The sequence below is a fragment of the Cupressus sempervirens genome, chromosome 3, assembly GCF_028749045.1.
Source record: "Cupressus sempervirens isolate cs-2001-9-10 chromosome 3, ASM2874904v1, whole genome shotgun sequence".
Classification (NCBI taxonomy): Eukaryota; Viridiplantae; Streptophyta; class Pinopsida; order Cupressales; family Cupressaceae; genus Cupressus; species Cupressus sempervirens.
In genome coordinates this window covers 372,065,629-372,353,986 of record NC_143120.1, presented here as the reverse complement: position 1 = coordinate 372,353,986, position 288,358 = coordinate 372,065,629, and the positions used below count along the sequence as shown (strand labels likewise).

The following is a 288,358-nucleotide window of genomic DNA, read 5'->3' as shown; positions in this document are numbered from 1 at the left end:
ATTAAGACCAACAAAAGTTATTTAATGCACTAATGTGTTTCAAAAGTTAGGTACATTAGAAAAGTTGATTATGTGTGTTGGCATCAGTAGGTGGACCATTTTGAATGTAGTGGAAAATAAATTGATGTTAATTTTATGTTTCCTCTACTTCTAACTAATATATTCGGTACCTTTTTTAAACAGATTAACAGCAAGATTACACTATAGGTTAACCTATTTTTCCTTCTCCATCCTTTTTAAATAAATGATTAATTATATGCTAATTATATTCAAATGAAATATGGCTATTAAAAGTGAATCTTATAATATTGGGTGATTAATAATTTATCATTCAATTAAGCATTTTTTATGTACTAAGAAAATACGAGAAATGTTTAAATTGAGTGTGTAAGAAATTTACAGCCATTTCACAAATGAAAGGAATGTAGAGAAGAATGACATGGATTTCACTTGGCCATCTTACCTAACCTGGTCCTTGTATTTTTGTTAGTAATCTTATGACTATTATGGGTATATTTTTTTGATTTTTTAGCCCATCCTACTTAGTGTTGATATAGGACATCTAATGTTGAAAGTGAAACTGGTGCAATATTGTTTATTTACATCAACATTATAACACTTAACTTTTATTTTCAGATGCTTTTAGCTAGTATCCCATTTGATCTTTATCCATTGCAAATGTCTTTGCTAACAATATTGTATTCTTTATCTCATGATGAAGTGTGGATGCCTCCTTCAATCGTCACTCTAATATTGCTAAGTGCATTGTCGGCAATAAGAGCATACAAACATCCTTGACTATGCCAAGTACAACTGGTAAAACCATATTTATCTATATTTTGTAATGCGCTAATCATGCATTTTTTTTATTGGTTGGATTTTATACTCATGTACCTATTTTTTGAACTAATAGATAGACCTTTAGTTAATAGAGAAATAGAAACTAGTACTACTAAAGCTGATCCATTTCCTAGAGCATCCCATGTGACTAGTACTAGTTCATTTGTGGGGACATTGTTGCTCAAAAAGAAAAATATATTTTTGTTAAAATCACAAAAGGTTCCAAGTGCTTTAAAATTGTTATTTTATACAATTTAATTGTAGTTTACTTATACATAACTTATTTTGGACTAATAATCCCATGTTTTTTTTGTAGGAAATTATGTTTACTTTGATCATCTTTTTTATATGACATTGAGGCTATTTGGACCCACCATACATAAAAGGTACATAGTTTCATATCATTGCTACAATATTATTATTTTCTTCCATTTATTGTACTATATTAAAGTTATTGATTTAATAATTTTTTATTTTTTCTAAAGGTGGAATGACCAAGGTCCTGAATTAAAAAATTAGCTTGGAAAAATTATTTTTTGACACTGCCTACTTCTCAAAAGAGCATCAAAATATATAAAGACTGTGAGGGGCCAATATAGAAGGGGTCTAAAGGAGAACCCAAAGTAAAATCATTCTCCTATGATTCCACTGATGGAGTGGAATGAAATAATAGAAGATGCAAAACAGAAAAGGCTACGTGATAAAGGAAATGAACCAGAAGAGGGAAAAAGAAGGTATGTCATGATATTATTAAGTAGAATGTAATCATGCTCTAATTAGTGATCTTTGTAAATATATAATCTAACATGTTTTAAACTATTCATAGACCACAAAACACATTAGTGGCTACAAAAGAAAGAGTAGAAAAGGTTCTCCAACACAAACTTGGCTCTGGTGGCTATATGATTCTTTAATCTTGACTTGTAAGTAGCAGCAATGGAATTTCATATTTTAAAAAATTTATATAATGTTACAAAAAAAAAATTTTAATCAAATCATACATGCAAAACTAATGATATTAAGAAAAAATATAGGGCACAGAATTCAATGTAGAGCTCACAAATGAAGATAAAAAAATTGTCATGAAGGAAGGCTATAAAGTCGTGGCCACATGCCTACACAAAGAACCTGAAAGAAATACCCAAGAATATGGTGCACTTATTATTTTTGTGCTAGTATCGAACATAAATTTACTACATAACAATGTGCATAACATTTCACTACAGTGTTCATATCATATCATAGAACCTCTACATGATGAAGGCCATGATGTACATCATAGTGGTGGAGTTATTAATTTGCTATTGGAAATTAGTTACGCAATTATGAATACAATTTAACATCTTCAATTGCAATTTGACGTGTAACCTTTTTTTGAATATTTTAGAGCATGTTGAACAACATGGTGAAGTAGTGGAGCATGTTCCAAGTGTTCAATATGTTGATGTGACAGCGGATCAAGATGTTAATGTATATGATGTGGCATTTTCAAGTAAGAAAAATGCATGTTATTTTGTATTGGTTAATTAAATACTTCTAACAATTTAAAAAAGAAAAGGAGTATACCAATTTAACCCATTTACTTGTTCTTGCAATAGAGCCCCCTTTAGTGCAATAGCCTCCTACTCCTCAAAACAGGAGGAGGCATCATAATTTGACATTACATGTGCCAAAAATGGAGGAGAATGAGGAAGATATTGATGCTCCTATCAGCCTATTTCTTAACAGAGCTAAACAAACAAAAAGAAGAAATGTTTTTTTTTTTAAATGTTCTTTGATAAACCTTGTTTGATAAACTTTGTTGGATAATGAAAGAACATTGTTTTAAGTAATTATCTATGAATGTTGAATATTAATATTAATTTTTATTCCATGTTAATGAATATTGTTATGTGTTAATGAAGTCTTTATTTGTAAATTATATATTAATTAATTTTATATCATATTAGTGAATATTATGTGATTGTATTGATTGAATGTTATAGTTCATAAATGGATGAATGAATGAATAAACTATGTAATTAGATGATAATGAGGAATTTTTATTGATGTTAGGGGGAGGGGGTGAGGAGAGATGAGCTTCCACCTTTACATGGTTGGCCTTGTTAAGTAGAAAATATTAAAGTATTCTCGAAACCAAGTGAAGCTCAAACTAACATACTAAGTATATCTTCTTGACCAACTAATAGTTTCTTTTCTTTGAGATAGAGTTGTTAGAAATGCTTTAGAATAATTGAGAGGGGGGGTGAATCAGCTTTCAAGGTCCAAATGTCCTATTCAAACTTTTCATCAAGTAAAGTGAGCCCATCAAACTTATTCATTTATCCAAGCTTTAACTTTCCTATTTAGCAAGTTACTGTAAATCAACATGAAAGCATAACACATAAAAAGATCAACACATAAAATAGTGATTTATGTCGAAATCCAATTTGGGAAAAACTACTAGTAACATGCTACTCAATTTTCACTCTTCTAAAGTGATGCCCTGTGAAAGGCTTGCCCTGTTAAAGGCTACAACACACTGTTAAATGTGACTTGGTTAAAGGATTTAACCACCTTGTTAGAAGTGGGCCTAGTTAGAGGACTTTAAAACATTCACTTGGAATGCCACCTTGTTAAAGGATTTACAAATGGTTATTAAACCAACCTAAGTCCATAGGATTTTCCTTTACCCTAACTAATACAATTTCTAGAGAGTAACAATAAGGGGCTTTGACCTTATTATAGCATACAACTCAACTTGCAGATTTTAGATCACTTCTCAACTCATATCATTGCCTGAATTTTAGTCTTTGCAGCTCTAGATAGCTTGCCCTCCTTTCAAACTTAGTCTCCTTGAGTCTCCATGCTCATTGTACTAGTGCAATCCTCTCTTTCTGACCACTTATCAAAATAGAGTCTCTGTACTTTGTTCTTCCTTCTCCTAGATGTCTTCTTCTTGACACCCTTCTATCACTTCACAATTTTGGCACACCAACAATTCTTGCTTCTTAGTCTGCAACTCCTTAAATAGAAATCTAGAACTTCCTTTCCTACTTGATGCTTCCCTCCTTTAATTTCAATTCATTTGGATTAGGTAGGATTCATTGAATCTAACCCATATTATGTTCCTTCTAGAAACATCATGAAGAATCCTCTTGAATTCACTCAAAAATAGTTTACATAGAATTCTATGTAACCAGCTCATCATCCTTAGCCTTCAACTGGTTCACAAAATTCAAGGTAACAACTTTATTGACTTAGATTCAATGAATCTTTTTCATTTCCAATAATGCAGCATCTCAGCACTATTGAAATTTTGGTGCTCAGCACATACTGTGTTACTCGGCATCAACTGTGTTTTACTAATACTCGGCACCTGAAGTTCACTCAGCATCTACTAAGATTTTTTGTATACGCATCTCCTTCTATATCAATTGGCACTTGAACTTCACTCGACACTTGAACTCCACTCGGCACATGCTAGATTTTGCATTTGCTTAGCTTCAACTAAAAACTTTCTTGGCTTAAACTAGCTTGCTCAACACCCACTAATGAACTTAGTTTAAGCTTTGCAGTCAACCTTATTAAAATGTATTCCTCCAATGTTTCTAAGTGTGGCTAGCCTCTATATCTTCAAGTATGTTATCAATACATCATTTAATGTCTTAACTTATTCTTGCACTTCATTTCAAAACCATAACTCAACCTTTCCCTTAGGTACTCTTGTTACATCTTGTTGATTAAATCCTCTTCATCAATCAACTAAGTGACAGTACTTGAATCTTGTAAAGAAATTACCATTCCTACAAATAGCAAGCTTGACATCAATGAAAAAACAATGATTGGGGTATGTGCAGGATCATGGTGTACCAAACTATGACCTTAAGTGGTAGTGAAAAACTAGCAAATCAGGGTTATGTCAACTTGACACATAATTTTAAAGTCGTTATGGACTTTATATCAAAAATTTGTAAGAAAATAATCTTTAGAAAATTGAATCTAGTTTCTAAACTAAAAGGCCTTATCTAGAGAAAAAATTATTTGATTGGTCAAAAGTTTGAATTTTAATGCGATTCTACAAAAATTTTAGGGCAAAAATAAAAAGTAGGTGTATGTCTGACCACCTTAATCATAAGCAAATGATAATATTTTTAAATATAATTTTAGATATAAAAAGTAGACTCATGCCTAGATGTGACACATTTTTTGGGAATTTTTATTCCAAATAAATAATTAAATATGAATTTTCTACTTAATTATTTTTAGAATTAAAAAACTCCCGTGTTTGACCACCTTAACTAGTTCAAAAAAATCAAAATTAAGTTTTTTTTTTTTTTTTTCTTATACTAGTTGAAGCATAGAATGTGACACATCTTTTGGATTTCACAAATCTTATATGGTTCTAAAGTTATAGCTATTTTTCAACCAGTATGTCAATCAGCACTTTGTAGCTAACTCCATTAGAAAATAAGTAATAATTACTTACTCAACTTGTAATTTGACAAACCTTACATTTATGAAAAGCTAAGAACATTCTTAAGAAACCCTTTTCATTACATCAAATTTTGGTTTAAAAAAAGTCGTCAGCTACATGCTTGAATTAAAAAACACATAAAAACATGCCAAAAAGACATTTTTGAGATGTTTTAAAGATGACCATATAAGGTTGGTATCGAAAGATATAGTAGGAATTATAAAGGTATTAATTGTTTTCATTTAGTATCAGGATGGGTGGGAAAAAAGTTGGAATAGATTTTGAAATTCTTTGAGACATTTCAGAACTACATTTTTTCAAATCGCCACTTTTTGGCACACCATGATCCTGCACATACCCATTGAATACATTATTTTAACAACAATCTCCCTCTTTCAATCAATCTTCTTCTCACAATGATCTTTTCAATAAAATTTCCAACAAGAGTTCAGTGTTTATTCATTTATCTATCACTAACCCTTTATGCTCCTCAATTTCCTCCTCTATGCTTTCTTTTGCTTCAAAACTATTACCAAAGTAGCAATTTATTCCTTAACATCCTTAGCTTAGTTACCAAGTAGCATAATTTTGATCATGATACCTTTGCTTCCTTCAACTACTATTCTATTGTATTCATTAGGTTTTCATCCCTCACCCACATTTTTTCAAACTTGAAAGGATATTTTTTTGGGAGTGAATCCTCAATGATATTTAGCTGAACTACAAACTAGTTTGAACTAGAATGAGGGAGCATATGGGTCGAGATAGTATATTGAAATAAATTGTTATTGAGATTCTTTGGTGATTCTCCCCTATTTTTCTCTAGGATTCATTATAGCATTGAATTCACCAGCTATAATACAAATCTGAATTTATTATAATATTGAATTCATTACAAAAAATTTAAAACTCGTAATATTTTTATTTAAAAATAAAATCATGTCCAACACATGTTTACACCAGCCTTCCTGCAAGGAATTGGGTGAGCATTTTCTGTTGGTGGATTGAGGTTTTCTATACAATGTATTGGCTTCTAGACCAGCTTCATACATACAAGAAAGCTCTGGTATGATTTTTATTTCTATTGAGAAATCCCTCCTTTTCCAAGCACAAAATTTTAATATTATGATGCTTGTGAGAGCTAGGGAACTAACTAATAAGCACTACAAATACAATTATTTGTTTCAATCAATTGTATTAAGGAACTTAGTGATAATTTATTCTATTAAACTCTTTGAGATGGAAACCCCAAAAATTTGTAGACTCCAGACTTTGAAAGTAAAGTTACAATCTCTTAAAGAGACATATTTTTCTGATAAAAGAAATATATTTTTTTGGTAACCACTTTTCAACCTGCCTTGACATTTGATGTAAGGAGGAGGTGTTAATACATTCTTATTATACCAAACTCTATAACAAGGCTACTTTCAAGCCTACAAAACATATTACCAAAATGTTGGTAAATAGATTGTTCTTTCTTTAATAGCTCTCAAAATGCCCAAATTTTTGAAGAACAAGTGAACACAACATTTGGGAAAATGTTACTTGATAGCTAATTTCCCTCTAAATTATAGGTACATCTCCCTTGTAGGTGATTTTCAAAGAATTTATTTGTTTCTAATCCTACTATGGTGTGTTCTTGACTAGAGAACAAAAGAGGTAAACCAAGTTAGACCTAGGTAGGAGAATAACTCAAGTAATGGGTTGGTCTTGAAATGAGATCAACTCCAAAAAATTATACATCTTATGAATCAATTTAATTGATTATGCAATGAAAACTTGTAGTATGAATAAAATGTAGGATGAAATGATATGAAATCACGATAGAAATATTCCTTCTAACTTTAGTAATTCTCTAATTGCTTTGTCAATTCATTAAATTGAAAAGAGAAACAAAGCTTTGTTTATCTTTAGATTTCTAATATAACCCATAAGAAATAAATTGACTAACATATGCATGGAATAGTAAATAAATAGTATCAAATACTTCTATTCTTGTGTTTGCAACAAAAGAGCATTTCACACCAAAATTTGTCAACCCCTCTATTATCAAAAGAAATTAAATTTATAGTTTTCTATCATCTCTCAATTCTGGCAGAGATTGATTAATAGCAGGTTATCATTGAGTCCTTGGGACAAGTAAATCAATTGAGATGCATAACACTAAGCAAGATGGTTGAGATGGGTTTCACTGCCAACATGTTGGTCAATTTGACTAAGTAAGAGTTAGATGATGTTTTTAGGATCATGGTTGAAATATACAACCTTGATCTTCTTGTTGGAGAGAAATGTGGCATCAAATCTACAATTAGGCTAAAAAGGAGAAGGCTTGATGAAGTAGAGAGGACGAAGCATATGGAAATCTTTGTTGTCATGGATGGAAAGTAATACAAGAGTGGTGAGAATGCCTTAGACACACTATCTCAAGAAGGTAATTTATGCCTATCCATTGCTACATATATTTGAATGGAAGAGTTGTCATTATAGTTGGTTTTTGTGTGCACATATAGATGCTTTCTTACTCTATTTTGTGCTTGTTTTCCTTTGGGGGACATATATGTTATTGAGAAATTAATCAATTATATAGTTGCACATGATAGTTGTAGTTTGTTCTTTTGAGAAGATTATTTCATACTCCAATGTCCACATTTTCCTCATGTTTACCTCTAGATATTCTCCTCACAAAGTCACATAATTTAGATTAGTAGGTAGCCTCTAAAGCTATAAAACTAGTAAATACTTGTAGCTTTGTATATACCTTTTTGTAGAAACAATTTCTTGTAATCAGTCTTCCATTAAAATAAGAATTGAGAACTATTTCATTATTCATATTATTTTGAGTACCATTGTTGCATCATTTTTACAGATGTGATTCTTTTTATGCTTCATCTCTTTAATGGGTTTTAAAACTTGTCTTCTTTGATAGTTTCAAATATGGTAATTTTCTCTTCTGGGATCAATTTTGTGATAGTTTTTAGCATGGACATTTTGGATCGTACTTCAAGATGTATTATACACCATGAGAAAAGAAATTTTGATTATGAATCATATACTATGATTAGCATTGATAGTAAAAACTATCTCATAGACTATTCAAGAAAAGAATAATTATCTAGTATAGATTGTGAAAATCTAATATGCTTTTAGTAATTAAATCGGATACATATGTGACATGAACAATGATTAGTATTAAAGGGGGTGAGATTCAATAGCTTCTAAGATTAATTGTTTCTATATGAAATTTATTCTTTGATTTATTGTTTCATTCTAATATTTGGTCAAGAGAAGGACTATATATAGATTATAAGGGTCTATTAGATCATATGATGATAACTTAGTTGGGTTGTTGATATAGGTCTATCAATGGAAGAACCTAATGGAGATAACATTATGATTCTTTTACAGAATAACTATCTATTGAACTTGAATATGAAATTATCATGTGTTGTTGCTACAAAATAACAGTCATTTGTGTGCTACATTGAGTGGAGTAATGACACTACCTAATAATAACAACTATTGCAGTGATTAGTAGCTCAAAGCTTGCAAAAAGAAGAGGAGAAGGTGCTCAAAAGAGTCTAGAGAAGATGGTGAAGATAGGAAAAGAGAACACTCTTTTATTATAACTAAACTAGGAGAACTTGTAAGAGGAAAAAAGAATAGGCTTGACTATTTGTTTGATCTCTACGAGTAGTGTGGCAAGTTTCTGCTAGATGTTCAACACATTGCTAAGAGGGGGGAAATGTCCTACAAAGGTATTTGTTTATAATACTCTACAATCACCTCAAAAAGATAGTGCATAGAATTTAAAACCAAATCTTTGTTCTTTTATTCAAATAAGATTAGATAACTTATCACTTGAGATAGTGATATTGTTTGTGACACAAGTCAAAGTGTATTTACTTGGTTGAAATAGTGTTTCAATCAATAGTTTAGTAACTCTTCTTACATGTTCAGCCAAATGTTTGAAAGTGTGTTGGAATGGATGGTTGACCTTGTTTAGCATGCTTTGCTTTCCTATATAATGCTCATATTCATATTTAATGTGATTGTGTTGGCATCCATGTTATCTATGACTTGATAATACTCTATTATATTGACATTGATGTCTACAATATTGAATAGTTTTTTAGATCTTCAAAAACCACAAGTGGAACTTGATGGAAAACCATGTGTTTTTGTTGGGAAAAATGGTCTCATGGCTCTATGTGATAGTCTATTTAGTCAGGTTTACAATAGCCTTAATCTTATTTATGATTTCCATATTTCTAATGCTCAATATACTTTCTTAGGAGATAAATAGGAAAGAGAATTTATTTCAATTCATTAAACAAATTAAACTATGTATTGCTATCATGCAGTTGGATGTTGCATCATTTGACCTTCTTGTAACTGATAATGAATTCAAGGATTCAGGGTTTAGAAAATAATTGTGTGAAATTGTAGGTTCATTGCTAGAGTTGCGCCTAGTTCCAATTTTTAATGAAAATGATGTAATGAGCACAAGAAAGGCACTATACAAGGTATTTATTCCTATAATGAATTTAAATCACATGATTTTTTTATTTAAGTATGCCAAATTTTTAATTTGTGATTTATTTTGGCTAATTATTTGTCACAGTTTGTTTGAAAACTAACTTACTTCTATACACTTACCATTCCAAATGGTACATGGACCTATTTTGGACAACATTTAAACATGATAGTAAAATCTTGTTAGATATGTCATGAGAAATCAAAATATTGTCTACCAATACATGCATATATCCAAGAGTTGAGAGACCTTCTCAAGTATTAGATGGAATACTTATTATAATTTTCTTGCAAAACCTAAGAATTAAGCTCACTTACCTTAAAACTGCAAAGGGAAATTCTTAAACTCTTCTTAGCATATCATGAACTTCAAACAATGCTAAAGGAAAGCTATTACTGAAATGATTACCTCTGGGTCATTACAATATGTCCTCACAAATTACTTAACATGAACAACTACATCAATGTAGCTCATATGTAGATGTTAAAAAAGATGGTTGTCACAATAAATGAATCAAACACAATAGAATTCATCAGAGAAGATGACTTTTCATAGAGGTCATTTAACTATTTGTGCTCTTACTCTCAAATAGTTCTTTTGTTTTAGGTAGATGCTTAAATTTTGTTAGACTTGACTAGTGTTTGATAGTCTTCTTGTTCATTGGATTGAATTCTTCTTTTTGAAGCTACCCTTAAACTAATTTCATATCATCATACCTTTTTGATCTTCTACCACTATTGTTATCCATCACTTGAAAAAGTTGTCAACATCCATAGCACTGTCACTTTACTCTTTACTTATTCACTATGATTCAATAATGTTTGTAGTAGTTGCATAAGATTTAGTAGGTTATTACATTCTGAATGGATTAAGAAGCAAATGGTCATGGTATTAAATGTTTCAAGTTAAAGGTCATTTACTAATTATTCTCTTAATATATCTGTAGTGGTACTTTTTTTATAGGGAGGTGCATAAATTATGAGTTTGACTATCTTCTGGCATTCTTCTTCTACATTGGATTGAACTCTTCTTTTTCAAGATGACCTGCCTTTTGATCTTTTACTACCATTGTTATGCATAACTTAAAAAAGTTATTGACAGTCATGGGACTATCTCTTTATTTGTGACTTTTATAGCACACACATAAAAATTAATTATGTCATGCTTAATGATTGGTCTTGCTGACATGATCTAATTTCTTTAAGACTTTTTTAGATCCAATCATCAAAGTCTGAATAGATTAAGAAGCAAATGGTCATAGTATTTAATATTTCCTGCAAAATACCATTCACTAACTATGCTATTAATGTGTCATCTATAACAAGTCTTTCATTTAGGTAGATGTGTAAACTATCATAGAAAATTAAGTCTATCATGCTTAATGTCATTGTGATCTTAATATATCTATAACAGTGCTTTCATTTTAGTTAGATTCTTAAACTATTAGGCCTTGAATAGCTTTTGACATTGTTTTCTTGTTCATTGGACTAAGTTCTTCCCTTTGAAGTTGCCCTTAGACTAATTTCATATAACCATATCCTTTTGATCTTCTACTACTATTGTTATGCATCACCTCAAAATTTGTTAACAACCATAGGATTATCTCTTTATTCTTCACTTATCCACTATGATAGTTGCACACATAGATACTAATTAATTTTGTCATGCTTTATGAATTTTGTTATCGGTACACTTTAGGTGCTTTATGGATTCTTTTGATTAGGTTTAGTAGTAATAGATTAAGATGCAAATGCTCATGATATTAAGTTTTTTAGTCAATAGGTCATTTGACTATTTGTGCTCTTAGTCTCAAACGGTTCTTTTGTTTTAGGTAGATGCCTAAATTTTATTAGACTTAACTAGCTTTTGACAGTGTTCTTATTCATTGGATTGATTTCTTCTTTTTGAAGCTTCCCTTAAACCAATTTCATATCACCATACCTTGATCTTCTCTCTATCACACCCTCACATTGATGTAATGCAGTTGTGAACTCCTCCGTGTCTTTTCATTGATCCTCTTATATGAGTCCATATTCTCCAATGTCATAAGTTTAATAGCTTGCTACACCTTTTCTCTTGATTACAAACAAATACCAAAGGGCTGCAACACACATTTCATTGAATTTTTTGGGGTACTCTTTCAAAAGAATACTTTTCTTCTCTAATCTCTATACTTCATGAGAGTGATTCACTTCTTCACACTAATTCCAATCCTCATTCCCTTCCTTGGCATAGCACTTTATTCTTTCCATGTCAAACTAAGATTCACACTCACCATCTAATGTCCAATTTCCTATGGTTTCTCAGAGTTATCATCTAAGCATTGGTTGTGAACATGAGCTTGCATGGATTTTTTTAAAGCCACGGGTCTGAAGTTTTCATGTTGTGAGAATAATGGAGACAAGGTGATCGGTATTCCATAGATGTTGGGAGTTTGACTTGTTGATTGAGAGAATCCTTACACTTTTATTGTTTTACTACTCAAATGCTTCACTTCTCACCCCCTCCAACCTCTATGTTTCCTAATCTTTCTTAACTAAGACTTGCAAAAATATTGGTAAGCCAAGACCTACCTGGGCAAACCACAAAACTACAAAGCAAAAAGGTTTCCCATGGTTGTCCATCTACAATAAGGCAACAGAGCAAAAATATCACATGTACTTTGACTTTGTGCAACTATTTACATATTTACCCTAGAAAAAGATTGTTTAGGTCTTTATGTTTTGCATGTTCAACCGTAGAGGGTGATAAATCTTTACATTTATGGCAAAAAACTAACAGAGGTGAAGATAACTGTTGAGATAATGGGTGTTACACACATTGCATAATATTGTTATTTTATTATTTTATTTTTATTATGTAATGTTGTTCCTAGATGGACGTGCAACATGTAAAGATTCCCATGAAATATTCTTGATGAGTTGTATTGTAACATTGTAAAAATATTTTATGTAATTATTTAATATCGGGGAAAAAAGAATTAAATGCCCAATATTAAATGTGGGGTCAGTGGGTTAGGTAGCACATGGTTTTAGCACATGGTTTATGTAATACCACTTGGTGGTTTTGTGGGACTTGCTACTATATAAGCAGCCACAAGGGTAGTTGTTGTAGAGAGAAAAAGAGTGACAAGAAGAAGACAAAAGGCAAGAGTCAAGTGGGACAAGGCTTGACAGGTTAGCCAAGGGAGCATTTGTGAAGGTTGAAAGCATGGCATGGGATGTGTGGATTCATGCTTGTTCACATAGTTTGCTCGGTTGTGGCTATGGCCATGAAGGCTTCCATGGTTGTATGGCAATGGTTATTTTGCTGAATAATACATGGTGATGGATGCTTTTGGAGGCTGGGTTTTTCCCTCAATGAGGGTTTCCCAGGGTATATCTTGTGTCACATTTTATGGGTATGTTGTCTATTCTCTTGCATGTGGATTTTAATTCCGTATTTATTTCAGATGTATTATGGGTTATGTGAAAATGGTTATATTATTTATTGCCAAGTTTCCTTACAAGTGGTATCAGAGCCTGGTTTTGGCTTGGTCATGGGTTCAAATCTCCCCGGTGCCTTCCCGACTCGCATAAGCACCTAGTATGCGCATCGAGGGGGAGATTGTTGGGTGATGCGACGCGCTCCCCTACCCACAGGTGGTTAATTATGTGGTGTTCCATGTTCACTAACAGTCATGGCTTTTGGTGCAACGGCAAATGGGCCCTACAATTGGTATCAGAGCTATGGTTTTATTATTGTAGCCCTAGATTGAATCCATGAGAATGCATGAGAGGATAAAAGAAAGGGCAAGATATATGAATAATTATTGCAGATCTGAGAGTTTTTGTGTTTTTTGTTATGATGGGATGGTAAAATATTTGGGCATGTGAAATTGTTGGACAAAAAGATTTTTTCGGATGTTTCATTTTAAATGAGGGTTTTGGGGGCTAGCTTGCAAAAAAGACCTCCTGGGTAAAAATAGACCTCACCATTGGATCCGGGTTGACATTTTCACAAATTTTGATATATAATATGCCCTAGTTTGGCCATGTTCAAAGGAAATGAAAGAGTTTTTTAGTTTCAGCCCATGATGGCCGTCAAATTTAATCCCGTCGGAATTTTCGTCACTGAAAAAATAAAAAATGAAAAATCGTACTGAAAATGGTAAAAAGACTGTCTTAGTAAAACGGCCATAACTTTCTCTCAGAATATTGTATTTCAGAGTTCTTATAGGCGTTGGAAAGCTAATTCAGAGCACTACAAGATAGTGTAGGTTTGGTTCTCTGATTTTGAAATTTTGTCAGGTTTTGAGAGCCCTAAAGTCAGATGTTATTTATTTTGAGCACGGATTAGGGCATAACTTGGGCATACGGAGTCAGATTTTGGACTTCGAGTAGTCAACGGAAAGCTCTTGGAGAGCTCTACACATTGGTTCAGATTTGGTGCAGGTTTGGCATGATTTATTTGTTGATATATTGATCTAAATAGTTTATAGGTATATTTTGACTATGGTAACATTGTGAGTTTATGGCATTGGAGATTTAAGTTTTGATGTCATTGTATACTCAGTTCATATTCAGATTGGTCTCATGATGATATGGTTATCAGTGTTTGTTTTGGATATGCATGATGACTTGTTGGGTCTACAAGTTGTGCAGTGTTGTAAGCGGTCTATACTTACAGGTTGCATTTATAGCTTGGTTATGGGTTGTCTTTGCTCATTGATCTTTCATTATTGATGCATATTTAGATTGGTGGCTTAGATTTGGGTTGTCTATTCTCTAAGTCACATGATTTGCTGATTTTATCTTCATGGAGAAGGGATGAGATGTTGTTACCAGGGACAGTCATGGCAAAAGATTGTGGTTGACTATTTTATGCTGACAAGTTGGACATATTGAGAGCCAGATGCTCGGTTCATGGATGTAATCATGGTGCCATAGATTTTGGCATGAAATGATTAGATATACAGGTACATCCTTGATGTTCATTAGCTTGGATTTCTGATATAGTTATGGTGGTATATCTTCTTGGTTGAGGATCATGGTTATTTGGTTTTCTTTTGAGGAGATCATAATGTGCATTTTGAGTTCTTTGATAGTTTGATGCCTTGGTTGATTCTCATGGTTAGAGGATGGTTTTTCATCATGATGTCATGGATAGCTTGGATACACGGTTTAGTGGGAGCTTGTGATAGTGATGGGGTGACAGTGCAGGATTAGTTCCTGGTTTGGTTTATATCTTCTTGGTTTGGAGAGGATGGATTTTATGATGCCATAGGTGACTTGGTACTACGGTTGAGTGGGAGTTTTTGGCATTGATATATTTATTGAGTGTTTGCAGATGTTGGAGGTTTGTCTTAGATCCTGTTGCTGCAAAAGTGTCTTTGACATTTGCATGGTGTTTGAAGATGGTTAGATCTTGAGGACTCATGGAGTTCTTGGTTATCTTCATGGTATGTGGAGATGGTTCTTCCTGGTATGTGGAGATGGTTTTCTTCATGGTGTGTGAAGATGGTTGCATCTTGAGGACTCACAAGGTTCTTGGCAAAGGTGTGGTTTATACTTTTATTTGGCATGTTATCTTTGGTGTAAGGATGGTTTCATTATTATGTCATGGTATACTCTTGATACGCGTTTAGAGTTGTGACATGTTATAGTATGTTCGTGTGGAGCATGTTATCTCTTTGGTTGAGATGGTAAGATCATGTTGTCATGTTTATGTTCCTTAGGCCATGGTTGGAACTTTGACATTGATCTTGGTTTAGTTTCTTGGTATTGAGTACACTAATCATAAGCTGGATACTTCATGTTATTGCTATGTTGCATTTGGAGTTGGCATCGATTGATTGGTTACAGGTGCTCATGGATACTTAGAGACAGTGGTGACACTGATTTCTCTTGGATTAGAGAAGTATTTGTTGGGACAGTTGATGGTTTCAATAGGAAGTCCGAGGGGCAGTCACCTGATATGAACTTGAGAGGAGATTGTTCTTAGATGAGTCTTGGTTGGATACTTGGGTATCTTGATGAACATTCTCATTCCCCACTCTTGGTCTACTCGGCAGTTTGCTACTTGAGAGGTATAGCCCATTGTTTCTCTCAGTTGCATTATATTTATGCTTGTCTTTCATGGATATGGATCTTGAGCTATGGTACATGAGTTAGTTCTAGAGGGTTCATTTGAGAGATGGTTTAGCATTGGTTATCTCCATGTGCATATGTTGTTATGCTGGTTGAATTTGGGAGATGGTTTTATATTGGGCATATTCCTTGGATTAGGAATGTTTATTCCTTGGTTTAGGAATGGTTTTATTAGGTTTGATCTTCTTGTGAGAGGCTTACATCCATGATTAGTTATATGGTATGGTTTGGGTGTTGTTGAGGCTTCTTGTTGGGGTTTTATGGAGGAGATCATACTTGCACAGTTTACATCTAGAGGTGTGTGTAGAAGGACATGATACAAGTTATAATTTGCATGGTTTCTCCGATCTTGGTTATCTTCTTGGATGTTCAATTTTGCCTACATTGGATTTGAGATTGGTTAGAGATTGTGATCACTGGTTTGTGCTCATGTATGTCATGTGAGAGATGACATGGTTATTTCTTTCTCTTTCCTCTGTTGGTTGTGGAGAATTTGAGAGACTATTAGAGACTTGTTATGAGAGTTGTTCTTGCAGGATATCAGTTTATGTATTGTGGATGTCCTTGATACTACATGGATTCACTTCTTTGAGATGTTGTGAGTGGATTGGTTATAGATTTGACATTATCTTTTGTAGTGGGAGCTTCTTGGTATATATGTGGCAGGTATTGCTTTTGAGGCTTGTGATTGCAGGTTACAGATTGGATATGTCAGTGATATGAGATTCACTTGTTATACCTTTGAGGTATGGATAGTTGGATGGGTTTGGCACTTGCTGTGGGTGCTATTTCAGCTATGGATATTTTGACAACTACGGATACATGTGATTACCTTTGGATCAAGTTTTTGTGCTTGGAATTTCAGTTGGTACAGGATTTTATGATCTTCTAATGCGACAAGTTGGGTGGTTTTCTCTTTGGATGGCTTCTATGTATGTCCAGCGGGAGTGGCATAATAGGAGGTGAGATCATTCATGTTTGAGATGTTGGATACTTTGATTTTGTTGCGGGTACTAGGATGGAGCACTTGGTGTATTTTGATCCATGATGGTGGATGTGCTAGGAGGGATTGTTCCCTTGTTCATTTATGTGGCTACGGATTGACCCTATGCAATGTATACAACAAGTGGGAGATTGTTGAGATAATGGGTGTTGCACACATTGCATAATATTGTTATTTTATTATTTTATTTTTATTATGTAATGTTGTGCCTAGATGGACGTGCAACATGTAAAGATTCCCATGAAATATTCTTGATGAGTTGTATTGTAACATTGTAAAAATATTTTATGTAATTTTTTAATATTGGGGAAAAAAGAATTAAATGCCCAATATTAAATGTGGGGTCAGTGGGTTAGGTAGCACATGGTTTTAGCACATGGTTTATGTAATACCACTTGGTGGTTTTGTGGGACTTGCTACTATATAAGCAGCCACAAGGGTAGTTGTTGTAGAGAGAAAAAGAGTGACAAGAAGAAGACAAAAGGCAAGAGTCAAGCGGGACAAGGCTTGACAGGTTAGCCAAGGGAGCATTTGTGAAGGTTGAAAGCATGGCATGGGATGTGTGGATTCATGCTTGTTCACATAGTTTGCTCAGTTGTGGCTATAGCCATGAAGGCTTCCATGGTTGTATGGAAATGGTTATTTTGCGGAATAATACATGGTGATGGATGCTTTTGGAGGCTGGGTTTTTCCCTCAATGAGGGTTTCCCAGGGTATATCTTGTGTCACATTTTATGGGTATGTTGTCTATTCTCTTGCATGTGGATTTTAATTCCGTATTTATTTCAGATGTATTATGGGTTATGTGGAAACAGTTATATTATTTATTGCCAAGTTTCCTTACAATAACCTATTTTGAAAATCTAAGAATCGAGTTTGAAAAATCTAATTTGGGAATCTGACTTTGATATGATTAAATTTGAGGAAGATTACACTTTTACTTTTAAATTTAATGGTGCCAAAATTTTACACTGGTCATTGGTAAACTTCGCTCGAGGTTTCCCTGCTAGAGAAATTAGAGAAATTTGTCAAAAAATACCTGACCTATTTAAACATTACTATAAATGATGGATCTTATCAATCATTGTATAGAGATCAGGTACAGTGGCATTATACCAACTTTGAATATTAAGAATATAATTATAAACCATTTTAAAGAAGGAAGAGTTTGAGAGCAAGTAGATTCCATTAAATTAAAGCTAAAATTAGATTACAATTAACATACATGGAGAGAAGGCCCTACACGTAAACAATGTAAAATGAAAAGTGTTACAAAAGTTATTATCTAATTTGAGATATTAGTTTTTTATTTTTAAGTTTAGAATATGGGTGTGATTAGTTGATTGATTGGTAGTTACTAAGTCTTTGTAATTAGAAGTTAATATTTATATTGTAATGATATGTTTTAAGGGTTCATTGAATTTTATTACCAATGGGAGGAACCAATTTAGGGGAAAAGTCATAAAGAGAGAGCTCCTAAGAAACTGCTCTAGAGATTCCTTTATAAAAGAGTCCTTGTCAATACAAACATCTTGTAGACACTTCGATGAAACTAGAACATTAATTGACAAAAACCACAAATCTTATCATAAAAGACTAAAATGTCATGCTTCATGAAACAAGGAAATGATTAAATAAAATTTTCATATGTCATGTCTCATGAAAGTAGGAAATTATTTAATGGAATTTGCATTAAACATGTGTGGATGTTAAAAAGACTTCATAGATACAAAGCCAGTAGTCCCATGGTGGTTAGCTTTTTCTATATTTAATTTAATATTGACTTCTTTAATTATTATCATCTAAATTGATGAAAATGTCTCTATCTATATGAATATGAGAATAGTAGTAGTACTAGGAGCTTAGTAGAAGGACTAGTAGAAGTTATAGAGCCTTAGGCCATGAGTACGAGAATGTGTTGGTGTGGTAAAGCTAGTAGTTATATCATTTATAGAGCACATTTAGTTTCTTCATTATGTCTTAAATGATACTAACTAAGCTTATGAGTACAATCATTATGATTGAGACTCTCTATCTCAAATTAATCAACCTTTTGTTTAGATCCATATAAAATTTTACTTCCTATTTTACATACCAGTTTTGTGCACTTAACTAGCTAGTAGTATCCTAATAGAGATCTTATGATGTTTTTGTTGACTTAATATTTACATATAGTCAACAATATACGTATGATTTGTGACCAAGTTTTTTTATCTTCAAAGACTCATGAAAATTTTCATCTAGAAGGAATTTGTAAATTAAATATCTCAAGTGGGTGTATTTACCACTACTTAAATCAGCATTTCACCACTTTCTTCTATAATGGGCAGCCTAGAAATGCCCAAGAATTGAACCAACTACTAATAAAGATTTTAATGTTTTTTGCATAGATTTTGAAACCACATAACATGAACAAGAAGGAATTTATGCAAACTAAAGATTGAACTACTACTGAAATAATATTAATTTCCAAACTAATAAAATTAAATACATAGAAAACTCACTAATTACTCCAGCATCATAAAATCAAATACAAACTACCCAATCTGCCTGTAGTTGGAAATGCGCCCAAGTTGCCTATTAATAAAGGTGATAGAAATAAATTCCAAAGGCCAAACCCCAAGGGAATGACTATTGAGAATGTCACAAGAGAGGATAGATGCCCTCTAATACCAAGAATAGATCTATAACTCACACATCTATGTACTTCTCATATTCCATCATGCCTAACAATAGCTACAAGCTCTCCTTTTATTCCTACTTCATAGGGTCAACCACTTTACACAAGCAATGTGGGTTAAATAAAATAAAATAAAAGGCTAATGGTCATGCAATTGAACAACTACTATATTGGGGACATTACAGTCTGTTCCCCTTGAAATTGCTTGTCCTCAAGCAATCTCAATCATGTTTGTTGAAACACCTACTCACTCTTCCAAGTAGCATCTTCCTCTTGCAGGTCTCTCCATCTGACTAAATATTCTTAAATCACCTTGTTATGTAGAGTCCTTTCCCTAGTATCTAGAATAGCCTTAGGAAATAATACGAGCTTCCCCTCCTCATCTAATGGTGGTAAATCTATAGAAGGTAGAACTTTGTGACCAATGGCTTTCTTGAGCCTTGACACATGAAACACATTGTGCACTTAACTACCCTCAGGAAGCTCAATCTCATAGGAAACCTCGCCCACCCTATGAATCACTCTATAGAGGCTATAAAACCAAGGCTTCAACTTCTCTGCTCCACTCTTCTTGAGTGATGATTTTCTGTACATGGTTGTAACCTCAAGTAAACCATATCCCCAACCTCAAAGTTGTGCTCTGTCTGGTGCTAGTTAGCATACAATTTCTACTAATTTTGGGCTTGCTGTATAATCTCCTTGAGCACCCTCAAAATATCCTAACTATCCTACAAGAAATTTTTGGCTCTAGGCACTCTGATATCCCTTGAAACCAAATCCATGAAGCTAGGTGCTTCATAATCATACAGTGTCATGAATGGAGTCATCTTGATGGACATAATATAAGTTGTGTTATAATAGCACTCTCCCATATGTAGCCATTTTACCCAAGCTCTATGTTGTGCAATCACATAGTTCCTCAAATATCCTTCCATCCATTTATTCACAATCCCTATTTGCTAATCTGTTTATAGATGATAACTAGTTCTAGATGTAAGATCTGTGCCATACAACCCAAACAATTCCTACCAAAAAACACTCATAAATTTACTAGCTTGATCACTAACAATGAAACTAGGTAGCCCATGTAACCTAAATATCTCTCTAAAGAAAAGATCAGCCACCTTTGCTACTATGTAGGCGGATGGAATTGTAAAGAAGTGAGAAAACTTCATCAGCTGATCAACTACCACATGGATGCAATCTCTCCCTTATACTCATAGTAACCTAGTGATGAAGTCCATAGAAAGACTTTCTCATTTCCTATCTAGAATGGGTAAATGCTATAACAACCTTGTAGGATATGTGTGCTCTCCCTTATGTTGTTGAAAAGCTACACACTCCTTGACATGTTTCTAAACATCATCCTTGAGCCCTTTTCAGGTGAACCACTCATAGATCTTCCTATAGGTCTTAAAGTCCCCTAGATGTCCAACTATAGGTGCATCATGAAATGCCTTTAGTATTACCACCCTAAACTATGATGAAGGAATCAAATATATCCAACCCTAGAACTTGATCAATTCATCCATCACCACATAATGATCATCCTTTATGGTGCCTACAATCATTCTAGAAGCCCAAGTGTCCCTCACATACTCTGTCATAATCTTATTTCTCCAATCTCCTATAATCTTAGCTAGAGCACAAATATGAGGTCTCCTAGATAATGCATCTGCCATCACATTCTTCTTACCTTTGACAAACTCAATGTCAAATTCATAAGCCTGCAACTTTGCAATCCACTTCTATTGTCTATTATTCAAATCACACTAACTCATGAAGTATTTGATGCTTTTATGATTAGTCTTGATATCAAACTTCCCCCCAACTATGTAGGATTGAAACTTGGCCAATGCATGCATAATAACCAACATCTCCTAATCATAGGTGGAATAGCTCCTCACCACTATACAGAGGTTCCTACTCTCAAAAGCAATGGGATGCTTCTCCTACATCAAGACTACTCCAATCCCATCACCTAATGCATCACAATGAAGCTCAAATGGCTTTGTGAAGTCTGGTAGAGCTAATACTAGACATGATGACATTAATTTCTTGAAATGATTGAAGCATCTTTGAGCTTCCCTTATCCATACAAAGACTCCTTTCTTGGTAAGGTCTATCAAGGGTGCAGCAGTCTATGAAAATCCCTTACCAAATCTCCTATAAAACCCATAGAGACTAAAGAACTCCTTAAGTTGTGTGAGGTTCATAGGAGTAGGCAAATCAACAATAGCTCTAACCTTTTCGAAATCTACCTGAACTCCATCTATGTTGATGATATGCCCAAGGTACAGTAGATCAATAAACCCAAACTCACACTTACATTCCTTTGCATATAGTGACTCTTTCTCCAAAATGGACAACCCCATCTGAAGATGTTGTAAATGATCCTCCCCAGTCTTACTGAAGACTAAAATGTCACTAAAGAAAATCAAGACAAATCTCCTAAGTTGCCCCCTGAATATCTAATTCATGCAACTCTGGAATGTAGTAGGGTCATTGGTTAGCCCAAATGGCATAACCAAAAAATCAAAGTGGCCATAGTGACACTGAAAAGCTATCTTCTCGATGTCCTCCTCCGTCATCCTTATCTGATGATACCCTGACTATAAATCAATCTTTGTAAAAAAGCATGCACCATGCAATTCATCAATCACCTCATATATCTTTGGGATGGGATATATGTTCTTAATGGTCTTCTTATTTAATGCCCTAAAATCAGTGCAAATACGCATCATCTCATCCTTCTTCTTTACTAACACTATTGCTAAAGAAAAGGGGCTCTTACCAGGCCTCATATGCCCCATCTCCAAAAAATTCTTAAGCATCTTCTCTATCTCATCCTTGTGTTTCTTAGGATGATGATAGGGAATAATCATAACTAGTTTGGATCCCTCCTTGAGCTCAATAACATGCTCTATCCCTCTATCAGGAGGAACCCCATGTGGAATCTCACCAAAAAAATTTGCATGGCTATCGAGTATCTCCTAGGTACCTAGTGTATGACTCTTCATTTGTGGCTCCTATGAGGTTGGCATAGTGAAACATTCTGTCACCCACTCTACATCATTATGTCAAAATAATCTTTGCATTCTCCTCAAGGAAATTACTTTGCAGCTCCCATCTAAAATTTCTCTAAGTATAATAGTTATGCCCCCATGTGAGAACCTCATCTCCAATTTTGCTAGGTTGAGTGTAAACTCGAATAGTGAGGCCAGCCATGTCATGTCAATGATGACATCATAGTCTCCCATGTCTACTACATAGAACTCATCCTCCAACTCATAGCCATCTCCAAACCTGATGTGAAGCTTAGATATCTTCTAAGTGCATAATAATTTGTCACCATTAGTTGCCATGACTCTAAACCTAGTGTGCTCCTCAATATGTAAACCTCTCTTGGTTACTAATTGTGCATCTATGAAATTATGTGTAGTCCTAGTGTCAATGAGTGAGATCACTTTCTACCCATGGATAGTACCCCTAACCTTAAATGTGATTTCTTTCTGAGCCCCCATTAATCATGCCATTGACTTCTCATCCTCAAGAATGTTGCTCTCCTTTGTAGTGCTATCCTCATCTGAATTAGAGTGTTGATCCTCCCTCTTTGATTGTGGCTCCTCTATTGAGAAATACTCCATTTGATTTGCATTAGCCTTGAGAGGACACTTATGAGATAAATCCCAAGGCTCTTTGCAAGGAAAACATAGCTTTTTATTCCTCAACTCATTCAGGGTGTCATTATCCAACTTATTATCCCTTTTTGGTTGAGCATCCTTGTGAAAAGATTTTTTCTCCTTCTCCTTGTCCTTTTTCATATATGAATACTTATGCTGAAATTTGCTCCTAAAAGAAGGTGGTGCTAAGTCACAAGCCTTCTTAGTAGGCTCCTAAAATGTAGTTGGGTCATGCCCGTTGACCCAATCTCGCAAGGGATTTGAGAGTCAATCCATAAATAACACTACTAACCTCCTCTCTGATATATCTATGACCAACATAGCTAACCTCTAAAATTCACCGATATACATCTCAACTGATCCCCAATGCTTGAGTTGTGCCAACTCCTTAAATTGTAACTCAAGATCCTTGGTATCAAATCTCTCTATGAGCTTCTCAGTGAACTCTTCATAAGATTTGATTTGGTTATGCCCCAAGGTTACCATGCCATGGTGCCACCACTTATACACTAATCCATCCAAGTGAATAGCCACATACTCTATATCCTCCTCCTCAAGAATAGGATTGAGTTGCAAGTATGTATCTACCTTCTGCACCCAAGCTTGTGTGGTCATCTTCCCTAAAGCATCATAATAAGGTAAAGAAAGTTTCCCAACTTTCTTTCTTAGCTCAAATTTTTCATTTCTCCCTCCTGATCTAGGCATGTGTCTCATCTTCAAGTCCATATAATCTCTGAGGGAAATATCTACCTGAAAATCTGGTCCACTAGCCTCCCAGTCCCTCCTAAACTGATCCTGTAACTCAATAATTTGTGGTTCATTAACTGGTTGAACTAGATCTCTGGGTGGAAAGGTGGGTAGAAGAGTTCTCGAGCTCACTATTCAAGCTAGGTGTGCAACACGTCTAAAGTTATCAGCCTCATTCCCATTGTTTCTATGTCCATTATTACCATTAATGTTATTCTCAAGACTATTGTTGTCATCTCAGTCACTCATACTACTATCTTATTCAAAGAATATCTCCTCTATGTCTATATGACTAGATTGTATGTCCCTCTACATGGATGAACTAGCATGTTCACTCTGCAAGTCTAAACTCCTACTTTGTCTTCCTCTAGTATTGTGGAAATTATAAATCCCCTATTGCATGCTCAAACATAAATGCTTGGTCCTTTTAATTTCTAATTTTAGTACTTTGACATTTTTTCAAACACTTTTCCCTCTATGTAGTTGTCTCAAATTCCCTGTAATACCTCCACATGATGGTAGGACTTATAGCTCTGATACCACTATAATGGGCACCCTAGAAATGCACAAGAACTAAACCAGCTGTTGATAAAGATTTTAATATTTTTTGCATAGATTTTGAAACCACATAACATGAACAATAAGGAATTTATGAAAACTAAAGATTGAACTACTGTTGAAGTAATATTAGTTTTCAAACTAATAAAATTAAATACATAGCAAACTCACTAATTACTCTAGCATCATAAAATCAAATACATAATAAACTCTTCAACTCACTAATTACACCCAATTTTCTTGTAGCTAGAAATGCTCCTAAGTTGCTTGTTAATGAAGTTGATAGCAATGAATTCCAAAGGCCAAACCCTAATGGAATAACATCTAAAATGTCACAAGAGAGGATAGATGTCCTTTAATGCCAAGAATAGATCTACAACTCACACATCCATGTTCTACTCATATTCCACCATGCCTAACAATAGCTAAAAGCTCTCCTTTTATTCCTACTTCATAGGGTTGACCACTTTACACAAGCTCTGTGGGATAAATAAAATAAAATAAAATAAAATAAAAGGCTAACAGTCATGCAACTGGACAACTACTATAGTGGGGGCATTACATCTTCATAATATTGTGTCACATCTAGGGAATCATTTGGTATAGCTCTATCTCTAACAAATGGGCTAGCTTGAAATTTCACCCTATAGTCTATATTGAAATGGATTTAACCCAACTGCTTCTTGACTCCATCAAGATTTTAAACCCTAGTTTTGGGTTCATTCAACGAATAATATATGTCAACAATTCTAATGCTTGTTTATATTTTTGGAAGGAAGGTTATCTTATTAGAGTATTCCCTCATTGCAAACTCCTAACCTCACACATCTTTGATTAAGAACTCCACCCCCAACTCCATATGTAGAAGATGATCAAGCTACAATCAGATTTAGACTTGTAAATGCAAATAATATTGAAACCTCATCCATCTGTAGCCACTTGTACTTCCATCAATATAATTCTATAAAATCTCATCTCAAGGTGGTGGTAGACCCACCAAAGAACTAAAGATAAATATCCAAACTAATCAATGACCAGGCTAGTAATTACTTTGGACATTTATCTCACACTAATTTTTTTTAATTAGATTTTGACCAATCTTGGTCGACATTTCTACCAAATATTGGTCAAAATTTTGACCAATGCTTTAAGTCATGAGCATGCAATGGTGGTTGATCAAAGACCATAATTGGTCATGGGTTTGGTAACCTAGTCATTGATAGACCAGAATTGGTCAAACTTTTGACCACACTTTGGTGATCATTTTCACTAATATTGGTTAAAATTTCAACCAATAGTGTACCATTGTTTAGTGACCATTTTGACTAAGATTGGTAAAAAATTAAACCAATAGTTTGACCATTGTTTGGTGGAAATTTTGATGAAGATTGGTCAAAATTTTGACCATAGCCACCAATAATGCTCACACCAAATGTAGATTATTTTGACCAAATACTTGGTCAAAATTCTAAACAATTAGACGGTTCGTCAAAATTTTGGCAACAAAAATAGTGACACACAACTTGGTCATAAATTTGACCAACATGGGTCAAAATTTTGACCAATTTTCATCGAAAAATGGGTAAAATTTTACTAGTGACTGGTGGTTTTTCCCAAATTAGGTTTCAATGTTAAATCCTAATGTCAAACTTGTGTGGATGGTATTTGTGATGATTTACTATTAATTTTTTACATTCTTCAATTTTGATATAATTAGAATAGTGGACTACTAGTTGATGTTATTAATAATCTTCAATAGAGGCTGAGCTAATGGATCTTCAAATTTAAAGTAGTTTGCATGTGTTTTTTTTTAAATTGGTAAATCTGGATCTTGGATAACTAATTCAACCCCCCCCCCCCCCCCCTCCCTCAATAAACATTCTAACATGGATATGATGTGTAGTCCCAAATCCACTACTCTCTTAGTTAGAAGATATCATGATGCTTGAATTATAGTGGAATTCACTACCTAATAATGTTTTGGATAACTTGATCATCTTCCTTCTTTGAGAATGTCTAGATTTTACTTACATGAGCTTATTTTATCTTCTAGAAAGTTTATTCTTTTGAGTCAAAATTTTCCTTCTTTTGATTTTGATCTACATTTTTTAATTCTAGAAAATTTCCCTCAGATTTCTAACGATTTTTATGATTAGGGCACAAACAACACTTGTTGATAAAGGTCTTCTCACAATTGCTCAGAATTTTTTCTTAATTTTTTATTAAAATTATTCCACATTTTCTTTTGAGATGATGGAAACATGAAGAAAGATTATAAAACATGTACAAAAATCATGTGAACCATAGAAAGCTAGGGCACCAAATATCTTACATTAAATCACTTAGATAGGTGAACGTGTTGGTGGTTGTCTCACTCTAAGACTCTTTTGAAAGGTTTTTAATGTAATTATGGTGTGTGTACTATTGTTAGAAATGTTTTAGAATAACTGAGAGGGGGAGGGTGAATCAGTTATTCAAGGTCCAAATGTCCTATTCAAAATTTTCACTAATTATAATGAGCTCATTTAACCATTCATTCATCCAAGTTTTAACTTTTCTAATCAACAAGTTACAGTAAATCAACATGCAAGCATAACACATAAGAAATCAACACATAACATAGTGATTTATGTGGAAACCCAATTTGGGAAAACCAGCAGTAACATGCTACTCAATTCTCACTCTTCTGAAGTGATGCCATGTGAAAGGCCTACCCTGTTAAAGGTTTACAACACACTATCAAATGTGACCTTGTTAGAGGATTTAACCACCCTATTAGAAGTGGGCCTAGTTAAAGGACTTCAGAACATTCACCGAGAATGCCACCCTATTAAAGGATTTACAAATGGCTATTAAACCAACCTAAGTCCATAGGATTTTTCAGATCTAACACAATTGCTAGAGAGTATTAGAATAATCTTTGACTTGACTACAACATACAACTTATCTTGTAGATCTCGGATCACTTCTCAACTCATACCCTCGCCTAGCCTTCAATCTTTGCAATTTGACAGCTTGCCCTCCTTTCAAGCTTAGTCTCCTTGAGTCTCCATACTCAATGTACTAGTGCAATCATCTCTTCATGACCACTCATAGAAGCAAAGCCTCTGTGCTCTTCCTTCTCCTAGATGTCTCCTCCTTGAAACCCTTCTATCCACTTCACAGAATTTGGATCTTCAACAAAAATAGTATTAGCAACTCTTTGCTTCTTGGTCTATGACTCCTTAAATAGAAGTCTTGGAGTTCCTTTTCCCACTGGATTCTTCCATTCTTTAATTTCAATTCACATGGATTAGGTAGGATTCGTTGCATCTAACTCATATTTTGTTTCCTCTAGAAACTTCTTGAATAATCCTCTTGAATTCGCTCAAAAATGGTTTACATAGGATTCTGTGCCACTAGCTCATCATCCTTATCTTCCAACTTATTCACAAAATTCAATGTAACCATATGTTAGCTCATATTTGGTGAATCTTCATCATTTGAAATAATGCAGTAGCTCAGCACTATTGAAATAGTAGTGCTCGAAAAATACTATATTTTTCTTGATGCTCAGCACCAACTAAGATTTTTTTGATGCTCAACACCTGACGTTCACTCGGCACCTGAAGATCACTTGGCATACACTAGAATTTCCTGTTACTCAGCTTGGCTTCAACCAACTTGCTCAGTACCCACTAATGATCTTAGTTTAAGCTTTGTAGTCAACCTTGTTACAACTTCTTCCTCCAATGTTTCTAAGTGCGACCAACCTTTGTATCTTTGAGTATGTTACCAAAACATCATTTAACCTTTTTTTTAATGGATCCTTGCACTTCATTATAACATCATAACTCAACCTTTCCTTTAGGTACTCTTGTTACATCTTGTTGATCAAATTCTCTTCATCAATCAACTAAGTGATAGTAATTGGATCTTATAAGAAAATATCATCCCTACAAATAGTAGGTTTGACATCAATGACAAAAAAATGATTGAAAACATTATTTTATCAAAAATCTTCCTTCCTTCCAACAATCTCCCTCTTTTATCTTCAACAATGAGCTTTTCAATCAAATTTTTAGCAATCTCCCTCTTTGGCATTGATGGCAAACCAAAGTGATCAACCATCAGAGTAAACTTATTCAACCAAATGCTAGCTAGGTTAGAACAGTAAGTCAAATGCCAAAAAGTAAATTGTAACTTCACATCTCCTTCTACTATTTTGATTCCTTCATTTCTACTTCTCCCTCTTTGTTGTTGCCTCCTTGTTCTTTGTCTTTCTCCTTCTATATTGCTCATCTTCTGTTGTTCTGATCAACCTCTCCCTCTATCTTGATTCTTCATCTTCAATAGTTGTTGATTATTTTTTTGGCTACTTCTCCCTCTTTGATAACAATGCTAAAGACATATTAGCATCTTAATATGCAAGTGTAGCTTTTGCAGGTTCATTTAATGTCTCCCTCTATCATCTTGTTTGTGATTGATTTAGAACTTCAGCACTTCTTTAGGCATAAATCCTAAAGTAAACATCCTTTGGATCAATGTGTAAAATCTTCAACATTCAGCTTATTTGATGTAGGTCAGTCTTGGTTTTGCTTCAAGTAGCCTAGGCTAGGGGTATCACCCCTAACTTACCTCTAAGATACTCAAAAGCATCTTTAGGTAGAGCTTTTGTGAAGATATCAACAATCTGTTCCTTTGAGCTAACATATTCCATCTTCACTTGTTTTTCTTCCACCAACTCTCTTACAGAGTGATACTTGATTGCAATATGCTTGGTTTTAGCATGCATTATTCGATTCTTTGATATATTGATGGCACTTTTATTATCACAATAGAGTATCATAGGCTCAATTACTTCTTCCTTCATACCTTGTAGCAAATGTTTGATGCATACAATATTGGTGCAGTTTATAGAAGCTACCAAATATTTAGCTTCAGCAATGGACTGTGAGGTGTAGCTTTTCTTTTTGCTATTCCATGTAATCAACCTTCTTCCCAAGAAAAGTGCTCCTCCACAGGTGCTTTTTCTATCATCAATGTTACCTCCCTAATCTGCATTAGTGCAGGCTCTCAGTTCAAACTTTTCACTCCTCTTGTAGTACAAACCAAAGTCATTAGTTCCTCTTAGGTATCTCAGTATTCTCTTTACTACCATTAAGTGATTTTCTCTTGGATTTACAAAAAATATTTCCACTAGTCCAATAGCTAATGCAATGTCTGGTCTACTATGTACAACATATTGCAGCTTTCCAATCATTGACCTATACAATGTCTAATTTACTTTAGTAGACTCATCATTCTTGGATAGCTTATGTCCAATTGCCATTGGTGTGCTAACTGATTTTGAGTCTTCTAATCCAAATGTTTTGAGTATCTCCTTGATGTATTTGGATTAGGTGACAAATATGTCATGCTTCAATTAATGTACTTGTAATCCAACAAAAAATTTGATTTCTCCAAACATTGACATCTCAAATTCATGCTTCATTTGATTAGTAAAGTCTTTGCAAAGAAAATCTTTACCTCCAAATATTATATCATCAACAAAGATTTCTAATATCAAAATGTCTTTATGTTTTTTAACTTTGATGTACAAGTTGTTGTTGTCATTTGTTCTCTCAAATCCTATCTTTACAAGATATTTGTGTAGCCTCTCATACCATGCTCTAGGTGCTTGCTTCAATCCATAAAGTGCTTTGTGTAGTTTGTAGACCATGTCCTTATTCTTCTCATCTACAAATCCCTCTAGTTGTTCTATGTAGACTTCCTCTTCCAGTATACCATTCAGAAAAGTAGACTTCACATCCATTTGGTACACTTTAAAACCTTTGTATGCAGCATATGCAAGCAATGTTCTTACTCCTTCCATTCTTGCAACAATGGAAAATGTCTCTCCATAATCCAATCTTTCTTCTTGTGCATAACCTTTGCTAACTATTCTAGCTTTGTTTCTTGTTATCTCACCTTTCTCATCAAGTTTGTTTCTAAACACCCATTTGGTACCAATCACATTCTTATCAACTAGTCTAGGAACTAGAGACCATGTTTTGTTCTTCTCAATCTGATCTATCTCTTCTTCCATGGCTTTATACTAGTCATCATCTTGTAGTGCATCTTTCACTGTTTTAGGTTCAACCTTGCTTAGTAGACATGATTCATTCCTAGGTCTATTCCTTGTCATTAGTCTAGCATCCTTGTCACCAATGATTTGATCTGCAGGGTGATGTCTTCTCACATAGCTGGCTAAGCTTTCTTTTGTCCTTCTTTCCATGCTTGATCCTTCGGTATCAAAGTCATTTTTCTCTCCTTCATCTAACACTTCATCATTCATTTCATATATACTATTTTCAAAATTAGAATGTACATTTTTTACATTCTACAACTCGGTTTCTAAACGCAGCTCAGCATTCACAGACTGAGACTCGATAGATACTGAAGTTTGTTGTTGATTCCCATCTTGATTTATAGTATTGTCTTCATCAGTCATTCCTTCATAAAAGTGCACAAAGGATCTATAATCCTCTATTTTCTTAAACTCATTAACTTGGATTTCTGCATGCTCATCAAAATTTACATCTGCACTCTCCACAATCTTGTTAGTGTTAGTATTCAAACACTTATATGCCTTACTTCTAGTGGAGTATCTAAGGAATATTCCTTCATCACTTTTTGCATCAAACTTTCCATTTCTAGTATCTTTGAGAATATAGCATTTACAACCAAATACTTTGACATGTTTAACATTAGGTGAATGACCATACCACAACTCAAAAGATGTTGCATTTGTACCTTTCTTGACTTTAACTCTATTTAGTGTGTAGATTGCAATACTTATAGCTTCTCTCCAGTACTTTAGTGCAACATTTTTCTCCATCATCAACTTTCTAGCATAGTCAATCACTAACGTATTCATCCTTTCAGCAATACCATTCTATGGTGGAGTTCTTGGTGCTGATGTTTATCTTTTGATGCCTTTACCATTGCAAAATATTTCAAACTCTTTTGATGTGAACTCACCTCCTTTGTCTGATCTTAGACATTTCAGGTTCTTTCTTATTTCCTTCTCAACTCTAGCCAAATACCACTTAAAATTTTGAAATGCATTAGATTTTAGCTTTAAAAACATAGCAGTCATCATCTTGGAATAATCATCCACAAATAACATTATGTATTTGTCTCCTAGGTAGCTTTGCACTTCTATTAGACCACATAAGTCTATATGGACCAACTCTAGTACTTCTTTGGAAGTGTATGTTTTTCTTTCAAAACTAGACTTAGTCATCTTCCCTAGTTGAAACTATTTGCACATTGTGTTTTCAAGTTTCTTCAACTTGGGCAACCCCCTGACCTTCTTCTTTTTGCTGATGCTAATTAGATTATCAAAGTTGACATGACACAACCTTTTTATGCCACAACCATACATCATCAAGTCTAACAAAAAGACATGTTGCATCTTCCATATCTAGGTAAGATAGATTACTTCTAGTTTGTTCACTTTTTCCTATCAAATTTTCATCAATGTCATAGATTGTGGTAGTTTTGTTTCCAAATTCAACTTTGCAACCTACATTGCCTAACTGTGATAAACTCAACAAGTTGTAGTTCAATCCTTCAACATAGTATGCATTATCACATGAAATTTTCTCTGTGAGCTTAATAGAACCTTTTCCTTTGATTTGATATGGAGCATCATTACCAAATCTAACACTATTTCCATCATATTGAGTAAAGGTATTGAACTTACTTTTATCTCCTGTCATGTGATGTGAGCATCCACTGTCTATGATCCACTTTTCATTGTTGTTCACATAGGTAACCAATGTTGTTGCATCATCTTCATCTAATTCATCCTTCATGGCTACATAGACTACTTCATCATCATTCTCATTAGAATCTTCTTCAACAATGTAACAACTTTTTTCTTTCTCCTTGTAGTCTTTGTTATCCTCTTGTTCCTATACTTGTTTCCTTTTTTGTAGCTCTTCTTCTATGTACACCTTGCAGCAATATGACCTACTTCATTGCAATTGAAACATATGATAGGGAGCTTACCTTTGAATTTACCTTTGCCTCTATGGAATCTCCTAGCTAGTAGTGCTTCTAACAGTTCCATATCTTCCTCATCTTCATTGTTATCATTGGATGCATATTTTCCTTTTCTTCTCTTTTTGTTTGATATCTCCTCCTCAGTGTCTTTTATTGTCAGCTTGGCCTTCAAAAAGGTTCTTAGGTCTGTAGTTGTCAAAATTGGATAGCTCAAATGCAGTAAGTCTTCCCACTATTCCGTCAAAGGTTAGTGTGTTTCCTTATACACACCTTAGCTCTTGGATGGCTGAAACTCTAATAGCATAGATAGGAAGCAGAGTTCTTAAGTATTTTTTGATGATTGTTTCTTCTTCCAATTGACCATCTAGACTTCTTATTGCACTTACCACTTCTTTCATTCTTACAACATACTGAGCAACATTTTCACCTTCCTCCATTTTCATGTTATCAAATTTTCCTCTTAGACTTTCTCTCTTTGCTCTCTGGACATTTTGATCTCCTCCATAGATATCTAATAAGTGTTTCCACATCGTGAATGTAGTGTCATAATTTTTTATGTCATCATATTCTGCATAATTAAGTGCAGAGGAAATCTCCAACATTGCTTGATTGTGCTCCTTTTTATTCAAATCATTTTCAATAAGAGGTCATATTGGATTTATATGTTCTGTTCCAATTGAGATTTGTGCATAGTCACCTATTGATCCAAGTGCAATTTCATCAGACTCTGCCATGCAAAAAAGTTGTCTTTTAGTGAGCTCATTTAACCATTCATTCATCCAAGCTTTAATTTTTCTAATCAGCAAGTTACTGTAAATCATCATGCAAGCATAGCACATAAGAAATCAACACATAACACAATGATTTATGTGGAAACCCAATTTGGGAAAAACCACCAGTAACAATCTACTCAATTCTCACTCTTTTGAAATGATGCCCTGTGAAAGGCCTGCCCTGTTAAAGGATTACAACACACAGTCAAATGTGACCTTGTTAGAGGATTTAACCACTCTATTAGAAGTGGGCCTGGTTAAAGGACCTCAGAACATTCACTGGGAATGCCACCCTGTTAAAGGATTTACAAATGGCTATTAAACCAACCTAAGTCCATAGGATTTTTTAGATCTAACACAATTGCTAGTCAGTATTAGAAAAATCTTTGAGCTGACTACAATATACAACTTATCTTGCAGATCTCATATCACTTCTGAGCTCATACCCTTGCCTGGCCTTCAATCTCTACAATTTTGATAGCTTTCCCTCCTTTAACGCTTAGTCTCCTTAAGTATCCATACTCAATGTACCAGTGCAATCATCTATTCATGACCACTTGTAGAAGTAAAGCCTCCATGCTCTTCCTTCTCCTAGATGTCTCCTCCTTGACACCCTTTTATCCACTTCGCAGATTTGGCTCTTCAGCAACAACAGTATCAGCAACTCTTTACTTCTTGGTCTATGACTCCTTAAATAAAAGTCTTGGATTTCCTTTTCCCACTTTATTCTTCCATTCTTTAATTTTAATTCGCATGGATTAGGTAGGATTCGTTGCATCTAACTCAGATTTTGTTTCCTCTATAAAATTCTTGAATAATCCTCTTGAATTCACTCAAAATTGGTTTACATAGGATTTTGTGCCACCAGCTCATCATCCTTATCTTCCAACTCATTCACAAAATTCAAAGTAATGACTATGTCCACTCAAATTTGGTGAATCTCCATCATTTGAAATAATGCAATAGCTTAGCACTATTGAAATACCGGTGCTCAGCACATACTATGTTTTTCCTAATGCTCGGCACCTGAAGATCACTCGACACCAATTAAGATTCTTTTGATGCTCAGCACCTGATCTTCACTTGACACCTGAAGATCACTCGGTACATACTAGAATTTCCTATTACTCAAATCCAATTGAGAATTTTCTCAGGTTCAACTAACTTTCTTGGCACCCACTAATGATCTTAGTTTAAGCTTTATAGTCAACCTTGTTACAACTTCTTCCTCCAATGTTTCTAAGTGTGACCAACCTTTGTATCTTTGAGTATGTTATCAATACATCATTTAACCATTGTCTTAACTAATCCTTGCACTTCATTACAACATCATGACTCAACCTTTTCTTTAGGTACTCTTGTTACATCTTGTTGATCAAATCTTCTTCATCAATCAACTAAGTGATAGTAATTGGATCTTATAAGAAAATATCATCCCTAAAAATAGCAGTTTTGACATCAATGATAAAACAATGATTGAAAATATTCTTTTATCAACAATCTTCCTTCTTTCGAACAATCTCCCTCTTTGATCTTCAACAATGAGCTTTTCAATCAAATTTCCAACAACTATAAGATGAAATGTGAAGCACTTGGAATAAGCCTCAACTACTTCACACTTCAAGGGTGGTTGATTAACCTTGTACCTAAAAGGGTAGTTAAGGAGATTGATCCTTTCAATGCCAACTCTAAGGTAGCTAGATCTAAGGAGATTAGTACCAATCAATAAATAAAGGATCACTAATGTAAACAAAGATCTAATAGTTATAGGGTTCAAGAAAGAAAGAAAAATTCCTTAAAACTGTAACGCAGCAAGAGCTATGAAGAGTAATTAAGTGGATGTGTAATATAAGAGTTAAAGGTAAGGAATTGTAAATGTGTATTAAAATAGAGAGGGAAAGGAAACTCACCTATTGAAATAAAAACCTAAAAATGGGCTATAAAATGATCCTTGAAAGGGTTAATATTGAAGTTGGAACCAAAAACAATGACAATGAAAAAACCCTAAAATTGTTCGACAATCGAATGAGGTCAACATCCTTAAACAGGGTCAACTTTCTCCTAAATAGGGGTCACTCCCATCGATGGGGGTGACTTCTATCCCTAGTGGTGACTTTCTTTGATAGGGGTGACCAATGTTGACATTGAATTCAATGGTAACCAAAGTTAAAACTGAATGTAGGGCGAACAAAAGTTGACACTGTAAAATTAAGTGTAATATTGATTCTCATTTTGTAGTTCTGAAGAAATCCAAAAAGGATATCCAAGTATGTAACATGTTTGCAAATCTAACATCCACAACCTACAATAAATAAATAAAAGATTTTTTGTTGTTAATGGGCGGTTTTCCTTGGAAAAATCTCAATTTAGAAGTTAACCTTGAATTGAAATAATTGAATTGTAGAAATGTAAAGTAAATGTATGAATAGTAGGATCTCTTGAATCACATTTAGTGTTCTTACTTCACAAATTTATTTGGATCAAGAAGATGAAGATGAGTGTATGTAGATGATGCAACATAGGATCTTGAATGGAGATATTTCTTGATAAATTCTTTTAATTGATTGAGGTTTCAATCCTTGATCCTCAATGGAGGAATTTCTTAAAGTCTTGAATGCTTGAAAACCTGAATGCTCGAGTGCTAGTGTGAGTGGATGCAAGAATTGTGTCTTATGAAAATCAAATAAGAAGGCTCCCTTTTATAGATACCTAAAATGGGTCAATGCATCAAACATTAAAATGAGGTGAGACCCATCTTCAAGTGGTATAATTAAATTATTGGTCATCATAAGATTTATTGAGGGAATAAATAAAGGATTATTAATTTGAATTAATAAAGGTCTGGCCCAATTTAAAAAATAAGAGAAGACACATAATATTAATTCATAGGGGAGATAAAACATTATCTAAGATAGGACCAAATTTTAATTATAATTGAGCACACAATATCTAAAAGAAATAAAGGTCTAACCCATTTATGTTAATTTTAAATTAATAAAAGGTTCAATAATAAATTATTTAAATGGAGGAGAAAAGAAGATAATTGCAAATAAATGATGGGATTACAGTAAATAGGCACAAAACCATCAAAAAAATGAGGTGCTTCCAATTTAAGATGGTACATTTATCCCACACTTTAGCAAGAGTGTGTACTCAATCCAAACTCTTGGTAAAGTAGAGCACATGACATAAGATAATCTTATTAGAATCAAGGAGACAAATAATAAATCAAGCCCCCAAGGGATTGAGCCTTTGCTAACCCCAAGATCATAACAAGATAGAAATTATTGACTAAAAGAAGAAGAGAGAGAGGGGGTGTGATTAATTCTCCAATGAGAAATGTACATCTCATGTGAATCATAGAAGAACAAATATAAAAATGTGTTACTATTGTTAGAGAAAAAGGTCAATTTAATTTCATTAATTAAATTACCTTTTCTCCCTTCTTAAGATTTTTCTTTATGCACTTTTGCATTCTCTATTTAATAATTAATTAGTAATTATTAAATAGCTTTTACCTTTTAGGTTACCCTTTCAGATTTTGATCTCTTTTTATAAGAACTGATCTTTTGTAATAATCAACATATTTTCTTTATCTAAGAATATAATTTGAATATTTTCAGAGAAAATCCTTGCCTCATCTTTTTTTTTTCCTTCTCCATGACAAGTTTTCTACATGCACATATTCAAGGGCTTCATGGATTTTTTTTTCATATTTTCTCAAATCCTTCATGGTATCAAAGCATACAGACATCTTTTTTCAATCCAAAAGAAGTGTTAGAAAGTTGGTTCCAAGATGAAGACAATGGCACATGATTTATTGGGTTTTGATGCAATTGGTTTCCTATTTGAGTAGTCAAATCTAGGTGTTCTATTTTTCACTTCAGAGGGCATATCTTGAGCATCCCAGCTCCATTTTTCAAAAACATTATATTTTTGGAAAGGTAGTTCAATTCTCTTTCCAAAAATGCTAGTTTGTCTTCTAGATTCTACTCCAAGCTCTTTGTATCATGTTTTTGCTTTATTGCACTATGGTGAATATCTTTGGTGTTTCAGGTTTGGAGATCATTTTTGTGGCATGGGATTTCTTATTTTGGGATGTACTATTTTTTGTAACAGCTCTTTTCCCTTTCTAATCTTTGTTGATCTCATTAATAATCATGTTTATGAAAATGCACTAAGATAAAGTGCCACTCCTTGCATTTTCGAGATCTTTTTCTTCATTGTGACTTGTTGTACTCACACTACATTATAAAGTGTCATGGGGGATAGTTGTTTTCCTTTTAGTGCCCTCTTCCTTTTTCAAGTGAGTGTCCTTTACATGATGTTTTGATGACACGTGCCTTTCTAAGTGTTCCTAATTCTTCCTCGCTCTTAATGTTTTTGGTTCTTTATATTTTGCAGGAGTTATTGGCCCACTTTCCTAGTTGTCTGTCACATCACACTTGTCTGCATTGGGGGGGTTCTTCTGTTGTTTCTCATGCTTCCTTGGTTTGATGGAGTGAGCTATGTATTCAATTTTTATTCCTACGTACTAGGTGGATGAAATGGCTAGGTACCTATGCATTTCGGTGAGATGGATCATTTACCATATAGACACTCTTCTTTTCATTCCTACTTTGGTTATAGCCTTCCATGTTTGATTGGTCAACTCTTTAGGCTTTGGTGTTTCATGCCATCTATATCTTTGATTTTAGTTGTTTGCCTTTTTGTGCCTCTTGATTCGATGCAAATTACAGTCTTCTCTACCTTGTCAGGTTCTATTTCAATGGAGGTTCTTCATATCAAGAGTTACTTTTGATAGAGCTTTGCAACTTCTACATGCTTCAGTGATTTTTTTCATGTTTGCTCTTTTTTTCCTATTTTCTAGAACAATCTTCTAGTTGGAGGCTTTTGCATTCCTTCACTAGGTTTTCAGCTATCTCTTTTTGGAGTAGAGTTTTCTCCACTAGGTTTTCTCTATTTCATAGAGATTTGGTTATGGTTGGGTACCTCATCAAGCCTTGTTATCGAGACCCAAGTTTACTTTCAGCATTGCATTATGGGTAAGTGCACCAAGTTGTGGTGCCAAAAAGATGACACCATTTTTTTTCTTTCTAGTTTTAAATAGCGCACACACACTATAGTGTGTACGCACCATAGCGCGTGCACATTTTTTGAAAAAAAAAAAATTTACAAAGAACGTACGCACTATTTGAAAGTAAATTTAACAACCTTTAAATAGCGCGAGCGCGTTATAGCGCGCACGCACTATATCGTGCATGCGCTATTTAAAGATTTAAATTCTACCAAGCCTTACTTTTGGTTTTGCCTTGGGGATCCAAACCAAAGCTTTGGAGTCCATAAAATGGTCTGAGACGTGTTTTGCTGCAAACATACAAAAAATGATTGATTTTTCTTGTGTCCTCTCCTTCTAGTTTCTTCATGGTTGAGCATCAATAAAATCAGGTTACATGACATTGTAGGTCTCTTTGTTAGCTACACAACCATATAATTTATTTTTAATTTGAACTATTTTAAGCCTTTCATCAATAATTTCTTTTGAATGTATGTCCATTTTTTGTCAAAAACCAACATGTACTAATTGGGTTGTAGATTTTAGCTCGTTCATCGAATTTTGAAACAACTTAGTTTTTTAGAAACTAGACTCCATTCTACACACTTTGAAATAAAGAAGTTTTGATTTTAGATTAGTTTTCAATCATTTCTAGGGGAAGCACACAGATATTTCACATTTTTTGAATGTGTCTAATTAAAAAATTCATTAAAAAAAAATACACATTATAAAATTACCTGAAAAATCTGGGATAAACTAGATAGTGTTAGGTAACTTTTGACCAGAGCAATTAAAGAATTTCAAAAAAAAAGTTAAAATTGTAGGGGGGCCACACTTTGTACTATGTTATGTTTTTCTGGAATAAACAACACCACTTTTTATGGCCCCCTTTTTTGAGGATCTAAAACTAAACCATTTTGAAAAAAAATTAGTAGTTTAGAAACTAGGTTCAGAGGACTATGACTTTTGTTTTTGTCATATCTTAAAATTTTGAGCGTAACTATCTTCAAATTCTTGTTGAAGTCCAGAAATTGCTGATTTCAAGAAAAAGGTGTCCACTTATACCCCCCTTTTGGCACCACAACTTGGTGCACTTACTTTTATAGTTTCCTTGCTCTTTATGCATTGTTGTAACTACATTGTTTCTCATCTTAAGGGGGCAAGGGGGGGGGGGAGGGTGGGGTGTGGGGTGTGGGGTAAGAGAAAAAGGTTTATTTTATTTTATTAATTAAATTACATTTTCTCCCTTCTTAAGATTTCTCTTTATGCACTTTTGCATTCTTTATTTAATAATTAATTAGTAATTATTAAACAACTTTTATCTTTTAGGTTACCCTTTGTAACTTTTTAGGTTACCCTTTCGGGTTTCAATCTCCTTTTATAAGAATTGATTTTTTGTAATAATCAACATCTTTTCTTTATCTGAGAATACAATTTGCATATTTTTAGAGCAAACCCTTGCCTCTTCTTTTCTTTTTCTTCTCTATGACAGGTTTTCTACACGTAGGTATTTAAGGGCTTCATGGATTTGTTTTCCATATTTTCTTAAATCCTTCAACTATTGTATGGGACTTAGCATGTTGTACTTGAATGTGTTACTTATATATGATATTTAGCAATCTTGTATTCATTAACCATATATAACATTTAGCATATATATTTTTGAAATGCATTACTCATATATGGGACTTGGAGATGTTGTATGTATTACCAACATATGATTTAGAAAATGTGTGTGCAAAGGAAAGAGAGACCCAATGCCTAGGATTCTCACTTCCTAAGTTGAAGGTGCGCGTAATCCAATCTTTAGGATTATGTCTAATCCACAAAAGGACTCACGAGATGTGTGCAAAGAAGGGATGAAGTAGTAATTTATAGTTTTGAGGCTAATCTAAGAAGCATACCAAAAATCTAGGGATAAAGTACTATAAGCCATACTCAAAATCCATATTTACTATCCCATGAGAGTGATTTTAGAATGTGAAAGGATAGGTCAAATGGTCTAGCAAGTGTGTGTATCATGCTAGTAAACCAAATCTAAGACATACAAAAAATAAGGGGATCATGTCTGCCATTCATTTAAGATAAGAAAATATTTTTTTTTATTTTAACATTTTAAGAAAGTGATGAAGAAGGATAAAGTGATTTTAGAATCAAGATAGTATCTACAAGAAATACCCAGTCCAAACCAAAGAGGTCACAACTCCTATGAGATCATGGAAGGGTAGAGTGAAATGAGATAGCATGCAAGAAATGGAAAAGTAAATCCTTGAAAAGGATAACATATTATTATGAGTCTCTGAGGTAAGTGGTATATCTACCATGAAAACCCACTTCCTAATAATATAAGACTGAATGTGACATGATAAATAAATAACAATCAACAAAAGGAAATAGTAGATCCTTGAAAGAATGAGAAATATGGATAAAGTTCCCTTTCCCCCAAGTGTATGAAAGAGGAGAAAAGAGGACTTATTATGCCACTCACAAAGAAGACCATGTAGGACAATGAACCACCATTAGAAACATAAACAATGATACATGGCATGCAATAACATGATAGGGACCTAGATGTTATTTTAAAAAATGAGACTTAACATAGATCTTATTATAAAAAGATATATTAATAACCTTATTATCAATAAGTTGATGAATCTTGTAATGTAAAGTTTGACTTCTTCAGCATATATGCTCTCCAATTTTCCAATATATTTAGATGTACTTTCCTCTCCATTCTCTCTTAGTGTTATAACTAGTGCAACATGGGATTTAAATGGTGCAAGGGTACCTAGGTGGGCTCATGAATACATAGGGCTCCTATGTTTGTTTTGGATTTTAGTGGTGTTGGCCACAACACTAGGATAATAATGAGAATAACCTAGTCCTAAGGTGAAGTAGGTTAAGTGTGAGAAGCCTTTTTAGCCCTTAGTTGCTCCTAGTTCCATGTTAGGTCAAATAGGGCATCTTTATGTTTTGGAGGATAGAATGGATGAAAAAGTGATATAAGGTCCATTTTACATGTTTTAATTCCATTTAGGGATTTTTGTGAAGTTTTATAGCCTTTGGAACAAGTTTGAGGGTCAAACTCAAAAAGATGTAAAAGTTGCTCAAAAATTGCCAATGTTGTCATTGACAACTTTTTGTTGCATTCAAGCAACTTTGTAGATGGGGCCTTATAACTATCTAAAATAGTTAGAAGCGACCATGGGATAACTATATAAGACCATCCCCAAACTATTCAAATATGTTGGAGGATGTTTTTTATTGTGTGTATAGACTGTGCAACACTAATATAGTCATAGTTTTTTATTTTTCAAGTTTTGTGAGTTTTATTGGATTGAAAGAAGTGTGGTAACCATTAGAGGTATTAGTTTAATTAATTTCTAAATTATGTATAGTGCTGGATTGAAATTTTGTGGCTTGGTAGATATTTAGTTAAATTAGTTTGGTTTTTTCCAATCTATTATACTAAACCAAGCAGTTGGCCAAGATGGAGCCATATAGCCTCTTCCCACCATAGGATCTATATGGGATTTTGGGATTAGCACAATGACTCCATGTACATATTTTATAGTGAAGGAGGGAACCTATAATCATGGATGGGTATTTTAAGGTGATTCCCTAAGCGAGCCTTAGTTGCATGGCTAGGGATCATAGTGGATTGTAGAGGTGTTAGGAGGGATTGAATACTTGGATTGCTTCAATCAAAGCTTGGAGTGTGATAGAGAAATTTGTGTTGAAGCCCCAACTTCAATTGGAGGAAATGTTGAAGGTCCAATGGAGAGTAAAATGTTTTGTGATAGACAAGTTCAATACCTTGTAAAACTTGAGTTTTAGGCACATTTCTAGGTCGTACTATATGAATTGATTAAAAACCCAAGATCACAAAAATCCTTGAGTTCTCTGAAAAGGATGTCTAAATCAAGGATTAGTTTACCCCATTGTTAAATACTTTTTCAATTTATTTAGTATTTCCTTCAATAGGAGGGCTAATTGCTTGTAGCCCTGTTACAAGCATTTTTATGCAATTTCATAGGATTCTTGGAACTCAATTAGGGTTTTAATATTAATTGTGGGTATAAGTCTTGAAGAGGATCCTAATGCCTTCCTAGATAACCATTCCTTCATTTGGAGTGTTGGCTGGAATGTTGGGGTTGATTGTGCAGTTGGTGTGAAGAAAGCAAGAAGGGATAACAAGACTACGAATTAATAAAAGAGTGTTGTTCTAGCTAATTGGTGTTCTCTAGTTGAAAGGAAAAGGACCTCATAGATAGGATCCCAAGGAGATTAGAGTATCTAGAAACCATATTGGGTCTAGAGAAAGACCTAAGGAGACCCTATACGAACCTATGTTAGGAGCAAGACTAGTTGTTACATCAGAGTGGTATCAGAGAAAGTTAAGGGCTTGAGAATCCACTATATGTTTGTAGCTACTAGAGAGTTTATGGGTGAGTCAAGCATGGTGAAAAATACATGGATAGCCAAAGAGGATGATGATAAAAAGGAGAAGAATAGATTCCTTGAAGAATCCTTAGAAGAGGTGAAGATAAATTTGGATACAGTTGCTGATGCAGCTAAGAAAAATGAAGAAGAGAGAAATGTTAGGGGTAAGGAGATAGTAGAGGAAGATGTTGTCCCTAAACGAAACCTTGTCTTGAATGAAGAGCCTTTCTTGAAGGCCATAAAAGCGCTAAGAGGGAAGGCCTTGGAACTTCTACCACTATTTAGTGGGAAGATGGACATAGATGTAGTGATGGATTGGATAGATGGGATGGAGAACCATTTTGAATGTGAAGGAGTAATAGAGGCACAAAGGTCAAAGTAGCCTAGTCAAGACTCAGAGAATTAACATTGGCATGGTGGAAATATGTCCAAGATGAGAAAAAGGATGGGCAAGAAGCCTATAGCCAATTGGAATACCATGGTAGCCACACTAAGGGAGAATCTCCTACCAGAGGACTATGAGATTCAACTCCACAAGAGGAGACAATGACTAAAAAAAAAAGACATGGATGTGGCTTCTTATACAGAGGAGTTTTAGAGATTGTGGCTTAGGTCCAAGAAGAAAAAAGAGGAGCCAATATAGGTGGCTAGATATTTGAGTGGTTTAAAGTGGCATATCCAAGAGGAGATAAGCTTGTGGACACCTACTACTATTCAAAGGTACCATCAACTAGTCGTAAAGGTGGAAGAAAAAAGAAAGAAGAAGGGGGGTTCTAACTTCAAGGATAGAGGCAAGGGAAGAAATCAGAGGGGTCAAAGAGGAGGACAACAAGGTAGAGGTAATGAGCAAAAGAATCAAGGTGAAACCAAACTCACTGACAAAACCACTAAAGGTACTCCTAGAGGAGGTTATAGTAGAGGAAGGAGTAACCAAGGAGACTCTAACAAGGGTAGAGGAGCAAGCAGAAGTAACTCTTACTTTTCTAGTATAAAGTGCTATAACTTTGGTCAATTGGGCCATCCAACATATAGGTGCCCTAATAAGCCTTCTTCTTTAAGCCATGACAAGACAGTGGCATATTCTCAAAGTATAACTCTAGTGGTAAGGAACCTAAAGTAGATCACCTAGAATCTGAGAAGGGAGAAAACCTCATGTTTAGGAGGGTATTTATCAAGCAACCAGCTCTTGATCAACCTAAGAACAAGAGGGCTTTGTTTAGGATTAGATGCAATATATTTGGGAAGGTTTTCAAGGTAGTGGTGGACTCTGGCTCTACTAACAACATAATATCAAAGGAGGCAATCAACAAGCTCAAATTGACCAAGATACCCCATTTGAATCCCTATAAGGTATCTTCACTCAATAAGGGTCAAAGTATAATGGTGAACAAAAAAAATTGGGTTGATTTCTCCATAGCAAGGTACAAGGATAGGTTGTTGTGTGATATCTTACCCATGGATTCTTTCCATCTCCTATTAGGTAGACCATGGCAGCTTGATAGAGAGGCAGTGTATGATGGGAAGGAAAATTCCATATTCTTCAAGAAGGGAGGCAAAAAATTTAAAATCCAATCTTTGTTGGAAGGAGATGAACCATAGTCTAAGGTTCCTAGTGTGTTGATATGTAGTGGAAAATATTTTGTCAATGATCTCAAAGATGATGAGAGCCAAAGCTATGCAGTTGTACTAACGTCCAACGGAGAAGACAAGATAGTTAAGGAACCATTTCCTACAGAGGTACAAACATTTCTTGAAAAGTATAAGGACATTGAGTGATGGAACTCCTGCCACTTTACCTCCTAAAAGGGTAATAAGCCATGAAATAGACTTTGTTCCTATTGCATCTCTATTGATTAAAGCAACATATAAGCTCACTCCTAATCAAAATTTGGAAGTAGCAAGGCAAGTACAAGAACTTTTGGATCAAGGCTTGATCAAGAAAAGTATAAGCCCTTGTGCAATCCCTATTGTACTAGCATCCAAGAAGGGAGGAAAATGGAGGCTATGGACAGACTCAAGGACTATATGTAGGACCACAATCAGGTGTAGGTTCCCCATACTTAGGATTGAGGATCTTGTGGATTGTCTTGGAGGGGCAATATAGTTCACAAAGCTAGATTTGAAAAGTGGATATTACCAAATCAAGGTTAAGAAGGTAGATGAATGGAAGACAAACTTCAAGACAATATATGGGTTGTATTAGTGGCCTGTGATGCCATTTGGCCTCTCAAATGCTCCTATCACATTTGTGGTGCTCGTGAATTTTAAGTACTTAAGGATTTCGCTAGAAGGTTTCTAGTTGTGTATCTAGATGATATAAGGGTAAAAGTACAAAGTTGTATCACCTTTTAGGCTGACTTATCAGAATAACTAAATTTGAGTATTTCTATCTAAAAAATATTTTTTTTCAAGCATATGATCTTGATAAAATTATTCTAGCTAAGTTATATATATGGTCTCACACTTTTCCAATTGGAAATGTTTATTAAATGCATGTTTTATACTAGTTAGTATCCAATTACTAAAATAATAAAATTATTTCAAAAAATTGATGTTTCAATAACTCTTACTATTTATTATGATTTTTTTTAATAACATATAAACACCATTTTATAGAGCTCAAATTCAAAAATATTCTCATATAGAGTTCATTGTGTTTTAATTAGAGCTACTATATTGTAATTTGAAAATTCTACAAGTACATATTTTAACACTCGAGAAGATGTTGATTTTGAGAAAGGAAAAAATATTAAATAATATTAAAAAATAAAAAATTATATGCTAGAGGAGAGAGTCCTCTTCTGGAATCTATAAATTTTCTTTTGGTTGGAATAGATTTATTGTGAAAAATGTGGTAAGAGATGAAAACTATCGATTTGAATAAGTTGAAATTTGAATCATTATAAAAGAGAAAATATAGCTCTAAAGGCCATTTTTATTTTTTATTTTTCTAGCTATATATATTATCAATAACATAATCTAAGATCAAAGGGAAATAAGTTTATTTCCATATTGTTTTGTGGTGGGAATTAGACCCCTAATTTCCAACATTTTTCGGCAACTAAAATTTATCTTTATAAAATAGGAAAATATATAATCTCTTATTCCAAATAATTATTAAAAATTATAATCCTGAAATTCATCCATTTCTACACATTTCATTAGTTTACTTCATTTTAAAATTCTAAATAACAATACCAATTTTATGTCATTGAATGTGAACAACTACACTTTTGTTAGCCTTTTCCTTTGTAAAAGGGTGACACAGATTTGTGCTTTTATCCATAATAATATTTAGAAAAATAAAGGAGGGGCACATCAAGCATGTTGAGGTTCTATTGGAAATGTTGCATGAGGAGAAGCTTTCCATCAATCTTGAGAAGTGTGACTTTTTCAAACAAGATCTTGTGTATTTTGGATTTGTGGTGTAAAAGGGGTCCTTGAAGATGGATCAAGGGAAGTTAGAAGGTATTCTCAACTAGCCACCACCTACTACATCTACTGAGGTAAGAATTTTTCATGGTCTAGCTCAGTTTTATAGAAAGTTCATCAGGAATTTTAGTGGCATATGTGAACCTTTGCTAGATACCATTAAGGGTGGAGTCAAGTCTAAGTTCAAGTGGACTTTAGAAGTAGAGAAATCCGTTGAGATTCTAAAGAAAGAAGTAGCTACCCAACCTATTTTGCAACTGCCTATTTTTGAGAAACTTTTCACCATAGAGAGTGATGCAAGTGGCCTAGAGTAGGGGGAGTGTTGAGTCAAGAAGGTAGGCCAGTAGCCTTCTTCATTGAAAAATAAATGGATCCAAAAATAGGTATTCTTCTTATGACTTATAACTCTATGCCCTCATTCAGTCTCTTAGGAAGTGGAGACATTATCTATTTCCCAAGGAATTTGTTGTATTTACTGATAATCAAGCTCTCAGCTATATCAACACTCAAGGAAAATTGTAACAAGCACTTGAAATGGATGGAGTACTTACAAGCTTTCACTTTCACAATTAAGCATAAGAAAGGGCAGATGAACAAGGTGGCAGATTGTTGGTAATTTCTTTTGGATTCTATTGAAATTTTTACCATCAACATTTTGAATCACACTACGTGATTCATCATTAGGATGAGAGAGAAAGAGTGGCAAAAAAAGTGTGATGCAAGTGGTGTATTGATAGGAAATGAGTTCTACTTCTGATCATTCATCTTGTTATTCTCTAAAAGTTTCAAAAATAAAAATCTCTTAACCATGTGAGCTTTCACAAGTCTTTTGTTGTAAATCCTTAAACAAGGTGGCTCTAAAAAAGAGTTTTAAATCCTCCAAAATTATAGATCCTAACATATCTATTTTTACTTCTAATAGTGTAATAGTTACTTCTAATCAGTTAAATCCCTCAGAAATTGTATTTTTAGCTCCTCATAGGGGAAAAAATTTACTATAGTAAATGGTTGTGTCCTCCCCACCATAATTTTCTCCCTCTAATAGATATTTTCCACACTAAATCGGCATCTTATGTGTGATTCATGTGTTGATGTCTGATTTTTTCTACTTCTATTTCATTATTATAGGTATATGTTATGTGATTTTCAATTTCTTGTTAAAATTTCTTTGATTAATTGTTGAATTAGTAGGTTACTTTGTTCACTGATTCACCCCCTCCCCCTCCACTCTTTCATTTCTTCTAAATACTAACAATTGGTATCATATCTTTGGGTCCTTAGTGATACCCTTAATCACTTGAGGATATTTTCTCTAAAAATCAACATGGAGATATACATGTATGTGAAGCATCTTGATGATGCATACAGAGTAATTGATGAGCTAAAGAAAAGATAAGTAACTCCCTCAAAAACAAGAGAGTTGAGTCATCGATTGAGTGAAAGCCAAGAATACATAGAGAAAATATTAGAAGCAAGTGGATCTAAACAATTTGAGGATGCAATTATAGATCTAAAGAAGGAAAACAATACATTGACCAAACACATAGAAACTTTAAGGAAATAACTTCAAATTTAGGAAATTGGTATGTGTCAAGGTCTTGAATAAAAAAGTTATTTTGAGAATGTAAGTAAATATGATGAAGATTCCAATAAAATTAATGACAATACCCAAAAAGAAAAAGAAGAAAAATATTAGAGATCAAGACGATAAAATACTTTGCTTCAAATCCAAATGCATAATGCATGCAAAGAAAATATGCAAGTTGTAAGTGAGATAAAAGGCTAGCAATGGAGAATGATATATTGAGTAAAGAACTAAATATTGTGAAATAAACTAATGACAAATGAAGTTCAATGAAATGAGAACTAATAGAACTAACTAAAAATTTAAAGGAGAACCAAGAACACAACTAGTCTTAAATACACCAAACAAGGCGCATTTCAAGTTGGAGAGTCGTCTAGATCCAACGAGCCACAAAAATATCTATAGATAAATCCATGAAATTATGGTAAGAAACTTAACAACCTATATGTTTCAATTATGGAAAGGCTAGTGATACATCAAATGTTTGTAGGATTCAACCAAGAAAGACCTTAGAGTTTTGATGGATATTTCTATAATCGCCACAAGTATGGTCATACTACATTTGTGTGTAGATCTAGTCCTAGTAGTATATCCAAAGGTGGTAAATTTGATGGATATGTCAAACTAGTAAACCCTTATGGAAGGGATGAGCACATCAATGCCACATGCTTAGTTTTTGGTAGCTATTAATTACATAATAAGAACTCAAAGAAGAAATGCTAGACCATGGAAGTTGGTATGGCATGTTTTTACTATCAAAAGATAAGAAGGGTATCAAAATTGTTCATGTTGAGGAAGTCAGAAGAGAAATGAAGAAGACATGGTTAGAGAAAGAGGAAAACAAGGAAGAAATCAATCCATCCAAGAGAAAGTAATCATCCTCTAGTCCATAGGACACATCATCAAACTAGGTCCATTTTTTTCTTCAGGAAATTTCTTAAAAAACAAATCTTCTATCGATCTCTTGGATAGGAGAGCAATAAGATCTATCTACATATTTTGATGCATAATGATTGTCTTCATCCTTAGGTTTTTGCTTGATTAATGTTGTCCTCCAGGTAAATTGAGTCTGCAACTTGGTTCCTGCTTGGGTGGATGGGAGACTTTTCTCTTTCTTCTTCAATTGGTCTACAAGGGGTGTAGCAATAGTTTGGGTTGGAGTGGAGGGTAGAGATGCAATCACAACTGCTACCATCATCTCTATATTAGACTCTTCTATAGTCTGTACCTCTTGCTCTTCATCTTTCATCAATTTTCCCTCTTTCTCAAATTTGGATTCTCAATATTTTTTCTCAAAATGTGGAAGGATTTGAATCTTGGAGTCTACCTATTCTCATGTTTTTCCAAGGCCTCTTTAATTTCTGCATTAGAAAGGTTAGGCATGATGCTTTTTAGAGTTTTCTCTTTGATGTCCCTTTCTGTTTTCATAGAATTAGCCCACCTATGTGTAACTACCTTTAGTAGAACATCATCGACTTGGCCTTTTAATTCATTGGGATCATACTTTCATTTTTCCATCTTCTCCACTAGAGCATCTTCAATTTGTTGCTACTCTTCTCTGTCTCTGGTTTCATACTTTATGTATTTGAAACCTTCCATGCCACTTCCTTCTCTTAATATTTTGACTTGTTTCTCAAAGGATAGTGGAGGCTTCTTCAACTGGATGATAGGGGTATTTTCCTCTTCATCATCTTCATCCTGAAGTTTTAGCTTCCTCTTGGATTTCCTAGCATTTGTGAATACAGGGGTAGTTTCCTTCTTGGTTACCCTTGTAATCTCCTCCTCCTCCTCCTCCTCCTTTTTCTTGAAAGTATTATTTACTATTAGTGTCTCCATTTACATGAAGTGTAACCCCATAATTACCAATGTAGATGAAATTCTTCTTCTTCTTCTTCTTCTTCTTTGTCTTTGTCTTCCTCTTCCTCTTCCTCTTCCTCTTTGTCTTCTTCTTCTTCTTCTTCTTCTTCTTCTTCCTCCTCCTCCTCCTCCTCTTCCTCTTCCTCTTTGTCGTCTTCCTCTTCATCCTCTTTGTCTTCTTCCTCTTTGTCTTCCTCTTCTTCCTCTTCATCTTCCTCTTCCTCTTCTTCTTCAACTACCTAGTATTAAAAAAATGTCATATTTAAACAAAACATCTAGAAATTCCAAAATGGATTTAAAATATAAGGGCTTAATCTTATGTTTTCTAGTTAAAATTTATTGTTTTAAATATTTCTACCAAATAATATTATAAATATATTTAATAAGCATAAAATAAGTTTTTTTAGGGTTAGCAAACTATGTGCAACTGAATTTTGATGGGATATGCAAACTAATTACAACTAATTGCAAAAGATAGAACATGTACTAACAACAACCAAATAATTATCTAAACAATAGCAAAAAGGAAATTAAACAAGAGAAGCCCAAGCTACAATAATACTAGGGTAGAGCCACTTTAAAAAAAGGTTTTGATAGGCTCACATAGCTTGAACAATGTGTTTTGAAATGGCTCATATAAACTTTCAACAATTCAAACAAAAAATATCTTATCCTTCCAAAGACTCCACCATAATAGGAGTGACGGGAAAGAAAATTGTAGTAGATGCAACATCAATCACTATGCATCCAACACTTAACGGAAGCAAAACCTCTCTTTTAATAGAACACAACCGGCTCACCCATACAAACCATCTCCTCCTCAATACGACAAATAAGAGAGAAGGCTCATTTTTTAAGAAACAAACCCTCAATCAACCTTGCAAGGAATATTTCCACTTCCATAAAAGAAGTCTCTTCTCTCTATAGGATACCCATTAGAAGAGGGCATAGAAGAAGCTAAATGTGCCCTTACATGAAAATTAGCAATTCTAAGAACAAGAGTCCTCTCTGCTAGAATTTTGTTCAGCACTTCCCTTGAGATTTGTGACAAGGGTTTAACTGCCTCATGTGTACTATAAGTTGAGTGGTTGTATTGAGCATTGATAGATCTGTCTTTTGGTGCAACAGAAACCCAACTCTAACAAGTAGTATCAAACCTTGGTCACAGGTTCTAATCCTCAGACCCTCGAGTAACGCTGAGGGGGAGATTGCTAGAAATTTGTTTAGAACTCCCCTCAAAATTTTTGACAAGGGCTTAACTGCATGTGTACTATAAGTTGAGTGGTTGTATCGAGCATCGATAGATTATTAAATGTATGGACAATATGGTTCAAGTAGGAAAATCAACCAATGCTCTAGTAAATATACACAATTGAGGGTAAGGATTATCATAGGTTCCAATGTCAAGGAATTTGAAAGCTCTTAATGTAGGAAGATTCTAGAAAGATGAAATTATAAGGTAAGCTCTACCGTGACTTTGCTAAGCTAATTTTGTATCTATTTTCAATTGGGATGTGATAAATGGAATGTTTGGATAAGAAATTGATTATCATATTTTTAGTTCCAAACAAATGGATCAACATGTTTTCAATTTCTAGTTTGGAGATGTGTAATCAAAAAAAACATTTAGCATAAGAGATATTTCTTCCACGACGATCATTTTCCCTCCTAATGAATTGATGAGAGGTAAACCTTGAATTGGTCCTTCACAATCCAACATATTATTGGTAGATATTCCCATAAATATGGAGCTCCCATTTGAAAATGATCCATTGTTGCTGCAAGCAAACCCAATTGAGTAATTCTAGGATTGTCCTTTTTTATGTACCATCAAAATTAAATTCAAGGAAAATATTCAGGGGTGACAACTACTACAATTTATCTAGCATCCAATTTATTCCTTAACCAATGGGATACAAATGCAAGTACTATTTTTGTTATATACATGCCAAATCACTTTAAAAGATACATTGCTTTAATATTATCTAAGAAAATTGTTTGAATTATAGGCAACCTATAAGATAAACATTTTATGAAGTGTTTTTTTCATGATTATGTTATTTCTTCTAGAATTTTAACTTTTTAATATAATTTTTTTCTTATAACTAAATTAAAAATCAATTAAATCTTATAATTGAAGATATTCAAATAGAATTTATCAAAATATCATTTATAAATTTAACTACTATTTTAAATAAATAACTCTTTAAAATATAATTTAAATATCCAATTTTTTTTTTTTATATTATTATTTTAGGTATAGGATAAAATTAAAATATTAGAACAATGATAACCATTAAACACTATCCTAATATAAAACAATTTCCTTGATTGAAATCTACATATGGTGCTTTTGACCATAAAGCTTTATTTATTAGGTTGCATGACTCATGCTTCTTGCATCCATCATATGTTATGGCACCTTTTTAATATAGCTCCCACATTTTGGTTTGAAAATGTTGACATTGTTTGAATCAATGTTTTAGAAAATTAAATCAAAGGCAAATTCAAGATTCCAAGCAAAAGTGGTATAGTGATAATAAGAATCAGATTTAGTAAGGAATAATTTCAATGTAGAGGCCATTTAAAAAGTAGGGAGATTTTAGAAATTCTTATGAAAGAATTGGTGAAAGAATGCAAGTGTTAATTAATGTTTTAAATTTAAGTTTGTCAAATATTACAATATTTGATGGCTACAATTAACACATTTTTTTGCAAATAGAAATTAAGAAAAAAAAGAAATAATCCACAAAAATGAATTCAATGTGACATTTAATGTAGGATGTTTTTTGTCATGATCATTGGTCATGCTTTGTTCTTTGTAGCAAGTTTCGTAGAATAAGTAAGCTCACCTTCTTGATGCCACTGAGTAGTCTCTAGAATAATTTCATCGCATCCTTTTTTTCCTATGAAGCTTTGATCTCTCTTTCTTGTTGTGTCACAGGCTCTTCCGGCCACCTCAGTTTCATTTCATATCGATGCTGCTCTATGGTCGGCGATGATTTTGTTTCATTTCACTTTGGGGGAAACCTATAATTGAGTACCATTTGTCATGATCCTTAGTCTTCATAATTGTATATCAACTACTAGCAAATTTGATGCTTAGTTAGGCAGGGGGCTTTGTTTATATGTAAATGTTTCTTTATTGTAAGGATTTTTGGGTTGATGGGCACCCCGCCTAATTTTCTTTTGCCTATTTTCAAATCAAGTAGGGGTCGTGGGTTATTGCATATATCCACCCCTTATTTCTAATAGGGTTGTACAAATGATACCTATTTGTTTTTATGGTGGGATCTTTGTAGTTAGGGACACAATCTAGTTGATATGCATATTTATCTACTTTGTATATCTGGGTAACAAACGAAGTTTTTCTTCACTGGTTCTTTTCTCCAAGAGCCCTTTTGAACCTATTTTATTATTAATATAAATATAAAATTTTGCCAAAATAATAATAATAATGTGAAATTTTAATTTTTAGTAAAATAAGAATATTTTTATTTTTTTTCATCATATTTCAAATTAAAAAATTCAAATTTAATTTTTTATTAATATTTATTTTTTAAATGATCAAACTAAAGAAAAATAGTTTAAATTTTCTTTTAAAATATTAGATAATTAAAACTTTAAATTTAAGAAATCTTTTTTTAGTATTCACTTTGAAATAAATATTTTAACTTTAAAACTAAAATATCTTAAATAAATTACTTTAAATAATTTTCATATAATATAATATAAAATATAATTAAACTAAAATTTTGATATTATCATTTATTTAAAAATAATAGTTCACTTGCTAAAAATAATTTATATTTATAGAAGGATGGCGATTGTGTTTGACAAGCTAGATGAATATGTAGGTGATTCCTGTCAAGATCTGGGTGGATTAGCAGTATAGCGACAAAGTATTGGGTTGGCTAATCGACATTGGGAGAGTTTACATGTGGTTTCTTTAGATGCCAAGGTGGACACACATTCTGCTAATTTGTGTTGGGGTGGTTTCCCTGATGATGAGGAAGATCTAGCGTGTTTGAAAAATTCTAGTCATATGTTGCAATGGGTTCTTCAGCAAGGAGTATGGAGGGATAGTGTGAATCTAGCAAAGTTCTTCATCAATGCTTATTGGCATGCTTTAGTCTTTTTTGGATTTTGAGTCTTTGCTATCTTGGGCTAGTTCTTATTGGGTGGGTCTAATAGAGTTATTTTTGTTTGATAAGGATTCTTTAGCCTTTGTTGCAATTTTTGGCTCCCACACTCATAAAGAAGGTCTGCACAAGTTTAAGGGTCGGTTTTGTAAGGGGATTGGCATTACTACTATGGATTGGATGCCCTATTTTGATGTAGCGAAAGACTTGTAATAGTTTTATCCTTAGTGGATTGTGTTCTCGAAACTTCTGTTGGAATACAGAGATCCTTCTCTGGTTGAGATTATTGCAAATAAGTTGGGTATATTTGTAAAGCATGATTTTTTTCCATTTTCTCGGCCACATCTAGTTATTAGTGTTTGTATCCTCATGTAGAAGGAGCCTCTTCCTTTAGAGATTTCAATTTGTTCAAAATTTGGGACCTAGGTTTAGCAGATTTGGTATCTAGAGGCAGCAACTACTATTAGTAATGCCAACTCTTTGGGTCATTTTTCACATCAGTGCCAAAATTCTTTCCCGGTGTCACATGAGATCTATCAAAATTTGAGTTCTGATCCAAAGTTGTGTTCACTTCCTTATCATCATTCGACTTCAATACCACATCCTTTGCATTTGGTTCATGTTAATCATGGCTCTTTCTGTGATGTTGGTTCAATGGAAGAGTTGGATGTATCCTTTCCATGGCTTGATTTGGAGAAGAGTTTTGAGGTACAAGTTTCGTTGGCTATTTAGGAGGTTATTCCTATTTTTTCATCCCTACATTCTTCACTTTTCTCATTTTCCTTCTCTAGTGTGGATGGTAGGTCTAGTTATTCTTTCTCTTTTTCTTTTTTTCGATGATTATGGTCTATCTTTTGGTGAACTTTTAGCTTCCACTGTATCCCGTCTACCTATTTCTTTCTCTAATTGGGTTGACCGCGCTGTGGCGTGTCAGGCTTTTCCTCCGCTAGAAGAGCAAGGTATCATCCAAAACTTGATATATTGTAGTCAACCTTTTGTCCCTGATTTGTCCTCTTCTATTTCTCTATTAACTAGCCAAGATACTTGTTTGCAGTCTGGTAGTGTCATTATTTCGATTGTAGCTCAGGTCAGTGATGATATTTCTTTGGAAGAGGGTGTGTTTGTAAATGAAAATTTTGAGAAAAAGTGTTTGTTTGTTGCCAAATGCTTCAATTTTTTCTCAAGAATTATTCATTTCTCAATCAGAAGGCTCTCTTCTTCTGGTGTCTCATGTGTTAGTCATTAAAACTCCCAAAAAAAAGGGTCGTGAGCCTCTTGCTTACAAGATTAAGGAAGAAATTGAAGCTGATACTCAATCGACTCTTTTGGAGACTTTTTCACCTATTATTCGAACTAGGAGAATGTCACACTCTCCTGCATCATAATGAGGATTATGTCTTGGAATGTTAGGGGTTTAAAATCCCCTGACAAGAGTAGTAGGATTTTAAAAATTATCTTATCCTCTCAGGTTGACATCATTTTTCTTCAAGAGTCCAAACTTTGTTAGGAGTCTTTTGTAAACATTTCCAGGTGCTAGCCTTCTTGGGAGCCAGGTTTTGTTCCATCTTCTAGAGCATTTGGAGGTCTTATTATCATGTGGAAAAGTAAGTGTATTACAAGGCATATTTTGGTGTCAAAATCCAATTGGTAACTCATTGAATTCAACTGGTTTAATGTTAAGTTTTTTTTTAATGTCTAAGGGCCTTCTTTGCCCTAGGATAAACTCATACTATGGGAATCAATCACTAATAATATTAGTAAAATTGATGACCTTCCAGTTGTTATCGAGGATGATTTTAATGCTATATCATTGCCGAGTGAAAAAATTGGGGGTAATGATTCTGCTCAGAGGACCATAGATGAGTTCGACCTTTTTATTCAAGATAATGCCTTATGCGATGTTCTATTTTTTAATGGAATGTTTACTTGGTCTAATCATAGATCTGGTACTCCTATATCCTCTAGATTGGATAGATTCCTTATTTCTTAAGAGATGAAACTTTTGAATTTCTCTCTTTCTGCTAAATTTTGTCCTCTTTAGAATCTGATCATTTGCCTATCTCTCTTGAGTTGATTAAGCCAAATTTGTCAAAGCAAGGTTCTTCCTTTAAGTTTGAAAGTATGTGGTTCACTCACCCCTATTTTCTGTAGCCGCTTTGGCAATGGTGGATTAGTGATACCTTCTGTAAAAGTACCAAGATGTTTTGATTTGTCAACAAGCTTAGATTCGTAAAATCCAAAATTAGTATATGGAATAAAGAAGTATTTAAGAATGTGTTCCATGAAAAGGCTAGAGTTGAAAATGATCTTAAGACTATTTCAAATCATGTTATGAATTTTGGGATAGATGCAGAAGTAGCAGACAAACAAAAATATCTCGAAAACTATTGGGAAACACTATGTGTGAGGGAGGAGATATACTGGAGACAAAAATCTCATTAGTTGTGGTTAAAAGAGGGAGATAGGAACACGGATTTTTTCATGCTTCTACTAAAATTAGGAAAGCTTCTTCGTCTATCTTGGCCATTAGTAGTGTTTCGAAGGGGGATACAATAGTTTCGCAACAGGACATCTGTAACGAGGGAGTAGGTTTCTTCAAAAAATTCTTGCTCCTGTTGCGCCCCTGAGAGATAATAGGTGTGATAGGAATTTTTTACTATAGTTCATCCCATCTTTAGTTACTAGTACAGACAATGACAATCTTATGAAGTCGTTTAGTGTTGAAAAAAATCATTTTGTTGTCTTCTCTGTGGCCCTAGAGAAAGCCCCTAGTCCTAATGGTTTTACCATTCTTTTTTATCAAAAGTGTTGGGATATGGTTAGTTTTGATCTCCTAATGGCTCTAGAGGAATCTCGTAAGAAAGGATATATTCTTAAAAACTTTAACAAAACGAACCTCTCTTTGATCCCTAAGTTGAAATCTCCTCAAACGTTTGCAAATTTTAGGTTCATTTCATTATGCAATTCCATAAGATCATAACTAAAGCTATCTATCTCAGGCTGAAATATCTAATTCCTAGATTAGTCTCCCCTTAGCAAGGAGGTTTTGTTCCGAGTAGGGATACATCTGATGGGGCTCTTGTTGCTCTGGAAGTTCTACATACTATTCAAACTTATTAGACGTCTTTGTTTGTGGCTAAGTTAGATATGATGAAAGCCTATGATAAAGTGGATTAGGATTTCCTTTTGGAAGTCCTTTCCAAGTTTGGTTTTTCGGCTTCCTGGTGTAAATGGATTAATGAGCGCCTCTCAGGGGCCTCTTTTGTAGTCATCATTAATGGCATTTCTTCTCCCTATTTCCAACCTACCTAGGGACTTCGACAAGGGTATCCTCTTTCTCCTTTCTTATTTATTATTATGGCTAAAACTCTCTTTAGATCTATTCTTAGACAGAATTTGTTAGCAAACTGAAGAGGTATAACTATACCAAATTAAGAGGTCTCTATCACTCATAATTTTTTTTGCTAATGTTGCGCTTCTATTTGGTTGATCATCTATTAGTGAGGCCAGATGTATTAAGCAGATTCTAGATACATATACCATTGGGTCTAGGTAGGTCATAAATTCGGATAACTCTAAAGTCTTTATGTTCTTCACACCTAACTTAGCAACGCAAAGAATAATCAACATTCTTGGCTTTCCGGTGGATGAGCTTCCATCAGTATACATAGGGATTTCGTTCTTCATGGGACAAGTGAAACCTTCATTCTGGGACAATGTTATCAATAGACTAAAGAGTAGAATCTCGACCTAAAAGGTGAGATGGCTCTCTCTGGCAAAATTTTATTGATTAAAATGGCTCTACTAGCTATCCCTAATTATTACATTTCAATTCCCCAAGCTCCATCATCAGTTATTGCTCAGATTGAGAAAATCATTCACAATTTCCTTTGGTCATCTAACATGACTAATGTTAGAAAGATTTGTCTAGTGTCCTTATAGAAATTTATCCTCAAGTAAATCTTCTGGAGGGGCTACTGTGCAAAATCCATCTCTACGGAATAAGGCTTTTGGTGGGATGTTAGTTTGGAATATGTATTCCAAACCTCAGTCCCTATGGTGCCAAATTGTGCAAGCCAAATATTTAGATTCATCCAGTTCTCATAGAATCTTTACTATTTCAAATCCCCCATTTGGGTCGCCTACTTGGAACTTTATGATGTCTTCTAGAGAATTAGTCACCAAGTTTTTGTCTTGGCAAGTTCTGTATGACTTTGATGTATCCTTTTGGAAGGACTCTTGGAATGAGTGTCCTCTATTGTGTTGCATCTCTACATTGAAGGAGGTTATGGAGGTGTCATCTCTAGTCTGGGGGGATCTTTTAGTGGATTATGTGAATTATGTTGACATTGTGTCCCATAAGGTATGTTGGAAGGATCCTTTTTCTCTCCCTATTGGAAGAAATTTTACTAGGAACCTAGTTGATATTCTAGTAAAAAAATTGAGTTTTTTTTTGTCCAGAGGATGTGATAAATTTATGTCGTGTCCTACAAAAAGTGGCTTGTACTCTATTAAATCTTGATATGAGGTCCTTCTGGGTATGTCAAAGTGGCATGTTGCTCATCGAGCCTTTATTTTCTGTTGAGATAAATGTGTCCTACCAAAAGCTAAAGTTTTTTCCTAGCTGGCTATTCAAAGCAAAATTCTTACAAGTGACAAACTAGGAAAACTTCATATAGTTGATCCATTTAAATGTGTTTTGTGTGGAATACATGAGGAATCAGTGGATCATCTCTTTGTGCATTGTCAATTCTCTCTACAATGTTGGCATTTTGTCATGGGGAAATTGTCTATCTCTTTTCCTTTTCCCAGTTCCTTATGGGAGTTGTTTCAAACATGGCTTGTATTGTTTACTAATTCAATCTTTGCATGTTTATGCATTATTGTTCCATCATTAGTGATATGGTCTATTTGGTGGGAGTGGAATAAGAGAATTTTTAGAAAACAGGTGGCTGATGTGAATTTTGTAACTGGCACAATTGAGTGGCTCATCTCTGAACTAGTAAATAATTATATTTCTTGTCACTTTAATAGGAATGGCATTTTTTCATCTTGGGATAGTTTAATAGTCTGGTCTTGGAAGCTTATCTCACTCCCATCTTCCCCTGTGTTTCCATGTGTCAAAAATACTCCTATATGCAGAGAGTCAATCAAGTGGAAGCCTCTTGATTCTCCCTTTGTCAAGCTAAATTTTGATGGGTCATCCAGAGGGAATCCTAGCGAGTCGGGTATTGGGGTTTCACTGAGAAATCATCTTAGAGAAGTGCTAGCTTTTTATGCAGTTCTTATTGGTTCTGGTACTAATAAGATGGCAAAATCAACTACTTTGTTAGAAGGTTTGATTTTGGCGAAGAGAACGTCTTTTTCTTGTTTACATATTGAGGGTGACTCTTATTTTGTTACTAATGCTTGCATTCATAGGAAAAGCAACAATTGGCATCTTTTTTGTCTTCTAGCAAATTTGGGGTATCATTCTCTGGATAGATGTATTTTATCCCATGTGTATAGGGAAGAAATTGCTTTGGCAAATTGCTTAGCTAATGCTGGTTGTGATGGAAATATTCTGGATTCTCGTTCTTCAAGTTCCTTGCTAGAAAAGTTCCCTTCCATTATTTCGATCATTAAGCGTAAGTCATCTTTATTCTGCTAGTTGTGAGTTGCTAAATTTATGTTAGGATGTTTAATGTCATTATGTGTGACTTATTTATGCATATCCAAATACATGATGGGTAGCAGATATGGATTTAAGTAGGCATGTATAATGTTCTACTGAGAGTATTAAGCATGGTAATATAAAGTTAGTAGCTGACAATTAGTGGGGAGTTTAAAATGATTCACTGATGGGACTCGAGGATTGTGGAGTTAATTTGAGTTAAGAAGTGGGTCTACCATTGGTACTTAGCATGCTTATGTGGTGGTATGATTACGTCGTGACATTTGAGGTTGGCTCTTGGTTCTTGCTCCGTATTCCAAGTTTGGGGTTACTTTTTGTTAGATGGCATTTGGTTTACCATTTATTTGGCATTATGTTACGATGACATTTATCATTTATATTTGATGGTTGGTCTTAGGATTTTCCTGTACTTTATATTCTCTTTTCTTGAGTAGCATTGGCTAGTTTTTTAATGAAGTCGCTTGTGCGAAATTTTAAAAACTTTAATTTCTTTTGGGTCTAAGTACTTCATACATGCACATTCTACTTCTTACATATTATGCGATGAATCTCATATCTTTCTGTCATGAAGGTCACCATTGCATGCTCAAGTTTTACTGTGTCGTGATAAGGAGTCGTTCTGGCTTTCTAGGCTTGAGATCTTGTTTCTACATTTTGGTGGTTGTTGTTTTGGGTTTTTTTGTGGCTTTTTGCACAATGTCAAGCCATCCCAACTCTCTAGTAAGAGTTAGTTATCCAGTCGAGATTTGCTCAGCTTGTTCAACTTTACACATGGATTATTATCCAAGAAATCATAGAGTTTTCTTGGAAACTGAAGAATGGGAAATGCCTTTTTTCAGTTGTATTAAAAATGACATGCTGGCAACTATCTTTTACTATGATCATCCACATATTCGAAGAGGAATAAAGAGAATTATTTGACATGATATTATTTTTCCTCCAGGGAAAAGATTAATTTATCCCTCTCAAATTCTGTCAATTTTTTTGTCAAATGCCCTCGACTTGTTGCAAACTTTGTTTCATCAAGAGTTTGATAGTTTTGAGATTTATTAAACCTAGTTTCTTGTAAGGAGGTAAGCTTGCCAAAAATATGATCTTTGGAGTGGCCCTGCTCTCATTAGTAGTTTATTTCATCATCATGCACTTATCAGTAACCATGGTGTTTATGCAATTTTTAAGAGTGTCAAAAAGGCTCTAGAGGGGCAGTCTTTTCAACCAGTTAAGGTTGTTTTGCAACAATATGGTGATCACTTGCCTAAAAGTTGTGTTAATAGTGTGCATCAAGTTGTTTTTTCCATATTGGATCTTTTGGAGCATGATTCTTCCCAGGCACCCATTTCCCAACTGATATCTCCTCCCAACTTCTTTCCTGATCTTATCCTTAAGCTTGGACATTCTAATCCTACAACAGGGGTTATGGAGGAATAAGGTGAGTTGCTATGGTATACTTCTTGTCTATGTGGTTTTTGTCTATTGTGAGTTGCGCAAGTTGCAACATGGAGCTTATTTCAATAGATGGGCATGTACAAAGGATATCTTTTTTTGCAACATCTCTGCAATTTTTGGTTTCATCTTTGGATATATTATGTTGTTAATGCTAAAGTATGATCAAGTATGATCAGAGGTGATTATTTGATAACTTGTATATAATATTCAAATGATAGTATTAGGTCTCCTCCTTTCTTCTATCTATTGTAAATTGGAAGTATCATTCCTAGGATATTGTAACATGGATTGATAGCCTTTCATTTTCTTTGTTTTTTCTTATTGATGGGGTTATGAATGAAATTTTTCTTCCTGGTTCTTTTCTTTGGGAGCTCCTTACATTAAAATTAGAGAGAAAGAGAGAGAGCATAAATATATTACAATTTTTTTTTTTTTAAATATAATCATTGGTGACAAGTTGAATCAAATGATTTTTAATTCTACAATTGAATGTGGGAAATAAGGAGCACCCACATGATAATAGTATTTTTTTCATTGCAATTTTCTAAAATGACCAATTTTAATGTTAATGGAACTATACGATAATTTAATAGTTTAATAATACTAAACATAATAATTAATAATTATAAAAGAATAATGATAATATGTAATATAATTAATTAACATTTTAATATTTAATATAAAAAATTCTAATATTCATTTTATAGTTTTTCAAAATTATAATACTTTTTTTAAAATCACATTTAAATATTTTAACATTAAAATATTTTTATATTATTTTAATATAAAAATATTTATCATTGAAAAATCATTTTTAATTTATAATATAAATGTAATGTTAGTATCTTAACATATTAATATTTTTTTTTTTTTCAAATCAAAATATTTTTAAATATATTTGATCTATTTCATATTTTCATTTATCTATACTTCCAAATTATTGCCCGGAAATTTGCTCCTACCCTGCCAATCTTAAACAATTTTATGGATTTTAGAAATTGAAGCAAAATTATATTTGCACGGCAAATACAATAATAACATTTCACTGTTATAAATGGTCTTTTATTGTTTTCAATGGAACTATACTGTTCCATAAGTTTCCGGCCACGGGCAGGAAATAATAATAATAATAACAATACCATTTCACTGTTATAAAAGGGATACCAAATTTCTAGAAATGTACAGGTTGTGCCAGAACTTTAAGCCCTTTACCAACTCCAACAATTCATCATGAATCATGCGTTGAGTAATAGCTTCTTCAGCTCCTTCTTGTTCACCTGAACAGTCAACCATAAGATGTTAGAATCCATCGGCATCAACCACTCACACCTAATCATGGTACTTCTACTTGTAAATATCACAATTATAAAGGCAAAGATTGAAGCTAAGAGAGAGAATATACTTTGCCCATGGCATTACGAGGTAGTGAATCCCATACATGTAAGAGCCCAGGAATCTACACACCAAAATTACACTGTTAAAATTAGAATTTCAAGAAGATATTTCTTTTCTGTGGAAACCCATACCCACAAGTAGGGAGTTATGGGTTCCATTCTCCAGCAATTATGTCTTACGGTGAGCTCTATGTATGAACATCTCCTTGTCATATGCGATGACATTATAAAACACTTTATGATTCCTAGCTTAATAAAAAACACTTTTGGATTCCTACTTATTATCACACAACTAGGTATGTAAAGGTACTTGCTTTTGTTTTAAAGGTGAAAGATAAGGCTGGAAACGCATGAAAAGAAATCAACTATGGTTAACAATGAAAACCTTGTATGGTGCGATTTTTTCCTTAGCCCAGTTATGAAGCTCCTGCAAAGTGATTACAGGCTTAGATTCTGATGTTGCTCTTTTCTTGGCCTCCTGTTCAGGTACAATTACTACACAAATCGCTTCTCCATATTCTGTGTCTGGCAGTCCGAGCACAGCACACTCAGATACGTCTGGATGCTGCAACACCACAATTGGTTAACAATTACAAACATCCCCACCTGCTCACCCCTCTCTCTCACCCATTTCACAAATAGATATGCACTTGCAGTGCTCCATTTCTTGTAATCAAAAGTAGCCAACCATCAAATTGTGATTATTAGGGATTTCTTAGAACTTGGAATTTAACGGATCAAGAGAGATTGTATGAATTAAAGTTGCTAATATCTAATTGCTTTCAGACTGAAGTGTCCAAAGACTAAAGAAACAATAAAAATGGAAAATGTTAGAATTTTGAGGAGTTTACTTGCCTCCCGGTGGCAAAATTCATCTAATTATTCACGTATACAGGTAATTAACTTTTCTCATTTTGAATGGATGATCACATATTCAGCCACAAGAGTTGAATAATTTTGAAAATGGATCTGACTGTATCTACACATCAGCTTTCATGTTTAACATAATTGTTGCAACCTTTTGTCAAGCTACTTTACCTAATTCAGTATCACAATATTTTCTTTCACCAATTATCAATATAAATAAAGCATAACATTGTTAACCAAAGAAAATTGTAACGATCTTTCAACATGCTTACCTCTAATATTGTAGCTTCAATTTCTAACGCTGAAAGCTTGTAGCCCCCCACCTTAAGGATATCTACACTAGTGCCTGTGACAAACCCAAAAATTCCCATGCAAAATGAAACATACCAAATTGTCTGTCAGCACAACCCGCATAAATATCATAAATATGTTTTAATGATATATCTGCATTATGACCACGTAGATATAGACAGATCATTAAAAGTCACATCTAGCAACTCGTTAAGATCAGAGGCCAAATATAATATTACTACCTGAAACTCCTTCCTCTTGCTAACCATTAGTTGATGTTAGAAGGCCAAAAACTAACAAACAAATTCAAATAATAATCTTACAAAAAAAGTTGTAGCAATCATATATTTCATATTTGTTGCTGGGGATCAACAATCTGAGTTCTTACAAATGGACACTTTTCGCTTTAGAAGTATGTGCAATGACCAATTCACAAATACCAATATAAGTGCAGCGTACTTTCTATTACAATATATTATTCTATAGCTGGATATAAATGAAATGCAATTTAATTAATTTTTTATTTTATACAGTTCAATAATTAGAACTAAACAATTAGAGTAGATCAATTAATTGCTTACTCATTGATTTATCACACTGCAAGAAGCTGCGGTCTCCATCAATGGTGCATCTTTTTTTCCAAGGTTAAGTAGTTATTGCGTCTTCCACCCAGAAAGCCAATACTAACAATTAATATGCATAGTATGCATAGAACCATAAAGGAAGAGTATCATGTATTAAAAAAAAAAACAGATAAAAAACCTATAAATTAGATAATATAAAATTGTTATATAAATAATAATAAAGTCATATTACAATTAATAATAAAATATAAAAGTAAGAAATAATAATTTTATATATATATATAAAATTAATTAATGAAATAATATGTAGTATAATATTTGAAATAATTAGATAATAACAAAACTACAATTAATAGCATAAGTTTGTAACACAATGGTAAATTGTGAGCCTTTTATCTGAGAGGTCTTGGGTTTGAGACTCAAACTTAACTAATAATAATAAATCACAATAAACAATGATAATTAACCATGACTTCACCCTGTTACCCTTTAAAAAAACCACAATTAATAAATAAATAAATTTAAATACAAGAGAGTTACCTTTAGTAAATAAGTAGATAAATAATATAATATAGAATAATATAAATTACTAAATCAAAATGAAAAGACAAGATGTGTAATAAAGAGACATGACTCTTTCAAATTAAGATATAAAAGAGGGGAGTCTATTTTAAAGGGGAAGAAAGAGGAGGAGAAGATAGGAGTTAAAGAAGGATTAATGGAAGAGGAAAAGAATGACACAAAAATAAAAAAGGGACAAAAAAGGGACTTCTCTTCAAAAGGTTGCAATGATGAAAGGATGTGACTCTTTAAAAAAGGTTGTAATTATGAATGGTTGTGACTCCTTACAAAAGTGATAATTATGACGTGTTGTGACTTTTCGAAAGTATTGTAATTATGAGGTGTTGTGACTTTTCAAAAAGATTGTAATTATGAAGTGATGTGACTTTTGAAATGATTGTTATTGTGAAAGGTTGCGACTCCTAGAAAAGAAGAAATGAAACACATTTTATCTTTCCCTTCTAAATTGCAAAGGAAGGCTTTTTGGAAGAACAAAGTAAATATAGAATTGAGATAATTTAGTAGGAAGCCTTCATTGAAGGGTCAACCAAGGATAGAGCCACATGTTTATGAATTATATTTGTTTAACTATATTTATGAATTTAGTTATATTCACAAATTATGCTTATGGATAATTTATACATATGTACATTTGTATATATGTATATGTTGTCAAGGAAACGGATCACATATAGAGTTCAACAGTTACTGTTTCAATCTAACTAGATAGAATGATAGTGTTGTGTCAATCATCTCGGGACTGATCTGTTACAGAAATAATATTTCTGATGTAAACTCAATAATATATGTGTAGAAGACCTCATAAGAGAATATATCTGTAGATATTGCTGCTTGTACTTTATATGTTCTCTGATCAATGACTTCCACCAACAACAATATCACAAGATAGTTATATTAATTTCAAGGGTCAAACAAGTGTAGGGACATGACTCTACGTGGCTTATACCACATAGGGTCATGTCCCTACATGGATATTAATTCAAACAACTTCCAATGAAACATAGTTTAACAAACTCGATCACTTTAAGGTTAGCCCGATAATATAATTGCAAAGTCAAACCAGGCCATGGGGTTATGAAGACCATGATCTGTCATGGACAGATCATAAATGGATTACAGGTCATGCTGTTTAGACTAACAAACAAATGTGATGTCATTCAAATTAACATGGAGTTATTACTATCACAGACTTGAAGATATGCGATCAAATTCAGGTTTTAATAAGTTTATTTGACATACTAAAAAATACTCATTATTATTATTATATGTATCTATGAATATGTGTGTATCAAACATACTTCACAATCTGACTGAAGCTATATCTTCAACACTCCTTCTTAGCAAGGGAGTATTTAAATAACACAATCATCTTCGAGTTTGTAACTCGAAATATCATCAACCTCGTATTCTTATGGTATGTGCACTAGCATCAGTTATATGATGCCTACAAAAGATTATGTAATATCCTAGAAAGGATATGGATTATTTGATCTCCAACACACTCCAAGATAACAATCATAATCTCAACAACTTAATGTAATATCCTAGAAAGTATATGTTTTATTTGATCTACGACACACTCTCGAAGAACAACTGAATGCAGTCTATCAAATAACAGTCATGATCTCAATGATAGCAACTTAATGTAGTCCATCATGACAAGTATCATGATCTCCAACACATTTTGAGATAGCAACTTAGTGTAGTCTATCATGATATGTTCGTTATCACGATTTTTGGCACATTCTGGGACAACATTTTCAAGATTAGATGATGTGTGTTCATTTTCTGAATTCTCCCTCTGATTCTCAACAGTACGATTATCATCTAATTCTATGGTTGGTTCTATTGTCCTGCACTTGTCACCACAAAATGTAGGTAACGGAACAAAAAAATTTCAAATTAGTTTCGCATTTCTCTAAGTTTAGTTCATTATTTAATTGGTCCAGTATTGATCAACCAATCGGTACCAATTGATATAATGGACTCTTTTACTGAAGGATTTTGTCAAGTGTTTTTCATTTTGCATTCTATCGAGCCTTTGCTTGATTTTTGATGTCTTTATCATCATTTTCTTTACTTTTGAGTTTGCGTTTGTTGGTTTTTAGTCCTTTGGTTTTGCTCATGTCATGGCTTTCGGTTTTCCTTCGATTCAGTCTAACTTAAAGCTCAATCGGAGTTGTCAGTCAAGAATTATGGTCATTTTAGTGCCTCAAAAGTGGACCTTTTTGATGCAATAGCACAAATTAAAAATATCATGTTATATTTTTAATTTGACTTTTACTTTTTTTTAAATGTAACTTAAATTCACTTTTTGTTATGTTTTTAAGTTGTTTTATCTTTAAATTTTTCACTTAAAGTGACTATAGTGCACTTCATGTTATAATTTTAAGTTGAGTTACATTTTGATTTTTCACTTAAAGTGACTATATAACTATATAGTTTCAGTTTAATTTTTTATTTTTAAATCAAATGCTCATTTAAATGTTACTTTTTGAATGATATTTATGTGCTGTATTTTTTAATATGATATATAAATATTGTTTGTCTCATTTAGTAACATTTTTATGAAATTAAGTTGATTTAAAAATGACTTTAAGTTATCAAAAGTGGACATTTTACATGTCACTACATATAAAGTTCAAATTTGAAATCAGAAGTGGACATTTTTGATGTCATTACATCAAAAAGGTAAGTTTTTGTGTCATTGCATCAAAAGTGTGAGAGAACTTAAAATATGCTATGCACCCCAAAAGGTGCAATTTTGATCACTTGCATATTTTAAAACATGCTATGCACCCAAAAAGGTTTGATTTGCCTTGTTGAAAGTTTTTAAAACATGCTACGCACCCAAAAAAGTCAAATTTTAACTAAAAGCATGTTTTAAAATGTGGGGTGCCCTCCAAAATGTCTGATTTTGAAAGAATGCATGCATTTGCTCTTCAAGAACCCGATTTTGCTCATTGTGAGAGATTTACTTGGTGGATTTGCATGAAATCTTCTTTACTAAAGGCATTTTTGCTTGGCAATGAGTTTTCTTGCATCAAGAATGGATTTATCATGCTGCAAGTTGTTTTTGGAAGCTCTATTCTAGGGCACTTTTTTGAGGAAAACTCCAAATACATCCATTTTTTATCAACGTTTTTGCATGTGGATGAATCGATTTGGTGTTTTATGGTGATTGCATTGCATTGTGATACAAATCTCCAACTGTAAACTACAAATTGATTTGATCTTTCTCCTTGGTGAAAAACGTTTTTCACTAAAAATGTCCCATAGCATGTGCATTTAAAAATTTTGGATCTTGGAGCATTCTAAGGGCACATTTTGGCATCTAGAACACGAAACGCCTTGTTTTCTGCCCTTTCCCATTCGAATTTGCAAAGTTGGAAAATGTCTTAGCATTTTTGGAGAAATTTCAACATTGGAGCATCTTTGTCCTTCATTTTTGGCACTTAATCTTTTCATGTAAGTGGACTTCTTCTTTATTGCTATTTAATTTGTACTTATCTTGCTGATTTTATGCACATAATTGCTTGATGATTGCCACTTGTTGAAATCTATGTAATGGAAAGTGCATTTTTCCTTAAAAATGAAGAATTTGGTCATTTTCACATTTTTGGTTCTTTCCCAAGTTCCAATTTCGAATTTGTGTGTTGAAATGTTTTGCATCTTGACATGTTTGACTCACTTGTCAAAGGTACATTTTTATTTTAAGTTTTTGTGCTTTGTGTGCTTGCTTTCCGATTTTCTCCACTTTAGATAAGTCACAAGAATTTGTTGTTGTTTCACTTCATGTGAAAGCATCATCACATTTCACTTCCATCTTCCATGTCACAACACTTCGCATCTCATCCGACAAATGCGATTACATGTTTTCCATCTCATTCTGCATCTGCACATGCATGTAATCCCATTTTCCGCTTCCATTTTCACTCATCTCATTTTTTGTATTCACTCGCATGACATAATTACACGAAAAGCCTTACGTGCAATTGCATTCAAAAGGCCCGATTTTGATTAAAAGTTACTTATTGAAAAGTCAAAAAGATGTCATTTTCATCTTCCATGTACTTTGACTTCACCTTTTCACCAAAAATGACTATAAAGCTTATTATCCCTCTTCCATTTTCCATTTCCAGCTCTCCATATGCATTTGCGCCTTCATGAGTACATATATGTTTCTGCATCTTTCCATGCTTTGCACCTCATCCGTCATTCACACTTACATATAAAAGCTCATCTTTCATCCGCCTTCGCATCACATCTCACTTTTCATCTCTTGCTGCATGTTGCACTTACATGTAATCATTTTTCATGCAATAACATTTTGAAAACCCTAAGTCATGTTTGAAAATCAGTAATCTTCATTTGCACGCATTCTCATGCATTCTACTTTCATGTTTCAAAGCATTTCCATCCTTCCAAGCACTTTACTTTAAAAAAAGAGTTAAAGGCGTTGATGGAAAGTTATTCTGAGTTTACATCCGAACATCATCAAGAAGGTTTTCAAAGTGTTAGAGAATCCAAAATGTGCAAATCTATAAAAGAGAATTCACAACAACTTGAGCGAGAAAAGTTTTATCACATTAAGTTTTCAAATGACAATAGACAATTCATCAAAGTCAAAGGTTATCAAAAGACGCAACATCATGGTTATCAAGATGAATGCAATGGAACAAAATACAGGAACTCCCAATCCTGTGATCATCCGAGATAGCATCGCAAGTACAAGGCCTTTCAAGACAATCCCTAAGATACTTTCATTTCTTTTTTGTATTTCTTCTTCTTCTTCTTTCATGTTTGTAATTGAAGAGGATGTATTACATGAAAATGTGTAATTACATGTAATGCAAGTTACATGTGCATAAAATATGTATGCAAGTTGCATGTGCAATTGCATGTAACCCTATAATTTCTCTTTTAGTTAGACCAGGTCAAAGTTGGTTGAGTTGCTCCCACTTTTTTCTCCACTCATTTCTCAACTTCTTCGCCTATATAAAGGAGTGTCCCCTCATTGTAAAAATCATCTTTTCTTGTATGCAAGAAAGCTCTGCCACATTTGTGTTAGCATAACTTTGATTGTGTAGTATGAATTTGAGAAAAAAGTGAATAAAATAAGCAATTGAATTCAAAGCTTTGTCTGGAAGTAATTTTGATAGAACAAATTAGAAGCTTTGACTGTAATTTGTGCCTACTGTCTTTGATTCATGTTATTACAATAATAGAGCATAGTGGTTTAAGAAGCAATCAGAGTCAAAGCTTTGACCAGGAGCATTGTTGAAGAGTATAGCTAGAAGCTTTGTCTGTCGAATATGCTTCTTTCTTAATTCGCAAAATAGTTAAGTTATTCTTACTTTTAGGAGTCTTTGTGCCCTAATTGTAAAGCTTTGCATATAGAAGTAAGACCGGATTTAGAGCCAAACCAATACATTTTCAGCTAGCCTTTGAGTTAGTGAAGGTTTATCAGTATCATTGTTTCTAGCTCTTGATAGAAGTGTAGTTAGAGATTCAACCTGCCCATTACTCACTCCATAAGTAAGTGGATTCTTTCTTTAACATTAAGAAGAAAGGATATTGGTAACACCTATTTTATAAAATCTCTTGACTTCTTGCTTACTTTGAGTTGATTCAAGGAACGCTGAGAAGAGGGAGCCTTCCCTTCAAGGTAGGAGAGACTCTGACTCACACATTGTGGCTGGTCATCCTATTTTGCGACTAGATTTTTACCCAATACTGTTGGTTGCAAAATTTCCACCCAACGGGTTCATCACTTGGTTCCATATTTTTATAAGTTTTATATGCAACATCTTTGAATTTACATCTCTGCTGATTTCAATTGTTTTTTTTCCAGGGATATATACTTTGTAAGCTTTAGAGGACTCGCTATAACCAACTAATATACCTTTATTTCTTGATGGTTCTATTTTGGACCTCTTTTCTTTAGGGACATCAATATATATAGGACAACCAAAAAAAATTATGACTTAAGTTTGGTGTGTTTCCTGTAAAGACTTCTTCACGTGTTGTATTTTCTAAAATTTAATAAGGGCATCTATTTTGAATGTACACAGTTGTATTTGAGGCTTCGGCCCAACATGCTGTGTGGAGGTTTTGGTCGTTCATCATGGCTTTGCCCACTTCACTAATGGTTATGTTTTTTCCATTCCGCTACTCCATTTTGTTGTGGATTATAAGGCATTGTATACTCCCTCTTAATCCCAACAAAATTGCAGAATTATTTGAAACTTTTAGAAGTGCATTCTCCCCCATTGTCTGATCTTAGAGTTTTAATTTTCTTTTCAGTTTGATTTTCAACTAATGCTTTAAACTATTTAAATTTCAATAATACTTCATTTGATTCTTTAAGCTTTAGAAAATAAATCAAGGTTTTTTTGGAATAGTCATCAACAAAAATTACGTAATACAATAATCCTCCTAATGAGGGTACTGACATTGTGCCACAAAAATCAGTGTGAACTAGTTCAAGTACAATTTTTTATTTATGTTCACTATGAGGAAAAGATCGTTTGGAGTTCTTTCCTAAGGAAAATCCCTTGCAGGTTCCAATATGATCAGATTCTAGATTAGGTAATCTTGTCGCTATCTTTTCTATGGAGGGTAGGGCACGAAAATGGAGGTGTCCTAGCATTTTGTGCCAAATTCCATTAGTTTTGGAAACCTCATGATTTAGTGCTTGATTTTGAGTATTACGAATTTTATATAAACACCTACTTTGAATCCTATAGTGATTGCATCCTTGATGTTAGAATTTTTAGGCCAAGATAAAAATTTATCTTCATGAAAAGTAATTTCTGGTCTAGCAGAGTGTGTATATTGTGTTACTTTTCATGAAGATAAATTTTTATCTTGGCCTAAAAATTCTAACATCAAGGATGCAATCACTATAGGATTCAGAGCTAGGTGGTTTAGTTGCAAGGTAACTCCAATCTTCAATTGTATTGAGCAGGTCCTAATTCCTATCACTAGATAGGTGGAATTATCCCCTATTGTGACTTCTTCAGTTGAGTGTCCTTCAAAAGTTTTTAACTGGTCCTTAAATTCAATTATGTATCGCAATGCTCTGCTATCAATTATCCAAGTATTCTTGTTAGGGTTTAGTTCACTCGATAAAAGCTAAGGAAAATAGTGAATTTTCACCTTCCTTAACTTAAGCTATAGAGGCATGAGTTTTCTTTCCTTCCAAGTATTTGTGAGTGTGTCCAAACTTACCACACTTGTAGCATTCTATTTTAGAAATTTATTTTCTGGTAAGTTTGATTATTCCTTCCCCTTTTTTGTTTAAAATTTCTTTTCTTTCTTTTCTTGTTTTGGTTTGCATGTAGGACTTGTATTTCTCCCTCTTTATTTGAATTGATCCCTCATGTAATTAATCTTAATTCTTCCCTAGTGTAGTCATTATTAAGTTGATCAAATTTTGGTAGTTCAGGTCATGCACTAATCCCTTGGATAAAGGATTCCCAAGAGGTTGGTAACCCTTTAAGGGCTATCAAGGATAATTCCTTGTCATCATGTTACTTCCAATAGTTGAAAGTTGAACTTTTATCTCGGAAATTCTCATAAAATATGTTGTAGTTGTTTCTCCTTCCAATAGTTGAAAGTTGAACTTTTATCTCTGAAATTCTCATAAAATGTGTTGTAATTGTTTCTCCTTTATTCATCTTGATATGAAGAAGTTGTTTCAAGGTAAGCAGCCTGCTTGTATTATTAATTTCATATGTATTTTGGATATTCATGTATATATCATAGGCAGTTTTAATTTTGATATAGTTGGCAGTATATGATCCTTTATAGCATCTATAATAATTTTCATGGACTTATTGTTATGCCTTTTCCAAATTGTTTTATCTGGTTCATTGTTAGGCATGGTTTTGTTTTCTTCCACATATGTTTCTAAGTCAAGTTCATGAAGAATGATCATTATTCAAATTCTCCACCGTACAAAGTTTGATGCACCTTCAACTCTGGCACCAATCACCATGGTTGCACTTTAATTTGATTTTGAATACGTCTGAAATATAAGTGGTAATTTCAGTATCTTGTTTAAACTCTATTAGTTAAGCGATGATACCATGCTAAGGAAAATGGATCATACATAGAGTTCAACAATTAATTTACTGTTTCAATCTAATCAGATAGAATGATAATGTTGTGTCAATCCTATTACTCCTGGGACTGATCTATTACAAAAATTATATTTCTAATGTAAACTCAATAATATGTATGTGTAGAAGACCTAAGAAGAGAATATATATCTGTACATATCGCTGCTTGTACTTTACATGTTCTGATTGATGATTCCACCAATGGCTATATCACAAGATATATTAGTTTCAAGGATCAAACCCATGTAGGGGCATGACTCTCCATGGCTTATGCCACGAAGGGTCATGTCCCTACATGGATATTAATTCAAACAACTGCCGATAAAACATAGTTTAACAAACCCAATCACTTTAAGGTTAGCCCAATAATATAATTGCAAAGTCAACCTCTCACAAGGTTATGAAGACCACGATCTGTCATGGACAGATCATAAATGGATTACGGGTCACATTGTTTAAAGACTAACAAACAAATGGGATGTCGCTCAAATTGACATGGAGTTATTACAAACATAGACTTGAAGATATGCGATCAGATTCAGGTCTTAATAAGTTTATTTGACATACTAAAAAAATTCATTATTATTATTATTATTATTAGGTATGCCAATCAGACTTCACAATCCGGCTGAAGCTATGTAGAATGAAAATACTACTCAAGTTCATAGAATAATAGAATAATACTGAGATATGTACAGAGAGTGAAACATTGAATGTACCTTATTACCACAATACCAAGTTGGCAAAGAAGTGATTTACTTTATTCATACCAAAACTTCATGTACATTATCAATATTCCCAGTGTTTATAAAAGGGTCGGTTGGTTGGGAAGACCAACCAACGCATTCCCTCACCGACTAACTACCCAACCCGCTCAAGCTTAACAAGTGCTATATACAATATTACTTTATTCACTACTACATCTATCCCCCCAAAAAAGAAGTCGTCTTCTAGATGACTACCAAACACACTAGAACAAAAACTTGATTTTAAGAAGAGAGTTGGAAAGACATCCCTATACTCGGAGTTCCCCGAAGCCGTTGCAGGTTGCATTCAGTCGTCTTTTGCTTTGCCCAAACCCCCTGTAGTACCCACAAGGCGTCCATCTCCTTTGCCTCTCTTGTGGTGATCCTATTTTCCAAGTCAGTTTTTTCCACTCTCCACGTCTCTTCCATGGCATCTTTTTCAGCCTTCCACTTAGCTTGAAGCATAGCCTTTTCCAGCTCCCATTCCTTAGCCAAGGTTTTGCCTTGCTGGAGTTCCAAGTATGTCCAGCGAAAAGCAACTTCCGTGTCTACAAGGGTTTCCATGAGAGGTGGGTGTTCCTGAGTAGAAGGGATGGTGTACCCCTTTGTCCACTCGGCAGCCAACTCCTTCGGCCTATATCCACTCTGTGCTAACAGTTCCCAAAATATATGGCCGTCGTTATGCATAAATGCAACCAATGATTCTGCTACTTTTTTTATGGCTTCTATATTTTGAGATCTCCCCTCTTGCGTGATCTCTCTGGTGGAATGCTCCATCGCCTGCAACTCAGTGAGAAATAACTCTACGTTGGCTATAAATGAGAATGCATCAGATTGTTCCGCCCTCTCGCTTTGTATCTCGACCAAATCCTCAATGTCTACTACGAGGGGGGAAGATACCATCCCTTCTTCCTCAAGAAACTTGTTGGCCTCCTCAAGGACAATATCTTCCATAGACATTTCCCCTAGCCTCCCACTCCTACTAGGTAGCCACAGTCTCTATGGATTGTAATACGAGAGCAATCGGGTGAACTACTTCTGGCCCTAAAGGTGTTTGCAACCTCACCTTACATGCACACTTTGTCTAGCATCTCAAGTCAATCACCTTAGTACCGGTGTGTTGATCTGGGGGAATCCGTTGCACCACCCTCCATAGGGACAACCTAGAGGCCCCCCATTGCAGAATTTGTTGCCGACCCATACTGCAATCCCCTTCTATCAACTCCCCCTCCCAAATCTGCCTGGAGACATCCGTATGCATCACTACCATCATACCAGAACCGTGGGTTACCTTGACAATTCTGATATTCCTGTTAGGAGTGGCCCCTCAACTGGTGGTAGGAAGACAACTTCCCTTGAAGTTCCCTTCAAGTGACTTAGGCAGATTTCTGCCTCCTAGGAGTCTAAGGAAGATGAATCTATGTCACTTGCATCCCCTTCGCAACTCTCTCCCTCATCCTCGTCCTCTTCCCTATTGCCAACCGATGCCTCCTGGTGTTGTTCTTCAACTTCAACCATCTGTTTTGGTCTCTTTTTTCGTGGTTCTCCACTGTGAGATCTTGCTTCCGTAGTGTCCATGTAGAGCCAATATGTCATAGCTAGCTTGTAGGGTTCCACCCTGTTGGTTGGAATCAATGTCCCTCTATGCTCACTACCCACTTGCATCCGTACTGCTTCCAGAAATAAGACCACAACATGGTGGGGCATGTAAAATGCTTCGCGCTTTTAACTCCATGAACTCTTGAAGCCTGTTTGAAAGGAATTGTGCCCAATTATACATCTGCCCTTTATTCAATCCGTCAACCACAGGCAATATCCAAAGAGCAATGTCGGAGGTACGGCTTCCATCTGTCAATTTACTTTTCACCAAATCCACAATGCATTGCCATTCATCATTTGTAATGAAAATTTTCTTGAGACCCCTATTATTTTTCAGAATTCCTTCCTATTCCTGATTTGTGAGGTCCTCCCTGCATATTAGCCTCAACCATTTCTTCTTTTCGTCAACTAACATTAGGGATTTTTCCAATCCTTGTCCATGGTTGGGGATTCCAAAAACCTTGTTTGTTTCCTTGGCTAAGTAAGAAGTTGTTACCAATTGCTAGAAATACTAGAGTGCAGATTTATGGCCTGATTTATCATAACCTATCACCATATTCGGTAAAATAGATTCAAACTCCCTCAAATCAAATATTGGCATTAAAATAATTTTATCTACCTCTACCTTGCACAATGCCACTTTCAGGGGATTATTGTCCTCTGTTTTCTCACACCAAGCCTGGGATTCGCCTCCCATTACATTTTCAAAAGTGATGTTTTCTACATTGATCTTTTGTGCCATTTCGCCCTTGCCTCTGGACATCCTCTTCACTTCTTTTCTTTTAGCACTGGATTTTCTTTTTTGAATCAATGATTTGCCCTCTACTCGGGTAACCCACACTTATTTTGACCATTTTGTGGTGATGCCTCAATTCCCGAGTTGTTTCAATTGGTTGCATATACCAACTATGCCAACCATTTTCTCTTGCCACCTATGCTAGTACAACAGGGATGAGTTGTCCAGTCGATTACAGTTCTCTGAGATGTTCTTGGACTCGAATGACCCAATTTCGTGCTCGTACGGCCAGATATTTTGTTATGGACTTGTCCACACTACTATACCTTTTATAATGCCTTCGTATGGCCACCTTGACCCCTCGTACGAATTGGAATGCTCCAAAAATAGCAATGCTACGTACGTAACCAATACCCACCTTCGTATGACCATGCGTACAACCACCCTTTCGTATGGCCCTTTGCACAACCACCCATTTATACAGTCGTACAGTCCTTCATACGTCGTACAATACTTCCCTAGTATCATACTTCCCTCGTACGATCTCTCCTCTATACAAGAACACCTGCATACAGCCACCTCCTACGTACAACAACTCTTCCAACTCCAAAGAATGGTAACTCCTTTGTACGACAATCTCTACGGACTATTCGTATGGAAGCAATGCGGATCCGTACGGCTCTAATCTTCTCTCCTCTAGCTTGGATTGAACCTCAACTGGCAGAAACCGTGTGCTCTATGTCTTTCTGTAGTTGGGTGATCTCCTTAGAGACCGTGACTGCTTTATATAAGTTACTGGGACAGATATTTATTGTGCTGCTTTTTTGCTTCTATTTGTTCATTACCACTTTCTCCTTCCATACTTATGAAATAGCTAGGGATTAGCTTATTTCTTGCTTCATACGTTTTTTATTTAGACCCATTTACTAGGTCTTTTACCAATTTATTATCTAAGGTGGATAATTTTATGGCCTTGTTTTCCTTGACCTCTAATATTTTATATGGCCCTAACCATCAGATTCTAAATTTTCCTGTCTTTATTTCATTTTTTCCATTATACTTGAGTACCATTTGTCCTGGTTGGAAATTCATCTTTTTAAGTCCTTATCATGCCAGAATTTTTGCCATTGTTGGGCTACTTTTGTAGCCCATTGAGTAGTTACCAATATCTTGTTTGTAGACTCTACTTGGCCATTTGCCGTCGGATAGTAGGGACTCAAAAAAGAATGGAAGATTTTATATTCACTTGTCATTACCCTAATGGTGTGATTGACAAAATGAACCCCCTTGTTGCTTGTCAACTAGAGTGGAATTCCAAATCTGGTTACTATTTGTTCATACAGAAATCTGGCCATACTGAGAGCTATGTTGTCTGGTAGAGCTTGTACTTTGGCCCATTTTGTCAGGTACTCCGTTGCCACCACTATGTACTTACACCGATGGGTATTGCTTACCAATAAAAGACCCACAAAGTCTAGTCCCCATCGTTCAAACAACTCTTGTAGTTGAGTCAGGAACAATGGCATGAAATCTCTTTTTAGGGGTTTGCCCGCTCTCTGACAAGTGTTGTAGCTTAGCACACATTCCCTAGCCTCTGCATACAATGTGGGCCACCAGAGTCCCACCAATAACACTTTCCTTGCAATTGTATCAAATCCCATGTGACCTCTTGCCAATCCTTCATGAGATTCCTTCATGACTCCTAGAATTTCTTCCTCCATGACACATCTCCTTAATACCCCATCCGATACCAATTTCTACAACAATCCTTTGATCAACTAGAATGCGCTACTTTTGAGGGCAATCTTTCTCCTCTATGTTGTCGAGATCTCTCTCGGAAAGGTACTTGTTGACAAGTATTGTCCAATCTTTTCGTACCACTAAGGTAGCACAACAATTTGGAATAGGCGTGCATCTGGAAAATCCTCATTTACTCTACTACTAACGGCTTCCCCTGATTTGATTCTTGATAATTGATTGGTGATTACATGAGTTTTTCCGGGTCAGACTATAATTTTAAAGGTAAACTCTTGCAACAAAATTAACCATCTACTTAATCTTCCTTGAATCACCGGTTTGTTTACCAAGTACATAAGTGCTTGGTGGTCAACAAAAAATATAAAGATTGTAGCTAATAAGTAATGTCTAAATTTCTATACGGCATAGACCATACCTAGAGCTTCCCTTTCGGTGGTTCTGTAGTTGTGCTCTGCTTTTGATAGTAACCTGCTTGCAAAATATACAAGGTGATCCATCCCTTCCATCCCAGTTTGTGCGAGTGGCGCCTATTGCATAGTTGGATGCATCTACATGGACATGAAATTCTTTATTCCAATCAAGGTATATGAGGATTGGGGCTCCTAGCAGTCTTTTTTTAAGTTTTTGGAAAGCCTCCTCTTGCTCCTCCCAACAAAACCGTTCCCCCTTTCTTGTTAGCATCTCCAAGGATAGAGAGACTTCCGTGAATCCTTTTATAAACCTCCTATAGTACCCTATATGTCCCAATAAGGATTTGACACCCATTATGTCTAACAGAGCCTCCATATCTTCAACATATGTAAAGGTATAATTCTAAATAGATAACACACATGACTTAATGGTTAAAGGCTTAAGATCAAGAAAGTCCCTTTCAAGGGAAGAGAGTGATCTTAATATGGCATCACCTCCTTTACATTGGTATGTGAGATTAGTCTCCATGTGACCGACATAAGTGGGGATGATATTTTTTAAGGCTGAAATATTTCACTTAAGGTAACATATGCATATCTGATAAGGGCCCACAAAAGATTATATCTCTTCCAGGAAAGACCTTAAAGGAAGCACTCCATAGAGGACCAAGAAATAACTGAGGATGGTACCAAAACTGATATTATATCATTAAGGACCTAAGAGATCCTCATGAGTGTTAGTAATTCCAATGTGGAGACATCTTTAAGGTTGGGGTTAGGATGGAGGGTATAATAGTATAGTTAGACTTATTATTGTTTAAATTCTAACACTTATTTTGCAGGCATTACTTGTCCCAAGTTAACCCTAGTACTGAGGACATTACATATAGAAATACTTTTGGGAAAGAATTGACTGCCCAGACCGACAACCAATTACCTAAAGGGTGGTTGTAAGAAGCTTACTTGAATTTGCGACTTTTCCAATAGTAGTGTGATGCACCGACCTATTTGAATGCATTAATCAATATGTCCTACAAATAAGAAAAATAAAAAACAATTGCTAGTGTTGATAACTCTTGACCGAGCCACTATAAGCAACTGTTTCTGAATCCTAAAGAGAGAAGTGTTTGCAAATTGTGATTTGCTATGTTGGCCTCAAATAACAAAGAAGGCCCACTACAGCAACATCATTGTCAAGGAGTGGTTTGAGGTACCTAAAAAGAGTAAAGGATAACCACCAAATGCCATCCATGAATCTCACTTTAGAGGAGACAGCAAATATTATTATCTTACTTTGCAGGTTGTGAGCCAATCTAATTGTCCATGATTTTGATGAATGGATGTACTCCTTTGTGCAAATTATTCGTGCCAGTGAGCAATATATAAATTGGGAAAGCATTATCAGTCGTAGGCTTCACTCAATTATTACAAGTTTTGCTTTCACAAAATCCTTTTACATGTGGTCGTATTTATTCTATGCCTTACTCAGTAAAAGACCATTGCTTGGTCTTAGATACGCAAAGGGTATAAGAGTGATATCCAAGTCAACAAATACAACTCATATTTGCAACTAGAGAAAAGTTTTTAAAAAATCAGAAGAGTAACTGATGTTTTCACTATGAGGATGGTTAGAGAACTGCAGGGAGATTTAAGGAGCAAAATTTTGTCTGATGCTATCGGTTTATTGCTATATCTGATATACATACATGAAACAAGAATAAAGATGACAAAGAATACTAAACATAGGAGTAAAATATATCTTTATTCACTCATGAATTTATTATAGAGTAGAAGACTAGAGATGGCCAGCCAAGGATTACAACTCATCTAACTATACCATATTACCTTACTTGACGATACACAACATATTAGGACTTGATGGTTGCCAATTATAATAATTGTCAACCAACCAACACTTATAATTACCTGAAGGTAAAGATCAGCTTAATACAAACAATTAATACATTGCTAGATAACCAATATATCAAACATATCGATAGGTATTATACATTGACTATATCATCTGCCCAAAAGAAAAAGACACCTAGATGACAAGTATAAATCAAGTAATATTTGGGAATACTAATGACAAGATTGTAGACAATGACTTGTATTGTGAAAAAAAACTTTGTAGTGTACCTCAATATATCAAATAGAGGTTTGAACACAATGCCCGTAGTATAGGGTGGTCTGAGGGCAATGAAGTAGAGGGGTAAACTTTTATTCCTACAGCCAAGTGGAGGTGTGTTATGGATTTAATCAAAAGTAGACTTATGAGGGAAAGTTAGGCTTCAAAAATTGCAATATGGATAATTGGGCTAAGAATGGACAAAGTCTACAATTGGGTACATGTACGCTCCAAGCGGATTCAAGAAATTCTAAGTTTACATTGTAAGGCCTGCTAGTTGTATTGATCCTTCATGGCCAACTATATTTTATTGGACTCCACTTGAATTTCCAGATATCTGTAGGTGAGCAAGGACCTTCCAAGAAAGAGTTTGAGGCAGCTGGAGATAGAAAGAAATAGTGAGGTTATAAAGTTGTCTTCTACTAGTAATAGTGATAAGGAAGTATCAGTGGTGATTGTGGTAGGCTCAGATAGTGATGATGGGGTGGAAGTTTCCTATAGGATTCTAGTAGCACACCATTGTAGTGGTTCTAATATCTTTTCCATGTCCATTGACAGCATCCTTGGAAGCTTCGTTAGTAGAACCGCTAGTGACACCACTAGAGGTGCCAATAGGCCCAGTGGAAGCTCTGCCAGAAGCATTACCAGTGGTACCATCACTAGCAGTCCAACCAGTTGTAGAGTGGGAGGTAGCGGTGACCTTACCTGTTGACCAATCAACAATTGCAGAAGTATTAGTGGTGCCATTGGTAGATTCTTCGTCACCAACATTACAAGTTGTTCCTACCATGCAAACTAAGAAACCTACAAATATTCATGAGACTATTGATACATGGTTACAAGATATACCGAATTCCATGCCAGTTGAGTCTCCTGAATTACTTCTAGATGCTATTGTAATGAGAGATGATGTTGGGGTGCACTTATCACAAAAGGTAGCTAGTTAGGAGCAACTATGAGACCAGGGGATACTACTAGAAGGACCATTGCCAAAACCAACACTTGGACCAACTTAGGCAATTTCACAACCAATTGGAGTAGAGGGGTCATCATCGGGTGATTAGGAGGAGATTTTTGTATGCCTAGGCCGGCCAAATCCTTGTGACTCAGTGAATACGGTCCAACAGTACATCTATGGGTAGAGAGGAGGAATTGGTGAGAGACTTGGATATCGGCCATGATCCCCTAGTAGTGTACACAATTGGGAAAATCTTGGTATTATGCAAGTTGAGTATCAGTGTCAATTGTTTCATTGTTTCACCGTGTAATGTCCCCTTTATGATAACTTGTGAAACTGGGACAATTAACTTGTAAATTCAATTGCAAGATTTCTTTCCTTGAAGTCTTTAATCACCAAGAATGGTGATTTATGATACTACTTATGAATGTTCATGTATATAATTAATAACTATATCACTGCTGTCTCTAATATGACAATTGGAAATATTCAAGGTGATTAAGTCCATACATACAGACAATACTAAAATTGTGTTGATATTTATAATCTGCAATTGACAATGTAAGGCTTGGATATAATATCACTGTTGTATCTGATATGGCTTTCAGGTTTATGCAAAGCAAGATATTTCAATCTACAGATATTAAAGATCTTTGCTCTTCCTTGATACAATGATGTAAAGTATGCAATGGACCTCCTTGATAATAGTAATGCTGCTATAAAGTGTTTGTTATTAATCCTTCAATATATGCAATCAATTTCCACTTATTGCTTATAGTAATATTTTCTGTGTCTGATATGTTGATATGATTGTGCAATCTTGAATATGCTATGATACATGATATATCAATATGAATGTGCAACAAGAGGTGAGATGATGGGATGGAAGGGTGATATCCTGTATAGTGATAAGTTTCTATCTCTGATTTGTAGATATGCTCTTGCAACAATAATGATGATGCTGTTTCTGATTTTGAAAGATCCCCAATGGATCTCTTCTGCTGATCTGTTTTAATTTTATATTTTTAAATCTGTTTTCCTATTTATTTATGTTTTCTTGCAAAACTAAACAGAAATGCAGAAAGGTTTGTTTTTTTTTTAATGGTTTTATAACATAGAAAGGAATAGGGAACAGCAACCATGAAACAACACTGAAATAAATAAGTATTCAGTAAAAATCAGAATAATTGCAAACCATACCAGGCAGATTTGTCTGAATTATAGAGCCAAGCAATAAATCCAATGCATTTCCCAAAGCTCACATACAAATTTGATGTCAAACTAGAAGGTGAAGATTGTTCCTGAATTCAGCATACATTTGGAGGTGAAGGCAAGCAATACTTTATACACCACGTGGTGTATCTACTGCAAATGGCATCCCACAGGCTGCAATGAACCATGCCCCAACTGAAAAGAGGATATGCCACGCTGAAACCCAAATGAGAATTGATGCCTCTGTCCTTAATCACCATGCACAATGCCTAAGAAATTCGGTGCCAAAGATTGCTGAGGGCTACGTCCCAGCCAATCACTAACCTAGGGTTTGCGTCCCAAACTAGAAATCGCCCATTCAGAGAAAATTCATAACAAGTTGTCAAATATGCAAAAGATGATCTTAGAATGAAGCTTCTATCTCCTTATAACCCCTCTCAATTGCAAATCAAACCCTAAGTGTCTCCAAGTGGCATTGGGTAGTGAAAGTGTTATAATTTCTTATTTTAAAGTGGTCATGTTACTAGAAAATGACATTTTTTTCTCATAAACAGAAATCTATTCACTGAATTGCCCTGAGACCAAAGAGAAAGATTTAGAGAATTTCGAGACCTTTCCAACCCGCTATAACACCATAGGATGCGCATCCAAATGAGGCCAAAAAACCCCTTATTACTCCAAAATGGCTAATAACTTAGCCTTATATAATTATTAAATGCTAACTTAGAAAATATTAAAAATATAACCCAAATAGCCACAAAACGCCCAACTATCATCACAAACCATAAAATCATCCTGTCACCTGTCTGTGACTGAAATCGGAAATCAAGGCCACTAGCAGACTCATCCCTAAAATCTAGGGATGCTCCTAAAATTTAGGCAGCAAGCCCTATCCTTCTGAAACTTAACCCAAAGAGTAATCTCATGGAGACCCAACCTTGGGCAAGATCATACCTCCTAAAAAGTAGGAACTACCTCCTGAAAAAAAGGAATGTCACCCAACTGATCAATAACTGCCAGAACATCAAGTCCCCAACATTGAATAACCATATTGGGTCTCTATCCAACCCTATCAGCCTATAAGACCCCATAATAAGCTGGCTCACATGTCTCTGCTAGACTAAGCTAAAAGAGGGGACATGAAAAATTTTGTCAATTTGCACTTGCAACAATGGTGTTGTCTCTGATGATCACTTTCAAAATTATGGAACTGTATTAAGCTAAAAGACTAATGATCTATGAGAAGATCCAATCAAAGATATGAATAAGAGATAAATGTTTCTAAATTGATGTTGGAGAATATGATTCAATCTATATAAGATATCTTGCAAGCAAATGGTTGCATCTCTCAAATGTCCAAGAGACATGTCTTTACCCTAACCACGTCTCTCAACAACAGATCGCATCTCTTCAATATACATCATAACTTTCATACTAATGGTTATTGTTATCCCTTAACCGATAATTCCATGATTTATTCAAACCGACTTCAATGACTAATTGCCTTTTTACTAATAATCGATTATTATTAGTTGTTTTATTTCATTATTAATTTTAACTTCCATGGTGAGGTGCTAGATAATATGTTTTGATTGTCTATATACTTAATCTTTCTCCCCAAATCAACAATATTTGATGGGCGACTTTGATATGATGATGACATCAGTCTGATAAAGTCTAATTAATCCTTCTTTCCCAGCGACAATAATAAGGATTACTATGCATATTGCTTTTGCATGCGACGAGATGATTATATTGACATGCATTTGCCTCCTTAAATGATTGATGCATGAATATCTTCTACAATATGTATTTATCTGCATAGAATTAATATTATGATATTGATCATTGCTAGGTCAATATCACATTTTTAGTATATATCATAGTTCCTTCCATCATCTTGTCTTGATGATGCTTCCTTAGTGCTGCATTATTTATATCACTGTACATTATAAGTTTTTATCTGATTTTCTGCTCATAATCCTTATCCCCTTCGACTGCTGACTTTGCTTTATAACTATTTATACTGCTTTATATCACTGTCTAATAACTATATAATTATCTTCAGAGTTGCTGCTTCTTATTGATTAAGGAATCTATTTTGACTGCTGTCCTTTATATTATAGATGTTTGCTAGCTTATATGGGGGCATCACAACCTCCCCTCCTTAAAGATGCTCACCCACAAGCATTCTTATATATTTAGTTCAATACCAGGATCAGAATTAAGCTGGTAGAATGCTCTTTGCTTCATATTGTCATCATTGACCTTACAAAGTATATTAATTCTTATCACAAAATGAAACAATCTTCTACCATGATGTTTGTTTACCAAGGTAATTCCCAGATTCCAAGGTTTGCAATACCATCTACACAAATTGTAGTTAGTCTGAAAATCCATTGGACTGGTAAGGTTTTGATGGTCACCCAATAAGGACTATTTTCTGTAACTCATTAATCCAATGCTGTACCAGCTCCTTAGAGGAATCCCATTTGTTGATCTCAAACCCTTCACCATAATCATATAAGATTATCTGATGTTCACCAACTTTTCATTTCCAGAGGATTGCTGGATTCAACATAAACTTTAGGAGAGTACCATCACATTGATGCAGCTGCTCTGATTAACTCAACCTCAATCTCACAACAGTGATGTACTGCTTTCTTGAAATTTCGAGTAGTCATTGACTGGCTCCAAACTAGAATACTTAAAGGTGTTTCTCAAGGTATTAAATAAAAATTTCCAAATTCTCCACGCTATTACATCATTATAGAGTTATACGAAAGAGGTATAGCAATGTCATAGATTGCTGGTAGGTAAGGTTGTATTTTATGGAGGTGGGAGTCCGCATTTTACTCGTTAGGACCTTTTATAACTGAGCTCCATGAGTTGAGAGGTGGTTCAATAGCCTTAAGACCATTATTTGAATTCATCTTTATCGGAATACAACAGCAGTAACAACTATTTTGCTTTAGATAATGCTGGAAGTGTTACTTTAAATCAAATAATGGTCTAACGTATTTAATTTAAATAATGAATAAGTTATAAAGCTAAATATTTTACTTTATTGTTATTGAATTATTTAAATATTTGATTATATCGCTGCCCAAGTTAAAAATTAAGAGTGCAAAGTGAAAAATATTTAATAGTGTCTTATTGGGGTGGGCACCAACTTTGGGGAGACAAGGAATTTTTTATTAAATTAAAAATTCTCTTTGCTGAGAGTGGGATTTTGGTAGGCCTGTGAAAGACAAACTTTTAGTTCACATATGTATGCTTGGATATGATATTTTGAGAACGGATTTTCTTGTTGAACTTGTTTATCTTGTGGCTTTGTCAGGACAAAAACCCATGCAAGGAATGTCATCTAAATTGCCGAGAGAGCCACTATGGAGGATTCACTGGTGATTTAACATGGAGATAACAGCTGGGCTTTATTGTTGAACATTTCAAAATTCTTTCTCCATTTTCAGAACATAGAGGGGCAAAGATTTATCATGGAGATGTATTTGGAGGATACCACTGGTTCTGTTTGATGATTATCCATTCTATTGGTTGGCCGCACATGTTCTATTGTTGGCCATACAACTAGATATAAGGGCATGGAGTCTGGAGAGAGGGCAGCTAGGGTTTTGGAGTTTGGTGATTGATTCAGGCACCCAGGTCTGCATTGTTAAAAATAAATCAGACTTGATCATTAGAAGCATTTCTCTAGAGTGTGAATCCTGAATATAGGGTTTCCAATTTACTGGCTACTGGTGCAGAATCAATACTTTTTAACTCATCTTCTGAGTACATTCAATCTATCATTTTAACGTGAAATCATCATCTGGATATCTTTAGTTTTGATTATTGTACTTTCAGTGTATTTCTGATTGTGGTAACTCATGAAAATTGTATTTAGAGTACTATTTTAGTTCTTGCTTCATTGAAAAATATATCTATTGTGAAATACAACTTCTGCATCTCCGCCTACTTCTATAAACTCTTCTAAACATTAAACAAAAACAAGGGTGTACATTACACACAAGCATTGTAAATGATAACTATCAAAACAGTTTTAAAAAGCTCAGTAGAGATTTCAAGCAGTTTTGCTTTTCATATATGCTTCGTTTCCAATTTTTCTTACTAGCTTTTGATGATGTGGTCAAGTTTTTAGCTTTGTATTGTAATTACCCCATGTCACATACCATAATATAGAAATTTGTTAGCTAAATTTTGGAAAAAAAATTACATTCATGAAATATATAAAATAGCCACAAAACAAAAGTAATTTTTTTGTGAAAAGAAGTTCACATACGCCCCAAAATGACAAAGAATCCATCCTCATCTATCTTTACTGTATCACCGGTCCTGAAATAGCCATCTTCTCCAAAGGATTCTTTTGTAACCTGCACGTATGGTACACATTATAGATCGTTGGCAACATGAAGAGAGAATCAAACCAACCTATAAGAAAAACTTGTTCTCCGAAAATGGTTATTTCTAATCCAAATTTTCTAACAATTTAAAGATAGCATAAACTCCTTGCGTAAATGATTGAAAGTATGGTTTTCCTTATCTCACTCACACAATGAAAAACTGGTTTTGCTTATATCACTCGCATGATGGAACAATTATCAGTAGACATCCGAGGAATTTATTCTGTCCTTAAATGATATATTTTCTAATGATGCAATTAATTCAATCTTCCCATGATAAAAAATGTATAAGATGCTTTCTTTTATGAACTTCCACACAAGAAAACAAGTCTATCCATATTTTTTATACTCTATTTTTTATCCGTATTTGAAAACATTGACTTTTCGAAATAATAAAAGCTTTCAAACCATGGATTACACAATGTGTTATGATCTTTTCATACGCTACCCCATCACAAATGCAGATGCCCTCTTCACTGAATAAGACACGTCATTTTGTGGAAAGTGTTGTCTCGCAGCCCTTGAAATACATTGGTAATTGGGTGCCATTTGTCTTTGGGTCTGAAAAAGAAAGTTTCTTGGGGAATACTGAATTTGGTCACGTATGAAATGGAATTGCCATCTTTCAAAGGGCTTGCTAGTGAAATTTTGAGTGCTTTAATGAACTTACTATTTTTGGAAATATCTAGTTTTAGTGAATTTCACTACATCTCGGATTGGCCTAATTTTGACTTTGGAACTGTTAGGTACCAGAATTTGCACCCGCTACTGAACTGAATGAGTTCAATAATTTTGGTATAACATGGAAATCACTTCTATGTGGGACATGCAATTGAAGTGAGACCTCCAGTTTCTAGGCCAATTCCTATCAGATGTTTCACTAAAACTTACAAACTTTCTAAGGGAAAGGGTTAGAAAGATGATGGAAAATGAAAATAAACCTTTGGTGATGCACCTAAAGTTCAAATCAGGGATATTCAAAGAACTTTTACACTTGAAAACCATGAAACAAGTTTCAAACTCACACAATGTGAGAGTTGATGAAAAGTATAGGATTCAAGAAACGATACTTGATTATAATTATGATGAAGAGACTAATCCAAGGACTAACAAAGAAAATGTTGAGCAGGAATTATTTTATGAGACTGACACTAACTTGCAGAATAAAATTCAAAGAGAAGTACAGAGAAAAGAACAAAGAGAAGAATCTAGATCTGAACCTAGAGCTGAAATCAGGATTGAAGCGGTGACACCTAACACAAATCTGATAAAGAACCACCCTACTAAATAGATCGTTGGAAGAAAAGACAGAGGAGTTACGACAAGAAACAATGTACAAAAAGAACTACATTTAATTTTTCTAGTTGAACCTGAGAATGTTAATGAAGCTTGTATAGATGACTATTGGATAAACACTATGATAGAAGAACTACAATAGATTAGGAAGAACAAAACATGGGAATTGGTTCCTAGACCTAAGAATAAGACTATTATTGGAACTAAATAGATATTCAGAAACAAGATGAATGGACAAGGTGAAGTTGTAAGAAACAAAGCAATATTGGCATGTAAAGGTTATTCACAATAAGAAGGAATTGACTTTGAAGAAACATTTGCACTTGTTGCTAAACTAGAAGCAGTAAGAATGTTTTTTGCATATGCAACTAACAAGAACTTTAAAGTTTATCAAATGGATGTCAAATAAGCTTTTCTAAATGGAGCACTTGAAGAAGAGGCACATATTGAGCAACCTGATGGTTTTCCTTTGACAAATAAAGAAGACATGGTTTGTAAGTTGAAGACATTGTAGGGACTAAAACAAGCACCTAGCCTGGCATGCAAGATTGGATAAGTATTTGACAAGTTTGGGATTTGTAAATGGTAATGGTGATAGTAATTTGTATTTGAGAAAGAATGACAGTGGCTTATTCATTATTGAGGTATTTGTGGATGATATTATTTTTGGAGGAAATGATGAAGCAAGGTATTCTTGGAAGAATTAGAAGGAATTGGAGATGAGTATGATTGGTGAGTTGAAGTACTTCTTGGGATTGCAACTTGTACAGAACAAAGATGGCATTTTCATATCATAAGCTAAGTATCTTAAAGGCTTATTGAAGAGAAATAGTTTGGAAAGTTGTAAACCTGTTACAATATATATGATAACTGGATGCAAATTGTCTACCAAAGATGAATTCCCTACTCTTGAGCAAAAAAAGTATACATCTATGACTAGTGAACTACAATATCTGACACACACTAGACCAAATATAGTTAGTTCAGTTGGAACTATGGCAAGATTTCAGGCAAATCCTAAAAAGATCCATTATACAGCAGTCAAAAGAATTTTCAGATCTTTAAAGGGCGCACCTAATTATTATGATATGACAGGTCAAATCATTACCTTACGTGCATATAGTGATGCGGATTGGGCAAGAAGTGTAGATGATGGAAAGAGCTCCACTAGTGGAGCACTTTTCTTGGGAGGAAGATTGGTTTCTTAGCTAAGCAAGAAACATGATTGTATTTCACGAAGTATAGCAGGAGCAGAGTATGTAGCAGTAGCAAACAGTTGTAATTAGATTATTTAGATGAAACAAATATTGACAGACATTGGGATTGAATTTACAAAGCCTATTATCATACATTGTGATAACACAAGTACACTAACTATGTCAAAGAATCCAGTGTTACATTCAAAGACAAACCGTATATCTATTAAATATCACTTTTCAAAAGAGAAAGTTGCAAAGAAAGAGATCAAATTGCAGTATGTTAGCACAAAGAAGCAGATAGTAGACATATTTACAAAACCTTTGGTGCAAGACACATAAGTAGTTGAGAGGTATGCTTGGGGTTATGCCCCATCCTACTTTTGAATAGTTCATGCAGATATTGCATCAATCTAGTGGTAGCAAAGCACTATTTCTTTTATCTAGACTAGATACTTGATGCTTCCTCTATGGGGGAGTATCAAGTGTCCAAAGTCACTGCTATTTAATAGTGACTTTGGACACTTGAGCTTATTGCATATCTTATTTAGAGAACTGACATAATGATACCTTTGTCATTGATGTCAATGGGAGAGAGATTAGTACATGAAAAAGATCCTTTGATATAAATGTTTGAAGATATCTTATGAGGGAGAGTAATACATGAAACATCTTTTGACATGTATGTCTGGAGAAAGTAGCACATGGAAAATATCCTTGTTTATTGATTGGTGTCAATGGAGGAAGACGATTCAGGGGAGCTTATCCTTTGAGAGAGAGATGAGTAGAGTATACCTAATACATCCTATGAGGAATGGGATAGAGATATGCTTAAGGGAGATACTCATGTTGATTGATGAAGAGGATTTGAAAAGATGTTGATGTATGAGGGAGATTAACACCTTCGTTGTGCATGATGGTTACAGTACAGTTGACATTCATGGACAGCATGAATGGGGGAGCAAATGCGGAAGAGATATATTTGGTATTCATGGAACTTAGATGTTTTTCATCTATATTTCCATCAATACCAAAGGGAGAGATTGTTGGCATAAATGTTGATGGTATTCCTATAGGGGAGTATCCTAGCAACGTTCAAGATATGTTTTAGACATTGTGTGATGCATTCATGACAAAATTGTCATTGATCTTAAAATATTGGTTATTTTGCAAAGACCGGCAAAGTAGTAGAAAGAGTTTGGCTTCACGCAATTCAAGGATTGAAGATCAAATTATGCGCACATTCGATTATGTTCTAGAGTATGTCCAGATGCTATAGTCAAGAGCGCATACAGAAATATGAACACTGGATAGAGATATGATGGATTTAGCAAAGGCAACTTTCAAACAACATTTGTGGAATGTGAGTATTGATGTTTGGATTTTATCTCCTGACAAAGATGGAATTTGGTTGACCGAGCTTAGACAGAGGTTTAAGACATGTTGAAAATGTCAAGAGTTTAATCATGCATAATCTGATGATCAATGAGTGGAAAGTTATGATGACTGTGAGCCAAAAGATTGCTTGTAACTGTGAAAAAGATGTAATGTTGTAATGTAACGTGTATGTAATATCTTAAGTTTGGGCCTATATTATTATTGTAAAATGGGAAAGCCTCAAGGCCGACTAAATAATTTGTTTCAAGACTTGGTATAAAGGAGAGGTCATTTCCTTGTGGATCAGTATCCAGTGTAGATTATATAATCTTATATATTGTGCGAGCATACATGCAAATATCTTTTGTATTAGAGAAATTATTGGTGCAGTTGAGGCACGATGACCTTACAAGAAACTGTATTTGGCAAAGAAGTTGTTGTTGGACAATTGTTGATGTACACTTGTATTATTCAGTGAGGATAATACTGAAGCTATTTGGATAATGGGTCCTTCCTTCTATCTTACTTTCGACTCCTAATAGGGTTGGAATCTCCTAACAAGGATTCAAAGTATCCTAACAGAGAATCATATGTAACAAATGTATTTCACTGACTCCTAACAGGGTCCATCATTTCACAAGTAACATTTATATAAGTACATCATCTTGTGGGTGCCATCCCTACCGAGGTTTTCCCTCTGATCAAGGTTTCCCTAGTTAACAAATCTGGTGTTATTGTGTATGGTTATCTTTCTATGGTTGTTGCATCTATTGTTTACATGTTTCAGAATTAATAATAATATTGGGAGTTGTTTTAATTGCATAGCTAATCCATCCACCCCCCCCCCCCCCCCCTCCTTTAACTTATCTTGTGGACTTTACTTTCTAACTTTCTTTCATCTCTCTTTCGAACCCTATGTTCAAAGAAGACTATGAGGTCATTCCTATTAATACCACCCTCGTTCATCCCAAGTCCACTAACCTAGGTCAAGATTCCTCCCTTGGTGATGAAGTTGAACCACCAATTAGGAAAAATGCTAAACAACTTGCCCTTGAGTCTATCAAATGATAGAGAAGACAAAAGTAGAAAATCTTGTGATCAGCCTTGCTCTGCATCTTTAGAGTATAATAGCCTTACCAAGGGTTTGTTTTTTGTAGAGAGAGACAGTAACTTGGATGACCTAAATACTAAGAAAAGTAATGACAAAGAGCAATGGTTAACAATGATCAAGAATAAATGGATGATCAAATTGAAAATAGAAATGTCATTACAAATATTGATAACTCTAATAATGAGGGATTCATAATGGTAGGTCCAAAGAAAAAAAGAAAGATGGTTGACAAAAATTCCATATCTAAAAGCAAAAGTATGAACAACAGAGGCAAGAGACCGGAAGTCCCTGAATGCTTTAATAGACAATGTGGCATTCAAAAACCCACAAAAAATGATAATGTTGAAATTTGCAAGCTGGAATATGAGGGCCCTAGAGATGCCAGATAGGAGATATGTTGTTAGAGAGTGGAAGAATAAACTACAGAGCATACATTTTATCTTTTTGCAAGAAATTAAGGTTATTGGATATCACTCCTTCACTATCATGAAATTAATTTGGAGCCAAGCCAAACACTATTTTTTTGCTCATGAGAAAGGAAAAGGTGGAGTTTCTATCTTAATTAACCCTAAATGGGAAGAAAATATTTTAACTCATGATTCATCCCCTTGTAATAGGGCCATATGGCTAACCCTTAACTTTCATGGTAAGATCTGTGGTATATGTAATATATATGCATCTAATGATTACAATGAGAGAGCCTCTGTTTAGGATTGGCCAGCCATGTCTCTTCTGAAGGCTGGCTGGATTTTTGCTAGAGATTTTAATATGATAGAGACAAGAGAAGATAAATGTGGAGGGATTAAGATTACCTAGAAAAGAAATAAATTCTTCTCTGATATTTGGTACACATGGACAAATAATCAAGCTGAGAAGAATACTGTTTTTTGTAGACTTGACAAAGTATATGTTGACTCCTTTGTTTCTCCTTCTCCTCTATTAATGGTTTCTCTCCTGTCCATGTTACCCCAACTTCTATTTTTAACCATTCCCCTATCGACTTCACTGCTAATATAGATAGCGTGGCTAGCTCCAATTCATCTGATAGACAAAGAGGACCATCTAAGTTGAATATCTCCCTTCTCAATGATCAAGACACCTCCAAAGCTATTCAAATGGATACTTGTATTTTTAAGATCTGCAATAAAGGTAAAAGCTACATTAAGCTTAGGAATATCATTACTAAGCCCAGAGAGACATAATTCAAATTGTTGGAAAGAAGAAGGCCAAAGATAGGAATATGGAAGATTCGGGTCTTCAATCAAATCTTAATAAATTAGAAAAGAGACTACAAATCCAAAGAGATGACAACAAAATTTTGAAAGGTTTTTCTAGTACTAAAATGGAACTTAGAAAACTCCTAAACTACAAATTTGAAGGGAAAATGTGCAAGCCAAAGCTAACAAGATTCATTAAGGAGACAAAGGTTCAAATTAGTCTTTTAATTTAATCAAATCTAAACAAAAAAGGGAACTGGTAGAAGAAATAGAAGGTGAGTTGGGAATTACTAATAATCTTTACGAAATCAAGAATAATTTTATGAAATATTGTTATAAGTTATTTATCTCTAAGCATGATGAACAAAATAAGGGTGCCCTTAGAAACTTTTTGAAGCTAATTCCATCTAAAGTTTGAGAAAACCGGAGAATAGCATTGAGTAAAGAAATCTCTACTGCAGAAATTAAGGCTTCTATTGGAAATATAGCCAATGACAAATCACCTGGAATCGATCGTCTTCCAACTGAATTCTATAAGAAGAATATAGATTGGATATGTTATGATCTTCTAAACTTGTATAATGAGGCTTATGATAAGGGGTCATTGGGAGAGCAAATTAATAGAGGGATTATTAAGTTAATCCCCATGGAGGATAAATCTCAGGGTGGAAATTGGAGGCTTATCACCCTTCTTAATCTCTCATACAAAATCATAGCCAACTTGCTAGCCAAAATAATCTCAGGACTTCTTAATGAAGTGGTCTCTAATACATAAATTGGATTTATTAAAAGTAGATATTCTCTTGAAAACTTGATCACCAATTGGGAGGCATTGCATGGGCTAAAGAGGTTGGGCAAGACTCTGCTATTATTGTCCTTGATTTTAAAAAGGCTTTTTATCGGATTGAATAGTCTTTTGTGTTAATTGTCCCTTCGTACTTCTGTAATTGGATTAAGATTTTATTCAAAGACTCCTCTAGTATTATTGATATTGATGGGGAGCTATCTAATCCTATCAATCTACAAAGATCAATCAGGCAGAGCTTCCCTACTTCTCCTTCATTGTATGTCTTGGCTATTGATGCTTTGTTTTACATTATAAGATCCCCAACGCTTGGTCCTCCCCTAAATGGAATCACTCTCCCTAATCAGGATGAACTACTCAATATGCAGTTTGCAGATGATATAGCCTTATTTTTAGAAATCAATGAGAAGATTTCTGATAATATGCCAATCAAGTTAGAATTCTTGTTTAGCCTCATGTGCCAAAGTTGCTCCACATAAATCCACTGTATTAGGTTGGAATGATTTTGGACCAAGTTGGCTAAACGAAAAGGGTTAGAGCTGGGTTGGGCCTAACTCAATTGTCACACATTTGGGCATACCCTTTGCAGTGTCCCCTTCTACAAAAGACCTCTGGAATTGGATCTATTCTGAAATTGAGAAGAAGCACCAAACATAGAAAACTCTTCTTTTAACTCTAGCTAGAAGAGCACAAATAGTTCAAAAACTTTTACCATAACATTCTATCTATTTTCTTCTGCGTGGATCTTTGAAGGTTATCAAGCTGAGAAACTTGATAGAATTATAAGGGATTTCCTTTGGTTTGATAGCAAAGGTAATAGAAAAAGACATGAATATGAAGTGGAACTAATGTTAAATGCCCAAATCTTCAGGTGGCTTGGGTATGTAGGATCTGAGAACTCGTGGTATGTTTCTTGCTTCAAAATGGACACTTAAAAGTTTTCACTGGTAATGAATCTAAGAAACTACTCATTAGAAACAATATTGTCAGATCTACCAGTAGAAAAGGGAAAAGATGGAAAGAACTGTCCTTTTCTAATATCATATTTGGGGATTTTGAGATTATAGTTTTTGGTTCAAATGTGTTTGCTTAACTCTGGAAGGCATGCTCCAAGGTGAGAAAGCTCTTATGCTTCAAAGGTGTTGTTGATGGCCCTCCATGTTTCTTTGTCATTGATAGATCCTTATGGTGAGGAATTCAGTTGAATGAGAATCCCCTTTCTCTTACCCAAAATTGCTCTGCTAAACATTGGTGTGACAAGGGCTTCGTTGTAATTGGAGATATCTTGATTAACAATAGGTTAGGGACATGGGGTGAACTGGGGAATAAGTTTGATTTTCTAGTTTCCAATAAAAAGACCTGTACTCTAATCAATGAAGTTGTGGGCCCCTTTTATCCTAGCAAGCTGGTCTCTAATGCTGATATGTTTAATAGGATTAAATGGAAAGATGGATCTTCTTTTATGGAAATTTCTACTAAAAAGATATATAATGTGGTTAAAGAGGAGCATACTATTCTTAATGCTTTGAAAGGGAACTGGTGCATTGATTGGCCGAACTCCAAATGGCATTTCATCCTTCACTTTGTGTGGCACCAACCCAGCAAACCTAAAAAGCTGTGTTTCAAATAGATCCTTTTGTTAAAGAGATTTGTTGTTGGTGACAACCTGTATCAACTTACCCCTTGAATGTTCTTTGTGTCATGTCCTGTAAAGACCCTGGCCAGTCATAACCTTGACAAACACTAATATTCTTTGCTAATCAGTTGTTTGACATTTCATCAGACACTTGTACTGCAAAATCTTTAACTGCTGCTCCTATTTCAGTCTAAATGTTTTGAGATTGTGCGTTGCAAATTGTGTTCTGAGATACCTCTAATGATGTTTCTCAATTTTGAAATTATATGTATTTCAAATACTGAAATGATAATAAATAACATATACTAACACATGCCAATGCTTAGGAAATCTGAATTCTCCTTTCAAATTAATATTCAACAATCATTTATTGTTATAAATCAAGACAGAGATACAATAATAATTCTAAAAAAGTTTGCAAAATGCCAACAGAGGAACTGGTGGGAACTTGAGTTGTAAAGCCTCCAAAGGCCTGCACAAACAGTCATTTCTGATTGCAGCACACACTTGTGACACTAGAAATGACCTCTAGCATGAGATGTCAAACTGGCACCTTCAGCAATTGGCCACTAGCAGCAAGGAGAAACCACAGTAGGGCTGTTGTGCATGAGCAATGGGTTAAGCAGGTCCAAACGCCAAACGCCCAAGCCGCATAGGAGCATGAGTTAGCAGCAGCGTCCCAAACACTATGATTAAGAATTCTGGCCTGTAGCAGTATTCAATCAAGCACAATAATAACCCACTCTTAACTAGACGGCTAGACCAGTTCAGCTGCAAATAATCCTCACGAACCCAGAAATCTTACCAAACTCTCGCAGTTAGATCTGCCCTCTCAGCCACAGTCAATACAATAAGAGAAGACATTGAATTATTCCAAACAACAATCACTCCACAGCCACATGACATACAGTACGAGATGCCACCATGAAAATCTCAGCAGAATTTACAAGAAACCAATGTCCACTATACTTCAGCAATGGAGCAAAAACCTCAAATCAAACCCTTATACCTCAGCAAAGGATTTGAAAATCAGAATTTCAGAAGAGCCACAAAGGAAACAAAAGCAAATAAATATTCAAGCATGCTTTTCTCAACGAATGGGCTTGTATTTATAACCTTTAGATGCCCTTTTTGTTGCCAAAATGTAACTTCACTCAAAAAGCTTCACCACACAACATTAATTAGAAGCTTCCATTAGATTCTTTCACTTGGCTTAACTAATTAATAAATGGCTCTTTCCAATGATAACTCAACTCTCAAGTGAATCATAAAGTTACATTATAACTTTGCAATAAGTCATTTAATAAATTAATAATAATTTGGCCACTCAAAATATAATAACTCCCAAAATACTCATCATTTAAATATGTCGATTGAAATAAGAGCCACACCTATTATTTATGCATGTGACCAGATGCACTTTCCAAAAATAGGAAGGGTCCATATCAATCAACACCCAACTTACCAAAAATAGTAAGTACACAAAACTAAGTCCAAACGAAGTCCAATCTAAGCCAAACGAAGATGTAGCTTACTGAATTGTGGAGAAGACAAGACCCTTCCAAGCCAAGCCACTGCCTCAGAGGATCACAATAATAGGCTAATTCCTGAAACTCCAATGCTGGCAAAAATGGGGACATTACCCTAAAACCATAAACACATCTTTTTTAACATAAGTTTGCATTGTTGATTTGGTCTTCTTTCTTTGGTAGACCTGTTTCTTGGAATAAACCTTCAAATTTTTCCTGGATTGAGGTACTTGTTGGATTTGTAAATGTTTTTGATGAAAATCTTAATAGATTTTAGTCTATCTTTTCCAACAAAGTCCTGTGATTTGTCTGGAAGAAGAGAAATGCAGAGATTTTTCAGGGATCCAAAAGGGATCTTACTGGGTTTTTCATTAAACTCACATATCTCTCTACCATGTCTCAGGTTTTTGCTGTTTTGGAGATCCCAAAAAGAAGATTTATGATCTTATTACAAAAAGGAGCAATGCTGATATAAAAACCAGACATCAAATCCATACGCTACTTTAATATCTACAATGAGATGCTAGATGAAAAGGAAGGAAAGGCTTTGAAGCAATTCATAGACAAGGAGAATATTAACATTGCAGAAAAGAACAAGGAGATGCAAAAATCATGTTCCTAATGCTCCAAACTGCAAAGCTATTGTAGAGATGCCTCCTTTAGATCCTCTGGTCAATACAGATGATGTTGAATGTAAAGACAATGTCATCGTTGCTTGGGACTAGTCCATATTTACTAAGCTGCTTAACAGTTTTTCTTACTGATTAGTGAAAAGGGAATGTTTTGTATATAGGATCCTCATATGTAAAACTGTTAAGGGACAATTTGTACTTGAAATTTTGGTTGCTGTTTTTATTTTAGGCATGAAAGCACAGCAGAAAGATACTTGAATCTTTGATTTCTGATATTATGATGTAGTGACTTCTTCAATATTTAATATAAAAAGTATTGTGGACAAATATAATCCTTGTAGATTATATAGATAATTGACATTGCATTTTTCACAGTCCCCATTGGTCTTAAGTATAATAGAAATATGTCTTTTGCAATTCAATTTAAAGAAATCGGTCCCAAATTCTAAAGAATCTTGGTGGAGACTTTAGAGACATGTTTATGATTCTCATAGAATCACTATAATGATTGGCTACAAACACAGTAGCAAACAATAGCATTGTTAAGTGGCCTGAAATCATTGTACTAAAACTGTAATATGTATTATGAATTATAAAACTACCAAAACACTTGGAAAACGCCTGAAAAAAACAAAACATAGGAAAGTATATATTTATGTTCATATAGGATGGGTTTTAACTTTAAGGCTAGGATGCTTCTGCAACATCTTGTTGTTTTCCTTTTCAAAACTTCCTTTCTACACTCCCTAGAATAAGCGTAATAAGTCTCTCACATCCTAAATTATGACAATGATGTTTCTATACAGAGTGGCATATGCCCTTTGCATACCTCTGCAAATTTTCAATTTTTTATTAATTAATTATCTCCACTATATGGTATGTACCCATATTGGTGGTGCATACTTTTATCTAACAATTGTTCTCCATAAGAAAGGTGCACAACATACATCGGTATGCATATTCTTATGCCTTGAAAACTTTTCAGTTTGTTTTCTTTGCTGATTTTCCTGCATTGTTCACCATTTAAAACATATTTAAAAGGTTTAACCATTGACTTTACAAGGATACAAAAATAATGACAAAACAAAACTAAAGAGACAAAGCAATGAGCTTTTGATTGGGAAAAAAAAGTGGCATTCAACTTGAAACATGTCACAATACAAAAAATATCATATGGATGCAATAGAATGTGTTTGCAAACTCCAACTGATCATGAGTTCAGCAGACACAAATTTTGACTCAGATTTGGCAACTTGGAAGAATTTAACTTCTGTTGTTCACCTCTATGGTTATTTCTGTTTGGACTTTTCAAGGAGATGGAATGCTTGCGTCTTGATGCCATGCTATAGACATTGATGTAGTCGATGTCAGATTCTATACACAATATGATCGGTGCTAAGAATCTGTGAACCATGACAACTATAACTAGAATTCTGCTAGTGCGTTGTGTAATGTCCCTGTTTTGGTTGACATCGTTTTGCGTGCCGGATCAATCTATCACGGACTCTTGTAGACTGGTGGTTGTGATGAGAGAGTCATTATGGCGTTTATTTGAGGATTGGATGGCATATTATGCTCTTGGAGATATTATTTTATCATCACTTTTTATACGCGGCCTACATGTTATAATTTTAAGTTGAGATTGCACTTCTTATTTTATAAAGTTATTTAATTATAAAAGTGCATTATAATGAAATTTTATAATGGATGTTTCTAGAAGTTTTTAGTAACTTCTTAGAAAATGATGCTTCTAAAAGTTCTTAGTAACTTCTTAGTAAAGTAAATAAATAGGGGGCTTGGCCTCTCAATTGGACAGACGGGATTTGGTAACTCAACTACATCTTCTATGAGCATTTATGAAGCTTGATAGTCTTCAAATATTCAGCATAATCCTTGAGAACGATATCTCTCAAGAGATTGCATAACTGAGGAAATGAAAGAACTTCTGAAGGGTTGCAATTTGGAAGTGGTATTCAACCATTTCAAGTTGAGCTTAATTTGTATACTCAAACTACCTGAGGGTTTGAGTTTTTGAAAGCACTCCGAAAAAACAAATCCGAAAAAGCAGATCCGAAAAAGCAGATCCGAAAAAGCAATCCGAAAAAGCAGTTCAAAAAAGCAATCCGAAAAAGCAATCCGATAAAAGCAAATCCTACCTTTCCGCTTTGCTATTTCGAATCTGCTCTTTCGCTTTGCTTTTTTCGAATTGCTTTTTCGGACTGCTTTTTCGGATTGCTTTTTCAGATTGCTTTTTCAAATTGCTTTTTTGGACTGCTTTTTCGGATTGCTTTTTCAGATCTGCTTTTTCGGACTACTTTTTCGAATCTATTTTTTCGAACTGCTTTCAAAAACTCAAACCCTCAAGTAGTTTGAGTATACAAATTAAGCTCAACTTGAAATGGCTGAATACCACTTCCAAAGTGCAACCTTTCAAAAGGTCTTTCACTTCCTCAATTATGCAATCTCTTGAGAGGTATCGTTCTTAAGGATTATGCTGAATATTTGCAGACTATCAAGCTCCACAAATGCTCATAGAGGATGTAGTTGAGTTACCAAATCCCGTCTGTCCAAATGAGAGGCCAAGCCCCCTATTTATTTACTTTTCTAAGAAGTTACTAAAAACTTCTAGAAGCATCCTTTTCTAAGAAGTTACTAAAAACTTCTAGAAACATCCATTATAAAATTCCATTATAATGCACTTTTATAATTAAATAACTTTATAAAATAAAAAGTGCAATCTCAACTTAAAATTATAACATGTAGGCCACGTATAAAAAGTGATGATAAAATAATATCTCCAAGAGAATAATAAGCCATCCAATCCTCAAATAAACACCAAAATGACTCTCTCATCACAACCACCAGTCTACAAGAGTCTGTGATAGACTGATCCAGCACGCAGAATGATGTCAACCAAAATGGGGACATTACAGTCCACCCTTCCTGAAATTGCTTGTCCCCAAGCAATGGCCGAACAACAAACCAAGCAATCCACCTGGATCCCAAATGTAGTCATGAACCATACTACTGTCAGTCAACATAGGCTCCAGCGACAACCTCTGAAATATAACCAAAAGGAATCCATGAATGGATCATGAACCACTGTGCAACTGAACTCCAAATCCACTACTACCACAGTCAAGAACCCACGAGGCACAAACTCTCGAAATATTAGACCCCAAGTGGAGTAGATCACCCAAACTGTCAACATAATAAACACCATCCACACAACCCACCGTGTTATGCGGAATGCACGCTCCAACTCTGCTACAATGGTGACCACTCCCACATGAAACTGCACCAAATACAGAGAATCCACACACTGTACATCTATTGCAGTTAACACAACTCTGCAGATCACTGGCCACTATCTCATAACCATAACACCCATGCACTGCTGATGGTGAATAGTCATTACACGGTAGATAGCAAAAGCGAGAGCCCAGACCAAACCTGTCTGCCATCAACTCCTCAACACATGGATAAAAAGCAAACCAATGAACATATCCTGCAGTATAATGCCGATAAAAAGAACCAATTCCAGTCAAAGACTCATCCTATAAACGTGATACAACCAACTATGACTGATCATCAGCTAAGTCAGAGGATGATATAGCCAAGGGTGCAGAATCAACAACAACATCACTAGTCTTTGTGCCCTCCAAGTCAAACATACCACAATGCTCAGTTGCAGCGCCCAACTCAGCTAAACCTACCTCCAGTGGAAACGAACCAATATGCCAATACTAGTGTCGTGGACAGATATATCCTCATCTCCACTGCCTCTATCAACCTCGACCATGGACATCCTCAGATCACCAAACACCATGGTCGGTGAATGTACAGAATCTAGTAAAGATTGAAGTCGTTCTAACTCCATGGTCACCTCAGCTAAATGAAACTAACCTATATTTAGCTTTTAGCCAATTATTTTTAAGCAACTTTAGTACTAGCTCCCTATGAATGAAGAAGCCTCTCCATTGATATTTCTATCCACCATGAACTAGAAATCACCTCGCAACAGGGTGGCGGAGAGAGAGGGCGACCCTGATGTCGTCGGTAAGCATTGTGTAGTCGAAGGGGTGTATGTCATCGATAAATGCCCCTTCGGGAAAGTTCGTGTTATGTAGTTGACATGTTGCATGTAGCCAACAGACCCCTTCGGGAAGGTTCTTGTTATGTAGCCGACATGTTGTATGTAGCCGATAGACCCCTTCAGGAAGGTTCTTCAAAAAGTATTTATTCACCCTCCAGGATCATTATAATCATCATCAGAAGCATAATGTAATATCTTTGGCATATGCGAATAATAAGAGGAATACTGTTGTTCTTGTGTATTGTCTGTGTGCGTTAATCCATTGATCTATGCGCCAAACATTTGGCGCCGTTGCTCGATGGACCTAGAAAGGCAAAGGAATGAAGACCAATGCTGAATCAGCTGAACAAGAATAAGAATAAGCTGAAAGAAAAGGATGGAATACATACAGCACAAGGAAATCTAATTTTGGCACAGCAAGCCGAACACAAAGAGAGATTCCAAAAGATTGCCGACGGACATAGAAGCGCTGAGGAATTGTTGGAGGAGACTCGATAGCAGGTGGAGTTGGTGGAAGAAGCAAGGGAGGAGTTTTTGAACCTATATTCACCGAGGGAAGAGAATTCAGACGGAAGGAAATCAACTCGCACAGCTCGGAGTGCTAAGGGAGCACGAGTGTGGAGTGAGCTCTTTGTCCGCAGTACACTGCCAAAACGGACAAATTCTCTTAACGGAGACCATTCTTCACCAAAAAGCACAACTGTCGAAATACAAAGCGTTGGTGTCAGGATACAAAATGTTGGTGTCGAGATACAAAGAGTTGGTGCCGAAGTGCAGAGCGTTGGCATCGAAATACAAAGCATTGGTGTCTAAGTACAAAACGTTGGTGTTGCGGTACCAAACAGTGCCCCTAAACAACATCCAGTAATAATGGCAAGACCAAAAGAAAAATTGTCAAAATTTGATGGTGATGGAGCAACTGATCCAATCCGACATTGTAAAACATGCGAAACAATTTGGAGGGCGAATGGCATAACAGATACAAATGAATGGGTCCGGCAGTTTCCGGCCACCCTACGAGGTGTCGCAATTGATTGATTCGCCAATACAGACCCTCAAAAGTTAAACAATTGGGACAACATTAAAAAAGAGTTTATCACGGAATTTCAACTATTGCGCAATGACAACGAGATCGTAGCCGAGATATACAACACGAAACAAGGGAAGAATGAAATAGTTCGAGTCTACGCCAGGAACTTGGCAAACTTGATCAATAAAATGGAAAATAAGCCAGTAGATGGGCTACAAAAAAGATGGTTCATTGAAGGCCTACACCCGAAGTTGCGGAAGAAGATGAAGATTGTGCCGCCATCGTCATATACTGAAGCATATAATCGAGCAATGAACTTAGAAAGTGAGCAGAAGACAAAAAAGAAGAGTATCTCATCCGATTTAGATGACGACGCATCTTCAGAAGAGGAGAGCACCAATGATGAAAAGGGCAGTAAGAAAGTCCGAACCCTCAAAAAGGATATGATCCGGATGATGAAAGAATTTAAAAACATGCAGAAGGAGACTAAAGGAAATGAGCTATGGTGTACAAAGTGCAAGAGAGGCCATAGGAAGGGATCCTGTTCGAAGGACAAATTCTACAAGATCTGCCAGATCATGGAACATTCCACAAAGGAATGCCCCTTCAATATGAAAACAAGAGGACCTCAGCAAGTGTTCCTGACACAAGAGGCTTCCACGTCAGGAGGGAGCAGGAACACTAGTATGGAGGGTGCCACGTTGGAAGGATACAGAAATAATCGACAAGGTCAAAACAACAACAATGGCAACAATAATAATGGCAGCAGAAGTCGAATTTAGTACGATGCAAACGACCGGCCGATAGTTCAATGCCGAGCATGTAATTTGTGGGGCCACTTTGCCCAAGACTGTACAATGGCAAACACACCAAAATTATTATGAAGATAGTGCAAACCTGGCAATCATGAAGATGCCAAGTGCCCAAAATTCGAAGTAAATTTGATCACCATCGAGACGAACGAAGATGAGGTTCTGCCAATCACACGGAAGCAAGCAGAATTGTACCCCGACCCGACGAAAGAAAAGAAGAGACTGGAGGAAGCGCAGGCAGAAATTTAAAAAGCAACGCAGGCAGAGAAAACACACCTGAAGGACACTACTAGTACCTCCGCAAGGAACAACGCCGAACAAAACATCATACGACAGATATTACAAACCGAGGTACCAGTCAAAATCAATGCTCTGCTACTCACAATGCCTCAACTCCGATCAACACTCACGAACATCGCCCTATCTGCTAAATTGCCAACAGAACAAGGAAGCCAAAAGGAAAGTGGCACGACTGTAGAGGATCTAATGCTGCTAGCCCTATCATCCGGACGGCATCCGACAGTCATCGAAATGGGAATTTTGGGGACTGTTTTGACAAACACGATTGTGGACAAATGTCCGGTGTCAATGTGTTACCAGAGGACACCTGGAAAAGATTAGGACAGCTGATGTTGTGGCCACCTAAGTTCCAATTATTAATGGCGGACCAGCATGGGATCAAACCATTGGGAGTCCTCACGGCACAACCGGTGACGATTGGAACACAACCATTCCTACTTGACTTCTTCATGATCACGCTGAAGAGGAAAGGATACGATGCCATTCTAGGCCGAGGATGGCTCATACAAGCCAAAGTTAAACACGACTAGAAGAAAAACACTCTATCACTTGAAAGCAAAGGGCGGAAATTCATCATTGATTTACACACCTAAATGGTAGGGGAAGAAGCTCTATCATCAGATTCCAAAGAAGAGGATGACGGGAGGCAACGTATGGAACCAGATCAGGAGGGAGTCCTGCGGTTGGAAGGAGGATCAACAGACGACAATTTGGATTCGGTGAATGGTCTTTTCCACTGGAAGATGGAGGACTATGAGCTGTTCCAGAGCTGCAACGTACTAACCATAGAGGAAGGACATAGCAATGATGGATTTCTAAGAGAATTCACAGAAGTAAAAGAGTGGAATGCACCGCTGGATGAAACACCCGGCCATGCATTTCGAAAGGGGGAGCCAATCAAATACAATGAAGGCACACTACAAACTATGAATTTGGGAGATAAGACCGAACCAAAAAACATACTGGTGGGAGATAACTGGGATCCAGTACTGTAAGCAGCGGCATTCAAGATATTTTTGGAATACAAAGATGTATTCGCGTGCACATACAAGGATTTGAAAGGAGTGTCGCCAAAGTTGTGTGTGCACTGCATCCCATTGTCAAAGGTGCAGTTCCCGTACGGAAGCGACCTTACAAGATGAACAAGAACTATGCGGCACGGGATACAAAAGAAATCAATCGGATGCTAGAGGCCGGTATTATTTTCAAGGTTCAGACAAGTTAATGGGTGTCGCCCATAGTAATCTCACTAAAGAAGGATACCACCCAGATTCGGCTATGTGTCGATTTCAGATGTCTCAATGCAGTAACGATCAAGGACCCCTTCCCGATACCATTCACAGACAGCATACTGGAGGTAGCTGGACATGAGATTTACTCATTCATGGATGGGTTTTCAGGATACAATCAAATTTCCATAGCTGCGGAGGACAAACTAAAGACTACATTTATCGTAGAAGATGGGTTGTACGCATATAACCGGATGCTATTCAGCCTGTGCAATGCACCTGCTACATTCCAATGGATCATACTGCACATATTTGACAAAATGTCCGTCAAAAACTTCAAGGCGTTCCTGGATGATTGGTATGTATTCAACACCGAGGACAAACATCTGGCAACATTGGGCGAATGTATGGAGAGATGTCGAAGGGCGCGACTAGCCCTGAATCCAAAGAAATGCAGATTCATGGTTCCGCAGGGGAGATTGCTCGGACACAGTCTGTAAGGAGGGATTGAAGATAGATCCGGACAAAGTCAGAGTCGTATTAGAAATGCAGCCATCCACCAATGTAACAGAGGTAAAGTCCTTCCTCAGACACATAGGCTATTACAAAAGGTTCATCAAAAATTTCGCCAAAGTATCATACCTGCTGGATAGGTTAACATGCAAAGGAGAACCGTTTAGATGGGAGAAAGAACAGGATGAGGCATTTCAAGGGCTCAAGGTACGATTGGCTATGGCACCCATCTTGGCATACCCGAATTAGAACAAGGAGTTTCATGTTCACATCAACGCGTCCAACTATGCAATCGGAGCAACCTTGGTGCAAACAGGTAGCCACGGGTTGGATCACCCGATATACTTTGCCAGTCGATTGCTATCAAAAGCCGAACAGAATTATAGTATAACAAAACGGGAAGCCTTGGGAATGGTCTACACCGTACAAAAGTTCCATCATTACTTGTTGGCAACACCGTTCGTGTTCTATGTTGACCATTAGGCTCTGTTATATATGGTCAATAAACCTGTCATTCAAGGAAGAATCAGCCTGTGGTTACTTCTGTTGTAGGAGTTCACCTTCAAAATCATTGTACAGCCTAGGAAGAACCATGTCAGCACAAACCATCTGTTGTGTCTCAAAACAGGGGAACTGGCGGACAGAGTGAACGATGATTTTTCAGATGCACAGTTGTTCCAAATTGCAGTACTGCCAAAATGGTACACGAACATTGGAGAGTACCAGGTACAACAGCAAAAAGATGCCCTTGTCGGCACTTCGAGGGGAAGAGGGTTGCAGAAATCTGACATTAGAGAAGGCCATTAGAAGTGCCTCATGGACGTGGTAAAGAGTAGACTTACAAGATCAAGTAGGGCATCAAACATTTCCTTTCTACCGATCAGTATGATGAACGGACTCATGAATGGGAAGGTGTACGATTGGGCTTCTCTTTTGGCCATGCGCATGGATGAGTTCATGACATTGCAGCATAAAACATTTTACATGCCGCACTATGCCATTGGACTCTTTCTGGAGGCAACTGTTGTTTACCGTGCTGGGTAAAGAAATTGATGCATACAGACAATGGATCAGAATAGCAATAAGAATAGCAGAACTCCTTATATTATTCGCACACGCCAGAAGACGTCACATCCAGATGATAAGATGATTACAATGATCCCAAAGGAGGTATATATACATCTCGAGGAACCTTTCCGAAGGTGTCCATCGGCTACATACATGTCGGCTACAGAATAAGAACCTTCCCAATACCAACATAGAACCTTCTCGATACCGACAACATACCTCCCGACACGTACCCTGTCGACATAGAACCTTCCCAATACCAATGACATACCTCCCGACACGTACCCTGTCGGCCGATACCAATGACATACATCCTAATACCAACGACATACATCTTGATACCATATTTACTGACAACATCATCCCCCCCAAAAAGAAAAGTTGTCTCCGGACGACCACACAACAAAATTCAACCACTAACTACATTTACTCATAAAAACAACATAGACATAGACATCATGAACCAGAAGGCTGTGTCTCAAACTGTGAAGACCGGCTATGTCAAAGCTGATACACTTGATATGTTTGGACCTTCAAATCAGCTCTACTCTGAGAGTTCTCTTCCACTACTTCCTTCAGCATCAATGCAACCTCTTGACACTCAGCTTCTTTCTGATCACAAGCTCTCTGCGCTGAGTCCTTCTCCTGAAGAGCTTCTATCAAATGCTGCTCCACTGCTACTACCTGTTGTTCTGCCTGCTGCTTCCCTCGTGCACTTTCCTCGAGCTATGCTAACAGGGTTGTTTGCTCTGCTTCCCATGCAATCTGTTGGGTGGCAAGTCAATCGGCCATCTCCTCCCAAGCCTTCTCTGCCGTCTCCCAAGCTTCCTACGCACCTTCTGCTCGTCTTCTCTCTGTGAGCACCAACTCTACCAGGAACTTGCTCTGCTCTGTGATGACAACAAAGCAAGAATGAACATCCTTATCCTTCTCCATTACGGGTAGAGGGTCCGACACCTGTACCCCTTCATCTACTTTCTATGCTGCTGCTGCTGGACTCTGATCCTCCACCCCTGGTGATGCCAGTACCTCGACTACCTTGCTGCTTGACCAAATGGCTTCCAACTGCGTGTGCTCTCTCATAAGAGATTGAACGGAAGGACCTCTAGCAACAGGGGCAAGCAGTCGTCGCCTCAAGTACTCACTCGCCCAACTCGCTGTAGTCATCCGTTCCACTGTTGGCACCTGGGGTTTCACTTTCGGAATACTGAAATCAACATCCTGATCCTCATGCAATAGAGTGTCCGCTATGGTGACTACTACATCCGTCCCAATCACCTCTAGTCGAACCTGCTCCTGTGTGCCCCCATGAATGACTCCTCCCTATGTTGCCGGCTCTGCTACAGGAGGTGGCTGAGCCAAACTTTCTACTATAGGTACAAGGGTCGGTTCCCTAACCACTGGCTGAGGCTGCGATCCTGCAGGTTGCATACCCATAGTCGTGATCCTTGGCAATGTTGTCCTTCGGCTTATTGAGGTCTGGACCAGCACTGAGTGTGGAACTAATCCTGCTACTGCTGTCTGTGATCTGGGATTAAGACTTACTAGGGTCATCACGACTAGATGCCAAAACTGTCCAAACCTCGAGATGTGAACATCCACCATGGTGTGCATATGCAGAGCTAAAATTGACGGAATTGATGGCGTAGTAGTTACTAGCGCAGCTGTCAACTGTCGCGGAAAGCGAAGTGGAGTTGTTGAGATTACCCCGACTTCGTCATCATCTTCCTCCTCATCCTACTCCACCTCCATCACTCAGAATCATCCTCCTCACAAGATGTGTCCTAGCAGCCACTATCTGTGTTGCCTAATTCGTCCACCTCATGTTGTGCCCTCTTCTAGCCAACACCCTTCTGTCCTATAGGTGAGTCTAAATTCTTCCATTGCATTACCGGAGGCTCGCCAGGTACTGCTAGACTTGGCTTAATTTTCAACTGCTCATGGGGTATCGTCCTCGTAGTAGCTTCCAGAAAGAGTCTGATGGCGTAGTGCAGCATATAGAATGTTTTATGCTGCAGTCATAAACTCATCCATGCGCATGGGTAAAAGAGAAGCCCAGTTGTACACCTTGTTCATGAGCTCGTTCATCATGCTAACCAATGGAAAGGAAATGTTGGACGCCCTGCTGGATCCTGTGAGCCTACTTTTTACCACATCCATCAGGCACTTCCAATGGCCATCTCTAATGTCAAACTTCCGCAACAATCTTCCCTTCGAAGTGCCAATATGGGTATTTGCTTGCTGCTGCACCTAGTCGTTACACACCAACTGTACCAGGTGTAACTTTCTTTCCTTGTCCATTTTTTGTGGCTTACTATCAATTTTCTTCCCACCTTGTGCTGCTCCAAGAATGCCGAACACTCTGGTAAAGTCAGTTGACCGAAATGAAACCACGTCATACACCAAATGTGGAATTGAACACTTCCGAGAATGCCTGTCATAAGCCTCAATCATAGGACGCAAGACGCCCTCAAAATCTCGAATACAAAAAAGTGGCATCTAGATTGCCCACTCCACCTGCGCCTTTCTGATGCTTTCTTTAAAAAGGTAAGTATCCGGATTTTCATCCCACCATTTCCGGTAGTCCGATCCATTCAACCCTTCAAAAACTACGGTCTGTGGCGTTGTATGCACATCTGGCTAATTTTGGACTCTTGCCCTTTGCTTGCCTTTGTCCTTTCCGCATGGCCGTGCTTGAGAAGGTCTTGCCTGTACATCTTGGTTCATGGCTGAATCCTGATCCAGTTGCTTCCTCCAAGCCCGCTTCCTGGCTGATTGCATACCTAGTATGCCTTTACGAATTTGCTGAAAAGAAAGCCATCAGGTCAGTTACTTAACCGTACGGCTGCAAAATTCCCTCCTTGCTACCATTCCCAAAGCTTCCTGTTCGGTCATACTGTAATTCTATTCGGCTTTTGATAGCAGTCGACTGGCAAAGTAGATCGGGTGATCCAGTCCGTGGGTACTTGTCTATGCCAAGGTTGCTCCAATTGCATAGTGGACGCATCGACATGTACATGAAACTCTTTGCTCTAATACGGATATGCCAAGATGGGTGTCGTAGCCAATCGTACTTTGAGTCCTTCAAACACTTCATTTTGTTCCTTCTCCCAACGGAACGATTCTCCCTTGCACGTTAACCTGTCCAGTGGGTATGCTACCTTGGCAAAAATTTTGATGAAGCATCTGTAATAGCCTATATGTCCGAGGAAAGATTTTACCTCTGTTACATTGGTAGACAGCTGCATCTCCAATATGACTCTCACCTTATCCGGATCTATCTTCAATCCCTTCTTACAAACTATGTGTCCAAGCAACCTTCCCTACATAACCATAAACCTACACTTCTTCAGGTTCAAGGCTAGGCGTGCATGTCAGCATCTCTCCATACATTCACCCAGTGTTGCTAGATGTTTGTCCTCGGCACTGAATACCGCCCAATCATCCATAAATGCTTTGAAGTTTTCGACAGACATCTTATCAAAGATGTGCAATATGATCCGTTGGAATGTAGCAAGAGCATCGCACAAGGCGAATGACATCCGGTTATATGCGTATACTCCATCTTTTACAACAAATGTCGTCTTCAGTTTGTCCTCCTCTGCGATTGAAATCTGATTGTATCTGAAAAATCCATCCATGAACGAGTAGATCTCATGTCCCACTACCTCCTCCAAGATGTTGTCCGTGAATGGAATCGGAAATGGACCCTTGATGGTGACTGCATTCAGGCATCTGAAATCGACGCATATCCAAATCTAGGTGGTGTCCTTCAGTGAGATTACTATGGGCGACACCCATTCACCAGTCTGTACTTTGAAGATAATGGTGGCCTCCAGCATCCAATTGATTTCCTCTGTAACCCATGCCACGTAGTTCTTGTTCATCCTATAGGGTCACTTTTGTACAGGTACTACTCCTTCGATCAACAGGATGCGATGCACACACAACTCCGGGGGTACTCCTTTTAGGTCCTTGTATGTCCATGCAAACACATCCTTATATTCCAAAAATATCTTGAATGTCACTGCCTTCAATACTGGGTCCCGATTATCTCCCACCAGTATGTTTCGTGGTTTGGCTTCATCTCCCAAATTCATAGTCTGCAGCGTGGCTTCATTATATTTGATGGGTTCCCCCTCAGGGAACATATGTGCGGATGTCACATCCAATGGTGCATCTCCTTCCTTTATCTCGATGAATTCCCTTGGAAATTCTTCTGGGCTTCGTCCTTCCTCAATTGTCAAGACGTTGCAACTCTGGAACAACTCGTAGTCCTCCATTTGCCAGTGGTAGAGACCACTCACCAAATTCAAGTCGTCGTCTGTTGATCCCCCTTACAATCGCAGGACTCCCTCCTGATCTGGTTCCAAACATTGCCTGGCTTCATCCTCTTCACCTGCGAAGTTTGATGACAGAACTTCTTCCCCAACCATTTGAGTGTGCAGATCAATGACGCATTTCCGCCCTTTGCTTTCAAGTGATAAAGTATTCTTCTTCCAATCGTGTTTCGCCTTGGCTTGTATCAGCCACCCCCGACCCAGAATAAGATCATATCCTTTTCGCTTCACTGGAATCACGACAAAGTCGAGCAAGAACGGTTGTGTTCTGATAGTGACTGGTTGTACCGTCAGGACTCCCAATGGTTTGATTCCATGTTAATCGGCCGGTAACAGCTGGAATGTAGGTGGCCACAATGTTGCCTGTCCCAACCTTCTCCAAGTATCCTTTGGTAGCACATTCACACCGGACCCTCTGTCCACAATCATGTCCGTCAGTACAGTCCAGAGAATGCCCATTTCAACAACTGTCAGATGGCATTTGAATGAAAGGGCTAACAGCATGAGATCTTCCGCACTTGCGCCACCTTCCTTCTCCCTTCCTTGCTCTACTGGTTGCTTAGTAATTGGAGCTATATTCATGAGTGCCATACGGAGTTGAGCCATAGTGAGTAACAGATCATTTATCCTGACGGATACCTCAGTTTATAATATTTGTCGTACAATGTTTTGTTCTGCGCAGTTCCGTGCAGAGGTACCAGTAGTGTCCCTCAGGTGTGCCTTCTCTACCTGCGTTGCTTTCTGGATCTCTACCCACACTTCCTCCAATCTCTTATTTTCCTCCATCGGGTCAGGGTATAGTTTTGCCTGCTTCTGAGTGATGGCCAGAACCTCTTCTTCGTCCGTCCCGACGATGATCAAGTTTACTCCCAAATTCGAGCACTTAGTATCTTCATGATTGCCGAATCCGCACCATCTGCATAACAATTTCAATGTGTTCGCCATTGTGCACTCTCGAGCAAAGTGGCCCCACAAATTGCATGTGTGGCATTGGACTATCGACCAACCGTTCGCATCGTATTAAATTCGACTCCTCCTACCATTATTGTTGTTGCCGCCGCTGTTGTTTTGACCATGCCGATTATTTCTGTAACCTCCTGACGAGGCACCCTCCATACTGGTGTTCCCGCTTCCTCCTGACACAGGCGCCTCCTGTGTGAGGAACACTTGCTGTGGTGCTCTTGTTTTTAGGTTAAAAGGGCATTCCTTTATCAAATGTCCCATGATCTAGCAAATCTCACAAAATTGGTCTTTTGGGCAGAATCCCTTCGCATGACCTTCCTTCTTGCACTTTGTGCACCATAGCTCATTGCCCTTACTCTCCTTGTGCATGTTCTTGAACTCCTCCATCATTCGAATCATGTCCTTTTGAAGGGTGCGGACCTTCCTGCTATTGCCTTCATCATCGCTACTATCTTCTTCGGAAGGTGTGTCCTCATCCAAATCGGATGAACTATTCTTCTTCTTCTTCTTTTTGGTCTTCTGTTCACTTTCTAGGTTCATTGCCCGGTTGTACGCTTCAATGTATGTCGATGGTGGCATGATCTTCATCTTCTTTCGTAGCTTCGGGTGAAGGCTTTCAATGAACCATCTTTTCTGTAGCCCATCAACCGGCTTATTCTCCATTTTATTGATCAAGTCCTTTAACTTCCTGGCGAAGACTCAAACTATTTCATTCTTCCCCTGCTTAGTATTGAATATCTCTGCTACAATTTCATTATCATCATGCAAGAGTTGAAATTCTGCGATAAACTCTTTTTTAATGTTATCCCAACTATTTAACTTTTGTGGATCGGTATCAGTAAACGAATCAATTGCCACCCCTGTAGGGCTGCCATAAGGTTGCCGGAAATTGCCTCATCCATTCGTTTGTATCCGTTATGCCATTGGCCCTCCAAATCGTTTCGCAAGTTTTACAATGTTGGATGGGATCAGCTGCTCCATCACCATCAAATTTAGGCAACTTCTCCTTTGGTCCCGTCATCCCAACACCGACGCTTGGTATCCCGACACTGACACTTGGTATCCCGACCCTAACGCTTGGTATCCTAGCAATTGTGTTGTTTGGTGAAGAAAGGTCTCCGTTCAGCGAATCTGTCCCTTCTGGAAGTGTATCGTGGATGAAGAGTTCACTCCACGCTCGTGCCTCCTCGGCACTCAAAGCCATGCGAGTCAATTCTCTTCTGTCAGGATTCTCTTCCCTCGGCAAATACAAATTCAAAAACTCCTCCCTTGCTTCTTCCACCAACTCCACCCGCTGTCAAGTCTCCTCCAACAATTCTTCCACGCTTTTGTGTTCGTCAGCAATCTTCTGGAACCTCTTTCTACGTTCGGCTTACTATGCCAAATTAGATTTTCTTGCGTTGTACGTATTCTATCTTTTCCCTTCATCTTATTTCGATCTTTGTTAAGCTGATTTGGCATTGATCTTCATTCTTCCCTCCTTCCAGGTTCATAGGGCAACGGCGCCAAATGTTTACCGTACTGGGTAAAGAAATTAATGCATACAAACAATGGATCAGAATAGCAATAAGAAGAGCAAAACTCCTTATATTATTAAAGACGTTACATCCAGATGATAAAATGATTACAATGATCCCGAATGAGGTATATATACATCTCGAGGAACCTTCCTGAAGGTGTCCGTCGACTACATACATGTCAGCTACAATTAAGAACCTTCCCGATACCGACGTAGAACCTTCCTGATATCGGCGACATACCTCCTGACACATACCCTATCAGTCGATACCGACGACATACATCTTGATACCGACGACATACATCCTGATAACGACATACATCATGATACTAACAACATACACCCTGATACCATATTTACTGACGATAACTGTGAGGACGATACCCCAAGAAAAGTTGGAAATTCAGCCAAGTCCGGTAGTACCTGGCGAGCCTCCGATAATGCAATGGAGGCATTTAGACTCACCTGGAGGGCAGAAGGGCGTTGGACAAAAGAGGGTATGGCAGGAGATGGAGGAATCAGGCAACACGAATAGTGGCCACCAGGATACATCTTGCGAGGAGGACGACTCAAAGGATATGGAGGTGAAGCAGGATGAGGAAGATGATGAGGAAGTTGGGGTGATTTCAGCAACCCCACTTCGCTTTCCGCGACAGTTGATGATTGCACCAATGACTACTACGCCATCAATTTCGTCATTTTCAGCTCCGCATATGCACACCATGGCATATGTTCACATCCCAAGTTTCGAACAATTTTAGCATCCGGTGGTGATGACCCAAATCACAAACAACGGTAGCAGGATCAGTCCCACATTCAACACCTGTCCAACCTTCGAGAAGCCAGAGGACAACATCACCAGCAGGCATGCCTACGGGTATGCAACCTATGGGAACACAACCTCAGCCAGTGGTTCAACAATCGACCTCCGTACCTCCAGAGCAAGGATCACTTCAATCAATAGTAGTAAGTCTGCCACAGCCACCTCCTATAGCAAAGCCGACAACCACGAAGGGAGGAGTCACACAGGGAGGCGCACAAGAGCAGTTTCATCTAGAGATGATTGGGATGGATGCAGTAGTCACGAATGCTGACACTATGTTGGATGAGGCGGCGGACTAGGATGCTGATTTGAGCATGCCGGAAGCAGAACCCTAGGTTCCAACAGTTGTACTAATGAGCTCAATGAGTCGAGCAAGTGAGTACCTGAGGCAACGACTACTTGCCCCTATTGCCAGAGGTCCTTCCATCCAGTCTCCCATGAGAGAGGACCTGCAGTTGGAGGCCATTTGGTTGAACATCGAGGTAGTCAAGGTACCGGCATCACTGGGGATGGAGGATCAGAGTGCAGCAACAGCAGAGACAGTATATGGAGGGATGCAAGTGATAGACCCTCTACCACTAGCGGGGGAGAAGGATAAGGATGTTCATTCATGCCTTGCTGACATCACAGAGCGAAGCAAGTCCCTAACAGAGTTGGTGCTCACAGAGAGAAGACAGGCAGAGGCTAGGCAAGAAGCTCAAAAGATGACGGAGAAGGCTCGGGAGGAGATGGCCGACCAACTTGCCACCCAGCAGACTACATGAGAAGCAAAACGGACAGCCCTATTAGCACAACTCGAGGAAAGTGCACGAGGGAAGCAGAAGGCAGAACAACAACTAGCAGCAGCGGAACAACGTTTGGCAACAGCACTACAGGAGGACTTAGCGAAGAAGGCTCATGATCAGAAAGAAGCTGAGTGCCAAGATGTCACATTGATGCTGAAAGAAGTAGTGGAGAACTCTCAGATCAGAGCTGATTTGAAAGTCCGAACGGAACAAGTGTATCAGCTTCGACGTAGCCGATCTACACAGTCTGAGACACAACCTTCTAGTTCATGATGTTTATGTTGTTTTTATGAATAAATGTAATTTGTTGTTTTGAGTTTTGTTTTGTTGTCGTCCGGAGACGACTTTTCTTTTTGGGGGGGATGATGTCGTTGGTAAACATTGTGTAGCCAACAAGGTGTATGTCGTCGGTAAATGCCCCTTCCAGAAAGTTCTTGTTATGTAGCCGACATGTTGTATGTAGCCGACAGACCCCTTCGAGAAGGTTTTTGTTATGTAGCCGACATGTTGTATATAGCCGACAAACCCCTTCGGGAAGGTTCAAAAAGTATTTATACACCCTCTGGGATCATTGTAATCATTATCAGAAGCATAATGTAATATCTCTAGCATATGCGAATAATAAGAGGAATACTGCTGTTCTTGTCTATTGTTTGTGTGTATTAATCCATTGATCTATGCAATAAACACCTAAGACCAAGGGAATGGACACTGGGTAGGTAACCTAGACATATGGCAATAATCTAAAAGCCTTCAAACCACCACCATCTCATCTTTCTATCTATCTCCATGGTATCTCCTCCCATGAACCTTCATCCTCTTCACCATTGCAAGGGAACCCCTACTAGTGGAGTACACCACTAGATTAATCAGCTTGCTAGAATCAGTTGGCATAGAGGCGAGTCAGGGGAGTTTGAGTTACAAAAGGTGCCCTACGGGAAAGGACGTGCTTCCAATCGCAATGATATTCTAACTTTGGAACATTGATCTTAGTATTTCAACTCAAGGAAGAGGCAAGTTTTGGGTCGAATAATCTACCTCTGCATGCACAACTATATTGAGTTGGGGGAGTATCATGTTACCTATAGAATTGAGATACGATCAACTCTGTGCATGCCCACCATAGAATAGTAATTCATTATGTTCAATGTGGGGGGTTCAACTATTATTATTGTTCATGTATGGGGTTGGCCCTTTAATACTAGGGGGCCATGGCATAGGGTCGGGTGTGCAGACCATATGTACACCCTGTGCAGACAATGATGATCTCAACAACTATGAACGCTCGGGGTCGGAACTCACCATAACCATTATCTCCTTCCCATACCAATATCCTTCCTAAAGAGGACCGAATGTCGGATGCCAAACAAAGGGAACCAACCAGCCAAGATAGGGAGAGAGGGGGGCACTAGAAACGATAGGAAGCCCCCACACAACAAACATCCCAATCCAATTAATATCTCCCACCCACCTCCGATAGCCTGTCCACCAAACCATCAACCCAACCCAAACTCAATTGATAGCTATTGCAAGGTGGTCCTACTATTTGTAGGCTAGCTAGCTGTTGGGTGGGTGTTCGGGGGTCGCCCTTTCCCTTTATAATAGTAGGGGTGGGCCCCTTGCTTCCCCCTTTAGATTTTTCAAAGAAATGACCTCTTGATTGGAAAAATAAGGCATCATTCAACTTGAAACATGTAACAATACAAAAAATAATCAGATACAATAAAACATATTTGCAAACTCCAACTGATCAAGAGTTCAGCAGACAAAAATTTGACTCAGATTTGGCAACTTGACAAAATTTAACACCTTCAAAAAACACTTAAATTCCCTCAAAAATAATCACATGTTCAATTGTGGGCACATTTCTAAATATAGTGCCTACTTTTTTATGTAATGGGCACGGTTTTAATTACAAGGGGCATAATTTTCAGCTCTATAGTCTTTTAACACAACAAAAATAAGGGCATTGTGAAGACTGAAAATACCAATTATGATTTGCAATGCAAAGCCAAGTCAAAAAATTTTGCAATGCTTTTGCACATTCTCGCCAAAATTTTCTCACAATTAGCTGTGGGGTGAACAACTGCTCAAGTTATTCACTTCTGATATTTAGTTGTTACTTGATTTTGATTTTACTCTGTGAGTACTCATTAGCTTGCCAAGTGCTTAATATGACTATGTATAGTAGGCAATAGAGTATCAAATACATTGGTTCACCTTCATTTCATGCCAATTTGAAGATTTTTAGTATACAACTTAAGAGTGAATTTAGAAAACAATGTTTGACAGTAAATGCAGATAGAATTATTGCAACAATAAGTTATTAAGCATATAACTAAATGTGAAATAAGCATAATACAGTTGTACTTCACCATTACCATAGCTTTGATCAGATCACAACAGCACATTCATTTTCAGTCTAAATCATGGACAATGGAATCCTTATAGCACTTATCAACCATGACTTTACTTTTCTGTTTTACCATGAAATTGTGCCCATTGAAATACCAACTTCTTTTAAGTGTTATTTCCTTTTGTTTAGCTCAAGAAGAGATTATTAAATACTAATCCAAAAGTCAAAATGCTGCAAATGAATGAATATTCCCTGCATAGAAAGAAATTGTAATCTGTAATCCAGTTAGAAAGTGTGGTCTAGAAAAGTGGGACATTAATTTAAAAATTTAAATAAATGTTATGTAAAGAACCTGAGGTTGTCCCCAGTACTCCTTAAACATAGAAGGGCTTTTAATGCACAACTCCCCTTCACCTTGAGGTGAACTACTTGCATCCTCTACCAAAACTTTGGCCTGCAAACATTTGCACAGAAGTTATTAAATAGGCATATTTTAGCTCTTACAGTTTTTTTGAAGCTCATGTAAGCATTGGTAGCACTCTGACCAAATATGCATTGACATTAAGGCCCTAATGGTCAACAGAACACAAAACAAGAACTTCATAGTATTGAATCATAAATTGATGAAAGATAGCTTATATAGATATCTTTATAAGACTAATAAAGGATGAGACAACTCTTAAGAAAGAGCCAGTGACAAAGACAACAAAGGGGTATGTGAAGGCCAACTTGATGATTAGGAGCATACCACAGTAATTGAGTTGTAGAGCAGGCATAAATGTGGAATGCCCAGCAATTCAGCATCAAACTGAGGCCTCCTAGCTAACATAGATGAAAAATTTACACAAGTACCAAGTAATATAAACATCCCTATTTGAGGTGCATTACAAACTTTGTATTATCCTCTAGATAGTTATGACTTACACTATAGCAATAAAATGGTCTTGACAGGATTTTAGGAAAATGTAACTCACGGTTATCAATCATCTGTCCAAGGGATCATAAATCAGACATTAGAGTAGGAGGATTCAAACAATTTTAGGAACCAATGAAATCAATACATTAGGCGCTATTCTATTCGTCTACAATGTATTTTTGCACAATTAAACATTAGAGTTTCTCATTAATATACTTTTCATCTAAATGTAATGTCACATTTTTGGCAGGTCTATAGAGTTGATGGAGTTAGCTCATCGTAGCGACCCTCGTGAGCTGACAGGGTGTTTTGGGGGTCCCAGCTGTAGATTTACTATTTTTAGAAGGTCTATTTTTGGCAGTTGCTAATTTTGGCATTGCAGTGGGTGGCTTCAACAATTGGTCACTTGCGGTAAATTAGGTTAATAATTGCATGAGCTCTTATTTATTATTAAGTTGCACTATTATAATAATGTTTACATTATTATAATAATGACATTAAGTGATATTTCTAAAAACTGTGTTTGAATGTTTCAAGTCTTGAGTTCTTTTGGGAAACTTCCACAATTTTTGAAGTGGAGTTTTTGAGGAAACTTTGGGCCAACGGAAGATTATAAATGAGAACTCATTTCATGGGGAAAAGCACGCTTAATTATATATTTGATTTTGTGCCTTTGTGGCTTTTTCCTGGGTTCTTAATTGTATGCTCTTGCTGATGTATAAGGGTGGAAAATCTTTTTTACAATTTAGCTGCTGAGGTATAGCTAAGTTTGCCCAACTTCTCTACTATTCATCATTGTATCTGAGAAGTGTTTTCATTCCACTGCTGAAGTATAGTGGATTTCATATTTGTTGGATTCTCCTCTTGTGTTCAATGTCACCAAGGAGAAGAACATCTTGGAGGTTAATTAATTGCTGCTGTTTGGCAATTAAGGAGGGATCGAACTGGTTATTGTGATAGCTGGAAGTGTCATTCTAGAAATACGTGTGATATTGGGGAGTTTCAGGTTTGACATTACTCAGGTATTGTAGGTGATTAGCGACATTGAAATACGACTAGCAAGTGGCCAAGTAAATCTTCTGCAATCACGTGGGTAACTCGTGAAGTGACATTAACACCAAATGTCCTTCATAATTTTGCTGCTGTTCTAATTGGGATCTTAAATCACCATTCAGATATTGGGCGTGAAGTCTGGTTGCATTTGAAATTGGAGGTGGCAGCCACCAAATATTGAAGCCATGTGAATGTATTCTAGACGTCCTTGCTAATTGGAGGCAATTGCAAACATACTCAACAAACAGGTTCTTGCAAAATATTGTAATTTGATAATAAGTTTGCTCATAAAAACTTGTCTTTCCATTTCAATAAATTTAAATAATTCTGGAGTTGTTTTTATGGTCATTGTGTTCTCCATTGTGTTAATATGCAATATGAAGAATTCAAAGAGATCTATAGTTTAAATAAAATAAAACAGTGGAATTAGTTCATTAGCTGTCTAAGATATGCAAAGGAAAAACCAAGGGTTTTTACAATGGTATCAAAGCAGTTTCTTGTCAACCTACAGGAATTGGGCTTAGTTATTATCTGTGCTAACTTTGAAAATTTTCAGATTGATTTTGTGATTTGGTTACTAACATTATGGATAGGGACAGAAGATTCATTCCAAGTAGATATTATATGCGCAAGGGGCGCACTTCTTTGCCTAGGGATGCAGTGGTAATGGGGGTAAGTGTGTGCAATGATATATCTACAGCTACTTATGTGATAAATGAGTCATCTAGTGAGGCACTTAGTAGTAGTACCTTAGATGTTCAGATGTGTGTTGTTGATAGTACAGATGTTATTGATTTTGAGGTTGATAATGGTCACTCACCTAAGTGGAGCTGGGCTCAGTTTACACCATTTGCGGATACAATTCAGTTTCCTATAGTGGCAATTGGTGGTGTTTCTATATTTGTCATTTCTGATGAGGATGTCGGTACAATGGAAGTGAGTACATTTGTGGAAAGCAATACAGAACCACATACTGCACCTAGTTCTCCCGTGCCTTTATCCTTTATAAGGGTTACGAGAGATGATCACGATTCTAGTGAGGTTTGTAGTAAGGTATATTTTATGGGGAGTTTGTACTACTTCAGATTTGTACGAGGTTCGTATGTTGTACAGAGATTGTTTGTACCTAAGTCTGATGATTGGAGAAATGATTGGGTTAGTGCAGAGGACATGCTAGGGCCTTCTATGGATCTGACTATAGGTGACACTTGGGCACAACTGTTCGGTTTTATATTGCAGGCCATGTTATTAGTTTTGTTGATGGTATTGGCATTCTGTTGGTTCAGTGAGGACAGGGACATCACTTGCTTCTTATGGGATCCTAGTGGAGGTTTTTGTATGATGTTGAATTGCTTGAGGACAAGCAATTTTGGGGAGGAAGGACTGTAATTCCCCGTTTTTTGTAGGTCTACGCAGTTGATGTAGTTAGCTCATCATAGCGACCCTCGTGAGCTAACAGTGTGTTTTGGGGGTCCCAACTATAGAGTACTATTTTTAATAGGTCTATTTTTGCCAATAGCTAATTTTGGCAGTGCAGTGGGTGGCTTCAGCAGTTGGTCACCTACGGTAAATTAAGTTAATAATTGCATGAGCTCTTATTTATTATTAAGTTGCATTATTATAATAATGTTTATATTATGATAATAATGACATTAAGTGATATTTCTAACAAGTGTGTTGGAAAGTTTCTACTATTGAGTTCTTTTGGAAAACTTCCACAATTTTTAAAGTGGAGTTTTTTAGGAAACTTTGGGCCAACAAAAAATTATAAATGAGAGCTCATTTCATGGGGAAAAGCATGCTTGATTATATATTTGATTTTGTGCCTTTGTGGCTTTTTCCTAGGTTCTTAATTGTATGTCTCTGCTAATGTATAAGGGTGAAAAATCTTTTTTACAATTTAGTTGCTGAGGTATAACTACGTTTGCCCAACTTCTCTACTGTTCATCACTGTATCTAAGAAGTGTTTTCATTCCACTGCTGAAGTATAGTTGATTTCATATTTGTTGGATTCTCCTACTGTGTTCAATGTGGCTAACGAGAGGAACATCCTAGAGGTTAATTAATTGCTGTTGTTTGGCAATTAAGGAGGGATCGAGCTGGTTATTGTGATAGCTAGAAGTGTCATTCTGGAAATACATGTGATATTAGGGAGTTTCAGGTTTGACATTACTCAGGTATTGCAGGTGATTAGCAACATTGAAATACGACTAGCAAGTGGCCAAGTAAATCTTCTGCGATCACGTGGGTAACTCGTGAAGTGACATTGACATCAGACGTCCTTTATAATTTTGCTGCTGTTGTAACTGGGATCCAAATTCACCATTTGGATATTGGGCGTGAAGTTTGGTTGCATTTGAAATTGGAGGTGGTAGCCGCCAAGTATTGAACCCACGTGAATGCATTCTAGATGTCCTTGCTAATTGGAGGCAATTGCAAACATATTCAGTAAACAGGTTCTTGCAAAATATTGTAATTTGATAATAAGTTTCCTCATAAAAGTTGTCTTTCCATTTCAATAAATTTACATAATTCTAGAGTTGCTTTTATGGTCATTGTGTTCTCCATTGTGTTAATATGCAATCTGAAGAATTCAAAGAGATATAGTTTAAATAAAATAAAACAGTGGAATTAGTTCATTGGCTCTCTAAGATTTGCAAAGGAAAAACCAAGGGTTTTTACACTGGATATCTCTTGTCATGTTTTAAATGCATATTTCACTGCTCAAAGGTGATGATTAAATGTGAGGTCATTAATTCTCAAAATTAATTGTCCTATATTATATTGTTACTACAAATGAAGGGAACATCAGTCCCCCTGGTTTTGTTGATCCCATTAATCTGTCTTGAGGAAACATATATGACGTTGATTTTTGTTTGTCCCAGCCTCCTTTTACGGAGTTACTAAGCCATCAATTGACTATTCGATCATTCGTCTCTTCAAAGTATTGGGAACGTTCTAAACTTTACTATGAATGGGATGAGATACTATCTGAAATTGGTTGGAGTCACAAATACAATGCATCATATTGAAACATGGCTGGCTAACATGATAGCACAATCAAATAGAGCCATTGATACACAGACATGGAAAATACCTTGTTCTAGTCCCCACATTTTATATTGACTGTATTCATATACAATATAAATTTATGACATGTCCCCTTTTCAAAATATATATTCAAGAAATTAATCTAATAATAACATTTTAAGTGGGGCCTAACCACTTTACTTTGAAAAGGGTGCCTCAAAAAATATTGATATCTATTTTATAACATGTTTATAAACATTTTCGAAGGATATTTAGGAGGGTTCACCCAAAAAGGAATTTATAAAATAAGGGGGAATTGATCAAACACATCATTTATTGTCATTGTATTGATTTCTATCTCAAAATTGGAGCACTTGAGGACAAAAACCTTTGTTGTGCGAAATCTAAAGGAAGAAAAACCTTTTAATTTCTATTGTTGGATTTGACAATGAAAACTCTATTATCCATATGAGGTGATTCCATCCAGAGATCAGATTGGTGCTGATTATTGAGTTTATTTCAAGGATTATTTATATACAATATAAATTTATGACATGTCCCCTTTTCAAAATATATATTCAAGAAATTAATCTAATAATGACATTTTAAGTGGGGCCTGACCACTTTACTTTGAAAAGGGTGACTCAAAAAATATTGATATTTATTTTATAACATGTTTATAGAAATTTTCAAAGGACATTTAGGAGGGTTCGCCCAAAAAAGAATTTATAAAATAAGGGGGAATTGATCAATTGCATCATTCATTGTCATTGTATTGATTTCTATCTCAAAATTGGAGCACTTGAGGACAAAAACCTTTGTTGTGCGAAATCTAAAGGAAGAAAAACGTTTTAAATTTCTATTGTTGGACTTGAAAATGAAAACTCTATTGTCCATATGAGGTGATTCCATCCAGAGATCAGATTGGTGCTGATTATTGAGTTTATTTCAGCTGTGAAAGATTGGATTGGTCAAGCAATTTCAAGGAAATCTTTTTCATATATTATTGGGGGCTAACAGGAAAGAGTTTTCAGGTGAATTGTATAGTTATTGCTGCTTTATAAGGTCAATATATTAATTTAAAGTAGTTTTAAAGGATAGCTATTGCTACCATAGAAGCGAAAATCGTTTTGAGAAAAAGTCGGCAAATAAAAAAAGTGGGATTTTTTGAAAAGATTGGGAACAAATTGGGATGAAATTGGGAGGAATCAGATTTGCAAAAAAGTTAAAAACATGAAGTAAACAGTAAAAATTAAAATTAAAAATTAAGGGGCATTTCCACATCATAGATATATAAGAGTAAATATAATATAGAGTTTAACTAGTACATTCTAAAAATTGATATTCATCATTTATAATTTTATATAGTTACCGCTGATTTCATTGCACAAAACATACTACAATAAGCATAAACATAACTAGATCAAGACAATTGTCAAATCTCTATTACAACATAGTTTTCCGACTTTGTACAAAGCCAACCTATAAACTAAGACGAAGTTCCGAAAATTCAAAAGTAGGCACTGGAGTGCTAGGCCCTGTTGATTTAATTGAAATAAATTGGCACTTCTTAGTGATAAACTAGTCAATTTTATCCAGGAACACAAGGTCTAAAGGAAACATGAGAAGAGATATTTCTATAACTCCTATAGGCGAAAGTATTTAATATAATTGATATTATCTTCTTTTAGTTAACTATAGTTACGAAACTTTACAATTTATCATAATTGACATATTTCTGATGTTGATGTGTAAAATTATAAATGATCATGATTGACTCCGCATGATGTTTGCAAAACTATTTTTTATTGCATAATAAATGAGTATTTACATAATAAAATATGATAACAAAAACAAACATAAAAATGTATAAAACAGAAACAAAAAATTACAGCTAATAACTACCATTTTTAAAGCTAATATATACTATAGATTCTCTCTATAATAAAAACAAAAAAAATATTGAGAAAACTTAATTCCCAACTTGGCAAAAAATTGATTGGAGTCTACAGTTGATGGAATTTTCTCTCACCACAAATGCAAACAAGAAGCTGAAAGCAACTGGACTCTTATGTATATAGCAAACAAACGATTTTATCCATCTATTGCTCTCACAGAAAACAAATGATTTAATCTGTGGCAAACAACAACTCCCAAGACAGATGATTTAATCCTTGTCTACATTAGACTCCCAAGACAACTGCAAATATGTCATTCAGAGGTTGTGCAGCAGCCTTTAATAGAAAAATAAGACTTTCATTTGGTGTAGTTCAGGTTTTCATGGCAGAAAATTTTCATACATATTCAAATGATTAATTCCGATTTTGTTATGACTAAATGTGATTTTATCATGATTAAAGGTGACCTTTTGGCCCTAAAAATCATTTAACTGTGTTGACAGATTTCAGGTGATTTATTTGCAGGAGCAACCTTGATTCAAGATTAATTGCAATTAATTGCAATTTTTTGGAGATGTTTGCTTCACTAATTGCTACGGCTAAATTTTACAAGGAAGATTAAAATATAACATTTAGTGATTGCCATGCAACATTGAGTTTCCACCATATATCATGATAACGTTTTCTTTTTAGCATTTTTGTTGCTTCATAGCATTTTAATTGCTCCCCCTAGAATTCATAGTGTCTAGCAACCCTCAAGCCTTAGTCAAATCATTGTACTAACAGAATGAGGATGTCATTATACCATTTTAGGAAACTATACACTGTATATAGATTTAAGTCTGCAACATTTACCTTCCTTTCAATGGTCAGAAAGCTAATAACCACCTTTGTTGCAATTAATTTGTAATAACCACCCTCAAATTACTAAATCATTTTCTTTTTATTTTCTTTTGACTTTTTTTTAATTAACATAGTGAAAAAAGTTGGGTTACATTAGTGAAGAATATAGTTCCTGAAATATCATATCAATATGCAGCAACAAAACACCAAAACTCTCAACAAATGGTTAGGTAGCGACTGTCTAGCTACCTATTAGATATTTACAATAACTGGAGTAACCAACATTCTATATAATCTGTTAATACAAAAAAGTTCCTGACAATAGACCAGCATGAGAAAAAAGGGAGCTCTTCCACGCATCCAACATTGACCTATCTGTTTTCATGTCCTGGTAATGATTGGTTTTGGGACCCCATGCTGGTATCAAGAGGTCTATCTTCAATACTTAGCTTCTTGATAAACTAGTTCAGGTTGTAAATTTCCCTTTGGCCAAGCATATCTCTATGCATAGAGAACTATTGACACAAGACTATATCTTCCTTGTGGATCATGATTTGTCCCTCCCTCATCAGCACAATAAACTTGTCTCTGGATATTTCTAAAGTTGCAGTAACCTATGACATGATATGAAAACAGTGTTACACCAGTACGGGGGTACTTTGGGACATTGGGACGCCTGGGCGAGTTTCCGGGATGCGAGGAAAATGGGCCTCATTTTTGGGACGGCAGGGGGACAGCCAAGGGACGACGACAAGGAGAGGACAGGCTAGAGAGGGGTGTTGTATAGTATACATATAGAACTTGAAATGCTAGTTATTAAATGATGTTTCAGTAGTTCACTAGAACATACCAAATTAAAATACTTGAACATAGCAAAATTGCAACATGAATTAGAACCATTGACATTCAACATAGTAATGTATTACATACCCAATAGGAACATTCAACAATCAAAATTCAAATAGAAATTCAAGAACACATCCCAACAGCAGCACGGTTGTGGAATGGTTTAAGTGGGGATGCTTGGGTACTCAAGTGCCCAGTGCGGGGACATCCCGGGGACGGGTACTTCAAGGTTTGGGAGGGGGTGTGAGTCTCCGGGTTATACTGTATGAAAATGAATGACTTTACATCCAAACTCAGTAAGCTGCCTCCTCCTCATTTGAAAATTTTCTCCATTTCTCTCCTTCCAAAGAAACCATAGAATCTCACAGGTTAGAACAGACCAAAAAATGTTGGACTTGAAATCAAAAGACTCCACAAATCCAACTAAGATTTCACTCCATGACAAACCAGCTCTATTGTTCCAAACTATGGGTGACCCAAAGAAAATAGACTAAACACCACAAGAAAAAGCACATTCAAAAAATAAGTGTTCAAATGATTCAGGAATAGAGCATACACCACAAACAATAATTCTGCCCAAACCATGGGGTAAGCTATTACCAACAGCAAGCTTTCTTAAAAGTAATAACCATCAAAAACAAGACTTTTTTGGCTCACAAGGAAACTTTCAGAAGAAGTTAAAGATAAACAGCCATCTAGAGACCGGGAACTCCAGCCCCCAACTAAGTTTCACTCTGTCAAAAATAGAGAAATGATCTTTAAGCATATTATAAATCTGTTTGGTAAAAACTATATTAAAACCAGAACCATCATTCCATTTGACCCACCTCATATACTGATCAATATTTATAGCAGCACCTGGGAAAAATTACCCACAACTTTAACAATGATAGAGTAGGTTTTCTTCTGAATGTTAGGAATATGATATTTAGCAGAGATTTCTTCCCAATACCCTAACCTATTGTCAACCATTATATCTTTAATTAAATAATACCATATTTATGCCAATTCTTAGTAGAGCAACTTTGGGTTAGAGCCAGAGGTTTGCAGTTAGCTTCCACACCCCACCACATGGATGTATCTATAACAAAATATGATGGAGAACCCCCACATGCACCCATATTTAGGATAAGAGTTCTCACCTAAGTCAAAACCTTCCAGATAGATTGAAAGATATTGGAGCCGAACACATTCAACTGAAAGTTATCAAATATTTAATCACACAAAGGAATATTCATCCAACTCTTACCTTTTCTAATCCCTGATCTATAGATGTTTCTGACCAATACTTTCCAAGGTTCCTCTCCTAAAAGTGCTTGAACTATCCATTTAGAAGCCAATGCCATACCATGGGCTTCAAGTCTTTAATGCCTAGACCTCCTTTTTCTTTGGGTAAACAACACTAGTCCCATTTAACACAATGCGTTTTTTTGTTTCCAACCCCATCAGACCACAAGAAATCTCTCATAATTCTTTCCAAGCTAGCAGTTTGATAGTTCGGGCAGATAGAACTTTTTGAACCACTTGCACTCTAACCAGCCAAAGAAAGGAGATGAGTTTGCCACTTTAAATATTTCTTTTCAATTTTAGAAAAGAGTCAGTTCCAATGTCTTTAAGGGATGGATCAATAGAGAATGGTATCCCCAAATATCTAACAATGACATTCGGCCCCAGCTATTGCCACCCTTTGTTCACAATCCATTCCAGAGGAGAGAGAGACCATCCAATAATGAAAGACTTATGAGGAGCTACTTTAACACCAGAAACTTCACAAAAGAAATGAAGTTTGCTTAACATATTATCAAAATTATCTTCCTCCAAAGTAATAAACAAGGAAGATTTGTGATTAGGGAGAGTGAACCCTTTAACAGGAAGCCCTAGCTGTGTAGACCTGAGAATGTTAAAAAAAGCATCAGCAGCGATAACAAATGGGGAGGGAGCTATTAGACACCCCTGTCTAATAGACATTTGCAGAAGAATACTTTCAGTGATTTCACCATCTACATCGATATCAGTAGAGGAATCTTTAAGAAGAATATCAATCCATTTGCAAAAACAGGGTGGAAAACCAAAGGCCTGGAGCATCCCCCTAACAAAGGGCCATTCAATACAGTCATACGCTTTTTCAAAGTCCAATAGAACCATCACTACATTTTGATCATCATTCCTAGCCCAATGCATAGCTTCCTAGCTTGTAATCAGATTTTCAAGAATAAATCTTCCCTTTATAAACCCTGTTTGAGTTGGGGATATAAATTCATCAAGTAGGCCTTCAATTCTCTTAGAAAGAGTTTTGGCCACAATCTTATAGGAAAGATTTAATAGTGCAATGGGACTCCATTTTCTTGTAACTTTTGGTGCACAAACATCTCGTTAAACAATTTTACCATTTGTTGTTCAGGTCTTGTTCAACTTGCTTTAATAGAGTATTCTTTATGATCTATACTAGTAAATTTGGTTCTTGTAACAACAGTTTATGAGATGAGTTTAGCTTACTGAGTTTAATAAGCTTTGACTTGCTCATTTCTGAAGCATTAAGAATAAGAGGTTGTTACAATAATTTTGTTTCAATAAGTCTGCAGTAAGCATTATCTGTGTGCATCCTAATTTATGTGCAAGCAAATATTTTTTGGTTATGTGCCAACTGTTAAACATAATGCTTGAATGGTAAATGGAGTTTCAAAAGAAAGCAAATATATTTGGATAGAAATATGGGTAGATTTCTACATGTTCACTGCAACGGTTGTAATTAGACCAAAAGATTGACCTATTAATACTCAATATAACCACTAGACTTGTAGAAGACATAGGAGGCTTTTAAAGCATGTTGCGAATACAACGAGGGATGATGGCCTATGGCCAACAATCTCCCTCCTAGTGTTACTCGCCATGGCCTACAAGGATTCAAACCAGTGATGAGGAGGCATAACAAGTATTTGACGAATTGAAGGTGACCATGAGTTCATGCCCACACTAGCATTGTCAAATTTCTCTCGACCCTTTGACCTCGAATGCAATGTATTCGAGGAAGGCATAGTTTTGGTGTACAACTATCATCTCATTTATTTTGAGAGTCAGAAGTTGACAAGAGTTGAGTGATTGTAATCAATCTATGATAAGGAGATGGTCACCATCATGTATGCCTTGGACAAGTTTCGCCAATGGTTGGTTGGAGTAAGATTTGTGGTGAGGACTGGCCACAACAGTTTATGGTGTTCCTTGGATCAGAAGGACCTGAGTGGGAGGTAGCAGGAGTGGCTGCGCAAGATTCAAGCATACAACTTTCACATTAGGTGAAGCGGATAAAGAATGTGGTGGCCAATGCATTATTCTAGAGATCCACCATATTCTCGTTCTCTCAAATTTCAATAATGGATTGGAGAGCGCATTTGTTGGTTGAGTACTCCAAGAAGACTCTTTTTTTCCAATTGATGGATAAATGAGTTTAAGATGTATGGTACAAGGTGGTGAATAATTTCATCTAGTACAATGACAAGATCTACTTGGTGTGAAAGAAAGGAGAAGATCTTGAGGGAGATTCATCATTCACTCCTAGCAAGACACTTGAGATACCTAAAGAGTTTTAGGGAGGTCTGTGAGAGGTTCACATGGAAGGGCCTCACGGGTGGTGTATTGCAGTACATCAAGGAGTTTACCACTTGCCAATAGAATAAATTCAAGCGCACTCTTCAAATAGGTTTAATTTAGCCTTTTTTAATTCTTGATTGGAAGTGAGAGCATTTTGATGGATTTCCTCACCAAACTTCCCAAGGTGCAGGGCAAGGATTGTATCTATGTAGTGGCTGATGTGTTAATCCATTATGCTCACTTTTTTTCCATTCTTATAGAGTTTTAGGTGGTTCAAGTGGCAAAGTTGTTCTTTTGAGACATAATCTAATTGCATTTCCTTTTGAGGTATATAGTAAGTGATAGAGATCATCATTTTCTTAGTACTTTCTGGAGAAAACCTTTTAGTTTAGTAGCAAATGAGTTGGCTACAAATACGAGCTAAGACCCTCAGACATATGGACATATACTAAAATTGTGAATCAGTAGTAGGAGGGCTATTTGAAGAACTATGTAGCAATGTAGTAGAAGGTATAGATATGTTGATTACATAGTGGTGAGCACTACTATAATACTACTTCACAATTACTACCTTTAGAATATTGACATCCCAACGAGAAATTATTCCTCACGCTACCTCACTTCTAATAGCCTTCTAACAATATAGAGTGATCAAGACAACTAATCGACAGAATAAAAAATTTTAAGACTCTAGAGGAAATACAATATGATATAGACAAACTAGATAAGCTGGATCATACTAACATAATTATCAATTTAATGCTGAAACTGAAATACAATAATAACTGATATATATAGAAAGCAAAAAATATTTTGATAATAGAAATTGAAAGCATAAATGGTAAATTGTATACCCTAAAGTTGACATGTCCTCAGTCTTAGATGTTAGCGCATAGTGTTGTAGTCCATACGCACAAAAACAAAAACAAAATCCTAGCTGATTTGTACACACTCTTATTCACTCTACGAACCTATTTGTCACCTACAAATAGAGAATCAGGGAGAAGTGTTGGGACTATATAAGGGCTTTCCACAGTAAAACCCCTACTATGGCATTTCCACCTCCATGGATAACAAGATAGAAAAACTGGTATAAACTAATAAATGATAACATAATAGAAACAAACCCCACTTAATGGAGGAAAACCACTATTGCATAAAATGAGAGAGGTTGAAAAGTACTAGAAACGAACCTTGATTGATGGAGGCAAACCCCTACTACACAAAGATGATGATACAAATAGATAATGCCTATTAATTGATAAACAAAGTAATAGACATGTAATAATAGCTAAAAAAGAAAGCATTATGTAGCATATAACCCTCTCTTGAGATGATAAATTTGCTTGCACAAACAAGAAGAGTGATCAATTAGAGAGCCAATTTTGATAGAGCTTCACTTTGGATATCTTTGTCAGAGCTATAAGTGAGAACATTGTCAGTGAGAGAGTCTTAGGGAGTGTCAGAGAGTAAAAGATGTGGGGGAGGAAGGGTTTTGTTGTTTAAAGTGAGCATTGGTAGTCATTTTGAATAGATCCAAGAGGAACGGCACATGACAAACGAAATCTAATATGGAAATGCCCTTTTTATCGTCCAACGCACATCGTGTGAACAACAGTACACCGCATTGTCACTTGATTAGATCGACAAAATTTGAGCCAATAACCATAAATGTTTTGTTCTAAAAATGTATGATGTCAAAATACAAACGTACGATTATGGATTTTTTCATAAATGCATGAGAATTAGTACTCAAGTGTCATAAATGCACTATGTTTTCCCCCCACGTTAGCGAACTAGTCAAGGGATTGTGTGCACTAATGTAGCTCATAAGATTTATTCATTAGTCTCATCCACAGGATTAAATGCAATAATTACCTCAAAAAAGGATACCCCGGTGACCATAGAAGCCAACCAAGTGAATACAGATTATGGCCTCAACACTCAACATGAAACCACGTCTATTGTGAAAATATTGTGCTGCAAAATCAAAATATTGTTAGCACAAAAATTGAAAATCTACTTCAGCAAGAAGTTTTTTGTGCCCCTCTGTTTGGAGTCCACTAGCAATGCCCACATCTTGTGCACACAAGTTTTATAGAATCTCAAGAAAAGGAGAAATTACAATACTGAAGTCAATTAGAATTTTAATGTGATAATAAATAATATTCCATATACAGAATGTAAAATAATATGATACATAATAAATAATAAGAGTCCAGCTGTCTAACTCCTCGGTGAATGATAACAAGAGTAAGAACATATGTTATTTACAGGCTAAAATATGGAATATCTATTGGAGCAGTGTGATGAACAAGAAACCTCCATTGAGGAGGGTAGAAAGTTTGTCATTAAAAGGAGATCTAAGAAGAAGAATAAGTCTAGACTCCCCTCCGGCAATTCATTCTCCTATATCTACTAGGAGCAAGAACAAGGTTGATGTGGGGTCGAAGCCTAAAACTCCAAGAAGAAAGAAGGCTAGCTCTATTAGAGATGAAGAAGCAATTTGTCATGTCCCAATTTTAAGATATGATTTAATAATAACTAAATAAATAATGATAATAAAATTGTATTTAAGTATAGAAATAAAAATTATATATATAATATATTATCAATAAAATAATATTTAGTATAATATTTAAAACAATTAAATAATAATAAATTTACAATGAATAAATAAATAAATACAAAAGAATATTGTAGAAAGTATTTTATCTTTCTAAATAAGATTTAATAATAAATTATAATAAATGCAAAATAGATAACTAAATAAATAATATAATATAAATTAACTAAATCTAATACAAAGTCAAGAGATGTAATAACTTTAAAATTAAGGTATACAAGGGAGAGTTCATTTTGAAGAGGAAGGATGGGGAGAAGAAAAGAAGAGTTATAGAAGGATTGTTAGAAGAGAAATGAGAAGAAAACGAGTGACATTTTGTAAAATATTTTCAACGATGAAAGGATGACTCTTTGAAAGGGTTGTGATTATGAATGGTTGTCACTCTTCAAAAAATACTTTAACTATGAAGAGTTGAAACTTTTCAAAAGGGTTCTGATTACAAAAGGTTGTGACTTTTTGATAGTGTTGTGATTATCAAGTGTTGTAAGTTGTAACTTTTTGGTAGTATTGTGATTATGAAGTGCCGTGACTTTTCAAAAGACTTTGATTATGAAGCATTATGACTTTTCCAAAGGATTGCAATTATGAAGGTTTGTGACTTTTCAAAAGGATTGTGATTATGAAGGTTTGCAACTCTTTGAAAAGGACACGGATGATAAATAAAATATGGGAGGATTAAAAAACAATTATATCTAAGAGAGTTGAACTACATCAGAGTAGAGAAAGTAAGGAAACTAAACTAATATATATTAAATGTTGGCAATTGAAGTAATATATATTCTATGAAGGATTATAAAATGAAAAACTAAAGGGAACTAGAGGCATGTTCATTTGATATGTTTATTTCATAAATAAATATCTACATTTGGTAGATAAAATTATCAAGATCAAGGATTGAAATAAGAACTTTATAATTCTCATAGAGATCAAGTAAGAACTTGGCAGAGGGAATTCATTAGAATGTCGAGTTTCTTTTAAGAGAGCTCAAAGCTTAGCGGGCATTCTTGATTGAATGTCGGGATTCCGAATTGGAACCCAGAGAGAGATTTGTAGAGAATCTCTTAGAGACAACATATATTGCAATGGTCAAACATACACATATGTCAAAGATAAGAGACTTGGTTAGAGGTGGGATCTCTACCAAGTAGTGTTACCAGAGATTCCAAATAGGCCTAAGGAAGACGTTCTTTATATGATAATTACCTAATCGAGATACAACTCTCACCAGAGAGTTAGGTGGTTTGAGAAGGATCTCTTTCGAAGCATTAGGAAGGGTAGTATGGTAGTACTCAAATTAATATTCATCTAGTTAAATATCTTTAATATGTTTATATACATTTTCTCCATATTATTCTAACGAATGGTTGCAAGTTAAAACATTCAACATTAACTCGCAAGAAGGGAAATTACACAAGTAAGAATATTGCAGACGGTACCCAACTTACCATCCCAAAGGTTTGCTCTCTGAAGAAAAAATGAAGGTGGTTTCCTAGAACATCTTTGGTCTTAATGAATCACATAAACAGGAGGTCCCGAGAACTATGATTTGAGATCATAGACCAGACATAGTTCTCAAATGTCAAAGGAAGAATTGGAGAATTCGAATATTTTTAGGAATTTATCTACTGTCAGTTTCAGCTTTGATGGAGCCTCTAGGGTCCTAGCGGTTCTTTCGAACTCTAATCAGTTCAGGAAAGAAGTTCTTTATGAAGAAGGTAACATGATGTTTGTAAACTTTAGGCACCTCAAACATGACTTTTTTGGATGATCACTAAAATGTATGCCCCCAACTTTACAAAAGGCAGACAAAATTACTAAAACAGAATTAAGAATATTAGTGCTCCCATCTCCAAATATGGATGGATCATTATGGGTAATTTTAATACTCCTCTCAAAGAGGATGAAAAATAGGGGGGCACTAAGTCCCATCTTGATAGCAGAGTTGAACTTATGAATTTCATTAATGATTTGGCCCTCTTTGATGTGGATTTGCAAGGTGCTTTTTTCTGGTCAAATCATAGAGTTGGGGAAGAGTCTATCCATGTTTAGGTTGGATTGAGCTTAATTTATATGGACTAGCTCCCTTACTTCAACTGCAATCTTTCAGCCATCGCTAGAATTGGGTCTGATCACTCCCCCATTTCCCTAGTTATGGATGCTCTAGGCCATAAAAGAAATATTCCCTTTTGGTTCGAGAAGATGTCGTTGGACCACCCTGGTCTTTTTAATGACATTCAAGATTGGTGGAATGTCAGCATTGAGGGTACTGCCATGTTTAAGGTTGCTAAAAAATTGTGGCATGTCAAGAACAAAATCAGGCATTGGAGCAAATGACTTTGGCAATATCTATAATAACAAGGCAATGGAGTTGATGGACATTAATCAGGTTCAAGAGAAAATTCAGCATGTTGGTTACAATGAAAATACAATGATCAAAGAGAATGAATTTTTAGCAAAATACCATGAAATTGTCACCAAGGAGGAGTCCTTCTAGAGAGAAAGATCCAAATCTATTTGGCTTAAGGAGGGAGACAAGATCATTAAATTCTTCCACATGACCACTCTCAAGCATCTGGCTGCTAACAGAGTTTCTAAACTTGTTAGTGGCAACTCGGTTACCTCGGACAGAGGAAATCAAGTCACAAGCTAGGAATTTCTTCATTGATTTGTTGTTGGATGACCCTAATCTTTCTTTTGCTGATTAGGACAAGCTTATTAGCAACATCCCCTCTGTCATCAGAAGGGTTCAAAATTGATCTATCTTTGCAATTCCTAGAGTTCAAGAAATTGAAGATGCTCTCTTCTCTTTTGAAGGAGATAAATCTCCAAGCCCTAACAAATTTCCAATGTTTTTTCACAAGTTCTGGGATATTGTGAAATGGGATATAGCCTAAGTTGCCAATTCAGGTTCGGGGATGGATTCGGGTTCGGGGTTCAGGTTCATGGGTTCGAGCAAAAACAAATTTCCCCATTTGGGTTTGTGGGTGGGCTTGTGAGTGTGTGTGTGTGTGTGTGTGTGTGTGTGTGTGTGTACACCAAAAAAAAAAAACTCGCATAGTTGTAAAACTAAGTCATTTCATAGTATGAATATATCAACTTTACTTGATTATTGATCAATGCTAAATGTCAAAGATAAACATTAAATACTCACTGATTAATCTATGTTAATGCTTGAGTTCTACACTTGGTGATCACAACCCTATTTTGGTGCTCTGCTTCCAATTAAGTGCTTGGGTGTCAAGAGGATGTTGTGAATATGGGTGGGCAAACTAGATGTGGGGAGCCTTAGTCCTATGAGAAGTGGAAAAAAATGATAAATCTATTGACCAAGTACCTAATAGATGTGTTCTTTGTTGAAACAATAAGGAATCTATGAATCATATCTTTATCTACTATTAGTTTGCCTGGGTTGTTTGGTCTCTTTTCTTCAGCAAATTCGATCTAGTTTGGAACTCCCTTCATCAATTTCTGAGTGTTTTTCCCAATCAAGCCCTCCCTTTCTAGAGCTTAAAATCTTATGGTCTTTTTCCCTTCCCATATTGTTTTGGATATTTGGAAAGAAAGGAATATCAAGATCTTAAGGAATAAATTCTCCCCTCCTTATATTGTTCTCTCAAAGATAGAGCGAGCTATCTTGGAGAATGCTAATTGTTATAGGCCTTATGCTTCTCCTCTATTGGCTCTTAATGGTATTGCTCCCAATATTAATTCCAAAGTTGTCAATAGAAAAGACTGTAAATGGCTTTTTCCTCCAATTAATTGGGCAAAAGACGGTTGGCTAGATGTGACAGAGTGTTAAAGACTCATTTTGGCAATTGCCTGGCTGCAGTGGCGCTCCCCTTGAGAAAATATACAAATCGCTTTGCAAAGGTTATGGCTGCCCTTGAAATAGTTAAGATGGCTAAGGAGATGGGAGCTACTAATCTCTGGTTGGAGGGAGATTCTAAAAATATTGTTAATTGTTTGAAGGGGTTGTCTAAGCCTTCATGGACACTTTCTAATATCATCGATCAAGCTATAAACATTCTTATAACTATGAATAACTACTATATTACCCATACAATTAGTGAGGCTAGCACAGTTACTAACTCTCTAGCCAATGTGGTGGTAAGGTCCAATCAGCATATGAGATGGAAGAGTGATGCTAAAATCCCTTCTGAGGTTGCATCATGTATTAATTATGACGGAATTAATGGAATAGGAGTGATACAAAATGATAATGAAGGTACTGCAAGGTAACACTATTATAATTACGAGGCAAGTTAGCTAGCTAAGTGATAGTCGAAGCAATTATGACCATTCCCATTCGCACATTTTGTGGGTCTTTTTTCTTGAGGCTTCTTTCTATTTTTATGTCATTCTGCTTGAGTTCTACACTTGGCGCTCACAACCCTATTTTGGTGCTCTGCTTTCGGTTAAGTTCTTGGGTGTCAAGAGGTTGTTTGTTAATATGGGTGGGCAAAGGAGATGCATGGAAGCCTTTATCCTATAAGAAGTGGAAGAAAAGGACAAAATTATTTACCTAATAAGTGTTGTCTTTGTTGTAAACGTGAGGAATCTGTGAATCACATCTTTATCCACTATTTGTTTGCCAGGGAAGTTTGGTCTCTTTTGTTCAACAAATTCGATCTGGTTTAGACTTTCCCTACATCGATTTCTAAATCTTTTTCCCTATCAAGCCCTCCCTTTCCGAAGCCTAAAATCATATGGTCTTTGTCCCTTCCCCCTACTGTTTTGGATATTTGGAAAAAAAGGAATAACAAGATCTTTAGGGATAAATTCTCCCCTCATATTGTTTTCTCGAAGATAGAGAAGGCTATCTTGGAGAACTCTAATTGCTATAGGCCTTATGCTTCCCCTCTGTTGGCTCTTAATTGTATTGCTCCTAATATTAATTCCAAAGTTGTCACTTGAAAAGATTGTAAATGGCTTTTTCCTCCAGTTAATTGGGCAAAAGCCAACTTTGATGGGGCAACCAAGGGAAATCATAGGCTAGCTAGATGTGGGCGAGTTTAAGGAATCATTTTGGCAATTGCCTGTCTGCAATGGTGCTCCCTTTGAGAAAACATACAAATCACTTTGCGAAGGCTATTGCGGCCCTTCAAATAGTCAGGATGGCTAAGGAGATGGGAACTACTAATCTCTGGTTGGAGGGCAATTCTAAAAATATTGTTAATTGTTTGTGTTGTCCTACATTTTGTCACCACAAAATGTTGGTAACAACACGAAACTTTTTCAAGCTAGTTTCGTATTTCTCTAAGCTTGAATTTGATATTTAATTGTTTAATGTTGATCGATTGATCCATTTCAATTCATATATCAAATTGTTTTATTGAAGGCCTTCATCAAGTCTTTTTCAATTTGGTTTTTGTAGAGCCTTTGCTAGTTAGACAATAAAAGAAGTAATTTCTCCAAATGGCCAAAAACCGTTCATCAGTCAAATTTCAAACAAGAGTATAATGATCTCATCATCCTTCTCAGTAGGATTTGTGGCCTTAATGATTCTACTGATTTTGAGCCATGGATGTATAAGTTCATGTTCCAAATTATGGAGGATAAAGAACACATTTTTTGGGGAGAACTCATCAGTACTGCGCTTTGCCAGCAACTATGCAATATGAGAACATCAGTGCCTTTCTATATGAATTCTTATCTTGTTTACATTGCTGTTGTCATGGAGTTTTTTCTGGTCTTTCTACCAAAGAAGATCGTCTTCAAGTTCCTATTTGGAATTACTATGACCAAATCACTTTGGCAAATAGTAAATTCCACTACAGAAGAGTCCAAGATGCCTTCTTAACACATTTCCGGTGTTTGTTCGACAAGCAGTGGTCTATCAAAAGAGTATCTAATGCAGCATGGGAGAAGGTGAACCAATACAGTTGTATTTTTATTCAATTTCTCACTTTCACATATTTGAGAGTTGGATATTTCAAAAGAGAGCCATATACCTTACCTAGGTATGCTACCGATCGAATCATCCTGATGGAGCTAGCTAGACAGCTCATGGACATGCAGAGTGATCAGCATACTTTGCATAGGCCTAATTTGGCATCACCTCGGCTAAGCCTTTAGCTATTAGCAATTATTCAATCATTTCTGTGCCTAAAGCAAAGAACATGGAACCAAAATTGCAGTTGATTACCATGAAGAAGTTAAAGGCCAGATTTGTTTTTGACTACTGAGAGATGAATTCTCAGATGAAATGAGCCTACACTCATGTTCATCGCATCAAAGACATCCGGATAGATATGAAGACAGAATTTGACATCATGAAGATGGATTACTGCAAATTAACTTTGCAGCAAATAATTGATCTTAACATGTTGGAAATCCCTTCAAATTTTCAAGTTGAAGATGATGGTGACATCCTTGATCCGAAGTTTCATCAAGCTGGCTTTGATAAGAAGTGCCCTTTTCCTATCCAATGGCAACAAAAGGAAGGTACATCTATCATGGACAGATTTCAATCCATCCTAGTAAACACCAACAAATGGTTGAAAAGTAAAGGCCTTAAAAGAGTAAATCCTAAGATGGGTTTGGATTGTGGAAGTTTTGGTCCTCCTAGCAGGAAATCAGAACTAGAGATTATAGGGAAAGATGGTGCCTCATCTTCTGATGCCAAAGGTTCCCTCAAATTCAAATTGAAGGGTGGAAAAGAAACTAAATGATCTCAAGTTCCTGAACCAATTGAAGAATCAGAAGAAGAATTGGAAACAAAATCTGACAAAGGAGATTCAGATGAAGTAGGGGATATCATGATCATATCTCCGCCAAAGCCTGCACAAGCTTGTACGTCTTCTATACATGAAGATCCCTTTTTGCATGAGGTTGATGGTGATGTGGATTTATTTTCCACTATTTTCCCTCCTTCCATTCCAGTCTCGGAGGTTAATATCATGGCTCTTGCTATTTCTTCTGCTGCTCCTTGTGTCCCTGCACATAAACGACATGATCACTTAGCAGATGTATTTGAGGATTTTCCGACTCTTACCAATAGTCAAGTTTCCCAACTTGATACATCTTTAATAGGATTTGAGTTTTTCATGACGGAATCTTCTCAACATGTTCCTATGCCTTCAGCAGTACAAACTAAATCTTGCTCAGTCACTACGGATATACAATCTGGATCAATGCCAATGGTCTCCACTGTGCCTACTTCTTCGGATGAAAGCTTCAACCTGCCTAAATGGTTCAGTAAAATAACAAAGAGGAGGAAAGTGGTTGTTCCTCCTGACAATCTTCTTGTTAAGAAGACTAAATCCAAATCTTTGAAAGATAAAATTGTTTCCAAAATTCTGGTTGATTCTGATAAAACCAAATTTGTTGAGGTTGTTGAGCCCTTGGTAGATAAACCTATTAAGGAGCTTACTCGTTCCAACTATAAGTTTACTAAGGTTGAAATTGAAAAGCAATCACGTTTGACTTGCTTGCAAGATGCTCAAGATGTAATGGCTAATGTATCAAAGAGCAATCATGAGCTTTGGGAAAAGAAGAATCAGCTGAAACAGAAAGTCTTTCATTTGAATGAGATTATCCAGAAACAATCTTCTTAGAGTGTTGTTGTTATGTCTCAAACGTCTAAAAAGAGAAGATTTATTGAAGCCGCCAAGTCTTGGATACAGAAAACCATTTCTAAAGGAGTTCGAGCCATCACAAAGATATTTGTTGTTCTTAGGCGTGTCAAAAGAGATAAATGAAATGGAGCGAAACTTAATTTCTTCTTTGACTTAAGAAGCAAATAACTTGAAGGAAATCCTTGATGATTGGGATTAAATGGTGAAATTCGATTTGGATGCCTTGGTCTCGTGTGACATCTTCCGTCATGTGACATCGTCATGTGACATCTTCCGTCATGTGACATCATCATGTGACATGTTCTTCAAATTTCAAGGGCTCATTGGTTATAAAGAGGAGACATTAAGGAAGCTGATCACAAAGTTGCAGGTGGTTTTGGAGATTGTCAAGCAATTGAAACAAGTGTTACTTGTCATTTGGAACAAATGGGATGCCGTGTTACTGATGAATCTGGTAATCTTATTGCAGCAGAGATAGTAAATTCAGAATATACAATCAGGATCAATGCTGATGTAAATTCTGAAGATTTTGGTTCGCATACGATGAAAAAGTTTGTCTTGTATAAATCCTTGATAAGACACTTGTTAGATACTATGGCAACAAGTTCCAAAGTTGTGCAATCAGCATATGAAAATGCAGTGAGAGTTGAAGCCAAGCCATATTGAAGACTAGGGAAATTGTTGATCTTCCCACAGTGTGTGACATCATTGTTAAATTCAAAGCACTAAGAAACAATCGCTAAGATTGTTGTTTTTTGTAATGTCCCCTCTTTAGTTCGATATGGCATTGATCATGGATTTGCCTATTCCAGACTCTCGTCGGCAAATGGTGTGGAAAGAGAGTCAATTCTGCGGATCAGATAGTCATATCTTGCTCTTGAAGAAGTGTTAAGAGGTTATATTTTATCATTATGTGATATTGGGGCCCACATGTTATAATTTTAATTTGAGTTGCACTTTTTATTTTATAAAATTACTTTATTATAAAAAGTGCATTATAATGAGGAATTATAAAGGATGTTTCTAGAAGTTCTAGCAACTTCTTAGAAAAGTGAATAAATAGAGGGCTGGGCCTCTCATTTGGACATGCTTGGATTGGAGAACTCTTCTACTTTTTCATTGTGAAGACATTTGTGGACTTCGGATCTGCAAATTATTCGATCTTTGGGAACGAATCACTCCCTTGGATTGGCGACTTTGAGGGTGTGAAATATCACCTGAATTGTTGCATAATTGGAGTTGGTATTCAACCATCTCATTGGAGCTTATTGAGAATTCGATGTTAGGGTTTGTTTTTGGTTGGAATAAGGATTTCAGATTTGCCCTATCATTGGAGAAGCATTTGACAAGAGTTTGAAGACAGAATAAGTGCATTTTCAGAATTGGCAAAGCAGGGTTCGGAACCACATAATTGCTCATATCTCCTCAACCCCTTGGAGTTATTTTTTTTATGGTTTTACAGGGTTACTACCTAACCCTAGGCGCCCATTTTCCTTCAATTTGGGGGTCCCAAAACCCTAATATTATTTTATTTCAGCAGCCGTACAGGTACGGCCTGGTACGGCCCTGCTAGTTTGGGCAGCAGCAGCAAATTAAGGATAGTTTGGGGGTGCGGTTGGAGGTCTTCATCAACGATCTGCAGCAAAACGTGGTGTTCTTCCATAGTTCTTCAAACCAAGTTCTTGCATTCTGAAATATATGTCAATTTTTGGGTAAATTTGCTGTCATACAGTCATTGTAATAATCAGACCAGAATTGGTAATAAAATAATTTCAGAATTTATGGCATTGTAATTGAAATATAGTTCAATGGCTTTATATATATTGTAATTCTGTGATTATATTCTGAAAGTATCAAATCTGAAACTACCATATTCTGAATATTGTTACTGTTACACGCCAAGTGTTTGACAAAATTCCTAAGTTCAGTTTGAGGGTTTATGTGGCCCTTATAGAGAGGGTCATTACAGTGGTATCAGAGCTATAAGTCCTGCCATCCTGTGGAGGTCTTATAGGGAATTTGGAACAGCTGAATAGGAGGGAAAGTGTTTGACGAAATGTCAAAACACTAAAATCAGAGCATGCGACAAAGGCCTTATAATTTCCGCAATACCAAAGCAAGACAAGATAGGATTTTTGACCTACAGAGCGAACAGTCTAGCTCATCTATCCAGGTGGACATAGAATCCAGTCATATAGACACAGGGGAGGTATTTTTTGATCAAGACTACGACTACAATATGGATAGAGGCAGGAATGTCGGTCCAGATCCGCAAGAGGAAAGATTTTTACAGTTATTAGACACCCTGGCATAGGGACAGCGATTAGCCAAACAAAGAGCACAAGAACAGAATCAGAGAATGGAGCTTATGATGCAGATGATGGCTCGACAAATGGGGTTGAACGCTAACATAGGAGGAGGAAATAATCAGAATGGTTACAATCAGAATGGGAATAATCAGGATGAGAGACATAATGGAGGCGAACAAATTGGGAACAATCTCGATCATGCCCCCCAGCAAGCTCGGACAGTAAGTTCGAGGCCTATGATTCCTACGTTCCTTCCTAGAGCTCCAGAGCAGCCGGTACCAGAACCCCAGATCACTGACATACAGGATCAGCTGAGGAGAGATTGGGAAGCAGGAGGACCAGATTTTACAGCTGCAATCACCTTTAGAGAGTATATGGATGTGCGGATGAAGCATATGCCCCGTGGACAAGACAGGACTCAGAACTATGAGCTACGAAAGAAAGTAGGAAAACTACAGTTACCATATTATGATGGCTCGGGGAAGTCTACAGCAAGAGCTTGGGTTCAAAAGCTTGACACATACTTTCAATTGAATCCTATGTCTGAGGAAGAAGCTATTAAGTATGCAGCAATTCACCTGGATGGGTTAGCACACGAATGGTGGCATCATGGTATGATCACTATGGGTCATGCACACATTACCTCATATGTGGAGTTTACGGAGAGACTGATTGAACGTTTTGATAAGAAAGATCCAGAACTCCATTTCAAGGAATTAGCCCAGCTTAAACAGTGGGGCTCATTGGAAACATACATTTCAGAGTTTCAGAAACTTGCAGTGTTAGTAACAGATGTATCTGAACGAAGGCTATTGGTTTTATTTATGGATGGGTTAGTTGATCCGTTGAGAGGGTGGATTAAAGCTCGTGACATGGATTCCTCTTCAGCTTCTAAAAATAAATTTCAGGCAAAGAGTTTCCCTTCAGGAAAAGATAAGGACAGGAAACCCTTTCATAGAGAGGCACAGCTACCTAAGGAAGAAAGTAAGAGGCTGGACAAGGAGACACTTAATGACTTGCGTAGGAAGAAGCTATGCTTCTATTGCAAAGGCCCGTATGAGTACGGCCATGACTATCCTATGAGGCCAAAAGGGAAGGCCAACCGGGCAATGTGGGCTTATTACGAAGGCTCAGATTCAGATGGTTCAGAACATCATGATGAGGATCCTGATGAAACAGAGGGAGAGCAGGAGATAGACAGTGCAGGGCAAAGGCAGGAAACAGAGCTACATTTACAGGAAGCACGACTGTCTAGTATCCAGAGAGAGGGATCTTTCAGACTTCGGGGAGTCTTGGCTGGACAAAAGGTTATCACATTGTTGGACACAGGTGCCACGCATAATTTCATTGATGCATGATTTGTAGAGAAGCGTGGACTCATTATTGAGGAGTTCGAAGGACTAAGAGTCAAGGTAGCTGATGGATACACTCTTCGTTGTGACAGGATGGTACGAGACTTACCTTTGCACTTGAACAACTATGAGTTTAAGGCGGATTATCATGTGGTCAACATGGGTGACATGGACATAGTACTTGGGATGCAGTGGCTACATTCATTGAAGGTGGTTACCCTGAGATTAGAGGATATGGAGATACAATTCGAAATAAATGGTAGGATTCATGTGCTAAAGGCTATCCGTAATGGAGACATCAGGACTATCTCATTTAGGCGGCTGGAGAGATTAACTAGGCATAATGATATAGAGTGGGCAGCAGTTTGTACTTTGATACCTACACAGGAGGAGCAACATAAGGTGGAATATCATCCTGATATTCAGAAGTTGAGGATTAAGTACGAAAAGGTATTCAGTGAGATTCCACCAGGCAGGCCACCGGACAGAGGTATTGAGCATATTATTGAACTGGAGGAAGGTGCTAAACCTATCATGATCACACCATATCGACATCCAAAGCGACTCAAGGATGAGATCGAAAGGACCATTGAGGAGTTGCTAGCGATGGGGCACATCCGACCTAGTAAGTCACCTTTTGCATCTTTTGTTGTTTTGGTAAAAAAGAAGGATGGAACGCTCCGGATGTGTATTGATTACAGGGCATTACATAAGAGAACCATTAAGAACAGGTATCCTATTCCTCGCATTGATGAGTTGATAGATGAATTGCATGGGGCCTGTTATTTCACGAAAATTGATTTGAGATAAGGATATCACCAGATCAGAGTCCGTGAACAGGATATTGAGAAAATTGCTTTCAGATGTCATTGTGGGCACTTTGAGTTTGTAGTCATGCCTTTCGGCCTGACCAATGCACCTGCCACTTTCCAGTCCACTATGAATAGAGTTTTCCACCATCAGTTGAGGAAATTCGTGCTGGTGTTTTTTGATGACATTTTGATCTATAGCCGATCATGGCAGGAGCATCTAGAGCATTTGGAGACGGTGTTGAGCATTCTACAGAAGGAGTCCTTGTATGCAAAGGAGTCCAAATGTGACTTAGGGATGACCGAGCTGTTATATTTAGGACACATCATTAGTGCAGAAGAAGTGCGGATGGATCCTGAAAAGATACGCGCTATTGTTGATTGGCCTCCACCAGAGAACCTTACACAGTTAAGGGGGTTCCTTGGTTTATGTGGTTTTTATCGCAGGTTTGTCAGTGGCTACTCACGACATGCAGCTCCCATGACAGATTTACTGAAAAAAGGGGAATTTGTGTGGACTCAGAAGGCACAGGACTGTTTTATGAGATTTAAGGAGATAATGACTACGTGCCCAGTTCTAGCATTACCTGATTTCACGAAGCCATTTGAGCTTCAATGTGATGCATCTGGAGAGGGAGTAGGTGCTGTACTTATGCAGAATAAGCACCCCATAGCTTATGAGAGCAGGAAGCTCAAAGGCCCTGAGCGTTCATTCAGTATATATGATAAGGAGATGTTGGCCATCATGGATGCTTTGGCCAAATTCAGACAATATCTTGTGGGTAGCAAGTTTTGTATTAAAACTGATCATAACAGTCTGAGGCATTTCTTGGGACAGCAGGACCTGAATGATCGCCAACAAAAGTGGGTAAGTAAGTTGCAGGCATATGATTTTGACATCTCATATGTCAAGGGAACTCAGAATGTTGTTGCAGATGCTCTATCTCGAAGGCCACACCTCACTCTTATGGTTCAAATATCAGAGGATTGGCGACACTTGATTATAGCAGAGTATGCCAGGGATACATGGGCCTCCGATATAGTAGAGGGAACAGTGATTGATACCAGATACACACTTGTGGATGATTTGATCATTTACAAGAACAGGATTTACCTAGTCCCAGGATCGAAGGTTAAGCAACTGATTATGAGAGCACTTCACGACTCACCAACAGCAGGCCATCCCGGGTACTCCAAGACTTACAAGTCAGTTCGAAAGCGGTTCACTTGGAAAGGGCTGAAAGCTGATGTTTTGCGGTATGTTCGAGAGTGTCTTGTTTGCCAGCAAAACAAACAAGAACACAGCTATCCGGCAGGGCTCCTACAGCCACTTCCGATTCCCAACAGGAAGTGGGAATGCATCTCCATGGACTTTATCACAAGTTTGCCCAAGGTACAAGGACGAGATTGTATTTATGTGGTGGTAGATAGATTAACGAAATATGCTCATTTCTTTCCTATCACCACTACACATTCAGCAGCTCAGGTGGCAGAGGTTTTCTTTCGGGAGGTTTTCAGATTGCACGGCTTGCCTCAGAACATTGTGAGTGATAGGGATAGCCGTTTCATGAGTCACTTTTGGTAGGAGGTATTCCGGTTATGTGGCACGGAGCTTACACCCAGCACTAGCTATCACCCACAAACCGATGGTCAGACAGAAATTGTGAACAAATGGGTGGAAGGGTATTTAAGGAATTATGTGGCAGCTCAGCAGCGAGCTTGGGTCAGATGGATATATCTCTGCGAGTATTGTTACAATACTACATATCATATGACTATACAGATGACACCCTTCATGGCACTTTACGGTTATGAAGCACCTAGTTTCTTGGATTTGTTGTTGAGCGACAGCCGGGTACCCAGTGCAGGTGAATTATTACAGGAGAGTAAGGATATAGTTGCTACCCTCAAAGACAATATTGCAAGAGCTCAGAACCAGCAGAAGCAGTATGCAGACCAGAAGAGAACTGAGCGTAGTTTTGAGGTAGATGATATGGTTTACCTCATGTTGCAGCCATATAGGCAATCTACTCTTAAGAAGAGTGGGGCAGAGAAACTTAAGCCACGCTATTATGGACCATTCAGGATTATCAAGCGAGTTGGTGAAGTGGCTTATGAGTTGGAGCTTCCCGCAGACAGCAGAGTGCACAATGTGTTTCATGTGTCATGCCTCAAGAAGGCGTTGGGTCAGAATGTGGTGCCTTCTGCAGTATTACCTCCTTTAGACGATGAGGGAAAATTGATTTTAGTACCAGAATCCATCCTGGAGAGCAGAGAAAAGCAGCTTCGTAGAAGGGTGATCAGAGAATACTTGGTTAAGTGGAAAGATTTACCTGTTGAAGATGCTACTTGGGAGGGGGAGGCTATTTTGCAGCACCCGGCGTTGAGATTGCTTGAGGCCAAGCAATTTCAGGAGGGGCGGACTGTAATGTCCCCTCTTTAGTTCGACATGGCATTGATCATGGATTTGCCTATTCCAGACTCTCGTAGGCAAATGGTGTGGAAAGAGAGTCAATTCTGCGGATCAGATAGTCATATCTTGCTCTTGGAGAAGTGTTAAGAGGTTATATTTTATCATTATGTGATATTGGGGCCCACATGTTATAATTTTAATTTGAGTTGCACTTTTTATTTTATAAAATTACTTTATTATAAAAAGTGCATTATAATGAGGAATTATAAAGGATGTTTGTAGAAGTTCTAGCAACTTCTTAGAAAAGTGAATAAATAGAGGGCTGGGCCTCTCATTTGGACATGCTTGGATTGGAGAACTCTTCTACTTCTTCATTGTGAAGACATTTGTGGACTTCGGATCTGCAAATTATTCGATCTTTGGGAACGAATCACTCCCTTGGATTGGCGACTTTGAGGGTGTGAAATATCACCTGAATTGTTGCATAATTGGAGTTGGTATTCAACCATCTCATTGGAGCTTATTGAGAATTCGATGTTAGGGTTTGTTTTTGGTTGGAATAAGGATTTCAGATTTGCCCTATCATTGGAGAAGCATTTGACAAGAGTTTGAAGACAGAATAAGTGCATTTTCAGAATTGGCAAAGCAGGGTTCGGAACCACATAATTGCTCATATCTCCTCAACCCCTTGGAGTTATTTTTTTTATGGTTTTACAGGGTTACTACCTAACCCTAGGCGCCCATTTTCCTTGCATTTGGGGGTCCCAAAACCCTAATATTATTTTATTTCAGCAGTCGTACAGGTACGGCCTGGTACGGCCCTGCTAGTTTGGGCAGCAGCAGCAAATTAAGGATAGTTTGGGGGTGCGGTTGGAGGTCTTCATCAACGATCTGCAGCAAAACGTGGTGTTCTTCCATAGTTCTTCAAACTAGGTTCTTGCATTCTGAAATATATGTCAATTTTTGGGTAAATTTGCTGTCATACAGTCATTGTAATAATCAGACCAGAATTGGTAATAAAATAATTTCAGAATTTATGGCATTGTAATTGAAATATAGTTCAATGGCTTTATATATATTGTAATTCTGTGATTATATTCTGAAAGTATCAAATCTGAAACTACCATATTCTAAATATTGTTACTGTTACACGCCAAGTGTTTGACAAAATTCCTAAGTTCAGTTTGAGGGTTTCTGTGGCCCTTATAGAGAGGGTCATTACATTTTTTGTTTTTATTTTATGTTAGTAGTTGTAAAGAATGCATTACATGAAAAAGCATAATTACATGTAATGCAAGATACATGTATGTAAAAGGATGCAATGCAAGTTGCATGTTCAGCTGAATGTAACCCTTTATTTTCTTTTGTAGTTAGACTAGGTCAAAGTTGGTTGAGTTTCTCCCACTTTTACCTCCACCTTTTTCTCAACTCCTGTGCCTATAAAAAGGAGTGCCCCCTTATTGTAAAATCATCATTATCTTTATGCAAGAGAGCTCTGAAGAAATTGTGCCAACAGAACTTTGTTTGTGTAAGCACTATTTTGAGAGAGAGTGAATACAAAGAAGCATTTGAGACTTAACTTTGATTGAGTGAGATTGTTATTTGTGTGAATTGTAATAACTTTGATTGAGTGAGATTGTTATTTGTGTGAATTGTAAGCTTTGTCTATAATTCATCCAAGCTATCTTTGATTCATGTTATCTTGTGTTATTAGTAATTGTATCTCGTGAATTGAATAGAAAAGAGTTAAGAAGCAAATGAACCTAGAGCTTTGACCAAGAGCAATTGTGAAAGTGTATAGTTAGCAGCTTTCTCTGTAGCTTATAATTTCTTCATAATTCACAAAATAGTTAAGTATTCTTACTTTTAGGAGTCTTTGTGCCCTAATTGTAAAGCTTTTCCATATAGAAGTACAACCGGACTTAGAGCCAAACCGGTACATTTTTAGCTAGCCTTTGAGTTAGTAAAAGTTTATTAGCATCACCGTTTCCAGTTCTTGATAAAAGTGTAGTTAGATATTCACCCTGCCCATTACTCGCTCCACGAGTAACTGGATTCTATCTTGAAAGTTAAGAAGAAAGGATATTGGTAACACCCATTTTATAAAATCTCTTGACTTCTTGCTTACCTTGAGTTGATCCAAGGAACGGTGAGAAGTGGTGGGCCTTCCCTTTAAAGTAGGAAGAGACTCTGTCTCACACGCTATGGCTAGTCATCCTATTTTGCGACTAGATTTTTACCCAAAACTATTGGTTGCAAAATATCCACCCAACAGTTTGAAGGGGTTGTGTAAGCCTTCATGAACAATTTATGATATTATCCATGAAGCTATAGACATTCTTAAAACTATGAATAACTACAATATTACCCATACCAATAGTGAGGCCAGCACAGTTGCTAACCCTCTAGCCAATGTGGTGGTAAGGTCCAATCAGCATATGAGATGGCAGAGTGACGCTAACATCCCTTGTGAGGTTGCGTCATGTATTAATTATGACAGACTTAATGGAAAAGGAGTGATACGAAATGATAATGAAGGTACTACAAGGTAACGTTATTATGATTACGAGCCAAGTTAGCTGGCTAAGTGACAATCGGAGCAATTATGGCCCTTCCCATATGCACATTTTGTGGGTCTTTTTTCTCAAGGCTTCTTTCTATTTTTACGCCACCCTGCTTGTGTTCTACACTTTGCGCTCACGACCCTATTTTGGTGCTCTGCTTCCAATTAAGTGCTTGCGTGTTGAGGTTGTTTGTGAATATGAATGGGCAAAGGAGACACCAGGAACCTTTATCCTGTGAATAGTAGAAGAAAAGGATGAAAATACAAGATATTTTGAATGTTGGTGGCCTCACTCCCTTCATGGAGCGTCTCCATGGCGGCAACCCTTGAGTTACTAATTTCTTCCATAAAAATTGGGATGAAGGGGTGCTGCATTACCTAGGGAGGAAAATCATTGTTACAAAGGAGATGATTTCTAAAGTGATTGTATTCCTATTGTTGGAAGGAAATTCTACACAGAGAGAAAGATCTATGATGTTGTTGTGGATGATTTCCCTAAAGACAAGAAGGAACGTGGGGATCTAGACAAATCTAGTAAGAATGATTAATCTTCTAGGTCTCTCAAGAAAATTTGGAGATTTGTTCTTAGAGCAATTGTTTATTATGTGACTTTAGATGCGAGGTTCTCAAGGCTTTGTACCCATCACTTTGTGATCAATCATTTTAGACACGATATGAGAATTTCTATCCCGTTCTATTTGTGTTCTTCTCTTAATCTTGGAATCAATGAGATGCGCACTTGTGAGATTACCAATCCCCCCCTTCATGATGGATTAATGGTTCGTATTTATGAACATATTCAAGCCAATTTTGTTGCGGTCTCTATTGTTGATAAGATGGAGTCAAAGGAAGACACTGAGGTCTTAGAATCCTATAATGAGAAAAATCTTTCTGACACTAAGGAGAGTGGGTTTGAGGAAGTTGTTGTGAAAAAACCTAAGGATAAAGGTAAACCATCTTCATCTGTAAAGACTCCTAAATCAATAAGGTCGGGAACAAGAAGTGGTGAAATTCTAAGGGTGTTGTATCTTCCAATGAAGACTACAATGAGAACGAGGAGGACATGGAGACGGACAAAGAAGATAGTGAAGCTAAGGGCAACAAGAAGAAGGTGCCTAATCATATGTCAGGCACTAAAAGTAAAAACTGAAGCACTCTATTTGTATGGATGTTGATGCTTCTGTTGTTGACGTGATAGAAGGCTCCCCCGCTCCTAAAATTATGCCTAATACTTATGGCCAAACTATGGCCTCCCCTATTTTGCATACTTCTCTTCCAGAGGACAATTTTGGGTGGAACAAGGTTAATTTGGATAAGATTAAGCTCGGAGTGCCTACGCCTATGATGAACATGGTGGTTGGTGCCTACGAAAAAGGAGATAGTAATCTAATTCAGTTCATTGACCCTTCTATGCTTATCCTGGACGATTCTAGCAGAGAGACTAACCAAGACATTCTTCTTACAATGAGAAATGCAATGTTGGACTTTTATAGAGCAACCAAAGGCTCCTTCCATGAACTCAAAGAAGTAAACTTGAAGATCAGGGCTCTTGAGAGAAAGGCCAACGTTCATGAGGAAACCGCCAAGGCTAAAGAACAGGGGATTGATAAAGATAATACTTAAGGGGGAAATACAGGGTAGCTAGATGCGGCTATGGACAAGGCAGACTTGATCAAACTGGAGAATAGAGTCAAGGTGGTGGAGAATAAGGTTGTGGGTTTGGATTCCACTTTTACGGACATTGCATACCAAATCTACAAACTTCTAAAGGTTTCAAACGAGCATGTCAAGATTCTTCTTGGCAAACTGGAGAATTAGCTTGAGGATAGAACTATCATCCAACTCTCTAATGATAATACTTCCCTCATGGAGGTTCGTACAGGCCTGAGGAGAAGGACCAGGTCCAGCTATAAAAAGAAGGTCTTATGTGGCTCCTGAGGTCAAAGAGTTGAAGATTGTTGCCGAGACTATGAACAAGCTAGAGGAAGAATCTTTGGTAGCTCTATCTTTTGATCTTATATGTGTGTTCCCTGTATTATTTGTTCTTATTATATGGGGCCTAGCCCTTTCGTTGTTGTCTTTCTCTTAGGCTGGCCTTTTGTCGTATGCTGGCCTCCATTATTTTTGGTTGTGTTGGATGGTTGATTGATCTTTAATTATGCCTATCTTAACTTCTATTTTGTAATAATTTCAAAGGCCCTTCAAAACCTATTTCCCCATAATCAAAATATAATTAATAGAATATGTAATTTATTTTTTTATCGACATAATAGCAATATATTTTAATAATACCTATCAAAAATAATGTTTCTTAATAATAATGAGTAACAATATATATATAATCTCCCAACAATTTATTGACTATGGTAATCAAGCATTCTAAACTATTGTGGAATCGACCAAGCATTGAACGAACACGATTATTATAAGCTATTACAGAGTCGAGCATTTTGTTGGTATGTTGCATCCTTTCCATCGCATATTATCAGGGGTTTCTAAATCGAACGTCAAGGAGTATAGGGTATCCACATCAAGTGGCAAAGGGAAGGAGAAGAATTTGTATTTCAAAAAACTGACTTATATTGGCAAACCAATGATCTGAACATTACACTTTGCACTCACTCACATCCGCGACTAAGGTGAGAGAGAAGAAAGCAACTCCAACGCAAGGATCAGGAAAATAGAATCCAGGGGAGGATCAATGTCAGAGACCAATGTTTTTGTTCCCAAAGAAATGTTTGGTTTCACTAGCATTAGAATTCCTAAACCTGACAACTCAACTCTAACTGTGATTGCTAAAAGGGATATTGATCTATGATTTATACTAGAATCAAACAGCTATTCACGTGTTTCATGGATATCAAACCAGTAATAATTTTCTTGCTACTGGCACCCAAGTCTAGGCATTCCATTCACAGGGATATACAGAGTATACAAAGATTTGCACATATGGTTTCGAGTAAGTGCAAAGTTAGATCCTATCAAGTCCCCTCTTTGGTTTGACTAGCACAGTTATGTGAGTTAGCCTATCATGGGGGTCTCGTAGACTAGTAGTTTTGCATAGAGACTCATACAAGTAATTCAGTGACCGAGCTTGACTTTAAGGCACTAGGGAGCCAGTTGGGTGTAGTTCCTTGATTTTGGGGGGTATCCCTACATTTTAGGACAATGTGGCAGTTTCTAGATGTGAGGTTCCACGGGACCATTCCATGGTTTCAATTTCAGGATGACAGGGTGTGTTCCCTAGTTTCTAGGAACATCCCTAAATTATAGGGAAGGGACTACCAGTTGACCCATCTCTTCTGATATCAGTTATAGACAGGTGATATGGTTAGTTCCACATTTATTTGCTTGGTTTGCGCTTTCAGAGGCAAAATGGGGAATATTTTTAATATATTTAAGCATTTGCTAAGTTAGCGTTTAAATAATTTATAATAAGGCTATTTACATAGCCATTTCAGAGTAATAAAGGGAATAGGCTTTGTTTGGTTAGATGTGCCCTTGTGTTATAGCTCATTGGAAAGGTCTTGAACTATTATAAACTATTTTCACTATCCGGAGACCTTTTGGCACTCTAAGTTGTGACATTTTAATAAAGTAATGTTTCTCCTATAGCCTGGAAGCCTTTATTTCGGAAAATGTTATTTTATTATAAATTGCAAAGTGTAATTCTCATTTAGGGTTCGATTTGCACTTGGGAGGAGTTATAAGGAGATGAAGACCTAATTGTGGAGTATCTTTTGACATTTGAAACTTGTGAAATTTGAAATTGCTTAAGTGAAGCAATTCAAAGGGACTTGGGACGAAAACCCTAAGTTTGGAGTGTTGGGACGCAAACCTCAACAACGATTTGGTGATTCAGTATTGGAGTTGGAAGGTACTATTCTCTATGGCAAGGATCAACATTCTTCATAGTACCATTTATTAGAAGAAACATCACATTCAGCTAGTCGGCCAGCCTATTCCGACATGTGCATTTCTTCCAGAGGCAGCTCGGACTTGTATTATGGGCACCATTCCTTATTAGCAGCCACATTTTCCAATTTGGAGATCATATAGGGGTTCATGACTACAAGCTCTCCATCTTTTGTGATTGTAAAACCCTTCTACAAATGGCGTCAAGTTCATTGTAGACACCAGCAAATCCGTTTAATATATTTATTTCTTTGACTGCAAAAATCTAAATAGTATGCCTTGTATGGTTTGAATCATTATTCAGAGGTACAAAATTCTAGTCAAAGTCTCGAATTTTGAAACAAACATCAATTTCCAACATCACCGGGATTGGGGATCTTTCAGTGGTATCAAAGCTTTGATTTTGCCAGCCTGCAAATTTTATTGACACTTTTATGCATCTAGGTAGAGCTGAGATAAACAAATTTTACACATGCAGGAGAGCTCAATTCAAGCAAGGGTTGGGAATTGAACAAGAAACTATTATGGCAGAAGAAAAGAGAGGTTACGGACAGAACCAAACGAAGGAGGAAGAGAGGGAGATGATACGAACTCTCATCACTACATAACCCGAGATAGTTCAGACCTTGGAAAGGTTACAAGGTACCTTGGAACGGATGGATTTGGATAGACATGGAGGTAGGTATGAGAGACAGACGGTGCAAATCAATTTCAGTTGTAGGAAGTCAGCATAGTCATAGATCCCACACATCAATTGGGAACTCCATTCCAACAAATAGGCACGCCCTCATACATGAGTTAGGGGTAGACCCCTACTTCCACAGTTTGCACCGAGTGAGCAGCCGGCACAGGCAGAGCCACCTAAGTTGGGATTCTAGGATTCAGTTATGGCAACCATAGATGAGTGAAGAGCCCTACCTCCAAAGGATAGCGATGTTTTCCCTCTTCCCCAATATTATGCACAACAAAGAAATGCTACTAGGTTTAGAGGAGACAGGGGCCATAGGCCACATCAAAACAATGACCTCAGTAGAGCTACTAGAAGATCACATTGGCTACACATGATGGTACTAGTGGTACGAGTGCACGAGCTTGGGTGCACAAATTGGAAATATATCTATCTTTGAGGCCCATGCCCAAGCATGATGCTATTCAATTTGTGGTCTTGCATTTAGACGGGGTTGCCTATGACTAGTGGCACCATGGATTGGTCACCCAAGATCACGCCATGGTTCACTCCCATGCAGAGTTTATTGAGCGTCTCATTACCTGATTGACCATAAGGACACAGAACTCTACTATAGGGAGTAGGCACATCGTAGACAAACTAGACATGCGGAGACGTATGTTAATGAGTTCCAGTGTATTGCAGTTATTGTACCTGATATGCCTCAGAGGCGTAGCATGATGTTATTTATTGAGGGACTACAAGATAGGCTTAAGGGATTGGTGTGTTCTTTCAAGTTGGCCACTCTTAAGGACACCATTGATGTGACATTGAGACTAGACACCAACCCTACTTATCAGATAGATAAGAAGCCATTCAGGCATTCTTGGCCTCCACAGAAGGCCAACACTTCCCAGGGTAGAGGTGAACCATCACCTCGACCTCCCATAATGGACCAGGAGACGAGGAATGATTTGAGAAGGAGAAAGCTATGCTTCTCTTGTAAGGAGCCATGGTAGCCTAGACACCATTGCCTTGGTAAAGGCAATGTTCATTTGATTGAGGTGACATCCGAGATGGGAGATGAGGAGATTCTTGACACTGATGCTACAGATACTCCGGAGGAGATTGAGCAGGAGCATCCATAGTTGGAGCTAGACACTTTTGAGCCCTTGGCATCATTTAAAGTGATGATGGCTACTCTATCCAATTATCCCAGATTTCACGCCTTCCATTTGAAAGGAACACTTTAGGACCAGCAGGTTATGAACTTGGTAGACGCAAGCACCACGCACAATTTTATTGATCAAAAATTAGTGGATAGACGTGGCTTGCAGCATGAGGTGTTTGCTGGTTTTGGGGTAACAGTTGCAGATGGCGCAGTATTGGGTTGTACTTGGAGGATTCCTCAATTTAGCATTCAAATGCAGGATTATACCTCGACAGATAATTTCTATGTACTCCCACTGGAAGATTTGATGTGGTTTTAGGCATGCAATGCTTATAGGGTATTGGATAGTACAATATTGACCACTGTCGTATCCAGTTAGAGTTCCTTTCTAGAGGGAAGAAGACTATCTTGAGGGCAGCATCAAATGGTGGACCTACGGAGGTGTCTTCTCACGGGATGGAGACTATCATTAGACATGATGACGTAATTTGGGCTACACATTGTTATGTGAAGCCCACGACACTTACACCTCAGGATGGCAAGGCATTTCATGCTGATATGTAGTCAGTGATGGATCGGCATTGTCGAGTGTTTGGTGATATACCCCCAGGTGTACCTCCTAATAGAGGATTTGAGCATGGGATAGAGATGGAGGATGCAGCTAAGTCAATAATCACCACTCCATATCATCGTCCTAGAGCATACAAGAATGAGACTGAGAAGGCCAATCATGAGCTGTTAGACATGGGGTTCCATAGCTCTAGTCCTTTTGCTTCTTCTATAGTATTGGTTAAGAAGAAGGATGGGACTCTGCGGATGTGTATAGATTATAGGGCCTTGAACAAGAAAACAATCAAAAATAGACATCTCATTCAACGCATTGATGAGTTGTTGGATGAGCTTCATGGAGCTATCTACTCTAAAGATTGATCTTCGTTGAGGCTATCATCATATATGTGTGCGGGATGAGGACGTACATAAGATTGCATCCCGTTGTCACTATGCGCATTATGAGTTCTTGGTGATGCCTTTTGGTCTCACAAATGCAGCAACCACTTTACACTCCCATATGAACCATGTCTTCAACAAGCGATTGAGGAAATCGGTTCTAGTATTTTTCAATGATATCTTGATTTATAGTTGTACTTGGGAGGATTATCTCAAACACCTAGAGGAGGTACTTAGCATCATGGAGAGTCTGTCTCTATTTGCTAAGCTGTCCAAATGTGAGTTTGGACTCAGTGAGATTTTATATTTGGGCCATGTGATCAATACTGATGGAGTGGAGATGCATGAGGAGAAAATTTAGGCAATTCGGGATTGGCCCTATCCTAAGAACATTACTGAATTGCGTGGATTCCTTGGTTTATGTGCATATCATTGGAGGTTCATGAGGAGGTTCTCTCAGTTAGCAACACGCTTGACAGATCTCACTAAGAAGGGAGCCTTCAGATTGACAAAGCAAGCAGAAGGAGTCTTTGACAGACACAAGGAAGTTATGAGCACACATCCAGTTTTAGCAATCCCTGATTTCTCACAGCCTTTTGTACTTGAGTGTGATGCTTTAGGTGAGAGTATAGGGGTTGTTTTGTTCTGCATTTTGTACTTGAGTGTGATGCTTTAGGTGAGAGTATAGGGGTTGTTTTGATCCAGAACAGACATCCCATTGCCTACAAGAGTGGGAAGATGCGTGATAATGAGAAGTTGTATTCTACTTATGATAAGGAAATGTTGGTTATTATGCATGCATTAGTCAAATTCAGATAGTCTAGTTGACAACAAATTTGTGGTAAGAACTGACCAAAATAGTCTGAAATATTTCCTTGATCAAAAAGAGCACAATGATCATCTACAAAAGTGGGTAAGCAAGATTCAAGCCTATGATTTCGACATAGAATTTATTAAGGCGAAGAAGAATACTGTTGCCGATGCACTTTCTAGGAAACCATCACTTGCTGCCCTATGTTCATTGAGTGAGATTTCAGTAGATTGGAAGGCTCAACTTTTAGTTGAGTGTTCCAAAAATTAGCATGCTTGTGAGATCATGGATGGATTGGTACAGGATAATAAATATAGAGTGACTGATGATGTCAAATTCACTAAAAAAAAGAATCTACCTTGTTCCTGAATCACTGTTAAAGGGACAAATTTTGCATGCCCTCTATGATACTCCTATAGCAGGGCACCCTAGTTATGGTAACACATATACAACGGTTCGGGAGAGATTCTCTTGGAAGGGTCTCAAGGATAATGTCTTATGCCATGTTCGTGAATGCATGACTTGCCAACATAACAAGACAGAGCATACTTTCCTAGCTGGTTTGTTGCAGCCCTTGCCTATACCGGAATAGAAGTGGACAGGACTCTCTATGGACTTCATTACAGGTCTTCCTCGAGTGCAGGGGCAGGATTGTATTTACGTTGTGGTGGATGCGTTGACTAAATATGCCCACTTCTTTCCTACTGCAATTGATTTCACAGCATCCCAGGTAGTTGAGTTATTCTTTAGGGAGGTGTTCAGACTCCATGGTCTCGCAAAGACCATAGTGAGTGATAGGGACAGAAGATTCTTGAGTTTCTTTTGGCAAGAACTTCTCAATCTTGCGGGTACAAAGTTGACACCTAGTACCAACTACCACCCTCAGATGGATGGGCAAACAAAGATAGTTAATAAGTGGATTGAGGGGTATCTATGTAACTATGTATCGGGGCAATAGAAGGCATTGGTGCGTTGGTTGTACCTAGGCGAGCATTGTTATAATACTCCGCACAACATGTCCATTGGTATGTCTTCTTTCAAAGCTCTTTATGGCTACAATGCATTATCTTTTGTTGATCTAGCTTTGAGTGACAACAGAGTTCCTTTGGCGCCGATTTGGTTACAGGAGAACCAGGATATCATGAGTTCTCTCGAGGAGAACTTACAGAATGTCCAAAATCAGCAGAAGATGTACGCTGATCGGAATAGGACCGAGAGGGTATTTGAGGTGGATGACATGGTCTTCCTTACGCTTACAGCCCTACCGAAAAAGTAACCTTAAAAGGGGGGGGGATCTGAGAAGCACAAGCTCCATTTTTACAAACCTTACAAAGTTCTCAAGCGAGTTGGAGAGGTTGCTTATGAAGTTGAGTTACCACATGATAGTAGGATTTATAATGTGTTCCACGTATCATGCCTGAAGAAGGCACTGGGGCAACATATTATAGCATTACCTGATTTACCTCCCTTGGATGAGGAAGGTAAGATGACTTTGGTTCCTGAGAAGATTCTTGAGGTGAGGGAATGATGACTGAGAAGTAGGGTGATTCGGAAGTATTTGGTATGCTACAAATGTCTACCCATAGAGGATACCACTTGGGAGGGTGAATCCATTTTTGCAGCACCTAGCATTGCAGTTGCTTGTGCGCAAGCATCTCCGAGAAGGGAGGACTGTCATGTCCCCTCTTTGGTCTGACTAGCAAAGTTATGTGAGTTAGCCTATCATGGGGGTCTCGTAGGCTAGCAATTGTCAATAGAGACTCATATAGGATATTCAATGACCAGGCTTGACTTTATAGGTAGTTGGGAGCCAGTCGAGTTCAATTCCTTGATTTTGGGGGGTATTCCCTACATTTTAGGAGGATGTGGCAATTTTCAGATGTCAGGTTACACGGGACCATTCCATGGTTTCATTTTCAAGATGACAAGGTGTGTTCCCTAGTTTCTAGAAGCATCCCGAGATTATAGAGAAGGGATTGCCAGTTGACCCATCTCGTCCGGTATCAGTCACAGACAGGTGACATGGTTAGTTTCACATTTATTTGGTTGGTTTGGGCTTTCAAAGACAAAATGAGGAATATTTTAATATATTTAAATATTTGCTCAGTTAGCATTTAAATAATTTATAATAAGGCTATTTATATAGCCATTTCAGAGTAATAAGGGGAATATGGCTTCATTTTCTCAGATGTGCCCTTGTGTTATAGCTCGTTGGAAAGGTCTTGAACTATTATAAACTATTTTCACTATCTAGAGACCTTTTCACACTTTGAGTTATGACATTTTAGTAAAGTAATGTTTATCCTATAGCCTGGACACCTTTATTTGGGAAAATGTTATTTTATTATAAACTGCAAAGTGTAATTCTCATTTAGGGTTCAATTTGCACTTGGGAGGAGTTATAAGGAGATGAAGACCTAATTGTGGAGTATCTTTTGACATTTGAAACTTGTGAAATTGGAAATTGCTCTAGTGAGATGATTATGAGGCTTGGGATGAAAACCCTAAGTCTAGAGTGTTGGGATGCAAACTCAACAAGGATTTGGTGATTCAGGATTGGAGTTGGAAGGTACTGTTCTCTGTGGGAAGGATCGACATTCTTCGTAGCACCATTTATTAGAAGGAAACACCACATTGTGGGCACCATTCCTTATAAGTAGCTACATTTTCCAATTTGGAGATCATACAAGGGTTTGTGACAACAAGCTCTCCATCTTTTGTGATTGTAAAACCCTTCTACAGCTAGTGTCAGGTTCATTGTAGACACTAGCAAATCCATTTGATATATTTATTTCTTTGACTGCAAGAAATCTAAATATTATGCCTGATACAGTTTGAATCATTTCCAGATTGTTAAATGTTTTCAATATATGAATGTTCCTCATCATTCTTAGTTCGAAGTTATTTGTTATTTGTCATTTACTTGTATATTTCTTCAAAAACACCTAAAAACTTGAAAATGAGAAAAAACCAAAAAGAAATAAGAATTCTATAAAGTCTATTCAGAGGTACAAAATTCTGGTCAAAGTCTCAAATTTTAAAACAAACATCAATTTCCAAGGTCATCAGGATTGGGGATCTTTCAATAGCCATTCAATTGTTCGTTTGTTGAGGTACCATAACATTCCATTAGTTGACATTATATAAACAGTAGTACTGACCAAAATGAATAGGTATCATCAAGAGTTTCCCTGAATGGTGAGATGAACTTTTGTCTTAGAATCCTCTTGAGAAGATGCTCAAGCAGCTCTCTTTTGGAAGATGTTGTGTTGCGCGCAACTAGTGTCCCATTCAATCTGATGTCCACATCAGTATCAAATGCAACTCTTGGCGAAGCACAGAGGGGTTACAAAATGAGAGTGCAAATGAAATTGGTAGTTTAGAGCCTGCCCCAGAGATCACAGAAATGAATGATGTGGTGTCAAGTCAATGTAGTGTCCATGAAGAAATAAGCATGGATAAGACAGGGAAAAATAAAGAAGAAAAAATGCCAAATATATTACAAGGATCTGATGAAATTACGGCAGAATCAAAGAACACAGAGACAACCATGTTGCAGCAATTTGATTAACTACAGAAACATGGAAGAGAACAAGATAAAAAAAAATACCAAACTAAGTGGTATCTATGGCACAACCGAGACTATACAACTATTTATTATATGGGTAAAGAAATTAATGCACACAGACAATAGAATAGAATAGCAGTACTCCTTTTGTTATTCGCATATGCCAGAGATATTACATTATGCTTCATAAGATGATTTACAATGAACTCAGATGGGGTATAAATACTTTCCGCCAAACCTTCCTGAAGGGGTCCATCGGCTACATAATAATACTAATCTACTCGTCGGCTACAAATCTTTACCGACAACATAAGCCCGTTGGCTACACAGTTTCTACCGACGACATCATCCCCCCAAAAGAAAAGTAGTCTCCTGGCGACTTCAAAACTAACAAAAACAAGACCACAAAATACAATAGAGAAAGAATATACACTATAGAGGAGGCTTCGATCCTGAAGAATGTTGTTGCCAGCACAATTCGTAGACTTGCTCCGTCCAGATGCTCAAATCCTTTTGAATTCGTGTGCTAACCTCTATGGCCTCCTTCAAGAGAAGCGCTACATCCATAGCCTAAGTCTTTGCTAAATGTAATTCCTACTCAGCTACTTCCTTATCCCGTAATAGTGCTACACACTCAACTACCCACGCTGCTTGCTGGCTGGCCAAATCTGCATTTACCTTTTCTCTAGCCTCCTTCTCTGCTGCCAAAGACCTCTCCGTTGCGACCTTGTCTACTGCCCTGTCCGCCTCCGCACGCTTGCGAGCATAGTAGACTTCTTTGTACAATCCTACTATCTCGTGCGCCAACTTCTCCATGGAAGTGTTGCACGGACCCAACTCCGGCTCGGTGCCCCAATCCGCCAACATCTCTGGTGTCTCAACTGCTAGCCATCCTCTGTCCTCAAAACATGAACGGAACCGCTGGGGACAAATCCCTTTGATATAAGCCCGAACCAAATGCCACTCTCTCTGCCGGGTCATAGCCTACAATGCCACATTGTGTCCCTTTTATAGCACAGCTCGCATAGCCCTAAGGTAATCTCTGCATTTGTCCTCATCCGACCCATCATCCTCCTTCGGCACATCATCCATGGTCCATTCCGCATCACTGCCCGTCTCTGCCACTCCTGCAGTAATTTGGTGCCACCTCCTCCTTCCTAGCTGCACCCTCAGACTATGGAACTGCCACCTCCTATGGCCCTTATACGGTTGCTAGTCCTAGAGGGACTCCTCCATGACTCGGAGACTAAATGGACAGTCCGACCTCTACAAGAATGAGTTGGAACTGCTACCTCAAAAATTCGCTCGCTCTATCGATCACCTCCATTCTCTCAGGTTGCTCTGACTGTGCCTCCGTCAACAAGGAAGATGAAATAGTGACCACAGCATCTAAACCAATCACATCCAAATGAACTTGAGGTTCAGACTCTAGCGCTGGCAACTCTATCAACTCTGGCTCTTCTGGTGCAACAGGGTCCGACATACAATCCTGGGAAGGCAAGCCCTCGGTCAAAGCTATAGGAGACACAACATCCGCCACGGTCGTGGAGAAAACAACATCTAGAGTGGTCACTGGTGCAACAACATCTATCGTCGGTGGGACACCCTCTCGTGGGACATCTGCTACTGTCCGTGGGACATCTGCCACTGTCAGTGTATGGGTAAAGAAATTAATGCACACAGACAATAGAATAGAATAGCAGTACTCCTTTTGTTATTCACATATGCTAGAGACATTACATTATGCTTGATAAGATGATTTACAATGATCTCAGATGGGATATAAATACTTTTCACCGAACCTTCCCGAAGGGGTCCGTCCGCTACATAATAATACTAATCTACCCATCGGCTACAAAATCTTTACCGACAACATGAGCCCATCGGCTACACAGTTTCTACCAATGACAACAGCAGCATCAAAAGGATAGGTCAATTAGTATACCAGTATTCTCTAGCATTCAGCAACACCTGCAACTAGATGACTAAATCTGAGATAGTAAGGAACTTTGATATTGGTCTTGACTTATCACTGACCTTATATTATCAATTCATGAGTTTACAGTGAAATCGGAATTCTAATTCATAATAGGAAGGAATTCAAGTTAGTTGTCCCTTAATCCTAAGGAATTCAGACGGGAGACATTACAAAGTTTGCTTAAGAGGCCTTAGTATATGCCCCCCATGTTTTTGCAAGCAGTGGGTGGGGAAAAACATGAAGGAAACTGAGCTAATTATTGTGTTCTAAGTACAACATTTTAATTGTATTATGAGGTATCGTCTGATTCTGTTACATGACAATCTTAATACTCTTTTGAGAGTTGGATATGACTGCATAATATGGAGATATATTTTGTGCATTGTAAGTCTGTTAACTATTATTATTAGTTATCACATTATGGTATGGTACACCCTTAGTGCTATTCCTGGTGTTTGGGGTGGTTAGGATATCACCATTTAGATGAGGAGCATCCAACCCCATTAACAGATCTTTTACATCTGTTAGTATTTAAGCTTGGCGAAAGAAGCTAGCTATGACTGTATGATTCAAAATGCTTGCAATTCCACGAAGACAGACACAAGATTTGAGAAATTCAAATTTGTAGTTTAAAAACTTCGGCATGCATTATGAAATTTACACCCCACAAACACTACACCATCTTGAACAGAAAAAACTTCACCATAACCAAAAGTAAACATATTATAGATACAGTACAAAAGAAAAAATTTAAATCCTTTTCTTGGCACAATCTTATTTATTGCCTACTAAAAAACATTTAAAACTGATCATTGAATCAGTCAATCAACTATTCATTGGAAGATAATAACTCAAAAAGACAGAAAAGTTTCAATTGTCCCACAAATGGTATGGAATGATAAAAAGGCTCTAATTTTATTAGCCAGGCTAAACATTACATAGAATATATATATTGAGAACATTAAACTAATCTATTTGCAACCAAAGAAATAAAACTTCATTCATGCCTAACACAGTAGGATAGGAAAAAAAATAATTTCCAAATTAATACAAATAACCTTGTCAGTTTTAATATGAAGAAATTAAATAGTACCTGCACGCCAGCAAGTGGTTTCCCAACTGTTCCTCCTTTTCGGATTCCATTAAGAGGATTTGAAAGTGCCATTCCAAACTGCAGCAGATGAATCAATCAATTATCCAAGAGATAGTAATGTGCTGCTATTGCCATTATTAAAATGGTTGATTTTGAAGAAAATAACTGTTTTAAGCTCCTTACCTCAGTCATCCCATAACGCTCCAGAAGCCGATGACCAGTGATTCTTTCCCATTGTTCCATGATTGGATAAGGAAGAGCAGATGAGCCACACATCTGAAGCACAAAAAGGTGGCACTTGTAGTACATACAACTTATCCATTTTTCAAGGAACCATTTTAAAAGACACAATTAAAAAAAGGTAATGTTTAACTTGCCTATCGATATTGTCTTCATTAGGAGGACACTATTTAATGTGCTTCCTTTGGTTGTACCCAGGAGGTCAAAACATTTTTAATATTGTTTCCAAGTATCTATTTTAATTATCCACTTAATTTAATGCTTTAAAGTGAGTTAAAGCTTAATCAATTGGAAATACCACAAGAATGCTTTAAAAAAGAAATCTAGGATATTAGCTTTTCAAATGGGGTGGAAACGAAGTAAGATTCTTTAAATACTCCTACAATGGATTTTCAATTTACGTGAATTTTTCCCTCTTTTTGGCCCAGAGAGCATGAAAAATGATTCAAACTAATCCTCAGAACTAACTTTAATTTTACTAACCGAAATACGGTAAGGTTCAATCCAAAGATGGTATAGAACCTGATTCAATTTTATTTGGTCACCAAAGAGGGAAATTAATATTTCAGTGCAATGGAAAATAAGAATAATGGCGGTTGCAAGATTTTTATAGCCCCCATGACCCTTTCCTTAGATGAGAAAATTGAAAGCAAGCAAATGCAATCTTGTAAAGTTTCATCATATCACAATGTCAATATTATAAAGAAACCAAATCCATGTCCAGTCAATGAATTCTCATAAAGGTCGGTAAAGGAGAATAGATGTGCAAAACTAATCAAATTCAAACAAATGTTATAATAAAGGAGGATGCAAGACAAAAGAAAATGGGAAAGAGAGAACCTAACCATCAGATAAAATAGCTATACATTAACAACACTGCAAGAAATAATATTTGAAGAGTCGAGGCTTTTCAGATGGGCTTTAAATCTTTAACTTCATAACTTGTAAAAACCAAGATTGTGTGAACCATGAAGATGAAGAGAATACATAACTCTTCAAGTATAGGCTCAGACATTAATTTTCATGCATTTACTATTTATAGAGAGATATTCCAACTCTCCATTAAAATTGATGTAATATTTATCCTTGTCATACATATTACAGACACACATATCACTAAACTAGAAAATAATATTAAAATATGTGTTTTTGATACCATGAGACGCAACTGACGTGCTGCTGCTGCAGATGCCTTCTGAGATTCAGAATCCATAACATCATAGCCTTGCAGTAACCTGACATACATTGTTGGTACCTAATACAAGAAAATGGTTAGATTTTAAAATCTGTAACATATATTTTTATGTGCACAAAGTGTGTACATCCGTGCATAAATAAGATCAACATAAAAAAAATGTGTGCCTCGCAATTTTCATAATGCAGAAAGCTTATCTATGCAAGGTGACCACAAATTTGCATTTGACAGGCCAAAAGACAATCTAGAACACGATATGTCCTCCATAGTCATATTGAATTCTATTGGTACAAAAAAGAGATCTTATTGCTTAAGAGAATCATAGTGACAAGTCATGACTTCTGTCTACTCTTACCATACATATTTTTCAAGCGTTCATCTCACTTGGAAAGTTCAAAAAATATCACAACATATGTATGCATTCAGTCTGTGTCAGTCGTAACTGTCTAAGACTCAAGGTAATTACAGTTGCTCACTTGTCTATTCTAATTCCTTATTAATGAAGTTCTAAAAATCAAGTAACATTGAAACATAACCCAAGCATGAATCCAAAATCAAATACATGTTCTGGATGGAAGAGAAACAATACTATATGTGTGCGCACAGATTTGCACCATGGTTGACAGACTCACTGAGTCTTGGGCAGAGGTAGACAATTTAGGGCCTGTAGACTTGGTTACAATTCGTGCAAGTTTCTGCCAGATTCATTGGGATTCACAAGTCCCAAGCCTGAGATTTGGCCAAAAAACAGTAAAAATCATAATTGAAAAACCAAAGAAAAAATTAATAACTTCTAAACCCTAAAAAGAGAAAAACAAACAGATTGAAATGAACAAGACTATCGCTTACAACTACAAACAAAAGAAAAAATAGATCATAGAGGAAAAAAATTGGCAGTCAAACACAGCTAATAAATTTGGGCAGCAAATGTTGACTCAATTGTGCATGTGCAGATCTGTAAAAGTCCATCACACATTTAAAGGAGTACATAGTGCATCTAAAAGGAATGAATATCACATTTGGAGTAGATCACAATCCATTTGGAGCAACCCATAGTCCATTTCTAACAGCCAATTTGAAAAGCATTGTGTAGAGTGTGTTAGCTCAAATGCATATAAAATTTTGTGACTAAATTTTTTTTTTATTGCCGAGTTCCCAAAGTGGGTAAAGTAAAAAAGTGGGCAAAGTAGAGCATATGGAAATTAGAATGAGGACAAGGAATTATCTGAAATATATTGGCTGCTAGCCATTCAATATACAGTAAATCATACAATCAATCAAGCTAGACTGGATGATGCTGAACGCAAATTCTGATCTACTTGTCATGTCCCCACTCTAGCTCAGTCTAACAGAGACGTGTGAGTCAGCTTATTATGGGGTCTTGTAGGCTGACAGGGTTGGATAGAGACCCAGTATGTTTATTCAGTGTTGGGGACTTGGTTTTCTGGTGGGTATTGATCAGTTGGGTGATGTTCCTTATTTTTAGGAGGCAGTTCCTACATTTATGGGGTTCATTCCTACATTTTAAGAGGTATGATCATGCCCAGGGCTGGGTTTCCATGAGATGACCCTTTGGGTTCAGTTTCAGAGGGATAGGGCTTGTTTCCTAAATTTTAGGAGCATCACTAGATTTTAGGGATGAGACTGCCAGTGAATCCTTGATTTCCGACTTCAGTCACAGACAGGTGACAGGATGATTTTATGGTTTGTGATGTCAGTTGGGCAGTTTGTGGCTATTTGGGTTATATTTTTAATATTTCCTAAGTTAGAGTTTAATATTTAAATAAGGCTAAGTTAATAGCCATTTTGGAGTAATAAGGGAATTTTGGCCTCATCTGGATGCGTATCCCATGTTATGATAGCTCGTTGGAAAGGTATTGAAATTCTCTAAATCTTCCTCTTTGGTCTCAGGGCAATTTGGTGAACGGATTTATTACTATGGTGGAAAAGGTCATTTTCTAGTGACATGGTCACTTTAAAATAAGAGTTAATTCATTTTTTTATAGCCAACGCCAATTGGGGGTCACTTTAGGGTTCGAATTGCTTTGCAAGGGGTTATAAGGAGATGGGCGCCATTTCTCATGATTATGCATATTTTTCAAACACTTCTTTTCAAATTTGCTCTGCTTGAGTGATTTGCATTCTGGGACGCAAACCCCAAGGTAATTGCTGGCTGGGACGTAACCCTCAGCAGCATTGGGTATTGGTTTGTCAGTAGTTTCATCAGTATTCAGGAGGAAGGTAGACGCCACTTCAGCTTGGGCCTACAGTTTGTTTTGTTGGGCATGTTCTTTGGCGTATGGGAGGTGAATTCTAGCAGCCGTACACTGCCATTTCTTGCAGCCGTACTCTGTCATTTGCAGCACTTGGATACATACAAAAATCAGTTACTCAGCAGCAGATTCTTGCATCTTAGCAGCCCGTTTTCATCAGCCAGTTGTGGCGTCATTGTTAGAGGAAATGTACTAGATCTTTTATTTGGCTCTATAATTCAGAGATCTGCCTGGTACGATTTGTATCAACTCTGACTTTACTGCATATTGTTATTTATTTTCAGACTCTTTTCTTGCCATTTGCTACTTCTCATTTCTATGTGGAATAATCATCAAAAACACAAAAACAAACAAACTCTTCTGCATTTCCGTCTAGTTCTACAAGAAAAAATTAATAAACAAGAAAAAACAAAAAAATAAAATAAATCTACAGCAGATTTGCAGCAGAGATCCATCAGGGATCTTTCACTACTCAAACTGACTGAATGCAATTGGAATTGTCTCAATATGAATGGTTGAATAATTTACTTGATTCCAGCACGCACCTTGCAAGGCATAAAATGTACTGAATGTAAAATAGGATCCTACAAATAAACTGACTAGATCTATTAGAATTATTTATTGAAATACAACAGTGGACCAATATGTTGGTTGATTCAATGTCCTCTTTGACTTTTCTCTTGGAGAAATTGTCTTTCTTGGCCAAGATTTGAGTGTCTTCTAAGGGTATATGATGTTTTATTAAACAGAATGTTCTGCAAGTGCCAATTTCAGAATACACTCTTGTCTGGTGCCGGCCTTATAATCTTTAATCCTTGTGTTGATAGACTGTCCCATTTCACCAATATACGATGTGCCACAAAAGAAAGTTACCTTGTAGACATCAGCATGGTGGAGACCATCTAAAGGACCTTTCGGGGAAGGCTAACTTCATAGTTCAACAACTATGAAGTTCGGATAAAGTTAGGCAAGGCAAAAAAATTGAAAATAAATCGAAAATAAATTCGCCTTATATAATTTTCAAAAAATCATAAATATATAACCCTGATTCCTAACTCTAGAGGGTTTGCAACTTTGTGGAAACATTCATATATTATGATATTTTTTTACTTTTCTTGCTAATAAAGAGAAATAAAATAAAAGAATAATAATTTTTTATCTAATCTTTACTAATAAAATAAAGCTGTGAATACTATGGAATTAACAATAATAATAAAGTACTATACTAATAAATTAATTAATAATCATAAATAAACATATAAAATATCAATATTTTACTGATAATGAATTAATAAATAGATATAAAATATACACAGAATATAAATATTTTTCTTTCAATAAATACATACAGATACAAATATTTACCGTTCATAGAAAAAGTAATAAACATGACATTTATTATTATAATCTCATAAAAAATTAAAACATAGTAATAAAAACAACATTTGTTATTAAAATAACATTTATTATTATAATCTTACTAAACTTTTAAACCTAAACAAATAAATAAAAATGTTATTGTAGCTGAGACTGTCAACAATAAATGGCCATCGCGGATGAAGTGTTTTGGCAAACTATACATGCACAGGTCTGTAAATAGGAAGTGAATGAAGCAAATGGAGAAGACAAACAAAGAAAAGTAGATGCAGACAAATGCATACTAAAGAAGATGCACATTGTAGAGTGAAGTAGACACAAAAAAAAATGTAATAGACGAAAGACTTCAGACACGACCCTCCAATGGCACCAGAACACAATCTTTTTGTCAATGATTTTTTTGCCCTAACCTTGCTTCAGATGCGCAAACAAAGGGTGTTGTTTTAGAAGTTGTTTTTGCCTAGAAATCCAAAAATGGCTTCATATGAATATTATGATGAGTTTAGAAGAATTTTTTCCATTGTTTATGGGTACACCAGCTTTTGAACCTTAAGCCAAAAATTTGGCTAACCCTATGACTAAGGGAGAAGGGATGCAATGTCCAAGGGTATGAACTAGCTTGAAACTGCAATGAAGGCCCCAATTTTCAAGAGTCTTCGAAATTTTATAGGAGAGATCTTCAATGAAGGGGAGGGGAGGTGATAGGTGGGTCAATAAGGAAAGGTTTATTGGGTTTATCATACACAAGGTTTAGCTTGTTTGATTCCTTGCAAACATGTTTTGTTTTGTACCCATTTAGTTCAATGACTTGAGTGAGCTGGAAAATTGCCTGGTCAATGTGTGAGCATTAAAAATTCTAATGGACTAGTAAATAAAGTTTGGAGGATCCCAACATAATGTCCCCATTTTTGTGCCTTTCTAAGCATTATTAAATTTGAGAGGTTGGCCTATTATTAGTGGTCCTTGTAGGATAATTTGGTGAATAGGTGGCCCTCTAAGGGTGATTCAAGTTATTTGGTTGCTCATTTGAGCATCTATATCAATACTTTCCATCTCAGTGAATCAATTCATTTGTCGTTTTCCTTCTAGAGGTCTGTCAAGACATAACTTCATCCATACTATTTTTCATAAGTCGCATGGATGTTTGGGTCCTTAATGTTCATGGTAAGTCATCTAGATGGTCAGAAGGCACTGTAGCTATATCTGAAAAGTTGACAGGATCAGTTATTGGTTTGATATTTGCCATTTAATAGAATTTAATGATATAATTTAATTAAATAAGTCTCATCTCGCATTGACTTCAATATAATTAGTTAAATATGTTTATGATTGAAGGGGAAGTAAGGGGTCAGTGTGCATTTAATATATGAATGTCAAAGTATTTAAATATTATGCCAGATGGAGTGCCAACTTATGAAGTTTTAAGGATATTAAAGTAACATTATATTTGTAAAGAACTTATACTAAGGAGTCACTTTATTATTATGTCCCATATGCAACTTAAGTTATAAAGAAGTGAATTTAAAATAAGCTTTCCAAAAACTTAATGAGAGGATTAAAAGGGGATTTGAGGGAGTCATTTGATATACTTGGTTTTTTTTAATTTCTCTTTAAGAAGGTTAAGAACTTTGACTTTCATTTAAATGAAATCTGAGGTTGGAAACATTTGGAGTTCCTGTTTTGCATTCGCAAAAACACATTCAACCTATTAGGTGAATAAGTTTAAGAATTCACATTGACCTTCTTACAAGTATTTGGCATTTAGAAGGAGCTGGAATAACACTTATTTCTAGGCAGTTTCAGACATTTTGGAGTTGGTGATTTTATATGAACTTTCCTTTATTTGGGATGACTAGGGTTTAAGGAATTATTTCAGTTTGAGGATCAGATTTTATATCAATTACAGTGGCAAGGGTTTGGTGGCCAATTTGGCATCATATCAGTTTTATAATTGCATAGGGATTATGATGCAATACAGGGCTTGTGTATCCCCAAAGGAGATGACCAAACCCCCAGCAAATACAACACAGCAGAAATATAACAAGATACAACTGAAAACAAACACTTTTAATTAACAATAAATCTTGAATTACTTCAAATGGACCATATAAATGTCAGGTTGTAAGGCCTTTCCAGTTACATTCAATACATTCCAGATTATAGACCAACCCCAATACTTCGTACCTCAACTACCACTTCCTTCTCTCTATCCCATCATGCTCTACAAACTCAATTACTTTAGATATATAGCCATCTAGATTCTAGACACACAGGTCGGCTTTAAGTTCACATTCTTCAATAATAGGAAACGTGTTATACAATATAGGACCGATCCACAATGAATTGATGACCAAATACGTGATACAATATAAGAACTTCGGTGGCCTTAGATATAGGTCCACACACCATCCCACAATCTAGATCTAAGAGCTCATAAGCTAACTCCCAAAATAGAACCTTATCAAAACAAATACCATGCATTGTATAAAGAACCATGTATGAAATCAGCACCCAAGAAGATAAATCATAATCCAACTAATTATAATATTAAATTCTGCGAACATAGGATAGTGATCCAGGATAGGTCCACAATAAGAAGCCAAGCCCATGGAATCTGGAAGGGAAATCAAGTGATTGCCAAATCAAATTGTTAAAGAGATAACTAGAAAACAGAAAACAAAGCAATTATCTTTTTGGGGAAGCAAGATTACCAATAGCCCAAGGATGCTCCTACATCAGACACCCAAAGGTAACAAAAGATATTCCATAAGGACTTATGAACATCTTAAGGATTTAGCACATAAATCTCATACTCATTCTTAACCCGTAAATCCTCTTCACCAATCAAAAAAGAAGTCTGCCCAAACTTTCTGCTCCAACCAACTACTCCATCAAATAACTCAAATTTGTTGCTACTTCCAGGATCAAATGGATCATACCTTTTGCATAGATTCATTTGATTAGAAGTTTTCGTCCCTTTACCTCTATTCTTAACCACAAGATCAAACAACTTCCTCATATCAGACAGTCCTTTATCAATAGTAAATGGAATCTCATGCTTTGTTGTTTCCAAACTAAAAGTCTTGAAAACACTTAGATTCTTTGCTCTTCCTCCTTCCTCATCCTTCAAAAGAATCAAAACAAATTCTCTGCCATCCTACTCAACTATAACAAAATTATTTGTGCAAACATGAATAGCTCCTCTATCAAATTGCCAAGGTCTTCCAAGTAAAATATGACAAGCACTCATGTTAGCCACATCATTTAATACTTCATCCTTAAAAGGTCCAATACCGAAACTAACCAAGCATTGATCTGTAACCTACACCCAATGATCATCTTGAAACCAACTGATAACATTTGGAGTGGGATGTTTCAATCTCTGCAATCCAAGCTTCCTGACAATTTCCTCAGATACAAGATTATCGATACTACCTCCATCCATAATAACTTTGCAACATTTACCTCCAAACTTACAAATAGTTTTGAATAAGTTCATTATTTGCCCCAGTTCCTCATCATGCATAGCCAACATGATCCTTCTCATCAAAAGAGATTCTCCAACATCAAGTGAAACCAAATCAACATCAAATGTTCCTCTTTCTAATCTTCCTGTATTACCAAGTTTTGTTTGTCAAACTTTTTACCAAGACATTCAAATAGGTGTCCTTCCTTACCACATTAGAAACAAGTACCTTTGAACACAAATTTCTTCTTTGAAACTACATGCTTACCCTTTTCTACTTTTTTTCAATTTTTTACCTTGCTTTCTTGCTAACTTATCATCTGCCTTCCATGCATATTGATAAGCATCTTCAACTGAACCAAGTTTCAACATACTCAACTCATTATGAATGTTAAATTTCAAACCATTAACATACCTTGAAACCTTTTCCTTATAAGATTCACAATGTCTAGATCTAATATGTACCTTGTAAAATTCTTCAGTGCATTACTTTACAAACATATCCTTCTGCGTTAAGTTCTGCAACCTCTTAAGCAATTCAAGTCCATAATCTTCAAGAATGAATTTAGCCTTCAATCTAGAAACCATAGGTTTCCATCCACTAATATTGGGTTCATCATTACCTTATCTATCTTTCTATAATTCTTTCCACCACAAGGCAGCATGACCTTTCAACTAAGTTTGTGCTAACCTAACCCTCTGTGCATCTGCAATATTTTCAAGCTCAAAATAATCCTCAAGTTCATTAATCCAATCTATCAATTTCTCAGAATCTAAAGCACCAAGAAAAGTCGATACCTCCATCCTATGACTCTTACCAACTTGTGTCATAGCTCTCACCAATCTTTCCTCTCCTGTAGTAATCTCTACTTCAATTTTTCAAGATCTTTAACAGCTTCCACATATTAATCCTTTTTTTTTGCATTTATTCTCAAGCTATTCAAGACATTACGGATCCCATTCCTCATTTCCGACTTAAATTCTTCAAACATATGTTCCAACCTCCTAGGATTCATCCTTCTAGGCAGTGTATTGAATCAAGACAAGGTGCAACTGCCTCAATCTTTGGTGATTTGTTCACCAATAAGAAGCCAAATAGGTCTATAACAGGTTAGCAACAAAACTTGTGCAAGTCCTCTGCAATTGTGAGCCAGAACCACGATCTGCCACCTCACAACCAAAAAGTCCAAGTCTTGACAAGTCCACCAAGATTAACCATGGCCTGATAAGTCACTAATCAGATGAACCTTTCTCTAATACCATTTGATGCAATACAAGGCTAGTGTATCCCCAAAGTGTCATCGGTAGAGATTGTGTAGCAGACGGGATGATGTCGTCGGTAAATACCATGTAGCCGACGGGATGACGTCGTCGGTAAATACTGTGTAGCGGATGGGATGATGTCATCGGTAAATACTATGTAGCCGACGGGCCCTTCAAGAAGGTTCTTGTTTTGTAGCCGACGGCCCTTTGAGAAGATTCTTAGGAAAGTATATATACACCCTCCAAGATCATTGTAATAATCATCATAAGCATAATGTAATATCTTGGCATCTATGAATAGTAAAAGGAGTACTATTGTTCTTGTCTACGATCTGCGTACTGTTACCTATTATTGTTTATTGTTTATATGCATTGATCTATTTACCCATACGGTAAACATTTGGCATCATTGCCTGATGGACCTGGATCAAAGGTAGAAGAATGAAGACTAATGCCAAATCAGCTTAACAAGGATAGAAATAAGCTAAAGGGAAAAGATGGAATATGCACCGCACATTAAAATTTTAATTTTGGTACAACAGGCCGAACGCAAACAGAAGTTTCAGCAAATTGCCGACGGATACTGAAGCACTGAGGAATTTTTGGAGGAGACTCGATAGCGGGTGGAATTGGTGGAGGAAGCAAGGGAGAAATTTTTGAATCTATATTCGCCAAGGGAAGAGAATCCAGACGGAAGGGAATTAACTCGCACGGCTCGGAGTGCCGAGGGAGCATGAGCGTAGAGTGAACTCTTCGTCCGTGATACACTTCCGAAACAGACAACTTCGCTTAACAAAGACCCTTCTTCACCAAAGAACGCACCTATTGGAAATAAGACAACTATTGGAGAGTGTCAGTGTGGGAGTACAAAGCGCCAGTGTGGGAGTGCAGAGTGTCGGTGTGGGAGTGCAGCACAACGCCGGTGTGGGAGTGTTGAACAGTGCTCGTACACACAATCAAGTAATAATGGCTGGACCAAAGGAAAAGTTATCAAAGTTTGATGGTGATGGGACAGCCGATCCAATCCAGCACTGTAAAACATGTGACACAATTTGGAGGGCGAATGGCATAACAGATACAAGTGAATGAGTCTGCCAATTTTCGGCAACCCTAAGGGGTATAGCAATTGATTGGTTTGCCAATACGGATCCCCAAAAATTAACCAATTGGGTGGACGTTAAAAAGGAATTTACCACTGAATTTCAACTGCTGCACGACGACAATGAGATCTTAGCAAAGATATACAACACAAAGCAAGGAAAAAATGAAACAGTTCAAGTATATGCCAAAAAATTAAAAGACTTAATAAACAAGATGGAAAATAAGTTGGCGGATGGGCTACAAAAGAGATGATTCATTGAAGGACTACGCCCGAAGTTACGGAAGAAAATGAAGATTGTACCGCCATCATCATATACTGAAGCATACAATTGGTCGATGAACTTAGAAAGTGAGCAAAAAACAAAAAAGAAGAAGAGTAGCTCATCTGATTCAAATGACAATGCGTCCTCGGAAGAAGAGAGCAGTGATGACGAAAAGGGCAGCAAGAAGGTCCGAGCTCTCCAGAAGGATATGATCCGAATGATGAAAGAATTTAAGAACATGTAGAAAGAGACGAAGGGTAATGACCTGTGGTGCACGGAATGTAAGACAGAAGGTCAAACGAAGGGATCCTATTCAAAGAACTAGTTCTGCAAGATCTGCCAAATCATGGGACATTCCACAAAAGAATGAACCTTCAATATGAAAACAAGAGGACCTCAACAAGTGCTCCTGACCCAAGAGGCTTCCGAATCAAGAGGGAGTGGAAACACCAACAACGAGGGTGCCACATCGGGAGGGTACAGAAATAATAGGCGAGGTCAAAACAACAACAATGCCAACAATAATAATGGGAGTCGCAGTCGAATTCAGTACGATGCGAATGGTCGCTCGATGGTACAACGCCGCGCATGCAATTTGTGGGGCCACTTTGCCCAAGACTATACAATTGAAAATGCACCGAAATTGTTATGCAGATGGTGCAATCGTCGAGATTATGAGGATGCCAAGTGCCCGAAGTAAAGAGTGAATTTGATCACCATCAAGACAGACAAAGAGGAGGTTCTGGCAATCACACGAAAGCAAGCAAAATTGTACCTCGACCCGACGGAAGAAAAGAAGACACCGAAGGAAGCACGGACGGAGATTGAGAAAGCGACACAGGCGAAGAAAGCACATTTGAGGGACACCACAGGTACCTCAACCAGGAACTACACAGAACAGAACATCATACGACAGATACTGCAAACTAAGGTACCCATCAAAGTAAACGATCTGCTGCTCCCAATGCCTCAGCGCCAATCAGCACTCACAAACATCGCTCCAACTGCTAAATTACCAGGAGAACAAGGAAAGGAGAAAGAAAGTAGAGCAAGTGCAGAGGGCCCAATGCTGCTAGCCCTTACATTCGGACGGCATCTGATGGTCGTCGAGATGGGAATTTTGGGAACGGTTCTGACAGAGACAGTTGTGGACGGAGGGTCCGGTATGAATGTGTTATCGGAGGATACTTGGAAGAGGCTGGGACAGCCAACGTTGTGGCCACCTACATTCTAATTGTTAACAGCGGACAAACACAACATTAAACCTCTCGGCGTCCTGATGGCACAACCAGTGACTTTTGGAACACAACCATTCCTACTCAACTTCGTCGTCATCCCACTAAAAAGGAGAGGATACGACGCCATTTTGGGCCGTGGATGGCTCATGCAAGTGAAGGTCAAGCATGACTAGAAGAAGAATACAATATCATTGGAAAGAAAAGGACGAAAATTCATCATTGATTTACACACGCAAATGGTGGGCGAAGAGGCTCTGTCATTAGATTTTGAGGAAGAGGATGAAGGGAAGCAACAAATGGAACCAGATCAGGAAGGAGTCCTACGATTGGAAGGAGGATCAACAAAGGATGATCTGGACTCCGTAAACAACCTTTTCCACTAGCAGATGGAGGACTACGAGCTATTCCACAGCTGCAACATACTAACGATAGAGGAAGGACACAACGAAGACGGATTTCCAAAAGAATTCGGGGAAATAAAAGAGGGAGACGCACTGCTGGACGAAACATTTGCACATGAATTCGATGAAGGGAAGCAAATAAAATATGATGAAGCCACAATACAAACCATGAATTTAGGAGATGAGGCAAAACCAAAAAATATACTGGTAGGAGATAACTAGGATCCAGTACTAAAAGTAGCGGCGTTTAAAATATTTTTGGAATACAAAGATGTATTCGCATGGACATATAAGGATCTGAAGGGAGTTCCGTCGGAGCTATGTGTTCACCGCATTCCGCTGGTTAAAGATGTGGTACATATACGGAAGCGACCTTACAGAATGAATAAGAACTACGCGGTGTAGATTACAGAAGAAATTAACAGGATGTTGGAGGCAGGTATTATTTTTAAGGTTCAAACCAGTGAATGGGTGTCGCCCATAGTCATATCCCTGAAGAAGGATACCACCCAAATCAGGATATGTATCGATTTCAAATGCCTCAATGCGGTAACAATCAAGGACCCCTTCCCAATACCGTTCACAGACAGTATATTGGAGGTAGCTGGACATGAGATCTATTCATTGATGGACAGGTTCTCGAGATATAATCAAATTTGCATAGCAGAAGAGGACAAGCTGAAAACAACATTTGTGGTAGAAGATGGGGTGTATGCATACAACCAAATGCCATTCGGCCTGTGCAATGTGCCAGCTACATTCCAGCAGGTCATACTACACATATTTGACAAGATGTCTATGGGAAACTTCAAAGCATTCCTGGATGACTAGTTTGTATTCAACACCAAGGACAAACATCTAGCGGTGTTGAGCGAATGCATGAAAAGATGTCAAAGGGCGCGTCTAGCCTTGAACCCAAAGAAATGCAGATTCATGGTCTCGCAGGGAAGATTACTCAAACATATAGTCTGTAAGGAAGGATTGAAAAAAAATCCGAACAAAGTCAAAGTCAATGGAAATGCAGCCATCCACAAATGTAGTGGAGGTAAAGTCATTCATCGGACACATAGGCTATTATAGAAGATTCATCAAAAATTTTGCCAAAATATCATACCCATTGGATAGGTTAACATGCAAAGGGGAACTATTCAAATGAGACAAAGAACAGGATGAGTCATTTGAAGGGTTGAAGGTACGGTTGGCCACAACACCTATATTGGCGTACCCAGATTGGAACAAGTAATTTCATGTTCACATGGATGCATCCAACTATGCAATCGGAGCAACTTTGGCGCAGGCAGGTAGCCACGAGTTAGATCGCCCAATATATTTTGCCAGTCGACTACTATCTAAGGCAAAGAAAAATTACAATACAACGGAACGGGAGGCATTAGGAATGGTCTACACAGTGCAGAAGTTCTGAAATTACTTGCTGGCGACACCATTCGTGTTCTACGTCGACCATTAGGCTCTATTGTACCTGTGAATAAACCTGTCATCCAAGGAAGAATCAGTCAGTGGCTACTTTTGCTATAGGAATTCACTTTCAAAATCATTGTACGGGTCGGGAAGAAACATGTCAACGCAGACCATCTGTCATGGACCAAAACAGGTGAACCAACGAATGGCGGCGTGAATGATGATTTCACTGATGCACAGCTATTAAAAATTGCAGTATTGCCAAAATGGTATACAAGTATTGGGGAGTACTTGTCCACGGGACAACCACCGAAGGAGATGCTAGAGAATGAAAGACGGAAATTGGTATTAAGCAGCAGTACATTTCAATTGATTAATGGATTACTGTACCAAATGGGACCAGATCACATCCTACGACAGTGTGTGTTGGTGGAGGAAATACCAAAAGTATTGAAGGAAGTGCATTAAGGACCAGCAAGAGGACATATGGGACCCGACACCACGGCAAGGAAGATACTATTGGCAGGACTGTAGTGGCCAACAATGTACAACGACGCACAGGAATGGGTCATCAGTTGTGACACTTGCCAAAGGGCCGAGAAGCCTCTAAAGAGAGACTTCATGCCAGCTAACCCCTCGCACGCGTAGGAACTCTTTGAAAGATGGGGATTGGACTTCATCGGACCTCTGAAGGTGAGCAAAACTAGAAGGTGTCAATACATTGTCGTAGCAATGGAGTATCTGACCAAGTGGGTGTAAGCACGCGCACTACCGAACAACTCAGCAGTAAGCACAGCAAATTTATTTATGAGCAAATTATTACTAGGTACGGGATTCCGCTGTAGTTAATGAGTGATAGGGGAGGCCACTTTGTTAACTATGTTATCCAGCTGCTCACTACTAAATTTAAGATCTATCATTCATTATCAAGCCCATACTACACCAAAGAAAATAGACAGGCTGAGGCTACAAACAAGATCCTGGTGGCAATCATCTACAAGTCATGTGCAGTCGAAAGTGAGCACCAGGAGGAAAAACTGCCCTCTACTCTTTGGGAATACCACATAGCGTACAAGGTGACAACGAGACACACCGTTCCAGTTGATGTTCGGGCAGGAGGCAGTGGTACCAGCAGAGTTCATGATACCGAGCTTGAGAATTGCGCTGGAAAATAAGTTAGGCGACATGGAAAGCCTGAGGGAAAGGTTGCATAATCTGAACAAGCTCGAGGAGAAGCGGTTATTAGCACAATGGGCCACAGAGGTGACATAGAACAAGCGCAAAGCATGGTATAATAAACACCTAAAACTGAACAAGTTCCAATCGGGACAATTGGTCTTGAAGTATGATGGACAAAACGAAATCAAACCAGGCAAATTTAAAGTCAAATGGGTTGGGCCATACTAAATTCAAGAAGTAGGTGACAACGGAGCAATAAAGTTGTGGACATTAGACGGACAAGCAATACCGAAGGCAATCAACGGTTCAAAGCTAAAGATGTACCATGCCAAGATGATCCCTTCGTCGTCGGAGAAGGACAAAACTCGAAGGGAGAATTAGATGTATATGTTTAAGATTAAAAATATAAAAAAATCCCTCGGCGTGTCTTTTATGTCCGCAAGGTATTACTTTATGTTTTTGCGGGTGCTCCCTTCCACAAGTTGCCTTAAAACGGCCGCGGCTTTCCCATTATCCCACAGCGTAACTCCAAGCCTCCTACGAACGGCATTATAATTTCAGCAGCATTATATTGGACATCCAAGCGACGCTGGAATTCATGAAGCAGAAGCATTATTATGACTATCATTCCATGCACTACCCCAACACAATGGACGACATGACTGTGATGGAAGGTTGTGAAGCTTGCTAAGCTTTGGCAATATATTAGGACGAGATGTTTCATCAAGTCTCCAAGCCTTGCTACTAATACTACGGAGAGATTTGGTTCCAGCACTTGTAGACTTCATCTTATACTCAAGTTTTAGCCTTTGTACCAGAGGATTGAGGGCAAACCTTACATGCTGATTGTTTGCTCAAGCGGCATACATTTTCCACTTTCGCAACCTTTGTTCTCTCCGCAGGTTGTACTTTCTAGGTCCGCGGCTTGGCTTAATTTCAATCTCCGTGGAGTGGTGGCGTAGTTGGCTAGCGCAGTTTTCCAGTCTTTGCCACGAGAGAAGTTAAGGAAGGTAATTTTTGGCACCGTCGGAAAAGTGAAAGGAAGGTAGTGGTGATAGAAAGAAGGCAGTGTGTACAAATTTGTCTGAGGGAAGTTTTCCAAGGAAGAACAAGCTCCATGCAAACTTTTTCCCGCACCGTGGGAGAAAGAGAAGTATTAAGGAAGATTTTCAGGAAGTTTCAGACAGCTAAGTGTACATTGTCAATTTTTGCCACGGAAGACATAAGCTACAAGAGGAGAAACCCTACATTATAAAGGTCAAGCAAGAAGTCATTATTATGGAATCGGCAGGCAAACGGAAGCAATGGAAGAACCAGCTAAAGACAAGTATAGAAAAGAATGTCAGAGTCTTAGCTTCTGGAATCCGAGTTGCAAGGCCATCAACATCTGCCAGTAAGAAGCAAAAAGTAAGGGTTGCACTCTCACACCGCACGGTTCAGTTTGAAGGGCTCAATGGCAGGGAATGTCAGAAATGTTGGCAAGAAACACCGAACACAGAGGTAATTAAACAAATTCCAATATGAGAACAAGTGCATTGGGCCATACAGCTTCCAGTGTTTTCCATTCAATTATTTGAATCGGTTTTGCGAACCATGATAGAATCATACAATAGGCACAAAAAAACCAATACATTTTTGTACAAAAAGCACCACATGACAGTTTCTTTCAAACCGAAGGATTTCACTAGGGTTTTTGGCATCCTTGGCCAAGGAGGACGGAAAGTGGAAATCAAGAACCACAAGTTGTCATAGGAACGAAAAGAATATTGGGTGAAATTAGTAGGCTGCGATCTTACGCCTGAAGAAATGGAATCAGTGGTCAAGGGTGCCAAGTGCAGAGGGCTTTGGCAAGATTTTATTCGGGAGGGCCATTGGAGATGCATCATGGATGTCATCAAAAGCAAGTTGATAGGGGCAAGTCGGGCATCGGATATAGCTTTTCCACAAATTGTATTTATGAACGGCATCATGAACGACAATGTACGATTCGGCTACGGTCCTCGCCGACAAGATGGAGGATTTCATGACACTCCAGCACCAGATGTTCTTTATGCCGCACCATGCCATTGGTCTATTTCTGGAGGCAGCCATTAATCAAATACCACTGGATGATTTTGAGGTTCCACCAAGGGGAAAGTTGGCACCAGGAGAGCCTTCAATATTCTATTAGAGACATTTGGACATGGGTGGAACAGCAGCGAGGCAAAAGAAGGTATTCCAAGGATTAGAGGCATATGGAGACACGGACAACGGACAGGAGGACACTTCAAAGAGCAGCAAGGTCGAGTCCGAGGAAGAGAGTACTTCTACGAAAGTTGGCAACGACCCAGTAGTTAGTGAGTCCACATTCTTCACCCTGCCGAAATTGCCAGCTTCGGCACACTTATCCACCACCACTTCACTCATTCCTCCATTTGGTCAGCGTCATGAACCGGTTGTTATGACTCCACCGACAGTGGCAAATGTTGTCCCACGGGCGGTGGCAGATGTCCCACGAACGATGGCAGATGTTGCACCGGTGGCCACTACAGATGTTTTCCAATGGCCGCGGTGGATGTTGTTTCTCTTATGGCCACAACCGAGGGCATGCCTTCCCAAGGTTGTTCACCAGACCCCATTGCACCAATAGAGCCAGCCCCACAGTTGGTAGGGTTGCTAGCGCCAAAACCCGAACCTCAAGTTTGATTAGATGTGATTGGCTCTGATGTTGTGGTCACTATTTCGTCCTCCTTGTTGACGGAGGCGCAACCAGCACAGCAAGAGGAGAGCATCGAGCCAACACAAACAGAGCAGCTCGAAAAGATGGAGGTGATGGGTAGAGCGAGCGCATTTCTGCAGCAGTAGTTCCAACTCATTCCTGCAGAAGTCGGTCTGTCCATTCAATCCCCGAGGCATGGAGGGATTTCCCCAGGACCAGCCACAGGAGGTGACAATTCCACAGTCCGAGGATGCGCCCAGGAAGGAGGAGGCGGCACCAAATGTGGACATGGTTACCACAAGAGTGGCAAAGATGAGTAGTGATGGGGAATGGACCATGGACAATGTGGCGAAGGAGGATTATGGGTCAAATGAGGACAGATGCAAGGACTACCTCAAGGCCATGCAAGTTACACTGAAGAAAGGACACACCATCGCATTACAGGCATTGACTCGTCGGTAAGAGTTGCATTTGGTCCGAGCTTATATCGAGGGGGTTTGTCCAAAGCGATTTTGTTTGTGCTTTGAGGACAGGGGATGGCCAGCAGTTGAGACACCTGAGATGTTGGCAAATTGAGTTACCAAGCCTGAGTTGGGGCCGTGCACCACTCCGATGGAGAAGCTAGCGCACGAGATAGTGGGATTGTACAAAGAAGTCACAGCTGAGAGGTCTCTGACAGCAGAGAGGGAGGCTAGAGAAAAGTTAAATGCGGACTTCGTCAGCCAGCAAGCAGCGTGGGCAGTTGAGCGTGCCGCACTTTTACGAGATAAGGAAGCGGCTGAGCAGGTATTGTAGTTAGCTAAGGCCTAGGCCATGGACACAGCGCTTCTTCTGAAGGAAGCCATAGAGGTTAATACGCAGACTCAAATGGATTTGCACATCCGGACGGATCAAGTGTATGAACTGTGTTGCCAACAGCATTCTTCACGATCACAACCTCCTCTCTAGCATATATTCTTTCTATATTATATATTGTGGTCTCCTATTTTTGTTAGTTTTGAAGTCGCCAGGAGACGACTTTTCTTTTGGGGGGGATGATGTCGTCAGTAGAGATTGTGTAGCCGACGAGATGATGTCATCGGTAAATACTGGGTAACCGACGGGATGATGTCGTCGATAACGGGCCCTTCAGAAAGGTTCTTCTTATGTAGCCGACAGCCCTTCAGGATGGTTCTTAGGAAAGTATATATACACCCTCCGGGATCATTGTAATTATCATCATAAGCATAATGTAATATCTTGGCATCTGAGAATAGTAAAAGGAGTACTGTTGTTCTTGTCTATGATCTGCATACTGTTACCTGTTGTTTATTGTCTGTATGCATTGATCTATTTACCCATACGGTAAACACAAAGGAGATGACCAAACCCCAGCAAATACAACATGGAAGAAATATAACAAGATACAATTGAAAACAAACACTTTATTAACAACAAACCCTGAATTACATCAAATGTACCACATACATGCTAGGCTATAAGGCCTTCTCAATTACGGCTAGTACATTCTAGATTACAGACCAACTCCAATACTTCGAGCCTCAGCTACCACTTCCTTCTCTCTATCTCATCATGCTCAACAAGACTCAATTACATTACATATATAGCCATCTACACACATAGGTAGGCTTTGTAATGTCCCCTCTTTGCCTACGGTTCGGAATAGGGACAATTACCTTGCAAGGTTAATTGCAAGAGATTTGAGTCTGTCAAAGCTTGATTGTGATTATGAATTAGGTTCTCTCTATTTGATAAGACAATCATATTTTAAATATAAATATATTTTTGTACTTCTTGTAATTCACAAAATGAGATTATTTCTTCTATATCTGTTATGACTGATGAGTTCAGCAAGGATAGTCTCAATGTTTCAGATGTTATTAGTCTTCTCTCATTTGTCAATGGATATTTTTACTCAATCATATATTGCGATGAATTACTGATGTGTTTGCATATTCTACAGATAAGATATACGCAAGACCACATAGACCAAATGTTGGCTTATTTAATACTCTCTTGTACAGCAATTTCACTGTACTGTAGATATCTCTGCTGTCTTACTATTCTCCACCATAGTTACAGCTCCTTCCATAAAGTCATTGCGATGCCTCAGATTTTGTCCTTGTTCATCAACTTCATAATATTGATAATCAAAGCTAACCAATTTCTACTCATGAAGACTTGCTTCTATTACTTCTGACTACTATTTTATGACAAGGGACTGGGAAGCATGGATGTCGCTTCCCATATTCCTCAATCCTTGATTCTGTCTCCATCTTTTCTTAATACACACCACAATTAGAATACGATTGTGCCCAATTTCTTACTCATAAATTGGTGAGTATACTGTTCAAGGTGAAGGCATATAAATATTCAGGAGAACTACTTTTCCTTGTACATTTATGGCTTGGTTGAGCCAATATCCAATTTTGCTGACACCTCTTACTTCTAAAAGATTCATTTTGGGACTATTGTTTACCGTACTAGTAAAGAAATCAACGCATACAAACAATGGAACAGAATAGCAGAATTATATTCACATATGCCAGACATACATTATGCTTCATAAAATGAATGATTAATGATAGATGATTTACAATGATTAGATGATTTACAATGATCTCAAATGGGATATAAATACTATCTACCGAACTTTCCCGAAGGAGTCCGTCGGCCACAAATATTATGTCCGCTACAAACTATTTACCCGTCGGCTACAGAAACACCAACGACAATCCAGTCGGCTGACAACTATTACTCTATATCTAGATGGATAATGTAAGTCTATTGGTAACATGGACTGCTGGTTATTATTATTTTCTTTCCTCCTCCAAATGATGGCTTTATAGCTTATTGATTTTCTGTCTCAATGTGTTCCCACAGTAATTCTTTATCACATATTTAAACATGATCTTTTCTGCAATATACAGCCGCTGTGACCACGCATCTACAGTGTCACTGCTGGAGACTCTAATTTCTGGGGTATTTGTCACTGAATATACTTCTGTCATTTAATATTTTTGATGGTGATTGACCTGTGGTGGAAATTATATTTCACTCCTCCCCCTAAAAATATATTGACTTGTAGGTTTTCTAGGATCATGGGGAACATCCATCCTCTATCACTAGTGTCGTCTGAGTTAACCAATATAATTGGTATGTTCAACTTAGTAATGGCACCTCTGGGTCTGTATTAGCTCCAGTGCTATACATGAATGAAGTATTTATTAAATATATGCCTGACAATGACTTCCTTCCCATTCTCATCTTTTGGTCTGTATGTCCGTCATGTCTCTTGTTTTTCAACTCTATCCTTCGAATGATATTTCCCTTACCACTATTCATATCATATTTTGATATTGTTTCCGTGTCGAATTTATTAAGGCTTGATTTCCCTTGTTTTTGTAGTTTGATAGGGACCAATTTGTTTTGTATTTCGAGCTCTGTAACTTTGTCTATTTGAACTATATATCTCCACCTTTTCCAAATCAGAGTCTTTTTGCATATTTTATTTCTTATTCAATCATCTCCTGGTTGTGAAAGTAACAACTTATTGCTTTGATTTTGTTTTTTTTATTCTATATCTCTAGCTGTGTACTCCTTACCTGTTCTATACTTCCCCTTCTATATCTCACTCACTCTGTATATCTTTCTCCAGCGGATCCTCCAGATTGCGGGTGTTGATTTAAAAAAATTATTTCATATGAATATTGTGTACGATGGTTGTCAGGATGTCTTCCATGGCTACTGGGCTGTCGTAGATTTCCTCTTTTTGTCCTCTTCATCTTAGATATGTCTTTCCTCCTATCCCCCCCCCAATTCTTTCTCTATCTCATTATTTATAAGTTTATTTCTTAATGAAACATCCTGACTTTAGTCACTAATAAATTTATTATTATTATGTTTTATTATTTTATTAGTATTAAATACTAGATAAGTTTTTGTCTTTAATTTAAAACTTATCTAATTGTGAATATTACTTAATTTAATTATTATTAATCATTTATATAGTTATTACCACTTGGTCTTTAATAAATAGTTCAATATTATGATATATCTAACAAATTTTCTTTGGGAGAGGGTACATTACAGGCTTTGAGTTCACATTCTCCAATAATAGGAAATGTGCTATACAATATAGGACTGACCCACTTCCTTCTCTGTATCTCATCATGCTCTACAAGACTCTATTACATTACATCTATAGCCATCTAGACACACAGGTCAGCTTTGAGTTCACATTCTCCTATAATAGGCAATGTGTTATATGATAAAGGACTGACCCACAATAATGACCAAATACGTAATACATTATAAGAACTCCAGCGGACTTAGATGTAGGTCTACACACCATCCCATGGTCTAGATCCAAGAGTGCATAAGATAACTCCCAAATATAGAACCTCACCGAAACAAATACGACACATCGTATGAAGAACCACATAGGATTTCAGCACCTGAGAAGATGAAGCATAACTCCAACCAATTGTAATATTAAATTCTGCAAACATAGGATAGTGATCCAGGATAGGTCCACAATAAGAAGCCAAGCCCATGGAATCTGGAAGGGAAATCAAGTGATCGCCAAATCAAACTGTCAGACAAATAACTAGAAAACAGAAAACAAAGCAATTATCTTTTTGGGGATGCAAGATTACCAACAGCCCAAGGATGCTCCTACATCAGATTCATTGCTTCCATTTATGCTGTAGACAGCTACATTGGAGGAGATCATTTATAGGTGCTAAGAGTATGTAGAGGTTGTCATCATTTCAATTTGAATTAGAATCATTTCTGATTTCATTAAGAGAGTTGCAGAACATTCCCTTCCACATCAAGTTGCATTAGGTTTCATTTAGAATACATACAGGCAAGCAAGCGAATCGGCAATGTAAGCAACCGAATCAGACTTTGTAATTGCCAATGTAATGCATCTTCCATATGATGTTAAGTCTGATATGATTGTATGAGACCTGATAATAAGTGTATTCAATTCTGATTTATGCCAATGCAATATCATTTCTTTTTGTTTGTCTTGTCAAAGTTTAGTGCAATCATTGTTTATTATATTCTTTTCATTTCTATTTGGTCCAGAAATAGATATAGACCCCAAAACACAAACAACAATCAGAAAATAGTGAGTTGTGTGCCAAGTGTTTGACAAAATGTCAAAAATTCAGACTTGGAGACAACATATCAGAATTAGTTCAAGCTCTTACCCCCAATCTTTTGTGCAAGGTGATAATGGGAGGAAGGATGATACTAGAGGTCAGCGTGGGTGGTCTTATGAAAAAATCTTAAAAGGCAAGGAGCCATTAGGTTTCTCGTAAGAAAAATGTCTAGGAATGGAAATTGGTTGTAGGACTCTCATACTTAGTAAAATGACATGCAAGAAGCAATGTTGTCAAGGTGAGAATGGAAATCCTATAATTTCTAAAGACCATGACCAACATATGTTAGTGTCATCAATGTATCATTTCCACTACTTAGGTTTAAGGGGAAATGAATAGGCAATGTCTTCAAAATATTTGTCGGCAGCAATTTTGTCAACTCGAATAAATCATGTTTTGTTTAATAATATTAATGTAGGATATTATTTTCCTTATGTTAGTAGGGAATATTTATTTTCCTACACATATTTTTAAGCTTGCTTAGGTTACATCAGCATGGTAAGGAGGACACAAGGGATAATCCTATGGTTACATTTGTCATTCACACCCACCTTTGGGTAGTTGAATGTCTCACCCTCTTTTGGACTTGTTTGCCACCTCAACATAACAATTTTTTTGTTTTAACTTGAGTTGGCATTACCACATATTTGGCAGTTTACCAAATAGGTAAAACTCCCTCCTATTTTGGGGTGATGGGGGTTATTATTCCTCTTGGTTTTATATGCCCATATTTATCTATAAATACAAGTCTCACATCTTCCAAAGCACAAGAGAACACTAACTCAGTTTGGTAGTCAATGGCTAGGAGAGTATTGAGTTTTGTTCATCCTTGGGTTCTAGTCTTGCTTTCCTTCAGTCATATTCACAGCTAAATCTTACCTGGTACTGGTGGTAGTTATGAGATGTGGGTTAGCATTCTTTTAGTAATCTAGAACATTTTATTTTCAAAAGCAAGTGTGATCTTCTATTGCATCCCATGATTATTGTGAATCAGAAATGCTTAAGTATAGTTTGTAGGGGGGGGTCCGTATTTTTTACTTATCAGTGAAAGCATTTTGGAGCTTCCTAGACAAAATTTGAGTTCACCATTGGTTCAGAGTTGCCAAGAAAGTCAGAATTGCCTTTTGCTTTGTCCGTTTTGTCCATATTGGACACCGAACATGAATATTATGAATGTTTGAAGCAAAGATTTCAACTTCAAGGTCAGAGGGTGGCTGATTTTTTGTGGCATTTTCAGGCCAAATGGGGTGCACCATTGCATCCAAAAGGCCCAAAAATGCTAAGATTGATTGTCAATTTGTTAATTTTGAACACAATCAAATTTGAAGCAAAAACATTTTTCAAAAAGGCAGACCCTGTGGCCTACTACCACAATATGGTACGGATTTGAGTTTGATTTATTATTAAAATAATAAATATTTTTCTTTCAAAAAAATTTGATTAAAACTTAAACTTTTTTAAAGAATAATTGTAAAAAAAATTGTATTTTTAGAAGTTTACTTATAAACTTTTCAAAAATAAAAAATAAATTGACAAGTCAAAAAATTAATAAGAACTTGCACACATTAAGTATGATGGCTTGCAAGGAGTACCACATGGTACTACAGTCTTGAGGGGGCTTTACGGCCCCTCACCTACCACACAATATGAGTGGGTACAGTATGCCGCTTTGTCATGTGCCCTCTCCAAAAGAAGATTTAATGAATAGATGATAATAGTATATGTAAAATAATAAATAGACATAATAATTTAATTTAATTTAATATAAATAATCATAATATTAAAATAATTATAAATCATAATTAATAAAATTAAAATCATAGTTTTAGACTTGGACTCGGCAAGGATTACTCGACTCGGGACTTGGTAAAACATCTGCAAGGCTCAGCAAGAACCTGATAGGACTTAGCAAAAAGTAGGTTACTAGGGAAGCCCTTGAAGTTGTTACTAGGTTACCCGAAAACATGTTTGTATGAGCCCATGCAAAGCCCTTCAAGTTGTATAAATCAGGATTGGACAGGAATAATCATCAAAAATTGAAAAGTCTAGAAAATTTGTCCCTCAAGATCAAACAATACCAGCAAAACACTGAAGAGCACAAAATCTACCTCAAATAAAAAAATTTTGCATCAAAATAGACCTCAATATGACTGAATATAGGGGCTTGAAGTTCATCTCTAAAATAAAAAATGCCAATGAGAGGGGGTCCCAAATATTCAAAATACAGCTGACCTAGTCCTGACATCAGCAATCTGCTGATGTGGTCCAAATCAACAGAAAATGGCCACGTGTCATATTATACTCTCCCCAAACTCAACCTTGTATTCTAATTGACTTCCACCCCCAGACTGGATTTTAATCTCATCTCCACTTATATCATGACTAGGAGAGCTTATTGTGACACCATATTTCACAAAATGAAACAAATTTTGTAAGCAACTAGTTTCAGCTTACTTAAAAAATTAAAAATTAAAAACAAAATCTAACTCTAAAACAAAACATAAAATATTTCCACGTTTAGGGGAAAATGAAGAATCATCATAGATTCTTTTTTTCCCTCACAATCCATCATATGACATAAATTCATTTAGAACATGAAATAAAAAATTTGAAAAAAGTTGAAAAGAAAAGTTAAAAAAATATTGCATAGAAGAACAAAGAAAAATCATTGTAAAACAAATTGCACTGAATACAGACCATTCAACATATTAAAATTTTAAAACAGTTTGAAATCTGGAAAAACAATCAGAATATAAAACAGAACTATACCTTATGCTTGATAAATCTCTTTGAGGAAGGTGTAGAATCTTCCTTCTCTTCTTCTTGCTCCTCTTTTACTTGCATACTTCTTTCACCCCTCTAATCATTCCTCTTTTTCCTTTGTACCCTTCTCTATCTGCTATAGAAAACAATGAAAAATGCAAATGTGAGAAAGAAATGATTCTTGGAGGGATTTATGAGGGCTGGAATGGCCAAGGTGGTAACAAGCTCACCTAGGGTTCAAATGGAACCCAATCAAAAACCAAAAAACATAATTTTTTTAAAAGTTACTTTTTATGTACCACTGCAGGGGGTACACACAAAAGTCCCTCGGACAGTCGAGGGACACCTGGGCATGCCCTCGACATCCCAAGGGCTTTTGGGTGCCCCCTTGTCCCCATGTCCCAACAGCATGTGGGTGGCAGAAAGTTGTGATGGAGGGACAGCAAGTCCCCATCCCTCTGTCCCCAAGACGTCCATGTACCAGAAATTTGGGGTTTGGTGAGGGGGCGCATCCCAGTGTTTCACTAGAAGCAAATCATCGAATACTTATTTTATTTATTTATACTTTACAAGATCTGCTCTGTTTAGAGCAATCTGCCTTCAAGGCATACCAAGTGCAAGCACAAAAGGAACTAATCAGACATGTCAAACAACACTTATTACCAGTGCATATCCTTATTGGAAGATCAGATGCAACAATTATTCTTGTTACACACACATATATATACCACACTATCAATTGCATGTGTTATCTTGTACATCAGATACAGCATCATAGATCTGTTATAATCAGATTTGAACACATTTTCATATTGCATAAGTGCATTGCCATTATTATACCATTGCGAACTTTATAGCACATCAGACAGTCATATATAGATCCTAAGCTATTGCATATATTTTCAAAGAAGCATAAAGGATCTATCTTATCTTCCATTACTCACTTTATCTATATTCAATTAACATAGTGAGGATAGATAGCTAGGGTAACAGTCCTGGTATTGTCCTTTAGCCAAAAAGGGACATTACATTGAGTCACAAAGTAGGATTTTGTATTGTTGGTTAAAGATGATAGACTTCAATATAAGTTTTCCTAGCAATTAATTAGCTTGAAGTCCTTCGCTATAGGAAGTTTTAAGTGACCCTCTAGTATTCTAAATAAGTACTAATAACACTTAAACACGTGCAGTTTAATGTTAAAATAGCAAATACATGGTTAGAAGTGGACGAAAATGGGGTTGGAATTCCATTCATTAGACACTCTCCCTAGGATTCTTTCTCAACCACAAAGATACAAGGAGAGAAGAGAAAGGATTACATTCTTGTCTCCCACTGCTGATATTGGTATTGGACTGAGAAAAGGTGGCTGCCCCTTCTCTGACATGAAAAGGATGTTGGACAGATTGAAGGACGGCTGATCATTCTCTCCAGCATATAGAAAAATAAATTTTGTGTAAGAAATGATGATCATCCTTCTCAAGGGACATTATATGGATTCTTTTGGGAAAAAAATATTTCATTTGCAGATATATCCTACATATCATAAGTGAAAAATGAGACACCTTCGTCTTTGTGCTTTTTCAACTTGTAGCATAATCTGTCCCTCTAGAATTGTATAGGAAAGGAATCAATTCAATAGAAGCAATGTTCTAATTCCTGGAAGCTGAGTTGCTTCATATTCCATTCTCAGAAAACAGACATGAGCATGAAATTTAAATATCTCAAACAAGAAAAGCAAAGGATCTATCTAGGAATTGCCATTTCTGTTGGCCTGAAGAGGTACAGATACGTGCCACAAGTCAATGCATACAGCTTGACGAGACAAGGTCAAGGTGGTCATTTGGGTTACCTTTTGTGTCTTGTAATGTAATTTTTGAATAAATCAGACATTATGTATTATTACTTTCTTCCATATGGTCTCTACACGAGTTTCCTGGGACATTAAAATGAATCAGGATTCTCTTATATCTATATTTTCATGTTTCCATATATTGCAAATTTTTCAATGCACCTAGAGAAAGGCTGAGACCTTGACTGCCAATATGTTTCAACCTCAACCATTTGATCACTGACATATAATCTATGGTGTCAAGAACCAAATGTTCATTAATGCACTTCAATATTTGGCAAAAAAATTGCACATAAATTTTCAATTTTGATTAGTTTGTTTGTATAGGCATAATGTATTTGTGCAGGCACGTCACTTGCTTTGGTCTCTGTCCCAATGCCAAAAAAATTGAATCAGGATTAATTATGCTAACAGTAAAGTTTTCTATTCGGTATTATCTTAATCTATCCATACTACATAGACTTGAAGGTGCTCCTTTTTTTACAAGAATTGTTCCATAAAAGGGGATTAACTTGAATACAAAGAAGTTCACATGAGCATCAAATGTTACATATAGAAAATAAAATGAAGAATGCATCCACACAAGAAACAGTTGATCCCATCAACTGTATTGAAACAGAATCTTTATCTTGGGATAGCAACAGAGAAGCTTGGCATACCCCAGTAAACACTGTTGTTGCATTTTCAGCCTTGATTCCAGCAGTTGGGTATGATTCACGCCATTTCTGCCATATTCCCCTCACGCTGAACTTCGGCATAAATTCAACCTTCAATATTGTATACACAAAAGAGGAAGTAAAAACATAAAGGAAGTCAAGATCAGCTGGAAAAACAATTTCAAAATAGATGAACAAACCATGTTACATAGTAAGAAAAAAAAGTATGTTTTTACGATTGATGTTGACGCCAAGTAAATTCTCAAGATCAGTGAGAAATAAAAAATGTTTGACCTTAAGACTTCTAATTCCATAAAGACTAAGTTAGAAATTACCACTGCACCAGCATACAAAGGTGCAAGCAAGGCATTTACAAGGCCATGAACATGTTGACATAAGTTAAGGGATCAGTTTAAAAAGTAAAACCCCATACTATGCACAATAAATTGGCTCTTTTTCAGAATCAGTGTCTACGACTATAATGACTGCAACAATTATTTGAATAATTAATACAATCACAGGCAAGTAATGCTACAAAAGTATAATAATCTATAGGATATGATGAAGCGGAAGGCATTGCAAAAATTGATCGGCTGACGAATACTCCCAAGTTTCTGTTAACACTTTGACCTGTAAAAGCACCGCTTACGTTAGTTTTACAATAAAATCAAAGAGTTATAACATAAAACATGTTAGCCAAAACTGGGCATCATTTACTGAAAATTACAATATACTGGTAGATTTGTTTAAGAAAAAGAGCAATTCCCAGTTAAACATTCGCTTTACTATCTTTGTGTAAAATAAGCAGCAGCCTTGGACAATTATCTACGAAGAAATCTTGAATATACTGGAGAGATAAGCTCAACATAAACCAAAAAATTAAAATGTAATGTAACTTATTGATCCATGACGAATCATAATCCAATTGCCCATCAACATATATGCTTAGGACCCAATTAAAGGCCAACAATTTTTATTTTTATTTGTTTGGAGAAATACATGTTATATTAATTCAGAAGAAAAAAAACTCAATTGAGTCTACCAACAAATTCACAAGAGAAATAAATACCTTTAAAGGAAGAAAAACTAACATCCCAGTATGTGGCCAAAGGGACTTATGCAAGTTTTCCTAGACAATGAATGTAACTCTCTCTTAAATAAGGATTAGGCTTCCCCAAAGGCTGGACTTTGGATTTTCTGAATGTCAACTAATAGGACCTCAGATTCTCCAATTGTGCAAGCATTCTCAGATTTTTCCGAGGCTTCTGTAACACTACCATTCAACTAAACTTCATGAACATATTGCAAAAAGATTAGGGTTTAGATAGACTATGCTGAGAAGTCCTAAGGACAATCATAATAGTGGATGATGCTTCAAATAGACCGATCACATAAATTGATTGATGCTTAATTAGGCTTCTCACAATGCCACAACTATAGTGTAATCTTTGAAATAAACAAAAGATTTTCAGATTGTAAACGGACATTCAAGTACCCAATAGTGGTGCAACTCAAACATGCATTCATCATTACTAATGTTGCAATTGAGTTCAGAATAACCATGTGCTATGACTTAGCAGCAAGACACAAATGGTATGAACTGGAAATCCATCAAATATCCTCACAATTCACCAATAAAGTCACTGAACTTGAACTAACATTGAAGAATAGAAAGTGAGCACACATGTCATGTTCCCTCTTCAGCCGGACCTATTTTAATTTTCTATTAGCTCTTTTGGAACCCCGAGAGCTAGTTAGCCTTTCAAGGGGGCACACTTGCATGTGTAATGTCCCCACTTTAGTAGTCGACCAAGTGTGCGTGCATTAGCCTAGTTTTGCATGGTCCCAAGGGCTAACGAAGGGTTTAAAGGGATCTTAAAGTGTTTTGGCCTAGTCATCTCTAGTTTGGGCCAAAACGAAGTTGATTTACTTAGTCTCAAGCATACTTACTATTTTTAGTAAGTCAGCAAGACACAGAGGAGGCTAGTTTGGTGATTGAATTTGATACTCCGCGGCAAGAGCTTTCTGATGAGCTATCACTCATGCTATTCGGAGTCTAATAGCAAATATATTTTTATGCCTGAAGTATTATTAAAGTAACAACTAATTTAGTTGTAAAATATTAAAGTGTTAAATTTTATGGGAATGTGTGCAAATCAAAAGGGGCGCCTAAAGGAGACATAAGTGATTATTTTAATATGTTTTATATCACACATCTTTTATCCAACATTGCTCATGTGTGTGGAATGGACCCTTGGAGAAAGAATAAAAGAGAGCGTTAGTGGCTTCACTCGGCAGGTTGATTATGAGAAGAAATCAATGCATGTGTTGCAGATCTGTTTTTGGCATTACAGGACATCTATCCTCTCTTGTGACATTCTAGACATCATTCCCTTGGGGTTTTGCCTTTGGAATTCATTGCTATCAGCTTTATATTGGGCAGATTGGGTGCATTTCCAGGTACAGCCGAGTTACTGTAGCAAGTTACTATAGTTGCCAAGTTATTGTAACAACCGGATACTGTAGCAGCCGCGTTACTATTGCAGCACATCACTGTAGCAGCCGCGTTACTATAGCAGCGCGTCACTGTAGCAGCAGTGTCACTGTAGCAGCCGAATTATTGTAGCTGCCGAGTTACTATAGCAGTGCATGGCTGTAGCAGCCGTGTCACTGTAGCAGCCAAGTTACTGTTACAGTTACATACTATTGCAGCAGGTCAATGCAAGAACCACACCCTCAACTATTTGATGTAAACAATGTTTGTTCCAACTAATTGCTGGAGTATTCTGTGAGTCAACTTAGCACTTGTCTATTAAATTTTGGAAATCAATATAAATATAGTGTGCTGGTTATTTCTGTGATATATGTTATACTTTTTCAATTATTATATTTATGTTACATGCCAAACACAACACGATACAAACAACCTTTTAGGGCCATAATGGTTGTAGCACATAATGAAGACTGCAAGCTAAGTGTTTGATAAAATTACCATATAGTTGTGAATACTTGTAAGCAGATTTTGGGGGTATCCATTACAGTATGCCAGCTTGGCTTAAGTAGGTCCTAATTCAAATTTGATGTTTGTGGCGGCCATTTGGGTTGGCTAATCCCTTGTTTTATAGGTTTTATAGATTCATAGTTATTTGCACTTGACTGAAGATCATAACCATCATTGAGCATTACCTACTCTTGTACTTGTGATTCGTGATTGGGAATTTGAATTGGAGTGCAGTTGTAGAGGTGAGACATCCTCCCTAGTCTTCTATTTCTCCAATTAGATAACTCACTTTGTAACTTGATTGGACCAATATCAGTGATCGCCTTATTTGCAGATTAGCATCTAAATCACTTAGATATCAGCAACGTGAATGCAATTCGAGGACTCTTTCTAATTACAAAGCATCATATCATTAGGATCAATCTCTTGATACTCCCAATCCAAGCTTACCACCTTCCAATGCTAGCAATGAACATACCTCTGTGACAGCAAGGAGACACTATACCAGTTAGAGACAATACTACAGATCAGCAATAGCTCCCATTCAGCACGATTGTGAGGATCAAACATTGAGCAGTAACACCAGATCATTAAGCTGACGACGAGCAAGGAATGCACATTTGCATTTTTTCTATACCATTCATATCTGACCGGAAAGATACATAAGGATTGGATTGATACCCAAGTCGGTAATAACAAACTATTGCTGAAATAAGCAAGATCCAAATCGATCACAATTCACAACATCCAAAATTTTGGAATCAATAGAACTAGGAAATCATTTATTGTGATACTTGCATCTTCAGCGAGACATGTACTAAGAAAGAAAATACGACTTTGTCGCATTCCTTGTTGCGTCTTCACTCCAAGATTGAAATCAGATTAGTGACCTTCAATATTGGGCATCGTACACCCAAGAAACACTGACACGCATGTGACATCAGCAATAGTATTTTCACCAAATCACAGCAAGCAAATAGTGTGTAAAATCACCGATACGCTAAGCCACATATTGATAGTTGGAGCACTCATTGACATCTGTGACTCACAATGCAGATGTAAATCATTAGAAATCCTATTGTTAAGCATGCAGGAGCATTATCAGATTGTAATATCATTGATTAATTGACTAATTGCAGATTCTCAGGCTTGGCATTGTGCAACTTATATATTTTGTCTTTTGTACCTGGATTGGGCTATTTCAATACATCAAGAGAACAAGCAAGACACCAAACTTCAGTGCTTCGCTTGCATTAACTTTAGATGTTGCTTACAACAATTTATGTTCACCAATTCCTACGGCTAGAACAACCATTCCTAATAACTTGATCATTAACAAATAATTTTACAAAGTAGAAAATCTGCCTTTTATAAAATGGTTTAGAAGATCAATGATGCAGATTAGCTCAACTCCAAGGGATCAGATTTGTCTTATGGAAACATCAAGATGTTTAAATTAATATATTCTACCTACTCCCACTAGAAAATAAAACAGATGTACCTAAGTCTAATACAGGAAATAAACAACATTCTCCCCAAGGTGTTATAGAAGAATAAGACAAAAGAGTATAAATAGTAAATAAAATTTTGAATTTTTCGATATTACAACAGTGATATTCCCAGCTTTAGTACCGCCCGGCTAGAAGTCTTTGTCACTATCCAATTGATCCGGTGATGATGAAATATGGATCGAACAGCAAGGTATATGGTCGGTGTACAGTTTAAGAGACATGTCGTATGGTGGCTGCAGTGCAGATGTTACATGGCGTACAACAACAATTTGTCTGTACTATAGGGTATGCTAAGGTCGTATGACAGCTACAACAGTCGTACAATATGTGTGATGCTATGGTCGTACGATAAAGGAAACAACCGTATGATGAGTGTGATGTCGTCATATGATGGGTCAGACCTTGGGTCGTGGCATGGCTTGGATGTCATACACATACGGTGAAGGGGTTGTACAATGGCCTTTTGGAGCAAATACTCCCAAAGAATGTTATACCATTACAATATATGGTTCGCCTAATAGAGGCATTCGTAACAACAAATGAAGACCTACCTTCTAGAAAACTATGCCTCGGTTCTTTTTCCATAAAGGAATTATCCCTGGCCCCCCTACCCCCTATAGTTGCCCTACTATCTAAAAGGGTCCTAAACTTCTACAGGGGCACCCTTTCAATATACTATTCATAAGAGAGTAGTTATTTTTGCCCAACAAATGATGGGAGTGAGTGACCAGCCAGAAGAGAGATTGATTATTAATCCACATGAAGAACCTATCGTATCCCTTTTCCTCAAAAGACTAGCCATTTGCCTAACGATGACCTACTTCTCCATTTTGCTATTGAATGCATATGGTAGCACCTAAGGTGGAAAAGATGGCAACAAATAAAGCAAAGTTGTAGTCCGTCTAAAATCCAATTGGTTCCATTATTTCTTGTAGGAAGAAGCCTCCATAAGGAAAGTGAGAAATTGTGCACCTGTTTTGCACCATCTTGACCTAAGCGAGCAAATGATCTTTGATTTCCCTCTCCCTGAAGCAAACGTCGTCACTTCCTTAACAACAAAGGTTATCTATAGGGCAGGATAACCGTATTTCATTCTCAACCAAAGCAAACTATCCAGGCTTAAAGAAGAGAACCATTTGACTCAATAGACCAAGGAGAGAATAGACCATGGGTGGGAGATTTGTACGAACGCTTTGGGTGGCATTCACATTTATCTTATGACTTATAGACTGACATAATGATTCTAGATTTTTTTCTAAAATGATTTGATCGGATTGACGTTTACATTTTTTACCAAAACTATAGAGAGCATCTAAGTGGGAATTCCTTCTCTCTACAAGTTCTCGCTTAATTGCAAACACAAACAATACAGTTGGCCGTTGGAAAATTGGCGAAAGAACATCACTTCGATAGGCTATCCATGTAAGCACCACAAGGTGTGTGTAAGCACCACGTAATTGATTATACAGTACATTCAACAGATTAAGCGGCTCATATATATAGGATCAAGTCCAACAAAACCAGAACCAGTAGACAAGTACTCATACTAAATGCATCATCATATTAAAAGCTTTCAGGGGGAGGGGGGTGATAATTTTGGGAGCATGCATGTTGCATGCAAAAGGCTAGTTGCATTTCGCAATGGGTTAGGTATTGTATCCAAAGATGGAAGGAAACTCTTAGAATTCTTTACCAATTCTATATAAGTTCATCCTAGTCTCAAGCATGATCGATCTTTTCTTGCCACTTTCCTCGAGATCAAACGAGCTTTTCCAGTTTGGTCCCTAATTAGAGATTAGTAACCACTTCAGCAACAAATAATCTACCTCTGCATGCATCCACCACATTAATATACCTCAGAACCGCCATAGGTTAAATCTACCTTCGCCTTACTATCTAAAGGGCTAATGGGCTAATGCCATGTTGGGGAATAGGTGCAGAGGGTTAAATGATATTGGCTCATTGTTGGGTTAGATTCTATTGCTGAGTGGGGGGTAAATAGAATATAACCACCTTGTTCAGGTGGGAGATTAAGTCTAAGGTCGGAGATAACCTGGTGGGGGATTCGGGAGAAGGGAGGCATTAGTCCATGTGCCTAGACCAGACAAGGTAGGGATTTCTACTACTGCTAAGGGGATGTATGATATCGTGAAACTTAATATGAATTCATTCCAAAGCAAGAGGATTAACGTGTTATGCTATAGAGTATTTGCACAAGAACAAGCAATACTGATATCAAAACTCCAAATTTCAACAATAATAGCACTTCAAATCTATTGGATCCGAAACCAAAGAAATACAAAGAAGAATAGGGTGAAGGATTAATACCACAAAAATAACACTAGCCAAATAGAGAAGATCTTTCATTTCCGAAATGGCAAAACATAGCAAAACTACAATTGGAACTCAGAATACAACTAAATAATTCAAGTCGCATGAGAAAAATATCCTACTCACCGGTCATAAATACCACACCAGAGGAAAAATCTGAAGCTACACAACAAGTGTAGATACAACAACAAATACCTATGAGCAAAAATAAAAGATGGTCCCGAGATATACATAAATCGATCAAGACCATAAAATACAAATATTATCATTTATTTCAATTAATGATGCGGATATCACACTCCTCCCATCTTGAAAATTGTTTGTCCTCAAGTAATCACAAATTGGGGTGACCTTAAATCTGTCGCCTTCCTAAGTAGCATGTTCCATCAACAAATCCTTCCAACGCACAAGAAACTCCTTGACAAAGCATGTCCTTGCCTTCTCTCACATCTCAATGATCTCAGCTAACTCCATAACTAACTTTCCTTCTTCATCGATGGACGACAAATCCTTTGGCAGAGTGACATTTTTTCCTACAACCTTCTTTAGGAAAGATACATGGAATACATTATGGATTCAACTTCCTTCGGGCACCTCCAATTCATATGCAACTTTGCCAACCCTCCAAACCACACGGTAGGGCTCATAAAAACATAACATCAGCTTTTCTTTTCCACATGCCTTCAAAGAAGATTCTTTGTACGGCTGAAGTTGGAGGTCACCAAATCATCGGGTTCAAATCTTCTCTTGATTAAGTGCCCTATCAGCATACATTTTTTGCTGGTTCTGGACCTTTTGAATATTTTCTTTGAGAGATCTCAAAATATCCAAACCCTCAGTGGCCAATCCTTGGCCTTTGGCGCACGTCTGTCACCCAGTGCAATATCCATGAATAATGGTGGTTCATAACCATAAAATGCTTTGAATGGCACCATTCCAATCAACATATGGTACATGGTATTGTAACAATGCTCACCTAAATGATACCACTTAACTCAGGCCTTTTGTTGTGCTAAAACGTACTTCCTAAGGTAACCTTCCAAACACTTACTCACAATTTTTGTATATCCATCAGTCTGCAATTGATAGTTCCTACCTGGCAACTGTTAAGGTCATGGATCTTCTGCAAATGTTTACACTCCTATAGATGATTCTATTTGGGCAGATTGCTAGAAGAGCAGGCTTATGGATTTTGGTGTGTCTTCTACTCTGCAATCCAGCCCTCCCTTATACCTAACTCAAGGGGCATGTTCATTGAATGGACATGTCCCTCTCTAGGTCGGCCTACGTCAAAACATGATTGTTTCCTCAAGATTGGTGCCCATTCCAAGAGTTACTAATGGTTAGTAACTAACTAACCACACTAGTATATAAGAAGACTTATAAAAGCCACAAAGAAGATGTCGATCTATCTAGAGGGGGCAATATGTTCTAGTGACCAATAATTAAGGGAACTCATGCATCCAGATTAGAGTGATCTGAAAATCAGAACACTTGTCTTGTCAAAGTTACAAGGAATTAACACTCCCTCTTAACTTGATAAGAGATAGAAACATATCTAGCAACATCAATAAAGATGACTAAGCATAGATATACACTCTATACCTTTCTGAATTTTAAGCATACTGTATCATTATACAAATGATACTTGAAAACACATCATATTACAAATCTTGTAATATGAGTTATCACCGGAGCTTGTGATCAAATCACTAAGCATCGCTCGTAATACAAACTATCAAATCACCTAGGCTTGTAACACAGGGTGTTTGACAAGGCTTGTGATATGAAGTATTACCTGAGCTTGTGATAACAGTATTGCATAGAATGCAATAGTCAAGATGAAGACTAGAGAATAATTTAATTCTCCCTTTACCCAAGTTGTGACATCTAGAGTTTTAGAAATGTCACTGTCACAACATGATCTTGGTTTCGTCCAAGATCTAGATTCTACCAGCAATCCATTACTAGAATTCCTTACACAGGATAAAATCCGGAGAATAATTAAATTCTTCCTTTATCCAAGTTGTGACTCATAGGCACACAACATGATCCTGAATTAAGATCGGCCAATACACTGGATAAAATCTGGAGAATAATTAAATTCTTCCTTTATCCAAGTTGTGATTCATAGACATAGAAATGCCTCCATCACAACATGATCTTAAATTCATCCAAATCTACTAGTAGTTCTCTACTAGTCAGAACATTATCTCAAAGATTGTCACCTCTTATAATGTCTTTATACAAGTGTTCATTATTTCAGAGATCGTCACCTCTTAAATAACAAACACAAATGGTGAAGCCCCAAAACAGTCAATATCCTGTCAATAATATAAATTATCATAAGAATACAAAACAATTCAATCATACCTGGATCTTTCCTGAGATGATCACTCTCAAAGAGGTTTGATAAGAATACCTACTTTCTAATTTCCAATAATAAGGATAAAGTCTAGAGAATAATTAAATTCTCTCTTTATCCAAGTTGTGATTCATAGACATCAAAATGTCTCTTGCACAACACAATCTTGAATATATTCAAGATTTGCCAGTAGTCCTCTACTGATTTAAAATACCATAAGATCATTTGCTATCACTGCAAATTCGAGTTGGAAGATTGTTTTCTATTACTACAAACTGATGTTGCAAGACTGTATACTGAGAAATGCTTCCACACCATGATGTTTATAAAGGTAGGCCCATCATCTAGATGGTTGCTCACTTTAGATTTTCCAAACCCTACTAGATATCAAATCTTTCGAGCTCCTTATTCAAGATTGCCTTGATGAGATGTCAAACTCCCTCTGAATCCAAAATTCTTTCCTACAAGAACATTCTTCAGAAAACAAAATCAAGGCATATACTCTTCTTATAAATGAAAGATATTACAAACATAAGGTAAAAGAAGAGCTCAAGTACAATAGATACTTATCTTTCCATCATAACCTTGATGAAAGCTTTTGTACACCATCTTGACATGGTACACTCAGTCTGAGTTTGTATAACCTAGATCCTGGGGAGTCAATTTGATCTTCTAGGTACTCTCTTTGACACATAACCTTCTTATAAGATGATACTTATGATTCTCTGCTACAAATTCTTTATTACTCGGAAATCAATAAAGCATGGTCTACTCCCTCTAAGTCAAGATTCACCATTGCAGATCATTTAGCTTCTCCTTTTGTCAAGAAGGCATACCATGCTAATATCCATGATCTTAGTGTCACAATAGGATGTCACTTTATTCCCTCCTTTCTAAGAGAACCAATACTAATAATCCAAATAGTCATAAGGTTATATAGAATGCATCTTTTCTAAGTCCACAATCATTAACACTTCCTCTTGGACTCGAGGGAAGATCAAAAATGCCTTGAGTAAAATGTTTTGATATCACATATGATATCATGAGTATTGGCCTCCTAGATTATCAACAATATTCACCAAATACTCTTTGAGTAATAGCCTTCCAAAATGGTAGATAGTCACCAAATATTACAATGAATTTTGTGCTTGACTATAGTCTCCAGCAGCCTGATGTATCCTCCTTTAATATTCCCAACCTGACAAAGCCTTCCCAAATGTATCTCCCATCTAGAGGTCACAACCTTCATTTATGGTCAATACCATAGAATTTGCACGAGTGTGCAGTCATAAGTCTATATGCAGATCACTGTTGCAGCATCCTGCAACTCATAGCACTCATGCCTATTGTTTGAAGGCCAGCTGTCGATAGTATCTGATATTATAATTTGTATAGACAATTCTGATCATAACAGCATAGTATTTATTAAACATTTGATATCTGATTCTGCCTGAAAATCTGTGTTATTTCTGTGATTTTCTTGGTGCATTCAGAACTGCCTCTTGAATAATAGTTTGCATTCTCTCCTTTGTAGTTCTGATATTTGGTTCTGCAAAGGATTGCGCAAATATATCTAATTTGATGAGCACCATACGTGACCAACTATTTTGATTGCATGCAGCTATCCTTGGAGATTGCTTCAAATTCCTGTTAGGTCATATTGTTTCACATGAAACCTTATAAACTCCCAGACAATGATGATAATATCATTTTCTTATTGAATGGTTTGCTTCTTTGAAGAACTCCCATGTATAGTCCTTGAAGAAGAAAATGCTGCCGTGCTGAGAGGCTCCATACTCCTTGCCTGTCTTACCACCCTTTTATTATTCAGAGGTTGTGATGTAAGTGTGATAACTTAGGCATCCAAAGACTTGGTCACATCCCACTCTAATCCCTTCTATTGTGTGCGCTCGAGAAAGTCACCCGACATTTGTAATGTTCCTGCACCCAACTTATTTCTAGGGTATATTTGCCAATGTCGACATGGAGATTTGCCAGTTGTGTTTAGGCAGTAACTTAATCCATTTTCAATCACTTCCTTATTCCTCTAACGGCAAAGAATATTCAAACACATGGTCATTCAAACATGACTTGAATGAATATAGGCTTGTCTCTTTCCTACGTGGCAGAATTCTTTCCTTTTAATCTTCGCACTCTTCTCCCTATTATTTAATAGTTGATGTGATACATTCCTCTTGTGTGGGGTCCCATCCACATGGGCCTCAAAACAATGACTTTTCATTTGCCTTAGATTAAAAAATATCATTTCCTTATGTTTTCACTAATACTATTTAATTCTTTGTTCATATTTCTTCCTTTCGTGTATTGTCTGTCATATTCGACTTGTGGTGCATAAAGCCCTGCCCAAACCACACCAAATTTTCACAAGGAAGCTTGCGCCCGCAATCTCAAGTGCTACTATCACCTGAATGAGATTTATAATTGCTCAGGTCTGTGGATTGCTCTAGCCTAATGTCCGACGTTGCAGTTGATTCTTCAACCACGTCACGAACTGGCTCTTCCTCAATATAATCACCACCCTTGATAAAATCGTTGCAAGACAAGTTAATATGAGTCATCTCTTGTTCTCTATTTTCATTTGATGTGTTACAGCAGGAGTATATAAGTGTTGATTAAATTTGGCAAATAATCACTTCATATTCCATGTTTTCATATCCCAACGCTCCTTCCTTGCGAAAGGCATAACTATTCATATCCTCTAACAGTGGCCTTCTATGCACGCAAATGTGAATTCAAGAATCATTTGTCCAGACTGGCAAGCACATAACAATTTCTGATCATAACCATCTTCGATGGTCTCTTATTTAATAACTATTTTTCATGATAGTCATCGTGACCTGAAGATTTTTCTGACTGGATTGTGTCCTACTTGTTGGAGGGGTTTATTCTATTTGTTTATGTCATCTTCTATAACTGTCCACTCATATTCACTGCTTTGATTTCACAAAATATACCAAAGTGTACCAAAAACTCTTCAAAGGATAGTGACTATTCTTTAGTAATGGTAAATATTAGATTGTCTCTGTACATTTTGCATTTCCAGCAAACAAAATGTATCAAGCAATGCGTAGTTGTCGGAAATGGTATCTGCTGTTTAGACCAGTGATTAGCTCCAATCACTTCAATATAAATTTCCCATTACGCCAACTAGAGATGGTGAAGCAAGGGAAGAACCATCAGCAAACGTAGTTCATAGACGGATTTCAAAAACGTATTATATGCAAATTCCCTTAGTGGCCAAGAAGCTCATAGCCTTGTATTCTTTTGAATCTCACTGGTCCTACTATCTTCTGTTCATTGACTCCATTCGATAGTTAATAAAATCCTCATATATTAGGTAGGGATTTCTTAGATTTGCAGTTGTCTCTGATACCATGTTAAGGTCATGGATCTTCTACAAATGTTTACACTCCTATAGATGATCCTCTTTGAGCAGATTGTTAGAAGCGCAAACTTATGGATTTCAATGTGTTCTAATCTGCAATCTAGCCCTCCCTTATACCTAACTCAAGGGGCATGTTCATTAAATGGACATGTCCCTCTCTATGTCAGCCTACTTCAAAACATGATTGTTCCCTCAAGATTGGTGCCCATTCCAAGAGTTACTAATGGTTAGTAACTAACTAACCACACTAGTATATAAGAAGGCTTATAAAAGCCACATGGAAGATGTCGATCTGTCTAGAGGGGACAATATGTTCTAGTGATCAATACTTAAGGGAACTCATGCATCCAGATCAGAGTGATTTGAAAATCAGAACACTTGTCAAAGTTACAAGGAATTAACAGCAACAACTTTCTTCCTGCATGTCGATACAATTATGTCCAAGAAGTGTTGAGGAAGAGGCTACCCATGTTGCTTACTATGTCCTAGGGGAGGCCATGTAAGAGGAATACTTCACAGAATAAGTTTGCCAATTGTGTGGCCTGATACCTAGCAAAAATTGAGAACAAATGAGCATACTTGGTTAGTCAGTCGACCACCATTAAGATACAATCCTTCTCTTACACCTTGGGAAGCATAGAAATGAAGTCTATCGAGATGCTATCCCACTTCTACTTAGGAATCGACAATGGTTGAAGCAGACCAGCGGGTAGAGTGTGTTCGGATTTGTTTTGCTAACAGGTGTCACATTTCCAAACATGATGTAGGACATCATTCTTGAAACCCTTCCATGAAAACCTTTATCTGATTTGTCTGTAGGTCTTCAAGTATCCTAAATGCCCAACCAAGGGTGAAACATGCATCTACTTTACATTTTTTCTCCTTCAATTCGGACTTAGATACCAGATAAATTTTGTCCTTATAGTAAATGATGTCATCAACCACTTTGTACCTATCATCTTGCACTTCACCATACAACAGTTGACACGCAAAAGTGTTCTTAGAGCATTCAACCAACAAATGTGCCTTCCAATCTATTGATATCTTAGACAAGGAGCAGATGGCATGCCTTTTGGATAGTGCATCTGCCACAGCATTATTTCTCCCTTTCACATACTAAATATCAAAGTCAAACGGTTGCATTTTGCTCATCCACTTCTATTGTTGTTTATTCAAGTCCCTCTGCTCCAAAAAATACCTCAAGTTGTTGTGATCAGCATGGGGGACGAACTTGGCTCTGACAAGGTATTGTGGAAACTTCGTCAGGGCATACATGATGGCTAGCCTTTCTTTGTCATAGATAGAGTACAATCGTTACGCTCTCAAGAGACTTCGGCTTTGAAATGCAATAGGGTGACAGTTTGGCATTAGCACAACCCCAATGTCTTCTTTGGACGCGCCACACTCTAGGATGAAAGGTCGAGTGAAATCTGGGAGTGCCAAAATTGGAAATTTCGTACACCTCAAAGTGTTAGCAAGTGCGATGATGGCTCCTCCTCGCATCACCAATGTAGCGATCCTCTTCGTAAGGGGCTATTTGTCACTTGATGAAATTTGATTGCCTTCAAGCTTAGTGCCTTCATGTTCAACATCGTCGTCAAACATAACCTCATTGTAGTGTATCTTTCTCTTTCCCAAACATCTATGTCCAAGTTCCCATGACTCTTTGAAGGTATAGCAGAGCTTCCTCCTTTTGAGTTCCTGGCTTGTAGCCTCATCTAACAATGATTTTTTTCGGAGGAAATTTTGGTCTTTCTCTTTCGAAACTAGATGTGGTTTAGCGTGTGAAGAGCTCCAAGATCACGATATCTCCATACCTCAAGCCTTCGTGATTGCCTCAGAGAGAGTGTTGGGATTGAACCCTTTCACCCATCCCTTCAATGGCTCCATCATACAATCCATGAACAAAACAATCCACCGCATCTCTAAGATGTTTGTCACCAACAAATACAATCTTTGAGTAATGTAACTATCAACCAACCCAGTTTGCCTCAACTGTGTTAATTCCTTAAAGTTAAGTTACAGATCCTTTCTGTCAAAATGCTCTATAAGCCTTTCCATGAACTCAGCATAAGAGGTTACATGATTATGACCAAGAGTAACAAAGTCGTGATGCCACCATTTGTGAGCAACTCCTTCCAAGTGGAAAATTTGATTGCTTCTACATGCATCAGATTGAGCTAGAAATATGTGTCTACCTTCAACACCCATGTATGTGCAGAGATTGATCCAGATCCATCACATGGCGAAAAATTCACCTTGCATATCTTCCTTTTGAGGTCATCGTTAAACCATCCATGGTTGTCACCATCGTAGTACCTCATTCTCAAATCAGCATAATCTTTGTAATGTATATCCCCTTCCATATTCACATTCCTCTTATCTCTGTGGTTGTTCTTGCATCTCTTGGTAGATAGTTTGTCATTCCTTGTGTGATGTTTCTATAAAATCCCTTGACAATTGTATTTAGAGCTCAAGTAACATTGTCAAAAACTTCCTATACAATCTCTATGCTGTTCTTTTTTGAGTTTCAGTCTGATTATGCTTGCTTGAAATGATATCGAAAGGAATCTAAAGGCATGTAATTGATTACTACTATGTCTAAGCAAAAAACTAAATGCATATGCAATTCTCTTTTGGCTTTTCAAATGAATATATAATTAAGTGAAAAATGAAAAATGTGCTCTTACAGGCAATTGGTATTTTGTCAAACACTTGGCATGCATACTATTATGTCAATCATAAAAGCTATAAATATGCAAATTACATCAAACATATGGACCTGCAACTTATCACTCCTTTAGTGAGATATTTTTCTAATTTAATGCTTAACATAATATTTCAAGGCTCTTGGCTTTGCAACCCCTAAAATTTGAATACAAATGACATTATAAATCTGACATAAAATGTGCATCTACAGCTACCTTTTCAATGCCAAATGACCAATTTAAATGATGCCAATTGAATATAGACCCTGATATACAAATCACCCAATGAAGGAGATGAAATTTTAATCATAATCGAGCCAAGTACTATAGCACGGGTAGTGTTCATGGCACTATTCACATCACTGTTCACGGCATTATAGCAGCCAGCAATAAATGTATTCTCCAATTTAAGCAGAAACAAAAGGACTGAAGGATCCCTTCCAATTTGCAACCCTTTGGAGGATATTTCACCACCTTAGTTATGCTAATCTATGGGAGTTTTCGTTCCCAAAGACCAAGTAGATAATATGTAGAAACCATTGACTCCACAAAACTCACCAAATGCAAATGACAATAATCCAATGATAAGAAAACAACCTCTCATGTTAATTTATTCTTTCCTTCTGGAAGATCACTTACTTTTCTCCCCAACGCGAGATAAAAGACATTCTTATATTTGCACTTTATTATAATAGTATAGTATGAAATTATGCCCAATCATGAAGTGTCAATCCCCAATAAAACCCTCTAACCACCATATTAGCCTACGAGGGTCACATAATAGGCTAATCTCAATTATTGAGAGATGTCAACTGGAAGGGGACATCACAATCCGCCCCTCCTGAAATTGCTTGTCCTCAAGCAATCTCAATTAAGGATGTTGCAAAAATCCCCTTACTCTCCCAAGTGGCGTCCTCCACCGGCAAGTCTCTCCACTTCACTAAATATTCCCTGATGGTCCTCCTGCAAAGTTGTCTCTCTCTACACCCCAAGATAGACTTAGGTCATAAAATCAACTTTCCCTCATCATCTAAGGGAGGCAACACTGCTGAAGGTACCACACGATGTCCGAACACCTTCTTGAGGTGTGATAAATGAAAAACATTTTGGACCTTACTATCCATTGGAAGCTCTAGCTCATAGGCCACCTCTTTAACACGTCTGACAATACTAAAAGGACCATAATATTGTGGCTTGAGCTTCTCTAATCAACTCTTCCTGGAAGTAGACTGTCGGTATGGCTACAGCATGAGATATACCATGTCTCCCACTTCAAATGACCTCTCTGTCCTTTTCTAATCAGCATACTGCTTCTGTTAATTTTGTGCCTTAGCAATGTTCTCTTTAAGAGCCCTCATAATGTCCTGAATCTCCTGAAATAAATCTCCAGCACTAGGCACTCTACTGTCATGTAGTAAATCAAAAAAACTAGGCGCCTCATACCCATATAACACCATGAATGGGGACATTTGAATGGTCATGTCGTAAGTGGTATTGTAACAATGCTCACATAAATATATCCACTTAACCCATGCCTTTTGATGCCTTGCTATGTAACTCCGGAGATAACCTTCCACCCATTTGTTCACTACCTCTATCTGACCATCGGTCTGTGAGTGGTAACTGGTGCTCAATGTAAGCTCGGTCCCACAAACTCTGAACACCTCCTACCAGAAGTGACTTGAGAACCAACTATCCCTGTTGCTAACTATGCTCTGAGGCAACCCATGCAATCTGAAAATCTCACAGACAAATACCTCTATCACTTGTGTAGTTGTGTGAGTAGTGGTGATCGGATTGAAGTGGGCATACTTCATTTGCCGATCGACAACGACATATATGCAATCACGCCCTAGCGCTTTAGGGAAGCCCGTAATAAAATCCATCGACAAGCATTCCCACTTCCTATCAAGAATCAGAAGTGGCTGCAACAATCCTGCCGGATATGTGTTCTCCTACTTGCTCTGCTGACAAACAGTTGACTCTCGCACATACTAAAGAACTTATGCCTTAAGCCCCTTCCATGAGGATCTCTCCCGAATCTCTCTGTAAGTCTTAAAATACCCAAGGTGTCCTGTCATAGGAACATTATGGAAAGCTCGCAAAATGGTATTCTTCATCTTTGCTGGAATCAAGAAAATCATGTTCTTGTAAATGATCGAATCATTTACAAGTGTGTACTAGGGGTCCATAATAGATCCCTCAACAATACCAGATGCTCAAGTATTCTTGGGCTACTCTAACACATTCAAATGCCTCCAATCCTCTACAATCTAGACCATAGGACTCAGATATGGGTGGCATGAAAGAGCGTCAACAACAACATTCTAAGTTCCTTTGATGTAGGTGATATCAAAGTCCTATGCCTGTAACCTACTAACCCACTTTTGTTGACGGTCATTCAAATCTCGTTGTCCTAGGAAATGCCTCAAGCTATTATGATCAGTTTTAATACAAAACTTGTTGCCGACTAAATATTGTCTGAATTTGGCCAAGGCATGCATTATGGCCAACATTTCCTTATCATAGATACTGTAACCCCTCTCTAGTCCTCTAAGCTTCTTGTTCTCATAAGCAATAGGGTGCTTGTCCTACATAAGCACCACTCCAATGCCCTCACTAGAAGCATCACACTAAAGCTCAAATGGCTTCGAAAAATTTAGCAATTCCAACACTAGACATGTAGTCATAAGCTCCTTGAACCTCAAAAAACACTCTTGCACCTCAGGAGTCCAAATAAAAGCACCATTTTTAAACAAATCCATCATAGGTGCTGCATGGCATGAATACCCACTAGCAAATCTGTGGTAAAAGCCACATAACCCCAAGAATCCATGCAACTGTGTAAGGTTCTCAAGAGTAGGCCAATCTATGATAGCACGGATCTTCTTAGGATCCATTTGCACTCCCTCTGTGCTAATAATATGACCTAAGTATAACAACTCAGTCATTCCCAAGTCACACTTGGATTCCTTGGCATACAAAGACTCCCTATCCAAAATGTTGAGTATTGTGTCTAAATGAGCCAAGTGCTCCTGCCACGTCCTATTGTAGAACAATATATCATCAAAGAGGACAAGTAAATATCTCCTTAACTGTGAATGGAAGACCTTGTTCATGGTAGAATGAAATGTCGATGGAGCATTGGTTAGCCCAAATAACCACAAACTCAAAGTGTCCACAATGACAGCGAAATGCGGTCTTCTCAACATCTTGCTCATGAACTCTAATCTGATGATATCCCGATCTCAAATCTATCTTTGAAAAATAAAAGGCACTATGGAGCTCATCTATGCGGGGTATGGGATATCTGTTCTTGATAGCCCTCTTGTTCAGGACCCTATAATCTATGCACATACGTAGAGTGTCATCTTTCTTATTCACTAGAACAACTGAAGAAGCAAATGGTGACTTACTCGGCCGAATGTGACCCATAGCACACAGCTTCTTGATAGTTTTCTCTATCTCATCCTTAAGTCACTTTGGTTGTTGATGAGGAGAAACCATGACAAGCTTGGCGCCCTCCTCAAGCTCTATAATGTGCTCAATACCCCTATCGAGAGATCTCCCTGGTGGAATGTCACTAAAAACCTTCCCACACTTGATTCTCAACTACTGAATGTCAGGATGATACTCGGACTTTTGCTGTCCCTCCTGTGCAGGCATCAAAGTACATGTGGCTGCCCACTAGACCATGTCATGACGCATAAGTCTCTCCACCCATCGGAAGGAAATAGACCTAATGTTACTATCTCGAATGGCCTTTTGCATATGAGTCTTCCCCTCCACCTCAAACCAGATCTCCATGTCTTTAAGGCCAAGTGTAACTTCCTCGAGAATGAAGCCACTTCATACCCAAGACTATATCAATGTCACCCATATTCACCACATAATAATCAGTCTTGAATTCAATATTATTCAAGCGCAAAGGATGATCCTTAATCATACGGTCACACCTAAGAACTTAACCGTCAATGACTGTAATGTTCCTTGCTAGTTATGTCGAATAAGGGACTGATTCAACAATGTTTGGTTCTATTTTTTATTTACCGTAGTTAGTGTAGATATGTTGAACATATGGCTAGTATATATTTTAATGCTTGGAATCAAGTAAGTACATTTTCTACAGGGAATATATATACTGCAATCTGATATTATCCCCTAATCTAGCAACTTTACATATATTACATGTGATTTGCACTAATTGTAGTTATACTTGTTATTTGTATTCTCAATGATAGACGAAATATTCTAGGCAATATGGGTGTGTTCTACTTATAATTATATTCTGTCAGTTTTGCTAATGGTTCTAACATGTAGATGGGAAGGAACGTTCCTCAATGGATTCGATACTCAAATGTTTTTAAATAGAATTATTCAGAATATGTGAATATCAATTCGTAACTGCATATTTTCTATTCAATTAATCCTTACTACTTGTGATTTATATTTTTGTCGAAACATATCTTACGGTGACCTCTATTTCTTATAGTGATACAAACCTTTGCCAAGGACCCCCTATTTTGATGTCTGATATTTTTATCTGGACTTGATACCCTATCGTTCCTTTCTCATGTACCGCTAGGATCATATCTAACCATTGCTTCATGTCATTACAATCTCAAGTCACTAATCGGATAAATGCTTGACTAGTGCTTGTGCCCGATTTATAACTTGTCTTTCCGCTATCTGCCTGACTGCAATCTATTTTATTCGGATGAAAAGGTTATCGATGTGCCTTTGTTCTTCTTGTAGCGGCTCGTTGGGAATTGATCAATTCCTCTCTACTCCTATGTTGATATGCGAAAAACTGATGTCGTGGATGCCACCTAAATCCCCCTTAAAACCTTGTTTTTCCCTCTTATACTTGTAGATGAATACAATTCATCCAAGAGACATATCAATTCATGATGCACCTCTTCGTAACATATTGATTTGTTTATACAAATAACATTCGTATGGTTTAGCATCTATGTTAACTATCCATTCATATTATGATTAATGAATATGGGTTGTAATTGACATTATTTCATTTGTATTATATATTATGTTATAATATAATAATATTATATTATATTATAATGAGATTATATTTGTATTCGAATCATGAGTTTGGCTACGAAATAATAATATTGATTACATTATAATATTATCATATTTATTTATTTATCTATATTATTTTTGACAAAGTATACTTTATTATTTATCAATTTATAATATAATATTGTATTAATTTAGACATTATCATTCTTATATGCTAATTTTGTCTTAACAATATATTATTAATAGTTTGTCACAAATATATATTTTATTTTTATTTAGTTATTACGATATAAATATTATTGTTACACTAATAATATATTATTATATTATATCATTTTATTACTGTTTATTAATCATTTAGATATTATATTTATTATTTAAATATTATGTTATTTAATTAATCTGACCTCTAAGATTGGGGATGTCACAGCTACCTTGACTTAAATACCCTCAAACTCCTCTGACATGATCCCATGTCTCTCCACAAATCTGGCATTAATGAAATTGTGGGTGGCACCTATGTCCAAAAGGGTGATAACTTTTTGGCCAGCCAATATTCCACAGTCTGAAAGATCCCTCCTACTAAATGCTAGACAACCGTGCCTCCTAGAGTTGGATCTCTGACTTTGCCTCCACCCTAGACTCTGAAGCCTCTGACTGTGACTCCTCAAAATTCTCTTGCTGTTAAGAATTTTCAGATTCCAAATCCTCGTAATAAGCCCACATAACTCTATTGACCTTGCCCTTAGCCTGCAAAGGATAATTATGATTAGCATGATAGGGATCCTTGCATTAGAAGCAAAGTTTCTTCTTGTGTAAATCATTAAAAGCCTCACGATCCAGGGGTGTTGCTGATTTTCCCTTTGAATCACTCTTTAAAATCAGATTTCTCCCTTGGGGCCTCGGCTCAAGCACATTGGGGTTCCTGATCCCAGATGCCCCTTCTGTGGCCAACCAGAGTGCTTTTTGCATATTTTTTGGTTTTGCAAGCCTGCTCAAAATTATTGGCACTGGATTCATGATTTTTTCAAGCCTTTCAGGCCCGAACCTTTTTCATGGCACATGATCTTGCTGGGTGATTCCCCCAAAATTCCTCGGAAGTTCTCCCATATTTGGCATACCTTCAGGATGGAAATTTTGTTTTCTCTATGGAAAGATAGGAATGCAATTTTATTCACTCACAGTTTTTTGGATGTTAACATTGCAATGTACACTAAGGCATGCATTTGTAACAATGCCATTATGCAGATAAAGGTGCAAGCTAATAAAGTTGCCCTGGAAGTTGCCCACTTACAGGAATTGTTAAATCATTGGGGCAATGCTCCATGCACCATTGCCTCCGGATGCCTCGGCCAATGCCTCTTTGTCTCGCAGTCGCCATTCCCGACGCCAGTCCTCTGGCCTCCATTCACACACGCCGCGCTCCCAGGGTCCCCGCCACCGCTCTCCCAGTGGTGGACATGGCGGTTGGAGGCGTCGCTCCACTTCCCCACCGCGTGGTGGTTCTGGCTGGTCCCCGGCTCCTCCCCCTGGACGGGCGCACTCTGGCAAGTTTCCTCGGCTGGCCTTGGCAATTTCTCCTCCGCGGCCAGACAAGAAGGATGCAGAGACTACGACTTCCCCAGATCCTGCTGATGCTGCTGACGGCTGGACTGTTCCCAATCTGCCCCACAATCCCACTAATACGTGGGGAATTCCTAATAAAGATGATCCTCCTCCCTCTGCTAGTACTGCCTTGGCAGCCTGAGCTTGTTAAAAGTTTTTTTTTTTTTTTTTGATGAATAGTTAATAGTTTTTGGCTGAGGCCATGTTGTTTTTTCCAGCTTCGGCCGTGTGAACTCATTCGCAGGGTGATCTTGTATCCCCCGGCCCCTTTTTTGTGAATTGTAATCTTAGTAAATTTTATTAATTGAAAAGGACTATTCATCAAAAAAAAAAAAAAAATCAGATTTCTCTCTATTGCTATCGAATCCCTTGTTGCCCTTAAATGAAGAAGTACTCCTAGGATTGAACTTGCTAGATGGAGTTGTCAGTTCCATGCTACCTGCCTTCCTCATCGCTTCCTATATTGAAGGAGGATCAAATGCTTTGATCCAACCTCTCAATGGTTCAAACAATCCCTCCATGGAGAGCACAAGTAGATGCCTCTCTGATATGTTGGGAACCATCACTGATAATCGTTGGAAGTCTCCTATGTAGGTCTCCAAGCTACCAATCTGTCTCAAATGGTCCAAATCTCTTTAGTAAGTCTTGGGATCCTTCTTGTCGAACTATTCCACCAATCTGTCTACAAACTCTTGATAAGTGGTGATATGGTCATGCTGAAGTGTCACCATCCCACGATGCCACCAATCATAGGTTGAATCATATCTATTAGCATCCTCCTCAGCCATGGGTCGCAAAGTAAGGAAGGTATCCAACTTACTAATCCAAGCCTATGCTATTACCTTACCACTATCCTCAAGCATAGCCAAGGTCAGCTTGTTTGTGGCTTGCTTCAGGTCATAGTTCTAATTTCTAAGCCTCCTATCTTGCTTGTTCCTATAATGCTCTCTCCTCTGTGTGATAAACATGTTGAAAGTAAGTCTCTCTCTGACCTTTAGGGTTAGTAACTCCCACTCATCGTTTGCTGCCATAAGAGTATCAGCAAACTCCTCCTCAAGCTCCTCATCTACAATAGCCCTGTCAAGCTCATGTTCCACAAAAGTAGGTCACGTAGGCCTATCTTTTGTCTGTGACACAGTCCTGGGCATCCTCTATGAACCTACATCACTCTTGTCCCCTTCACGGCATGGTGATAGTCTCCTATGTATACTCAACCTCTGTATAGCCATGGTCAACTGATGTAATACATCAGCTACCTGCTGCTGACCTGCCCGTAGATCTCTAAAAGTCTGCCTAGCCTCTACATCTTCATCCCGAGGACCTCGAGGAATATCTGTTCCGTCACCCATGCCTGTATCCTGTACAAACGATCCAAAAGATGAACTAGATTGAGCACCTATCAAACTTGTAGCCATCTCACCCGCCGAAATAAGTGGTGGCTGCCAAATTCTTTTGATTTCTCTCTGATGATACCTCTTTTCTCTATCAAATGGTTTTCAAACCCCACAAGGATGGCAAAAAACTGCTTTGATACTACTCTAAAATCCCTTGACAATTTGGACCTCAACTTGCTGATTTATAGCTCAAGGAATATTGTCAAACACTTCCAATACAATATCTATGCTTTTGTTTCTGAGTTTTGTTGTCGATAAAATCTATATTGTAGCCAATAGGTAGAATTGTATCTGAAAGGGCGCGTGACGGTTGAGTCACCCCTTTGGGAAAGTATATGTACATCATCCGAAGGGACCATTGAATCATCATTATCATTTTAATCATTGTACTTGGAGTTGCATATTGCATATATGAATAAAGTCTCTATTCTGTGTTACATCTTAATCTACTAAATGTGGTATTAATATCCTTTTACCCTGTTTCAATCTAATTATGCTTCTTTGAAATGATATCAAAAGGAATCTAAAAGCCTGTAATTGATTATTAGTATATCTAAGCAAAAAACTAAATGCATATGCAATTCTCTTTTGGCTTTTCAAATGCATATATGAATCCTAAATGAAAAATGTGTGCTTACAGCTAATTAGTATTTTGCCAAACACTTGGCATGCATACTATTATGTCAAACAGGAAAGATATAAATATGCACATTACATCAAACATATGGACCTGCAACTTATCACTCCTTTAGTGAGATATTTTTCTAATTCAATGCTTAACATAATATTCCAAGGCTCTTGGCTTTGCCACCCCTAAAATTTGAGTACAAATTACATTATAAATCTGGTATAAAATGTGTATCTACAGCCTAAGTCACAAGGTTCGAGTTCGAGTTCGAGTTCGCCAACTATAAAATTCGGATGAAGTTCGACAAGGTGGAAAATTCGAAAAAAATTCGACATTAAATTCGCCCTATATAAATTTAATATTTAAAAAATATAAATAATATATTTATAAAATATCTAAATAGTTTAACATTTATAAAATATAAACCATCATAAAACTTTATATAAATAAACACATAATTTATAAATACTATAATCATTAATAGCATAAAAAGTAGGAGATAAATTACACGGTTAATTAATCATGATAGCAATATCACAACATAAAAAGTTTTAAAAACTAATTAAAAATTTTATTTTTTAATTTAATATCAAAACTAAATGTACCAAAATGTTACATCTAATATCAAATATTTCTATTGAAAAGAAATAATAAAATATAAATAATAAAACTAATTAAAATGTAAATGTTAAGTTTTAATAAACATACTTTAAAACTTCAACACTACATACAACATACGAAAATTTCTCAAGAAAAAACTTTAAAAAGAACTGTCGAGACCAAAATGGAAGAGTCCAATGCTGGATGCACGAAGATTTAAACGCCGTATAGGATGGGCATACAGATAGAAGACTGCTAATTCTTTGCGGAAGGATAATTTTTGCAGATGCTGGTAGTAAAGAAAATCGACTGGCTGGTGGGAAGCATTGGGATCTCCATGTCTAGTTTTTGCGGCTGAATAAGCTCTCTTTCCAGGCTTGTTTATATTTCCAGATTTGCGCTCTATTGAAACCAGTGGATCAAAACCCTAAACGAAAAATGCTTTAAAATTACTTAACAAAAAACCTGGCCGACCACTCCGCGAATTCGACACGAATTTTTTCGAATTTTTCAGCTTTTTAAAATGTTCGCCGAATTTCGAACTCCAAGCTAGAAATCCGGCAAACCTTGTGACACAGTCTACAGCTACCTTATGACAGCCACCTTTACAATGCCAAATGACCAATTTAAATGATGGAAATTGAATGTAAAACCTAATATACAATGTAATATCCCCATCATAAAATAAATGTAATTAATTAAACCTTGTTATTGGACCGATTGAGTTAATATATCTCGGACCCATTTTTTAATTGTTTCCGTAGGTAGTTTGGCCATCGGCTATCTTTGTACACCCTCGAAAGGTTTTCCCGACAAGTATTTAAGCACAGCTTGTAAGTAGTAGTAGATATGCAATTTGGATTATTTCTTTATACTGCGAATTCCTATTGGAATTCTCTTTGTTTGCTATTTCAGAAGTGAAAGATCTTCCCTACTTGGCTTGTTCGGTTTCGGTGGGATTCAACCCTCACCCTATTCCATTGCTTGTAATACTTCGCTCGGATCTAGCAAATCGGAGCACCATCTTTTGGCAAATATTAATTGAAGGTTAGGCGTATTCAATCTCCATTCTTGTGTAGCTTTATCTGATGAATTCAAACTATAAGCTTATGATTGCATGACTGAGCATTCTTCGTCCATTCGTACACCAGCCACCTCCCACATTACGAAGTGCATATCCTATACTGCATTCCTACCCTTCCAAATGGCCCTATACTCTAGCATACTATACGGCCCTGTGTTCTATCACACCGTGCAACCTTGTGCTCCATCATACCCTACGACACCATCAACTGTACGGCCATATCTACCATCCACCATCCATACAGCCTACTTTGCCTATTGTACAGACTCCTACCTTGTGGCCACTGTACATCACTATCTCCCCTCAATTTCCATCTTTCGTACGGTCATCTTCACCCCCTCGTACAACCATCTCAACTACTCCTGTATGGCCATCTTCTCTACTCACCATACAGCCCATCTCCACTACTCTAGTACCGCCGTCATCTCTACTTACCATATGACCCATCCTCACTACCCACCGTACGACCTTTTGTTTCACCATCCTATAGCTCCCTCCAAGCCTCTAGTTGATCCCTCTCTTCCATACACACTTGTCGACCGCCTGACACTAAAGGAATTAGGATACAGAGGAGCAGCACCTTCAATTACGAGAACTGGAACATCACAGTGGTATTAGAGCCTTTGATTCTTCCAGCCTGTGGAAGTGAATGCAAGTTTATACTCAGAGGAGAAGGCGAAATAATCTCATTGATAGAATGGCAGATCATCAAGATCCTATGGCAGAACTCATGAATCTTTTAAGAAAGCTCAACAGAAACCAAATTAAAATCAACGAAACCCAAAGGCTGATGCAAAAAACATTACAAAAATTATCCAAGGGAAAGACAACAGGAGAACAAAATGGGCATAGCGACAAACTAGTTTTTGGAAGAGCAAACTTTCAACCCTCTCGCTCTCGACCCTTAATACCCATCTTCCTTCAAAGGACGGAAGCACCACGGAAAGAAAGAGAGCCCACTTTTCAGGAAATGCAAGAAAAACTTCGAAAAGATTGGCAGAACGCAAATATGGAAGTTGATATATCTTACAAAGACTATGTTGATCTAAGAATGAGATATTCTGGCGGGGGAAATCGTGGTTATTTTAATGATGATCTCAAGAGAAAGATCAAAAAGGTAAACTTATCGCCATTTGATTGATCTAGAGCCATTATTGCACAATCATGGGTTCTGAAGGCCGATACTTATTTCCAACTCAATCTGATGCCCGAAGAGGAAGCAATCAAGTTCGCAGCACTTCATCTAGAATGAGTGGCGCATGGGTGGTGGCATCATGGACTAGTCACTCTCGGACACAAACAAGTAACCTCTTATGTTGAGTTCACTGAGAGACTCATTGATTGTTTCGATAGGAAGGATCTTGAGCTAAACTTCAAAGATCTAGCTCAGCTAAAGCAAATGGGCACGGTAGACAACTACATCACTGAGTTACAAACGCTATCAGTATTAGTCATAGATATCTCTGAAAGACGTCAAATTGTGTTATTCATCGATGAGCTGAGAGAGCCTTTGAGAGGTTGGATCAAAGGGTTCAACCCATGTGCACTCAACGAAGCTATGAAGAAGGTGTGTGACATGGCCGCATCTTCCAGTTTGATGAAGATTCTCGACAAGAGCTCCGGAGGAAAAAGCTTTGTTTCACGTGCAAAGAACCATGGGGTCCTGGTCATCATTGCCTTGGGAAGGGAAAGATTCATTACATTGAGGTGATGCCTAATGACAACAAAGAACAAATTCCTACAGCAACTAACGAAGAAATTACCTTGCAGGAGAGAATAAATGCCCTGATATAAAAAGGGGGTTCCATTGCTACCCTCACTACAATGACTGGAAGTGGTATCTTCAGGGTTCGTGGCACACTTCACAAAAAAAGAGTCTCAATCATGATTGATAGTAGCACCACACTCAATTTCATCAATTCATCTTTGCTCACTACTAAAGGCTTGCATGCAGTTAAGCATGTTGGATTTTGTTTACCGTACTGGTAAAGAAATCAATGCATACAGACAATGGAACAGAATAGCAGAATTATATTCGCATATGCCAGACATACATTATGCTTCATAAGATTAATGATAGAAGATAGATGATTAATGATTTACAATGATGCCAGACAGGATATAAATACTATCCGCCGAACCTTCCCGGAGGAGTCTGTTGGCCACAAACATTATGTCTGCTACAAACTATTTACCCGTCGGCTACAAAATACAAAACACCAACAACAATCATTCCGTCGGCTACAAAAACACTGTCGGGACCATCCAGTCGGCTAACACCATCCCCCCCAAAAATAAAAGTCGTCTCCTGACGACTAACAAAATATCTGAGACAAATTAATGAACAAAATACATTAACGGCCTAATTACAACAAGATAAATCGGCTTCTGACACATCACTGTCACCTTCGTCCCATGCTTGTAGCCTCTGCTAACGCAACACTGCCTCCTCAATGAAGCTGACCTTGATAGCCACCTGTGTTGCTTTCTCTATTTTCAATTCCTCGGTACCCTGAGCTAAGTGTCGCTGCACTGCCTCCAACTGGATGATTAGCTCCTCCCGAGCTCTCTACGCATCCACCGAGATAGCCTCCCGGCCAAAACCTACTCCCAATGCCTCTGGTACACAAAAAGTCCATGCCTGCAGCAACTTCAACTCTTCTCAATTGGTCAGACTCCCACGACTAATATCCACAACAACTGGGGATCCAGGGGACAACGCCCCCGGCAGGGTCGAGGGGCAGCGCCCCTGCAAGGTCGTGGGGCGCCCCAGGTGCGAACTCCACACAAAACTGCATGGAACACGCCATTTTTGTCATTTTCTACCGATTCTACACTCTTTCTGGCAATCGTTGATGCTTCCCCTTCCCTTTGGCATCATTTGCTACTCATTCCGAACAACTTGAATTTGTCGTCACTTCTTTTTTTTTGTTTTTTTTTTGTGTTAAGAGCTTCCTGTCACCTTCCTTTTGCCGAAGAAGAGGTTTGGACGTGGCTGGCTGAATCCACACAAACATTCGTTTTATGCTCAGTAATCAATGAAATTCCCTCTATTACTTCGTTACTCCGCGGCAGGGGAGAGAGCTTCCGTGGGGAAGAGTATGGATCCTACGAAAAGACACACTTGGCAAAAGAATGTTATCCGTAGAAGGTCGCCCGTGGGAGATACGAAACACTCCACGGCGAATTTATAATATTGCCGGCCAGTGAAGAATTCCGCAGAGAAAGAGAGAAGGGCGCAGGAAATAAGGCAAAAAATTATTCCACAACAAATCAAACAAGGAGAGACAACCCGCATGGAACTCAAAGTGCGGCAATGAGTTAAAAGAGGGAATCGAATACGAGCTTCCGAGCATGAAAACGGCGTGAATAACCCGCGGAAAGAGGACCTCCGGATAGGCTGCCGCGGACAGGTGCCCGCGGAGAACCTCTCGCGGAACACCGCCTGCAAAGCACCTCCTATAGAACACCTCCCGCGGACAGGTGCCCGCGGGGCACCTTCCGCGGAGGAGGTCCGCGAAACACCTCCCACGGCCAGGTGCCCGCGAGGCACCTTCCACGGAGCCTTTTTTTTTTAATTTCTTTTTTTTCATTTTTTTTTTGATAAATTTCAAAAATAAAATAAATAAATAGCACCTCAATTTTGCCTCCAGGCGTCGCCATTCTGCAACGACGACGGAGTCTTCCTGGCACCATATATTTGCAATTTAAATCCGTTGCCTACCGGAGGCACCTCTTGCTCGTCCAGTGTCTCCAATTTTTTCACCCGATTGTCGCCGACCTCCCGGGTCTGATATGGTCCAACCAATCTTGCCTTAAACCTTTCCTATTTGATTTCATCCCAACCGTCGTACTTGAGTACCAACTGCCCCGGCTGAAACCTACTAAGTTTGTCATGCCACGCCTTATGTCTGTTATGTGTTACATCCGTCGCCCACTGTGCCTGCGGTCATCGTGCATCTAGCTTATTTCCTTGCTGTCGGTACCCTTCAAGTAATTTTATGGTGCGATGTGTTCTTTTCCTCCTATGCGGTCCGTTCACCGTGTACCGAATGGTGGAATCTTTCTTTTTTCTGGGTCTATGTTGTATGTCCTTCCCTTCTTCAGCCGTAACCTCCTTTGCGTCATCTGCTTCTCTGTGTTCCTCCGGACACTCATTTTCCTCCTTTTTCTCACCTTTGTCGACCCTTAGCATATTACAACCCGGAAAGAGTTCATAGTCTTCTATTTGCCAATGGTAAAGGCCATTCATCGAGTCTAGGTCATCGTCATTCGATCCTCCGTCTAGTCTCAATATTCCTTCGTCGTCTGGTTCCATTCTCCTCTTTCCTTCATTGTCGTTTCTTTCGTCGTCACTATCGCCTTCACCTTCTAAGTCTGACGATGCTGCCTCCTCACCTACCATTTGTGTATGCAGGTGAATTATGAATCTTTTGCCTCCGCGCTCCATTGATAAGGTATTTCGTTTCCAATCATGTTTTACTTTTGCTTGCACCAACCAATCCCGTCCCAGAATAGCATCATATCCTCTTCTTTTCAATGGAATGACCACAAAATTCAATAAAAATGGTTGCGTACCAATGGTTACCGGTTGCGCCCTCAAGGTTCCTAACGGTTTGATCCGATGCTGATCCGCCATGAGCAACTGGAATGTAGGTGGCCACAGCGTCGACTTTCCCAACTTCTTCCAAGTATCCTCCGGCAACACATTCACGCCGGACCCTCCGTCGACAATTGTGTCTGCCAGAACATTTCCCAAAATCCCCATCTCAACGACCACCGGATGTCGTCCGAATGTGAGTGCCAACAACATTAGGTCTGTTGTCATCACTTCCCTACTGTCCCTTCCTGTGTCCTCCGTTGCTTTCGGAAACGGTGTATGATTCAGAATGGTCGTCCATAACTGGGGCATTGTGAGGTCACTTATCTTGACCGGTATCTCCGTTTGTAAGATCTATCGTACAATGTTTTGTTCTGCGAAGTTCCTTGCCAAGATGCCGGTGATGTCCTTCAACTGAGATGTCCTCGCTAACGATGCCTTTGCAATTTCAACCTGCGCTTCCCCCAATTTTCTCTTTTCCTCCGCTTGCCTCCGTGCAATTGCCAAAACCTCCTCTACATCCGTGCCAACAGTGATCAAGTTTACTTCAGACTTCAAACACTTGGAATCTTCGTGATCGCCAGGTCCACACCATCTGCATAATAATTTCGGTGTGTTTGCCGCTGTACAATCCCGCGCAAAATGACCCCACAAATTACATGCTCGGCATTGAACGATCGACCGTCTGTTTGCATCATACTGGGTTCAACTTCAGCTCCCATTATTATTGTTATTGTTCGCATTGTTGTTATTTTGCCCTCTGTTATTATTCCTGTACCCTCCGAATGTGGCACCTGCGCTATTCGTATTTCCACTACTACCCGACAGGGAAGCCTCCTGTGTGAGAAGCACCTGAGGAGAGCCTCTTGTCTTCATGTTAAAGGGACACTCTTTTGTCGAATGGCCCATGATCTGACAAAAGTCACAAAATTGGTTCTTTGGACACGATCCTTTAGTGTGACCATCGGTCTTACACTCCGTGCACCACAGCTCACTACCTTTTGGCTCTTTCTGCATATTTTTAAACTCCATCATGCAGATCATGTCCTTCTGTAGGGCGCGGACCTTCCTGCTACTGCCTTCATCATCGCTGCTATCTTCTCCGGCAAGCTCGTCGTCATCAGAATCAGATGAGCTAGTGTTCTTCTTCTTCTTTGTTTTCTACTTACTTTCGAGGTCCAATGCTCTGTTATAAGCTTCCGTGTATGACGACAGTGGGCCAATTTTCATTTTCCTCAGCAACTTCGAGCGTAGGCCTTCCATGAACCATCTTTTCTGAAGTCTATCTGCCGGCTTACTTTCCATTTTGTTTATCAAGTCTTTTAATTTCCTGGCGTAAACATGGACGATTTTGTTCTTCCCCTGCTTAGTATTGAAGATCTCTGCTACAATTTCATTATCATCCCGCAACAGTTTAAATTCTGCCAGAAACTCCTTTTTAATGTTATCGCAACTGTTTAGCTTTTGTGGATCTGTATCAGTGAACCAATCAATTGCTACGCCTTGTAGGGTGGCCGAAAATTGCCTCATCTAGTCATCTTCATCAGTTATCCCATTTGCCTTCCAGATCGTTTCACATGTTTTGCAATGTCGAATGGGATCGGCCGTACCATCGCCATTGAACTTCGACAGTTTCTCTTTTGGTCCCGCTATCACAATTGGTTTCTGTAAACAGGTGTTGCTCGGTCCTGCAATACTAGCGCTTTTCACTCCCACACCGACAGTCTGTACACCGCAAGACTGGTCTCCCACACCGACGGTCTGCACTCCCACACCGGCGGTCTGCACTCCCACACCGGTGGACTGCTCTCCCACATCGACGGACTGCTCTCCCACACCGGCAGTCTGAACTCCCACACTAGTGGTCTGCACTCCCACCAGAGGTGTCGACAGTTGCAAGCCTTGGTGAAGAAGAAGGTTCTTCTAAAGTTGTTTCCCGCAAAAGTCTATCCCGGACAAAGAGGTCACTCCACGCTCGTGCTCCCTCGGCACTGCGAGCCATGCGAGTTGATGCTCTTCCATCTAAATTTTCTTCCCTCGGCGAACACAAATTCAAGAACTCCTCCCGTGCTTCTTCAACCAATTCCACCCGCTGCCAAGTCTCCTCCAACAATTCTTCGGCGCTCTGGTTTCCGTCGGCAATCTTCTGAAATCTCCGTTGGCGTTCAGCTTGCTATGCCAGAATTAAATTCTCTTGCGCAGTACGGATTCCAGCTTTTCCCTTGACCTTATTCCGATCCTTGTTAAGCTGATTTGGCATTAATCTTCATTCCTCCCACCTTCTAGGTTCATAAAGCAATGGCACCAAATGTTTACCGTACTGGTAAAGAAATCAACGCATATAGACAATGGAACAGAATAGCAGAATTATATTCGCATATGCCAAACATACATTATGCTTCATAAGATTAATGATAGAAGATAGATGATTAATGATTTACAATGATCCCAGATGAGATATAAACACTATCCGCCGAACCTTCCCGAAGGAGTCCGTCGGCCACAAACATTATGTCCGCTACAAACTATTTACCCGTCGGCTACAAAATACAAAACACCGACGACAATCATTCCGTCGGCTACAGAAACACCACTGAGACCATCCAATCGGCTAACAGATTTGAGGTTAAGGTTGCAAGAGGAACCTTGTTACCTTGCACTAATGTGATCCCACGACTACAAATTTCCATGGGAAACTATACCATGACAGATGAATTCGTTGTCATTGATTTGGTTGATACTTACATCATTTTGGGCATCCAGTGGTTGGAAACTCTTGACCAATACACCCAAAGTTTCAAAAGGATGGACTTTTCATTCGAGACGAATGGTAAGAAGGTGTTGCTAAGAGGAATGTCAAATAAAGGAACGAGAGAACTCACAATCAAGAAGATAGAGGTTTTTTTTAATCATGATTAGACCCCAGACACTGCTAGTAAAAACACGATAGTCAACGCCTTACCCCATTCCTTGAATAATTGGCGGGCCCATCTGTTGGTTGAGTACTCCAAGAACACTTTTGCATATCAGTTGATGGATGGCTATGTACGCAATGAGAGATACAAAATTATTGATGACATCATTTACTTCGATGGAAAGATCTACTCAGTACCTGACTCAAGACTGAAGAAGTTGATTAGGGAAGGTTTCCTATAGCCAGATTTGCATTTGCTTGAGGACAAGCAAATTTTGGGATGGGAGGACTGTAATATCACCATCATAAAATAAATGTAATTAACTAAACCTTTTTATTGGGCCAATTGAGTTAATATATCTCAGACCAATTTTTTTAATTGTTTCCGTAGGTAGTTTGGCCATCAGCTATCTTTGTACACCCTCGAAAGGTTTTCTTGACAGATATTTAAGCACGGCTTGTAGGTAGTAGTAGGTATGCGATTTGGATTATTTATTTGTATTGCGAATTTCCATTCGAATTCTCTATTGTTCGCCATTTCGGAAGTGAAAGATCTTCCCTACTTGGCTTGTTCGGTTTCGGTGGGATTCAACCCTCACCCTATTCTATTGCTTGTAATACTTTGCTCGGATCTGGCAAATCGGAGCACCATCTTTTGGCAAATATTAATTGAAGGTTAGGCATATTCAATCTCCATTCTTGTGTAGCTTTATCTAATGAATTCGATCGATAAGTTTATGATTGCATAACTAAGCATTCTTCCTCTGTCCGTACACCATCCACCTTCCACATTACGAAGTGCATATCCTATGCTACATCCTTACCCTTTCGAATAGCCCTATGCTCTAGCATACCATACGGCCCTGTGTTCTATCACACCATACGGCCTTGTGCTCCATCGTACCATACAACACCATCAACCATACGGCCATATCTGCCATCCACCATTTGTACGACCTTCTTTTCCTATTGTACAGAGTCCTACCTTGTGGCTGCCGTATGGCACTATCTCCCCTCGATTTCCCTCTTCCGTACGGTCATCTTCACCCCCTCGTACAACCATCTCCACTACTCCTGTACAGCCATCTTCTCTACTCACCGTACGGCCCATCTCCACTATTCCCATACGGCCATCTTCTCTACTCACGTACGACCCATCCTCACTACCCACCGTACTACCTTTTGTTTCACCATTGTACGGCTCCCTCCATGCCTCCAGTTGATCCCTCTCTTCCATACACATCTGCCGACCACCTGACACTGAAAGAATTAGGATGCAGAGGAGCAACACCTTCAATTACGGGAACTAGAACATCACATACAAATTGCCCAATGAAGGAGATGAAATTGCAATCATAATCAAGTCAAGTATTGTAGTACGGGTACAATTCACAGCACTATTGACGACACTGTAGTAGCTAGCAATAAATGTATTCTCCAATTTAAAAAAAAATGAAAGGACTGAAGGATCCCTTTGCAATGTCCCTATGTTTAGCAAGTTCCTGCAATTAGCTTGGTTTGTTCACCATCGTGACCCTAGTGAGCTAACATTGGGATTTGAGGGTGTCAGTTGTGAGGTTATAGGCTTTTCAACAACCTATGGTGTGCTTTGGCTCTATTTGAGGGACTTACTATTTATAGTAAGTCAAATTGTTGGTTCTGATGAGCTCAGTCGAGCTAGAGCAGTTATGTGATGTTCTCAATTTTTATTTTGGGCTTCAAGTTTGGGCTCCAAGAATCTTGGAGGGAGCATCTATTTATAGTAAGTCACCCCATTAGGTTCATTCATCGTCTTTCATCATTAGGATCACATTGGTGTTGTCAGATTTCAATTTTGATGCTTCTTCAATTGTTTTCGCAAGACAGGTGAATTATTATTATTATTCATTGACATACATTGAGGTTGCTATTTTTGTTGGTGTTGTTGGTTGGTCACCTCAGTATCATAGCTCATTGGAACTAGGATGAAAAAATTTAAATCATGGAAACAAGAAATAGTGGCCTTGTGTGTCAAAATATTAAGTTATGGTGGAAAAGGTCATTTTTTGAGCTAAAAGCAATTAATAAATTATATTAATGGCACTTTATTATATTTTAATGTTGTCTAAGTGGAGTTCCTTTGGGAAACTAGTGTCATTTGGAGATTATAAATATGAGAACATTTGATGAGAAAAGTATCCAATTATTTGATTATCTTCAAATCTTGGATTAGAGGATTTAGCCTTGGGAAAATCAGATTTTGGACTTGATCATGGATGGTAGTGGAATGTCTTTTATGTTTCGAATTGTAAATGGACCTTGGAGAGAACTTATTGACATAAAAAGAAAATAAGGATTTGGGGATGCAGTGGAGAATTGGATCCTAAAGCATGTTGAAGATTTTGGATTTAGAGGGAAGACAAACAAAAGGTGTCTTTTTATTTGCATGCTTATAGTTTCCAGTTTGTGTTGTAATCCCCGCTGTAAGAGAATATAGCTGATTCTGCATTATGATATGTATGAGGTTTCTTGGATTTAATTTTCATCATACTTATTCGATCAAGGACTACTTTCCATCTTTGGAGAGGAATTCAAAACCTAGAAGGGAAGTTTGGATTTGGAAGTTTTCAAAGTGGATGATGAAGCATGGTGGTATGGAAGTAGGGCAGAAATTATGATATGACTTGTATTCTCCACATTATGTTGCTATCCACACCATGCGCACTCTTCCGCCTTTATGGTGGAGTCTCTATATTTGGGGTGGCATTTGGAAGTATCTTTGGATTTTTGAGAAAATCTCTATCTCAAAGATAGGAAAATCCTTGCCATGGGTTTACTTCTACCATTTTGTGTCCAAGTTTCATTCCCTTTTCAATGATGGTCCTTTGTAATTACCCATAAGATACTGATATTCCCATGACAATCAAAATTCTAAATTTCTTATCCTTAGCCATATTACTCTTTGATTTTACTTCGTTCTGTCATGACTTAATTGATTAAAATGTTCATTCCAAGTTTGCGAAGTCCGTTTTGCACTTGTCTTTTCAACTTCTTGATTCATTCTTAGATGTATTTCGCAATGAAAAGTTGTAAAAACCTTTTTCCAAAACCATTTCCTTTATCATTTTACTGATTCCAAGAGAGAATTTAAGTGTCTTGATGACTCTCCATCTCCATCCTAAATAGGTTCCAAGGTTGCTACTAGCTTGATCTCTGCAACACAAGATACAATCTAGTTTTCCTAAATGCAAAATTCTAACCAAAAACACTCTAACGGAGAGAGATGAGAAAATGTAGACCTAACTTAACCTAAGGGTGTGACAGAGAATTGGGAGCCCCTTTATGCGACAATTTGTTTGTACAAAACACAAGCTAGTAGGTACTCTTCTGGAAATAATGGTACAACACATCGAGCACAAACAAGTGCAGTCATAGAGCAGTTATCATTACAGTACCAAGAGGTATTATTGCTACCTGGAGAAGGGTTGTTCATCTCAAGAAACAGTCATGACCATGAGTAGTAAGAGTAAAATATATAGGCCCCACAATGAGTCAGGAAGTAAGTAAACTAGTGTTGACACAATTGCAGTAGAGAATGTCACCAGAGAGAACTTGAGTAGCACTAACAGCCTGACATGGCGGTAATAGACATACGGTCACAATCCAATCAAGGTGGCCCTTACACATGCTTAGGTGGGAAAAGCTACACAATTGTTGGATGATTCCCAAGCAACCACTAGACAAGGAGAGAAAAATCCTTAAACATGCACATTATTGGTTTATGCCCCCATCCATTGTTAATCATTAGCGAATGGAATCAAAAAGTAAATAAAACTGGAGTCGTTTTCCTCGAGTCAAACTGAAATAAACATGATTCCAAAACACCTAGTTCTCATTTTAGTTTTTTCCATCATCTCATTTTTTTTTCCTTTGAAAGAGTAACAAATCCTTTTTTGATATACACCACCTGACATATAAGTCAGTTTTTCATTCATAGAAACACTTTTCCATCATCCAACAATCTTCAAAATAAAATTTCTAATTATTATTATTTTTTCAGAGCATTTTCACTTGTATTACCTTCATTCTCACCTAAGATTTGCTTTGTAACCAGGTTTTTAATTTTTCTTGAAATTTGAAAAGAGCAACATACTAGAAGAATAGATATCCCCTTTGAAAAGCATTTAACAGTCATACAAATCTTTGAGAAAGGAAAATACAACATATCACTATCTTAGATTATTTATTGCGAACATTGAGCAGTTGTCTCATTTTGATAACAAAACCAAGAAAATGTTATCTATACAGGAAGTTTCAGGCAAATTAAAGGTAGCTGATAACAAAAGAAGTGATTATAATGAGTGGAATAAATAGGTCCAGTGAAATTCCCAACAAGCCTAAGAAATTGATGCTGAAATGAACTTTACCTGTGCATTCAAGCCATTATGTGTGTGCACAACACCTTTTGGTTTACCTGTTGTGCCACTAGTATAAATAATTAATGCTGGTTTATTCCCTGCACATTAGAAACACTTACAATATATCAATTTGATATGGGCAATAATTGAAAAGCATACAAGATGCAAAGTTTACTTGATTAAAATGTAATTTACCTTCGATCAAAGTTGAATTTTCAATCTCTGTCAAAATATGTTTAAATTGGTTTCTGGAAGTTTCTGCTCCACTACTTTCATGCTTATCACTGTTTAATAAAAGATTTGGAACTGAAGGGAGAAGATAAACATGTGACGCCGATTTATCTGCAATTTCATTGAGTATTTCACAATACTCTTCTGTACCCATAACTATAGATATCCCCTGAAGAAGCAAGTTTGACAAGCATGGTATGGTTATAAAATAAAAGATATGTATTAAACAGAAGTCGACCAGAAACCATTCAAAAGATAATAAAAAATGAGATATACATAATATAATTTTATAAACCATTTGTGTTACCAGAATAGACTGAAAAAAAGATATAACACATAAGGAAGTGTGTGATGCAATCTTGATGCCAAATAAAAAATGTTCAGAAGAAATCCAGATATAAAAATGACATTAATCTCCTCATCATCAAATATATATAAAATACTATAAAGTTCTAAGCTATAAAATTAATCTTCTTCAGTTTAAAGAAAAGGTCATTTTCAGAGCTAAAATGGAGCTTATATTAGTTAAGTGAATCTTTAAAATGGTGTTATCTGGAAAGTTTGGCAGGAAATCTATAAAAATTGAGATCTCATTTGGTTTATGCAGATTATGCTATTACCTCAGGAGAGAGTTTTGACGATTGTTTGTTTAAACCTTCTAGAGGGCATAAGCCCTTCTGAAGAAGATCAGCTTTGGTAGTGAGGGACCCCGGTTGATGTTGTGGGATTCATGTGGTGTCTCAGCCGGGGCATAAAAAGGCCTGCACATTTGTTTGAAAATTTCATGTATGGAGGGAAATTTGTGAGGTCTTGATGGAAATAAGTTTGCAGAAAAGAAGGTTTGGATGCCATTTTTGTAATGTTCTGTTCCTGTCACCTCTGTCAAACCGCTTAAACTAATGACATAAACAGGCCGTACGACTCATAGTCAAATGTCTGTATAGTAGGGTAAGGATCTAGCACGAAGATGATTGCTGGAAGTCTGCACAAGTATCCTAGAAAAAGGTCATACAATATGCAATACCAGGAGGGGTCGTACGGTATTGAGATCTCGGCCACACGGTGGATGATTGGAGACCGTACGGTAGGCAATGCCAAGAGGGGCCGTATGGTGTCTAGATATGACCGTACAGTGTCTAGATGTGACCATAAGGTATGGTAAAAGGAGGCCATACAATATGGTGAAAGGCAAGCATACGGTGTTGGAAGAATGCTTGTAGGTGATGGTGTGAAGACCATACGGTGGAAGGATGAGGGTGCACGGTGATGTGGAAGGTCGTATGCTGAGGGAAAGTGGAGGCCGTACGTCATGTTGGAAAAACTTGCGCAGAGTGTAGTATGGTATCTCCTTCAAATTCGCTAATGCTAAGTCCTCCGAAATAAAATGAGAACTCAATAAATTATACAAGATCCACTAGAGAATAATGAAATAGCACAAATAAATATAGATATGTTCCAAATAACAAATGGTGTTCCAAATTTGCCAAATCCGAAACAAAGAAGCACAATGGACGGAATAGGGTGAGGTTGATTCCCACTGAAACCGAAGAGCCAAGTAGGGAAGATCTTTCACTTCCGAAATGGCGAACAACAGAGACTCCCAAAAGGAATTTGCAGTACAAAGAAATATAATCCAAATTGCATATCTAATGTCTACCTACAAGCCGTACTTAAATACCCATCGGGAAAAATTTTATGAGTGTGTACAAAGATAGCCGACGGCAACACAAACAACGGAAACAAAAATAAAAATGGGTCTAAGATATATTAAATCAACCGGCCCAATTACAACGGCTTAATTAAAATTTATTTTATAACGGAAACATTACAGTCCTCCCGTCCCAAATTTTGCTTGTCCTCAAGCAAATGCAATGCTGGATGCTGTAGAATGTGCTCTCCCTCCCACGTCACGTCGTCCAACGGCAAGTGTTTCCAACGTACCAAATATTCCTTCACTGTGCAAGTCTACAGGGTCTTCTCACGTACTTCGATGATCTCGGTTGGTTCCAATACGAGATTTCATTCTTCATTGAGCAGTGGAAGGTCTGCCGCTACCGTGACGTTCTATCCCACAACTTTCTTAAGGCAGGAGACATGAAAAACATTATGAATACAACTCCCCTTTGGAAGTTCCAACTCATAGGCAACTTCACCAATGCGGAAAACTACCCGATAAGGACCATAAAATCGTGGCTTCAATTTTTCTTTCCCCTTTTCCATCAATGAGGATTATCGATATGGTTGAAGTCTGAGGTAGACCAAGTCTCCCACTTCGAAAGTTCTCTTGATTCAATGTCTGTCGGCGTAGATTTTCTGTTGATTCTATGCCCGTTGTAAGTTTTCCTTCAAGCATCTCAATATGTCCTATCCCTCCTGAAGCTAGTCCCTTGCCCTTGGTGCACGACTATCACCCAAAACTGTGTCAATGAAGGAAAGGGGTTCATACCCGTATAGTGCTTTGAATGGTGCCATCCCAATGGACATGTGGCAGATGGTATTGTAACAATAATCCCCTAAGTGCATCCATTTGACCCATGCCCGTTGCTGTGCCAAAACGTAATTCCGAAGGTAACCTTCAAGCCACTTGTTCCCCGACTGTCTGAGGGTGATAACTAGTGCTTGGCGACAATTCTGTTCCTGCCAGTCAAAATAGTTTTGTCCAAAAGATACGGATAAATCATCCATCCCAATCACTGACAATGTTTTGGGGTAACCCATGTAGACGACAAACTTCTCTAAAAAATAGATCGGCTACCTACGTGACCTGAAAGTCCGAGGAGATGGTGAAGAAATGTGCATACTTCATCAGTCTATCAACCACCGCATAAATACAATCCTTTTCGTTTACCTTGGGAAGTCCAGTAATGAAATCCATTGAAATACTTTCCCAATTTTGTTCTGGAATTGGCAGAGGTTGCAGTAACCCAACAGGTAGAGTATGTTCGGATTTGTTCTGCTAGCAAACCGCACACTCTCTCACATACTGCAATACGTCTCCTTTAAGTTCTTTCCATGAAAACCTCTCCTTGAGACGTCTGTACGTTTTGAGGAAGCCCGGGTGTCCTACCAAGGGTGAGACGTGTACCTCCTTCAAGATTTTTTGCTTCAATTTGGATTCTAACACAAAATATCCGATTCTTATAGTAAATGATGTCATCCACCACTTTGTACCGCTCATCCTGGGTGTTGCCATCCATTACCTCACAGGTAAATGTGTTTTTGGAATATTTTACCAACAAATGTGCTTTCCAGTTAACTGAAATCTGGGCCAATAAGCAAATAGCAGGTTTCCTACACAAAGCATCTGCAACCACATTGTTCTTTCCTCTCACATATTCAATGTCAAAATCAAAAGCATGAACCTTGCTTACCCATTTTTGTTGCCTCTCGTTCAAGTCCCGTTGCTCTAGAAAGAATCTCAAACTATTGTGATCCGTACGAACAACAAACTTGGCACCCACCAGATACTGCCAAAACTTGGTTAGTGCATGTACAATGGCCAACATCTCTTTGTCATAAATGGAATATAAGCGTTCTGTTTGCATTAGCTTCCTACTCTCATAGGCTATGGGGTGTCTATCTTGCCTCAGTACCACGTCAATGCCTTCTTCGAATGCGTCGCACTCTAGAATGAAAGGTCGAGCAAAAAATCAAGCAATGCAAGTATGGGACAAGTGCTCATTGCTTCTTTCAACTTATCAAAAGTGAGTTGTGCTTTTTCATTCCACTGGAAGGAACCCTTTCTTGTCAGATCTGTTAATGGGGCACTGAGCTAAGAGAATCCTTTTACAAACCTCCGGTAATAACTGCACAGTCCAAAAAATCCTCGTAACTCTGTAAGTGATTTCGGGGGAGGCCAATCAAGGATAGCCTAAATTTTCTCCTAATGAACTTGAACTCCATATTTACTGACAACATGCCCCAAGTACAATATTTCCATCATACCAAATTCACACTTGGATGGGTTGGCAAACGAGGACTGATCCTTCATGATCCGTAGGACTTCATCGAGATGCTTCAGGTGCTCTTCCCATGTCCTAGCATAAATAAGAATATCATCAAAAAACACTAGTAAGTACTCAAGCAATTGTTTGTTGAAGATGTGATTCATGCATGATTGGAATGTAACAAGTGCATTTGTTAATCCGAATGGCATGAGCAAGAACTCATAATGCCCGTAGTGAAAATTGAAGGCTATTTTTTCCATGTCTTCCTCCCTCATGGGGATCTGATGGGATCCAGAATGGAGATCTATTTTCGAAAAATACACTTGCGCCATGTAATTCATCCAGCAACTCATCTATCCTTGGAATGGGATATCTATTCTTTATTGTCTTTTTTATTCAACGCACGATAGTCCACACACATGCGCATCATCTCATCCTTCTTTTTGACCAATACCACTGATGACACAAAGGGGCTAGAACTGGGACGAATCCATCCTTTCTCCAGCAGTTCCTAAATAGTCTTTTTGATCTCATCTTTGAATTTCTTGAGATGGCGGTAGGGTGTGGTTATGACCGGCTTGGCTCCAGCTTCCAACTCAATAGTATGTTCAAACCCTCAATGAGGCGGTATGCTAGGAGGAATGTCAATAAAAACTTTATCATGTTCACTCAAAATATTCCGGAAATCATCTTCCTGGGGAGGTGTTCATTGCCCTTTTCTAGGTTCCGCCAAGACAAAACAATGTGCAACCCAAGCAATGTCATCACGACAAAAAATTGCCTCCATCCGATGTGCAAAAACTTCCTTCGAACCTTCATATGCCATTTCGCGGAGAACAACCTTCTTTCCATCAACAACAAAAGTGATGTCCATCCGTTTGAAGCTTTGAGTGTATTCATCAAGTGTCTCCATCCACTGTATGCCTAGAATAACCTCCATATCATCAAGGTGCACTACGAAGAAATCCTTGGTCACCGTGTGATTTGCCATTGTGATACTTAGCTAAGAAACAAGGTGTGCACAGGGCAGGAGAGTCCCTCCTACAACCTTGACTTGAAATCTTGCATACGCCTCCATAGGTAGACCTCTTCGTTTCACCAGAGAGGAGTTTATGAATTTTCGAATAGTTCTGCTATCGAGCATCACCATAACCTTTGTCTTTGAAGGGTTCCTCGTACATGAAACATTTTACACCTCAAGCTACCGGCTAGGACAATAGTTCCACTGCGCCATACCAATGTTGCAATTCTTTCCATACAGTTCAAACTTCAAACTAACCATTTTGGTGTCCTCATGGGGTTGGTTGTTTTCGGTGGGTATATCATCTTGTTCTTCCCCATCATCAAACATGACCTCAATGTAGTGGATCTTTCTTTTCCCAAGGCATCTGTCTCTGGGTTCCCATGGTCCTTTGCAGTTGAAACATAGTTTCTTCCTTTGAAGCTCTTGTTTGGTAGCTTTGTCCAACGACGGCTTCTTGGGCGGAGGTCGTGGAAGGTCGTATGTTGAGGGAAAGTGGAGGCCGTACAGCGTGTTGGGGAAAACTTGCACAGAGTGTAGTATGGTATCTCCTTCAAATTCACCAATACTAAGTCCTCCGAAATGAAATGAGAACTCAATAAATTATACAAGATCCACCAAAGAATAATGAAATAGCACAAATAAATATAGACATGTTCCAAATAAAAAATGGTGTTCCAAATTTGCCATATCCGAAACAAAGAAGCACAATGGATGAAACAGGGTGAGGTTGATTCTCACAGAAACCGAAGAGCCAAGTAGGGAAAATCTTTCACTTTCGAAATGGCGAACAACAGAGAATCCCAACAAGAATTCACTGTACTAAGAAATATAATCCAAATCGCATACCTAATGTCTACCTACAAGACATGCTTAAATACCCGTTGGGGAAAACTTTCTGAAGGTGTACAAAGATAGCCAATGACAACACAAACTATGGAAACAAAAAAAAAAGGGTGCGAGATATATTAAATCAACCGGCCCAATTACAATAGCTCAATTAAAATTTATTTTATAACGGAAACATTACAATTTTGAGTTGCCAAATTTCTTGGAGCTTTATATCCCTTGTTGGCTACTTGCCATGAAAGAAAAGTAATAGGATATAAAGTATCCCCAAAAAGAGAAAGAAAAGCTCAAAAACAGAAAAAAGGACAGTTTTTAATCAAACCTTTTGGAAGGCTTTGTTGGACAGGGTGCTTGAGTTGAATCAAATTTTCAGACACAATAGAAAAGTTTAATTTGAGTAACTACGAGTTCATGTAGTATGAGATATGTCTTAGGAAAAGCAGTTTATTTTCCTTTGAAATTGAGGATTTTGAGGTTGACTAGGTCATTGGATAACCCCTCTTATGCTACTATGGGCATATGGTCTATGGTCAATTCCTAGGATGTGACTTCTTGGTGGCCACAATTTTTCTTCTTGCTGGGCTCTTTTCTTACCTTCTATTTGCTATTTCCTTTTATCTAGCATGATTGCTATTGGTGTTGGCATGGTCTATTTTGGCATGTGACTGAAAGGCTCCCTGCTGCTTGATGCAGAACTCATATTAGACATTTTGATTGCAAAAGGAAAGCTTTGGGAAGATGTCAGAATGTCTAGAGCTTAGTTTTGGCTTTGGCATGTCGTTCACGGGAAGCATATTAAATTGACAAGCAGTTTCGGTAAGCTGCAATCAGTTGGTGAAGAGGATTACTGAGTGAGAATGAAGGGATAAAGTGGGTTGTCCATTTAGACATAGTGCCCATGCAATGTTAACAGAATTGGAAGTGCCTTGTGCATTCAAAGGTGAAGGAAGGGAATGTAGACAGAGACTGCAGAGAGTTGGTCATTCCACAACATTACATGAGTCAAATTATTTCGGTGGAATGATGGTTTGTGAGGAGTCTTGGTCCTATTGCTGAAATCTTGAACTACCTACTTAAGCCCAACTGGAAGCCTGAATATTATTCAATCTGCATTGTATCTTGATCAATATTACATTGTAATGTCTGTCACATCCGCTTCTCAAGCACAAGTCAGTTGATGAGCCTTAACCTAATTTATAAAGTTTTTGTATAATTTGATGCATTTGTAAAAATGGAAATTCATTAAATAATTAAGTTGTAAAAAGAAATGAAAAAGAAAAAAATGGCTTATGTTTAATCATGTAAAAAGGTGTTTCAAGTGATTATTTTAAGTGTCGCTCTAGACTGATAGTGCAAAAAGGTGATTAAAAGGGACAATTATATTTATAACTTTGAGGAATATCTGTCAAAAGAAATAAATATACTTTATTTCCTCCTAAAAGTGATGAATAGGTGGGTTCAGAAAGGATCTTCTTGCTTTTCGAAACAATCTCATTAGTCAAGTAATAATGTGGATTCATTTCTTTTTTCAAGAACACAAACCCTTTTAATTTGTGAAACTTAAAGTACAAAAACTCCCCATTTTCAACGCAATTACATATAGATATTGACAGAATACTTCTTCAGATGATTATTTTAATTCAGTTACTAGTTTTATTTTCTATGATTGTTCCTAGTCTTCATTGTTACATGAGTTGTGTGTTCAATGGGCAGTTGTGGAAGTTTTTGTTTGTATTCTTTGATGATATATGATTTACAATTCAACTTGGGAGGACCACCTTTGAATCAATGACATAATGGGTGCTGTGGAGGCTCAATCTTTGTTTGATAAGGCACCTAAGCATGAGTTCAGGATGGCAGAGGTTCCTCTACCTGGGTAATGTAATTGGTGGTAATTGAATTAAGGTTGATCAGATGACCATTTGGGTTATCCATGATCGGCCCCACCAAAGACAATGTTAGATTCTAGAGTGTTCCTTGGATTGTATAGCTATTATAGGAGGTTTTTGAAGGGTTTTTCATAGCTTACTCCACCTCTTATAGATATAACAAACAATCATTCTCTTGGTCAGACAAGTGGTTGGTCGTGTTAAGGAGGTATCAAGTACTTGCCTTGCTTGGGCACTTCTTGATTTCTCTCAACCATTTTTTCTTGAGTGTGATGCTCTATCGAAGTTGTCCTCAAAAAAAATAAGCACCCGATACTGTATAGCATGTGTAAATGTCCCCTATCTAGGATCGAGTGTTTTCTAATCATTAGCCTATTATTATATTCGCCTACAAGCCAATGGTATGGATAGGAACTATGAATTATTAACTAAATGCAAAATAATAAGGCTCTATATCTTTCTTGAACACATTTAATCAATATTTTATTAAATGATCATCTTGGCTCTCATCTAAGTATTTAATGGAACATTCCATTTTTTATCCATAGTGATCTTGGGTGCAGCAAGGGGCATTATAGAAAAATTTAATTTTATTGATTGTCTAATGTGTGTAAGTGGGGAGAAATGGTGTTCGAGTGGAGCACTACTTTTTTGGGAGGTATTCTAAAATTGGGGTAAAATTAGAAAGGTATACAAAAAACCTTGTGTTTCATTTGGAGATGTATTCTTGTGCATGCAAAGAAGAGGAAATAATGAGATCTTGGCAAATAAAGTATTGGAGGTTGATAATCTTGATGAATGCATTCTCTTCATGGGTGAAACAACCACAATAATGGATTGATTGTGTCACACTAGGGCAATATCTAGTTTTTTATTCACGTTAAATTTTGAGCATATTTCTTGATTTCCGGTTTTGGCATTTAAAACAAATCATGCTATCTTTTATGGTTTTTCAATTGAAACCAATTTCATCTTTTGAAGTGACTAACTTGCAAAGACTGCAAGGTTTTCAGATGTTTTGGGGCAAAAAATAGGTATTCTGGAAACTTTGGTTATTTCCATACAGGAAGTTGATAGTGGAAGCATTGAGATGGTCGATTTGTTTCCTTAAATGTGTTTCCTTTTTCTGTGAATTATCCTAAAGTTTTTTTTCTAGCAAAGACAGTTATTTTGGGTCACTTTGCAAGAGTCTTCAATTTTCTTGAATTGAGAGTTGAAATTGTTGATCTTCGGAGGTTCCATATAGCTTGGAAGGACCATGAAAAACCCCCAAGTTTGTTGGGATTGACTCAGAATTTTGGAGCTTCTATTGACTGTGGGTATTCCTTAAAAAACCTTCTTTGCAATTGGGTGACCATATTTCAAGTATTCTTCTAAGCTTCTACTAAAGTTTGATCACTTTGTAGTTTGGCCAATGGGTTTGATCAAGGAGTACCTTGGGCTTGAACCACTCATAATTAATGTTTATCAAGGGTTCAAAAAAATGTTATGAAGGAATACCCAAGTGTTTGATTTCAAATTTGTGATGTGTTTTAGATTCAACCTTGTTTGCTCCAAAACCTCGCTAGCAATCTTCTTTAAAACCCAAAATTACTTGATGACAAATCTAGCAATTTTTGGAACAAATCCTAGCAGCTATAAACCTGCAAATTGATATCCTTGTTAATGCCAAAATAATGCAATGTAATCCAAATATAGCTCCATCACAAACTTTCCACAAGGTGAGCTAGGCTTTCGTCCAAACTCACCAAATTAACAAGGGTTTTTGTCCTTGGAATAAAGCTGAAATCAATTGCAACCAAAAAGGAAACTATCCAATATGAATAAATAAACTCTAATACCAAATAACTAGATCTCTTTTGTTTTTAAAGGCTCACTTGATTATTCTAGAAGACTCTAAAATCAAGCTCAGTAAACATCTTCTAGAAGGAACACTTTATTTAACAAAGTGGTTTCATACCATTAAATAAAGTGACTTTATAATATTAAATAAGGTGACAATTATATTTAATTTAATTTTCATTTAGTCACTTTAATTAACGTAATTGATTGATTCTCTTTTTTATTTTCCCACCCTCACCTATGAGGATAAAATAGGCTAGTGTTGGGTGGATATGTTGCAACCAGTAGTTTAAGGATCAATTGCAAAACAATGGTTCCAGTCGCAGTGTGTGAAACACATCCTCTCCTAAGTATAATTGATGCCCCCCCGTTATTACTGCTACTAGAATCAGCAAAGCATTTAACTACTTCTATTTACACTAAGCTAAATTAGGGCGGGACATTCATCCTATTCTCTTATTTCAGAATAGATGTTACTATTACAATACAATTTTTAATCAATATTGTATTTCACTAAAAGTATTGGTTGGAGCAATAATCATGATAGAAGGAAGATTAGACCTAAGAATAACCTTCAATAACAAGGAGTTAATAAAAACTCAAAGACTTTCAATGGCACCTTATGAGGTTATAAGAACAAAAATAAAACACACATGCAGCTCAAAGTCTCAAACACATATTCCAAGTTTGAGAACGTAAAATTACATTTGTAAGACCCAAATTGTGTATTTACTTGTATTTCAGGTTTGAAGCTCTTCACTGCAAATATCATTACAAAATTAAAATTGCAAGCACTTCACTTACAGTTTGTTTCTTAAAAACCTGATTACAAGTGCAAGCTTATATATTTTCCTTGCACATACAAGGTGGAATTTCATATGAATAGTTTCAAGAGATTAACACAATTTTGGAACAAATGGAACAAGGGATAGATTGGGGTGATGTAATTCTGATAGTAAGCATTTTCCTTGGGTAATCGGAAGGATGAAGGGGCGGTGGAATGATAAGCAATGTTCTTTATTTCTGATTTTTTAGGCTTAAAAAATGTAATGTCCCCAATTTAGCAGGTCTCTGAAGTATGGTTTTGTCAGCTCATCATTACAACCCTCATGAGTTGACGTTTGGATTTGGGGGTCTTTGTCTGGTATTGCCATTTTCGGACTTACTATTTTTAGTAAGTCACTTTCGAACAGTTTCTATTTTGGATGTGCAATTCAGGCAAGGTGATCGTCTAGTTCCGTTATTTGATCTCTCGATGAAATAGTATTGAAGTCATATTTATTTGGAGGATTGTGGTTTAATGATTATTTATGATACACTTTATTATCATTATGTTTTATAATATAAAGTGTTATAACTTTATATTATAAAAGTTGCTTTTAAGTGAAAAGTGTGAACGTGAAGCTAAGTGGCTCAAATTTGCATTATAAATATGGCTTTGGAGAATGAGGGATCATCTTGATTATAACTTTTATTTGTTCATATCAATAGGCTAAGGGTTTGAAGAAATTCTGAGTTTTTCATTGATAATTGTGCTGAGGTAAACAATTATCAGATTCTCCTATTGTGTTCACTGTGGCTACTGAGATAGGTGTTTGGATGAATTGACTATACTATGTGCATATGGAAATCGATTAGAGTTACTGGACTGTCGTTTTACCATTGGGCTGCATCTAAGATTGTATTTGCTTGACGTCAAGCTGAGCCTTGGTTTGCTGCCAGTTTTGTGAGGTGACAAGGAGAATTCATGTCGTGTGGTAATCTGCATTGTCATACGTTCTATTTATACAAACTGCGTTGGCAATCAGCTGGGCATGATACCTAAATTGGTCGCAATCTGCATTGGCGTCAGACTGTGACAGCATTCTTGGCTTGCGTGGAAGATAATAGAGAAAGTGTTGTGTTAAAGGCTCAATTTTGATATACATTTCGGGCTTTCCTTCCAATTGGCAAATTGCGTGGACTGTGCTACAAAGAAAATCAGGTTCACTACTGCTGTTGAATACTGAGAATTTAGTTCTTGATATATTATCAAATTTTGTTTTCCTTACTTCAATAAACTTATATGTAATGTGAAGTTGAATTGTTATATTCAGTATTTGCAACGTACTTCTGATATTTGCTGAAAATTAAATAACACAAAGACACATAGTGATATTGTTCATTGACATTGGCAATTCTATCAGTGGCATACATAGAATTTTTACAGTGATATCAAAGCGGTTTCCTAACAACCTGCAGGACTTGGGCTCAGTTCAATTATGAAGTAAATTTCATTGATTCTGCATTTTGAGACATGGATGGTGATCTTAGATTTGCGCCAGGCATGCATTACACCCGACGGGAACCTAATTCGCCTCCCAAAGAAGGAGAGCTGGAGATTCAATTTAGTACGGTAGGTAATCCAGGTGGTTCTAGTGGCAGTGGACGACGAGTCTTAGATGCTAACGTTGATAGAGATGCCTTGCAGGCATTCAGGAATATCGCAGCCAGGCAAAAACAAATGATAGCTGTTCTCTAAAAATTGTCTAACACTTTGAAATACTTATCTTTGCCTTAGGATTGGGGTAGCGAGAGAGCTCGAGATATTTTTGTTGGTTCCCATAGGTCACGTGTGGCTGCGGGGCCTAGGGCTAATGACCAACATAGGATCAAGGATCATGTCAGGATGGATGATAGGGTGGACAGGACAGGCTATATCGGTGCTCAGGACAAACCACAGAAACCCATTTTCCTGAGACCAGAATTAGATGCAGTTAGCACTACCTCTGATGCTGCCCCATTTGTTGACAATGTACTGACTCATTTTCATGAGTGGGATGCTCTTTCTCAGGCATTAAAGGATAATTTGAGTTTTGACAAACATCTGACACAGAAGTGTGAGCATTCTAGGGGTAGGCCTACTATTGATAGACAGTGGCCTAGGTACACTGAGCTTCAGCAGGCAGCTGGTAAGATGACATTGGCTCATTTTGATGGGAGTCGTAGAGTGACTTCTAGAGCTTAGGTCCACAAGCTCGACACCTACCCCACTTTGCGTCATATGACTGAGGAGGACACCATCAAGTTTGTTGTGCTACACCTTGATGGAGTTATGCACGATTGGTGGTACCATGGTTTAACATCCTCGATCATGATCAAATCATATCATACCAGGAGTTTGTTAACAAGTTGATAGAACGTTTTGACAAGAAGGATCCTAAGGCTTATTTTAGGGAGTTGGCTCAATTACGACAAACAGTTGGTTTGGAAGCATTTATCAGTGAGTTCCAAAGATTGTCAGTGATGGTATATGACACATCTGAGAGGAGGGTTATGCTTTTCATTGAGGGCCTTGTTAAGCCACTCAGAGGTTGGGTTAAGTCATTAGATCCCCCTTCATTGCAAGAGGCAATAAAAAAGGCCCGTAACATAGAGGCCTCTACACCTAGAGGCAAGTTTGCCTCGAAGCGTGCTACGTCCTCCTATGATAGGACACCTCCTCGGAGAGAAGAGAAATCTAAGGGTAAGCGTCCTACTGTAGCACCTTTGGATTGGGAAACAATTAATGATTTGAGGAGAAAGTTGTGTTTCTACTGTAGCGGTCCCTATGATGTTGACCATGATTGTCCTATGAAGCCTAAGGGAAAAAGTAATATGATGGAGTGGTTCTACGATGATGATGGCAGTGTTGAGTTTCAGGAGCAATCTGGGGATTATGATCAGGATCAGCATAGGAGTGATGATGTTGAGGATGAAGTGGATGACTCCAACCTCAAGGTAGCTTACTTATCCAATATGAGGAAGGAGGGAGCTTTTAGGATGTATGGGCTCGTAGTTGGATAGGGTGTTGTTGCTTTATTTGATACTGGAGCTACTCATAATTTTATTGATGCACATTGAGTTACCAGGAGAGGTATGCAGACTGAGGATTTTGAGGGCCTATGTTTACCGTACAGGTAAAGAAGTCAACACATACAGACAATAGCAGAATAACAGAATTATATTCGCAATAGTAGATGATTGATGATTTACAATGATCCCAGACGGGATATAAATACTACCGCCGAACCTTCCCGAAGGAATCCGTCAGCCACAATTATTTTATCCGCTACAAACTATTTACCGCCGGACCGTCGACTACAGAAACACCGCCGGACCATCGGCTACAAAATACCGCCGGAACCATCCAGTCGGCTAACACCATCCCCCCCAAAAAAAATAGTCGTCTCCTGACGACTCACAAAATTAGGAGACAACTTACAGACTACAGAAAATCTAGAGAGAAGGGGGCGTCCCAGAAGTGTGGTGCTGGCGACGTAACTCATACACCTGTTCTGTCCTAATGCGGAGATCTGTTTGGATCTGAGAGTTGACTTCGACGGCCTCCTTTAGAAGAAGTGTCGCGTCCATGGCCTGCGTCCTGGCTAACTGCATCTCGTGCTCAGCCGCATCCTTATCTCGAACCGCTGCCTCTGTACTTTGCTTAGCCAAGTCCTTCTCCTGCACCGCGGCTGCCAAATCTGCCAGTAGTGCTGCCCGCTCTGTGGCCCATGCTGCCTGCTGGGCGGCCAAGTCGGTGGCTAGTTTCTGTCTAGCCTCAATCTCAGCTGCCAATGATCGCTCTGCTGCAACCCTGTTCGCCTCCGCACGCTGACGACCGTAGTAAACATCTTTGTACAGTCCCACAACCTCATGTGCCAGCTTCATCATAGGAGTGTCAATGGGTCCCAATTTCGGCTCCACGGCCCAATCGGCCAGCATCTCAGCTATCTCCGTTGCCGGCCAACCCCTGTCTATAAAGCAAGTCTCGAATCGCCGAGGACAAATCCCACGGATATATGCTCTGATCAAGTGCCACTCCCTCCGTCGAGTCAGGGCCTGAATTGCCACATCGTGGCCCTTCTTCAATGTAGATTTCATAGTCCTACGGTAATCCCGGCACCTGTCCTCGTCTGACCCATAGTCTTCCTTGGCGAAGGCCTCCAATGACCATTCTGCATCATTGTTTCCCTCCTCATCAGCGGGAGCCATGCCCACATCCGGTGCCGCCGTCTATGTTGTTGGCGCAACCACGGCATGTGGCATTCCCTCCTCTTGAATTTGAGGCTGGGGTTCCGCTGGCCATGTTTCTGAACGCCTAGGAGACTGAATGGAGGGACCCCGCTTCGTCGGAGTGAGTCGGAACTGCTGCCTCAGAAACTCACTAGCTCTATCCATCACCTTCGGTTGGTCGACCCGTGCAAGCTCCATGTTCATCTCTGGTACGGGCTGGGCTGACTCGGCCTCTGCTAAAAAAGATGATGAAATGGTGACCACTGCATCACAATCAATGACCTCCAACCGAACCTGCGGCTCAGACTGTGGTAGTGGTGACTGTGCGGCAATGACATCTGCTGGTGCAACTGGAATCACCTCCGCTACAGCCGTCGGCAATGGCTCGGCAACTATGCGTGGGACGACATCCGTCACTGTCTGTGGAACCACCTCCGTCACTGTCCGTGGGACATCTACCTCCGCTGGAGGAGTCATAAGAACCGGGGCATGGCGCTGACCAAAGGCCGGAATGACTGTCGAACAGATAGTCAAGTGCGCTGAAGTTGACAGCTGAGGCGGGGAAAAGAATGTGGGCCCACCACCTGCTGTCTCACCGTCAACTTCAACCGATGTGCTCTCCTCTTCTACGGATTCAGCCCCGTCACTCATCGAAGTGCCCTCTCGTCCACTATCTGTCTCTCCGGAAGGGGCCAATTCGCGAAGTACTTTCTTGTGACCTGCTGCTGACCCTCCTGTATCTAAGTGTCGCCAGTAGAATATGGGAGGCTCCCCGTCTGCCAACTTGCCCCTTGGAGGAGCCTCAAAGCCATCCATTGGAATCTGGCTAGCTGCAGCCTCCAGAAACAACCCAATGGCATGGTGTGGCATGAAGAATGTTTGGTGTTGAAGCGTCATGAATTCCTCCATCCTGTCGGCAAGTACTGAGGCCCAATCATATACCACTCCTTGCATGATACCATTCATGAACACAATCTGCGGCAATGCGATATCTGAGGCTCGAGTGGCTCCTGTCAACCTGCTCTTGATGACGTCCATAATACAACGCCAATGACCTTCTCGAATAAAGTCTCTGCGAAGCCCTCTGCACTTTGTCCCCTGAACTACTGACTCCCTCTCTACGGGTGTGAGATCTCTGCATACGAGAGCTATCCAATGCTCCTTCCGTTCTTGTGACAGCTTATGATTCTTGATTTCCACTTTTTTCCCATCGGGGCCAGGGATGCCGAAAACTCTAGTGAAATCCCTTGGTTTAAAAGATACTGACATCTGTTGTTCCTTATACAGGAAAGTACTTGTTCTGGTCCGGGCGCTATATGTTTTTATCATAGTGCGCAATACTGATTCAAACAACCGGATGGAAAAAGTGGGAAGCTAAATAGCCCAATGTACCTATGCCCGTTGCAAAATCTGTTTCATTTGGTCTACCTCGGAGGTCTCCTGCCACCACTTCCGGCATTCACTTCCACTAAGACTCTCAAACTGTACAGTGAGATAGGTAAGTTCCTCCTTGGTTTTCTATTTCTTGCTACTGGGACCGAAGGGGCCTGCAACTCGAATTCCCGACACCAAAACTCTTGAATTCTTCTCCATATTAGCTACCAACTGACTCTTCCACTGCTTCCGCTTGCCTGCCGATTCCATGTGAAGGTGGCCTCTTGTTTGCTATTTCTGCTTACCGCGCGGCTACCCAATGAAATTTTGCGGAAGGTTACCTGTCCAATATCCACGGGCCAGGAAAAAGAGAAATAAGTTCAACAGTGTATTTAGAGTATCCGGCCAGGAATCCCGTCTGGAGGAGAATGTGGGTTTCACAATTTTATTGCTGTTGCACCAAATCTCCGTGCGTTGTCACAAAACCGTCTACACAAGAAGCAACCATACCTTGCAATCTTAATGCCGCTATCGTTGACTCGTATTAGCAGGAGCCCGTGAGCAGAACGATATTGAATCACTGGCTTGCCTTCTGTGGAACAGCTACGGAAAGTATCTCAGCGCAAGCAAGCGGTCACAGCCTCGTCTTAGGATTTGCAAGAAATCGCAGTATTTTTATACACGCAGTGAAAGCCAAGTCGAGATCAGAATTATAGCTTTGATTAATGTCAACTCCACTCAGGAAATACGAGTTCTTCAGCAGCACTTCACAGAGCAGAAGATATGGAGGACAGCATTTTCTGTTTGGTGTGCAATTTTGGCTAGACGTCCTTCACCTTGTGCCTGCGATCTCCTTATACGTGTACAATTACTGTTTAGCGTCCAAAATGAAGATTCAAGACGGTTTGTTAGCCCACGGAATCCTTTTCTAAGCGCAGGATTACCTCTGTCGTCGAAGTCATATTTCTGCCCACGGAAACCTTTGCCGTTTGCATTACGACTCTGCTGCGAGCATTTGTGATTCGAGCATTTTGGGGGGAACGGGTTTCGTACGAGATGTTCTTCTCAAGCTCCAGAGCGCTCGTCTTTGCAATGCTCCGACAAGTGCAGGCCCAACGTATCTGTCTAGGGGAAGAAATCGCACGAATGCTTTCTGCCGGAGTAAGGGTATGCCACGGGCTTAATCCTCCGCGGGAGTCTCTTGGCCGCGGACCTGCGGGACTTTAAGTGCCCGCGGACAGGCAGTTGCCCGCGGGACTTTCAGTCCGCGGGCCTTCCTGTCTGCGGGACTTCCAGTTCGCGGGGCCCGCGGGACTTCCCGGCCGCGGGTTTTTTTTTTTTTTTTCCAATTCCTCAAATAACAGGTACCTGGGGCATCTTTGGACGCCGCCGCCACCAGAGAGTGCTGTATTGATGACAAGGAAAGATTCAACGACGGCAAGAACTTCCTTACACAATATGGTTTCAACTTGGATCCGTTAACTGGCTGCGCTATCTCCTGTCCGTCCAAGATTGCCAATTTCATTGCCCCAGTGTCGCCAATTTCTCGGATCTGATAGGGTCCAACCCATCGCACTTTGAATTTGCCCGGCTTGATTTCATTATGGCCGTCATACTTCAGTACTAATTGTCCCGGCTGAAATCTGCTACGTTTCAGATGCTTATCATGCCAGAGTTTCCGTCTGTTCTGCGCCACTTCTGTTGCCCACTGTGCCAACAACCGTTTCTCCTCCAGTTTATTCAAATTATTCAATCACTCTTGTAGGCTTCCGTCATCATCCAGTTTGTTTTCCAACGTTATTCGGAGACTTGGAATCACGAATTCGGCGAGGACCACTGCTTCCCGTCCAAACATTAACTGGAATGGTGTGTGTCCAGTCGTCACTTTGTATGCCGTGCGGTACGCCCAGAGGGCAGCAGGTAAGTTCTCTTCCCAATCCGCACCTTCCACCGCGCAGGATTTGCAGATGATGGATACCAGAATTTTATTGGTGGCCTCTACCTGCCCGTTTGCTCTTGGATAGTATGGAGTCGACAGTGAATGATAAATCTTGAACTAAGTGGTGAGCAGTCGAATAACATGATTAACAAAATGACCTCCCCTATCACTTGTTAATTGTAATGGGATTCCATACCTTGTGATGATCTGTTCATAAATAAATTTCGCGGTACTAACGGCCGAGTTATCTGGTAGCGCACGAGCCTCCAACCACTTGGTCAGGTACTCCGTTGCAACAATGATGTAGCGACACCGTCGAGTCTTGCTCACCCTCAGTGGTCCAATGAAATCTAGTCCCCATCGCTCAAAAAGTTCCTGCGCATGAGAGGGTTGAAGTGGCATGAAATCTCTCTTCAGCGGCTTCCCAATCCGTTGGCAAGTGTCACATCCGACGACCCATTCCCGTGCATCATTGTACACCATCGGCCACCAAAGTCCTGCGACCAATATCTTCTGTGCAGTGGTGTCAGGCCCCATGTGTCCTCCTGCAGGACCCTCATGTGCTTCTTTTAAAACCTGCGGTATCTCTTCTTCCAACACACACCGTCGAAGAATATGATCCGGCCCCATTTTGTAGAGCAACCCATTGATTAATTGAAATGTACGACTCCTGATTATCAACTTGCGCCTATCGTTTGGTGACATCCCCGTGGGAAACTGTCCTGTTGAGAGGTATTCACCAATATTCCTGTACCACTCTGGCAGCACCCCAATCTGAAACAGCTGTGCGTTAGGGAAGTCGTCATTTACACCATCCGCTGGTTCCCCTGTTTTGATCCGTGACAGGTGGTCAGCACTGACGTGTTTCTTTCCTAGCCGGACAATGATTTTGAAAGTAAATTCCTGCAACAGTAGCAACCATCGGCTGATCCTCCCTTGGATGACAGGTTTGTTAATCATGTACAACAGGGCCTGGTGATCAACATAAAACACAAACGGTGTAGCAAGCAAATAATGGCGGAATTTTTGCACAGCATAAACCATTCCCAAAGCTTCTCTTTCAGTCGTGTTGTAGTTCTGCTCGGCCTTGGATAGCAATCGGCTGGCAAAGTATATTGGATGATCCAATCCGTGATTACCAGTCTGTGCCAGGGTTGCACCGATCGCATAATTGGAGGCATCCACATGAACATGAAATTCTTTATTCCAATCCGGATATGCCAGGATGGGTGTCGTAGCCAGTCGTACCTTTAGGCCTTCAAATGCCTCATCCTGCTCTTTCTCCCATCGAAATGCTTCTTCCTTGCACGTTAGCTTATCTAACGGCTGGGACACCTTGGCAAAATTTTTAATAAATCTCCGATAATACCCTATATGTCCGAGAAAAGATTTTACCTCCGTGACATTAGTAGATGGCTGCATTTCTAGAATGACTCTCACCTTGTCGGGATCCGTCTTCAATCCTTCCTTACAGACAATGTGTCCGAGCAGTCTGCCGTGTGGAACCATGAATCGGCACTTCTTGGGGTTCAATGCTAATCGGGCCCTATGACATCTCTCCATACACTCACCAAGTGCTGCCAGGTGTCCGTCCTCTGTGCTAAATATTGACCAATCATCCAAGAAGGCCTTGAAATTTCCCACAGACATCTTGTCGAAGATATGTAGTATAATCCATTGGAATGTGGCCGGTGCATTACACAACCCAAAAGGCATCCGATTGTACGCGTAGACCCCATCTTCAACAACAAACGTCGTCTTCAACTTATCTTCCTCTGCTATAGAGATCTGATTATATCCGGAGAACCCGTCCATAAAAGAGTAGATTTCATGTCCCACTACCTCCTCCGGAATGCTATCTGTAAATGGAATCGGAAAAGGATCTTTGATTGTTACTGCATTCAGGCATCTGAAATCAATGCATATCCGAATCTGAATAGTATCCTTCTTTAAGGAAATGACTATTGGTGACACCCATTCGTTGGTCTGTACTTTGAAGATAATGCCAGCGTCCAGCCTCCGGTTGATTTCCTCCGTAACGCGTGCGGCATAGTTCTTATTCATCCGGTAGGGTTGCTTCCGTACAGGTACAGCTCCGTCCACCAGCGGAATGCGGTGCACACACAATTCCGGCGGTACTCCTTTGAGGTCCTTGTATGTCCATGCAAACACATCCTTGTAGTCCATAAATATCTTGAATGCCGCAGTCTTCAGTACTGATCCCAATTATCTCCGACTAGTATGTTCTTCGGCTCTGCCTCGTCCCCCAAATTCATTGTTTGCAGTGGAGCTTCGTTGTACTTAATTGTCTGTCCTTTACTGAATGCATGGGCGGGTGTAACATCCAACGGTGCCTCCCCCTCCTTTACTTCAGTAAACTCCTTTGGATATTTGTTCTCAATTGACAGAACATTACAGCTGTGAAATAATTCATAGTCCCCCATTTGCCAGTGATAGAGACCGTTGACGGAATCCAAGTCGTCATCCGTTGTTCCTCCGTCCAATCGGAGGACACCCTCTTGATCCGGTTCCATCCGTCGTCTACCTTCATCGTCCTCTCCGTCAAAATCTGATGACAAAGCCTCTTCCCCTACCATTTGGGTATGCAGATCAATGACGAATCGGCAGCCTTTACTTTCCAGGGATAAAGTGTTCTTCTGCCAGTCGTGTCGAGCTCTTGCTTCAATAAGCCACCCGCAGCCCAGGATGGCATCATATCCTTTCCTTTTCAATGGAATCACCACAAAATCCATGAGGAACGGCTGGGTGCCAATGGTTACCGACTGTGCCATGAGGATACCTAGTGGTTTAATTCCATGTTGATCGGCGGTTAGTAGCTGAAACTTTGGAGGCCACAATGTCGACTGTCCAAGTTTCCTCCAAGTTTCTTCTGGCAATACATTTACGCTGGACCCTCCGTCCACTATGGTGTCTGTGAGAACATGTCCAAGTATCCCCATCTCGACAACTGCAAGGTGTCGTCCGGATGTCAGCGCCAACAACATCTGATCTTCTCCATCGGCAACAATTTCCTTTTCTCTCCATCGACTCGATTCTCCCGGTAACTTTCCCTTCTGCAGGCTTGATTCCCCTGCCATATTTGAGAGAGCAGAACGAAGTTGGGGCATGGTGAGAAGCAAATCACTTACCTTTACTTGCACCTTCGTTTGCAAAATTTGTCGTACTATGTTTTGTTCTACGGAATTTCTTGCTGAAGTGGCGGCGGTGTCCAGAGGAGTTACTGCTTGAGATACTTTTCCAACCTCCGCCCGTGCTGCCGCAAATTTCTCTTTTTCTTTGGCGGGGTCCGAGTATTCTTTTGCTTGTTGCCGTGTAATTGCCAGAACTTCTTCCTCCTCGGCTCCAACAGTGATCAAGTTCACTCCGGATTTTGGACATTTTGAGTCATCGTGATCGCCGGGTCCGCACCATCGGCACAATAGTTGAGGTGTATTTGCTGTTGGACATTCCCGCGCAAAATGTGCCCACAAGTTACATGCTCTACAGTGAATAATTGGTCGTCCGTTTGCATCATATTGAATCCGGCTTCTGCTTGTATTGGTATTATTATTGTTGTGATTTTGTCCACGCCGATTATTCCTGTAGCCTCCAGATGTAGCGCCGACGGCATTCGTGTTTCCGTTGCTACCTGACGGGGAGGCCTCCTGTGTGAGAAGCACCTGCGGAGATCCTCTTGTTTTCATGTTAAAGGGGCAGTCCTTTGTCGAATGTCTCATGATCTGACAGATGTCACAGAATTGGTTCTTCGCAAACGATCCTTTAGTATGACCGTCGGTCTTACATTTCGTGCACCACAATTCATTACCTTTTGGCTCTTTTTGCATATTTTTAAACCCCATCATTCGAACCATATCTTTCTGTAAGGCACGAACCTTTTTGTTACTACCTTCGTCGTCGCTGCTATCATCCTCAGCGGATTCATCATCATCAGAGTCAAAGGAGCTAGTTTTCTTCTTCTTTGTCTTTTGCGCACTTTCAAGGTCGAGTGCTCTGTTGTAAGCATCGGCATATGATGACGGTGGCACAATTTTCATTTTCCTCCGCAATTTCGAGCGTAGGCCGTCCACAAACCACCTTTTCTGCAATCCGTCCGCTGGCTTGCTTTCCATTTTGTTTATTAAGTCTTTCAACCTCCTGGCGTAGACACGAACAGTTTCGTGCTTCCCTTGCTTGGTATTGGAAATTTCCGCTACAATTTCATTATCATCCCTCAAGAGTTTAAACTCCGCCAAGAACTCTTTTTTAATCTTATCCCAGGTATCCAGCTTCTGCGGATCCATATCCAAAAACCAATCAATCGCGACACCCCGTAGGGTTGCCGGAAATTGCCTGACCCATTCGTTGGCATCTGTGATTCCATTTGCCCACCAAATCGTCTCACATGTCTTACAATGTCGGAGGGGGTCGGCTGTACCATCGCCTTCAAATTTTGGTAATTTTTCTTTGGGTCCCGCCATAACTCTGGAGGTCTGCACTCCTACAGTGGTCGGCACTCCCACACCGGCAGTCGGCACTCCCAAACCGGCAGTCTGAACTCCCACACCGGCGGACTAGTCTCCCACACCGGAGGTGTCGACAGCTGCAAACCTTGGTGAAGACGAAGGATCCTCCGAAATTGTTTCCCGCAGGAGTCTATCCTGGACGAAGAGGTCACTCCACGCTCGTGCTCCGTCGGCACTGCGAGCCGTGCGAGTTGATGCTCTCTCGTTTGAATTTTCTTCCCTCGGCGAACACAAATTCAAGAACTCCTCCCATGCTTCTTCCACCAATTCCACCCGCTGCCGAGTCTCCTCCAACAATTCCTCCGCACTTCAATTTCCGTCGGCAATCCTCTGAAATCTTCGTCGACGTTCGGCTTGCTGTGCTAGAATTAAATTCTCTTGCGCAATACGGATTCCATCTTTTCCCTTCGCCTTATTCCGATCCTTGTTAAGCTAATTTGGCATTAATCTTCATTCCTCCCACCTTCCAAATTCATAAGGCAACGGCGCCAAATGTTTACCGTACAGGTAAAGAAGGCAACACATACAGACAATAGCAGAATAGCAGAATTATATTCGCAATAGTAGATGATTGATGATTTACAATGATCCCAGACGGGATATAAATACTATCGCCGAACCTTCCCGAAGGAATCCGTCGGCCACAATTATTTTATCCACTACAAACTATTTACCGCCGGACCGTCGGCTAAAGAAACACCGCCGGACCGTCGACTACAAAATACCGCCGGAACCATCCAGTCGGCTAACAGCCTATGGTTGCAGGTAGCGGATTACACCTTGAAGTGTAACAAGATGATTTCAGATCGTCCTGTGAAACTTAATACATATACTTTCACTGCGGATTTTTATGCAGTAGACATGGGGGGGTCAAATATAGTTCTTGGCATGGCTTGGTTACATACACTTAAAGATATCTAATTGAGTACAGAGAGGATGGAGATGAGATTCATTAAGGATGGGCAACCTCAAGTTCTTAAAGCAATCTGTAATGATGAGCTAAAGCAGATCTCCCTTCAGTGCATGTAGCATTTGGTTTGTCATGAGGATATTATTGATTGGGCAATGGAGTGCAGGATTATGCCTACTCAAAAGGTTGTTGAGGGGGCAGATTATCATCCAGATATCCAGCAATTGAGAATTAAACACTCTAAAGTGTTTAATGATTTACCCCCTGGTAGGCCACCAGATCGTGGGATTGAGCATATCATTGAGTTGGAGGAGGGCACTAAGCCCATTATGATCACGCCCTATTGCCATCCAAAGAGGCTCAAAGATGAGATTGAGAGGACCATACAAGAGCTACTTGATCAAGGGCATATTAGGCCAAGTAAGTCGCCATTTGCTTCTTCAGTTGTTCAGGTGAATAAGAACAATGGCACCCTCTAGATGTGTATTGGTTACCAAATGCTGAATAAGAAGACCATTAAAAACCGATATCCCATTCCACGAATTGATGATCTCATTGATGAATTGCATGGGGCAAAGTATTTTTCAAAAATTGACTTGAGGTCCGGCTATCATCAAATCCGAGTTAGAGAGCAGGATATAAAGAAGACAGCATTCAAGTGTCACTATAGGCATTTTGAGTTTTTGGTCATGCCTTTGGACTTACGAATGCTCCTGCCACTTTTCAAGCTACTATGAACAGGAAATTCCACAGTCAACTCCGCAGGTTTGTGCTGGTTTTCGTTGACGACATTCTGATTTATAGCAAGACTTTGGATGATCATGTTGTTCATTTGGATACAGTTTTGGGTATATTAGATCAGGCTTCCTTGTATGCCAAAGAGTCCACGTGTGCTCTTGGTATGATAGAGTTACTTTATCTGGGGCATATTATTAGTGTTGATGGAGTTCGCATTGACCCAAATAAGATCTATGCTATTGTGGAGTGGCCTATAGCTGAGACCCTAACACAATTATGGGGGTTTATTGGTCTTTGTGCCTTTTATCGTAGGTTTGTGGCTAGTTTTTCACGACATGCGGCTCCCCTTACAGACCTGACACATAAGGGTGCTTTTCAGTGGTCAACTCAACAAAGGGATGTTTTGAGAAGTTTAAGACTATCGTGACTTCATGCCCGATGTTGGCTTTACCTGAGTTTTCTAGGCCCTTTGATTTGCACTGTGATGCTTTCGAAGAGGGTATTGGTGCAGTTTTGTCCTAGGATTGACATCCCATAGTCTTTGAGAGTAGGAAATTGCGGGGTCTTGAGAGATCTTTTAGTGTTTACGATAAAGAGATGTTGGCCATCATGCATGCTTTGGCCAAGTTCAAGTAATATTCAGTGGGCAGCAAGTTTTGCATTAAGACTAATCATAATAACTTGAGACATTTCCTAAGGCAGAGGGATTCGAATGAGAGGCAGCAAAAGTGGGTCAGCATGCTACAGCCTTATGTTTTTTATATATCTTATATCAAGGGAACTCAAAATGTTGTTGAAGATGCTCTTTCGAGGAGACCTCATCTTTGTATGGTTTCTGATATGTCAGAAAATTGGAGACATTTAATTATTGTTGAATATGCCACGGATCAGCAGGCCTCAGGTATTGTGGACAATAGTATTCAAGATGATAGATATTCGCTTTCTGGGGAGTTGATTATCTCCAACGGGGGGATATATTTGATTCCAGAGTTGGATGTACATAAGATTATCCCACGAGCATTCCATGATTCTCCTATGGCTGGTCACCCTGGATTTTTCAAGACTTATAGACAGGTTTGGGAGAGATTTACATGGAAGGGGTTGAAGGCTGATGTTCATCACCATGTCCAAGAGTGTTTGATTTGTCAGTAGAACAAACATGAACACACATATCCTGCTGGTTTATTACAGCAACTTCCTATTCATGAAAGGAAGTGGGAGGGAATTTCCATGGACTTCATTGTGAGCTTGCCTAATCTCAAGGACGGGATTGTATATATATGGTGGTAGACAGGCTCACGAAGTATGCTCATTTCTTCCCTATTACCACTACCTATTCAGTTGTACAGTTAGCCGAGTTATTTTTCAGGGAGATTTTCAAGTTGCATGGTACCCAAGACCATCGTGAGTGACCGTGATACAAATAAATGAGTCATTTTTGACAGGAGATTTTTGGATTGTGTGGGACTGAGTTGACCCCTAGCACAAGCTACCATTCGTAGACTGATGGACAAACGGAAATAGTGAACAAATGGGTTGAGGAATATCTACGAAATTATGTCTATTCTCAGCAGAAGGCTTGGGTAAAGTGGATTCACTTATGTGAATATTGTTACAATTCCACTCATCACATGACTACACAAATGTCGCCTTTCAAGGCTTTATATGGGTATGATCCACCTAGTTCTATAGATTTTTTATGTGATGATAGCAGGGTACCGAGTGCAAGAGATTTGTTGCAGGATAGTCAAGATGTAGTATGGGCATTGAGAGATAATATACAGAGAGCACGGCAAAAGTAGTATGTTGATCAGTGGAGAACAGCTTGTACTTTTCAGGTGGGTGACATGGTTTACTTGACGTTGCAACCGTATGAGCGGTCTTCGATCAAAAGGAGTGGTGTTGAGAAACTTACGCCACGTTATTATGGTCCTTTTTGTATCGTACGATGGGTTGGAGAGGTGGCTTATAAGTTGCATCTACCTGAGGATAGCAAAGTTCATGATGTATTTCATGTTTCACATCTTAAGGGAGCCTTGGGTTGTCATGTGATACCATCTCTTGTGTTGCCTCCACTGGATGATGAAGGGAGACTAGAGTTGATTCCAAAGGCTATTCTTAATACTAGAGAGAGACAATTGCGACGAAACGACCATCCATGAGTTATTGGTTAAGTGCCAGAATCTACTAGAAGAGGATGTTGCCTGGGAGCCTGAGGATATTCTACAGCAGCCCGGATTGCGATTGCTTGAGGACATGCAATCTTGGGGAGGGAGGATTGTAATGTCCCCAATTTAGCAGGTCTCTGAAGTATGGCTTTGTAAGCTCATCATTGCGACCCTAATGAGTTGACATTTGGATTTGGGGGTCTTTGTCTAGATATTGCCATTTTTGGACTTACTATTGTTAGTAAGTCACTCTCGAACGGTTTCTATTTTGGGTGTGTAGTTCAAGCAGGGTGATCGTCTGGTTTCGTTATTTGATCTCTCGATGAAATAGTATTGAAGTCATATTTATTTGGAGGATTGTGGTTTAATGATTATTTATGATCCACTTCATTATCATTATGTTTTATAATATAAAGTGTTATGACTTTATATTATAAAAGTTGCTTTTAAGTGAAAAGTGTGAGCATGAAGAGTGGCTCAAATTTGCATTACAAATATGGCTTTGGAGAATGAGGGATCATCTTGATTATATCTTTTATTTGCTCATATCGACAGGCTGAGGGTTTGAAGAAATTCTGAGTTTTCCATTGATAATTGTGCTGAGGTAATCAATTATCAGATTCTCCTACTGTGTTCACTGTGGCTACAGAGATAGATGTTTGGATGAATTGACTGTACTGTGTGCATCTGGAAATCGATTGGAGTTACTGGACTGCCGTTTTACCATTTGGCTGTGTCTGAGATTATATTTGCTTGACGTCAAGCTGAGCCTTAGTTTGCTGCTGGTTTTGTGATGTGACAAGGAGAATTCACACCATGTGGGTAATCTGCGCTGTCATACGTTCTATTTATACAACCTGCATTGGCAATCAGCTGGGCGTCATACCTTCACTGGCCGCAATCTGCATTGGTGTCAGACTGTGACAGCATTCTTGGCTTGCATGGAAGATAATAGAGAAGATGCTGTGTTAAAGGCTCGATTTTGATATACATTTTGGGCTTTCCTTCAAACTGGCAAATTGCGTGGACTGTGCTACGAAGAAAATCAGGTTCACTACTGTTGTTGAATACTGAGAATTTAGTTCTTGATATATTATCAAATTCTGTTTTCCTTACTTCAATAAACTTATATGTAATCTGAAGCTGAATTGTTAAATTCAGTATTTGCAATGTACTTCAAATATTTGCTGAAAAATAAATAACACGAAGACATATAGTGATATTGTTCATTGACATTGGCAATTCTGTTGGAGGCATACAAAGAGTTTTTACAAAAAAGTTACTATTAAGTTTGAATGAGCTTGTGTTATCAGCATTTAATCTTCTATGTTGTATTTCAAGTATTCTGTTAGGCATTGTTTCCTATATTGAATGAAATCTGAAAGTTCAGTTAGCAAACAAAACATGTACAACTGCAAACGCAGAACAAATCAGAAAACTCAATAAACAGCTTGCAAGCAAACTGTTTGACAAAATTGCAGTGAGTGGAAAAGGCACAAATAATTGTGGCTAGAAAGGGGGCATCTTACACATCCCTGCAACTGAGCTCCTTCAACCATCACAACCCTTTCATTGTTTACAAGGGCACGATTATATGATGTTCACCCTCTTGAATCTCTTTGTTCCATAGATTTATCTGTCATAAACACTGCAGCCTAACACTTCAGCCATATCTTACCTGCTCTTTCTTCTACTTCGGTCTTATCTTACCTGCTTTTTCTTCTGCTTCAGCCATAACTTACGTGCACTTTCTTCTACCTCACCACTGTCATTCAGGCCTCACCAATTTTGAAGTGAACATATTGATAGCAATCAGAAAGGACAGACAACTCAGCCCAACAGGACAGATCCAAGAAACAAGATGAAACCAAAATACACACAACAAGAACACCAAACAAGTTCAAACTAAAAAACTATACAAACGGGTGCTGATGAAGTAAACACCAAGAATATAAAGAATAGAAAAAAGAAGAAATACAGAGAATGATGATTCATCTTCTACACTGTATCTTCTTGCTTCTCTCATCAAATTGACATTTTAAAATAACTATTGTTGAATGTTATTGATGTCTCTTACAGCCAGTGTTTTTTCTTGAAAATGAGATCTTGAAATCTTCTGTGATTTTGCAGTGTTTGGCTCTCGACAATTTAAATATATAGGCATCGCCTACATGACAATAAACCCTCTATTCATTTATCAATCAATCTATGGCCTTATATGTTAAATATCAGAAACTGTCCAGGAAATTATTAAAATCTAGTTAACTATTAAGAGAAATAAGAATAAAGTCATTAAGCAAACATACTCTACAGCTTCATTAAACCTTGGGGTGCACAGCTTCATAGTCATTTGTTGCAAATAAAAACGCACGGAAATCTGAAAGAATAAAGTACAATTGGTGTTTTATAAGAGGGTAAAATGGATCATATAGAGATCTAGGCGTAGTGTGGCTTTACAAGCTGTTTTCCTCCAATGTAAAGTTTAAGACATCTCATCATGCCCTCCTACCACAACACTAGATCAGACAACTGCACAATGGAGTTGACCACTGCATATGCTGAGCATGAGTGGTATTCTATGCATATAATAACATCAAAATAATGATAATTTATCAACAAGTAAATGTATTTTCTCTTTATTCGTTCTGTTATCTCCAGTAGCAAAAGCTGATGGAGTTGTCACAGAGGTACTAAAGTCATGTACGAGCAATATGCTATCGCGTAAGAGCATGTGATAACAATATGGCACTGAATCACTGAAAATTAGAAGTGTATCCTCATGTTATATTTGTTTGATCAAATGGCTTTACTTATGGCTTTACTTAAAGTTGTGGAAACTATCTCTGTGTTGTAGGTGGAATGAGGCAATCTGTCACTTGATTAATATCAAATTAATAAGCTCCTAGTGTGTGTAATAAATTCAAACCATTTATGATGTTGATGAATAGCAGCAACATAACTATCTTTTTGAAAGAAACACACATTGATGTAATGCAGCCCATAAATAGCATATTGTTTTCTGTATGTTTAGAGTTTAACAGGCATTTTCTACTCAAATCGGAAAGAAACACTTGTTACAGAAGCTTAAAAGAAATCCAAATGAAGCATTCCAACATCCAAGAATTAATTTGCATGACCATTTCATGGAAGAAATTTCCATCCCACCAAAGCTATTTTAATTGTCAAGCTGATGATGATAGAAAAAACTGTCAAATCACAATAGAATTGACTGCACTTATTCAGCAAAACATTTTGAGCAGGAAGCGACAAATATCTCCTGTATGTAATGCAATTTGCAGTAAATATAAAAGAACTGACACCCATTCATTGATATTTTTCACTCCCATTGTCATTAAGTTTTTATTTATTACCTAGAAGGCTAAACAATATGATTATGAATTATGATTTATGAATGAATAAGTCAACACTGACCGCGTCATTAATGACATGGAGAAGCTCTGCTTGTGGGTAGCTGAGGGCCAATGGGACTGCAACTCCACCACTTAACCAGGTGGCCCATATGCCAGCTACAAACTCTGCAGAGGGCTTTGCTATGATCCCAATACAAGCCCCCTCCAGATCATTTGCTTTCTTTGGCTTTTCAATATGGCCCTGAAATAAAACCAATCGTTTTTTACACAAAAGGTGAGAAACATTTTAAAGCAAGAACCATTAGACATCCATGTAATTCATCTAAAACAATTTGGGGATCCACTGAATAATCCTTTTCAATACTTACCTACACATGATTTTCATTAAAAGCACTCTCTAAAGAGTAGACACCAGAAAAGGCAACAATATTCTCCCTAATGGATAAGATTGTTTTGTACTTTCCAGATTTCATGGATAAATTAAAAAGTTTTGATTTGATAATGAAACCATCCAGAACATCCAAGATTGTGGTTATTTAAGCATTCTCAAAAAGGCCAGTTTTAGTGCAGTGTTACAGTGTTCTAATATAACAAGCGACTTTGTCTGTTGAAGAGTGATGCACTACCAATTCAGTGGGCTGTCCACCAGTTGTTGATTGAAAATTGCCTGTTTTCAATATGCTTGATATCTGACAAGCAGAGGTGAGTAGTTGGCTGTAGCTGCAACTCTTTTGACCAGCTGTTACTGCCACTTTTCTTTGTGCTTCTAACCCCACCTTAGCTGCTGTTTTTATTACCTCCATGAATTTCACAAGTGGAGAACCTGAAAATTCATAGCCACAATTGTTGTAAATGTATCAGTTAACTTCTTTTTTTCTGCAAAACTAGTGATGAAAATTAAGCAAAAAAAACGTATATTATGTTTCACCAAAGAAAACAACTTTTGCTTCTTATTTGAATTATGCTCACTAATCATCTGGATAGCATAGGCAGATCTTAAATTCAGTAATTACCAGAATGAGTTCAAAATAGTGAGAGGCTGCCACCAATTGCTCATATGGCATATGTTTATTCCATACAATTGCATTCCATGTGGCTCTAAAAATGAGGACAAAATCAAAGCAACACACATTTGGCTCTAGAACCGGATTACAGAATATCTGGATCTTAAAGCAACCTAGTTACCCAATGAATACTCGTGTAAAAGAAAGTTCTAGAAAACATGCACATATGGGAAAATAGAAACCATAATGAAATATCAAATCTTATATTCAGTTTTCTTCCAATAAAAACAGAGGCTCTATCCAATGCACTGCTGGAAAGACTAACGTCAAGATTTAGAACGCAGCATTGCACAGATGCAAAACAGTGTTCAATGGCAATCACCAAGATAATGATCAAGTTTAAAAATACAAGACTGAGTCAAATTACAAGAGACAATGCTGAGTCAGGTTAGAGATAAATCAAGTATCAAAAGAGGTGACAAGTCAGGTATGGCATTAACTGGTGGTGTTTTCCACCTGTATATGTCCTCTTTTGTAATTTTAAAATACTATTCCAATTTCCATATGTTATGTGAATTTTAAAATTCTAGTCTTTCTGTTATATAAATGTTGAAATATTAATCCTTATGCTCAGTGTTTTTTTTGGCCTCTGCTGAAATCATAGTTACGACTTACAAGACTTGGACTGGGCAAGCTAATTTTGGACTTGGACTCAGACTTGGCACAAAAATTTGGCAAAGACTCGGCAGATAAAAAACTCTAAGAAATATAGAGATTAAGGATTTAAAAATTATTTCATGTACCTATGAAGAAATAAACCATAAAGACCAGTGTAACACAGGGATGTGTCGCCCCCTAAACTCCCCATCCTCAAGTCGAGGGCTTGGCATACCTCCACCACCGAGTCACCACTGGATGCAGGGATGGGAAGACGTCCCTGGGATGTCCGGGGGACACCTAAACATCCCTCAACTGTCCTGGGGATGTCTGTATGTCCCCTGTCCCGAGCCTGGATGAGACTGCAGCAGGCAGAGATGTAGTGCCGGTTGGTATTCCATTGGTAAATCTTGATCATGAGGAGTCCAGTAGTTCTAGCGACAAGGAGTTTGCCTTGGGGGATGATTAGAGGACTCTCTTTACTAGATGTTGACATGATTTTGTACTGATTTTAATATCATGCTACTCCTTATAATCACCTTTATGATATTTTGATATAATATAAATCAAAATCTTGTATTTGTCAATAATTTGAATTTTTAATAGTAATTGGTAAATCCATATTCAATGTTCAAAATAAAAACTTCAATGGCCAATGTTCAAGTATACTGTCTTTTGTAAAGGGCATGTTGCAATTTTATATGTTCAAGTATTTGATCTTATTAGTTCTTATACTATTATACATCACTTAATAACTACCATTTCAAGTACTATATGTATAGTATATTACAGAAACCCCCCCCCCCACCTTGCCGCTGTCCCCAAATTAGAGTGTAATGTCACCACTACCAGGGTTAGCAAGAAAGAAGTAAAACCTACAAAAGAAATGTCGGAGCTAGACAATAACAAGTCTAAGTATAATATTCCATCCCAAACGTTAAGGACGTTTCTAGATTAGGATTTTTAAACATCCTGAGGATCTCCAAGGTTCTAAACGATATAATATCGATTCTAGAACCATCCTCAGTTATTTTGTCATCTTCTCTAGAATGCACCCCATAAGGTTCTTCTCAGAAGAGGTATTCTCTATCCAACGCCCTATCACATATGCATATGTTGATTCGTCAAAATATTCCGGTCATTATATTGTTCTCGTCTAGCCATTTATACAAGGATTGTATTGGCCTTTCGCGCTGGTACTATTAATTGTTTATACAAAGGTTGTAATAACCTCCTACACTGGCACTATGAGATATCATTCTCATCTAGCCATTTATAAGGAGTGGTATTGACCTCTCGCATTGGCAACCTCCTACACTTGCACTATAAGGAATCATCAATCCCATCTTATCCATTTATATAGAGATGATCTCAATCCCTACACTAGCACTTATCCATTTATATAGAGTTTAGCACAATCCCCACACTAGCACTTAGGGTGCTTGATCATTTACGTCTCCCATAAGGAGTTATATTGATCTCATATAACAGATCAATCTGAAATATCATCCTTTCATATTATATCTTCTCAATATTTAATAGTATCCAAACTTTAAATAGCATTCTTATGAATTTCATATATACGTAAATATATATATAATGTCACATATATTACATCTTTATATTATCCATGGAAAAGGATTATTAAGAATAAATTATTCACCATTTTGAAATGTCTTATTTTAAAAGTATGCATGTATACATGCACCGGATCTCTTTTATCTTTTGCTCAAATGTTATTATGATAAACTCCTCTTTTACTTGGGGCCACTTTTCCTTAATTAATGTTTTGTTGTTTTAAGACTTTCTTCCTTACTGTTTTTGAATAACCATTTCCCTTTATTAATATCTTTTTCTAAAATACTTCTTCCTTTTAATTTAAATTGAGATTCCTTTGCTTTTTAAGAGGGATAAATTCCTCCTTTTCTTGTGAATGATTCTAACTTCTTATCCTTAGTGGAAGTAAATATATTATTTTTTGTTTTATATTTTTCATTCTTCTCTAATTTAGGCCTTCCTTATAATTTAAGTTATTATTTTGCCTTTCTTTCTTATCTACTTCAATCCAATGTCCGTGGCCTAGATTTTTAATATCTTTGTCATCAATTATTTATCCTTAATTTATATTTACTGCTTATTAATAGTTTTTATTTAAATATAATTTCTCTTATTTTTATTTTATTATTATTAGGTCATATTACAATTCCTCATTTTTTTAATATTATTTTATTATTATTTATCTATTTTATACTTTAGTTTATCTATTTTACACTTTAGTTTATCTATTTTATACTTTAGTATTTTCATTTATTTGTTAAATTTAATTATTGTATTTGAATGACCATTTTCCTTTATTAATATCTTTCTTCTTATATACTTCTTCCTTTTAATTTAAATTGAGAGTCCTTTGCTTTTTAGGAGGGATGAATTCCTCCTCTCCTTGTGAATGATTCTAGCTTCTTATCCTTAGTGGAGTAAATAAATTATTTGTTGTTTATATTTTTCATTCTCCTATAATTTAGGTTTTTCCTATAATTTAGGCCTTCCCTATATTATAGGCTATTATTTTGCCTTTCCTCCTTATCTACTTCAATCATATGTTCGCGGCCTAGATCTTTAATATCTTTGTCATCAATTATTTATCCTTAATTTATATTTAACTGTTTATTGATATTATTTATTTAAATATAATTTCTATTGTTTTTTTGTTTTTTTTTTTTATTAGGCCTTATTACAATTTCTCATTTTATATTAATATTATTTTATTATTATTTATCTATGTTATACTTTAGTATTATCGTTTATATTAAATTTCCTTTGAGAAAGGGACATGACATGAAGCCCTTTTCCCTGCATCCTGAAAACCTATCATAATGTCTTAACATCCCCTAGTACCCATGTTACACTAGTAAAGACCAAAAAAATCATCAAGTAGTAGTTAATCTAATCACATACACAAGTATAGATTGAACACAAAAGTATAAACCGAAATTAGAGGTAAAAAAATAACACACTTAGATATATAAATATGATCAAATGTATATAAAGCTCATCAAGTATGTACTCCAAGTCATCAAAACAAATATTAAAACTAAGATTATAAGACTATGAACCAAAGGAAGTTGCATTATTCATCCCAACATCACGACAAGTGATGTGCTAGGGTCTAAGATAGGTCTTATATGATGATATATGGTTGGTGGTTTGAATTAGGCTATCACTGGCCCTCGTAAGCTAAGTTTGTTGGTTAAAGGATCTCAGTTGGCAAGTCAATTGGCCAATTCCCTTTCAAAAGTCAAAGGAATGCAGGACTGCTCTTTGTTTGGGTTAGTTTGGTACAATTACTATTTATAGTAAGTCACTTATCCCACATTTCGATATTTGGCAAGGCATCTCGATTGGCTTCAATTTAAGTGATGACCCTTGACATCTTTGTTGTTCACGTATTTAGAGATTTGCTAATTATAGCAAATCAGGGATTGTTAGAGGTGGACTCTAACTACTTTAAATAAGCCAATTGGATGCGTAGTGGGAACAATGGTGGATCTCCTAGTTCTGACATAATCAACAAATAAAGAGAACTTTTGGCGTTACGACATTTTGATTATTAATAAAGTAATACTTTATTAGTAATTAATTAAAAATAACACATCATTAAATGTTATTTGACTTTATTACTAATAACTTAAAAGGGATTATTTAATGATTATAAAGTCAAATTATAAAGTGCATATGAAGAATAATGTAAAGTGCCACTTTACAGGGAGATATAAGTGATTAATAAAATATACTATACATTATTTTGTTGTGCAACCAATGGAGGTAATTTCCTTTAAGTTATGCGAGGTGTAAGCTTCGAGCTCAATTTGTATTTGGTGAGTTATAAAAAGCCTTCACGTGAGGAAAGTTATACATTAATACTTGTGCATTTGCTTTTGCCAAATTGGGTCGAAGAGATGGAGACAAGGATTTGAGTTCTAGAGTTGGAGAATTTGTCAAATTCTACTAAGTTATCAGCACTTTTAAGTGGTTAAATGCCCGTTGAATTGTATGAAGCATTGGCTTCATCCAAAGGACAAGATTGATATAACTGGTTGCAGAATTTAGAGACAAGAAGCTTCATTTTATTTCAGACTCTTAAGCAAGGGTCGAGGATTGATATTAATGGCATATCGTAGCTCATTTAAAACCTTCATGTTAAGTCTTCAGGCAGCCACACTGCTTTTTGTGACCACATGAGATCTAACGGAAGTGACATTAGGGTTTGAGAAGCATATTTGGATGTTTGGTGCCTTAGTACATGATTCCAGCCTTGGTGTTTAATGACATTGGCTTCCTATTGAGCTATGTCCAAATTCTAACATCCATAATTATCTGCAATTAGATATCCAGGTTTCTTTCATTGTATTTGAGTAATACAAAAATTGCATGTTTTTTTAATATTAAAAGCAGCCAAAATAGGGTGGCTGGCCCAAAGAGAACAACAAGAGGCAGAGCCTCTGTCAGCAAACCAACAGCAGTAGGAAAAACCAATACATCAGCACCTCAGCTAATATCCTTTTTTAACATCAAAAACATCAACCTAAGACACAAAGTCGGCTGATAAACTAAACTAATAACCAAGGCAAAACAACAGAACCAGAAAGTATCAGCATTCAGTAAACTACTGCAAGTTCTTAGAAAACTACTACTACTAACAACAACCATAGTTAACATATATTAAAAGTTTTTAGATGCCACACAAGGCAGTAAATTCAACTTAACAAAATAGAAATTAACAAAACCCGAGGGCGAGCCCTCTATTCCCCTTGGCTCTTGGGGATAGCGGCTTGGACAAAAACAACCACAGCCAATCATCGATGAGGAACTTGTAGAGATGCTTGGAGCTACCTACAAGAATTACATGTTATCATCATTGTAATTTTTTCAATTTGGAGATTATCAATAAAGGTTGGTTAGTGCATAGTTAGCATAGATATATGTACTTCAAGCATTGTTATTTTGTTACTTCACATATTGTCAAAAAATCAAAGGAAAAAAAAAAAGAACCATAAACTCACAAAAAACTCAAAAAAAATATAAAACTTGCAAAACAATATCTTCTAGTGATAGAGAATCACAAGTAGAACCGATAGGGTTCTTACATTGTTATTAGAGCAGTTTCCTGCCATACTACGGGGCTTAGAAAGCTTGAGTTTCCATGTGCGATATGTGAGTGATCAACTTTCTTGCAATTATGTCGATCATGGATATAGTTAGGAGGTTAATTAAAGAGTGAAATCAAATGAAGGTTACACCACAAGATATAATAGATGACAGAAGGGATGTGGTGCATAGCATGTTTGAGGACTATAACACTCTTCCTCAAAATGTTAAGAAATATTTATCTTTCTACCAATTTATGAACTTTCATCAAAAGCTATATGGTATAACTACTTTAACAAAGAAACAATATTGCAAGATAGCTCGTAACTTATTTGCAAGAAAAGTTGGAGCACGTAGTGACTGTTCACGTAACTGATTAGTTGGTTGATTATGATGCTGAATGCTAAGGTAAGTTGATGATGATAATGCTAATGATGATGATACAGTACAGATTGGAACAGGATAATCAGTTATACTCTTGTCAATGATGTCAAACTATTTGGCATGACTTATCAGATAATAGTGATGGCCAGTTAAATGATTTGATTGCTTATTAATATAGGAGAAAGATTAAGTTGATTTAATTGTTGGATATGATTCATGAAGATGTTGAGATGACATGGTGAAGCCAATGCATAAAGGTATAAGTGATTTGCTAAGTTTGAAGAGAGATAGATGGGAAAATTCTAATAGGTAAATTGGACAGAGAAATAGGTAAAGGAAGTATCTTATCGATAGACTAAGAATCTTATCAGAAAACCTTATAGTCTTATCAATACACTGGAAAGTGAACAGGAAGACTAGATACATCAATACAAAAGAAAGGAGCTTACTGGAAAAAATAAAGACTTATCCGAGAAGACAAGACTTATCGACGAAAGAAGAACAGATGATGAAAATTCAAGGCATGATTCTAAAGTTTAAATTATTATTGGAGAGTGAATTGTATTGGATAGCCATCTGGCTAAGGTGTGATTTAAGGTAAAAGGTAATGACACAAAGATCAAGGTAATATGTTTAAGGATGGATTCATGGAGAAGTTTCTACAAGGTCAAAATGGCTTATGAAATAGAAGAACGAAATGATCAAGATTGTAAAGTTTAATATGGAGAGTTGATTCTAGGCTTAGCGATTGTAATCAAAGAGTTTCTACTTAAGGAGAAGATGGAGAAGAAGATTGGTATCAGAGAGTATTGAATAGTGTGGCTAAGAGTTGTTGCAAAGAAGAATGAAGGAAGAAGGAAATTGCAATCACAAAGGAAGGTACAAGATCGAGCAAGGATCAAACAAAGGATCAAATATGGTATGTTAGCATGTTGAGGAACTTTATTGGATCTGATTAAACAAAATAGTACAAACTACAAATCATTTGTTAGTTGTTGCTCTCTCACAATTATGACAGTTAATTCCCTTAATTGGGTGGCCTTAACAAGTCTATTGAAAATCTTTTAACAAGGTCACATTCTCAAAAGAGTGTCTAAATTCCTTTAACAAGGTTACTCCTAACAGGGTATAAGACTTTAACAGGTCTCCAAGGAAATATCTTAACCGGATAGCATTTAACAGTGCTTTTGTAATCGTTACTTGGGTAGGTTACTAACTGAAGAGCACACAAATATACTAAGAGGGGGGGGTGGGGTGAATCGGTATAGTAACAAATTTGCCAATTTAAAACTTTTATCCAAAAAATTAACTTCAAATGCTGAAATGAACAATTATGCAAATGAACACAATAACACATGGATTTACGTGGAAACCCAATCCGGGAGAAAACCACGTCAAATAAATGTTTTCTTATATAAACTGTTCTTTTACAATGTTTTGTAGGCTACAGCCTACTAGAGGCTCCAACCCCTATGTTTATGAGCACTGACTCACTGGAAGCTCTAACTCTCACACTTTGCAAGCACCGACCTACAGGAAGCTTCAACTCCCTATGCTTGTCTTTGTGAGCACCAACCCACTATGCACAAACTGATTCTCCATCTTGGCAATGTTTCTTATTTCAACTAATGATGGATGCTTTTACACACAATGTTTCTTCTCTTCTCCTTTCTCCTCAAGAAGTCAGCCAGTCACTCTTCCTTGCAACTTTATAAATTTATATATCAGATAATAATCTGCATATATAAAATCTTTTAAGTACACTTTTGGACTGTACTATATAAATAATATATACATATCAGATTTAAATATCTGAATATATATATATATATATAAAATCTTTTAAGTACACTTTTGGACTGTACTATATAAATAATATATACATATCAGATTACTGCTGACTTGTCTCCTTTACATTCTCTTCATCTTCTTATTTATGTCTTTTATTCTACGAATCATGCCTCCTGAGATAAAGAGACATATCTTCTCCTGTTATTATGATTTTATTTAATCATTTATTTAATAAATACTTTTTATTTAACTTAAGTCTTCAACTGTATAAACATAACTTTATGTCCTGATGGTCTTTATTTCATGTTCGATGGTGCTTATGAATTGGAAAACTTGACATGGCTATGCAGGCAGACCATTTCTAAGACACCCGATAGTATTTTACTGTAAAACTTCAATGGACTCAGAGAAGCTCTGTAATCCTTGTCTATACTTCTCCGGCAGTCTGAAATCATCGCTTGATTGATATTATATAGTCATCTTATTACAGTATCTCCAAGTACACTGCTGCTTAATATTGTTTTATAGTGCTCATCGTATTTTGTTTTCTATTGTTCCAACATTTAACCCAAACTTTACTATCTGGTCTGCGATACATATCATTTTAAAATCTGAATCTTGACTCACATCATTGCTAGCCAACTCCATCTCCCACAATCCTCAGGGGCTCCTCTGAATATCTGGCATGCCTCATACCCTTCCATCTCATCACTGCATATGGCATTCAAACATCCAATCTTTCAAACATATCAATTTTGTCGTGGCACTTTCATTGCTATGCATACCTTTAACCGTTGATTCACACACGAAACTGACTTTGTCTTCAATTGTTTCTTCAGATCGTACACATATCCAATATATATATATTATCGCACTTTTTTCTTTCATACTGATATAACACTTTTCTTCAACATAGACATCAGGCTTTATTTCTACTGATTGTTCCTTGCAATAATGAAATGACTCATTACTCCTTTTGATCTTATGAACTATTCTTGTGGATATTAAAACATCTCCGTCTTTATTTTAAGTCTTCAACCCATGATTCAAAGATCAATACTTCCTGTTTGATTTACTTTGTGTGTGCTTTCCTTAAATTCGTCCTTGTTAATATGGACCCTCCAGATAGCATATTTGTTTATTTTCTGTCTGCTTGATCGCTGCTGTAGTAGTTTTGGCAGTTCATAAACTCCTTTAGTCAATTTGAAGACTTCCGTATAAAATTTCCAACGCTGATTTAACATTTTGGATACATGAGTTAGAAAATATTAAAACTCTAAGTTTAACGGGCTCCTCCTTTTTTTGTGCAAAGTCTGATCTGAATAATGAATTTGCTTCCTTGAATGTTTTTTTCTGACCTGAACATATACATATAAATTATGCTATGTACTTCCCTTAGTTTACTTCTCTATTATCACTGAAAGTTTCTTTTACACTGTCTACTGGCTTAGAAGTGACTCGGCATATGATTTATAAACTTGCTCTGTCTCACTTAATACATACTACCCATTGTTGTCTTCTCTTCATTGTCGTTGCTCTTTAATGAATAATGAGACTCTTTAAATGTTACATCCCAATTTTTGACCTAATTTGAAATATAGCCATTGAGGTTCACATGAAGTCAGTTGGCAATTTAATTTGTTATAATCTAGCAAATGGTAAGATGGTTAGTCGTTATGATTTCAAGTGAAGATGACATGTTAGTTGATTGTTAATCATGAATTCATGGAATTGAGATGAAGGTTAATTGTTATGATTATTTATGATTAAATAATTTATAATTTAATTACGGAGAACTTTGTAGGAAACATGTCGTAGGGGGGGAACATTGTCAAAAAGGAATTAGGCACAAGAGCATCACCATCACTGAGCAAATGGGTAGAGGACCTAACGACTTGGAACGAAATACATCTTCAGGACCCGCATGAGTTATTTAATAAATAATTTAATCTAAATAATTGGGTTAAAATATATAAAAAGATTTTAATATATCTTTCATCATATTATTTTAATATTTATAAACATTCATATATGTATAAATGATTTGGCACCATTATAATTTAATAATTAATAAAGTAATGTTGCTTGTGCATATAAGATTTTAATAACGTTCGAATTATAATAACATTTCAATTATTATAATTCTCGAATTATAACTTTCCAACTCTATTCTTTCCGATTTAATATTCTTTGTTTTTTTAACAATAACACTTGGCATGGAGATTGATTTAATTTTTGACAATTTGAATTGTATAATTATTTCAACTTTTTTTTTTTTTTAAATTCGATTTGTTTTGCATTCGAAGGTTTCTTGTAATGGATGGAAGCCATAGAGTCGGGCTCTTTATTATTTATTAGACTCCCGTAATCATTCAGGCATTCGTTTTTCTTTTCCTTCAATCCTTGAAAACCCATAGCCGCTGGTAATCCCAAAAACAGAGCTGAGGAATTCGAACATTTCCTTTTAATCTTTCATACCATTGCTGCTGGTACAGAGCTCAGATTTTAAATTCGTTTTGCCTGAACTTTCTATCAATCAGTCACGGTTCACAATGCAGTAGTCAAGGAATCGTCCAAGCATTTAAAGGAGTCATGTAGGACACCTATCATATTTTGTTGCTCTTTATTGCCAAGTGCGTAGCTCAGCAAACCCTGTATATATTGATGCTCTAAGTTCCACAGGTTCTCAGTTTTGCTTTTTCTTACTGTAACAGCAGTAGTAGAAGATAGTGATATTGATTCCATATCATGATATTATACAATTCCATTTGAATGCAAAGGATGAAAGATGAAATTAGATATTTATACACATTTGTATTTTGCTTCATATATTGGAAACCATGCCGTGTAATCAGACAAATAAGTCTGAATCCAAATACTTCCAATTATATAAAATAAATCTTTATCATTTTGCTATGCTGACTGTAAGCTTGTCTGTCTAATAGAATCCGGATGAAGTTGAAAATGAGTTATAATTAAATTCATTCCAAGTTGTGAATGTGCTATGTTTTAATTTAAATACGGAACCCACCTTTTTCCTTTCAGTCGGAAATCGATTTGATAAGAGAAGATTCTTGTTCAATTATTCTGTTCATTATCTCCTTGATAATCTTTGTTTTAACTTAGAGTATCAACCTTGAATAAGCCACAATAACCTTGCATAATAATTTTGATCAGAACTTAATACATTCTTTCCTTTCATGATGAGATGATAAATGAATCCACACCAAGGAATTCACCGGCGATAATGCCATAATAGGTGGAGAGGTGTATGGTGGATATGACTTGTGAGCACCTGGGAATCACCGGCATGGTACCCTGAAATGGTGAGGAGGTGTAGAGGGTCTACAAGAACGCGGATGAGAATTCAATTATGATTAAATTAAGTAATTAAGCATTCGAATTTTGAAATCTTTAAATATCATAATTTATGTAAACATAGAATGTGAAATGATGGTTGTATGTAATTTTCTTGAATAATTGATAGAGTCGTCTGCTCTGAGAATTCCGAATACCTAGGACTCACCCAACTGTGTAGCCAAGAAGATGGGTGATGAGGTGTGAGAAAGGAATCACCAATAATATGAATCAGTATCAGTTATGACATTTCAATATTTATCATTTAATATGAATTAATTAATAGCTCATGCATATTCCTATTATTGTGATCTCCTGTTGCCAAGTTGTATGGTGAGTTAATTACCAAGAAGCCCAGTAGATGGCAAGATGACCCCTGCCTATTCCGAGTAGGGAGGGCCTTTCTCGTTAAAGATTGTGTGGAGATAAAGTCGTGGTCCACGGTTGGGTGGTTAAGCCCCTAACAATGTTTCACCTCTTCCCAAGAATGTCAATCATGCATTAGACAGAGATAAGCTATGCATTCAATTGTTTATCGGAAAAAGGTAATATCACTTTTATTTATGAGGAGGTAAGATTAAATTGAGTTATTTCATTGTTACTATTATTTTACACCTAGATATAAGAGAGAGAATTATGGATTACTTTTCATTTATATGAATATCAAGTATAAGCATATTTCTAATCTTGAGATACTATTACAGTTAAGTAATCGGAGGGAAAGGAATTTGAAGCCCCAATTGATTGAGAAATCACTGCAACCCTAAATGATACAGTGGTATCAGAAGCCCTAATTGAATCCGCAATATTGGAAGCCCTATTTGAAATCCGTGGTATTGCATGCCCTATTTGAATCAATGGTATCGGAAGCCCTAATTGAATCCGTGGTTGCGGAAGCCCTAAGTAAGATGGCGGTATCAGAAGCCCTAAATGAACCAAAGGTAAACAATGCCCTAATTAATACAGTGGTATGTGATGCCCTAATTTTATATAAAGGTATTTAATGATAATCGTCATTTGATTTTGGTTTAACAATATTGAATAGAAATTGTTTTTGTGGTATTGTTATAGAGGTATTTGTGGACTAACCAAGGTGGTTGTAGAAGCATCCCTAGTTGATTTCAATCTTTGTTTTCCGAGGTATGTAGTTTTTAATTTCTGTAATAATTTCATTTGATGGTACTTCAAGTTTTTAAGTTAAGAAATTTTGTCTAATTGTTTTAACGGTAATCTTATTCACATGAACATGAATGATATAACTGTCTTCCTATGAAATGAAGTAATAATTGTATTCTTTGAGTATGTTAGATGTTATTTTAGACCTAGGAAAACAGGATGTTACATTAAATATAATCCCATCATATCTTATTACATTATGATATACATATCACTTCAGATTTATGTCCTCTTTTGTTCACTTATCTTTTAACTTTATATCAATCACTATCATACTATGCAGTTACTTTGATATTATTCTTCCTTTCCTTTGACATTGATGAAGGTTATATTATCAAGATTATATTATCAATGACAATATGTCCATCACTAACAAGGCATATTCCAAATAAGTACAAATATTTGTGGGCAATGTTTTCACGTCGTGGTTTTCACCCTAATGGGTTTCCACAAGATAAATATTGTGCTATTATTTTGTGGATACTTTATGTGTTGCATGGATGTTTAATGTTTACTTTATTGATATGCTGAGCTAATAGGTTGAAGAAGCTTTGATTGATAAAACTAATTGATAAAGTTTTTGGGACTATAAGTTCGTTTGGGTTGGTGATTTCTTGATTCACCTCCTACAGTAATCATTCATATACCTACAGTTGGTACCAAAGCACTGGTTCCCTAAATTTTCAAAAGGCTTAAGAGCTAAGGCAAAGATCTCAAAGATGTATAGGACAGACGCACCCAAGTTCAACAAGAATGTGGATGACTTTGACACAAGAGCGAGTAGGATAAAGTTGTACCTATCAGGACTCTCAGACAATGTTGTTGATTGTCTTAACACATAATATAGAGCACCTACTGGAACTCCTACAGAAGCTAAACGAAGAGGAACAATAATTCACAATGGTAGAGCTAGCAAGGGTATTGAATAACTCAGAGTATGTTGACATCAAAGATCTGGATTCAGCTAAGAAGATGTGGGACAAGCTGGTGGCAGCACACGGAGGAGATGAACATGTATTAAAGGCCAAGGTCGACAATGTAAAAGGAAAATATGATAAGATGAAGATGCATGAGAAAGAAACCATTGCACAATATGGAAAAAGAGTAGAGGAGATCATTGTTTCTATTAAAGGAGTTGGAGGAAAACTTGAAGAAGATGATGTTGTAAGTAAAATGCTAAGAATACTTCCAAAAAGGTATGCAATTAGAGTTTTTACCATACAAAAGCTTTAAAAAATTGATTCATCCAAGATTACAATTGACTCACTCATTGGTAGGCTTACTTCATTTGAATTGAGTAATTTTGATAATAGTCAGCATGCTTCTGAAGTTGTTTTTCAAGCCTCAGTAAATGTTGGATCATCTAGGAAAGGAAAAGTTATTATTTTTTATTCTGATGATTATGAAGGTTTGGTTGTTGAAGAAAAAGACTTGGAAGAACTCGAAGTTTTAATAACTAAAAGATATCCTAAAGGAAAAGGAACATATAACGGAAAAAGTCCTATTGTCTATTGGAACTATAGACAAATTGATCACTTTGCACACCAATATGCTAACAAGACCAAGAAAGACAATGATGGAGAGAGGAACGATAAATACATGAAATTCAAGAACTTCAAGGAGAAAAGCAAGAAGTTGTGTTGTATAGCTGAAGATGAAGAAGATAACTACAATATTTATGGAGATGACAATGATGAAGAAATAGTGTTTGCTGTTGTAAAGGAAGATCCCTCTACCAATAATGTTGTAACTGTTGAAGAGAAAGCTTTAATCTCAAGCATGAACAATAACAATGATTGGATCATTGACAATGGTTGAACACGTCATATAGTTGGAGACGAGGATAAATTCATTACCATGAATGCGATGGAGGGTCAATAAGATTTGGAAATGGTTCCCGGTGCGTAATCAGAGGTAAAGGTTTTATTACTTTGACTAATGATATTACTTGTGAAGATGTTTATTGAGCAGATGGATTAAAGTATAATATGTTGGGCGTATCTTAGTTGCATAATAAAGGATTCAAATTTGAGTTTAGTAATAAAAAATGCAAAATATCAATAAGATCTGGTGAAGTGATCACTACCGGTGAACAGATAAAAGGTAATCTTTTCAAGTTGAATACTAAATTTGGACATTGTTTGATTGCAAAAGTAGAAGTGTTGGTTGTGGCATTGTTGGGTGGATATTTTGCAACCAACAGTTTTGGGTAAAAATTCAGTTGCAAAATAGGATGACCAGCCACAACACGTGAGACAAAGTCTCTCCTACCTTAAAGGGAAGGCTCCCCCTTCTCACCATTCCTTGGATCAACTCAAGGTAAGCAAGAAGTTGACAGATTTTATAAAATGGGTATTACCAATATCCTTTCTTCTTATCTTTCAAGAAAGAATTCAGTTACTTGTGGAGCAAGTAATGGGCAAGGTAAATCTCTAACTACACTTCTATCAAGAGCTGGAAACAATGATACTAATAAACCTTCACTAGTTCAAAGGCTAGCTGAAAATGTAACGGTTTGGCTCTAAGTCCAGTCATCTTCTATATGGAAAAGCTTTACAATTAGGGCACAACTCTTAAAAGTAAGAATAACTTAACTATTTTGCAAATTAAGAAAGAAATATAAGTTACAGAGAAAGCTTCTAGCTATATATTTCCACAATTGCTCCTAGTCAAAGGTTCGGCTCCAATTGCTTCTTAACTCTTTTATATTCAATTCACAAGATATAATTACCCAAAACACAAGATAACATGAATCAAAGATAACTTAGATGAATTATAGACAAAGCTTATAACTCATACAAGTAACAATCTCACTTAATCAAAGTTAAGTCTCAAATGCTCCTTTGTATTCACTTTCTCTCAAAATAGTGCTACACAAACAAAAGTTTTGCTGGCACAATTTCTCCAGAGCTCACTTGCATAAAGATAATAATGATTTTACAATGAGGGGGCACTCCTTTATATAGGCACAAGAGTTGAGAAAAAGGTGGAGGAAAAGGTGGAAGCAACTCAACCAACTTTGACCTAGTCTAACTACAAGAGAAATTATAGGGTTACATGCAACTGCACATACAACTCGCATTACATCCTTTTACATACATGTAACTCGCATCACATGTAATTACACTTTTTCATGTAATGCATCCTCTTAAAACTACAAACATGAAATAAAAACAAAAACAACAATCTTAAAGATTGTTTCTCAGTGCCTTGAATTTGACGATGATATGAGGTACTATGGGAAGATCAGCAATTTCCAGGGTCTTTGATATGGCTTCGATCTTCACTGCATCGGCATACATTGATTGCACAACTTTGGAATTTTCCTGCCATAGAATCCAACAAGTGTTTTGTTGGGGATTTACACAAGACAAACTTGAATTGTGTGCAAACCAAAGTCTTCAAAATCTACATCAGCATTGATCCTGATTGTATATTCCAAGCTTACCCTTTCAACTGCAATGAGATTACCGGATCCATCAATAACATGGCATCCCATCTGTTCCAAATGATAAGTAACACCTGTTTCAACTACTTAACAATCTCCAAGTGCTGTCTACAACTTTGTGATCAGCTTCCTCAATGTTTCCTCTTTGTAACAAATAAGTCCTTGAAATCTAAAGAACATTTCACATGGCAGAAGAATGTCACACGAGACCAAGGCATCTAGATCAGAACTTTCCATTTCATCCCAATCATTGAGGATTTCCTTCAAATTATCCACTTTTTGAATCAAAAAAGAAATCAAGTTTCGCTCCATTCCATTCATTTCTTTGATGCGCCTAAGAACTGCAAATGTCTCTGTGATGGCTCAGACTCCTTAAGAGATGATCTCTCATATCCAAGACTTGGCAGCTTCAATCAGCTTTCTCTCCTTGGATGTTTGAGACATAGCAACAACACTTTGAGAAAATTGTTGCCAAATGACCTCGTTCAAGTGAGAAACCTCCTGTTTTAGTTGATTTTTCTTCTCCCATAGCTCATGATTACTCTTTGATACATTGGCCAATGCACCTTGAGCATCTTGTAAATAATTCAGACATGATTATTTTCCAGTCTCAACCTTAGTGAACTTGTAATTAGAATGAGTAAGTTACTCCGCAGGTTTGTCCACCAAGAGCTCAACAACTTCAACAAACTTGGTCTTATCTAGAGCAACCAAAATCCTTGAAACAATCTTATCTTTCAAAGATTTGGATTTGGTCTTCTTAACAGGGAGATTATCTAGCAATATGTCCACCTTTCTTCTCTTTTTTGTGATTCTGCTCAACCATACAGGCAAGCTGAAACCTTCATCCGTAGAAGCAGATACAGTGGAGACCATTGGCATTGATCTAGATTGTATTTCCATTGTAACAGAACAAGATTCAGTTTGCACAGCTGAAGGCATAGGAACATGTTGAGAAGATTTTGTCATGAAAAGCTCAAAACCCATCAAAGATGTATCAAGTTCAAAAACTTGACCACTTGTGAGAGTTGGAAAATCCTCAAACACATTTGCCAAATGCTCAAATGGTTCATTTGCAGGAATGAGAGGAGCAGCAAAAGAAATAGGAAAGGCCATTGTATTAACTTCCGAGAATGGAATAGGAGTGAAAACCGTGGAGAATGAATCCACATCGTCATCTACCTCATCCAGAAAAGGTACTTCATGAATAGATGGTGTACGAGTTTGTGCAAGTTTGAGGAAGACATGATCATGACTTCCCCTTCTTCATCTAAATCTTCCTTACCAGATTCTATCTCCAATTCCTCTTATAATTCTTCCTCTGACTCTTGAACTAGTTCAGAGATCTAAGAAGACTTAGAACCTTTTCCACCCTTCAATTTGAATTTGAGGGAACCCTTAGCATCAGAAGATGAGGCACCATCTTTCCCTGTAATCTCTAATTGTGACTTCCTGCCAGGAGGGCCAAAGTTTCCACAATCCAATCCCATCTTAGGATTAACTCTTTTAAGGCCTTTATTTTTCAGTCATTGACTCATTTGTTAGTGTTTACCAAGATGGAATGAAATCTATCCATGATAGATGTACCTTCCTTATATTGCCATTGAATAGGAAAAGGGCAATTCTTATCAAAGTCGAAAACTTCGGATCAAGAATGTTGCCGTCATCTTCAACTTGGAAATCTGAAGGGATCTCCAACATGTTGAGATCGATTATCTGCTACACGGTTAATCTTCAATAGTCCCTCTTCATGATGTGAAGCTTTGTTCTCATATCAATCCAAATATCCTCAATGCGATAAACATGTGCAAAACCTCTTTTCATTTGAGAATTTCATTTCTCGGTAATCAAAGTCAAATCTGGCCTTGAACTTTTTTAAGGTGATCAATTGCAACTCTGCTTCCATGCTCTTTGCTTTGGGTACAGAATTGATTGAATAGTTGCCAATAGCCAAGGGTTTAGCTGAGGTAATACCAAAACCAGGCCTATGCATAGCATGTTAATCACTCTGCACGTCCATGAGCTGTCTAGCTAGCTCCATCAAGATGATTTGATCTGCAGCATACCTAGGTAAGGTATACAGCTCGCCTTTGAAATACCCAACTCTTAAGTATGTAAAAGTTTGAAATTGAATGAAAATACAACAGTATTGATTCACCTTTTCACATGCCACATCAAATACTCTTTTGACAGATATTTATCTATCGAACAAGCACCGGAAATGCCCAAAGAAAGCATCTTGAACTCTTCTGCAATGAAATTTACTATTTGCCAAAGTGATTTGGTCATAGTAATCCCAAACAGGAACCTGGAGACGATCTCCCTTGGTTGAGAGACTAGAGAAAGATCCCATGGCAGCAGCAATGTAAACAAGGTAAGAGTTCATGTAGAAGGCCACTAAAGTTCCCACGCTGCCTATCTGCTAGCAAAGTGCAGTGTTGATGAGCTCTCCTCAAAAGATGTGTTCTTTGTTTTCCATGATTTGAAAGATGAACTTGTACATCCATGGCTCGAAATCAGTAGAATCTTTGAGACTGCAAATTCTGCTAAGAAGGATGATGAGATCCTTATGTTCTTGTTTGAAGTTAGACCAATGAACAGTGTTTGGCCATCTGGAGAAGTTATTCCTTTTATTGTCTAACCAGTATTGGTTGACATACTTCTGATAATCACCTTTCTGCCCATTCCAACATGCCAAAGATGATTCCTTGGTTAAATTCGCATGCTCTGCTTTATGTGGCACTTTAAAGATCTGCTCAATGACCTCTAGATCAAGGCTAATGATAATTGTTTGATAAAGTGTTTGGGATTGTAAATTTGTTTGGGTTGGTGATTACTAATTCACCTCCCCTCCTCAGTAATCATTCCTATACCTACAGTGACATGCAAATGGTTTCTAGTGGTATGAGGGTGGGATTTGGGTAAGAGGTCAACACCCACAATTCTGTTTTTTTTTTGACAGAAGTCATAATGTTAAGCCCACTCATGAGATAGCAGCCATCCCATGTGCTAAACATGGTTGCATAGAGTTACCCAATGTAGTCACTCAAGATTTGGGTGTTAGAAACAAGTTATGTGATATAGGTGTGAGCCACAAAAAATCGGATTTTTTAAATGAGACCTGAAAAAATAAATCAGAAAATGTAATAGGTCCCAAGATCAGGGTTTGGATGGACATGAAACTACCTTGGCAGAAGTGAGAGAAGATATTGTCATATCAGAAGCTTCTACATCACTAGTTGAGTCATTTGTTAAGGTGTTTAGTGGTATGCTTGTGGTTGTTAATGTGTGCACTGATGATAGAGCACATATTGTTGATTATGAGATGAGTGACGTAGAGACAACATCATGTTATAGTACAAATCAGCACAGTGGTGAGGGTCACTTTGTGAACAATTTGCTTTTGGAAATTTGCTTTTGGAGGTTGATGCTGATTACCCCCCTGAGTGGATTTGGGCATAGTTTACACAATATGCAGACACAATTTAGTTTCCTATAGAAACGGCTCATGATGTTCCAATGTCCGCAAATCATGATGAGAATGTAGCTACATCTATTACGGTTATAGATGTTGTTAATACAGTTGGGATGAGTGCATCTATTGATAGTAGCGAAGAATGACATGTTGTACCAGGTTCTCTTGTAGCTACGTCTTCTGCAGGGGTTGTCGGTGATGGGTCAAATGACAAAGGTTGTATTCGAAACTATGACAATCTGCAAAATGGTAAGTGGATGAAAAAGTAGAATGCAATATGAATGAATGTTTGGACAGCAATGAAGATATAAAAAATTGTGAGGGAAATAATCAAAGGTGTCACATGGTCAAATCAAAAGGGGTGCAAAAAAGACTACTATATCAAAGAATTTAACCACGGGGAAGATCATGAGGAGAAAGCATACATAGGAGAAAATATTAAATAGAGGGCAAAAATGCTTATATAACATCTTAGGACAAGTTATTGTCATTTGAGGTGTGAAACAGGTAGATGGTTGATACCTAAGGAAGAATCGGAGAGAATGTGTATATTTTGCAACATCAGAGTGGTAGTGATAGAGAAACATTTTATCATGGAATGCCCAACATACAGCAACATCGGCTTCAGCTATGAGGACATTTTAGAAGCAGAAAATTTATGTACTTTATTTGAAGAAACACAGCGAGACAAGACAACAAACTTAGTGATCAAAATTTGTTGTCGCAAAGCAGATTGAACGAAGAAGTTTCAAAAGGTCTAAAGTTGGGTACCCTAATTTAGGGTGCATGCTATTTTAGTGGGTCCAATATGCTGCTTTGGTCTCATGGCCATTATTAAATCCTTCATTAATATATATTCAACTTTGAGGTGGGCTAGCTTCAAGGAGCCTAGGATAAGCTGCAAGTTTGCACTACAATCATAAAACAATATTAAATAGAGGGCAAAAATGGTTATATAACATCTTAGGACAAGTTATCATCATTTGAGGTGTGAAACAGGTAGATGGTTGATACCTAAGGAAGAATTGGAGGAGAGAATGTGTATATTTTGCAACATCAAAGTGGTAGTGATAGAGAAACATTTTATCATGGAATGCCCAACATACAGCAACATCAGCTTCAGCTATGAGGACATTTTAGAAGCAGAAAATTTATGTACTTTATTTGAAGAAACACAGCTAGACAAGACAACAAACTCAGTGATCAAAATTTGTTGTCGCAGAGCAGACTGAAAGAAGAAGTTTCAAAAGGTCTAAAGTTGGGTACCCTAATTTAGGGTGCATGCTATTTTAGTGGGTCCAATAGGCTGCTTTGGCCTCGTGGCCATTATTAAATCCTTCATTCCTATATTCAACTTTGAGGTGGGCTAGCTTCAAGGAGCCTAGGATAAGCTGCAAGTTTGCACTACAATCATAAAACAATAATTGGACACCAGGTAAGACAAAGGCAGGGACCAAAATATAAGCCTCAACTTAAAGGACTTGGGGACATCAAAATTATATCAGGACAACCAAGAGTAGAAAGTAAGTAGGACAGAAAAGTTGGTAGCACAATATTCTTAATAGATCAAGTCATAACTTAGACAACCAAACACAAGCTACAATAGGTCAATGCCAAAATATAACAAAAATAACCAGGGTATAAACAATTTTAAGGTTTGTCAACGAAGACGCGATATGAAATGACTAGGCATGGCTACTAGAGGCCTTAAAGATTTGCAAGAGTACTACCAAGTTGAAACCCACTACGAAATATCAGCAAAACACCTATTTAGAGGTCAATGTATCTTCAAGGTCAAAGATTCTTAATGCCTACTTGTGGACCAAATCGCATCACCTTCCATATGAAACACATGGATGGAAATGGCCTCATGAGGTTCAAGAAGAGAGTGTGCGTCTTTGCAAAATGGGAATAGTGCCAATTGAACAACACTTTATTTTGAATTGCAAAATGCACAAAAGCATCCGGATCAAGTACATGAGTAAACCAACAACTTCTTTTTTTCAAGATTTATTCAACAAAGGGAAGGTAAAGAGAATAGGAGAGCTCATTCTCAAATTGAATAGCAGAAGATTATCAACTTATAAAACAAAAATAGCAGGTTTGCAGTCTCATAGGCTATGTTTGACCTCGTGGATGTCAAAAGTCTTCTATACTATTCAAATTTGTGATTTCAAGGACTATAAAACTCATTATTTGAATCCATCTACGAAAGAGCTTTACGAGCTGGGAATATTAGGTCGGCCAACTATGGGCATCTTATACTAGAAGCCAATATCCGAAACATATAGAATCAGATTGCATTATGATATAATTTAATATGTTAGCATGACACAATTTAACATAAACAGAAAGCATCAACAATTACTATACTTTATCCATTTGATTCAGACGCACAAAACAATGTGGATCACAGAGGTGTAATAATTGAAGGCTAAAGGGTGTGGATATTCAGCAGCCTAATCGCATATATTCCACAAGTTTTACAGTGATGTCTTATTGAAGCTAAATTCTTGCCACTATGTTTTGTTTCCGCGGAAGTCCATTAGCAATAATTCCAAAATGTTCGAATTATACTGACGAGATGTTATCTAAAGCTGATCAGACAAGAAATTCGTTTTTTAAATCCTTTTGCAGTTGTAGTTAGACAGTTATTAACAATTGAACTATAAAATACCTTACTTCGTTTGAATTCAGCTTGGAATCAATAGAATTCTTCGGCCTGAGAAATCACGTAAAAGCCTAAAATTCTCCAGAGGCTATCGAGTTTGATGAAACTGAATGTCGGGGCATATTTTATAATTATTTATTTGGTGTTAGTTGAAGTGAAATATCTGTTGTTTGTTGGGGGAGAAATGGAGCTTTGAATGTGCCGCGCCAATTATTAAATGCTCATAAAACACCCACGTGATCATCTTTTCTGAAAGTACAGTGCTATTTATGCACCGTTTTCTAGACATCTGGAGTTTTTAATTTTTTCATCCAACTACTGGAACATAATGTTAATTAGCATGGGTGAATTCTGAGAAATCGGCTTACCACCAGGATTTTGCTTTGTAAACGTTAACCCAAAATCAAGAAAGTGAAAATGCTAAATTTGAGAAAACGTCGGCCATAAAGGGAAATAAAATATATTATTATTAGCACGAACTAATGTTTTCATTAAACCTTCCAATTAATTTGGAGGCAAACAAATTTTAAAGACTAAGGTTTTGACAAGAGTATTTTTAAAATCTATTTTTATACTTAATTTCTTCTTTTTTCTTTGGTTGGATACAATTTTTCTAAGAGTTATTTTCCTTTGTTAATCCAGAAAATAACTTTAAAAAGGTTGAAAAAGAAATATGCATTTATTAGATTGTCAGAATATATGTGAGCCTCGAAGAACAGTAGACAATTGTAAACGTAAACAACTTTTGGATACAATAAAGCATTTCACATACCAAGGAACGAGCTGAAGTTTGAAATCAAGGACTTTGGATACAATAAAGCATTTCACATACCAAGGAACGAGCTGAAGTTTGAAATCAAGGACTGAGATTATTGTAGGACGGCATTGTAAGACGATAACAAAAAATCAAAGTCATCCAATTTTACTAATTTATTTTACCCGGACATGTACTTTTGTCTCAGCAAGAAATCGTTGTTAAAAGGATGCCAGCACACAATAGATATTTTTCCATACGAGCTCTTTTTAGCTCTTTTTGGATTCCATGCGTGAAGTAGTGATTAAAAATTTTTCATTTCTATCCTTAAATAATCATTTTTACAATATAGATGCAAGATTTATAACTTTGAAAGGGTGAGTGAGTAGCTGAGTTGGTGTGAAGGCGAGTCGTGAGGCGTAGTGTTAGGCTAATGATCCCGGTGCTACGCATCAACTCCGGTTCGAGTCACACTAGGTTTACCACAAAACCTTTTTGCCAATAGTGGCATGTTGTGATGGTTAAGTTGTTGCGTTGTTATCCTTGCCATCCAGGGTCAAATCTCATGGGGATGAGGTCCCCCCGTTTGTGGCCTCACTGGTTCATAGTTCCAGGTCAAAGCATTGGTGGTACCGGTGGGCGTGTCGCGCCAGCGCTACCGGTCACGTTAAAAAGTTTACCAGGCGCTTTTTTTTTTTTTTTTTTTTTTTAATTATAACTTTGTAATTTTACACAATATTTTTCTATAATTTGATTGGAGGAATCGGTTTAGATGAACAAGATTTCATATATTTAAAAACATAACACTTTTTAAAAGATATTTTTTAAAAGAGATTTTTTGAAAGAGATTTTTTTTTATTAATGATTTATTAATGTTAAATAATTTTAAATGCGTTTATTTTAGTTTAGATATTTATACTTCTAGTATTTATTTATTTTAATGTAATTATTGTCACTCAATTATAATGTTGAAATAATAATATATAATTTAATATTATATGACATTTTAAGAAATATTTATTTTATATTATTATATTAAAAATATATTATTATTTTGATCTTATAATTTCTTTATAATAGAATACTAACATCTGAATACAAAATATATATCAATAAGCAAATTTATAAATAAAATTAAAATTAAGATTTAAATTAATTATATTTTATAATTAATAATTAATAATTATTTATATAATAATAATAAAATAAAATAAATTATTAGTACCATAACTATACAATACTTTTATTACTTCAAATATTTAATGTATTATAATCAAAAATTAAATTAAAAATGAGTTTATATTAAAACTTAAAGGCAAGTACTTAGCCACTCTATGGCACTCGTTTAAATAACCAATCATGATTAAAATTAAAAATGAAAGTGGAAACTATGCATACAGTGAAAACTCAATGGAAAAAATGGTAGGAAAAAATTGTTAGTTTGTATATAAAATATATATTATAACAATAATAATTATAATATATAAAAATAATAGTTTTGAAATAAATTTATTATTACATTATAGTGTGATTTAGTTTATAATTATATTATGTTATAATTTGTTGACATTTATTTTTTAATTATTGCATATATTATTATTGTTAAAGTTGAATGATTCATTATAAAAAATGTAAATAATATTAAATAATTATATTTTATTTTATTATTCAATTAAATTTGAGTAAACTTAAGAAATGATTTTAAAAATCAATTATTAGGAACTAATTTTGATTTTTCATGTCTTGTCTTTTATTCTTATTTTCCTAAGTAAAAAATTATAACAATTAGAAGGCAATGTTCAAAAACCTTCTCCCTTCTTCATTGTTGCAAGAAACTCTATAATTTTCCTCTTTGTCTAGTACTGAAATTTAACTTCATTGTTCTTAGCAACACTTTGATATTTAGTAGAATTTGAGGAGATTGTTATTATATGTTTTAATTTCAAGTGCTTATTATTGTGTGAGCGATTTTATTTTTCAAAAAAATATTTTGTTTTAACTTGTGAAATCTTTATCTATGTATTTGGAAATCCTCATGTACAAACGCTAACAACTACACACTCACTATGATTCTTAAAGGGAGGGACTGTAGCTCGCCAAGAGCTCTTGTTGCAAGCTAGAAACAAAAGGTAATCCTTCTGTTTGGTTGGAAGTATTTGGTTTGGATCATGTAATTAATATCTGTATTTTAATAACGTCATAGTTATAAGATGAGGTCTTTTGATTAAAAAAACTAAAAAATATTGTTGGTGTTCAAGACTTAGGGTTTTTATAAAATTTATAGAAATAGTGTTTGTGCTATTTTTATAGTAGATTTTAACTAAGAATTTATCTTTTGACTTTTCCAAAAATCTTGTTCTCTCATCATCATGATTACAACCTATGGTGAGAGAAGTTATGCTAAGAGAATATATATATTCAAATCTAAAAATTGTAAATTATAAGAATCTTTTAAATGAAAAGGTAAAAATATTCTATGAATAATATGTTTTTTTCAAATATTTTGTTATTAAGTTAAAATATAGTACAATTATTTTGTAATTGTGATATTGCTATGAGGATTTAATTATGTAGTTAACTCATTGACTCATGTTTCATGTGTAGTTATTCACATGAATCTATCTCTCATAAGAATAAATGGAACACTTAACACTCATTGGATCTAGGTGATGTTCATAGAGGTGAAACATCGAGACTTCCCCAGAGACCACATATCCTAGTTCTACTCCAACTCGAGCACGCTTAACTTCGGAGTTTCCTCCATGGTTAAACCCACTTTGCTTGCAAATCTATTTGCAAAACCTTCACCAAGTGTTATGCCTTATCAACCATTCATTAGAAAGCCCCTTAAGCTCATCAGTTGATAAGTAGGAGATATTTTATAATTATATAGGGCCGAAAATTATGGGTGTCCTATAAAATATATTGAATAATTTCTCAATTTAAATAAAATATTAATATATTAAGATACAACTAAGTTATAATAGTAGCATTACATTTATATGATCAATTTAAAATTATTTTTAATTATAAATATTTTTATATTAAAAATATTAATTTTCAAATATTTAAAATCTAGAGTGATAATTTTTTAATCTTTCTAAATTGAAAATAAGATTTTTTTAATGTAAAAGTTACATTTGGAAATGTTAAAATATTAATCAAAATTTTATTAAATTATATTAAATATGATCTAATTGAGTGCTCTACAATTGTAGCGCACACCACGAGGTGACCTTCCCACTATCGAAAGGTCATTGTCTCTACATTTAATATCTCCAAACCTCATGAGACTGTAACTTCCAACCTTTTATGGGCTTTGTCGCCCATTTTAATGGCATACCTAAGGTTGGCAATAGTGGAGGAAACTCCACAAGAAAGTTTTTTAGAGACTCAATTACAGGCAAGTCTTCCATTCCAGATGGTATGTGGTTCTTCAAACAACCATAGATTGAACCATCCCAGCCCTTAATAATAGATAAGGGAGGTAAGCTTTTTAGCACTGGCTCTTTTGTTATCAAACCAAATGCATCAATGGTTGTAGTAATAGACGTTGAGAAGAATAGGCTTAAAAATTCTATTATTTTCTTGGCTTCTCAAGACCTAACAAGTATGTCATCAAGAAAATTCACGAATGACTCGATTTATAATGTGTGAAGTAAAAAATATGGTTATTACTTTTCATATTTTCAATTGATTCGACAGGGTTTATTTCTTGTCTTTTTTGTAAACCCTCATCATCAAAAGGAAATTATGACCAAACAATTATGGAAGATTGGCCCGTGTATGTTTCATGTCGTACCTTGGTCACCAGATACAATTTGTGATGAGGTCATGGCATTATCGAGTCCAAGATGGTTATTAGTAGGCAAAATTCCCCCATTCATTTGAAATTTCATACCCCATGCACTCTCACCAATTCAAATTGTCATCAGGGTCAACTATACAGATAATCTCCTTCCTCGCATAGATGCTCGCATTTTGATCTCCATCAACCTTGGGATAGATCTCCCTAAGGATATTACATTTAATATTAATGAGTAGTTCTTCTCTTGCCCCATTACCTTCCTTGGAGGCCTAATGTGTGCTTCTTGTGTAGAAGAGAGAGGCATGGAAGAAAGGTGTGCCCTCTCATTAAATCTAAGGGTGACCCAAAGCCATCAAAGAATATACCTAAACTCTCTCACTTTGATAATTGCAATCGTGCTCATGTCACTTCCAACCAACAACTCCAAGAAAAATTAGATGCTTTGCAAGCCAAATTTGTGGAGGATGACAAGACGAATGATGATGTTCTCTCCTCACAACCGTTAATTATTTGTGACTTGCTTGAGATTGAATCCATTTATTTTGGTCTTGAGTCAACCATGCATAACCCTAAACATAGAACTTTGAATGCCCAGTAATTGGCTCTTTAAAAGATTAGGATATTGTCCTCCTCCAAGAACATGCCTAAATATGTTATTTATATTATTCATCGTCTAGCTTTAAAACCATTCCTTACAATGGATGGGACAGGAGGAAGGATATGTAGCAACAACCAATCGATGGGAGTGCATCTAGAGGATGGGGAGCTGGTTGAAAAACATTCTAAAGAGTTCTCAAGCAAAGGAAACGATAACTTGTTTAGATGTATTTCAAGATATGTATAGAGGAGAAGACAAGCTATCAGATTTTGAAGTCATTGTTGTCCCTACTAAATCGATCTCTAGCTGTTAGAAGATATGTGAATAAAAGATTCCTCTTATTGAATAAGAAAAATGATATCTTATTGCTACTAGAAGTGAAAATTAGTGGGTTTAGCCTGGACATAACCCTTAAGTGTATGTGGAGAGATGCTAAAGCTTTCAATACTTCCCATGGTAAAGGAAAAGGAGGGGCAATCATCTTGGTCAACCTAAGTTGGAGTAATAATATTTTGGAGTGGGGCTCCTCCCCTTCTAATGGAGAAGTTTGGGTCAAATGTCAAGAGAATGGGATGGAGTTTAGTGTTTTCAATATGTATGCCCCTAATGATCATAAAAAGAGAATTAA

The 288,358-nt window shown here is 37.2% G+C and overlaps 1 protein-coding gene and 1 pseudogene across 2 annotated transcripts; one reads left to right on the top strand and one right to left on the bottom strand.

The window, feature by feature from the left end:
- The first annotated feature begins 6,317 nt into the window (after positions 1-6,317).
- On the top strand, positions 6,318-9,065 carry LOC149566540 (floricaula/leafy-like protein pseudogene; annotated as a pseudogene).
- A 53,030-nt stretch (positions 9,066-62,095) lies between these two features.
- AAE13 (AMP-dependent synthetase and ligase family protein) lies at positions 62,096-282,968 on the bottom strand. Of its 2 annotated transcripts, none has more exons than XM_089819847.1 (17): positions 282,577-282,968; positions 260,089-260,285; positions 259,524-259,703; positions 229,822-230,026; positions 229,636-229,724; positions 192,600-192,669; positions 192,375-192,427; positions 192,043-192,150; positions 164,884-164,982; positions 163,671-163,763; positions 163,488-163,565; positions 117,866-117,967; positions 86,760-86,850; positions 63,602-63,675; positions 62,848-63,027; positions 62,471-62,524; positions 62,096-62,345 (listed from the first exon to the last, which is right to left on the bottom strand). In XM_089819847.1, exons 2-17 carry the CDS (start codon positions 260,263-260,265, stop codon positions 62,304-62,306), a joined length of 1,695 nt encoding a protein of 564 aa, XP_089675973.1. In that variant the 5' UTR covers positions 260,266-260,285; positions 282,577-282,968; the 3' UTR covers positions 62,096-62,303. The 2 variants fall into 2 exon arrangements, with proteins under 2 accessions (XP_089675973.1, XP_089675974.1); XM_089819848.1 differs by having other exon boundaries at positions 282,582-282,811.
- Positions 282,969-288,358: the final 5,390 nt, after the last annotated feature.

Excerpts from the sequence above, each read along its gene's own strand:
- AAE13 (XM_089819847.1), bottom strand. The coding sequence starts at position 260,265 with ATGGAGGTAATAAAAACAGCAGCTAAGGTGGGGTTAGAAGCACAAAGA. Across the intron at positions 229,725-229,821 it reads AAATTCAACTTTGATCGAAG|GGAATAAACCAGCATTAATT; the intron begins GTAAATTACATT and ends TCTAATGTGCAG. Across the intron at positions 163,764-164,883 it reads CACGTCAGTTGCGTCTCATG|ATGTGTGGCTCATCTGCTCT; the intron begins GTATCAAAAACA and ends TTTGTGCTTCAG.